This window comes from Haliotis cracherodii, unplaced genomic scaffold (genome assembly GCF_022045235.1).
Source record: "Haliotis cracherodii isolate W230 unplaced genomic scaffold, xgHalCrac1.p SCAF_8, whole genome shotgun sequence".
Taxonomy (NCBI): Eukaryota; Metazoa; Mollusca; class Gastropoda; order Lepetellida; family Haliotidae; genus Haliotis; species Haliotis cracherodii.
The window spans coordinates 51,365,205-51,653,562 of record NW_027266341.1 but is presented as its reverse complement, the minus strand read 5'-3'; the positions used below and the strand labels follow the sequence as shown (position 1 = coordinate 51,653,562).

The window sequence follows — 288,358 nt, the reverse complement described above, 5'->3', positions numbered from 1 at the left end:
CTGGTAGCGATATAAAGGAAATGCGTTCAAAACATTTTGAAGGCAGATTAGGCTCGAAGAATTGATAGACTTTGGACCTTTTCTCTCAAGCCCACAAACAGCATTTTGTCTGATGTCTCAAATGCATGATGTAGATTAGCAACTAATTTTTACCCGAATGTGCCATCTCCAATTTCACACCAATTACAACGTCTAGACCTAAACTGTAAATAGACGACAGCCTGGCTCATACCCTCTTTACGGGACATATATCAGAGGTGTAGCCGTATCTAGAGCTACATATGGATATATATGACATTTACTATGCTTGTAACATACACCTGTAAAGACATGGAACTGTTCAAGTGTCAATGTTATTCCAAGGTCTTAATTCCTGTTAATACATAAAGAGGATTAGTATGAGGAATGGTTCTGTTCACTTGGCACAGCCTTCTACTTTAAGCTACGTCAGTACATCATGAGTGTTTTTCCTTGATGTTTGCTCACACCATTTCCGTGAAGTTAGTGTGTGATAATTGTCTCTACTGTGAGGTAAGTAAATGTCAAACTACTCAAACTGTCGTCCAATTTCATTAGATTGTTGGCCTGGCTTTTGTAACACATGTAGACGTGGATCATTTAACCCTACATGTAGTTCATAAACAACATTACTGATACATTAACGCAATCAGTCAAAGGTGCATTCATTATTGAACGTGATTGAAAGAAATTAAAGAACGCTTACGCAAATAATTTCGATTAATACCAGTAACTGTTCCAAGAAATGTCAGCTTAGGTTTTTTTCGATGTAAATGCCACTATCCTGAGTTGTGTCCTTGAGCCCTGCAAGAATCGTGTTTGTAATCGTCTACGACCTTCATCACTTCGGACTCTCCTCCCACACTGTGCTGACGCCCCGTTACGTAACCCGGGAGAAGATGCGTCCATACAACATACCATGGGTTTCATTACAATCTAGAATAAGTTGAATCACAGTTTTATAGTGAAGACGAAGAAAACAGTGTTCGTATGTATTGAACGGAGTCTTAAGTTTGAAGGGAACACGACTTGAGGAATTTATTTCCCGTGGACACCAGTACACATTAAAAAGGCATCAACATCCGTTGTTGTCGTGACAAATACATTGTCAGCTGTGTTGTTGTGTACCCTGGTAGATTATTGATCGATCTTGTATAATCTAAGTCAGTACAGTTATTATTAGTTTTCAGTCATCAATTTTTTTATATAGTTACAGGGGCACGGGTGGCCCAGTCGTCAACGGATCCGCTGTCCAGAGGTGTGTCCATTGGGCACGCCAGAAACCTATGATTGTGGGTTTGAATCCCGATTGTCAGCACTATACCCGTGCTCGTCGGTTTCACCGAAGTGGTAAACGTCTTAGACCTGCATCACTTTGGGCTTTCTTCCCACATTAAACTGTCACTCCATGATATTACTGGAGTACGCTGAACCCAACTCACTCACTTATATAGTTACAAATACTCATTTCAATCGTTCTCTTGTTCTACACTTTCAACGATAGTGCCAAAACGCTTCAGATGCTCTGTGTTACATTTACAAGAAATATTTAACTCCATATGTATACGATACTGATATGATATTTTAAAATCTTTCAGCTGTGTTATTATAATGCTATCAGATTCTTGCCTTTAGTGTACCCAGTGGCAAATGCCCATGGCCTACAACAATGTGATCTTCCATCTAACACTAAACTGACACGCCGTAACAAATAATCAAACTGATACGTAGGTACACTATTGACTATGCTAGATGTGTATACGGGATGGCTTCAAATCCAACTCACTCACTCGAGGGAAAGCAAGGAACATGGCCCTGTGTACGTGTTAAAGTTTGGCGCGATCGATGTGGAGGCGAAATATTTCTTGTCAGTTGTAGATGTGCTGCTGCTGCTGTTACAGATAGTTCCGTTGCTGTGACAGTCGCATCCTCCTTCAGAAAACCCTCAAATGTCATCTGGGTCCTGAGGCTACGAAGACAGAGTCCATCAAGGCGGAGGAAAGCGGAGGCCTCACACTTAGGATCCAGAAATTAATTACTTACCAATACGTTTATATTTGTACATGCCATTATCTTTTATGTTTTTTGAAAGCGTACTAACCTTTATTAGCTAAGCTGTTTCAAACTATATTCTATATGCAACAGGAAAGTCTTTTGAGTGTGGTTCGTGTTAAGGGCACGTTTTGACGCAATTGAACGAAATTTGATTATGACGTCGTAGACATCGGGATTGATTAATTTCTCATATTTCTGTAGATCGAATAATGCCCCTTTTCATATCATAAATCCAGTCGACCCCAAGCTCTTTTTACAAATGTTAGTGCAGGTCAGCATAAACATCAAACGTAGTCTATGATGTACCCACAAGTGAGTGAGTGAGTGAGTGAGTGAGTGAGTGAGTGAGTGAGTGAGTGAGTGAGTGAGTGAGTGAGTGAGTGAGTGAGTGAGTGAGTGAGTGAGTGAGTGAGTTTGGTTTAACGCCATTTTGAACAGTATTTCATAACATGACGGTGTTTCAGCTTTCTGTGGGAGGTTAACCACTATGATGAAACCCACGAACGCAGTGTCATTGCTAAAAACCTTGACACATATTGAGGGCGATTCTGGGATTTGAACCACGATAATATATTTCTCGCTCGCGTTAGAAACGAACATCTGCACAGCTAAATGCACCACCCGGGTCGATTAGGCACCCTTCCCCAAAGATAATAGTTGAACACACCACATAACTTGAACGTGTATTGGTTGTATATATAGATGGAAAACTTAACGGTGTGCATTGATGGGACATAGTAGTGTCGCGTAAACACGCGGAGCTTGCGAGTCCTTTCAGTTAATGTAGGTGTACAATTAAGTTGTTTTGATTAATATCTAATTTAAAATTAAGTTGTTTTTATTAATATCAAGTTCCTTTTGGAAGTTATCATTGGTTAATAGACACAGAGCTGTACCACACAAATACTCACTTCAGTCGCTCTCTTGTCCTACACTTTCAACGATAGTGCCAAAAACACTGCCGGTGTTCTGTGTTACATTTACAAGGCATATTTGACTCCACGATACTGGTATGATATTTTAAAATCTTTCAGCTGGGCTATTATAATGCTATCAGATTCTGTCCTTTGGTGTACCCAGTGGCAAATAGTGGCCTATGGCAATGTGGTCTTCCCACCAACACTAAGCTGACATACCGTAATAAAAACATGAAAGCCATGTGCAGGTACATCATTGACTATGTTAGATGTGTATTCGGGACTGCTTCAAATCCTACTCACTCACTCGAGCGAAAGCAAGTTATCATTGGTTAATAAACACACAGCTGTACCACACATTGTTTAATAACAGCATGTGCTGATGGGACTATTGATGGTCAACCGTACACAACGTCTACTTTGCTTAAAGACCGATTATTCAGTCCCGATGGGCCGTTCTAATTTACAATAAAACACTATGTTACATCAAGACAATATTCATCTTATAAAATCGGTACTTTTAACAGGTAAACTAAATTTATTCAGTGGAAGTTCATAGTTTATTCTTTGAACCTGGAATAGTTGTAAGACAGTATTATCTCAGGGGACACAACTCCGACGTAGCATCCTGTTCTGACAAAGTGATCACTGTTGTGATTGTGCAAACTGCGTTCAATGTCAGTTGTTAGTTGTCGTTTGAATGTAACATTTGCGGTAGCGTTTGACCTAGCGGCCGACTAATGTGAAATACGCATACTTAAAATCAAGAGGGCGTACACACTTTTGACCTTGAATGGCAGTTGCAATTTCACGTATTATCACCACGACATTTATCGCCGCATTAGTATTTAGTTACGACCTTGGACGTGTTGCAAATGGGGGAAGCCTCTTGTGGACTAGGTGGACAGTCGTTTGAAATGTCGTCCTCGTTGTATGGCAACAATCCAGTGTGTCATTAGTCATTGGTGCTCTAATGCTGGTGTTGATTAACAATAATCGCTGCATTATTTTCCACACATTCCAAACATGTGATGGCGTGTTGAAAAGGTATTAGATCACAGGACACGTGTATGATGACTTGATTTTCTCGACGGGCTCCCTTCGCCTATACTCAGTTGTGTTTGAGATTAGAAACTCGATTGTTTCGTTGAATGCAGATGTTTGTGGTTCGGCTGTCGTGAACATGGGTATATTTTATAATCTGCATCTAATCTTATGATCGCGGATCTGATTGCAGAACACAGAATTCCGCATCCCGCACAACTGAAGTAAACTAACTGACAGCAGATCGCAGCATTCCGCATACCCGCACAGCTATTGTAAACTACCTGATTGCAGGTGGCGGAATCCCACATCCCTTACTCTCTCCATTACCAACTGACACGCTGACCAAACGTATTGAGCAAATCTTATTATCTCCCTTGTCCTCTGGGATGGTGTAAGTCTGAACGCTGCCCTGGTCAGACAGATCTAATTACGTGGACTAGGTTCAAGGAATCTCAGGCCAAATGAGACCCATGTTAGGAGACGAGGCGTACGATTATCCCCAAGACCGGACTCAATTTCTCCACAAATTGTCAGGCGGATGGAGACATCATATGAGGGGGGTCTCTGCTTTTAATTAAGGGGCATCGGCGTCTGGAGTGAAAGGCATAAACGTCAGATGTATGTAAGCCCACGCTTTGTAAGCAACGTCGCTCATTTGACCTTTCCGACGTACGGTCTGATTCCAACACGAACCACGACGGAAGAAATGAAGAAATAATCGACCCTAACGAAGGCGCTAGTCAGGTTAAATCCACCTGTACATTTCAAAATCGGTACTTTCCCCAGTGATTTACATGGATATATACCGCTTACTCAAACTACTAGGTCAAAAAGGACACTGTCGTTGCGGGAGTGACTGGATGGCTGATTGGCCACGTTGCGAGGGATCAACAACTTGGAGCTGAAACGTGGCATATGTGTGTTTGTGTGTGTGTATGTGCGTGCGTGCGTGCGTGCGTGCGTGCGTGTGTGTGTGTGTGTGTTTGTCTGTGTGTGTGTGTGTGTGTGTGTGTGTGTGTGTGTGTGTGTGTGTGTGTGTGTGTGTGTGTGTGTGTGTGTGTGTCTGTGTGTGTGAAATCTGACTATCCGCGACTCTTATGAGTCAAAACTACGGTCGCTAATAACCGTTTACCTCAACGCGAGTTATGTCCCTTCTATACCCCTCCTATTGACTAATCAGATTCCACCTCTCATATCACTTACATTTGCTTCAAACAAAATGGCGGCGCCCGATCAAGATCTATATTGTAATATATCGGGTCCAACCTCTCGCAGTGCATCAAATCATGTGTACACATTCATTAAAAACATGAAAAGATTTGGTAAATATCTGTCGACGCCCAGTTGACGGTACACAGCCTTTGCAAATCCTGCAATCGACCAGAATCTGCACGTTGAAATCCATGTCCCAACGACCCGGATGTCTATTTCGTTGCACGATTTTGATTGGACAATACTTTGAATCGTTAGTCCAGCCAAAATATAACTCCATAATTTCAGCCTAGTTCGGCAAGGGTGGAAACTGGACTTTTATAGTCAGTTAACTTCCTTTCCTCGAGAAGATGAAAGTATATGTGTGGATGGGCAAGCTACTCCATCATGTTATTTACCGAACCCTTGTGGCATGTCTGAGATGCCGTTAGATGTCCCGTCTTGCAGCGCCCCGCATGTTCTGCACGCACAGCAGGGCGAGCTTCTGGGCCTGGGGCTGTTTGAGTTAAGTGGCCTGACATTAGATGCAAAGAATGGCGTAGACGGAGCAGACTTGTAAGCTACTTGACACCCAGTCGGAAGACGGGGCAACGGTGATGTTGTGGGCGTGGAGTTGGCCGCTAGACAGATCTTCTCTCCACTCGGGTATGAATGTCAAAGTGCCCCGCATTTGATGCAACCACTCTAACATAATTCAATTTCCGAATAAAAAAACTCGGGTTTCAGATATGTACATATACAAACGACATGATGCCCCTTGTAGTGGACCTGTAGCATCCGCTTCTTTGGCGTTATGGACTCGTTAATGAATTTTTTTTTAAATGTCATTTTTTGTTAACTACATGTATGTGTATGCAACAAATCTAATTAAATAAGTTTGACATATTTTTTTTCAATATTCCGATGACATGTTTTTTCTTCCAATGCTTCGCAAGTCTTTTGTAATACAGCAAATAAAGTCGTGCTTTTGATGAGAAGCAATTTAACGTCGCATCAACAGTATAGAAAATTTAAACATATTTAAAGAATACGCCATTAAACGTCAGTAATATCTTTTTCGCTTTGTTACACGAGAATTTGTAAGTGTCTTGCTCACATGTTTATACATTTCAGTATACATTATTATTAACTTAGCCGATGATGTAAATGTGTTATCGAATCGAACCTCACCAAGTACACAATAATTCATGCATCGTTCGTTCGTACAATTGAAGGAAGAATGACACTATCTCTTACTTTCCATCTAGAGTTATCTCCCTTGGCTAGGTATAAGACAAGACAACACGTTTGCAAGTGTAGGTTACAGATTGTAAAGTGTTACGTCAGTTAAGACAGCAGAGATCAAAGTTGACCATTCTGTGAAATGTGAGAGCAGGGTTGTGTAGATGAAAACCTCTTTTGGGGTGACACGCTGGACGAAGATTCGAATCAGACGAATGATTTGCTATTGCGTAACAATGTTTTACCCTACCATTGAACCAGTTGCGAAATCGTAGGTTTGTACTGTTTTACTTTTACTATCCGACATCTACAAGATGCTCATACATAGCTGTGAGTTTCTGCTCTGGAACAGACCGCCTCCGTGGTCCAGTGGTAGAGTGTCCACACGGAGAGCGGAAGGTCCGGGGTTCGATCCCCGGCCGCGTCATACCAAAAGAAGTTAAAAGATGGTACTTGTTGTTAGCCTGTCTGGCGCTCAGCATTAAGGGGCTAAAACAAGGACTGGTCGTCTCGTAGTCAGCATACTGTGTCTGAGTGGGGCATTTATGTTAAACTGCGACATGGTATCACTGAGCTAGCACTATAAATCGGCATCAGTCCGGACCAGTAGAAGCAGCCACACACACACGTGCCTGCACGTCGTTATATAAGTGCAATGATCTTGGACGCGACGTTAAACCCAATTTCACCTCACTATGCTTGTCGTAAGAGGCGACTAACGGGATCGGGTGGTCAGGCTCGCTGACTTGGTTGATGCATGTTATCGTATCCGGTTGCGTCGATCGATGCTTATGATATCAATCACTGGGTTGTCTGGTCCAGGCTCGATTATTTACAGACCGCCGTCATATAGCTGGAATGTCATTGTGTGTGGCTCTAAACTTCCAACAGACAAAACCGAAATCCATTAACACATATACATTGTATGGCGCAGACAAACCAAAGATAATAATCAGTGGACTCGAACAAAGAATCGGCTGAGAGATTTTCACATTAATTTGTGGTACTGTCCTTTTGACGCTTTCTCCAAAAGGACCTGACATTAGTCTGCCAACGCGGTCGACTCAAGAATGCCTGACGTTGAGAAACGCGATATTTTAAGTATGTTTTTGGGATAGAATAGTATCTCTCTTTAACCTTTTGGGGGTAAAACTATCATTTACCAAATCAAATCAAATTAGTGTGATGAAGTCAACTGAAAGTTCAATTTCATTTCATTTCTCACATTAAGATAAGAATACCACCATCATATGATAACGGGGGCGGTCGGGTAGCCTAGTGGTTAAAGCGTTAGCTCGTCACGCCGAAGACCCGGGTTCGATTCCCGACATGGGTACAATGTGTGAAGCCCATTTCTGGTGTCCCCCGCCCTGATATTGCTGGAATATGGCTAAAAGCGGCGTAAAAACTCACTCACTCACTCACTCACTCACTCATATGATAACGGTAAGATTTACTCTGCGTTTATGAGACGAAATGTTACGTTAAGTCGAAATTATTCCAACAGAATTTAAATCGGTATTCTGCAATAATGAGTGAGTATTTTTAACGCTGCTTTGGGCAGTATATCTCTCCTACTAAGGCTGGAGCACAGCCCGAAGAGATGCAGTTCGCAAAGCACGGGTATGGTCTTGACAAACATTGAAACAAGGCGAACCTTGGATTCGAACAAACGATCATAGGATTCTGGCCCGCCTTAGGGACAACCAATTGCAGTGCCTTGAACGACTGGAACAGGCGTTTATTCGATCTATTAAAAAGTCAGTGACATATGACATATTTGTTTAACCTTCAACTTGTGATACATATGTAAAACCTACATATGTTTTCCTATTCCGTAAAGATTCCGGATCAGAATAATAGGTCTTCAGCAACCCACTCTTGTCGTAAGAGGCAACTAACGGGTCGGGTGGTCAGGCTCTCCGGCATGGTTGATGCATGTCATCGTATCCCAATTGTGTATATCGATGGGTATGTCAATCATCACTTACAGACCGCCGTCATGCAGCCGGAATATTGAGGAATTGAGTGCTCCGTTAAATTAATTGTTGTTTTACGCCGCAGTAAGCAGTATTCAATATATTTATCACGGCCTTTCAATAACTGAATGTGAGCTAGTCAAATCAGTGGTTGACAGCATGAGCACGGACGGTAACACCAGAGCACAATGAAACACAATCAGCCACATATTGTGAGCATCCGATACTCGTGATTCGGCTGTAACGACAAAAATGAGATACTGATCCCAAATACCAAATTGAGTGAGTGAGTGAGTTGTGTTTAACGCCGCTTTTAACAATATTCCAGTTATATTACGCCTGGGCCACCCGTGCCCCCAAATACCAAACTGTGAAATTGTGAAAAGCTATTCATGCTAGTATAATCCATTCCTAGTGACAGCAATAACTGTTATAAGTGCTGGTCCACAAATGAATACCAAAAACTCATAAATCTCTTTAAAGTCATTTACGAGGATTTGAATCATAATATAGCAGAGCATTAATCATTCTTGATAACGGGTTCGTCGTATACGCAGGGTAATAAAATAGTTTTTGTTATCACAATTCGCATCTCACAGATGCACCAGAATGGATTTGCTCGCTGATAGATAGGTCACTCCAAACACGGAGTCAGCATTCGGCGAGAAAGCAATAAACTTATATCTTCCAGCTCATTACGGCGTCATGTACACCCAACCATCATCTTCTTCAGCAAGGATCCTCGCAAAGCAATGAGCCATCGCTCTGGAAGTTCTAAGACGCTGGAAACACAGAGAAAGCTTTCTTATTAAAATCGTTGGACCATACGATCATTTTGCACGCAGAAAATAGATACAAGATGCTTTGGGGCTCTTGTTTTAGCTGCAGCGACATTTGTGCACCAGTACAATATTTAATTGATCTTTTCATTCATTACTCTACCTGTTACTGAGATGTGTCAGGGTATCTGACAATGAGATGAAAGTGATTCAGAGAAACACATTGTAAATGTTGCATCTCTCCAATTGCATATTTCTCTTCTTTGACAGCAGTTGCACATGATTCAGAACCATGTATTGGATACAATGATTCAGCCACGCTGTATATGCCCAGATGTTGAATACATCTTTTGTCATAACCTATACACATCTGACTACAACAACCAATATAATATTTCTCTTTCTCGAATATAGAACTGGTGAGACAAGGGTCTAAATATCTGATAAATGACTACTGTCAAACTGCCCTTGTCAATAACAATGGTCAATTCCCAATGTACACAGATGGCGGTACAAAGGTCGTATACATCACTGAATGAACAGCTGCCCTCATCTATTACAATAGACATGCCCATAAACATAGATGTTGGAACAAGCAAACAGGCACCCTCTCTTAACTTTATTCATGACTTGTATATACATCTAGAAGAGTGACGTTTTCAAGGTCACTCACACCATGTCATGAACCATTGACTGCATGGTTCCATCTTTAATAGCTGAAAATATCCTGTATTCATGGTGGTTCTATTATGTTAAGATATGCATAACATCAAGAAACACCGCTGGAATGTCTCTCCATCGTCAATAGCTGGAAATGTAATGTATTCATGGTGGTTCTATTATGTTAACATATGCATAACATCAAGAAACACTGCTGGAATGTCTCTCCATCCTCAATATCTGAAAATGTCCTGTATTCATGGTGGTACTATTATGTTAACATATGCATAACATCAAGAAACACTGCTGGAATGTCTCTCCATCCTCAATATCTGAAAATGTCCTGTATTCATGGTGGTTCTATTATGTTAACATATGCATAACATCAAGAAACACTGCTGGAATGTCTCTCCATCCTCAATAGCTGAAAATGTCCTGTATTCATGGTGGTTCTATTATGTTAACATATGCATAACATCAAGAAACACTGCTGGAATGTCTCTCCATCCTCAATATCTGAAAATGTCCTGTATTCATGGTGGTTCTATTATGTTAACATATGCATAACATCAAGAAACACTGCTGGAATGTCTCTCCATCCTCAATAGCTGAAAATGTCCTGTATTCATGGTGGTACTATTATGTTAACATATCCATAACATCAAGAAACACTGCTGGCATGTCTCTCCATCTTCAATAGCTGAAAATGTCCTGTATTCATGGTGGTACTATTATGTTAACATATGCATAACATCAAGAAACACTGCTGGAATGTCTCTCCATCCTCAATAGCTGAAAATGTCCTGTATCCATGGTGGTTCTATTATGTTAACATATGCATAACATCAAGAAACACTGCTGGCATGTATCTCCATCTTCAATAACTGAAAATGTTAATTGAACGGATGCCAACGTAGACTCACTTGATGGATAACAAATTCTGTAATGTACTATCATAACGACGTTTCTTGTATAGATCCTTATACTGTTGTCAGTTTTGCTTGACAAAAATATCAGAAATATATGTCGAAACGTCGTTATAATAGTAAAATTAATTATCAAAAAAATCGTTATCCATAAATTTGGTTTGCTTTTGCTGAAAATATCGCCCATTTATGCCACTTAAATGGTCATATGAAAAACAAGCATCAACTACTGGCATAATGGCTCCAAACATAATGGTCGATCTTGCCTTGTCTACGGTCTTGGTTTAAGGTTCATCATGATCTTATACTAGTATTAGTGAATGAGTATAGTTTTTACTCCGCTTTTAGCAACATTCGGGACACCAAAAATGGGCTTAACACATAGGGGGAATCGAACCCGTGCCTTCGATGTGACGAGCGAACACGTTAACCACTAGGCTAAGCCACTGTCCCCTGATCTACTATGTGAATAAGGCAATCTTTAACAGTCATTCATGTCCTTGCGGAACAAGCACAGTATACACTATGTCTGAAACTACTACTTAACTACTTCCCAAATGCTTTTATTTCATAAACCTTGGAAACATCTTTGTTTTGGTTATTACGATTTTTTGGATAGTCCGAAGAAACCTGTAGCCAGAACTTCATTTATTCATTGTGCCCGTGGACATTCTGTGTCATGTTTAATATACAACAGACACGCTACTTCGTTACAAGCACATCTTCCGTCGATTCACAAATGTAGTTTATCCTTTTTCCATTTACTACTTCCGGGATATTCACTTCCGGGTTACTGTGGTGAGAGCGTGAATGTCGATCAGGCTTGATGGATCGCCTTGCTGAGACCTGTCACCTCCTGTTTGGGCGTAATGCAAGGGAAGTGTGCGGTAGATGGTACCTGTCACTGGTATAATCAGACATAAGGAGTGGTAACGGAGAGTAGGATATATGTGGAGAGCTGTCCTCCAGTGAGATGGACATGAAACCAGTGTTAACGAGTGTATCAGTCGACTGAGGTCGTCAGTACGAGTTTCCATGTCAAAGTAGGTTCCCGGTCGCCAGGGTCGCTTGTAATTGAGATCGGTTGCTCAGGATCTGTGACTCTGTCTAACTGCACGTCACCGTGTGTTGATGGCGTGGATAGTTGCTGATGATCTCAGGCAATGGTTTGTTTATACCATACTCGGCGATTTATAGATCGTGGAGATCTGGTGATAATATTGCTGACTGTTGCGTTAACAACATTCGCTGACATCGACAGTTCCCTTGGCATGCTTCTGATATATTGGTTCATATTTACTATATTTACTTTATGTCCAAATAAATATTTGTGGAACAATGATTGACATAAGAGTAATCATGATGTCAGTCACTGGATTGTCTGGTCCAGACTCGATTATTTACAGACCGCCGTCATATACTTTAACATTGCTGATTACGGCGTTAAACAACAACCAAACAAAAACTAAAGAGTAAACCTTTTGTACCGGTTGAGCAGGTCCAGACTCGATTATTTACAGACCGCCGTCATATACTTTAACATTGCTGATTACGGCGTTAAACAACAACCAAACAAAAACTAAAGAGTAAACCTTTTGTACCGGTTGAGCAGGACATGCTTAACATTTTCGCGAACACCTGGTGTCATCACTGATTTTCAGTGGTCCTTTCATACAACTCTCTCGGGGCGGTCGGGTAGCCCAGTGGTTAAAGCGTTCGCTCGTCACGCCGAAGACCCGGGTTCGATTCCCGACGTGGGTACAATGTGTGAAGCCCATTCCTGGTGTCCCCCGCAGTGATATTGCTGGAATATTGCTAAAAGCGGCGTAAAACCATACTCACTCACTCATACAACTCTCAGTGCTCTTTTGCCTTTTACGCCAAAGTAAGTCTGTTTCGACAGACATTAGAGACTGATATTCTCTATGTACATGTATTTATACGTTCAAACTCCAATAACTAAGAACAAAATGGATACGACAATTTTAATAACCAACCAATACTGTAACTTTGCTTGCTGTGATGACACAAGGTATTCCCCAAACAGACGAGCGAGTTTTGCCCTATTTTCCGTCACAGTAGCAGTTTGCAGTAGCAGTTTAACAGAAGTTAGCTTTCATTCAATAGAGGTACAGTTGCGACATTTATCATATTGTCACAACTGATGCTAATAACGGAAACGTACAAAGGATCCTGGTTTCTTTGAGCTTCTTATGATTATTGGAATGTTTTTTATTGTTTTTATTTTATTTATTTCTGGTTTACTGGCACCTGAGAACCTTCTGGTTCACATGATCCGATTAATTTTCGAAATGAGGAAGACCTGTAGGAATCGTAGTGAATGTAATCAGATGAGTTCATAAAAATATGATTTTGCATTTTTTTCATTTCGACGCTTGCATATTTTAACTTATAACAACACTAAACATAGAGGAAGAATACAAAGGGTTAAAATGTATGAAAATCGAAGAAACTTTTGTGAAAACAGAACCTGAAAAAGTGTTTGGCTTCAGATGATATTCTGCTGATATCATAAAGACGGATAAAGAGAGTGCAAGCATATGGTTCGAGTCTCATCTTGGATTCCGGCCTCGCTTATACTTTTACACATATATTTGCATAGTCAAGTTCGAAAACTCGTTCTATTTCACCAATGACCAAGCCTATGTATTCTACAGCTAAAGGCTCCAGCCCATCGGGTGTTTGTCAAATGAGTCATGAACCACAATTGTGGCCTGGTGATGTTCTCTAGGCAATACGCTTTATACAACAGTTCCACTCGAGCGGACTCTACGTCGCCTGGGCCGTAGGTTCGTTGCCCATTGTGGAAAATGAAAAGTGACGTTTACACAAACTGTTCAGTCTATACACGCGTGTGCTATTCGAGGAACTCAAGTACTTGGCTGTGCCCTATGGCAAATGGAGGACTGATGATAGTACTTTATTATGATACAAAGGTGAAGTGAGGACAATAGGATAGGCATCCACCTCGTCCTTTGTTCTTGCAACTGTACCGTTATTGCTCTATCTGTTTCGAAGTGAACAACTGTTTAAGAACAATAGCTAGATGGCAACCATTTGAACATGTGCGATGATGTGCATACCAATAAATGTTGGCATTTCTTGTCGGTTATTCTCTAGTGGGCCATAATGGCCCTTATACCTCGTCATTTGTTTTTCCCAATCTCCCCCAATATTATACCAGCAATAAACTGGATAGATACTGTTATATGGCGTGTGTTTAATTGTTAAACAATGATTGTAACTGTATTACATTATGTCTGTTCAGACTCGGTAGAAGCTCAATACACTTTATTTGGACAGTGATTAGTTGTCAGGAATGTAGTACTGTTTAGCACTTTTGATGAAGTTACTATTTTTAGATGCTAGTGTCATGTGTAAACTTCCGGAATACCGTGGACTGTGATAGAGTGTTATAGAAACATGTAGAATATTCCATGATGTGATGGCACTGTGTGGACATTTCCAGTAGCTGGTTAGAATGTATATACAGGGACAGGAGCATCTCTCACAAATTTTATTACATCGAGACCAGCTTTCTTGTGAAGATCACTCATCACCCGCCTCGGAAGCTAGACCACTGACTATTGGTATCACCATTGTAGTTTCGTATTTGATTCTAACCTCTGCCATCATATTATATATTGCCATTGAATATTGTACTACCACTCTATTGTGTACTGCCATTGTAATTGTTGTGTAATTTGTGTTGATTTGTAAACCTTGTGAATTTTGTAATACATTGTTGATTGTACACAATTTGTTGGTTGTTTGATGGTTTCACACGAAGGTTTCGACGTACAGATTTCTGGGTTAACATATTGTTTCATTTTTGGAATTGTCATGTAACAATATATGACATATTTTTCCTAAGGCAAGGGAATCTAATCGCCAAGCACAACTGCGTGTTAATTTAACAACATCTATATTGTTCAACGAAGTGCATTAACCGCCTCCATGGTCTGGTGAATAGAACGTTAACCTGGAGAGTGGTCGATGGTACGATCCCCGGCCACGTCAAACCATAAGATAAGACCTTTTGTTACCCTGTCTTCCGCTCGGCATTAAGGATATGAACAAGGACTGGCCAGCTCTGAGTCAGTACTTGGCTGAGTGCGGTGTTCATGTTTAACTGCAAGCACGGTATCTCAGCAGGCTAACATTATAAAACCGGCATTAGCGCGGACACACACACGGACACACACACACACACACACACACACACACACACACACACACACACACACACACACATTGCACGTTGCAAAATACGTGCAATAATCTTGAACGCGACGTCAAATCCCACTTCACCACACCTCACCTCCAGTCAAGGAGAGGGTGTCCTATGTTGGATAACTTGTTCCTATTCCTTTTCCATTTGTGAATAAAATGTTTAAACTGAACCACCAGTTCCATCAAGTTGAACGTAGGACCAAAAGCCTTGACAGGACACCGAGTGTAGTTGCAATTGAGACATGTTTAAAACATACAAGCGACCAGTGGTTTCATTTACTATTCACGCCTCTGACACGTGTGCGTGTGATAAGTGTTTCTAAAACTCCATGTAGCGACGATCGAGGCATACACGCCATCATCAAAGTGAAACAAGTTTCCTGAAACAGCTTAAAGCTTTGTGTGTGACAATATCGCGACCAACAATGACCAAAAAACTTGGCAAACACATTACAGGCTTTCGATAGAAATGTACAGGTCATTAGATGACACCAGATACTTACAAATCTACTGCCATTAACCTCCTGTAATCAACTCCTCAGGGAAATGATGCAGTCTGGAATTCCATTACCATTGCAACGACACGGGACTTCTCAGCATCTGCGCGGAAACAAATTTACGAGGCATATGAAGCAACGAAGTGGACCACAGACAGCGTAAATCTTGCACGGTAATCCACTGGTGTGTCTCATTGATGCTTGTCTAATGTCACTGCTTCCAATTTGCTGAGTTTTACGAATGTACATAGACTTATAGATCAGTAGAAAGTGCTTGTACGAGGGAACAGTTATGGCTGAAACTGCAATCAACTGTGTGCCGGGGCATGAACCGCCCCTGTGCGTAGCGACAGTTAGAAGCGTTTGCAGTGATTTTGATGAAAATAAGAAGAAAATAATTTAAGAAGGACCGGAAGAAAATCTTTTTAAATTGTTTGAATGATCGTTCATCCAGTTTGACTTGATAGCTTGTTGGACCATTCGTCGGATTCTAAGGTCGGTTTTCACAACAAGTGGTTTATCTCAGAACAAGTGGCTCTCGTAAATTGTCTGTTTTGAGTGTCTGAGTATTTGAGGTATTGGGTTTTTGAGTGAGTGGGTGGGTTTAGGTTGGTGAGTTTGGTTGGGTAGGTGTGTTGGTGATTGGGTGAATGTTACGTTACGGCCTGAAAACAAATTACTGTGGAATCGCTCGTGAATAAAATACCTAGACCTAAAGTGGATTCGAACGTGACTACAGGACCTTTATCAATAGTGGAATCGAACGTGACTACAGGACCTTTATCAATAGTGGAATCGAACGTGAATACAGGACCTTTATCTATAGTGGAATCGAACGTGAATGCAAGACCTTTATTAAAAGTGGAATCAAAACGTGAATGCAAGACCTTTATCAATAGTGGAATCGAACGTGAATGCAAGACCTTTATCAATAGTGGAATCAAAACGTGAATGCAAGACCTTTATCAATAGTGGAATCGAACGTGAATACAGTACCTGGATCTAAAATTGAATCTAACGTGAATGCAAGATATTGATCTATGGTGGAATCGAACGTGAATGCAAGATATTGATCTATGGTGGAATCAAACGTGACTACCGGGGGAAAAACAATCCCGTTTTCAAATCATCACCACATGTCGAAATGATCGAATCACACAACGCCAGCAAATCGCTGATTAAGTGCTGACGCTATAAGAAATACCCTGCATCTGCGACTCTACTTCATCCCACCATGTTTCAACACTTATTTTGGGGAATCACTTATCACTGGGGATCAAAAAGAGATAGCTTCGAGAATAGACTAAGATAAAAGTATTTTCGACATGACACCTTTACATGCGTCATAGTGCAAAGACAGTTTCGAGAATGGGCCGTCAGGTGTATATCCGAGTTTAGCATATTGGGAACTGTTGACATTCACAAAACGCCTGATGCTTGACGATCAGATCAAATGTTCATAAAATAACAGGTGTTCGTTGACGTCCATCTTACACTCGACAACAGGAACAGGTGGCATTTAAAGTGGCGTTTTTTCTTGGTTCAAGCTTTCCCCCGACTACCAGATCAGAATCCATCAACGACTCGGTCACACTCTACAAGAAGAACATGTATCCTTTTACGTCAAACCTTAAAACACTCGACACCAGGAACTATTGTCAATATGCTTAGACTCGATACCAACTGTTGATGATCAAGGACAACCTTCACTCGACCACAAGATCTGATCGCCATCAACTAAGTTTCACTCTACAAGAAGAATAGGTTTTCTTTTAATCCCACCTAACTATACTTGAAAACAAGAACTATTGCCAATAAGCTTAGGCTCGGTCCCAACTGTTGATGATCAAAGACCACCTTCACTCGGCAACCAGATCTGATCGCCATCAACTAGTTTACACTCTACAAGAATAACATGTATCCTCTAACATTCCTCTTAACTATACTTTATAACAGGAACAATTGTCAATTAGCTTAGACTCGGTACTTGATGTTAATAATCAAAGACTACCTACACTCGACTACCAGATCTGATCTCCATCAAAGACCAGCCCACACTTAACAAAACTATACTCGATAACAGGAACTATTGTCCAGCCAACACTTAACAACAATTGTTTTCAATAATGGTAGACTCGGTACCAACGGTTAAATATCAAATAATACTCGAATACCAGAGCTGGTGACCGTCAGAGAATAGCTATCGACAAGAGGCATCCTTTAAAGTTCAACTTACATTTGCCAAGTAGAACTTGTGTCCATTAAAGCTAAAACGTGTCACAACCTCGCTGTTCCTCTGCTCATCCATGATCTCGACCAGTTCAAACTCCAGTGGGCGTGAAGGGTAAACAGCCCCGTTATTAAGTTTGGAAAGTGTTTTTAGCAGGCAATGCAAGCCGAGCTCATTTCACAGTGGAAGCAGCATGTCCCCGTCTTCCATCTACATCAATGAGATAGGGGATCAGTCGGTTGGAGAGATTCATCAAGTATGATTTATCATTACTCCGGTGTTTGATATATCTCCTTCAATATCTAAATTGTTTCATTTCATTATTGCCTGTTATCATTGCAAATGACAACACCCTCCTTCCGAGGCTTCGTGTTTTATTAATGAACACTGGTCGAGTTAATTCAATTTGAACATTGGCTATTTCGGAACCGTTTTGCATCCTCACACAGATAGAGCAAGCAGATTGATGACATTAGCAAAACAAATAGAATAGGATAGTCCCACGGGCGTTCATTGATAATGAAATTACCAAGATTTATGACTCGCTCATCATTAGCAAATACATTCTTGTCAGCTTTATTAGTTCGTGGTACTTTCTAGTTGGAGGATGTGAAGGATTGTGGGTAAGCTATCCCCTCACGTGACGTCTGAAGGGAGATACGTTAGTTATATGCCAAGCAAATATCTACACACGGAAAGAATGATGGGTATCAGCTTCGCCCATAGAGAAGGTTGTGAGTTACTGTTGGTTATGTCTTTTCCTCACAACATAACATTTATTATGGCACTTCTACAGCTTTGCCCATAGAGAAAGTTGTAAGTGACTGTTGATTATGTCTGTTCCACACAACATAACATTTATTATGGTACTTCTACAGCTTTGCCCATAGAGAAGGTTGTGGGTTACTGTTGATTATGACTTTTCCACACAACATAACATTTATTATGGTACTTCTACAGCTTTGCCCATAGAGAAGGTTGTGAGTTACTGTTGAGTATGTCTTTTCCACCCAACATAACATTTATTATGGTACTTCATTTCAATAACACTTACATTTGAGTTTTCAGTTTCATCAATGATTCAAAACGACTTGCACATTATAATAATATTAAATTATTGCTGACTGTTGAATATTATGTTACAAACATTAATGATAAGGAATTGAGAAGATATATACATGTATGATTGTTGAGATTGCACAAACTGCCTTTGCGTTGTAATGTCAGATGTAAAGAAGCTATAACTGTCAGCCGAATTTGTAGGATGTGTTATACTAATATTACTAATAGCATTGAAGATGAACTCCATTTCATATTTGATTGCGAGGCATATGTATTGTTGTGAAATAAGTACAAACCTAAGTGGCACATTTCATCAAATATTTGTAAATTTCATACATTACGGACTTCTAATGATGTGTCAATCCTTAACAAATGTGCTTAGTTCGTTAAAGAAGTTAAAGTATATTGTACCATCTACCGCCTAATTGTCTTATGTATATGATATTGCTCTGTGTACATGGGCTGATGGCCTACAAAACAGAAATAAATACGTACTTACATTTGAGAATCCACTACTTCCTGACATTATGTTTCTCATTCGACAGTTCAATGGAATAAATTTTGCAATAGTTTCAAAGATTTACATGTATATCTCATCAAGTTAGCTGACAACATTGATATTGCCCTAGGCCCTGTAGCAAAGAGTGAAAATGTAAACCTTGTGGGTCACCAGTGTTAAAAACGTGTTATTTGACAAGAAATATTATTAAACACTTTCTTACTGATCTTCTTGAACTTGAACTTGACTTGACTGAAAACCTTTGTGTCAGGGAATCTGATTGAAAGTAGTTCTGGTACAAGGCGTTATTTCCCGTGAGATTATTAACCATCACTAAATCTATAATGAATCTGATACACCAGTTGTCTACCTGATACTTCAGAACAATGACATTTATATATCTGGCACGTAAATACGGATATATTTAAGTACTATGACATTTATGAATAAACACTTTGTAAATGAATCTCTAATTTCGTTAATCACTGACACTTTCTCTGAATAGGCTTTTCAATATCAGTAGCCATTATGTTCACATTGTCTAAAAAACTTTTCTCATATCAACTAAACTTTGACGATTTGTGCAGAAGCGAACGACCACATAACGTATCCATGTACTTAAATATATCACATTTCATTTCAGACATATGGAGCACAAGCAAAGATATAATATCAAAAGAGAATGGTATTTCATGAATAAATAACAGTTACCATAGCAAACTTACATTTACTCCTAATGAACTAACAGAGAAAGAGAGAGACACGTTTCTTGAATAATTAACGATAGGCATAACAATATGAAAATGCGTATGTATTCAGCGAGTAGTTCAAAGCCGACATCACGCTTAAGCACACAAGACATGGTCACAGATCAAAACGTATCTATTTTTGGAAAGTCAATATTTTTAGAATTAAGCTGTTTCTTCTCATCTGTTTCTTTGCAGATATCCAAGCTTTGATGAGGTGAACACTGTGTGGCTATCATAGCCCCAGCGTGTATGTGTACCTAGACTCTGATGAACTATAGTCATCAAGATAACTATCTATTACGTAAATATTTAAATTGGGATTAAATGAGCAATTGCTTGTTTTAACGACCACTTTGAAGACTTTCCCCGACATTTAGTCACCAGTGATTTTGACTCCCTAAAAATTGGAAAGGCCGAATGAGATGATGATGACTCCAATAAAACGAGTCTCATCCGTTCTCGTATTGATTTTCGTGCCCACCCCTTCATCCACAAGTTGAGTTGTTTACCAAAACGTGATCCCTCAGAACGCCCGCCATTTTGTTGATAGCTTCCATTCAGCGCGTGCTCAGACCGGAAGGAAGTGTATTCGTCATCACAAGATTGAAGCTCTTCAACAAACGGAGACGTGAAAATCTAAAACTGACAAGACGTATCGTTTCCTCATTTGCGTTTATTTGTCAAGAATTAACCTCGAATTGAAAACTCGATCTCAATGTGTGTTCATTCAATAATACATTTCTATTTTTTTCTATACATTAGCCGATGTGGCAAGGTTTTGCATCGACATGAAATAGGTTTTAAGAAGTGTCATCGTAAGCTGATAACTCGTCGTCTTGAGAACACTTGAAATCAGCATTGCGGCTATGGATTAAAATGACCTAATATTGTAGCTCTTTGCAGTGAACTACTTGAAAATAATGCATGAAGATGAGTGAAGGCATGACGGCGCACTACTTCTGTTGAGAGTACAATGTTGACTTATTCTATGCCAACACCACACTTCAATCATGACAACACTATACATACTTAAATAATAATACCTACATAGACTTGTGTCAGGCGTGGTGAGGTGAAATGGGTTTTCGCGTCACGTCCAAGATTATTACACTTATATAGCGACGTGCATGTACAAGTGAGTGTGTGTGTGTGCGATTGTGTGTGTGCGATTGTGTGTGTTTGATTGTGTGTGTGTGTGTGTGTGTGTTATAACTTATGTTGATTTCTTTAAATGCTTTATATATCTTTCAATGACGGGCTAAATTGATAATGTTAATTTTCGTTGGGCAGAAACTCTCATTTTCAACAACAATGACCATCATTTTGTGCCTTTAATAGTGTGCACTGCCTGGGATTGAAACACCGACCTACCGATCATTGGGCAGACCTACTGTAGCCCACCGAAGCAAACCAACTGAAACAAACCAAGCACTCCTAACATCAACAAACAAAGCAGACCCACCACCAATTGAAACAAAGCAACCACACCAACTGGAAGCAAAGCAACCACACATAACACCAACTGAAGCAACCTAAGCACTCCAACATCAACTGAAACAAACCAAGCACCCCAACACCAACTGAAGCAAGCACCCCAACACCCACTGAAACAAACCAAGCACTCCTAACACCAGCTGAAACAAACCAAGCACTCCCAACACCCAGTGAAGCAAACCAAGCACTCCCAACGCCAACTGAAGCAAACCAAGCACTCCAAACACCAATTGAAACAAACCATACACCCCCAACACCAACTGAGGCAAAGCAAGCACTCCCATCACCAACCGAAGCAAAGCAAGCACTCCCATCACCAACTGAAGCAAAGCAAGCACCCCATCACCAACTGAAGCAAAGTAAGCACTCCCAACATCGACAAACAAAGCACAACCAACAGCTACTGAAACAAATCAAGCACAACCAACAGCAACGGATGCAAACACACTCTACCAAGGCTCTTTGACGTCGGCGAAACACTCCCAACAAATACTGGGGGAATTAAAGTTCAATTTTCCACGTCTTTATTGAAAGTATTCTACCTTCGCCTTGAGTAAATACACAGTGTCTATTCATAGCCAATGACATGTAATCCATCATGTCATTACCATTACAATAAACAACTGTGTACAAAAGCATCGTCAGTTACAACCTGAGCCCTTATATCCTATTCTTTGAACAAAAGAAGGGACTTTTTCTCGTGATAATAAGATGATACTTACTGGAAGGTTTAGCTGAATAATAGCAGTTGGTATGTATCTGCGTATCTCTAAAACAGCTTCATCTGAACATGACGCTGAGTTCACATTTGGATTGTTTGTTTGTTTCTTTCTTCGCTGCTTTTCAGCAGTATGTTAGTGCTACCATGGGTGCCTGTAAAAAATCGAGTCTTGGCCAGCCAAGAGCCGGGTTGAAGCCTTGAGCAAGGAATGATGCTGATGAGGCAAGAAGACAGACAATAAGCCACGTCAAACATGAGTCATCAGTTGACTAACTCAACTAACGGACCCGTGAAGATCAGGTTAGAAATGATCTGCAGCAATTGATGTTTGTTATAAGAGGCGATTAACGGAATCGGGTGATCAGTTCTCTGACTTGGTTGATGCATGTCATCGTATCCCGATATTGCATAAATCGATGCTCATGCTGTCAATCACTTGACTGTCGGGTACATACGGATTGATTACCGTCACATAGCTGGAAAATTGATGGGTGTGGAGTTAAACTAACAAACAAACAACTACTAAAAGCATTGGGTGCTATGGACCTATTCCACCACCGTGTGGTGTCACCGGACGTTTCAACAAGAAAACAGATTATCAGAGTGATCGTTGCGGTCAGGTTAATAAAAGAATCGTGAGATATATTTAACGAAATATTACAAGATAACCTGAATCGAGACTACAAAAGTTATGAGCATTCCAGATGGTGTAATGTCAAACTGGAATGCAAACATTTACAATGTGTCATGCAGAAATTTAGAAACACCGACGATAAAGATCTGCATGTTAAAACTACAACTGAAACCACTACTGTCATGATGATAGATGCTATTCCCTAGACTGTCTCTGTGTGTATCGTGCAATTCGCGGCTGATAGTCTCTATCTTCTGTACACACAGAGGTGCATTGGATATCTTTAGTGATTAATGATAAACGTGTATTCCGTGTAACAGATCGACATCTTAGACACAGACGTCGTATTGGGAGACTTCATCAAGTTGGAGTTCCAAGTAACTATCAGTACGGAGGCCCGGTGGGGCAATATTCTCATGTTTGATGTTGCTGTCGTAATCATATTGGGTTGAGATAAAAAGAATGATTACTTAAACAAACAAACGACCGAGACGGGATTTTTGATGAATTCATGATTATAAGTCAGAGAGTACGGGAGTGTGTTTCTGAAGTAGATAACCGCCTCCGTGGTCTAGCGGATAGAGTCTGAGGCGTTATATACAGCCGGTACTTGATGTCAACCTTCAAGGTGTTCGGCATTTTGGGGATTTAACACGGACTGTTCGCGTGCAGTCGGTGTACTATGTCTGGGTTGGGTATCAATGGTAAACTATGGTATGGTATCTCAGTGGGTTGGCACAATACAACCAGCATTAGTTCGGGCTGGTACAAGCAGCCAGCCACACACACACACACATACACACACACACACACACACACACACACACACACACACACACACACACACACACACACACACACACACACACACACACACACACACACACACACACACTCACTCACACACTTACACACACTCACACACTCACACACACTCACACATGCACGTCGTTATATAAATGCAAGAATATTGATCGTAGTCTACGATATCAGGATCCGCTGATCGTGGGTTCGAATCCTAGATTCGACCTGACTATGATCCTCGGTTTCAGAGTACCACCCCTGTGCTTCTTGAATAAAACAGAATGGTCCCACACATTCACCGAATGTAACAAATGGGTGAGTCGGGTTTAACGCAACTTTGCTCAGTATTTCACTTAACTCAAGCCTCGTCAGCTAAAGGTGAGAGGAAAGCACGAAGTAATGAGGGAATGGTAAGTCAAAATGTAACAATTGTTTCACTCGCTTTGATTGGTTAGACATCTCAAGGACACATGGAGCACATGCTGAACCTTCTCACACATCCTCATAGAACTGTGATATTACCATTTATCATCCGAAACTGTCTCCCACGGGAGATATCGCTTGGATGAGATCAAGATCTACACTGTAGATATCGCTGCAATGAAATTACATCACAATGCTTTGCAGACCATTGTGACGTCACTGTTACCATGACGTCACAATCAAATGACATCACTAATGGCTCTGCTACTGAAGCTGTTCGCAGTACTTTTTACACTGAAGACACTGCTAATTACTGTCTACAAATTGATAAAGTTGAAAGAATGATGTTGGATGATAAATAAAATCTCACTCTCGTGTCTTTTGATGTCAAATATAGCAGCACTCGTTGATAAAAGTAGCAAAAATTCTCGGCAAGCCTCGGAATTTTTCCACTTTTATCAACTCGTGATGATATATTTGATATCAAAAGACACTCGGTGAGATTCTCTATGTGTGCTCCGTGCGAAGCAAGTTGCCATGAACCAGCAACCGGTTACTTCCGTTGTACACTATGACGCTAAGCTATTGTATAGCTGTAAAATCACTTCCCACCTCAAGAAAAAGGTTGGAAATGCTAGGATCAGACAGCACTCACCATGATGAAAAAACTGTAAATGTCGAGGGAGTTGACAAACAGTGCGGATGCTTACGTGAAGAAAGAAGGACAAAGTACATCATCACACCTCCATGTCGGAATGATTAGATCTGATTGGTCCACGTGATCTTAATAAAATATTGTGTAACCCGACTTGGAGGGTAATAAATTCTTCAGCGGGGGTATACATCTCTTAAATCCTCGCCACGAGCACTACAGGCTGCACGTGCATTTCTGAAAGACGGAACAAATCCTTTATACCCCGCTTCAAAGCAAAAGGCCGCACGCTTTTTTCCGAGCTAATGGATGTCACGTGACATGATTTAAAATGTACAAAACATAAACCTTTATGGCATGTAGCAGTCTTCTCTCATACTCTGATTTTATCTTCTTGAACTCAAATCGTCTCGCCATTTTGTCACATCATGGATTACTTCTTCATTTCAAAGTTTGTCAAATTTAATATCAGTTCAGTTTGTGTTTAGACCATGTAACATTGAAGTGCGTATTGTTGTCAGTTCAGCTGTCACGCTACACAACATCGATCCTTTTTAATCCCCGTGTCACAACTGCTGGTGAACTCTGGTAATATCATTTGGGAACGCACCTAATCCTTTTCTACCTCCAATTGAACAAAATAATGTAATATTATTGAATTGTTCCAATTGAGCCTTAAAAAGCCACAGTCTCCAACTGGTTATTTATTTCTGCGAAAAAAAAGAAGGAATGAGGTAAATTGCCTTAACTTGAAAATGTTTAAAAGCCTTAAAAAGAATGTTAAGTATTGGATATTCATTTGATCCATTAATCTAACGAACTGAAAAGGACATTATTGTTTTACAAATCAAGTCTGCGGTCATCAATTCCATTACATTATGGACGAACAAGGGTGTCTGGGCCTCCCGCATGCACGGCAGGAAATGTTTGGTACGACTGTAAATAATACACGTATTGCATAACTTTGTTTACCCTGTGAGTAGCAACGAAGCCAGTGACTCAGTTCCACATTGTTATCAGATCAAGAGATAGCTGACTGACGCGAGATACGGTGAAAGAATATGAATTTCATTTAGCGTGCCGATGTTTTAGAAGATATCCCATGTGGCCTTCCATAGATAGCCAATCCAATTGAGGAAATTAAATTTCAGACACAATAGCCATGGTCTTGTAAGTTGCAATTTGTTATCACTGTATGTAGATTTAGAGAACCCTCGAGAGAGAGAGGCCATATTTCTACTGTGGTTTTCATGGGTGCAGTTTGACATATCATTTCTCCAAGACTCTACATCATTGCCGGTGTTTGTTGTATTGTTTCAACAGGAACACTGAGGTGGCATATGATGTAAATTAATATGTTCAGGTGAACTATATGGTGCAGCCAAAGACTGATAGTCTAGCGGGTTGGCTCTGCCAAATGTGTTTGTGTCGCAGATTCGATCTCTCTCATTTCATGGACGATGGGAGACATCAGGGGCTAACTCGTGTGAGGTGCCGCAATTCGCTTCGCTTTGAGCACGCCAATTGCAAATCTGTAAGATTAATGACCTGTATTTTTAAAAAATGGAAATAATCCACGTATACGTCTTATGAAGCATCTGACCATCTTGCCTCATCATTAAGTTGTTTTCCGTTATATCACTACGTGTCAGTATAATGTTCGAGGTCAACAGAAAGACAAAAAGTTCGTAGACGCTTGCAACGACAACTGATCTGTGCTGCCAGACACAGTTCTAGTCTTGGACGTTTTTCTCAAACAGTTGGCCTTTTCATTTAGAAAATCCATCCATTTACTTGTCGATACCATCCCATTACCGAAGCCGTAGTCGGAGCCGCGGACGGTATACGAGGCGTGACAATCATATTGAAGGAAAAAATCACCGCCTTTCATCTTTACATAGTCATCCCCCTTCTCTGGAACGAGCAGAGTCGAACCCCGCCGACAACTCACAAACTGCTGCCTGTACTAGTCCGGACTAATGCTGATTTTATAGTGATAGCCCACTGATATACCATGATATACCCTTTTAGACACAGTATACTGATTACGAGCCGACCAGTCCTTGTTTTAACCCATAATGCCGAGCGCCAGGCAGGGAAACAGGCAGTTCCATCTTTTAACGTCCTTTGGTTAGACGCGCCGAAAGAACTAACCCCCGACCTTACGTTCTCCAGTCCGCAGCACTGTAAGGTAAATGAGTCAGAAAGCTCGCAAACGCTTACATCTTTGGTAAAAACGACCAGGAATATATGCTGACAGACCCAATTTCAAACTCATAGAGAATCTGTGATTCGAACCCATGACGTGCGGATCCTGTCGGGCACTATGATATGTATATATTTTATTTAAATATATATGGTTAGCATTTGTTTAATCTCCAACCCATATTTGTGTTTAAATATCACGCTGGTCATCAGTCAAAATTACAGATGATCATTTCATATGGAGGATAAATACTCTCAGCTTCAACTTGAAAGGCTGCTTCTCACTGAAGGAAATTCACCAGGGTAATCTCGTCTATAGAATTCACACTTCTGCAATTGCGTAAAGGTTTGTACTTTAATTTTCTCCAGGAAAAGTCTCTCCGAAGGCAAGTTTATGAACGAGTTTCCGTAATGTCGTAACAATATGTCCCTTGTCGTTACAAGTCAAATCTACCATTGAAATAATGTAGGAGAGAACAACGAGAGCAAAATAAATCACATTCTCTTCATGCCGTTTGAATCTGAAATCACTGTTTCCCCTGAGTTCGTCAGCCCCTCATTACATTGTGCTGAATGCGAACGCGCCTGGGGATTTTACTATTTTCCAGTGACTTCAGAATCCATTTATTTGGTACTCACATTTTACGCCTATCTGTTGTCATTCGGTTCAACGATATAGCAGAATAGACACATTTGGCTTCTGGTTGTGCACGATTTTATTTTCAAACGGTCGACTTTTGCATTAAGAAAATCCATCCATGTATTTGCGAATACCTTACAGGAGCAGGAGCCGCACGTAGTGTATGCCAAATACCGCGTTGTACTTGGTGTGACAGTGAGGTCATGTTGAAGGTCTACATTACCACCTTTATCTTGACATGGTCGTGTCCCTTCTGTGGCACGAGCAGTGTAGAACCTTGCCACCAAGTGAATTAACTCACAAACACTCTTGCATCAAAGACCTCAACATATATTTACTCGAAAACTATAGTTGTTTATCATTTGTATTTATGAGAATCAAGTCTCTCCATTTCGTCAACCCAAAATTAGTGGTCGATGAAACATTGGGAAATTTATATGATTACATGATTACATAAGCGATTTATTGTTTTCGGGATAATTGATGCTGTATGAGCTCAACATTGGGTTTACTTCTATCAGATCTTGGAAGCTATAAGATATCAAAGATACAGTTATTTCGTTAACAAGACAATTTCCTTTGTGGCTTTCTAAACGTTTGATCGTTATCCAAGTGTCAAACATTGAAATCACGGTCGGTGAGATTTATCGTCTTGTGCAGCACAGAGCAACAGCTGGAAAAAAAGGTATGCACACGCTTCATGTAGCAACACATTATTCGATGGTGAAAAAGGTTATTCGATGGTGAAGGACTTGATACGTGTATCATAGGCAATGTTTACATGCATCATCCAAATGAGTTTCTCACAGGAATATGTCTCAAGGAATACGGTCTTCGAGAGTGTCTACTTGTTCATTCATATTATACTAGCAACGTTCCTTTAAACGACAAATGCTAAGGCATTGCCTGTCACTCACTCACTTAATTCCTAAGATGGAAAAGGTACTAGTATGTGAATACACAGTTAGGTTTGATATCAGTTTCTGAAAACCAAATCTGCGCCTTAACAAGTCCTCCATACACCCACGTACGTTGTTTCGGTAGACACGACATAAAGTTCTGACTTTGATATGGGTGCCAAAGTTTCTAGATTCTGATCTGACAAAGGTACTGCCATTGCCCGAGAAAATTGAGAGCCAATTGAGAAGATTTCGTCAAATTCGAAGTAACGGGTGATGAAACATGGGTCTTCACTATGATCCTAAGTCAAAACGTCAATCCATGAAATGATAGCATTCCACTTCTCCGATCAGTGTAGGAAGTTACGGCCACTGTATTCTGGGATGCAAAGGTTGTTTATTACTTAGAATTTCAAAAGAACAAAACCGGTGTCTATCATGCTGATTTGCTTCATTGCCTGTGAGATTTTATCAAAGGAGGCGAGGAATGCTGAGTGCTGGAGTTCTACCCCTTCGTGACAATACCTCTTCTCACACCTCTCAACTTACAAAGGCTGCTGTGCGACAATGTTTGTTCCAAGAACTTCCCCATCCTCCATACTTGCCAGACCTGGCACCAAGTGATTTCCACCTGTTTCCTGAACCGAAAGAAACCGCAATGACGACAACGATGACCTCAAAGCTGTCGTAAAAGGGGTTTTCAGTGTTGCTGCAGAAAACTTCTTCCTGATTGGAATTGAAGAGCTTCACTATCGATATGAGAAATGTATTGAAAAGCAGGGAGATTATGATGAAAAATACAATTAAAAACGCTTTCACAGTTGTTTTGTTTGTTAGTCTTAGAACTTTTTGACGAGCCCTCGTGTATGAAGTCTCAAGGAACATGGGCGTCGAGTTTATGTAGTGACTACTAGTTCATTCATATTATACAAGCAATGTTTTCTCACTCAACAACAAATGCCAAGGCATTGCTTGTCACTCACTTACTCAATTTCTAAAAGCAAAAAGGTACTAGTATGAGAATGCACATTCTCCAGGAAGCCCTGGGTTCGTCAGTCTGCATCAAGGGTTTAGTGTCAATGACCTTTCGACGTCTGAGTGGCATGCACATTTACGAGGGGATAGTTGTTAATGAAATGTACAAGGTAAATGCATGGCCTGTATATGTGTCTTAACGTCAGCGTCGAATAGAGACACCTTCGTCGGGCAATGTCAGATGTTGAGATGCCATCACTTATGTCATAATCTTTTGGGTCACGGGTGACGCCTCAAACGAGTTGCGTCCCTTTAGTGTGTCTCAATCCTGTGATCGAGGATACGAATCCGAATGTCGCCTTCATTATTTGTCTCAGAGCTGTCAAGACCATACCTGTTCTTGGAGGTTTCACGAAAGTGCTACATGTTTAAAACCTACGTTTTATCGCATATCAAGTTGCCACGCCGTGATATAACTGAAATTCGGTTCCATGCCACGTTGAACCAAACTGACTCGCTTCATATATCTGTTGAGATATTGGTTGCGGGTATTGAGATATTGGTTCATTAAAGAAAGAATAAACTATAAGGGGTACTAGCCTCAGGCCACTTGCCAGCCATGGAATAATTTATTTAAGTCATGGGAAATATTTCCAGTGTGTGTGTATGTGTGTGCGAGTGTTCAGCGTGCGCAAGTGCATGTGTGTTTGTGATAGTCTACAACATACTACAGTACCCCAGTAGATCCGCCTATGAGGAATACCACTCTAGCAGTTCAGGGTGGGGGTACGTTGGGTGTTATATGGGGGTCTGCAAATTGTCCATCCAAACAGCTTTCCAGGGGATTTACACCTCAAGTTAATAAATAACAACTCTAATAATCTTATGGGTGTTGATCGACACCTCTGTCTTGGGTATAAAACTGGTTTGGACATTGTCATTGAGATTGGACTACACGAAGGCTCAGCCGCATCACCTAAGATTCCCTTTAACGACGTCAAGAATTGTGAATGAATATTTTGGTGTTGGGGGTTGAGGGTTTAGGGATGGGACGTATCTGATTATCTCTCAAGCAGCTTTTTCTTACATGACGCGATGTCCACGTCGGTACTGTTTGTTTGTTTGAGCCTTGTTGTATGCCACAGTCACCAATATTCTGCTGCCTGTAAATAATTGGGTCTGAAATATCATTCGGACCCATTCTGTCAACAATAACGAGACATTTCAACAAGAAAATTCTATGCATGTATCAAAGTGATGGTTGCGGTCAAGTTAATAAAAACAACCTGTTGCACTTTATCGAAATATAAGAGAATAACCTGAATTTGACTGGTTCCATGTTTAAAAATTGAAATCAAAACTACAAAAGTTATAAGTATGCCCAATGTTTATTGCGTACCTGGTATGGTAAGATTATCAATGTCATCTGTAGACGTGGAGAGATTTAGAAACATGACGATAGAGGATCTGCATGTTTAGACTACCAACTGATACCACTATGGTCATGACAGATGCTATTCCCTAGACTGTCTGTCAGTGTATCGTGCATCTCGCGGGTGAGAGTCTCTATCTTCTATACACACAGAGGTGCATTGGATATCTTTAGTGATTAATGATAAACGTGTATTCCGTGTAATAGATAGACATCTTAGATACTGACGTCATATTCAGAGACTTGATCGGTACGGAGGTCCGGTGAGGCAATAACAAAGGTATCATAAGTCAAAACGTAACACAACGTATTCACTCACTCAGACTGGTTAGATATCTTAAGGACACATGTAGCACATGCTGAACCTTCTCCCATGTCTTCACACTAGTGATATATTGCAATGACACTGTGTGTTCACGAAGCGAGTTGCCATGAACCAACTACCGGTTACTTCCGTTGTCAATCAGCAGACTCTTTCTTGCACTGACTATTGTATAGCTGAGCCTTCCACTTTGACAAACACTTCCAAACTCAAGCAAAAAGGTTGGAAATGCCAGGATCAGACAACGTTTACCATGATGAAAACATTGAAAATGTCGATTTCGTTGACAAACAGTGCTGATTCTCATCTGCAGAAAGAAGAACAAAGTATAATGAACCTTCACGATTAAAAAGGAAGGGAGCTCACTTGAAAAAGCTCGTGTGTATAATGGCTGAAAATGACGAAAAGTTTAATGTCGAAGATTAAATTATTTCCTTGGATATGGTCGCTGAAACGGAAGTATCCAAATCTAAATGTCAGAAAATATTAATGTTTCATGATGATATTGATTTAATATCGACAAAACATGAACTTTACTGTGGCATGTTTCAGTCTTGTCTCAGACTCTCAGATTGTATCTTGTTGAACCAAAATCTTCTCGCTAGTTTGTCACATGATGGGTTAATAGAAATGACGAAAATAGCACACAACCCCTTACTTCTTCATATCCAAATTTGTCAAATTTATTATCAGTTCAATTAGTGTTTAGACCATGTAACATTAAAGTGCGTATTTTTGTCAGTTCAGCTGTCACGCTACTCAACATCGATCCTTTTTAATCCCGGTGTCACAACTGCTGGTTAACTTTGGTAATATCATTTGGGAACGCACGCATTCCTTTTCTACCTCCAGTTGAACAAAACGAATTGTATTTGTCCATTAAAAAAGCCACACTGGTTATTTATTTCAATGAAAAAACGGGAATGAGGTAAATAGACTTAACTTTATTTAGTTGAAAATGTTCCAAAGCTTCATAAAAGAATGGCAAGTATTGGATATTCATTTGATCCATTTTAAAAATGTTAAGGCGGAGATACGCACCGACTGTCTGATTGAATCTAACGATCTGGAATGGACATTAGTGTTTTACAAAGCAAACAAGTCTGCGATCATCAATTCCATTACATTATGAAGAAGGGTGTCTGCGCATGCCGCATGCACAGCAGGAAATGTTTGGTACGACTGTAAATTAAACACGCATTGCATAACTTTGTTTACCCTGTGAGTAGCAACGAAGCCAGTGACTCGGTTCCACATTGTTATCAGATCAAGAGATAGCTGACTGACGCGAGATACGGTGAAAGAATATGAATTTCATTTAGCGTTTCGATGTTTTAGAAGATATCCCATGTGGCCTTCCATAGACAGGCAATCCCATTGAGGAAATTAAATTTCAGACACAATAGCCATGGTCTTGTAAGTTGCAATTTGTTATCACTGTATGTAGATTTAGAGCACCCTAGGGAGAGAGGCCATATTTCTACTTTGGTTTGCTTGGGAACAGTTTGATGGCCATTTCCCTAAGACTCTACATCATTATCGGTGTTTGTTGTGTCGCTTCAACAGGAGTGAGTGAGTGAGTTTGGTTTTACGCCGCTTTTAGCAATATTCCAGCAATATCACGGCGGGGGACACCGAAAATGGGTTTCACACGCTTCAACAGGAACAGCGCGGAACAGTGTGGTGTAAATTAACATGTATAGGTGAGCTGTCGATGCAGGCGGAGACTGATGGCCTAGCGTGTTTGGCTCTGCCAAATGTGTTTGTGTCAAGGGTTCGATCTCTCCTGTTTGATCTGCGGGTGGGGTCACGCGGGACTAAGTCGTCGAAGTCGCCGCAATTCGCTGTGCAGTTTGGAAACGCCAGAAGTCTATGATAATGGGTTCGAATCCAGGTTCGCCCCGATAATGTGTTCAGTATATTCGGTACCATACCCGTACCCATGGGTTTCACCAAAGTAGTAAACATCTGAGACCTGCATGGCTTATTGATTTCCTCCCACAAAAAGACTGACATGTGGTGGTATAACTGATATTCTGTGAAACCTGGCCTTGAACCCATCTCACTCATGAATGAATGAACAGAATGTTGTCGGAAAGACTTGTTATTCTGTGTACACGATTTCTGATACATGTGTTATTTGGCTAGTCAGTATATTATGGACTATTGAAAAACTGTGAGGTAAATGATCTTTATTGTTAAAAAAAAGGTACCACGTATTCGAAAATTCCAGACATTCATTTTATAAAGAATAACTACTCCCCGATTCAACTTACATGACTGCTTGTCAGGATTTTAATTCATCAGGGTCTTCTTGTCCACTTAAATTGATACTTCGGAAAATCCGTAAAGGTTTTAACGTGTAATTTTCTACAGGGAGTGTCCCTATGAAGGCAAGTGTATGAACGAGTTTCCGTAATAGCGTTAAGGTGTGTCCCCTGTTGTTACAAGTCAAATCTACCATTGAAATACTGTAGGAGAGAACAACGAGAGCAAAATAAATCACATTCTCTTCATGCCGTTTGAATCTGAAATCACTGTTTCCCCTGAGTTCGTCAGCCTGCCATTACATTGTGCTGAATGCGAACGCGCCTGGGGATTTTGCTATTTTCCAGTGACTTCAGAATCCATTTATTTGGTACTCACATTTTACGCCTATCTGTTGTCATTCGGTTCAATGATATAGAAGAATGGCCAAATTTTGTTTCTGGTTGTGGGCGAGTTTTTTTTCAAACGGATGGCCTTTATATTTAGAAAATCCATCTATGTATTTGGGATACCATCCACAACCAGAGCCGGGCGAAGTGTAAGGCAAACACCGCAGAAAACCCAGTGTTCAGAGGCGTGACAAAGAGGTCATGTTGAAGGTCTACATTACCGCCTTTCATCTTGACGTGGTCGTCTCCCTTCTGTGGCACGAGCAGTGTAGAACACTGCCACCAAGTGAACTAACTCACAAACACTCTTGCATCAAAGACCTGGACATGCTATTTACTCAAAACGATACTCCTTTAGCATTTGTATTTATGAGTATCAAGTCTCTCAAGTTCGTGAGCAGACAATTAGTAGTCGATGAAACATCTGGGAATTAATGTGATTGTGTGATTACATTACCGTTATATTGTTATCGGGATAATTGATGCTGTATCAGCCCAATATTGAGTTGCTATAAGACATCAAAGATACAGTTATTTTGTTAACCATACATTCTTTGTGGCTTTCGAAACGTTTGATCGTTATCCAAGTGTCAAACATATTGAAATCACGGTCAGTGAGTTATCATTAACCAGATTTATCGTTTAGTGCAACACAGAGCTTGACAAACTGCCAAGCAAAAATGAGTATACACCCATGTTTAATATGGCTGAAAACGAAACAGACAAGAAATGGTTATTCGATTGTATCGGATGTGATGCGTGTATCATAGGCAAGGTTATATGCATCACATAAGTGAGTATCTCACAACAGGTAGCGTGCATATGACGTCTCAAGTACTATGGGTTTCACAACTACAAAGTTTATGTAGTGACTTCTAGTTCATTTATATTATCCGTCACGGATGGCCCAGCCGTCTAAGGCGCCGCGATTCGCTGTGCAGAGTTGCGTCCCTTGGGCACGCCAGAAACCTATGATTATGGGTAAACGTCTGAGACCTGCATCACTCGGGGCTTTGCTCCCACATTAAGCTTACACGCTGTGATATAACTGGAATACTGTTAAAAACGGCGTTAAACCCAACTCACTCACTCAATTACTCACTCATTTATATTATACTAATAACATTCCTCTAAGGTATTGCCTGTCACTCACTCAGTGTCTAAATCCAAAATGGTATCAGTATGTCAATGTACAGTTAGTTTTTATATCAGTTCCAGAAAACCAAATCTGCGTCACCTTCACAAGTCCTTCAATTCACCCACGTACGTTGTTTTGGTAGACACGACATCAGGAGTTGTGATATATTTAGTAACAAAAGTTCTGACTTTGATCAATTAGCTGAGAACATTTGTCTTTGCGAAAGCCGGATTTAATGGTGACAAAGCCAAAATAATGACTCTGTCTTGTTTCGTTCCAGCGACAAAGTGAAACACCACATGTATTCACAGTACTCAGCATCCCTAAAACAATATACAGTTCGCATCAGTTGTGGAGGCAAGAAGCCACAAGCTTCAGTTGTTGATTGTTGTTTATCTCCGCACTCAGTAATATTCCAGCTATATGACAGCGGTCTGTAAATGATCGAGTCTGGACCAGACAACCCAGTGATAAATATCACGAGCATCGATCAACACAATTTGGATCGATGACATGCAAGTCATCAACCAAGTCAGTGAGCCTGACCACTCGATCCTATAAGCTGAAGACTCTCTGGGAGTCAACTGGCTCCGTTGGTAACAAGATATATTACATTCTCCAGTAAGCCCTGATTTCGTCAGTCTGCATCCAGGGTTTAGTGTCACTTACCTTTTGACGTCTGTGAGTGGCATGTACATTTATGAGGGGATAGTTGTTAATGAAGTGTACAGTGTAAATGAATGGCGCGTATATCTGTATTAACCCCATCTTCGTATACACGTACCTTCGTCAGGCCAGTCAGATGTTGAGATGTTAAAATTTACGTCATAGTCCCCTGGGGCACGGGTGGTGCATCAACACGAGTTGCGTCCCTTCGGCGTATCAGAAACCTGTGATCAGGATTGGAATCTAAAATTGGCTGTCATCACATTTTTTCTAGGTTTGTCAGCACCATGCCCGTTCTTGTGGGTTTCACCAAAGTAGTACATGTTTAAACCTACATCAAAGACTTTACCCCATATCAAGATGCCACGCGCTGATATAACCACTACACTGTATTCACGTCGCTTCAAACCAAATTCACTGTCAACATCTGTTGAGTTATTGGTCGGGTTCCTCAAACGTGTAGTATACTTCAAGGGGCAGCATCTTCGGGCCAATGGGGAGTCCTGAAACAATTGATTCATGTAATTTCCAATTCACTTCATTTATCAGCTATTTTTATTTCAAGAGTGAGGTATACCACTCCAGCCGTTCATGGTTGGGTAGGCTGGGGGGGGGGGGGGGGGGGGGGGGGGGTATATATATTAAACTTATTTTATTGTCCAAAAAGACAAAAGGATTGGGCACCACTTGTTATCGGCTTCTCCCTATATACAGTTAAACATAATATTGTATAATGGAAATGAACAATTTACAATTGAAGCTTGACATTGTGGAAACATAGCGCACAAAATGTATACAGTGCTGATATAAAAGATATGTGCAATGTGTTGGAAAGTGAAAACAGTGTGCATCCGATACATATGCAAATATTATACATTTTAGTGTTTATATACAGATTTAACAATATTAATGATTACCAATTTGGAAACAGTAATATGCTAGCCACTGAATCGGTTAGTCGTTTCTATATGTTTGTGTACAGACAAGAATATATTTGTATTCAGTAAAACATTTAGGTTTGGGTCTCCAAATAAAATATTATGTAGAGTTTTTGTCCTCCAAGATTATCGATAGGTGACAGTAACGTCTCCCTAAAATATACAATCGATACAATCGAGGAAGAAATAGAATAAATTTTCACAAGGAACTCTGCATTTACTGTAAATAGTATCAGATAAGTTAACACGAAACGGGTCGACATTTAGTGTGCTACAATTGTGTCTCATTCTAGTGTACAATATGTTCGTAGATCTCACACCGCAATAATAGTAGAGGGGGTTATTTAGGGATCTGCAAGTTGTCCATTTGATCAACTTTTCAGGGGATTTACACTTCTTGTCTTATGGGTGTTGATCGGGATCTCCGTCGTATTGGTTTAGAGAAAAAGATTTGACATATAAGAATGCCCAGTTTCATCGACTTATTTGGATGTCATTGCAAAAGTTAATTTGTTCGAGAAAGAAATACCCATGAGAACGTCAACAGTTTTTAATTAATATTTGGGGGTTGGGGTGTCTGGATGTATCTGAGAATTTCTGCAACAGCTTCATCTAAACATGACGCAATGTCCACACCTGTACTGTTTGTTGTGTTTTCGTTTGTGTACGACACAATCCGCAATATTCTAGCTATACTGTACATCACAGCTGCCTGTAAATGATCGAGTCTTGATCCGAGAGAGGTCTTGTTGATTCCATGAGCTACGAGTGAAGCCAATGAAGCACGATGAAACACAATAATCTCATCAGTCGTCTGTTTCTAAAACAACGGGGCGCTGTAAACTAATCTGTCAACAATCATCAGACGTAACAATAAGAAACATATTATGCATATTAAATTATCAAAGTCATCGTTTCGGTCTAGTTAATAAAAGAAATCATGTTAGAAAGTAATCGAAATATAACAGAATAACCTGAATCGAGAATAGCTCAATCAATACGACAAAGGTTATTAGTATGTCCAATGTTGTAATGTCAAACAGGAATGTTAAGCTTGTCTATGTCATCCTGTACATGCGGAGGAGCTTCAGAAACACGACAAAAGAAGGCCTGCATGTTTAGACTATCAACTGATACCACTATAGTCATGATGATAGATGCTATTCCCCAGACTGTCTGTGCGTGTATCTTCTCTCCATACAGATGTGCATTGGGATATCTTATGTGATTAATGATAAACGTGTATTCTGTGTAAGTCTAATAGTGGTGTTATAGATCGACGTCTTAGACACAGAGTCGTATTGGGAGACTTCATCAAGTAGGAGTTCCAAGTAACTATCAGTATGGAGGCCCGGTGAGGCAATAATCGCATGTTTGATGTCGCTGTCGTAATCATATTGGCTTGAGATAAAATGAATGCTTGCTTAAACAAAGAGACGACCGAAACGTGATTGTATATATTGTTTTCAGTATTGTCAGTCAGAGAGTACAGAAGATATTTTTGAACAAGCCGACTGCCTACATGGTCTAGTGGATAGAGTGTCTGCCCAGAGAGCGGAAGGTCGTTGGTTCGCTCTCCGGTTGCGACGTCGGATGGTACTTGTCACCCTGTCTCGGGGTTGGCATTAAGGGGATAAAACAAGGAAAAGATTGTTTTGTCATAGATATTAGGTTATTTCCTTGGAGATGCTGACGTCGAAACCAAAGCGGCGTAATCTAAGTGTTGGGTAATTAGGATTAGGATTAGGATTGACAAAACATAAACGTTTTTGGCATGTAGAAGCGCTCTCAAAGATTCTGATTTTATCTTATGAACCACAATCGTCTCGCTTGTTTGTCACATCAAGGGTTAACAGAGATGACGAAAATAACACACAACGCCTACTTCTTCATACCAAAGTTTGTCAATCCCGACATGTATGTCACAACTGCTAGTTAACTTTGGTTACGTCATTTGGGAACGCACGCAATGCTTTTCTACCTCCAATTGAACAAAATGAATTGAATTGTTCCATTAAAAATTACAGTCTTAACTTTATTTAGTTGAAAATGTTCCAAAGCTTCATAAAAGAATGGCAAGTATCGGATATTCATTTAATCATTTTGAAAATGTTAAGGCGGGGTTTTCAGTGTTCTTTCACCGACTTACGTTGTTTTAGTAGAGACTATGTAAGGAGTGATATATTTGCTTAAAACGTTCTGACTTCTGATAAAGTAGCTGAGAACATTTTTCTTTGCAAAAGCCGGATTTGAAGGCGACTAAGCCAAAATAATGACTCTGTCGTGTCTCTTTCCAGTCATCTCATAGTGAGGAAGATAAAGACCACGTGTATTCACAGTACTCAGCATCCGTAAAACAATATACAGTTCGTATAATAAATAACAGCGCTAATCATCTTATGGGTGTTGATCGACACCTCTGTCTTAGGTATAAAACTGGTTTGGAAATTGTCATTGAGATTTGACTACACGAAAGCTCAGCCGCATCACCTGGTGAAATGTGATTGCGAAAGTTAATTTGTTCAGGAAAAACGACGGCAAGAGTTGTAAATGAATATTTGGGGGTCGGGGGTTGAGGGTTTAGGGATGGGACGTATCTGATTATCTCTCAAGCAGCTTTTTCTTACATGACGCGATGTCCACGTCGGTACTGTTTGTTTGTTTGAGCCTTGTTTTATGCCACAGTCACCAATATTCTGCTGCCTGTAAATAATCAGGTCTAAAATATCGAGGTGCTGTGGATCCATTCTGTCAACAATAACGAGACGTTTCAACAAGAAAATTATATGCATGTATCAAAGTGATGGTTGCGGTCAAGTTAATAAAAACAACCTGTTGCACTTTATCGAAATATAAGAGAATAACCTGAATTCGACTGGTTCCATGTTTAAAAATTGAAATCAAAACTACAAAAGTTATAAGCATGCCCAATGTTTATTGCGTTCCTGGTATGGTAAGATTATCAATGTCATCTGTAGACATGGAGAGATTTAGAAACATGACGATAGAGTATCTGCATGTTTAGACTACCAACTGATACCACTATGGTCATGACAGATTCTATTCCCTAGACTGTCTGTCAGTGTATCGTGCATCTCGCGGGTGCGAGTCTCTATCTTCTATACATACAAAGGTGCATTGGATATCTTTAGTGATTAATGATAAACGTGTATTCCGTGTAATAGATAGACATCTTAGACACTTACGTCGTATTTGGAGACTTGATCAGTACAGAGGTCTGGTGAGGCAACAATTTCATGTTTGATGTAGCTTTTGTAATCATATTTGGTTGAGATAAAAAGAATAGTTACTTAAACAAACAAGATACCAGAAGGGAGTTATTTTGTATTCATGATTATCAGTCAGAGAATATGGAAAGTTGTTTCTGAACTTGGGGGGAGAGGGGGGGGGGGGGGGGGGGGGAGGAATCTAAAAACCCTTTAAAAACCAATTGTAGGATGTTTTAGACAGCTCCCCCCTCCTCCAATACACACTAACACACACTAACACTAACACTAACACTAACACTACACACACTGACCTGTGAAACCGCGTCGTTATTGAACGCCACGTTTAAGCCCACTAGCCAGACGGTACGTTTGGACTAGAGGTAAAAAAAGATTGATTACGATATCGTGATCCGCTGATGGTGGGTTCGAATCCCTGATTCGACCTGACTATGATCCTTGTTTTCTCAGCTCAGCACCATCCCCGTGCTTCTTGGTTAAAGCAAAGTGGTCCAACACATTAACTGAAGGGGAGCCACTTTGAACAGTTCTTCACTTAACTCAAGCTGCGTCATTTTAATGGGAGGGGAAAACAAGAAGTAATGAGGGAAAGGTATCATAAGTCAAAATGTAACACAACGTATTCACTCACTTAGACTGGTTAGATATCTTAAGGACACATGTAACACATGCTGAACCTTCTCCCATGTCCACTAGTGATATATTGCAATGACACTGTGTGTTCACGAAGCGAGTTGCTATGAACCAACTACCGGTTACTTCCGTTGTCTATCAGCAGACTTTCTTGCACTGGCTATTGTATAGCTGAGCCTTACACTATGAAAAACACTTCCAAACTCAAGCAAAAGTTTGGAAATGCCAGGATCAGACAGCGTTTACCATGACGAAAACACTGAAAATGTCGAGTGCGTTGACAAACAGTGCTGATTCTCATCTGCAGAAAGAAGAACAAAGTCTAATGAAGCTTCACGATTAAGAAGGAAGGGAGCTCTAGTTTGTTACATCATGGGTTAATAGAAATGACGAAAATAGCACACAACCCTTACTTCTTCATATCAAAATTTGTCAAATTTAATATCAGTTCAATTAGTGTTTAGACCATGTAACATTAAAGTGCGTATTTTTGTCAGTTCAGCTGTCACGCTACTCAACATCGATCCTTTTTAATCCCTGTGTCACAACAGCTGGTTGACTTTGGTAATGTCATTTGGGAACGCACGCATTCCTTTTCTACCTCCAGTTGAACAAAATGAATTGAATTTTTCCATTAAAAAAGCCACACTGGTTATTTATTTCGATGAAAAAACGGGAATGAGGTAAATAGACTTAACTTTGTTCCAAAGCTTGGGTTGGGGGGGCACGGGGGACCAAATCGGCGAAGTCCCAGCAATTCGCTGTGCAGTTTAGGAACGCCAGAAACCTATTATAATGGGTTCGAATTCCGGTTCGCCCCGATAATGTGTCATGTATGTTCGGTACCATACCCGTACCCATGGGTTTCACCAAAGTAGTAAACATCTGTGACCTGCATGGCTTCTTGATTTCCTCCCACAAAAAGATTGACATGTCGTGGTATAACTGATATTCTGTGAAACCTGGCCTTGAACCCATCTCACCTCATGAATGAATGTACAGAATGTTGTCGGAACAATCTCATTAAAGTCAGACTTTAGTTCTCGCTACCGCTAAACAAAGATCTGAGGACATCCCATTAGGGGTCACGTCAGAACGACCTTTCATCCGACCAGTCAGTGCGTCGCTTACCATATTATGAAAGTGACAGTCGGAATGGGATTTCTAGTCATGCAACCTCGAAAACTTTAACTCCGAACGATAGTTACGGGTTTAACGACTGAATCCATACAATCCAGACCATCTATTAGCCATTCCAGAATGTTCTTTTGTTCAGGTTTCAAATTTGTAATCGAGAATTTGTCAAAATATGTTTCGAAGCGTAGTCGCCAATTTGAAATTAGTGCCGTAAAGCAAGAGAAAGCTGCCTTCTGATTGGTCATTCCATTCGTCGGTCAAAGTTCGCGCAAGGTCGGTCTGACGTGACCCGTAATGGGATGTCCTCAGATCTTTGTTTAGCTGTAGCGAGAACTAAGATCTGATTTTAATGAGATTGGTTGTCGGAAAGACTTGTTATTCTGTGTACACGATTTCTGATACATGTGTTATTTGGCTAGTCAGTATATTGTGGGCTATTGAAAAACTGTGAGGTAAATGATCTTTATTGTTAAAAAAAAAGTATTCGAAAATTCCAGATATTCAATTTATAAAGAATAACTACTCCCCGATTCAACTTACATGACTGCTTGTCAGGAATTTAATTCATCAGGGTCTTCTTGTCCACTTAAATTGATACTTCGGAAAATCCGTAAAGGTTTTAACGTGTAATTTTCTACAGGGAGTGTCCCTATGAAGGCAAATGTATGAACGAGTTTCCGTAATGGCGTTAAGGTATGTCCCCTGTTGTTACAAGTCAAATCTACCATTGAAATACTGTAGGAGAGAACAACGAGAGCAAAATAAATCACATTCTCTTCATGCCGTTTGAATCTGAAATCACTGTTTCCCCTGAGTTCGTCAGCCTGCCATTACATTGTGCTGAATGCGAAGGCGCCTGGGGATTTTACTATTTTCCAGTGACTTCAGAATCCATTTATTTGGTACTCACATTTTACGCCTATCTGTTGTCATTCGGTTCAATGATATAGAAGAATGGCCAAATTTTGTTTCTGGTTGTGGGCGAGTTTTTTTTCAAACGGATGGCCTTTATATTTAGAAAATCCATCCATGTATTTGGGATACCATCCACAACCAGAGCCGGGCGAAGTGTAAGGCAAACACCGAAGAAAACCCAGTGTTCAGAGGCGTGACAAAGAGGTCATGTTGAAGGTCTACATTACCGCCTTTCATCTTGACGTGGTCGTCTCCCTTCCGTGGCACGAGCAGTGTAGAACCCTGCCACCAAGTGAATTAACTCACAAACACTCTTGCATCAAAGACCTGGACATGCTGTTAACTCAAAACGATACTCCTTTAGCATTTGTATATATGAGTATCAAGTCTCTCATGTTCGTGAGCAGACTTGATAAACTATCTTTATATTGTGATAAATGGAAACTTACTATTAATACTGATAAAAGTAAAGTTGTCATTTTTAGAAATGGCGGAAAACTTAGAAATCAGGAAAAATTTAGGATAGGAAATGATGATGTCACCACAGTATCGAATTATAAGTATCTCGGTGTCCAGTTATCCTCTTCTGGCTCGTGGAGTTTAACTCAGAAGACATTAGCCCAGCAAGCTTGGAAGGTGATTCAAATCCTCCAGTCTAGACTAGGTAAATTCTCATATCTGCCACCAGATGTCTGTTTCAAAATTTTTGATGTAAAAGTGTTACCAATTTTGACATATGCATCGGAAGTTTGGGGATTCCATGCATCACCTGATATTGAAAATGTGCACAGTAAATTCTGTAAATTGACTTTGGGTTTGAGTAGAAACACACCAAATAGCTTTGTAAAATCTGTCTTGATGAGAAACTCCGTCAAAGTGTCACATTATTTAAAAATTATAAAATTTTGGCTTCGACTATTGATACAAGATAATAATTTGATTTTGAAAAAAACATATAGTTTTCAATATAAAAGGGCAGAGAATGGCAACGCTTGCTGGGCACTCAAGGTTAAATCATTGCTGTTTTCTTACGGATTTGCAGAGGTATGGCTACAACAGGGTGTTGGTAGATCTGACTTATTCTTACATCAGTTTAGGCAAAGGAGCGTAGACATTGAAAATCAAGTGTTGCACAATAATTGTGAATCTTGTTCTAAGCTTGAATTGTTCTCTGCAGTAAGGGATAAATTTTCATATAATAACTGGATTCGATTAATTGATGTAACATTATTTCGAATTAATATCTTGAATTTTATCGGATCCAATCATCGTCTTATGGTTGAAACAGGCAGATATCATAATATACCAAGACATGAACGTTTCTGTCCCCTCTGTGTTGTAAGTGCTATCGAAGATGAGTTCCACTTTTGTATGGTGTGTCCGTTCTATCTTGATCTGCGGTCTAATCTCATACCCAATTATTATCACATGTTTCCAAGTCGTGAGAAAATGTTCTTATTATTCAGCTCGACTAATCAAAGTATTTGCAACAATTTAGCAAAATATGTATTTCTTGCTGGTAAGAAACGTAATTCTATTTTCAAGGGAATACCTGTGTCATATAATTAACTCCAATATTAACAGTTTGAATACTGCATTGTAAATCTTATAATTCAGCGCTCTGTCATATTTGTATGCCATCATGCTCTGCACGTGTATAATGGGCCGGTGGCCTCATTACCTGAATAAAAGCATCAGCATCAGCATTAGTAGTCGATGAAACATCTGGGAATTAATGTGATTGTGTGATTACATTATCGTTATATTGTTATCGGGATAATTGATGCTGTATCAGCCCAATATTGAGTTGCTATAAGACATCAAAGATACAGTTATTTTGTTAACCATACATTCTTTGTGGCTTTCGAAACGTTTGATCGTTATCCAAGTGTCAAACATATTGAAATCACGGTCAGTGAGTTATCATTAACCAGATTTATCGTTTAGTGCAACACGGAGCATGACAAACTGCCGAGCAAAATGAGTATACACCCATGTTTAATATGGCTGAAAACGAAACAGACAAGAAATGGTTATTCGATTGTATTGGATGTGATACGTGTATCATATCAGTGAGTATCTCACAACAGGTAGCGTGCATATGACGTCTCAAGTACTATGGGTTTCACAACTACAAAGTTTATGTAGTGACTTCTAGTTCATTTATATTATCCGTCACGGATGGCCCAGCCGTCTAAGGCGCTGCGATTCGCTGTGCAGAGTTGCGTCCCTTGGGCACGCCAGAAACCTATGATTATGGGTAAACGTCTGAGACCTGCATCACTCGGGGCTTTCCTCCCACATTAAGCTTACACGCTGTGATATAACTGGAATACTGTTAAAAGCGGCGTTAAACCCAACTCACTCACTCAATTACTCACTCATTTATATTATACTAATAACATTCCTCTAAGGTATTGCCTGTTACTCACTCAATGTCTAAAACCCAAAAGGTATCAGTATGTCAATGTACAGTTATTTTTTATATCAGTTTCAGAAAACCAAATCTGCGTCACCTTCACAAGTCCTTCAATTCACCCACGTGCGTTGTTTTGGTAGGCACGACATCAGGAGTTGTGATATATTTAGTTACAAAAGTTCTGTCTTTGATCAATTAGCTGAGAACATTTGTCTTTGCGAAAGCCGGATTGAATGGTGACTAAGCCAAACTAATGACTCTGTCTTGTTCCGTTCCAGTCATCTCATAGCGAGAAAGTGAAACACCACATGTATTCACAGTACTCAGCATCCCTAAAACAATATACAGTTCGCATCAGTTGCGGAGGCAAGAAGCCACAAGCTCAAGTTGTTGTTTGTTGTTTATCTCCGCACTCAGTAATATTCCAGCTATATGACAGCGGTCTGTAAATGATCGAGTCTGGACCAGACAATCCAGTGATAAATATCACGAACATCGATCAACACAATTTGGATCGATGACATGCAAGTCATCGACCAAGTCAGTGAGCCTGACCACTCGATCCCATAAGCTGAAGACTCTCTGGGAGTCAACTGGCTCCGTTGGTAACAAGATATATTACATTCTCCAGTAAGCCCTGGTTTCGTCAGTCTGCATCCAGGGTTTAGTGTCACTTACCTTTTGACGTCTGTGAGTGGCATGTACATTTATGAGGGGATAGTTGTTAATGAAGTGTACAGTGTAAATGAATGGCGCGTATATCTGTATTAACACCCAGCTTCGTATACACGTACCTTCGTCAGGCCAGTCAGGCCTACATCAAAGACTTTACCCCATATCAAGATGCCACATCCTGATATAACCACCACACTCTTCCACGTCGCTTCAAACCAAATTCATTGTCAACATCTGTTGAGTTATTGGTTGGGTTCCTCAAAGGTGTAGTATACTTCAAGGGGCAGCATCTTCGGGCCAATGGGGAGTCCTGAAACAGTTGATTCAAGTAATTTCGAACTCACTTCATTTATCTGCTATTTTTATTTCAAGAGTGAGGTATACCACTCCAGCAGTTCATGGTTGGGTAGGTTGGGGGGTATATATAATAAACTTATTTTATTGTCCAAAAAGACAAATGGATTGGGCACCACTTATTGCCACCTTCTCCCTTTATACAGTTAAACATAATATTGTACAATGAACAATTTACAATTGAAGCTTGACATTGTGGAAACATAGTGCACAAAATGTATACAGTGCTGATATAAAGGATATATACAATGTGCTGGAAAGTGAAAACAGCGTGCATCTGATACATATGCAAATATTATACATTTTAGTGTTTATATACAGATTTAACAATCTTAGTAATTAACAATTTGGAACAGTAATATGCTAGCCAATGAATCAGTTAGTCGTTTCTATATGTTTGTGTACAGACAAGAATATATTTGTATTCAGTAAAACATTTAGGTTTGGGTCTCCAAATAAAATACTATGTAGAGTTTTTGTCCTCCAAGATTATCGATAGGTGACAGTAACGTCTCCCTTAAATCATCATGTGAGATACAATCGAGGAATGACACGAAACGGGTCGACATTTACCATGCCACAATTGTGTCTCATTCTAGTGTACAATATGTTCGTAGATCTCACACCGCAATAATAGTACATGGGGTTATTTAGGGATCTGCAAGTTGTCCATTTGATCAACTTTTCAGGGGATTTACACTTCTTGTCTTATGGGTGTTGATCGGGATCTCCGTCGTATAGGTTTAGAGAATAAGATTTGACATATAAGAATGCCCAGTTTCATCGACTTATTTGGATGTCATTGCAAAAGTTGATTTGTTCGAAAAAGAAATACCCATGAGAACGTCAACAGTTTTTAATTAATATTTGAGGGTTAGGGTGTCTGGATGTATCTGAGAATTTCTGCAACAGCTTCATCTAAACATGACGCAATGTCCACACCTGTACTGTTTGTTGTGTGTTCGTTTGTTTACGACACAATCAGCAATATTCTAGCTATAGTGTACATCGCAGCTGCCTGTAAATGATCGAGTCTTGATCCGAGAGAGGTCTTGTTGATTCCATGAGCTACGAGTGAAGCCAATGAAGCACGAGGAAACACAATAATCTCATCAGTCGTCTGTTTCTAAAACAACGGGGCGCTGTAAACTAATCTGTCAACAATCATCAGACGTAACAATAAGAAACATATTATGCATATTAAATTATTAAAGTAATCGTTTCGGTCTAGTTAATAAAAAAATCATGTTAGAAAGTAATCGAAATATAACAGAATAACCTGAATCGAGAATAGCTCAATTAATACGACAAAAGTTATTAGCATGTCCGATGTTGTAATGTCAAACAGGAATGTTAAGCTTGTCTATGTCATCCTGTACATGCGGAGGAGCTTCAGAAACACGACAAAAGAAGGCCTGCATGTTTAGACTATCAACTGATACCACTATAGTCATGATGATAGATGCTATTCCCCAGACTGTCTGTGCGTGTATCTTCTCTCCATACAGACGTGCACTGGGATATCTTGTGTGATTAAAGGGCAAGTTCACACGGAAATGAACCTTTTTTTCTTGTACTTTTTCCACATTAAAAGTGTTAACATAGAAGTGTCATAGACAAAAATATAAAAACATCATATTTAATTAACATATTTTTTGCACTAAAACGATTTATATTTTTCACATTTACCAAGTGTTCTATTTCCATAACAAAAACACCATGGCTTATGTCCCTTGCAATATGACGTCATTGGTGCCAATTGATAAACATTATGACGTCATCATGCTTTGTGCCGCTTCACGTGGTGTAGGTACAGTTTTGTGGTTCTAGCATCTCAGATGCCAGCCAGAATTGTGTTATGCTGACTCACCACTGCGCCGGAGTCTGTCGTAGACCATGTTGTTTTACCGCAAACTGGTCCTTGATATCTTTTGCGTTGAGAATAGACAGGGACCCAGTTGAATTGGCACCAATTACGTCATAATCTAAGGGGGATAACTCAGGCCTATTTCGCTCGTAAAACGAAGGCCTCATAACGGCATATCACTTTCACACTATTGTGAGCTTCCTACTTTCACTGTGAAAAAAAATGAGTGTATATTTTCAAACACAGATACTAACTAATTCTAAAATTGCGTTTTGTTTAGAAAAAGAAAGAAAGTGATTTTTGCGTGTACACTTCCCCTTTAATGATAAACGTGTATTCTGTTTAAGTCTAATAGTGGTGTTATAGATCTTAGACACAGAGTCGTATTGGAAGACTTCATCAAGTAGGAGTTCCAAGTAACTATCAGTATGGAGGCCCGGTGAGGCAATAATCGCATGTTTGATGTCGCTGTCGTAATCATATTGGCTTGAGATAAAATGAATGCTTGCTTAAACAAAGAGACGACCAAGACGTGATTGTATATATTGTTTTCAGTATTGTCAGTCAGAGAGTACAGAAGATATTTTTGAACAAGCCGACTGCCTACATGGTCTAGTGGATAGAGTGTCTGCCCAGAGAGCGGAAGGTCGTTGGTTCGCTCTCCGGTCGCGACGTCGGATGGTACTTGTCACCCTGTCTCGGGGTTGGCATTAAGGGGATAAAACAAGGAAATGATTGTTTTGTCATAGATATTAAGTTATTTCCTTGGAGATGCTGACGTCGAAACCAAAGCAGCCAAATCTAAGTGTTGGGTAATTAGGATTAGGATTAGGATTGACAAAACATAAACGTTTTTGGCATGTAGAAGCGCTCTCAAAGATTCTGATTTTATCTTATAAACCACAATCGTCTCGCTTGTTTGTCACATCATGGGTTAACAGAGATGACGAAAATAACACACAACGCCTACTTCTTCATACCAAAGTTTGTCAATCCCGACATGTATGTCACAACTGCTAGTTAACTTTGGTTACGTCATTTGGGAACGCACGCAATGCTTTTCTACCTCCAATTGAACAAAACGAATTGAATTGTTCCATTAAAAATTACACAGTTTCCAACTTTATTTAGTCTTAACTTTATTTAGTTGAAAATGTTCCAAAGCTTCATAAAAGAATGGCAAGTATCGGATATTCATTTAATCATTTTGAAAATGTTAAGGCGGGGTTTTCAGTGTTGCTTCAGAAAACTTCTTCCTGACTGGAATTGAAGAGCTTCACTATCGGTATGAGAAGTGTATTGAAAAGCAGAGTGATTATGAAGGGAGATGCAGGGAGATGATTAAAATTAAAAACGCTTTCACAATTGTTGTTTTGTTTGTTAGTCTTAGAACTTTTTGAGGAGCCCTCGTGTATGAAGTCTCGAGGAACATGGGCGTCGAGTTTATGTAGTGACTACTAGTTCATTCATATTATACTAGCAATGTTTTCTCCCTCAACAACAAATGCCAAGGCATTGCTTCTCATTCACTTACTCAATTTCTAAAAGCAAAAAGGTACTAGTATGTGAATGCACAGTTAGTTTTGATATCAGTTTCTGAAAACTAAATCTGCATCACATTCACAAGTCCTTCAATACACACCGACTTACGTTGTTTTAGTAGAGACTATGTAAGGAGTGATATATTTGCTTAAAACGTTCTTACTTCTGATAAAGTAGCTGAGAACATTTTTCTTTGCAAAAGCCGGATTTGAAGGCGACTAAGCCAAAACAATGACTCTGTCGTGTCTCTTTCCAGTCATCTCATAGTGATAAAGATAAAGACCACGTGTATTCACAGTACTCAGCATCCGTAACACAATACACAGTTCGTATAATAAATAACAGCGCTAATCATCTTATGGGTGTTGATCGACACCTCTGTCTTAGGTATAAAACTGGTTTGGAAGCTCAGCCGCATCACCTGGTGAAATGTGATTGCGAAAGTTAATTTGTTCAGGAAAAACGACGGCAAGAATTGTAAATGAATACTTGGGGGTCGGGGGTTGAGGGTTTAGGGATGGGACGTATCTGATTATCTCTCAAGCAGCTTTTTCTTACATAACGCGATGTCCACGTCGGTACTGTTTGTTTGTTTGAGCCTTGTTTTACGCCACAGTCACCAATATTCTGCTGCCTGTAAATAATCAGGTCTAAAATATCGAGGTGCTGTGGATCCATTCTGTCAACAATAACGAGACGTTTCAACAAGAAAATTCTATGGATGTATCAAAGTGATGGTTGCGGTCAAGTTAATAAAAACAACCTGTTGCACTTTATCGAAATATAAGAGAATAACCTGAATTCGACTGGTTCCATGTTTAAAAATTGAAATCAAAACTACAAAAGTTGCCCGATGTTTATTGCGTACCTGGTATGGTAAGATTATCAGTGTCATCTGTAGACGTGGAGGGATTTAGAAACATGACGATAGAGTATCTGTATGTTTAGACTACCAACTGATACCACTATGGTCATGACAGATTCTATTCCCTAGACTGTCTGTCAGTGTATCGTGCATCTCGCGGGTGAGAGTCTCTATCTTCTATACATACAGAGGTGCATTGGATATCTTTAGTGATTAATGATAAACGTGTATTCCGTGTAATAGATAGACATCTTAGACACTTACGTCGTATTTGGAGACTGGATCAGTACGGAGGTCTGGTGAGGCAATAATGTCATGTTTGATGTAGCTTTTGTAATCATATTTGGTTGAGATAAAAAGAATAGTTACTTAAACAAACAAGATACCAAGAAGGGAGTTATTTTGTATTCATGATTATCAGTCAGAGAAACTGGAAAGTTGTTTCTGAACTTGGGGGGAGAGGGGGGGGGACTCTAAAAACCCTTTAAAAACCAATTGTAGGATGTTTTAGACAACTCCCCCCTCCTCCAACACACACACACACACACACACACACACACACTAACACACACACACACACTAACACACACACACACTAACACACACACACACACTAACACACACACTAACACACTAACACACTAACACTAACACTACACACACTGACCTATTATTGAACGCCATGTTTAAGCCCACTAGCCAGACGGTACTAGAGGTAAAAAAAGATTGATGACGATATCGTGATCCGCTGATGGTGGGTTCGAATCCCTGATTCGACCTGACTATGATCCTTGTTTTCTCAGCTCAGTACCATCCCCGTGCTTCTTGGTTAAAGCAAAGTGGTCCAACACATTAACTGAAGAGGAGCCACTTTGAACAGTTCTTCACTTACCTCAAGCAGCGTCATTTAAATGGGAGGGGAAAACAAGAAGTAATGAGGGAAAGGTATCATAAGTCAAAATGTAACACAACGTATTCACTCACTCAGACTGGTTAGATATCTTAAGGACACATGTAACACATGCTGAACCTTCTCCCATGTCCACTAGTGATATATGAAATGACACTGTGTGTTCACGAAGCGAGTTGCTATGAACCAACTACCGGTTACTTCCGTTGTCTATCAGAAGACTCGTTCTTGCACTGACTATTGTATAGCTGAGCCTTATGCTATGAAAAACACTTCCAAACTCAAGCAAAGGGTTGGAAATGCCAGGATCACACAGCGTTTACCATGACGAAAACACTGAAAATGTCGAGTGCGTTGACAAACAGTGCAGAATCTCATCTGCTGAAAGAAGAACAAAGTATAATGAACCTTCACGATTAAAAAGGAAGGGAGCTCACATGAAAAAGCTCGTCTGTATAATGGCTGAAAATGGAGAAGAGTTTAATGTCGAAGATTAAGTTATTTCCTTGGATATGGTCGCTGAAACGGAAGTATCCAAATCTGAATGTCAGAAAATATTAATGTTTCATGATGATATTGATTCAATATGGACAAAACATGAACTTAACTGTGGCATGTATAAGTCTTGGCTCAGACTCTCAGATTGTATCTTGTTGAACCAAGATCGTCTCGCTAGTTTGTCACATCATGGGTTAAAAGAGATGACGAAAATAGCACACAACCCTTACTTCTTCATATCAAAATTTGTCAAATTTAATATCAGTTCAATTAGTGTTTAGACCATGTAACATTAAAGTGCGTATTTTTGTCAGTTCAGCTGTCACGCTACTCAACATCGATCCTTTTTAATCCCGGTGTCACAACTGCTGGTTAACTTTGGTAATGTCATTTGGGAACGCACGCATTCCTTTTCTACCTCCAGTTGAACAAAATAAATTGAATTGTTCCATTTAAAAAGCCACAGTCTCCAAATGGTTATTTATTTCGATGAAAAACAGGAATGAGGTAAATAGCCTTAACTTTATTTAGTTGAAAATGTTCCAAAGCTTCATAAAAGAACGGCAAGTATTGGATATTCATTTGATCCATTTTAAAAATGTTAAGGCGGAGATAAGCACCGGCTGTCTAATTGAATTTAACGATCTGGAATGGACATTATTATTTTACAAAGCAAACAAGTCTGCGATCATCAATTCCATTACATTATGAAGAAGGGTGTCTGCGCATCCCGCATGCACAGCAGGAAATGTTTGGTACGGCTGTAAATTAAACACGCATTGCATAACTTTGTTTACCCTGTGAGTAGCAACGAAGCCAGTGACTCAGTTCCACATTGTTATCAGATCAAGAGATAGCTGACTGACGCGAGATACGGTGAAAGAATATGAATTTCATTTAGCGTTTCGATGTTTTAGAAGCTATCCCATGTGGCCTTCCATAGACAGGCAATCCCATTGAGGAAATTAAATTTCAGACACAATAGCCATGGTCTTGTAAGTTGCAATTTGTTATCACTGTATGTAGATTTAGAGCACCCTCGGGAAAGAGGCCATATTTCTACTGTGGTTTGCTTGGGAACAGTTTGACGGCCATTTCCCCAAGACTCTACATCATTGTCGGTGTTTGTTGTGTCGCTTCAACAGGAACAGTGTGGAGCATGTGGTGTAAATTAACATGTTTAGGTGAGCTATCGATGCAGGCGAAGACTGATGGCCAAGCGTGTTTGGCTGTGCGAAATGTGTTTGTGTCACAGGTTTGATCTCTCTTATTTCATCTGGGTGTGGGACCAAGTCGTAGAAGTCGCCGCAATTCGCTGTGCAGTTTGGAAACGCCAGAAATCTATGATAATGGGTTCGAATCCCGGTTCGCCCCGATAATGTGTTCAGTATATTCGGTACCATACCCGTACCCATGGGTTTCACCAAAGTAGTAAACATCTGAGACCTGCATGACTTCTTGTTTTCCGCCCACAAAAAGACTGACATGTCGTGGTATAACTGATATTCTTTGAAACCTGGCCTTGAACCCATCTCACTCATGAATGATTGAACAGAATGATGTCGGAATTGTTATTCTGTGTACACGATTTCTGGTACATGTGTTATTTGGCTAGTCAGGTATATTGTGGGCTATTGAAAACTGTGAGGTTAACGATCTTTATTATTAAAAAAAAGGTTCCATGTATTCGAAACTTCCAGACATTCATTTTATAAAGAATAAATATTCCCCGATTCAACTTACGTGACTGTTTGTCAGGAATTTAATTCATCAGGGTCCTCCTGTCCACATAAATTAATACTTCGGAAAATCCGTAAAGGTTTTAACGTGTAATTTTCTACAGGGAGTGTCCCTATGAAGGCAAGTGTATGAACGAGTTTCCGTAATGGCGTTAAGGTATGTCCCCTGTTGTTACAAGTCAAATCTACCATTGAAATAATGTAGGAGAGAACAACGAGAGCAAAATAAATCGCATTCCCTTCATGCCGTTTGAATCTGAAATCACTGTTTCCCCTGAGTTCGTCAGCCTGCCATTACATTGTGCTGAATGCGAACGCGCCTGGGGATTTTACTATTTTCCAGTGACTTCAGAATCCATTTATTTGGTACTCACATTTTACGCCTATCTGTTGTCATTCGGTTCAATGATATAGCCACATTTCGTTTCTGGTTGTGGGCGAGGTATTTTTCAAACGGTCGGCGTTTACATTTAGAAAATCCATCCATTCATTTGGGAGTACTATCCCAATACTGTAGCCGCATGTAGTGTATGGTGAATACTGCGACATACCCAGAGGCGTGACAGTCAGGTCACAATGAAGGTCAACATTACTGCCTTTCATCTTGACGTGGTCGTCTCCCTTCTGTGGCACGAGCAGTGTAGAACACTGCCACCAAGTGAATTTAGTCACAAACACTCGTGCATCAAAGACCTCAATATGCTATTTACTCAAAAACGAGACTTCTTTATCATTTGTATTGATGAGAATCAAGTCTTTCCACTCCATGAGCTCACAATCAGTAGTCAATGAACCATCTGGGAATTAATATGATGCGTGATTACATTAACGTTATATTGTTATCGGGATAATTGATGCTGTATCAGCTCAACTTTGATTTTACTTTTATCAGATCTTAGAAGCTATAAGGTACCAAGTATACAATTATTTCGTTAACCAGACATTCTTTGTGGCTTTCTATACGTTTGATCGTTATCCAAGTGTCAAACATATTGAAATCAAGGTCAGTGAGTTACCATTAACTAGATTTATCATTAAGTGCATCACAGAGCATGACAAACTGCCAAGCAAAAAAGAGTATACATCCATGTTTAATATGGCTATAAATGAAACAAACAAGAAATGGTTATTCGATTGTAATGGGTGTGATACGGGTATCGTAGGCATCATATCAATGAGTATCTCACAACAGGTAACGTGCATGTGACGCCTCAAGTAATATGGGCTTCGCAACAACAGAGTGTATGTCGTTCATTCCTATCATACTGATAACGTTCCTCTAAAATACAAATGCCAAGGTATTGCCTGTCACTCACTCACTCAATTTCTAAATACAAAAGGTACTAGTATGTGAATGCACATTTAGTTTTGTTATCAGTTTCTAAAAACCAAATCAGCGTCACCTTCACAAGTCCTCTATACACCCACATACGTTGGTCTGGTAGACACTACATAAGAAGTTGTGATATATTTGCTGAAAAACGTTCTTACTTTGATAAAGTAGCTGAGAACATTTGTCTTTGCGAAAGCCGGATTTAATGGTGACTAAGCCAAAATAATGACTCTGTCGTGTCTCTTTCCAGTCATCTCAGAGCGTGAAAGTGAAACACAACATGTATTCACAGTACTCAGCATCCGCAAAACAATATACAGTTCGTAGAGGCTAGAAGCATTAAGCTTAAGACTCTCTCTGGGACTCAACTGGTTCCGTAGGTAACAAGGTATATTACATTCTCCAGTAAGCCCTGATTTCGTCAGTCTGCATCCAGGGTTTAGTGTCACCTACCTTTCGACGTCTGAGAGTGGTATGTACATTTACGAGGGGATAGTTGTTAATGAAGTGTACAGTGTAAATCAGTGGCGTGTATATCTGTGTTAACGTCAGCATCGAATACACGCACCTTCGCCAGGCAATGTCAGATGTGGAGATGTCAACACTTACGTCATAATCTGTTACCACAAGAGTTGCGTCCCTTCGGCGTATAACCAAAAGTCTGTTACTGAAACAAATCAAACCATTATGTCAACAATAATCAGACGTTACAGTAGGAAAAATATCATGGATGTAGATTATCAAAATGATCGTTTCAGCCAAGTTATTAACAAAACAACATGTTACAAATTAATTGAAATATAACAGAATAACCTGAATCGAGAACAGCTCCATCAAAAAGACAAAAGTTAGAAGCATGCCCGATGTTCAAATGTCAAACTCGTATGTCAGGATTATCATTGTCATCTGTAGATGCAGAGAAGCTTTAGAAACACGACGATAGAGGGCCTGCATGTTTAGACTACCATCTGATATCACTGTAGTCATGATGATAGATGCTATTCCTTGGACTGTCTGTGTGTATCTTCAACACACCAACGTGCATTGGATATCTTTAGTGATTAAAGATAAACGTGTATTCTGTGTAAGTCTAATGACGGTATAATACTGCTTTACCTCAGACACAGACGTCGTACTGGGAGACTTCGTCAAGTAGGAGTTCAGAGTTACTATCAGTATAGAGTCCCGGGGAGGCAATTATTTCATGTTTGATGTCGCTGTTGTAATCATATTGGGTTGAGATAAAAAGAATGGTTACTTAAACAAACAAACTACCGAGACGGGATTTGTGTTGTATTCATGATAATCAGTTAGGCACGAAGGGAAAGTGTTTCCGAACAAAGTTTTACCGACCGCCTCCGTGGTATATAGTGAATAGAGTGTCTGCACGGAGTGGGGAAGGTCGATGGTTCGATCCCCGGCCGCTTTTTAGATGGAACTTGTCACCCCGTCTGTTGCTCAGCATTAAGGTGATAAATCAAGGCGAAATGTCTTGTCATACAATAAATTATTTCCTTGAAGATTCTGACGTCGAAACGGAAGTGTTCAAATCTTTGATGACAACGCAGAGTCAAATAGCTCGTAGACGCTTACAACTTTAGTGAAACCAACGACCACGGATATGTGCTGACAGACCAAAATTCAAACTCTTAGAGAATCTGTGATTCGAACCAATAAAGAGCGGATCCTGCCTGGCATTGTTATGTGTATATGGTTATTTCTAAATATATATGGCTATCATTTGCTTATTATTTGTTTGTATTAAATTGTCACACTAGTCTTGAGTCAAAACTCCAGACAATCACTTTATATCATGAATAAATTAGTAGTCGGGAATTAATATGATTGCGTGATTACATTAACGTTATATTGTTATCGGGATAGTTGATGCTGTATCAGCTAAACATTAAGTTTACTTCCATAAGATCCTAATAGCTATAAGATATCAAAGATACAGTTATTTCATTTACAAGACAATTTCCTTTGTGGCTTTCTAAACATTTGATCATTTTATGTCAACATTGAAATCAAGGTCGGTGAGTTAACGCACAGAACATGATAAACTGCAAGGATAAAGAAGGTATACACCCATGTTTGAACGGTTAAACATGAAGCAAACAAGAAGTGGTTATTCTATGGTGATGGATTACAACAGCTGACGTGCACAGGACGTCTCCAGGAACAATTACACAGTAACGAGCAGAGTGAATGTTCAAATGTATACTTTTTTGTGCCCGGAAGTTTATGTTTTTTATAAACCCCGTATCCGATGCGTCTACAAAAAAGGATTTTGTTACTTAGCAGCTTGTTCATAACCCGATATAGCTGGTTGTATCTCGTGCTATCAAGCGATGGTCTTATCTGGTGCAGAGTTGGTACTTTGCAAATTATCATGAGACACATGCAATATTGCTGATTGCTAAGTGAACCGACATTTATTTTCATAAGTGTGCAGACACTAAAATGTGTATCATCTCCGTATGGGGAACTACCTTTTCAACGCTGTACCTGGAATAGTAAGTTCATCATCACAGGAAAGTTGAATGTAAATGTTTTATTCAATAGCTTCAATGTATTGTATACAGTTAGTCTTGACATCAGTTTTTGAAAACCACCTTCACAAGGCCTTCAAAACACCCACGCACTTTCTTTCGGTAGACACGAGCAGTTGTAATTTATTTGGTTACTGACTTTGAAATGACTTTGAGAACATTTGTCTTTGCGAAAGGCGGATTTTACGGTGACTTAGCCAAAATAATGACTCTGTCGTGTCCCTTTCCAGTCGCACCTTCGCCAGGCCATGTCAGATGTTGTTACGTCATTATCTATTGGATCACGGGTGACGCCTCAATACCAGTTGCGTCATTTCGGCGTGTCTGAAATTTTTTCCTCATAATTTGTCTAACTTTGTCACTATTGTTGTTCTTGGTGGTTTCACCAAAGTGGTAACAACCTACATCATGAGTTTTTACCCCATATCAAGTTGCCACGCTCGGATACAACTGAAAAGCTGTTCATTGCTGCGTTTAACCTAATTCACTCTCTTCATATATCTGTTGAGATATTGGTTGCTGTTCCTTAAAGTTAGAATAAACTTTAAAGGGTACAAATCTCGTGTCAAATGTCAACTATTGAAGAATTCATGTAAGTCATTCAAAACTTAATTTATCTGCTACTCCAAAGTCAAGAGTGAAGTACATGGGTGGATCCAGCATGTTTAAAAGGAAGGGATCCAAAATATGAAATATCCTCTCACAGTGTGTGTGTGTGTGTGTGTGTGTGTGTGTGTGTGTGTGTGTGTGTGTGTGTGTGTGTGTGTGTGTGCTTTGGGAGGGGGGGGGGGGGGGGGTCTTCAACACTACATTTCGTTAGATCTGGACTCCCCCAGGAACCTTTGCTTCTTAGGGTGCTATTACGAATTTTAATTTGTTCAACAAAAGAATCCATTTGACGACGTCAACATTTTTAAATTAATATATGGGGATTGGGAGTTGAGGGTTGGGATGTATCTGATTACTTCTGAAACAGCTTTTGTTTACATGTCCACATCGGTACTGTTTGTTTGTTCGTTGCTTTACGCCACACGCACCAATACTCTGCTGCCTGTAAAAAATCAAGTCTAAAATATCGAGGTACCTGGGACCCATTCATTCGACAATCACCACATGTTTCAAAAAGAAAATATTATACATGTAGATTATCAAAGTGTTGTTGTGGTCAAGTTAGTAAAAACAACCTGTTGCAAGTTTATCGAAATATAACAGGATAACCTGATTCAGACTGGTTCCATATTTGAGAATTGAAATCAAAACGACAAAAGTTATATGCATGCCCTATGTTCCGATGTCAACATGTATTCATGATTTTCAGTCAGAGAGTACGGAAAGGTGTTTCTGAAGTAGCCAAGCGCCTCCGTGGGCTTGTATGAGGCGTTATATATAAAGCAGGTACTTGTTGTCAACCTTCCAGGTGTTCGGCAGTTAGGGGATTAAACAAGGACTGTTCGCGCGCAGTCGGTATTCTGTGTCTGGTTTGATTATCCGTGTTGTCTCAGTGGGTTGGCATTATAAAACTGTCATTAGTTCGGGCTAGTACACGCACGCATGCACGCACGCACGCATGCATGCACGCAAGCACGTGTATGCACGTCGTATTATCAATGCATGAATGTTGAACGCAGATTGGAATATCAGCATCCACTGATCGTGGGTTCGAATCCTAGATTCGACCTGAATATGATCCTTGTTTTCTCAGTACCACCCCCGCGCTTCTTGGCTAAACCAAAGTTTGCCTCATTGTCTAAGATACGGCAATGCACTGTGCAGAGAAAACATGTCACGGTCCGCTGATCGTTGGTTTGAACCCGAGATTCGACCTGACTATGATTCTTTGTTTCTCCATACCGGTCCCATGCTTCTTGGTTAAAGCAGAATGGCCAAAGTATAATGAACCTTCACGATTAAAAAGGAAGATAGTTGACAAAGGAAACTCGTGTGTATAGCGGAGTACAATGGCGGAAATATGGCAAAGGGTTTAATGTCGAAAATTATGTCATTTTCTTGGTTATGGAGGGGCCAAAGTGGAAGTGTCCAAATCTAAATGTCAGAAAATATAAATTTTGATTGATTTAACATGGACAAAAAAAACACAACCTTTCTCACATGAAAAACTCTCTCTGATTCTATCTTGCTGAACCAAAATCGTCTCGCCAGTTTGTCGCATCATGGGTTAAAAGAGATGACGAAAATAGCACACAACCCTTACTTCTTCATATCAAAGTTTGTCAAATTTAATATCAGTTCAATTAGTGTTCAGACAATGTAACATTAAAGTGCGCATTTTTGTCAGTTCAGCTGTCACGCTACTCAACATTGATCCTTTTTAATCCCTGTGTCACAACAGCTGCTTAGCTCTGGAAATGTCATTTGGGAACGCACGCAATCCTTTTCTACCTCCAACTGAACAAAATGAATTGAATTGTTCCATTAAAAAAGCCACAGTCTCCAAATGGTTATTTATGTCGATGAAAAAAAAAGGAATGAGGTAAATAGCCTTAACTTTATTTAGTTCAAAATGGTCCAAGTATTGAATATTCATTTGATCCATTTTAAAAATGTTAAGGCGTGGATACGCACTGACTGTCTGATTGAATCTAACGATCTGGAATGGACATTATTATTTTACAAAGCAAACAAGTCTGCGATCATCAATTCCATTACATTATGAAGAAGGGTGTCTGCGCATCCCGCATGCACAGCAGGAAATGTTTGGTACGGCTGTAAATTATACACGCATTGCATAACTTTGTTTACCCTGTGAGTAGCAACGAAGCCAGTGACTCAGTTCCACATTGTTATCAGATCAAGAGATAGCTGACTGACGCGAGAAACAGAGAAAGAATATGAATTTCATTTAGCGTTTCGATGTTTTAGAAGCTATCCCATGTGGCCTTCCATAGACAGGCAATCCCATTGAGGAAATTAAATTTCAGACACAATCGCCATGGTCTTGTAAGTTGCAATTTGTTATCACTGTATGTAGATTTAGAGCACCCTCTGGAGAGAGGCCATATTTCTACTGTTTTTTGCTTGGGAACGGTTCGACGGCCATTTCCCTAAGACTCTACATCAATATCGGTGTTTGTTGTGTCGCTTCAACAGGAACAGTGCGGAGCATTTGGTGTAAATTAACATGTTTAGGTGAGCTATCGATGCAGGCGAAGACTAATGGCATAACGTGTTTGGCTGTGCCAGATGTGATTGTGTCACAAGTTCGATCTCTGCTGTTTGATCTGGGGTGGGGGTGGGGGCACGGGGGACCAAATCGGCGAAGTCGCCGCAATTCGCTGTGCAAACCTATGCCCGATAATGTGTTCAGTATTTTCGGTACCATACCCGTACCCATGGGTTTCACCAAAGTAGTAAACATCTGAGACCTACATGGCTTCTTGATTTCCTCCCACAAAAAGACTGACATGTTGTAATATAACTGATATTCTGTGAAACCTGGCCTTGAACCCAACTCACTCATGAATGAATGAACAGAATGTTACATGTGTTATTTGGCTAGTCAGATATATATTGTGGGCTATTGAGAAACTGTAAGGTTAACGATCTTTATTGTTAAAAAAGGTTCCACGTATTCGAAAATTCCAGACATTCATTTTATAAAGAATTAATACTCCCCGATTCAACTTACATGACTGCTTGTCAGGAATTTAATTCATCGGGGTCTCCTTGTCCACATAAATTGATACCTCTGAAAATCCGTAAAAGGTTTTAACGTGTGAAACTTTCTACAGGGAGTGTCCCTATGAAGGCAAGTGTATGAACGTGTTTCCGTAATGGCGTTATATTATAAGGTATGTGCCCTGATGTTAAAGGTCAAATCTACCATTGAAATATTGTAGGAGTGAACAGCGAGAGCAAAATAAATCACATTCCCTTCATGCAGTTTGATTCTGAAATCACTGTTTCCCCTGAGTTCGCCAGCCCCTCATTACATTGTCCTGAATGCGAAAGCGCCTGGGGATTTTACTATTTTACAGTGACTTGAGAATCCATTTATTTGGTACTCACATTTTACGCCAATCTGTTGTCATTCGGTTCAAGGTTAGCCCCTTACTGCCGAGCGCCAGGCAGGGTAACAAGCAGTACCACCTTTTAACGTCTTTTGGTTTGACGCACCCGGGGTACGAACCGTGGACCTTCCGTTCTCCAGTCTGCAAAGCTGTAAGGTTAATGAGCTTTACATTTGAAAAAAACCCAAAGATTGCACGTGTAGGTTTTATGTATCATCTAAACGTCTTGCGTTATCTTTAAGCTTTGTGTCAGTCAAACGACAACGCAAAGTCAAACAGCTCATAGACGCTTACATCTTTGGTGAAACCAACGACTACGGACGGATATGTGCTGACAGACCAAAACTCCTAGAGAATCTGAGATTCGAACCCATCACGAGCGGATCCTGCCTGGCACTGTTATGTGTATATGTTGTTGTTTTCTAAATATAAATGGCTATTTGTTTAATCTCCAACCCATATCATTTGTATTAAATTGTCAAACTGGTCTTCAGTCACAATTCCAGACAATCACTTTATATGATGAATAAATACTCTCAGCTTCAACTTGAAAGGTTGCTTGTCACTGAAGGAAATTCACCTGGGTCTTCTCGTCTATTTACTTGATACATCTCCACATTCGTAAAGGTTTTAACTTCTAATTTTCTACAGGGAACGTTTCTATGAAGGCAAGATTATGAAAGAGTTTCCGTAACTGCGTTACAATATGTCCCTTGTCGTTACAAGTCAAATCTACCAATGAAATAATGTAGTAGAGAACAGACACAGGAAAATAAATCACATTCCCTTCATGACATTTGAATCTGGAATCATTGTTTCCAAACCAGCCCTTACATGTTTGCTGAATGCGAAAGCGCCTGGGGATTTTACCATTTTCCAGTGGCTTCAGAATCCATTTATTTGGTACTGACATTTTACGCCTATCTGTTGTCATTCAATTCAGTGATAAAGCAGAATAGACACATATTGCTTCTGGTTGTGGACAATTTCTCTCAAACGATTGGCCTTTACATTTAGAAAATCCATCCATTTATTTTGGAATACCATCCCATTACCGGAGCCGGACGTAGTGTATGGCAAATACCGCGGTATACTCAGTGTTCAGGGGCGTGACAGTACGGTCATATTGAAGGTCAACGTTGCCGCCTTTCATCTTGACATGGTCGTCTCCCTTCTGTGGCACGAGCAGTGTAGAACCCTGCCACCAAGTGAATTAACTTACAAACACTTTTGCATCAAAGACCTCAACATGTTATGATACTTCTTTAGGATTTGTATTTATGAGAATCAAGTCTTTCCACTCCGTGAGGACACAATTAGTAGTCGATGAAACATCGGGGAATTAATATGATTGCGTGATTACAATAACGTTATGTTGTTATCGGGATAATTGATGCTGTATCAGCTCAACATTAAGTTTACTTCCGTAAGATCTTATAAGCTATAAGAAAGCAAATATACAGTTATTTTTTAGTTAGCAGCACAATTTCCATTGTGGCTTTCTAAACGTTTGATCGTTATCCAAGTGTAAAACATTGAAATCACGGTCGGTGAGTTATGATTATCTAGGTTTATTGTTTTGTTCCACACAGAACATGATAAACTGCTAGGATAAAAAAGGTATACACCCATGTTTGAACGGTTAAACATGAAGCAAACAAGGAGGGGTTTATATATTCTATGGTGATGGATTACAACTGGTGACCTGCACAGGACGTCTCAAGGAACAATTACACAGTAATGAGCAGAGTGAACAGAGTGTATACTTTTAGTGCCCGGTAGTTTATGCTTTTATAAACCCGGTATCCAATGCGTCTATACAAGGGATAAGTGGATTCAATTTTGTACCAAGCAGCTTGTTCAAACCCCGATAGGGCTGGTTTTATCTCGTGCTATTAAGCAATGGTCTTATCTGGTGCAGAGTTGGTACTTTGCAGAATATCATGAGACACATGCAATATTGCTGATTGCTAAGTGAACCGACACTCACTTTGAATAAACTTAAAGGGGTACTACTCTCGTTCTTATTGACAACCATGGAAGAATTTATTTAAGTCATTCAAAATTCATTTAATTTATCTGCTACTTCAAATTCAAGAGTGAGGTGGATCCAACATTTTTATACGGAAGGGGTCCAAAATATCATAATCCAGAGTGTGTGTGTGTGTGTGTGTGTGTGTGTTGTTTTTTGTTATTTTTGTTTGGAAAGGAGGGGGGAGGGGTGGGTGGGTAGTAGTTAACATTCTACGGTACTAAGGGCGGTTACGATCCTGAGCTTCTTAGGGTGTAATTACGAATGTTGATTTGTTCATCCAAAGAATCCCTTTGACGTCGTCAACAGTTTTAAATCAATATTTTGGGGTTGGGAGTTGAGGGTTGGGAAAATAACAGCTTCTTCTTACATGTCCAAATTGGTACTATTTGTTATGTACGGTTCGTTGTTTAACGCCACACTCGCCAATATTCTACTGCCTGTAAATAATCAAGTCTGAAATATCGAGGTGCCTTGCAACTGGACCCATTCAGTCAACAATCACCAGATGTTTCAACAAGAAACTATTACACATGTAGATTATCAAAGTGGTTGTTGCGGTCAAGTTAATAAAAACAACCTGTTGCAAGTTTATCGAAATATAACAGGATAACCAGAATCGCACTGGTTTCATGTTTGAGAATCTGAAATTGAAATTTGAAATCAAAACCACAAAGGATGTGTTTCACAACGACAGAGTCTATGTCGTAACTACTAGTTCATTTGTATTATACTGATAACGTTCCTCAAAAATACAAATGTCAAGGTATTGCCTGTCACTCATTTACTTAATTTCTAAATGCAAAAAGGTACTAGTTTGTGAATGCACAGTTAGTTTTGTTATCAGTTTCAGAAAAAACAAATCAGCGTCACCTTCACAAGTCCTCTATACAACCCCGAACGTTGTTCTGGTAGACACTACATAAGAAGTTGTGATATATTTGCTGAAAAACGTTCTGACTTTGATGAAGTAGCTGAGAACATTTATCTTTGAGAAAGTCGGATTTAACGGTGTCTCGTGTCTCTTTCCAGTCATCTTATAGCGAGAAAGAGAAAGACCACATGTATTCACAGTCCCTAGCATCCGCAAAACTATATACAGTTCGCATCAGTTGCGGAGGCAAGAAGCCATAAGCTTAAGACTCTCTCTGGGACTCAACTGGTTCCGTACGTAACAAGACATACTACATTCTCTAGTAAGCCCTGATTTCGTCAGTCTGCATCCAGGGTTTAGTGTCACCTACCTTTCGACGTCTGAGAGTGGTGTGTACATTTACGAGGGGATAGTTGTTAATGAAGTGTACAGTGTAAATCAGTGGCGTGTATATCTTTGTTAATGGCAGCATCGAATACAAGCACCTTCGCCAGGCAATGTCAGATGTGGAGATGTCAACACTTACGTCATAATCTGTTACAACATCAGTTGCGTCCCTTCAGCGCATCATCAGTTGTCTGTTACTGAAACAAATGGAACCATAATGTCAACAATAATCAGACGTTACAGTAGGAAAACTATTATCAAAATGATCGTTTCGGTCAAGTTAAAAACAATACATCATGTTACAAATTAATCGAAATAAAACAGAATAACCTGAATCGAGAACAGCGCCATTAAAAAACGACTAAAGTTAGAAGCATGCCCGATGATCAAATGTCAAACTCGTATGTTAGGATTATCAATATCATCTGTAGATGTGGAGAAGCTTTAGAAACACGACGATAGAGGGTCTGCATGTTAAGACTACCAACTGCTATCACTGTAGTCATGATGATAGATGCTATTCCCCAGACTGATTGTGTGTGTATCTTCTACACACCAACATGCATTGGATATCTTTAGTGATTAAAGATAAACGTGTATTCTGTGTTCCGGTGAGGCAATTATCTCATGTTTGATGTCGCTGTAATCATAGAGATAATCACAGAGATAAAAATAATAGTTACTTAAACAAACAATCTACCGAGACGGGATTTGTGTTGTGTTCAGGATTATCAGTCAGGGACGAAGGGAAAGTGTTTCTGAACTTGCCGACCACCATCGTGGTCCAGTGGATCCAGTGATATTATGGAGAGGCCGAAACGGAAGTGTTCAAACCTGTTGATTTAATATGGACAAAACAAAAACCTTCTTGCATGTAGAAGTCTTCTCTCAGACTCTGATTCTATCTTGTTGAACCTAGTTTGTCACATCAGGGGTTAACAGAGATGATGAAAATAGCACACAACTCCTACTTCTTCATTTCAAAGTTTGTCAAATTTAATATCAGTTCAATTAGTGTTTAGACCATGTAACATTAAAGTGCGTATTTCTGTTAGTTCAGTTGTCACGCTACTCAACATTGATCCTTTTTAATCCCTGTGTCATAACAGCTGGTTAACTTTGGTAATGTCATTTGGGGACGCATGCAATCCTTTTCTACCTCCAATTGAACAAAATGAATTGAATTGTTCCATTAAAAAAGCCACAGTCTCCAAATGGTTATTTATTTCGATGAAAAACAGGAATGGGGTAAATAGACTTAGTGTTTTTAGTTGAAAATGTTCCAAAGCTTCATAAAAGAATGGCTAGTACACGATATTCATTTGATACATTTTAAGAATGTTAAGGCGGTGATACGCACCGACTGTCAAATTGAATCTAACGATGTGGAATGGACACTATTGTTTTACAAAACAAATAAGTCTGTGATCATCAATTCCATTACATTATGAACGACCAAGGGTGTCTGCGCATCCCGCATGCACGGTAGGCAACGTTTAATACGGCTGTAAATTATACACGCATTGCATAATTTTGTTTACCCTGTGAGTAGCAACGATGCCAGTGACTCATTTCCACATTGTTATCAGATCAAGAGACAGCTGACTGACGCCAGATACTGTGAAAAAATATGAATTTTATTTAGTGTTCCAATCTTTTAGAAGATATCCCACTTGGCCTTCCATAGATAAAGAATCCCATTGAGGAAATTAAATTTCAGATACAATAGCCATGGTCTTGTAAGTCGCAATTTGTTATCACTGTATGTAGACTTAGAGCTCCTTCGGGCGAGAGGCCATATTTCTAGTGTGGTGTGCATGGGAACAGTTTGACAGTCATTTCCCTAAGACTCTACATCATTGTCGGTATTTGTTGTATCGCTCCAACTGGACCACAGCGGAACCAATTAATATGTTTAAGTTAGCTGTTCTAAAATCTGATGGCCTAGCGGATTGGTTGTATTTCTTGTATCGCAGGTTCGACATGTCTTACTTCAGGGGGCTAGGAGACATCAGGTGCCAAGTCGTCTAAGGTACCGCAATTCGCTTTGCAGTTTGAGCACGTCAATTTCAAAACTGTAATGACCTGTATTGTTGAAAAACAAAGATTCCATGTGTTCGTCTTATGTACCATCTGACCATCTTGTCTCATTAAGTTGTTTTCCGTTATACCACAACGTGTCAGCATAATTTTGGAGGTGAACGCAAAGACAAAAAGCTTGTAGACGCTTTCAACGATCACTGATATGTGCTGCCAGACACAGTTCTAGTTGTGGACGTTTACCTCAAATGGTTGGCCCTGACATTAAGAAAATCCATCCATTTACTTGTGGTCAACGTTATGGCCTATAATCTGGACGTGGTTGTCTTCCTTCTGTGTCACGAGCAGTGTCGAACCCTGCCACCAAGTAAATTAACTCACAAACTGCTGCTTAGTCCGGACTAATGCCAATTTTATAGTGCTAGCCTTCGGATAAAGCATGATATACGCCGTTCAGACACAGTTTACTGACTCAGAGCCGACCAGTCCTTGTTTTAGCCCCTTAATGCCGTGTGCCAGGCAGGGTAACAAGCAGTACCTTCTTTTGACGTCTTTTTGTGTGACGCACCCGGGGTACGAACCCTGCACCTCTGCAAAACTGTAAGATTAATGAGCTGTACATTTGAAAATCATCTAACCATCTTGCGTTATCTTTAAGCTTTGTGTCAGTCAAATGATGCAAGTCAAACAGCTCGTAGACGCTTACATCTTTGGGGAAACCAACGACCACGGATATGTGCTGACAAACCAAAATTCCTACTCTCAGAGAATCTGTGTTTCGAACCCATGACGAGCGGATCCTGCCTGGCACTGTTAAGTGTATATGTTGTTTTTTTCTAAATATATATGGCTATCATTTGTTTAATCTCCAACCCATGTCATTTGTTTTAAATTGTCACACTAGTCTTCAGTCAAAACTCCAGACAATCACTTCATATGATGAATAAATACTCTCAGCTTCAAATTCACCAGGGTCTTCTCTTCTATTTCCTGACACATCTGCACATTCGTAAACTTCTAATTTTCTACAGGGAACGTTTCTATGAAGGCAAGATTATTAAAGAGTTTCCGTAACTGCGTTACAATATGTCCCTTGTCGTTACAAGTCAAATCTACCAATGAAATAATGTAGTAGAGAACAGACATAGGAAAATAAATCACATTCCCTTCATGCCATTTGAATCTGGAATCATTGTTTCCACCGTGTTTGTCAAACCAGCCATTACATGTTTGCTGAATGCAAATCGCCTGGGGATTTTATTATTTTCCAGTGACTTGAGAATCCATTTATTTGCTACTGACATTTTACGCCTATCTGTTGTCATTCAGTTCAATAATATAGCAGAATGGCCACATTTTGCTTCTGGTTGTGGACAATTTCTTTCAAACGATTGGCCTTTACATTCAGAAAATCCATCCTCTTATTTGGGAATACCATCCATTACCAGAGCCGGACGTAGCGTATGGCAAATACCGCGGTATACTCAGTGTTCAGGGGCGTGACAGTACGGTCATATTGAAGGCCAACGTTGCCGCCTTTCATCTTGACGTGGTCGTCTCCCTTCTGTGGCACGAGCAGTGTAGAACCCTGCCACCAAGTGAATTAACTCACAAACACTCTTGCATCAAAGACCTCAATATGCTATTAACTAAAAAACGATACTTCTTTAGGATTTGTTTTAAGAGAATCAAGTCTTTCCACTCCGTGAGCACACAATTAGTAGTCGATGAAACATTGGGGAATTAATACAATTGCGTGATTACATTAACGTTATATTGTTATCGGGATAATTGATGCTGTATCAGCTCAACATTTGGTTTACTTCCATAAGATCCTAGAAGCTATAAGATATCAAAGATACAGTTATTTCGTTAACAAGACAATTTCCTTTGTGGCTTTCTAAACGGTTGATCGTTATCCAAGTGTCAAACATTGAAATCACGGTCGGTGAGTTATCATTAACCAGGTCAATCGTTTTGTTCCACACAGAACAGGATAAACTGGTAGACAAAAGAAGGTATACACTCATGTTAGAAAGGTTAAATTGAAGCAAACTTGAAATGTTTATTCTAGGGTGATGGATCATACATGCATCATATCAAAGAGTATCTCACAACAGGCGACGTGCACAAGACGTCTCAAGGAACAATTACACAGTAATGAGCCGAGTGAATTTCAAGTGTATACTTTTTAGAGCCCGATAGTTTATGGGTTTTTTAATAAACCCAGTATTAAATGAGTCTATAAAAAGGATCGGTATATACACCTTTGTACCAACAAGCTTGTTCATACCCCGAACGGGCTGGTTGTATTTCGTGCAATCAAGCAATGGTCGTATCTGGTGCAGAGTTGGTTATTAGCAGATTATCATGAGACACATGCAATATTGCTGATTGCTAAGTAAACCGACACTCATTTTCATCAGTGCACAGACACAAAACTGTGTGTAACCGTGTGCGGAACTACCTATTCAAAGCTGTACCTGCGAAAAGTAGGTTCATCAATGTCGTAGGAACGTTAAATGTAACTGTTTCATTCAATAGCTTCTATGTCTTGTTCACAGTTAGTCTTGACATCAGTTTTTTAACCCTCCATACTCGCCAGTCCTGGCACCAAGTGATTTCCACCTGTTTCCTAAACCGAAAGAACACCTTCGTGGAAAGCGCTATGACCACAACGATCACATTAAAGCTGCCGTGAATGGGTCTTTCAGAGCGGCCCCATAAAACGTCTTCCTAACTGGAATTGAAAAGCTTCACTATCGATATCAGAAGTGTATTGAAAAGCAGGGAGATAATGATGAAAAAAATAATCAAAAACACTTTCACAATTGTTGGTTTTGTTTGTGGGGCTTAGAACCGTTTGATTACTATTTCATTCATATTATACTAGCAATGTTTTCTCCCTCAACAACAAATGCCAAGGTATTACTTGTCATTCACTAACCCAATTTCTAAAAGCAAAAAGGTACTGGTATGAGGATACACATTTTTTATATCAGTTTTTGAAAACCAAATCTATGTCACCTTCACATGTCCTTCAAAACACCTACGAACTTTCTTCCGGTAGACACGACGTAAGCAGATGCGATATATTTGGTTACAAAAGTTCCGAATTTGATATAGTAGCTGAGAACATTTGTCTTTGCAAAAGCCGGATTTTACGGTGACTGAGCCAAAATAATGACTGTCGTGTCTCTTTCCAGTCATCCATAGCGAGAAAGTGAAACACCACACGTATTCACAGTACTCAGCATCCGTAAAACAATATACAGTTCGCATCAGTTGTGGAGGCAAGAAGCCATAAGCTGAAGACACTCTCTGGGAGTCAAATTGCTACGTAGGTAACAAGCTATATTACATTCTCCAGAAAGCCCTGATTTCTTTATTCCGCAACCAGGGTTTAGTGTCACTTCCCTTTCCATACATCGTACCATAGATGGACCTCCGTGTCAAAACCACAAGCATGACAAACGGTGATAAAATGATCGCGCAACGCCATGATCGCGTCATTTCTCTTAAAATACTGTGCTTGTGCCAAAGCTGGGCGTCCACTGACAATGTGTTGGATAGTCTCCTTCAATTCATTGCATATTCTACATTTCATATTTACATTTTGATGCAAAATCACACCTTGGGGGGAGTGGGAAGTGGCTGGTCTTGAGCAGCAAAGAGAAAGTCTTCTGTTTCACTTTTCAGGGCAGCCGAATTCATCTAAGCGAAAGACTCTGCAGGGCTGATCTTCTCAACACACTGCCCTTAAACTCGACGCAGTGGTCGTTTAGATAGCCACTCCTTGAAAAACTGAGTCTGAGCCGATTTGATATGGCACTTTGCTTGGTTGACACTCATGTTCCGTCCAGCAGCAGAGAACCATTAAAAAATCAACACTGACCTTGAGATTATGTCCCACACACTTGGCTCGTTTAAGGAAACTGTGAAATGCCTTGTTTTCATCATGAGTCTTGACATGCTTCACAAGAGGATTATCAGACAAATCAATTTGTGCAAAAGTTCATAATAAAATTCTATCATGGAGAGCCTCCACCTTAATCAAACCACGCCCTACCATTATGATCGGTAATTATATGCGATTGAGGGAAGAGTGAGGGTGGTGGGATCTATTGTCTAATTACATGATTCTTCGTGTGAGGGTGTCAATACCGTGAATGTCTTGTTTCATCCAATCAACAAAACCTATAGAGTATGAGAGCACGGGCACAGCATAAGTATTTGTGGCGTTAACTTTATTGCGAGCGTTCAGCTCTGAACTGAAGATTTTCTTAAGTCTACATTTGCATTCTGCCCGAAGTTTTTCCTTGATATGGGCATTCTGGAGTTTGTCCCTAACCTGCATCCCTAAGTACATATCGGTCTGACCTTCCACAAGATAGTCAATAACTCCCCCCCCCCCCCCAAAAAAAAAAAAAAGGACATGCAGTTATTATTAGAAAATGATTCGACAAGGAGAATCTGTTTTTTGAGTGAGGATCCTTCATTGGCAATAAGTTCATGGTCATCAATGTAAAGGATATGATTAAGGGTTGTTTAGGATCTGTGCTGAGGAGGTTATTTCTTCCTCTTTGCTAAACAGAAAGCTTAAAGAAATGACAAACAGAAAAGCAAAGGGCTAAAAGAATCGCCCTCTAATATAATTTTCATAGAAAAGGGTTCCGAATTCACCATCTGCCCCTGCCAATACATCTCTAGTTGAGTTGACCAGCAATTCATTAAAGACTTGAGTAAAACAAGTAGTCGCTCGGGGAGGTAAATTCATTCTAGTGACTTCAAAATCATAATCTTTTCTGTAGTCTATCCAACACATTGAGAGGTTTCTGAACTAGCAATTGATCCAACCAACCCCAACACCTTTTTCTAGCTCCTTTCAGCTCCATGTAAATATTCTCATTGGAAGCGCAGTATGATGACACAAGATCTCTAAAGTCACACTGTAAATATGTTGTTTTGTGTATTCAAACAAATAACAGGGCGGACGTTTTGGGGATCAGTCTAATCACCTTTCTCTGAGCGAAGTATTGTTTGACCTTTTCAAAAGCAAGTCGGAACATCACCTGTATCCACGAGAGAATTAGACAGCGAAGTCATTGTGTTTGGACACATGAGAACAGTTTCGAATGCGACCAGGCCCTGGCGCCGTATTAAAGTTTTTCAGGCAATCAGGGGTACTGAAACACAACAATGGCAACCTTATTTTTTCTTGTATACAATCAGTATGTACCCCTACCCATAGTTCCTCGAGGTTACTGTTGACAAGTATAGACCACAACTGTTTCCAAAACCTTTCACTGGAATCCATGATAGGTCTTTTCTCATCACTGCCATTGCTTGAATTTAGTTGCCTGTTACATTGTATTTCACTAGATTTGAAAGATGTGTTTTGTTTCATTAAATTATTTTTCTTGTCCCACTTTCTTTTTCTTTCTGTCCAAACCATTAACTTTGCCTTCAGATAATCCGGATCTTGATTAAGAATTTTATCTTCTGTTGTCTTGCATTTTGTTTTTAAAGTTTTCCGAATTGGTTTTTGTCGTTTTGATTGCCCTGTGAAGGACGTAATTTTAAGCAAAGTTCCATCCAGGATATGTCGTTCCTTGTTTCATTTTGTTTAATTTGGAACCGGGTTTTCTTTTGATGATTTTGTTTATTACCTTTTTGTGGTTCAATGTCATTGGAAACCGTGTGGAGGTCCTCCCGTGTTCGAGCAGCAACATACAGGCAACAGTTAATGCAATGCAAAGAACAGTCCCCATAGAGAGTCACAGAAATCATGTCTTTTAATTTATCAAGTTGATTTGGTGGAAATGATTGGTTGATTTTTTTTATTGGCCTCCGTTTCTCAATCGGTGAATGAAAGATTTGATTATAAAATGACATAATCAAAACATACAAGGGATCATCAGAAAGGTCATCGACAGAAAGGGGATTGGAAGAGGGGGAAAACTCAAAATCTTCGAGGTCTTCAGCAACCCATGCTTGCCGTAAAAGGCGACTATGCTTGTCGTATAAGGCAACTAACGGGATCGGGTGGTCAGGCTCGCTGACTTGGTTGATGCATGTCATCGATCCCAATTGCGTGGATCGATGCTCATGATATCAATCACGTGATTGTCAGGCCCTGACTCGATTATTTACAGACCGCCGTCAGATAGCTGGAATATTACTGAGTGCAGCGTTAAACAACAAACATACCAACCAACCAAAATCTTCGAGGGCAGCATCAGGGATTTCATTTAGTGAGCCCATGAGTCGGCCATCGGTGACATCAGGTAGGGAAAACAATGCGAACGTCCATTTGCAATTTCGGGTCTGCTACTTTTGGAACTGAGGGTTCGTGCATAGGCGCCTGACGAGTGTTAGCAGTGAGCTCACCAGACTCACGACGCATATACAATTTCAGTCGCCGGAGCTGGTCGCGAATATTCTGTTCTGTCAGGTATGCATTCATTGGCATGGTTTTGTCCAAATGCTGCTTCAGTAATGTACCATTAATACTGGAATATCCAAGATATTTCTGGATGGGTTCTGTGCTTTCCCCGTCTCCAGTTTGGTTGGTTTGAATACCGGAGTTGGGCTGGCTGGGGTGCGGAGTTGAACATGGCTTTCTTCTTGCGGTTCTCTAACTTTAACCCAGTAGTAGACCAGCTTCCGAGGGTAAGCATCCCATCGATGCTCATTATATCAATCGCGTGATTGTCTGGTCCAGACTCGGTTATTTGCGGCGTAAAACAACAAATCACCCAACCAACCGCTCACTCACTCCATGAGCTTTTGAGATGTGTCATTTGGTAAGTTGTTCCACAAAACAATTCCCTTAAGGACAGATTCACGATATATATTTGAACGTTAAGGTTCAGGGATGGGGGTTATTGGTTGAGATTTGTTGGTCAGGATTTGGGCTAAGTCTCAAAATTTCGTTTTATATCCCATTTTGAAGTTTTGTAGTACTCGAGATCAGGGGTGTCATTAAATAAGAATAAATTAATAATGAAAACATGGTAATAGGTTCACAGTTTAATAATAACAGTTAATTGTACTAATAGATAACAATGAAAGAATCAAATAAACCCAATCTTCCCTGACAAATATCACTGATTAATTACATCAGAGCAGATAGTGTGAGGCGCTTAGCCAAACTGGGTGGGAGAACTACCAATAGCAAATTAACTACAGTATCTATTCTGAAGATGTAAGTATCAAAATAAAGTGCTGAACATAAGCTACCCACCGGTATAAGTAAAGATTTACAAGCTATGTACAATTATTGAGGAGGAAAAAATGATCATGAATAAATGAGAAATATCTGAGCGTACCTATAAATTCCCCTAATGTTTGAAAATCATAGTTACAAAAACATTTTCAATACAAGAAAAAGGTTTCGAACATATAAGAGATGACATATCTCAAGTCAATAATAGTATGAGTGTGCCATTAAATCACAAGAGAAGGAAATAGTCGGGCCACTATTTCCCTGATCATGACACAGAATGTACTGACACAGTACAATAACGACCGGCGGACTTTACCGAGCGGTGTCGGAAATAACGCCGGGGAGAAGAGCGTTCACTAGACCGTGACAAGGGTAAATTCGAGACACGGTGACACAGAATTGCGTCCCTTGGGCACGCCAGAATCCTCTGATCGTCGAATCGAATCCTGGTATACCCAGATTGTTTCTAGGTTTGTCAGGACCATGCCCGTGCTTACCAAAGTGGTAAACGTCTAAGACCTGCATCACCATTTCTCCCACATCAAGCTGGCACGCCGGGATATAAGTGCAATACTTTTTAAAGTGGCGTTAAAACCCAGCTCACTCACTCACTAACTCACACGGGTTTTTTGCAAGTCGTAGCACATTGGATTCAATTCCGGGGTAGAATAGGTCTTCAGCAACCCATGCTTGCCGTAAAAGGCGACTATGTATATATGGTTGTCGTAAAAGGCGACTAACGGGATCGGGTGGTCAGGCCCGCTGACTTGGTTGATGCATGTCATCGATCCCAATTGCGTGGATCGATGCTCATGATATCAATCACTGGATTGTCTGGTCCAGACACGATTAGTTACAGACCGCCGTCATATAGCTGGAATATTGCTGAGTGCGGCGTTAAACAACAAACCAACCAACCAACATTGGATTCACAGCCATTCAAAGTTCAATTTAGGTATTTGCAAAGACAAATTGTATGATGCACACCAATCTAAAAGTTAATGATTTCCAGGTTCAGTGACACAGTTGAACACAACTATCTTTCATCACCAAACCAAAACTAGATATTGGACCTTGAAGCAGTATCTGTCTTTTAAATAAGTACCGTCACACATCCTGTACGACATCGTCCCCTCTAGACACACCCAGCACCCACACCATAAGAACCGCACCCTCCCCACTCCCCCTAATGCTGGCTGTATAGAAGTAATCAAGCCGTACCAACTGACATCACTTACACTGACACACCCCGATTGACGGCTACAGATCACATATTACCACTTGACTCACAGAGGGAGATTTACTGAATATACCTCCGAGGTCATGACTTCACACAAAGACCCCTGTAATGGCGTTAATTGATGGGATGAGTAGGGGAAGATGATTAATATGTCCACGTCGCTTGTTTCCCCTCACCAGCCCTGGTGCAAGCTGATCAATAGTCCTTGCAACAACTGCAGGTACGTGGCCGACAAAGACACCATTCCCTTCACATTACTCTGCATAACAACACATTGTACATAGAGGAAAACGCGTTAATGAGGACGTTACCGGTCTTAATGTTATGAAATCGTCGGAACTAAAGAGGGTGCGGGTTGGAGTGGCTTGGATGAACGTACTGTTGTTTTTTAGGGGTGTGTGTAGTAGCATTCATTTATATTTATGGCGTACAGTGAAGAATTGTCCGCCACACGCTCTAGATGACGCCAATCTTAGACGCTGATCACATTGGTAATTCCCACGTGTAAGGTATGATGATGATAGATGATAGATCTGGGTTCGAACCCACGATTATAGTTTTGTGGCGCACCTTAGGGACGCATACTACACAGACACAGATCGACTATGCAATGACTTTGTTTGAAAATAATATAATATGTAGTCCTATTTAAATGACAATACCACTTTTTGCAAGTTAATAAATGCTGTGTGTTATAGTTTTGATTGCAATGATAACATGCAGTCTAACGTATCTGACATCAGGACATTTGACATTTGTTATTTCCGTTATCATTAAAAACAACTCTGATGTCATTTGGGTCCCCCAATGATTGATTCTGTGAGCCTGAATACTGTTTTTACTGAAAATAAGTTAAGTTTTTCAATATCAAGAAATATATTTATTAACATTTGATATATGAAATATACCATTTAGTTGAGAATCAGTGTTCAGCAGGGATTTCTTATGAAAATAAAAAGGTTTTGTCTCTCTTATTTACATGTATATAAATGTCAGTTACATAATGTGATTTCAGCCACATGGAGACCCAGAGGGGCTATGGAACCACATGTTATATGTTGTAGGCAGTAATAGTATCCAGAGAGAGGATTTGAATATTTTGGACACCTCCCTTTTAACAACTGCTGAATCCAACATTATCAGCTGGGTAACAGCTTGTGAAAAAAATAAGACATATTTCTTAAGTTCAAGATTTAATTGCTTATATTCTTGACTAGTTCAAAACATTTATTACTCACTCACTCACTCACTCACTCACAACCATAAACTACGAGTCATATTAACCACAACATCCCCACACGCCAACCAAACCGGATATGACGACACACTCCAACCAGAGTTATCGTTCTTTCTGACAATTATACCGTTATTCCAGAGCTCAGCGCCCTCTCACCATTAACCATAGCGCTGCCAGGTTGGGTAAGTCAACACGGCACAATGTTTTCTATCCATGCATGCACCAATGCCCGTGTGTAATGACGCCTCCCATCTCCATGCAACATATTTATACAGGTTTCTGTTAGAATCACGCTAAGGCATTATGCCCAGTGCCGACTAATGAAAACATCCGTAAACGGAATTACAGCTTCCATCGGTTACCAGGAAGTAATGGCCGCGGTTGTGAGAACCTCCCTGAAGGACTCCCGGGCTGTAACTCGACTGTCCACTAGACCATGATGTCTAATCCGACTCAATTCCGCTGAATTACCACCGACCTAGAACTGCAATTAATCCCGAGAAATACAATGATACTGTAACCTGATATTCAATTAACTTTTTTCAACGATACTATAAAACGATCAAAGTTTTGAAAAGAGAATGTGTAAATAATTATACACCGAGAAGGTTTCCATCGACTGTCAGGATATGACAGTGGCAGCATTATTTGGTTCGCTGTGCTCGGTGCTGTCTCCTGCTGAGGTTTTTGTGTTGGATGTTGCCGCATCAGTGTCGCCAGTTTCAGGACACAATTGAATCCGTATCAGAGATACGTATTTTTTTAAAAAGATAAAATGGCATTTTAAGTGCATATGTTTCTGGAGTTTATTGTGTTCGTGGAATATTTGTGGTTTTAATTCCTGTAAAGTGACAAGCTATAGTCACAGCAAAATAATGACGACCCGTGAAGATCCGGGGAAGAATACGTCTTCAGTAACCCATGCTTGCGGTAAAAGGTGACTATGCTTGTCGTAAGAGGCGACTAACGGGATCGGGTGGTCAGGCTCGCTGACTTGGTTGATACATGTCATGGTATCCCAATTTCGTGGATCGATGTTCATGATATCAAACACTGGGTTGTCTAGTCCAGACTCGATTATTTACAGACCGCCGTCGGGCGATCGGGTAGCCTAGCGGGTTAAAGCGTTCGATCGTCACGCCGAAGACCTGGGTTCGATTCCCGACATGGGTACAATGTGTGAAGCCCATTTCTGGTGTCCCCCGCTGTGATATTGCTGGAATATTGCTGAGTGCGCGTTAAACAACAAACAACAAACAAAATAATGACATGAACTAGTTATTTAACAGAACAAAGGTCATAACAAAATCACTGGGAATAGTCACCCTAACGTAACGATGGCATACCGGAATTCCATAAAAGATTCAATAATATCATAACAATTGACATCTGATAGCTTTGCATCCCAAATGTCAACTTACAACGATAACGATGACACCCGAAACGTACCCACCATATAATAAACACATCACTCCAATAACCAATACAAGATACTAGTAACAATGACACTTGGCCTGAACACAGCATGATGGGGCTCTCCACAAGGAAGTACGCATACAACTCGAGTGAGTGAGTGAGTTGGGTTTAACGCCACTTTTAGCATTTTACGGTTTTATCACGGCGTGTCAGCTTCATGTGGGAGGAAAGTCCGAAGTGATGCATGTCTCAGACGTTTTCCACTTCGGTGAAACCCACGACCACGGGTATGGTGCTGACAAACCTACAAACATAATCAGGGCGAACCGGGATTCGAACCCACAACCATAGTGCCCAGCGAATCACGGCGCCTTAGACGACTTGACCCCCCCCCCCCCCCCCCCGGACCCCCCCCCCCCCCCCCGTGCCCCCCCCCCCCCCCCCCCCCCGTGCCCCCCGCGTCCCCCGCGTCCCCCCGCGCCCCCCGCATACATCTCGAATAATAACACATGGTTTTAAAGTTAGCACCAAGACCATAACAAAAGCAACCCGAGTATGTATTCCAAAACAGGCATAATTGCACCTGGGAATTCCCAACAAGACACTAAAAACAAACACTCCAAAAAAATACACCCAAGATAATAACAAGCGCACCTCCAATAATCTCCCCTAGATAATAACAATAGCACCCCGAATAATCACCCAAAGATAGTAACAAGTACTCCGAATAATAATCCTTTGATAATAAAAATAGTGAGTGAATGAGTTGGGTTTAACGCCGCTTTTAACTGTATTCCAGTTATCTCACGGCGTGTCAGCTTAATGTGGGAGGAAAGCCCCAAGTGATACAGGTCTCAAACGTTTACCACTTCGGTGAAACCCACGAGTATGAGTATGGGTATGGCGTGCCCAAGGGACGCAACTCTGCACAGCGAATTGCGGCGCCTTAGTCGACTTGGCCACCCGTGCCCCCAAATAAAAATAGCACCCCAACTAGTCACCCATCGATGATAACAATATTAACTAATATAACCACCACGAGATAACAACAATAACAACTTGAACAATCATCCTTAGAAAACAACGATTACATCATCAAAAATTTCAAACAAGGTATTCTGGGCTACACCATATGACTTCCCACAGCCTAACAGTGGTACCACCTCAAGGCACCCTGGTGAGAACAAATGCTATAATAGTACCCTGTATCCTGTTGACGATGTGATCCAAGGCTGCCTTTCACTGTTGTTTTAGAAAGAACTGTTTATGTCAATATAAATACACAGTCGTACATCTATATGCATTCAATTATTAAAGGAGCGCGGGTATTTAAGGTGCCACAAACCGAGTTGCCTCCCTTAGCCGTGCCAGAACCCTATGATCGGGGTTCGAATCCTCCGTACGCCCTGATTGTGTTTCTAGGTTCGTCACCACAACGTCCTCCTACATAACTCAAGCACTTTCAAATTGGCGTTTAAATAAAACTCACATCTTCAGTCAAGTTAAAATATGAATATTTTCTTCCCAATGTGTTAAATCAAAATTTTTATTTTACCCAAACCGCATAAAAAAACTTTATGCGTACATTGAAGAGCGACATCAATAGTAATCTTGTGTGATAGAAGCGTAGCGTGGTGTCTGAAGCTGTTTAATAACACCGCTGTTACCCTATGCGTCAAATTAAAATAAAATCGTTTATTCATTTGGTTGAATGTGTCTCTGCCTACTCTTTTTCTCTGCGAGACTTAAGAGTATCCGAAGTTAAGAGACACCCTGAGACTCTATGGTATATGATTTCGGCTATGACTGTAAACGTTTCTCAAAACATAGTTGACAGGCGTGAAATTACAAGTCATTTCGCTGGCAGTAGAAAGTCAACTTTTTGACGCAACCGTCTCTTAAACGACAGCGTTCTCTTGCCCCGAGAGACAGACGGAATTAATCTTCGCGAGGCAGATAACTTCAAAGACGCTAGAACCCATTTCGTAGCATGAGAGTTCAGCCGTTCCTATTACCTTTGAGTCAGTCTTAACAGTAGGCGACTGGCTTTACTTAATTAGACTGTATATGAAGGCACACGTACATTAAAACCAATTACCGAACTTTTAAAAATATTTATTTTATTTTTATAAATATAATTCACCAATTGTAAGACCTATAGAAAATGCAGAAGTTGATAAGGATAATACAAAGAAATACGTCGTGTTATTATTCGCGAATTCGACATTTAATAAACAAAACGGGAAGCTGTGCGAATATTGAATTACACAGGTGGAGGAAGATAAATTACATTGCATGTCAATTAAAAATGATAAAACTGAGAACTGAACAGAAACGAATAAGAGATCGTGAACATATTCTTGGCGAATAGAACAACCGAGCGAGTTAGATTGGTGGCCAGATCAAACATAATTTATCTAATATTCAGCCGTAGGAGGAAATATAAAACGCAAAGGCCGGATAATAACCAGTCTCGATTATCCTACGAAACAGACTCATCGGGCACAAAAGGCAAAACAGCGTGTTAAAATTATATGAATGGATAACTGAAAATCAGTGATGACACCAGGTGTTCCAGAAAAGGGCAAGCATGTTCTGCACAAGGCTTAGAGCGGGGCGAACGTGTTGTAGAGGGTAAGTACTGCTGACAAGCAACGGATCGAGGCAAATCCTAGATTCGAACCCACTTTCATGAGATTGTGACAGAATTATGGGATGCAACTCTACATATCAAATTGCGATTCCTTAATCCAACGCCCCCCTTCAAACCCCATTTGGAAATATGACGTCAAGTAAATTGCTTATGACGTCAATCATTGGATTGTCTGGTCGAGATTTGATTATTTACAGACCGCCGTCATGTACCTAGAATATTGCTGACTGCGGCGTTAAACAACAAACAAACAAACAAAAACGTCCCTCTTACTCATAAATAAATTGAAAACGGCTGGTACATAAATCCTTCCAAACTTGAAGCAGTGGCAAAGGAACATGGTTATATAACTATGTTCATGACCATTTATTCCTTTTACAAAACAGATGATACAAATGAGAAGATTGACATCGCTAACAACATCAAGAGAGCTCAGTGAAGACTCCCTGGTAAGGTTGATGGTTTAGGAAAGAAAAGTTGCATTCAAACAGCATATATACATGTATTTTTGTCAACCACAATAACAAGTTTGTTGCTGGAAATCAAGAATTTCATCAGTAATAATTTATTGCTGTCAGCTATATTAGAACTGGCCGCGGGGGAATAGCGTTAATCACAACGCTTTGATTAGCCAATGAGTCTGCGACCATTCACAATTACCATGACAACTTTATTGTGGGAGATAGCACCATTAATACTGAAGCATCTCCGGAACGGGCTGGTTCTCTCCAAGGGTCTGATTTGTCCTCGATTACAGACAGTTATCGCGTTCATCAGGCTCTGATTAATAGCCTCTCACAGAGTATATAAACTCGTGCAAGTCATTTGTCATTCAAACGTGGCAATCTGGCGTCGATGTTATAAAAACGATCGAATTCGAGATCAGTGTTTCTGTATCACGACACACAAATGCCGGAAGGAGGAGACGTTGTTATCCTTCCACTAATAACAGACACGTTTTGTTTTATAAACTGCTGGCTGGGCAAAAGAATATGACCAAAAAATTACAAACGTTATTAAAACATTACTAGGCTGAAAACCCGTCAAGATCCGCTGTACAATTGGTCTTCAGCAACCCATGCTTGCCGTAAAAGGCGACTATGCTTGTCATAAGAGGCGACTAACGGGTGATCAGGCTCGCTGATTTGGTTGATTCATGTCATTGTATGCCAGTTTCCTAGATCGATGCTCTTGATATCAATCACGAGAATGTCTGGTCCAGACTCAATTATTAACCGACCGTCGTCATGTAGCTGGAATATTGCTGAGTGCGGCGTTAAAGAACCCTAAAACTAGGCTGAAAACGGTCCCAGAAGCACTGCCAACTTAAGGTCTAAAACATGTTACTCACATCACTGTCGAATAACCATTTCTTCTTCTTCATTTTTAACCTCTTTCATTTGTCCGGCAGTTTATTGCAAACATTCTCAGACAATCGAATCTCAAGTTTCTCTGGTCTCTTGATATGCTTGTCGTAAAAGGTGACTAACGGGATCGGGTGGTCAGGCTCGCTGACTTGGTTGATGCATGCCATTGATACCAATTGCGTGGATCGATGCTTATGATATCAGTCACTTGATTGTCTGGTCCAGACTCGATTATTTACAGACCGCCGTCACATAGCTGGAATATTGCTGAGTGCGGCGTAAAACAACCAACCAACCAACAACCAACCAACCCTCTTGGTGAAAACAGCCACATTGGCGATATTTCATGAACCATTTGAGTGTCTTATCTCTGAAGGAACATCATGGTTTATTCATTTCATCGCGGTTGCAGTTATCGTGTTTCATCTGACATCTATATTAAACACGTCAGCGTAAAGTAGACTTCGAAAATCAATGTATTAAGAAGATATGCTAGAATGCGTTCAAGAGTGAGTGCGTTTGGTTTCACACCGCTTTGAACAGCATTTCACTTATATCACGGCGTGTCAGCTTGATGACCGCCCGAAGTGATGCAGGTCTTAGACGTTTACCACTTGGATGAAACCAACGGTGCTGACAATCCTAGAACACAAGGGACGCAACTGCATAACGATTTGTAGCGTCTTTCACCACTCCCCGTGCCTCCTCCTCCGTGTCCCAGAGTGAGTGAGGTAATGTGACAACATCGAATATTTCCAAAACAACAGACTCTTTGAACCACCCTGCGGATACGACGCCTGCTTAACCCCCAAATTGGCCTATACCATCTAATAATAAGACAGCTGTATGATCGAATGTTGGCTTTATCGAGTTGCCGAGAGTTTGATCTCACGGCCTTAATCGAATCTCTTGAAATTCAGTCTGTGTAGCATTGCTGATCAATGTTAGGAGGTTAAACAAACTTTACCAGTCAGCTTTCAGTAAGATCCAGCTACCTCTGATCTGGAAACTTGGCTGCACGCCATGTTGGGATATACAACGCCACCTTATTCCATTAAGCTATGAAATATATTTTCAGAGATAACAACGAATGTACATGAATGATTATTCCGAAGCCATACTGTGGGTGGCATTGAAGTCCCATCAATGCATTGTGATTTCGTCTTGAGTAAAAAAGACAACATCAAAGCGACGGCGACAATGGCGCATCTGTCTCTGAGGACGGAGCAGGATGCGGTGTTGACGCAGCCTGTGTTGGGGCAGGGCCGTGTTGCGTGACCTGCGTCTGGTTTGGAATAGATGAAGCTTCAGATGTGAAGATGGTGAATGACAACTGTCGTTTTCTCAGTGTTGGAGCTTTGCCTTATGAAAGCGTATTAATATGTTTAATGGTTTCTTTTCAATGTGATATCAATTTAGAGATCAGCCTTCAGATCAGACAGTTGGGACGTGGGTCACTTCGCACGACACCAGGGCCCACTTGCACAAGGCAATCTTAGCGCTACGACTATTGTAAGCCTATGTTAAAGTATGGGAGTTACAATCATCTTAGCGCTAAGATCGCTTTGTGCAAGTGGGCCCTGGTGTGATAAAGTTTGCATGGCAACCTGGATCTGTTGAACTTTTCTTCAGTTGACCTCTTTGTATTTCCTGCTAGATGTGCAATACAAGCCTTCATTGGTCGTCTTAGGAGGCTGCGAAAAGCATATCGGGTGTCCACAATGGCTTTGAGGGAGGGAGTGAGTGTGTATGGTTGTACACAGCTTAGAGCAATGTCCCAGCAATATCGCGGCGGGAGACACAAGAAATGTCACAATGGCTGTGATGAAAGTATCGATGACCACTTGAAAACACCACTGACAGCAAAGATGCCTGTCCGCGATTGTTTTGCCTCTTCAACCAAACTGTCAGAAAGCTTCACGATTTCGGTGTAGGATAAAAAACTTAAGTTCTAGGCTTTGTAACATACCTGCTTAACTCGGATAATGTTGATATCAATTCATTCCATTGTGAATAAATGATATCACCAAATGTGGTTTTCTTTTACATTTTCTGATGTCTGTGACAATATTCTGATGTGATCTTTCTTGTATTTTATCTCGTATTCGATAGCGATGCTGTTATTTTCGTCAACAATATGAAGATCGGATCTCTTTTTTGTTTACTTTGACTGCAAAAAAATTCAAGCAAAGGTGATTTTGTAGGATGGAAATTTGCAAACCTGTCAACCCAAAACCCACCCACATACCTGTACCTACCATCAATCTACTTTGAGGCTTTCCGTGGGTAATTCGGATAAGGATAGTATAGGCTTCAGTGTCCCATTCTCATCTCAAGAGCCTAGGTCCCAGTTTCCCATTCTCATCGCTAGGGCCCAATAAAAGATTTCGGATGGTCAGGCTCGATGACTTGACTGGTTGTGCGTTATTGTGCCCGATTACGTTAATTGTTTACCATTCGTTATGCCACAGATGTCTCCGGTCCAGACACGATTATTTACAGGGTACCGTAAATACTTGTGACTGCGGTGTCAAAAAACACTCACTTATATACTGCTGAAAAGTGTGAAGGCCAATTCTGGTGTCCCCTCGTTGTGATGTGTCTAAAATATTGCTTAGAAGGCGCAAATATGTTTTCACTACACTTAAAGGCATGACAGAATAATAACGTATAAAAAAAAATAAAAATTCCTCGCGTATCCAAAACAGGAGCATATTATTTTTCTGGTTGTTATTTTGCTCTCAGGCGCACCTCGTTGTATGTGTCAAATACGTTCAGGACGCCGCACTTCACATTCTAAATGGATACTCATATATTGCCAATAGGAAGAAATCCTCTGCTGGACTGGCTTGAGCGAGAATGCATGAGATACGGTCGTACTGTTTTACGCAATGAAATCAGGGGATGTCATGGGTACAGGTGAGCTACAGCATGTTAAATCATCATAGGAATTTGCGTTGTGGTAATAGGAAAGCGCGAGACACAACACACATCGTCCTAAATTTTGTTGAAGCTTTGTTTATTGATGAAAGTTGCTATTGGCTGAATATTGACGTGTCTGTGTTTATTGGTGATAGTTTCGATTGGCTCAATATTTCTGAAGCTGTGATTATTGATGAAAGTTGCTATTGGCTTAATATTATGCGCCTGTGTTTATTGGTGATAGTTTCGATTGACTCAATATTTTTGAAGCTGTGTTTATTGATAAAAGTTGCGATCGGCTGACCGTTGTTGTGTATGTCTAATGAAGAATGACACGAATGACAGAATGGTTCTGATTTAGTGAATACAACACATGGGTGTTGCAAAGAGGTTCAGTCTTATACAGGCGACTACACTGGAAACCAAATGGCTTCGTGATGGCAGGGGGTGCTTCAAAGGATCTATGTCGAACATTATTGGTGGCGTCAAATGGGCCGATTCAGCGTAGATGCTTGTCGTGGGCTTGATCTCCTATTGCCACCCACATATACCATCGGTGGGAAATGGGCTTAACATAACAATAAAAGCCATGTAGACACTTAGTCTGGTGCGGATACATCATTGATGCGGTATGCGTCTAAAACCGAACGCTACATTCATCCAGACATCACTGATTCTGTTTCAATTTGATGGAGCAAATCAGAGAGGTGCCTGCTGCTCATTTACTGCAAACCAGAATCTATTATTTGAGATGAGATTTAATTCAACAACATGACTAAAGACACATCTTACAAGACTTATTCTCCCTGAATCAGCCTTCCCATAACTTCCCTTCCTAAAGCTGCTGGCATCGTTCTTCTCGTTCCATTCCCTCAAGCTGCTAGCTCCGATATCGCTCTTCTCCCTCAAGCTGTAGAGCCATCTTCAGTCTTCTCCCTCAAGCTGTAGATCCATCACTACGCTTCCCCCCTCAAGCTGCTAGCTCCGATATCGCGCTTCTCCCTAAAGCCGAAGAGCCATCTTCAGTCTTCTCCCTCAAACTGTAGATCCATCACTACTCTTCCCCCCTCAAGCTGCTAATTACTCCATCATCGCTCTTATCCCTTGCGCTGCTAGACCATCTTAGGTCTTCTCTCTCAAGCACCTAGCTCCATTCCCACTCTTCCCCTTCAAGCTGCTAGCTCTCTCCCCACGCTTCTCCATCAAGCACCTAGCTCCATATCTTTTTCTTTTTGCTGTGGAAATCTTAGGCTGTATGATAAGAGACAATAAAAACATTATAGGAATTGTATTGAATGAGAAAGAGTACAAATTAGGTCAGTATGCAGACGACACACAATTATTCTTAAACGGAGAGGCTGAAAGCCTGTATGCGGCAATAAATATACTTGATTGTTTCTTCAAAATGGCTGGACTTAAAATAAATATTGATAAAACAAAAGCCATATGGATCGGGTCGAAAGCAGGGAGCTCAACAAATATTTGTGAAGACTTATAGTTAGACTGGCATGTAGGCAATTTTGAAGTGTTAGGAATTATTCTCAACCCCCATTTGCAAGATCTATGGGTTATCAATACCCGAAAAAGACTTGAAACAATAAATAGGTTATTGGCAAACTGGAGAAGAAGAAACTTGACTCTTATAGGTAAAATTACTGTTATCAAGTCATTGGCTCTCTCAACTCTTGTCCATATTTTTATGGCACTTCCAAACCCCCCCCCCCCAAAAAGATCTTATTACAAACTTAAATAAATTTTTGTTTAGTTTTTTTTATGGAATAATAAACCAGATAAAATTAAAAAGCAAAATCTGAAAACAAATTATGCTGATGGTGGGCTTAGAATGGTGGACATTAAAATATTTGTAGAATCACTTAAATTATCTACATTAAGAAAGTATTTAAAAAAGAGTTCATATGATAATCCCTCAGTTTTTTCTTTCACTTTAAATTTACGAGTCAATGCTGATAAATATTTATGTGTGAAAAACCCTTTTTGGAGAGATGTTTTAAATGTTTGGGGAAATTACGGCAGAAAATTTACAACAAATTCAGAAAGGATTTCCGAAATTCTATCACAGCCCCTATGGCTAAATCACCAATTTAAACATGAAAACTACATAATTAAAAATTGGTTTAAAAAGGGTATAATGACAATTAAGGACTTATGTAATGAGAATGGATTTTTGCCATTTGAAATATTAAAAGTATGATATACAGGGTACAATACTAGATTATAATAAGGTTAAACTTAGTATACCTAAAGAACGGAGAGGCACTGTCAATCATTATATCAAAATACCAATATATGACTTAAATCTTAGTCCACAATTGAGGGATATATTCATACCCGTTCAAGGTTCTAGGTACTTTTATGATAGACTAATTGAAATAACAAAACCACCCTTAGTAAATGGAAAATGGCAATCTCTTTTTGACAATGGTATTCAATGGAAAGAAGTTTATTCAAATTTCAGAAAATGTACTAAAGATACTAAATTGATTGACTTTCAGTTTAAGTTTATCCATAGAATAATTTACACAAAAAGGAATTATTAAAAATAAAACTAGTTGAAAATGATATTTGCTCCTTTTGTGACTTAAATGGCGAAAACCTTATACATGTATATTGGAAATGTGAATATGTTAAACACTTTTGGAGCAAACTGGAAACCTTTTTAAACCTTGACACAAATACTAGGATCTCATTTACCAAATACTCAGTTATTTTTGGATTCGACAAAAATAAACTTTTACTTAATCATATTATAATATCCAGTAAAAGATAATTGATAATTGATCATTGATAATTTTAGGAAAATACTAAAAGTCAGCGATGATTGAAAAATTCATTGCCACAAAAAACAATGGTCTATTACAATTTGAACGAAAATGGGGAAACATCCTACACAAATTAAAATAATAATCATGCCCTGTACAACAATAAGGCTATAGATCAGTTACGCCTCAAATAGCAATACTATCATAATTGTTTTAGTTATATCTGACTATCGGTACAACTTTTCATGCTCTTCTTGAGGCATATCGTGTGTGTGTGTGTTTCAGTTATGCATGCTATATTTATATCACAAGAAATGTACATCCATGTAACGTATTTTCACTACAATTGACTAAACCTACTGTGTAACCTCTGAACCTGATGTACAACCCTTTGAAAGGAATAAAAAAATGTCCAAAAAACAAAACAAAACAAAAACAGCACCTAGCTCCATTACAACTGTTCCCTTCAAGCTGCCAGCTCTTTCCCCACTCTTCACCATCAAGCACCTAGCTCCTTCCCCAGTCTTCACCATCAAGCACCTAGCTCCTTCCCCAGTCTTCACCATCAAGCACCTAGCTCCTTCCCCAGTCTTCTCCCTCAATCACCTAGCTCCATTCCCACTCTTCTCCCTTAAGCACCTAGCTTCTTCCCCACTGTTCTCCCTTAAGCTGCTAACTTCATCCTTATTCTACTCAAGCTTTTAGCTCCATCATCGTTCCAAAAGCAGGTATCCCCATCCTTGTTTGTTTGTTTATTGCTCACACCACTATCGCACTTCTCCTTCAAGCTGTACTTCCATCCTCACTCCCCCCCCCCCCCCCCCCTCCCCAAAGCAGCTAAGACCATCCTCGCCCCCCCCCCCCCTTCTACTGCGTTCTCATTCTTCTTCCTCTTGGTGCTTCCACTATCCCAAGCATACTATTTACCTCTGTTGTCGCATGTGTGTTACTTTGGTGAAACCCGAATGAAATCTGAGATGACATTTCCTCACAATCAATGAATAGGTATACGTTTAAGATACAATCCATAATCATCCATTCTCAAGTTCAATTGACTTTGCAAATCTGAAGGAAAGTGGCCATGCCAGAACACTTCCAAAAGTTCATGTTCCCCTTGCCTAAACCTTTACCTCATTCACGTCGTTGTCAGTCATTGAATCCCGCAGTAGATTTAAAAACGTTGCAATGATCCTCAATGAAGTGTCTCCTTGTTCGGACTCAACAAATGGTGTCCTCATAAAGGTCAGGTAGCCCTGCTCTCATCACCTACTAGGAAGACCGCGTGGGCACAAGAGGAGGCACACATGAGGAGGCTGACATTTCTCTCTTTCTGGCTAGAATATTTTATCAAAGAAAACTCGGACCAGGTTTTGTGGTGCTGTCGGTGTATTTGAAAGTAAACTTTATTTGAGAGTCTTTGACATGTCTTTATGACATTGATTGTATAGACAATGGCGTGTATTGGCCTGGTCCTGCTCGAAAGTGTGTCCCTACGTTGTATTGCCCGTCCGTTTATTGATCATTGCCAGAAACTCTTTCACGAACTGGAGACATGGGGAGAAGCTTTGGCATTGCCCGTCTTTCATGAGTTGACCGAATGAAGAATACTATTTTAAATTTGCCATTTATTATCAAAGTTTTGAATAATGTCGAAATATTGTCAATGTTGACATGGCGATAATCGCCCGAGTATTAAAGTATGAAGAACCCGTGAATATTCGGGATAGAATAGGTCTTCAGAAACCCATAATTGTCATAAAAGGCGACTGTGCTTGTCGTAAGAAGCGATTAACGGGATCGGGTGGTCTGGCTCGCTGACTTGGTTGATACATGTGATGGCTGCAGTTGGCTGTATATACTCTCTGTGTATGATTACCACTTTAAGGTAACATCTGTCGCTAAAATATAACCATGTACATGTATCTCGTCGCTGACTCAGGTGGGTCTATTTTAACATCTATCTGATAGATGAGTAACCTTGTTGTACATCGCCTACTATGACGTTAGTGCGAGACATACATGTAGATGGCCCTTGAATGAGTCGTGTTCAACACCGCTCTGAAGAGTATTTCAGTTATGTCAGGGCCTGTCTGCTTACTGTGAGTGGAAAGTCCAAAGTGACATAGGTGTTTCGTTGAAATCCATGAGGGTTTGAATGGTGCTGTGAAACCAAGGATGATAATAGTGTCGAAACTGACATTCGAACTTACGACCAGCGGATCCTGACACGGCTAAAGCGGATCCTTAGGGCACCCATGTCACCCATGTCACCAGACATTACAACCAATATCACATTTCAGACACAGTAAATCAGTGAGTGAGTGAGTTTGGTTTGACACCGGTTGTAACAATATTTCAAATATATCACGTGGACGAATGTCTTATACCTGACCATTTTGATGAAACCCATGATGCTGACAAACCCAGAATCAATGAGAGCGAATGTTGGATTCGAACCCACGATATAGGTTTCTGATACCCTTGGGTAAGAGTTAGGAACGTGAGGTAAGGCGTCTTGGCGACAAGATCACTCGTTAGCCCAGATACAGCAGTTAGAATATATGAAAGTAGATGATAATGATCATGAACTCCTACAGTTAATATTAAGACGTTGATAAAATACTTTTATTTTCTTGGTTTTTCAGTCATTAGCTTCTGTACAAGTTAATCACAGCCAAGAAGAATTTACTAGCAGACAGCCGAGCTGGGTTGAGACTTGCAATACCATCATCTGAACTTATCGACTATTTTCCATGCCCTGGTAAATGTGGATTAGTCCTATGACTTTTATTTAATTAGTATCCACCCTCTTATACTTTCGGTTCATTGTGACTCTTTAAAAATGTCATATATTTAGCCTTAGTGGCGACAAACTACCTTCCCTTCAAATCATCCCATTTTAGTTTCGGTCTGGCTGTTTCTATGTCCCTGACGAGGCAGTGATAAATATGGCATTACCCCATTAATCGACACTGATTGTCCGGTGGGAGCCTTAATATTTTCTTTGACAATCTAAGCCAATCGCGACACGATTAATATTGATTTGTCTGGAGATAATATCTTTCCGGGAAAATATATATCAGCGAAATCATAAATAAAGCTGCACTGGTGTCCAGAAATATCTAGATATTTTTAATAATAGGGTTTAAAGTTTCAGGATACAGATCAACCTGTGTAATCAAACATTTTCTACACTGAAATATTGTAATATGGCAGTGTAACGTATTGTTAAAACAGGATTGTAACTGTATCACAGTGTTTCTGATGAAATTCAGTGGTTCTTTGCATTATTTTGACAATGATTAGTTGTCAGGATTGTAGTACTATCAAATGTAAGCAGTGTTGAGGAAGTTATTATATTTAGATGGTCGAATTAACTGTAAACCTCCGGAGTAGCATGGATATGATGTCAGGTGTTATAGAAATATGTGGAATATTCTTTCATGTTCTAGTGACGCTGGACTGGTCTGGCACTGTGTGGAAAGTGCTGGAAGCGAAGTAGATTATATAGGTGGAGCGGGCGCGTGCCTGTCAAACATTTCATCTTACATTGCATTTGACATTACATCAAGACCAGATTTAGTGTAAAGACTACTTATCACCCCTGATTCCCAGCCTATTCCAATCCCGGAAGCTTGACCACTGTTGCGGATAGGTAAATATTATTATCACTGAACTTTTGTATATTACCACTGATTTAGAATTTGATACTCCCATGGAATATTGTACTGCCACTCTATTGCATACTGCCATTGTTATTGCTGTGCAGTAACTTGATTTGTAAACCTAGTTAATTGCATGATACAATTGTTGGTTGTACACCCTTTGCTGGTTATTTGTTGGTTTAACACTTAGTTCTTTCTGGGTTAACTTATCGTTTCTGTTTGGGAAACGACACATAACAATATTTTGTTGCATATTTTCAAAACAATAAATTCAGTTTTACGTCTGAAAAGGACCCAGATTTATTGTGAATATTTAATGAAGGCACAACAGCAAACACTGGTAATGCATATTTAATACTAAAATAATATGAACAGGAGAAAAATCGATTTTTCTGTTATCTCTCAAATGTAAATTCTCTTTTTTTTTAATGTGGCCGACATTTATGAAGTGGTGTTTGCGTGTATTAAGGAGTCAACCATTCTGTATACAGGCCAGGGTACAGATGGAGAGTGTAACTGTTGGGTTTGTGGGGTAAGGGTTGATCCCCACCTCACGCTAGTCGTAATTGAAGATTGGGTGGTCACAATGTATGACCTGTGTACAGTCTCCTCGTGAATAGTTGCTCATGCTATCAACCACATGTTGACCTACTACCCCAGCTTCTATAATTGACATGTCACCGTGACATGACACAAATATCTGCCTGCATAGTTTTCTTCCTCCCTAACTCATACAGTGAGTGAGTGAGTTGGGTTAAACGCCGCTTTTAACAGTATTACAGTTTTCTCTCGGCGTGTCAGCTTAATGTGGGAGGAAAGCACCAAGTGATACAGGTCTCAGACGTTTACTACTTCGGTGAAACCCACGAGCACGGGTACGTATGGTGCTGACAAACCAAGAAACATAATCGGGGCGAACCAGGATTCAAACCCACATCAGGTTTCTAGCGTGCCTAAGGGACGCAAGTGTGCACAGCGAATAGCGGCGCCTTAGACAAATAGGCTCCACTCGCTCTTTAAACATGCTACAAGATTTAGTTTGTTTGTTGTTTAACACCGCACTCAGCAATATTCCAGCTATATGACGGCGGTGCTACAAGAAGTAGCATGATATTACCGCTGGGCACCATCAGCAACATTCACCTTAAAACACAGCCAGATGTAGGACAGCTGAGGCTTATTAAACACACTTCAAATGTATCTGGCACGCTGTGTTTAAAACACGATGATGTTATTGTTATGCAATGCTATTATTGCACTATTAGAAAGAAATATCTTTTCAGTAAAAACGATATGCTGTTATTGCAGTAGTTAAAACAATCTATTGTTTCAGTGTATAAATCAATATGCTATTATTGTGGTAAAAACGATGTAATATTATTGCAGTATTGAAAGCGATATGGTATTATTGCAGTATTTAAGATAATATACCATATTGTAGTATTAAAAACGATATTATGTTATTGCAGAATTTAACAAGATATGTTGTTTTTACAGTGTGAAAAGCAATAAGCCATTACTACAGTTTACAGACGAGTAAACTTCAATGTGTTATTTATGAAAACATGCAGATTCTAGTGTGGTTTTCATTTCGGGTATATTGCCACACTTACTCACCCATAGATATATAGCGGCGGTGTGAAAAGCAGCCTCAAGTAAAACCAGTTACTGCGCCTTCAAGAAACAGGATCCGGCTCTCACTGGTCGTTGATGAATCTGTCTTTTCATTGACTTGGGCACATAAACCAGTTGTCAATTATGTGAGTCTCAGCCAGGTAGTAGCCAAAGGGAGGTCATCTATGATGGCAAATGAGTCTCAGCCAAGCAGGATCCAAAGAAGGTCATCTACAATTGTCAAATGGGTCTCAGTCAGGAACATGTAGTAGCCAAAAAGAGGTGAGGTGAAATGGGGTTTAACGTCGCGTCCAAGATTATTGCACTTATATAGCGACATGCATGCACGTGTATGTGTGTGTGTGGCTGCTTATACTAGTCCGGACTGATGCCGATTTATAGTGCTAGCTCACTGAGATACCATGCCGCAGTTTAACTTGAATACCCCTCTCAGACACAGTATACTGACTCCGAGCCGACCAGTCCTTGTTTTAGCCCCTTATTGCCGAACTCCAGACAGGGTAACAACAAGCACCATCTTTAAACGTCTTTTGGTATGACGCGGCCGGGGATCGAACCCCGGAACTTCCGGTCTCCGGGCGGACGCTTTGCCAAAAAGAGGTCATCTACAATTGCCAAATGAGTCTCAGCCAGGCAGGAGTCAAAAGGAGGTCATCCATTATTGTCAAATGTGTTTCAGCCAGGTAGTAGCCAAAAGGAGGTCATCTTTAATGTCAAATGAATCTCACCAAGATAGTAAGCCAAAAGGAGGTCTTCCGTAATTGTCAAATGAGTCTCAGACAGGTAGTAGCCAAAAGGAGGTCATCTATTTTTTGTCACAAACTGTGACCTCTGTTGGAACGGGTCCTTCGCAGCCATTGCCATTGTCTGGTCCAGACTCGATCACAGAGGCTTGTACATAAGCCTCCGTGACATAGCTAGAAAGTTGCCGACCACGGCGCTAAACAACACATAAATATAACGGCAATTCTCCTTATTCTAAGTTATGGATCAGGGATATCCCCATAACTTGAACCAGTCTCTGGTATAGCGTAATTAAATACGTGACTGTCTATAGAAGGTATCTCCCTGTATATATGTCGAAACCTTCCCTTTTAACACATAAACATTTAATATTTTAACGTACTGGGATCCCACGCGTGGCTGTTCTGGCAACAGCAAAGGACAACACACAGGACATTAAACAGGATATTACACGCGGCAGTGCACAAAACATTACACGGAACATTACATTGGACATTATACATGTCATTAGACAGGACATTTTACATGCCATTACACAGGACATTTTACATGCCATTACACAGGACATTTTACATGCCATTACACAGGACATTTTACATGACATTACACAGGACATTGTACATGACATTACACAGGTCATTGTACATGACATTACACAGGCCAGGATACATGACATTACACGGGATATTATAAAGGACATTGTACATGAAACTACATAGGACATTACACAGATCATTACACGGGACATTTTACATGCCATTACACAGGACATTGGACATGAAATTACACGGGACATTTTACATGACATTACACGGGACACTGTACATGACATTACACAGGTCATTGTACATGACATTACACAGGCCAGGATACATGACATTACACGGGATATTATAAAGGACATTGTACATGACACTACATAGGACATTACACAGATCATTACACGGGACATTGTACATGACATTACACAGGACATTGTACATGAAATTACACAGGACATTTTACAGGACATTACACGGGACATTGTACATGACATTACACAGGGCATTGTACAGAACATTACACAGGACATTGTACATGACATTACACAGATCATTGTACATGACATTACACAGACCAGTATAGATGACATTACACGGGATATTATAAAGGACAATGTACATGACACTACATAGGACATTACACAGATCATTACACGGGACATTTTACATGATATTACACAGGACATTGTACATTACATTACACAGGACATTGGACATGAAATTACACAGGACATTTTTCATGACATTACACGGGACACTGTACATGACATTACACAGGTCATTGTACATGACATTACACAGGCCAGGATACATGACATTACACGGGATATTATAAAGGACATTGTACATGACACTACATAGGACATTACACAGATCATTACACGGGACATTGTACATGACATTACACAGGACATTGTACATGAAATTACACAGGACATTTTACAGGACATTACACGGGACATTGTACATGACATTACACAGGGCATTGTACAGAACATTACACAGGACATTGTACATGACATTACACAGATCATTGTACATGACATTACACAGACCAGTATAGATGACATTACACGGGATATTATAAAGGACATTGTACATGACACTACATAGGACATTACACAGATCATTACACGGGACATTTTACATGATATTACACAGGACATTGTACATTGCATTACACAGGACATTGGACATGAAATTACACAGGACATTTTACATGACATTACACGGGACACTGTACATGACATTACACAGGTCATTGTACATGACATTACACAGGCCAGGATTGTACAATACAACACTGCAGGGAGAAAAGGGGCGCAGCCCCGAGTGGTTTATGTTCCCTGCAGAGTACGATAAACAAAGACCACGAGCCGTTTATTTCTTATATGAGATTTACATTATTTACAATGACAAAAACACATTTGCAGGCTTTAAACATATTTACCCTATTTAAATAATGAAGACTCCCAGAATACAAACAGAGATCGGAAATGTCGGAGAAGTCCATTTTATGAACAGGGGTTAAGGTTGATATTTCCTGACTATTCTCGTCGGTTGTCGGAAACTTTTCGCCCCAAACCGATTGCCACATCTCGCCCACTTGTTGACGAGATCGTTCGGCCATTGCCTTCATCTGCGCAGCCCAGAGACATACATGAGGAAGTACTCACTACCCTCTCAAAAATAACGTCGTGCAAGTTATGACGTCACCAAGTTGCGAGTATATGTTCGAAGCTCCAGAAATGACGTCATAATAAAACAATGTCTTGTGAAATTAACCACGCCTCGTTCTTCGTTTTCCTTTGCTATTTTTCGCGTAGCTATATTATATTTGCAATTAATTCGGCTGATTCAAGCATCTGCTCCGACCAAAAGCATTGAAAGAAACGTTATGGATATTGATAACGAATGAAATTCCAATTATATATCTAAAACTTTAGTTTTTCAAATAACTGTCGTTTTCATTCTTATTGTGCAGTATAAATAACGCAAGAAATCTGATGCCGCGCAACATTAATCGCTGCGTGACTAAAAACCTTAAATGCTATCGATAACGTTTTCTATCCAGTGACAAATATATATAATCATTAATGATACATTTTATGTCAAGCCACACTGACATTGAGTCTCTTACATGACCTTGAAGAGAATCCAAGTTTCGTGTGAACATGACGTTGGGTTCAGATGTTGATATTATTATGTTTATGTTGAGATGTTGATGTTGAGATGTTTAAGACAGGTACTGGCCATGGCTTTAAGTCAGAATGGTCAGAAATCGAAATGGACATGAAGATGAACATTTTTTTAATTGATCGACCTTGTTCACGAGGGATTTGAACACAGAGATTTCTCTCTCCAGAAATATCAGTCTGGTTTCTATTCTGCTAAAATCTGTCAAAGTTATTGCTGTTGAAAACATAGCTGATTTCTATAATTTACTTACACTATAAAATTGCATTAATCTTTTTATAAAGAAAAATAGTGGTAGGTACATTCGGCTATGTGCTAAATCTATTTATTAACTCCGCCGGGCGTATTCGGTTTTGATGGAAAGATGACCAAGGACAATTCCATAAGAATTCCATTCCATGAGAGATGTAAGGCTAGCCGATTAATAATTTTATTTTACCGGAAGGCGACAGGAATAATCCATGATTTAGAATATACAAAAAAAATTCAATGACATAAATAATTTGTGACTGATCGGAATTCCGTGGTATAGACTAGGGTTGAAGGTTTGACACCATCGAAGATTCAATTGCAGATGAGGGAAATATGTGAAAATCATCCCTTAATATTGATTATGCAGATGTTTCCCCCATTTAAGTGAGACTAAATGCAAGATTCGGTGGCAAGGGTACTCGTACAAATCGTGAGTTCTCTAATGTGATCGGGTATTTGTACAAATCATGTGTTCTGTAAGAGATAATAATGACATCGGGGTATTTGTACAAATCGTGTGTTCTGTAGGGGAAAGTTATGTAATCGGGTATTTGTACAAATCGTGTGTTCTGTAAGAGAAAATAATTATATAAGGGTATTTGTACAAATCATGTGTTCTGTAAGAGATAATAATGAACATACGAGTAGAACAAATGACCTTTATTTATTAAATGACATTTATTATTTCTCGTTTTGCCGTTTTTATTAACATATCGATTAAAAATGTATAAGAATTTGCTCATAAGCACGCTCAACACACATGCCTTCCTACTTTGTTGATTTAATTGTGTCTTGCTTTTCGTGCAGTCAGCAATTATAGTCTTACTTGATCATCTATCATCAGTCGTAGCAGCCTGTAACATCCAAACAAATGGTTGAGATTATAACCCCCGTTCTATGCCTGTGTAATATATCACGCAACGACCAAGTCCCCACGTATGACCACTGATCCATGTAGCTGCTACAGAATCCTAGAAGGGACATTGTAGCTTTGTCGCGCTTTGGTTAAATTTGACACTTTTTGATTGGTTTTGTAAGGGCGACAACTCGACAACGCGACAACGCAACAACTCGATAATATGCATTCTAGGATTCCATTTAGTGGGCTCTTAATACAAGCTGATAGACCTCTGTGTGGCTATTCTAAATCCAATTTCTATGTAGTTTACTATAATAAAAGATTCTGTGATCGATGTATAATTATTATTATATTATACATTTTTATACCACAGGTATCCAGGTACTGGCATCTGCTTAAATGCCGTTTTTGTTTGTTGGATCCGTTTGCATTCGAGTTATCATTCTCAGCTCCCTGGGGAGTATACAACCAAAACTGCCTGGAGGCACTAGAAGGTTTTCACATTCACCTCACGTATACCATTCCCTGTTGGGTGAACAGAGCACATTTGAACTAAGTCACATGCCCAGGGTGACACTCAAGTTTTGACACTTTGTGTTTCGGGTGTATGTACGTATTCGTTTTTCCACCAACTGGTCATCTACTATCTTACGAGTGGGTTTTGAATGCACAGGGTGTATGTACTGTACACTAGGGGTAGTAACAACACTGTAAGAGCCTGTAAACATTGTTGGTCCCAAGGCTGAATAACAACCCGGTCACAAGCGGGATACGATCTCAGCACCTGGTGCTTGCTAGCATGACACTTATGACTGCTTGCCCAATCTTATTGCGGTACTTGCCAGAATAGCGCCAGACAGGGTAACAACAAGAACCATCTTTTATCGTATTTTGGTATGACGCGGCCGGGGATAGAACCTCGGACTTTCCGTTCTCCGGGCGGACGCTCTACCACTAGACCACGGATGCGGAACTAAACCTTAAAGAAATATATTATATAGTACTCGAAATCTAAAATAATATCATTGTTCGTGTCTGTTTAGAACTTTACTTAAACTGTGACGATGGGTCCCGGTACATATTTGAATGGTTGTTGTTTGACGCCGCACTGCGGCCTGTGAATATTCGAGTTTTGACCAAACAAACCAGTGGTTGAAATTATGACCAACGCTTTAGGTACCGTGACACGCAATCAGCCATGTCACCGGGCCTGACCAGCAGATACAAGAGAGTGAGTGAGTGAGTTGTGTTTAACGCCGCTTTTAACACTATTACAATTTATATCGCGTGTCAGCTTAATGTGAAAGGAAAGCCCGAAGTGATGCAGGTCTCCCCCCCCCCCCCCCCCCCCATACGTTAAACCTCCTGACCCAGATAGGCTGCACGTTTGTCTTATAAAACCGACATTAATACAGTTGTTGTTTGTTGTTTGACGCCGCACTCAGCAATATTCCAGCTATGTGACGGCTGTCTGTAAATAATCGAGTCTGGACCAGAACAATCCAGTGATTGACATCATAAGCATCGATCCACGAAATTGCGATACGATGACATGCTTCAACCAGGTCAGCCAGCCTGCCACCCGATCCCGTTAGTCGCCTCTTTTGACAAACATAGTGGCCTTTTACAGCAAGAATGGGTAGCTGAAGACCTATTCAACCCCGGATCTTCACGGGTCGACATTAATACAGATATGTTGGTTACAATTGTCACGATGATACGCTGTGCGGCGTGAAACAAAATTCACCACCCAGTCTCCCATGGATACCGCTCCTCTATGGTAGTCGGGGGCACGGGTGGCCCAGTCGTCTAAGGCGCCGCGATTCGCTGTGCAGAGTTGCGTCCCCTGGACACGCCAGAAACCTATGATTGTGGGTTCGAATCCCGGTTCACCCCGATTATGTTTCCAGGTTTGTCAGCACTATACCCGTGCTCGTGGGTTTCACCGAAGTGGTAAACGTCTGAGACCTGCATCACTTCGGGCTTTCCTCCCACATTAAGCTGACACGCCGTGATATAACTGGAATAATGTTAAAAGCGGCGTTAAACCCAACTCACTCACTCACTCTATGGTAGGCAGGGGGTCCATAGACTATCACTTTACAAACATAAGTGACTTATTGTTTTCCTATTATTGTGGAACAATGTAACAACAATTGATGCTGTACACCAGTACAATGTATAACGATCTCTGGACTCTTTGATGGAGCCTGTTTGTGGTGTGCATATGGGGATCAATTCGTGAAGTACTCTAGTTGAAAAGCAAATGCATTATGATGAGACTTTCCAGCGTGTAAATCAATTAGAAACAATGGCCCATCGACATCCGTAAAAACTCGCCACGTTTTATCAGTAAATATTGTTTTACTCATTTTCGGGACAAAGAAAACATAACGCATAAATGTCAATTCAAAAACGAGGATCCATTTCCACAATTATTATGATGCACTATTGTCTTGACGTCATGGTATATTGTCTCACCGCCATCTAGCGATGCCCAAGGGGGATAACCCCTCCCATTGGTCTCTCTTTGACGCCGGTGTTCATGTTTAGATAAATATCAATGTGAAATCAATGTTAAAACGGCAGCGGCGACCGGAACAAGCAAACATATATACATAATGCGCAATTACATTCTATTCAGCGTCACGGCCTTGTCGAGAAGAAAGAATATCTCCGTGACAAATGTTGGAATGCATTGCCATTACAATTGTGGCCTGTCGAAGCGACAGTTGTAAATTATTAATGCCCTATTTATCTCAGTTACTTGATAGCCACGTTGAACACATAGCACCGATGTGGTTTGCGGAGAGAGCGGCCTTAAAACGATGGTTCGTGATGGGCCACTTCACCAGATAAGACTTAAATATCTATCGTGAGATAGAACGGTATGTGAGTACTTTTCCGGTCAGTGAAAAAAGGTTATACAAAAACGACTTTGAATACACCACTAACCAGAGTATGTGCATAGCTCGTATATACTAGTAATAAGCGTTTGAAGAACCATACTTTGTCAAGATGCTCTACATTCAATTTTCTATATTTCATTGCATTGAGTTTGGGATTCGAACCTTCTGACCTTCTGACCTTCTGATAAGCACGGGGGCGGTCGGGTAGCCTAGTGGTTAAAGCATTAGCTCGTCACGCCGAAAACCCGGGTTCGATTCCCGACATGGGTACAATGTGTGAAGCCCATTTCTGCTGTCCCCCGCCGTGATATTGCTGGAATATTGCTAAAAGCAATATCATTCAGAGATATATCAGATATCATTCTGATAAGCACGTTGTTGTCCTACTTGCTTCATGTTTGTGCCTTGGTGGTGCTAGGATTCTTTGCTTAAGCCATAAACCAATGATGCTAAATAAAGATATACATGAAGATGTATAATTCTGCCGATCCCTGCATCAGAACTGGATCGGGGATTCGAACCGACAGTCAGTTGTTCGCATCATCTTTGTTTTTTTACATACATGTTAATGGGTATTCGTGTTTAACGGTATAGCATCTCAGTGGGCTAGCACTATTAAATTGGCATTAGTCTAGACTAGTACAATCAGCCCCCTCCCCCTATCGCCCCCCCCCCCCCCCCCCCCCCAAACACACACACACCACACCCCACACCACATCACACAATGCCACCTGTAAAATGACCAAATACATCGGGTGGTTAGACTCAGTGTATCCCGTACCCCGAAGGCCAGGATCATTGCTCACAACATCATCACAGGATCGTCTGGTCGAGACTCGACAATTTACAGGCCGTCGTCATGTAGCTAGATGGTTGGCTGGTTGGTCGGTTTGCTGTTTAACGCCGCACTCAGCAATATTTCAGCTATATGACGGCGGTCTCTGAATAAACGAGTCTGAACAGACAATCTAGTGATTGACATCATGAGCATCGATCCACGAAATTGACCATCCGATCCCGTCAGTCGCCTCTTAGGACAAGCAATTGGTTCCTGCTACACATATTCTATTGCTGAACAAGATAGAAAGGTTTCTATGGGAATAAAAATCTATTCAAACAAAGTTTTCCTTATCTTTCATTCTGATAGTTCCGAGTCGCCGTCTTCTGATTATCCACCATAGATAAGATGAAAAATCACAAAACTTTCTTTTTATATACTTTGTCTTCTCTTTGCGTATTGTTTCCTTTCTAAATAAATGTAGAATATAAATACGCTATTACCCCGATTGATATTATCAGGATTTAAAAACTTAATGTTTTCTTTCATCGCATTGTAAAGATGGAAGTATATGAGCCGAGTACGGTGAACACTAATGTGTTTCCCATGAGAAATGAAACCTTATACCAATGGAGTTTTATCTTTCTACCGCTTTCGCTAAAAGTTCGTGTTTTTTAATCTAAATACACCATTTCACTATCTCAACGTACATCTCATCGTTGTATGCGTGTTATTTAAGAGACCCAGTAAAATACGAACCTTAGTCATTGTTAAATTTTCAATACAAGCGAATGGTATTATTTTTTGTAAATATACTCTTTAAAGAAAGAAACGCAACGCCAGATTTGTGTGAGGTTGGAAAATACATTTATACGAGGAACCGTACAAGGTATTGAGCCTAAATGTTGTGGATAGAAACTTGTCACTGACACTATAACATATTAAACCTCTTCATCTTGCAACTCTTGGTCCGCTAATTTTGATTTTATGGCCAAAAATATCCGTTATGTATTTCTTTTCTTTTTTTTAAGAATATGTATAAAATACACACACCTACATATGTATCTATTTTATAAAATATATGTTCTAACATCGATATATTGAATAGAATTGTGATGTTGTGGAAATATACACATATGTTTAAGCTGAAACGCGGCTGTGATTATATTTATCATTAATAAAGAAACCAGTGATACCTATCCTGTAAATAGGCTGTTGCAGAACTTCTATACGAGGTTTATAAAAAATTGAGATAATATGTGGGAAATTGTTGCTGAATATGGAAAAGTCGTTGATGGTGAGGTGAAATTGTGGTTATCGTATTGCAATTACAATGTAAAAACAACGTGCATTTTTGTGTTTGTGCCTGATTGTACTAGTCCGGGCTGATGCTGATTTTGTAGTGCTTCCCCACTGAGGTACCATGCTGCACTTTAACATGAATACCCCACTCAGACACAGTATACTGACTCCGAGTCCTTGTTTTATCTCCTCAACGACGAGCGCCAGGTTACAATAAGTACCATGGGGCCATGGGATTGAACCAGCAACCTTTCACTCAGCGGGCAGACGCTATATCCATTAGACTACGGATGCGGTCCGAAAGTCGTTATTGAGTGCTCATGTAGGCAGGTCGACTCCTAACTACCACGTAGTCGTTGTACACCGTCGGCGTGGAGCGACGTTCATGCGGACGACCAGTAGTTGTTCAAGTATTGTAGCACAATTACATGTTGGTTGGTTTGGTTTTTGTTTAACGCCGCACTCAGCAACATTCCAGCTATGTGAAGGCGGTCTGTAAATAATCGAATCTGGACCAGAAAATCCAGTGATTAATACCATGAGCATCGATCCACGCACTTGGAATCAACCAAGTCAGCGAGCCTGACTACCCGATCCCGTTAGTCGCCTTTTACGACAAACATAGTGACCTTTTAGGGCAAGCATGGGTTGCTGAAGACCTTTTCTACCCCTGATTTTCACGGGTCTCAAATACATGTATACATGTGCGCCATGATGGCTGCCGTGTTATGCACTGAACAAATAAGATGGGTATAATGAATGTTTTATTTTGGGGGCTTTTTTTATGAAAATATGTGCTCAGTATTCATCACAAAAATATCCCCAAAGTATTAATTATGAGTCCATGACAGAGGACACTGTTGCCATCGCGCCACGTTCCTTTCATCGTTGAGGGCGGTCGGGTAGCCTGGTGGTTAAAGCGTTCGCTCGTCACGCCGAAGACTCAGGTTCGATTCCCGACATGGGTACAATGTGTGAAGCCCATTTCTGGTGTCCCTCGCCGTGATATTGCTGGAATATGGCTACAAAATTGCTATTAATTCACTCGCTCATTAATATAGGTACACCATAGACGTAGGACACACACATCTGCAACTTTGGAAAAAAAACCTGCGGTAATTGTCTCCACGTGATAATGGTAATCATTAACTTGTAGATTATCTGTAATTTGTTTGTTTAACGCCGTACTTAGCAATATTTCATTCAAAGGGTCAAACTTGCTCGCGTACTTGGCTTGGCCGATTCTGTCGAAGCAGTCATCGATTCTTGGCATTGGATAAGAGTCAGTTTTAGAAAAGCGTTCAACCGTAGCTACCTTCAGGCTTCGGCACAAGAATGCAAGGTGAACTCCAGTCATTATGACTTGTTTCAGCAATGCCATTGTCCAGCATGTATTGAACTTCCTTCCCGAAGGCTTCAAGCTTGATTTGATTCTTCTGGTAGAGACGTTGTTTCACAGGTACAGCGTCACTTACATCTACACCATGACACACGACATCTGCACAGCCAGGTACATCCGTAAACATGTGAACAAAATGTTGAATTAACTCTAATACTTGAGCCTTTTGCTTAGATGACAAACTTAACATCCAAGTTAGCTAAAACTTAGCTAAAAAATTGCTAGCATACTCCGTAATGTCATTAAAATTTACAAAGTCACAATTCTCATCAGTATCACAATCTGATACCATATCTATAACACTGAGTAGGTACATAGTAATTTCTTTCATGATACTTTCTAATCAGATTGATATGACACAGCCTGGTGTTTCTACATCATAGACGGTGTCCCTGGCGTTCCTTTAAACAACACATGGGGGTGGTGCCTTGCACATAATGGTTGACCAGAGACTGGTAAAAACACTAAACTTAATGGCTTCGACTGAAATTCCTCTCTTGAGATTTTTTGTCATAATATACTTTCATTTTGAACTTGGATTCTTTCAAATTATCCCTAGCTACTTCACAAGGTTAGGAAGCCTAGCCCGAAGTGAGGAAACGCACTCACACCTGTCATTAAGCCAGTGCTCCTTCAAGTGCTTGAAAGGTCCATGAACAGTATGACCAAAGACAAAGTCAAAAGGACATAAACTTAAGGACTCCTGAACTGACTTCGTCACAGCAAACAACAGCACATGGATGCCTTCCTCCGAATCCTTCTGTCTCAAAACAATAAGCTTTTCCCCCAAACACATTTTTCAACATGGTCCACTGATTCTGAAGCCATTTAAAACTGTTATCCACCTTTCCCAATGTATGAAAATGTTTTCAACATCTCTTTCTGAGAAAGTTGGAACAAGTCTAATATGCTTGGAACAATCAAACACTCTATCACCTGTTGAGGTACTTCGAGAGAGATCATTCTGTAATTCCGTTCTTTCAGCTAAATGTCTTTATCAGCTTTCAATTGCTGAATACGAAATTCTCTCTCTTCTTATTCTTTCTCAGCTTCAATTTCTAATTGCTTTGCCTGAAACCCTCTCTGCTCCTCAGCTTCCAATATTTTAAACCCAAATTCTTTTTCAGCTCCCAATTTCAACTTCCCATTTTCCATTGCCAAGTGTACTCTTTCAAACTCTAATTTCTTTGAAGCCAAAACAGTTTTTTTCATAAATCGAAGCATCATCAGTCAAACTTCTTCCTCAACCAGGTACTAATCAAAATGTTTTTGACATCGACCTTAAGCATACATGTACCTGATTTAATGTCGAGTTTCTAATGTTTGTCCATTTCGAACAGTTCCGACTTTTTGAGCACAGTGACTTAGAAGGTTGGCTAACAAATCCATCTTCACTAAACACTATAGGGATTGTTGACTTCGCACAACATTAGCCAATAGAATGACAAATAAATGTGGTGATATATTTAATTGCGATCCCGGAAGAGCCCAACATTTCTGTTACATGTCGACTGCCAAATTGAAACCTTCCAGAAATCTATACGTAAAAGAATTCAACCAACCAACAAACAACAAAGAAATGAAATACAATTAATAATTATATTATAAAACTAGCATGGTTTACAAATCAATACAGATTACTGCAAAGTAATGACAATGGTAGTACACAATAGAGTGTCAGTACAAAAATTAAATGGCAGTACAATGACAATGGTAGCCGAAACAGATTCAACTGAGCGTAAAAGGCAAAATGGTGGTGGGCATTACACGAATAGATCACTGATAATCATTGATGGTACAGTGTGTTCGCGAAATGGGTAAACATGTCCTACCTATCGGCAGCACCGCAATTCACATAAATTGCATAAAAAGTAAGTGTGTTTCTTTCCTGACGCTCACAGCAGCACTCCTGCCGTACGACGGCGGCCATAACCGATTGAGTCTTGGCCGGATTAGGAGATTAGGTGATTAGGAGAGAAACAGGTGTGGCTTGAGCAGGATATACTTCCAGCACAAAGCTGCCAATCCCGACAAACTTAATCTTTTCTTCCTGTTACATAGTCTATTGGTCTGTGGTAATTTCAATTTAACGGTTGGGGGCATTTACTAACAGTAACGTATGACAATATGGAACCAGCAGAGCAATTAATGCATTAAACCTTTCACCAGGCTGAGTGCAAACATGATTTAACTCTTACGCAAGATTGTTGTTCTTTCTTCGAAGGCAACATGTCAATAATACATCCCACTGAACTTCATCCAGTGACACGTACATGGTGAATATTTTACCAACCTCTGAATTGTCAGGAATCATGATTAAATGTCTTTCAGATATGTCAGTGATGCTCAAATATGTCCACCAACCAGAAATAATATTGAATACCCCTACTGTTTTAAAGGCTGTGTGTGTGTGATTGGCAATCCAGTGATTGGCAACATGAGCATCGATCAACGCATTTGGGATACAATGACCTGCATCAACCAAGTCAGCGAGCCTGACCACCCGATCCCGTAAGTAGCCTGTTTCGACAAGCTGGTTGCCTTTTACGGCTAGCATGAGTTGCTGAAGACCTATTCTAACTAGGTCTTCGCGGAGTGAGGTGAGGTGAAATTGGGTTTAACGTCGCGTCCAAGATTAGTGCACTTATATAGCGACGTGCATGCACGTGTGTGTGGCTGCTTGTACTAGTCTGGACTGATGCCAATTTATAGTGCTAGCCCACTGAGATACCATGCCACAGTTTAACATGAATACCCCACTCAGACACAGTATACTGACTCCGAGCCGACCAGTCCTTGTTTTAGACCCTTAATGCCGAGCGCCAGACAGGGTAATAACAAGTACCATCTTTTAACGTCTTTTGGTATGATGCGGCCGGTCCTTGTTTTATCTCCTCAATGACGAGCGCAAGGTAACAACAAGTACCATGGGGCCATTGGGATTGAACCAGTAACGTTTAGCGAGGATCTCACGACGTTATTGATCATTAATAACCAGGACACACTCACACCCCGTGATGGCCTGTCTGGCCTCCCATATTTCGGACAACGTAGTAATAGAGTTATCTCCCTTGACGATTCGGCCTCGCGTGTTCGTTTAAATGTGGTACACGAGTTCTCAGTGTCCCGGTTCGACTGAACTTTGTGTTCATACATATTCATAGCAGGAGAAAAAAATGGTGATAACGATGGAAATTCTCGCTCATCCGTCAAGAATTTCACATATTTTCATTATACACAATGTATTATTAATTAAAATGAATATATTAAAGCACCGCGTATGTTGAGTACATTTATATTTTCGAACAACTGATAACTTTCAAATACATGTAGTACACAATCAGCAGAGGTGAGTGGGTGAGTGAGTTGTGTTTAACAGACTCGCTTTTAACAGTATTCCAGTTATATCACGGCGTGTCAGCTTAATGTGGGAGGAAAGCCCGAAGTGATGCAGGTCTTAACTAGACGTTTACCACTTCGGTGAAACCCACGAGCACAGGTTTAGTGCTGACAAATCTAGAAACATAATCGATGCGAACCGGGATTCGAACACACAATCATAGGTTTCTGGCTTGCCCATGGGACGCAACTCTGCACAGCGAATCGCGGCGCCTTAGACGACTGGGCCACCCGTGCCCCCAATCCGCAAAGGGCGTTGGATAATCTATTATATTATTGCAAACTATCCATTTATTGTCAAGAAAACGAATAATTTATCCTTGAACTAAGAAACTCATTATTACATTTGTTTTTTCATGATATGAGTAAAATTTTATATCATCGATATTTGTTGAAAAACGTGTAGAACGCACCCAGCAGCCGATACAATGCAGTTACCTACATATTACTATACGAGTGTTTGCCAGATTACATTCAAATCGGACCCGTGAAGATCCGGGGTAGAATGGGTCTTCAGCAACCATGCTTGCCGTAAAAGGTGACTATGCTTGTCGTAAAAGGCGACTAACGGAATCGGGTGGTCAGGCTCGCTGACCTGGTTGAAGCATGTCATCGATCCCAATTGCGTGGATCGAACTCATGATATCAATCACTGGATTATCTGGTCCAGACTCGATTATTTACAGACCGCCGTCATAGAGTCGGAATATTGCTGAGTGCGGCGTTAAACAACAAACCAACCAACCCACCATTCAAAACGTAGCTGACGAGCGAAAGCGTAGACAATAAGCCACGTAGGGGAGGTGAGGTGAAATTGGGTTTAACGTCGCTTCCAAGTTTATTGCATCAGTTTAACATGGATACCCCACTCAGACACAGTATACTGACTCCGAGCCGACCAGTCCATGTTTTACCCCTTTAAAGCCGCTCTACCACTAGACCACGGAGGCGGTCCCACGTAGGGGAGGACAATCTGGCTTTGGCGGACAAAAAAATTCACCATGACACTTTCTTACCGAAGCCACCTCTCACATTTCAACAATTCTTAAGCTGGTTACGAATTAAAATGATATATATCTCTTAAATAATGTAATAGTGGCAGCTTATTGTGACTTTTCAGTTTATATTACCTTCCTTAGATTAAATATTCACATCCTTTTTCAAAAGCTACACACACAAGTACACGCAATACTCTGTCCCTCGCACGCAAGCAAGCAAATAAACAGGTATGCACGCACAGGCGTACTGTCCGCACAATCACAAAAGCAAGGGTTCCCATAAAAGCAACCATAACACTCCTGCCATGGGTCAAGACATTCAGTGACTTGATATGTGCAGTCCCCAATTTCTTCTCGGTGCAAAGTGACCACAGATCTATATCGCCGGACTGTATACGCTATATTTACAATCACATTCCACATCAATGATTGACGTCGACTCACATATATGTACGGAAAACAAAAGTCAGTCAATTTCCTGTTCCAAGTCGATGAACGTCTGCTCGTGCAGAGCAAGCTCGGACTTTCACGATAAACACGCCCTACACAGCAGACGACATTTTCATCAGGAAACTTGGAAGGTTTTCAATCTGTTGAGGGGTACTAAATATCCTCTTCGAGGGAGGGACGTGTCAGAATGTTGGGAGCATACTCCCCAGGGAGTTTATAATAGAAGCAGACGATTCTGAGAAAGCTTCCCGCGTGATTTGATGGCTGTTTATTATGGACACATGGGTGTCTCGGTGGCGGTGATAGAGAAAACTTTTGTCCATGTGAAATATTGAGCAGGGATGTTTAAGTAAAGACGAAGCTATTATGTTCGTCTGAAAGCCTCGCTTAAGACTTTAACATGCATAACGATTAGTTACGGATATATGTTATTTATTATTTATGTATTACTTGTCAACTTATAATGTGTATTCCTGAACACTGAAACATTGAAACGTGAACGCGTCTGATTTTTTGCTGATGTGATCTTCGGATCGCTTACAGAAACGCGAGTGATTTTAGTACTACCCATCCTTCCATCAATCCTTGCAATGTTCTACGAAGATTTCGACGAGCGTCAAACGACTCTTGCTCAAAAGTGGTTTGATTAAGGTGGGTGAGTATGGCTTTACACCGCTATTAGCAATATTGCAGCAACATCACTGTGAGGAACACCGGAAAATAGGCTTCACAAATTGTTCCCATGTTTGGGAATCGAACCCAAGCCCTCGGTGTGACGAGACAACGCTTTAACCACTAGGCTACCCCACCTCCCGATTAAGGTTACCGCAAAACTTTCAAAATGTTTTATGGTAGACATGTGGAGGACATTTCCAAATTTGACACATCAGTGACAAAAAATGGTCTTTTTTTTCAATTCCCTATTTTCCCATGTTTCCATGCTGTTTTTTAGGTGAACAGTTGACATGCCTTTGCATGTGTTTGTGACGAGTGCCACCTGATGGGGCAATATACGCACACCTTTTCGCGAACACCTGGAAACACATGCTTTGGATCTACTCGGAATCGTAGAACTGACTTTGAGTAGAGAGTTCTTATGATTATGGAAACGGTCTCTTATTTACATAGCGAAATGATCATGTTCTTCAAATACAGAAGCGATATATATTATGTGATGACATGTTCTCTGTCAATAGTTATTTGTCTACCTTTCAAAACAGACGTTCGGGACATAAGAAACTAAAGAAGATGTGATGCATATCGTTTTCCATGTGCATATATATATCACTAATCTAACAGTTAATTGTTATGATTACTATAAAGAGACAGTTACCATATGCCACTTGTTAATTGTTACTGTTGTTTTTTTATTTGTAGTATCTTGGTACCTTTGGATCCAGAGACAGTGAGTGAGTTGGGATTTACGCCGCTTTGAGCAGCATTTCAGTATCATATCATATCATGGCGATCAGAGTTATATTTATTAACTGGAAGTGTTGATGGCCGTCATAGAGCTGAAATATAGCTGAGTGGCATGGGGTGTTAAACAACAAACAAACAATATGTTATAAAACAGCGGTCTGTAAATAATCTAGTCTGGACAGACAATCCAGTGACTGATATCACGAGCATCGATCTACGCAAATGGGATACGATGACATTCATCAACCAAGCCAGAGAGCCGGTCCACACGATCCCGTTAGTCGCCTCTCACAAGCAGCTTGGACGATCTGACAAATCAGTGTTTTGGTTCATATTATGACGTTTAGTGTGATCAGGTCACTGTTTGAGATAAAATCAAGGTAGCCATGGTAGGGCATAGGTTCAGGCCTAATTATGACATCAATCAGACATTATCGTGGCGTCTAAGACAGTACGTTTGTCAGATTTTATCATTCTCGTTGTCCATCATTGTTTCGCATATTCTCAATCCATCTCACCCGAGAAATGATAAATGGCTTGACGTTATACAGCATTTGACGTTGATGGAATATTCATTCTCTAACGGAAGACAATCTAATTAAAGGAGAGCAGACAGTGCATTACACAAGCAACACATGTCATGGCAATGTTCGACCAGGCAAGATCAGGGGTAGAATAGGTCCTCAGCAACCCATGCGGGTGACTATGCTTGTCGTAAAACGCGACTAACGGGATCAGGTGGTCAGGCTCGCTGACTTGGTTGATGCATGTCACCGTATCCCAATTGCGTGGATCGATGCTCATGATGTCAAAGGTAACGCAATTCTTACGAACGCTTATTCAGCAAAATTACGTATTACCCAGTGAAAACTGGAGAAGTGATTTCATATGGTTTCAGTGCAATCCCTGTACCGCCAGATCAAGAGTATAACATCTGTACCACGTGACGAAGTTTTGAAAACAGCTTATTGTATAATATACCGTACCCGACGTAATAAGCGCCCAGGTCGCTCTCAAAATTAGAAATAGGGGGTAATAAAGAATATCATTTTGGTGAAAAAAACAGAGTTGAAAGATAAATTTCATGGTATATGCTGACAGCCTGAAATGTTTATGCACGACAGATAGATACTGTTTTTTCCAGAATTTAATTGCCCATAATTAAGGGTGCATATAACACACGAGTGCGTATTATACGCGAATAAATAAGTCTTGTGTACATTGATCAATCGGAAGGGGTGCTAATTGGGATTGTTCACTAGCCAGTATGTTTGCAAATGTCGCCGTGGGCGCTTATTAGAGCGGGACGCTTATTACGTCGAATACGGTAATATATTTTGGCGTACAATTTGAATAGGAGCAAACGAAAAATTAATCACTTTTAACATCTATCTACATGGTAAAGTTTTGTCATGGGTTTGTCCAGAATGGATTCCACACGAGAGTCGCAATCACGGTCATGCGGGATTGAGGTAAGCCGAATGAGAAATGTGATGAGAGTTACCTGCCCTTGCTAAAATCCGAAATCAAAGTATGCACACTTGATATGATAATACGTGAATGGAAACTTTTGACATTTCGTGATAATTATATGAACATACATGTATATAAAAAGGTTGGGTTTTTTCAAACTAAAAGAGTAAACGGTCCTTCTGAAATTACAACTTTAAATTATATAGTATCCTGTAAGCAAATAGTTTTAAAAAGACAATGAGCGTGTAAGAAAATGAAAATATTTAAATCACAAAATTCCTTCCCTATATAGAAATCTATCTATGCCACTAACACAAACTGCATTCCCAACCGACCGATACCCAATCCCTTCCGATGACCACCAGAAAGTGGATGTAAGACGCTCGATCATCCAGACTACCCGCATTTGCCCATTATTTCACACCATACAAGAATGCGTGGCCAGCTGTGACCATTGTATTCTAGTTGCGTAGATCGATGCTCATGATGTCAATCACTGGATTGTCTGATCCAGACTCGATTATTTACCGACCGTCGTCTTACAGCTGAAATATTGCTGAGTGGGGCGTTAAACAACAGTTGAGGTGAAATTGGGTTTAACGTCGCGTCCAAGATTATTGCACTTATATAGCGACGTGCATGCACGTGTGTGTGTGTGGCTGCTTGCATTGTACTAGTCTGGACTGGTGCCGATTTATAGTGCTAGCCCACTGAGATACCATGCCGCAATTTAACATGAATACCCCACTCAGATACCCCGACCAGTCCTTGTTTTAGCCCCTTAACGCCGAGCGCCAGACAGGGTAACAACAAGTACCATCTTTTAACGTTTTATGGTATGACGCGGTCGGGTATCGAACCCCGGACCTTCCGCTCTCGGGGCGGACGCTCTACCACTAGACCACGGAGGCGGTCGCGTTAAACAACAAACAACAAACAACAAAATATTCCTGGCTAAGGACAGTGGTTACAAGGAAGGGCAAGAGGTCAGACCCAACACTCGCACATCCCGAGGGTCGGCTGCAACACTGAGGTGGTCCGCTTAAGTACCGACATATACCTCAATGTGTGCCAAACTCAGAATGCCACGCCCACATCTTGTCGGTGCACGTAAGCCACAATACCATTATCTCTCCATCGCATTATCCCTAATTGGTCCATAGCAGCGAAGCAGCACCTCGAAGTCTGCCCCTCTCTACCAGGCGTGTATCGACAGGTGGTGTGCCGGTTTCATAATGGACAATACATATCCCAAGAGCATAAGCTTACAGATGGTAATAATCTAGTTGTCAGCCGAGAGAGGGTGTAGAAGAACAACTCTATGGTATACTCTGTTATCATGTTGTTTATGTTGTCACAACGTTGTTTTTTATCCAGGAATAGCGATTTCTTGCATGTATGATCCTAGGCACATGCTTATAGTCACTAGGTATTAGTTATGGCTACATCTGTGCTTCTAATTCTTTGAACGCTAGAAACCTATGATCGTATCCCGGTTCGACCCGTTTATGTTTCTAAGTTTGCCATACCCATGCTTGTGGGTTCCACCAAGGTATTAAGGGGTGGTGGGGTAGCCTAGTGGTTAAAGCGTTCGTTCGTCACGGGGGCGGTCGGATAGCCTAGTGGTTAAAGCGTTCGCTCGTCACGCCGAAGACTCGGGTTCGATTCCCGACATGGGTACAATGTGTGAAGCCTATTTCTGGTGTCCCCCGCCGTGATATTGCTGGAATATTGATAAAAGCGGCGTAAAACCATACTCACTCACTCACTCGTTCGTGACGACGAAGACCGGGGTTCGATTCCCCACACGGGTACAATGTGAGAAGCCCATTTGTGTCCCCCGCGCTGATATTGCTGGATTTTTGTTAAAGGCAGCGTAAAACCTCACTTACTCCCACAATCACCAAAGCATTAAACGTATGAGACCTGCGGCTTTCCTCCCACATTAAGATGACACGCCTTGATATAACTGGAATACTGTTCACAAAGCTACTTTAAACATAGTCACTCATACGCTGAACAGGGATAAAACCGTTAAACCTCTTTCAGATGGCAGCTTCATGGGTATCGGATGAACCAAAAGTTTGAACGAAGATTAAACTTAAAATTGACAAATAACAGAGAATTCAATAGAAAATTACTTTCATCCTAAAGTGAGTAAGTGAGTGAATGAGTTTGGCTTAACGCCGCTTTTAACAGTATTCCAGTTATATTACGGTGTGTCAGCTTAATGTGGGAGGAAAGCCCGAAGTGATGCATGTCTTAGACGTTTACCACTTCGGTGAAACCCACGAGCACGGGTATTGTGCTGACAAACCTAGAAACATAATCGGGGCGAACCGGAAAGGAACGCAACTCTGCACCGCGAATTGCGGCGCCTTAGACGACATCCTAAAGAGAAACCCTTTTCGCCAACACCTGGTGTCCAGATTTTCAATGACCCATTCATACTATGTTCGTCACTTATTTTCCTCTTAAACCCCATGGAAACTGTGGATGTCAACTTATCGTTTCGGAGTGTATGCTTACTCATTCATCTTTCTCCTGATGAAGGAGTAAGCATATACCCCGAAACGTTGTGTTCCTCTTAATAAAGACGTTGACATTCATAAATTCTCTTCCTTATGTGTATCACTTCTAAATGCCTTCAAAGACCCCATGGAAACTGTCCCGGCAGATAATAAGCTACTCTCTGGCGTTGAGACCGTCTCAGTGGTCTCGTGGTAGGTACTTTGTTGTTTCCCTGCCTGGCGCTCGGCATTAAGGACTGGTCGACTCGGAGGCAGTATTCTGTGTCTGAGGGGTATTCATGTTAAACGGTGGCATTGTATCTCAGTGGGCAAGCACTATAAAATCGGCATGAGTCCGGACTAGTACAAGCAGCCACACACACACGAGCGCGCACGCACGCACAAGCATGCACGTAACTTTATTTATCATATAATGGGTAGGTTTCACGGAAGGATAAAGCCAACGGATAAAAACGATATCCGTTGGGGTCATATGCGGATAGAGATGCAAATATCAAAGGTGAAGTAGGGACTACTTTCACAGTTTATAAACAAACATGGCGTCGCCCTCGTCATTCGGCGATCGAGTCAGAATTAACCATCGGGAATCTGGATAAACTACAGAGATAATTGCTTTCATTATCAAAAGAACAGTCTAATATTCTGAAAATCAGTGTCTAACTGTGACGTAGCTTAGGCATTTTATAAGTTTTGGCAACTTTGGAGATATAAATTTCGACACAATTTTGCGAGGACACGAGGCCTAGCCAAGCGGGATCAGTAGCCATATCTGTGCTTGTAGACCTCTGCGGCTTGAACCTTTCTCCACAAATGAAAATAGTTGGATTTGGCCGATATATGTTTGAATTGTTACCTTGTTTCGTTTTGTCGCTATGTGTACATCTGACTACACTTCTTAACGTTATGACAGGACAGAGCGACTGTCAAAATAACGTCTGACCGTGGCCGTGACGTCTCATAGACTAGGGTTAGAGTAGCTTCCCTTTGACAAAGGGCAGGAAATAGTTGTTTCGCGTATATGTTGCTTCGCCACTGTATAAGAAACAGATTTCAGTTGGAACTATATTGGCTACTGTCTCTGTCCGACTGACATATCACTTACCCTGTGACGTTATAGATATTAATGCGCGCATTCCAGGAAAACTGCGAGAGGGAAAGCGATTTTGAAGCACAGTATCACAGAATGAGGCTCGCTAAATACAATGTTTATTCCTAATGCAGGAAATTTACCATCCCCAAACACACTCGCGTGATAACCTCTATAAGTGTACCAATCTTCAAGGCGACGTTAAACTCAATTTCATCTCACCTCTGGCGTTTTTATTTTGGCAACACGGTTTCCTATCAAATCAGTCATTCTGTCCATCTTTGTGTAAGTACCAAATCCATCCATAATTGAGATATGGAAAAACGCGTTTTGACGTGATCGGTACAATTGTTCATATCTGGTATTTGAAAACAGTCGACAAAACCTCCATTTATCTACCCAAAAAACTTTGGAATGACAAGAAGGTTGTTTGTGCTATTTCTTGTCGTGACGAAAATAATCCCAATATGCATAATAGATGACGCCAACACGGAAACCGTTATGTTCCTGACATGTCTACACACGTGGAATATATCAAGAACAGGTACTAAACCATGCTGACGTCTTCTGTCGTTGATGCCGCTGCGCTCAAACATTTATGAGTCTGTGACATTTGCTTCCAGGCCAAGTATAAAGTTACTATGCCATATTTCTTAATCTATCCTCTATTTTAAGCAATTAATTTGTAGAATTATCTGATAAACTATAAATATCAGTTTCCTTCTATATCAGGTTTAAATGTGATGAAAAGTCTTTCCCGTTTTCAGCGTGTGAGTAAATGTGGTTTAACGTCGCTTTGAAAAGTATTTCAGCTTGATGCGGGGGGATAACCCGAAGTGGTACAGACCTTAGATGTTTATCACTTCGGTCAATTCCATGAGAAACCACTTTTGCAATTATAATTTAAACAAGTTAAGCCCTCAAGATATGTTAAGCCCTCAATTTCTTTGTAACTATTGTTGACAATGTCTACTCCGTATATTTACAGATCATTTATATAGTCTATAAGTATGATTGTAACCCTCGTATGCCATAGTATGCCGTGGGGTGTAATAAAGTTCTGTTCTGCTCTGCTCTGCTCTGCTCTGCTCTGCTCTGCTCTGTTCTGTTCTGTTCTGTACTGTCACTATGGTGCATTTTGATTTGGTATTGTTCAAAAGTTTCACGAGTCCAAATAAACCTTTCATTTGAGAAACATCTCCAAGTACAATAATCTCTTGTGAAACGGTTGTTGTCTTTGTGGAATTAGCAGCTGCACTTCCGTCAACTTTCACTGCGGGTGACACCCGAAACGGGCTTCAAATATTGTACTAATGATGAATATTGAACGTCTTCAGCACAACAAGCGAACGTCGCAACCACTTGGCTACTCCTATTTGTGTGCGGGCTACTTACACCACGAGTGAGTTGATGACAATATCCCCTTGAAAGAAATTGTTTATTGAAAGCACCAAACTCTGTCAGTAGGCAGTTTCAAATAACGTCGCGGGTCATAAATATTCGATGACATTTACGGAGCTTGTCGATAGGCGCTACTATATCATGTACAAGATACCAGATGACAATAGCGTGCGAGTTCTGACGTGTTACCTACAAAACAACATGTGCGTACATGCGCTCGCGTGAGTCTGCGTGCGTGCGTTGCTGCGTGTGTGGGCGCGTGTGTGTGTGTGTGTGTCTATGTGAGCTTGGAGGTGACCCTACATATGCAAATAAAAGCGACAAACCCTTTCAATATTCATAAAAGGTGAGGTGAGGTGAAATTTGGGTTTAACGTCGCGTCCAAGATCATTGCACTTTTATAGCGACATGTTGGCACGTGCGTGCGTGTGTGTGTGTGTGTGTGTGTGTGTGTGTGTATGCTTGTACTAGTCCGGACTGATGCCGATTTATAGTGCTAGCACACTGAGATACCATGCCGCAGTTTAACATGAATACCCCACTCAGACACAGTATACTGACTCCGAGCCGACCAGTCCTTGTTTTAGCCCCTTAATGCCGAGCGCCAGACAGGGTATAACGCGACCTGGGATCGTGTGTGTGTATGTTTGTGTGTGTGTGCGTGCGTGCGTGCGTGCGTGCGTGCGTGCGTGCGTGCGTGCGTGCGTGCGTACGTGCGTGCGTGTTGCGTTCGTGCGTGCGTGTGTGTGGTTGCTCGTACTAGTCCGGACTTATGCCGATCAATTGTGCTAGCACACCGAGATACCATACCACTAGACCACTGAGGCGGTCACAGGTTTCTGATACCTCAAATGGACACATCTCTGCGCAGTGAATTTCGGCGCCTGGGTCTTAGACCTTTACCATGGGTGAAACCCATGAACACGTGTATAGTGCCGACAAACCTAGAAATAAACCAGGACGAACCGGGATTTGAACCCATGATCAAAGGTTTCTGGCGTGGCCAAGGGAAACGACTCCTCACAGCTAATTGCGGCGCCTTAGGCGACTGGGTCGCCCGTATATATTAATACCTTCTTCCTTTTAACAAAATCGTGTGTAGAGTAGTTTTGATTTTCTCCTTGTTGATGGCACTGGTGTATCTTCTTGTACCTTTGATTCCGTATTGATTTCCAGCGAAGCATTAGGGTAAGATTACACAAGCACCGTAAACTTTCCATCTAAAACATGGTCTATAAAAACGACCGTTGCTGATACTGTATCCACTTTGTTATGCATTAACAATGTCGTTAAATACTTTCCATTTTTATAAGAAAACTGTCTTGCTTGTTAAAATGGCATGCTCTTTGAAAAGAATATCGACTTTCCGTCTTACTGAGATCAATTCTTTTCGCCTGTAATGATTATACAATGTAAAGTAACTGTAAGAACGGAATATGAATAACGCGCGAATGTAGTACAACAAAAGCATCATGAATACTTAATTTTACCTTCACATTTTAGAACCCTGAATTCCATCTGGTGAGGTGAGGTGAAATTGGGTTTAACGTCGCGTCCAAGATTATATAGCGACGTGCATGCACGTGTGTGTGTACGTGTGTGTGTGCGTGTGTGCGTGCGTGCGTACGTGCGTACGTGCGTGTTTGTGTGTGTGTGTGTGTGTGTCTGTTTGTGTGTGTGTGTGAGAGAGAAAGAGAGAGCGAGAGAGAGAGAGAGAGAGAGAGAGAGAGAGCTTGTGCTAGTCCGATCTGATGCCGATTTTATAGGGCTAGCTCACTGAAATACCATGCCGCAGTTTAACATGAATACCCTAGTACTCAGATACAGTATACTGACTCCGAGCCGACCAGTCCTTGCTTGGGCCCCTTAATGCCGAGCGCCAGGAACGGTACCATCGTTTAACGTCTTTTGGTCTTTTGGGGATCGAACCTCGGGCGGACGCTCTACCACTAGACCACGGAGGCGGTCTACCGAGACAGAGACAATCAGTGACCAATCAGGGTTATGACACCTGTTGGATGTGCTTCATTAAACTATAGTTTTGTATGTACTTTTTGTCAGTAACAAACGCGTTAGATGTCTGCCAGTATTCTTTACTCAACATCCAAATGTGTACTGAAGCTCCGTTTTCTCTTCCTAAGCAAAGATGAAGCCCATTTCTGGTGTCCCCCGCCGTGATATTGCTGGAATTTTGCTAAAAACGGCGTAAAACCATACTCACTCACTCACTCCTAAGCAAAGAAGTTAGTATACCTCAAAATCTTAACTTTTGCAATTATAATTCAAACACGTTAAGCCCTCAAGATATGTTAAGCCCTTAATTTCTTTGTAACTATTGTTGACAATGTCTACTCCGTATATTTACAGATCATTTATATAGTCTATAAGTATGATTGTAACCCTCGTATGCCATAGTATGCCGTGGGGTGTAAAAAAGGTTTGTTCTGCTCTGCTCTGCTCTGCTCTGCTCTGCTCTGCTCTGTTCTGTTCTGTTCTGCTCTGTTCTGTACTGTCACTATGGTGCATTATGATTTGGTATTGTTCAAAAGTTTCACGAGTCCAAATAAACCTTTCATTTGAGAAACATCTCCAAGTACAATAATCTCTTGTGAAACGGTTGTTGTCTTTGTGGAATGAGCAGCTGCACTTCCATCAATTTCACTGCGGGTGACACCCGAAACGGGCTTCAAATATTGTACTCATGATGAATATTGAACGTCTTCAGCACAACAAGCGAACGTCGCAACCACTTGGCTACTCCTATTTGTGTGCGGGCTACTTACACCACGAGTGAGTTGATGACAATATCCCCTTGAAAGAAATTGTTCATTGAAAGCACCAAACTCTGTCAGTAGGCAGTTTCAAATAACGTCGCGGGTCATAAATATTCGATGACATTTATAGGCGCTACTATATCATGTACAAGATACCAGATGACAATAGCGTGCGAGTTCTGACGTGTTACCTACAGAAAACATGTGCGTACATGCGTGCGTGCGTGCGTGCGTGCGTGCGTGCGTGCGTGTTAGTGTGTGTGTGTGTGTGTGTGTGTGTGTGGCTGCTTGTACTAGTCCGGACTGATGCCGATTTATAGTGCTAGCTCACTGAGATACCATACCGCAGTTTAACATGAATACCCCACTCAGACACAGTATACTGACTCCGAGCCGACCAGTCCTTGTTTTAGTCCCTTTATGCTGAGCGCCAGACAGGGTATAACGCGGCCTGGGATCGAACCCCGGACCTTCCGCTCTCCGGGCGGACGCTCTACCACTAGACCACGGAGGCGGTCATATTCATAAGAAATCTCGAGTCGATTGTACTGTTCCGACTCTGTCATGAGTATGTCCTCATGAATCACAATCTAATAGAGATGATACAAGGTGTTCGCGAAAAGGCGAGCGTATCCCGCCCCACCTGCTAACATACACACGCAAAGGCAAGTAATATTAACTTTCAGATTTGAAATTTCATGCTAATCCATTTGGTTTCAAATGTTTTCGGGTTGCCAGCCTTCCTTGCCAACACATATATTTAAAACGCAATAAAACTCATATCTTTGCACAATATTTCACCTGCAATCACTTAGAAACGTAATAATCGTAATTATGCAGCACCAAAAAGAGCGTAGAAATGTGAAATACCATCACTCGTGAATGTATGAATGTTTTATCATATCTTCAGTTATCAATTGCAAAGAAATGCATCGATTCCGCACATCTGTTTTATCTGTTCAATGGTTTAGTTTCCTGTTAAGGGAAACATGATTGACAGCTGACTCATTCACGTTCTACGCCGATGAATTCAAGTGATTCTACGCTGAATTAACACGAACGTGTTTATTTGTTCGGGTGTGAGGCAAACCGCTATAGTGAAAATCGTTTCTCAGCAATGGATCTCGACGGGGTGATCACACTGGCGGTAATGGTCGCATCAAACATAAAACACAATGAACTAAAGCAGTTAGACACAATCACGGGCTTCGTTATCGATGATGTTAGTTGCGGAATATAAATAGGATTACATGTGGGATCAAATCTGAGTGAGTTTTATATAACGCCGCTTGAAACAGCATTTCAGTTATATGACGGCGCGTCAGCTTGTAGAGTGAGGTGAGGTGAAATGGGGTTTAACGTCGCGTCACTTATATAGCGACGTGCATGTATGTCTGTCGGTTTGTGTGGCTGCTTGTACTAGTCCGGACTGATGCCGATTTATAGTGCTAGCTCACTGATATACCATGCCGCAGTTTAACATGAATACCCCACTCAGACACAGTATATTGACTCCGAGCCGACCAGGCCTTTTTTAGCCCCTTAATGCCGAGTGCCAGACAGGGTAACAACAAGTACCAACTTTTGACGTCTTTTGGTAATGACGCGGTCGGGGATCGAACCCCGCACCTCCCGCTCTCCGGGCGGACCACTAGACCACGGAGGCGGTCGCTTGTAGTGTGAGAAAAGGCGAAGTGGTGCAGCTCTTATAATATGACATATATCACTATGGTGAAACCCATGAGCATGCTGTCAAACCTAGAAACATAATCAGAACGATTCTGGGATTCAGACCCACGATCTCAGGGATCTGGCACACCCAAGGGACGCAACTATGCACAACGAATTGACGACTGGGCCACACGTGGCCATTAGAAAGGGAATTAATGAGTGGCAAGTTTACATACGCGGAAAGACGTGAAAAGAAATGGGTTGTATATATTTACCATCATGGGTAAGGTGATCATACTCTAGGAATAATAAGACCGCCTCCGTGGTCTAGTGGTAGAGCGTCCGCCCGGAGAGCGGAAGGTCCGGGATTCGATACCCCGACCGCGTCATACCAAAAGATGTTAAAAGATGGTACTTGTTGTTACCCTGTCTGGAGCCCGGCATTAAGGGGCTTAAACAAGGACTGGTCGGCTCGGAGTCAGTATACTGTATCTGAGTGGGGTATTCATGTTAAACTGCGGCATGGCATCTCAGTGAGCTAGCACTATAAATCGGCATCAGTCCGGACTAGTACAAGCAGCCCATACACGTACATGCACGTCGCTATATAAGTGCAATAATCTTGGACGCGACGTTAAACCCCATTTCACCTCACCTCCAGGAATCATAAAGTGCAAACACAAGGGATTCGAACCGACATCAGATCACGCAACTAAGGGGAATAACTCTGTATTTAGGACACAAAAGGATTTGGGTGCAAATAGGCCTTCTGGACCAAGCAGTCCAAAATGCAATAGAGAGAAAACGATTAATTATGCTTCAGAATTTGGAATTGACGATTTAAACACCCCATTGATGGATGACATCTAAGAAAAGACTATTTTACATCGAACTGTGTGAAGTGATCGGTGAATGTGCTAGGGTCGTATTCTTGATGACTTAAAATCTCATGTATCCAAGATTCGTCTGTGTCGCTCAGTCCATAAGCTCCCCTTCGACAACGACATGATGATGCATGATTAAATGTATTTTCATGACCGCTTCCTGGAAGTACAAGGATTCTTACTGTCTTCAACGTGGAGTCTCCGTATAGCGTGTGAGACACCAAGGGACGCAACTCGTGCTAGAATAGAATTTCTGTCTAATCCGAACTTTTCTCTAAACCGGACTTACATGGCGATCCCACACAAGTTCTATTTAGACATAAACCACTATACTACTACTACTACTACTACTACTACTACTACTACTACTACTACTAGGCGACTATGCTTGTCGTAAAAGGCGACTAACGGGATCGGCGCTCAGGATGTCAATCACTGGATTGTCTGGTCTAGACTCGATTATTTACAGACTGCCGTCATATAGCTGGATTATTGCTGAATGCGTCGTCAAACAACCAGCCACCCAACCAACCACCACCACCATAATAATAATAATAATGATGATGATGGTGATATTATTATAATGATAATGATGATGATACTACTACTACTACTACTAATAATAATAATAATAATAATAATAATGCTACTACTACTACTACTACTTTTTCTATAACTACTAAGACGCGATAAGATATTAAATACCATTTGTGGTCGGAATATAAATTGTTCCTTATTCAAACCATATTTAATTTAATCCACTGTATGCTGCATTTAACTTCAACATTGTTGTAAATAAATGTTAAATATTTACGCGACCAATCACAAACCGACAACAATTAAATCAAATGACTACATTTGGCTGAAATAAAATACGATTCTCTCACAAGAATTAATATCAATTCATTAACCTGACATCGTCGCTCTGCCCTTTTGTGTACACTGAGCCTTAAATAAATAAACAGCTATGAAGCGATAGTTAATCCATCGCTGTTAATTTGACGCCCGTGTCGCGGGCTCCGGTAAACTTCATCAGCCCGGCTCATGTCTAATGACGATTTTACTCTGTCCCAAGATCGTTATTGGCAAATACAGGATAATATTTGTCTACCCTCCCCGTATAGAGGCCTCCCATTCAGCCATCTCTGTTGGAAGCAAAGGACATATTTACGAGTGGTTTCGCCCATGGAAACTAGCCCGGGGGATTTAAGGCCGATTGTGCCCGTAGCATATGATTGAAATGAATTAGAGAGAGAGCGTTTGATAGTAAAACTTAACGCAGAATCCTCCCTAGTAGAACGTATTTCGTGCTTCTCTCCGACACGTCACAAGTGGATTTCGTTTCGATCAATACGCCGAGGCAACTTCTATATAAACCCGTGCAGCGCTTTACAGCAGTGTTTGAGATCGGTGGCTCACGGCAATGGTCTGGGTAATGAGATATTTCAGCTGAGCTTTCAGCGGGTGAGGCACAGGTACTTAAAGTCGGGATCGAAATTTTCACGGAATACGGAATATTAGTGACCACTCAAGGATGGACATTACTCGCTTGTATCTGTTTCTCTGCTCTCTGCTGACCCATGCTATCACGGCGCAAGGTAGGAAAGTGTCACTTTTATAAACTTTGCGCACTCTTGTGAGACCGATGAAACTTTTCTTACATACCACTCAATGAAATCCCTCGTGTCTGAGAACAGAGGTTTTCGGAAACAATATGAAACCATACACTCCACTATACGTAAAAGTTTACCTTCAAACAATGACAATTTACTCCACAGAGCGGATCTAACACTGAGTCTTGGAAAAAGTTCGACTTAGATAACCATACACAGAATAAATAGGATTATTTGGTCGCGTCACCATTCAAATTTTAGAATTACCCAGTGGACTGTCCAAAAATTATGTGTGTCCACTTTTGATATGGATTGTTGAGGAAGTTATGTTTGAAACCTTAATCTAAGAATGTATACCATGTTTGATGGTGGCTAAACAAGCAAACAAGACATGATCGTTCGATGGTGATGTATTTGAGAGTATCACAGGCGATGTCACATTCATCATATCAATGAGCATCTTAACGCAGGTCAGCCTTGTATTTGTTTGATCAAGTCCAGTATCCAAGCGTATACTTTATTTTCCCCTGCAGTTAAAATTGAAATTAAACCAGAAGTTGTAGTGTTTAATTAATTTGGAACATGCACATATTCAGCTCATGCTTCGCTTTGATGATGATGATGATGATGATGATGATGATGATGATGATGATGATGATGATGAAATGAGTAGTGGCTTCCAATTTCCAATGTATACATGAAATAGACTTGATTAATGATGACGATGATGATGACGATGTCGACGACGACAGCAACGACGATGATGATGACGATGGTGATACTGACGACTTTACTGAACATTAATAGATTTGTGGCTTCCAATTTCCAAAGTATACATGAAACATGTCTTGATAAATGAAGCATATATATTTTACTGGTCACCGAACCTGCATGGTTTGTGCTGTATCAGTGTACGAACTCCTTTTGATCCAGAGCCGGAATGTCAGCTTTGCCGTTCACTGTTCTTAGTAAGCACGAACCATAAGACTAATATCTAAGTGATTGTCACAGATGCGTTCTACTTCTACAGATGAATAGCAGCATTGTCATCGACTGGGGATTAATTTGTGTGTACTGTGTAGCTGAGTGATATATTTGAGTGGTAAGAATCATTCACTCACTGTCTGATCTGCTAACCCGTAGGCTGTTGGCCAGGCAACAGATCAGAAGCTCGTAAGAAACGTCATGTTTTAACTTTGTGTATGTGCCTATTCTCTTTGAAAACCGTATCACCTGTATGTTCTATTTCAGCTGACTCGGCACAAAGTTATTGTGATTAAAACTTAGGTAATTAGAAAACCTGAACAAAAGTTAATTAACGCTGCGCGGTGCTTCTGATTGAGGTTGGTATTCTCAGCGCTAAAACTTTAAAAGCCAGTTAGAACCAATTTAACCATAGAAGTAAGAGAATACTTTCACAACAGATGACCTTTTGTGTGCTCTCAATTAGAAGGTAGATAATGCTGTAGGTGGCATGATAGATAAAGACTCAGGCTGGTTCAAGAATGGCAGGGCTGGTGGTTCAAGCAGGTATGTCGCCATCGGGCTTCTGGGGTTACATGATGGCATTAGTGGTTGTTGTTATAAATTCACATTTGCGCTGCAAGGATTGGCATGACGTTGTAATATTTAACTTGGAGATCGTCCTGGAGTGATGTGAATAAGTCCAACTTGTGTGGCATTGATGTGTCCTCGAATATCCCTTCTCGGTGGTATGTGATTATATTATATCCTAGAATTACCCTTCTCGGTGATATGTGAATATATATAATATTCTAGAATGACCCTTCTCGGTGGTATGTGATTATAATATATCGAAGATTTACCCTTCTCCATGGTATGTGAACATATATAATATTCTAGAATTACCCTTCTCGGTGGTATGTGATTATGATATATCCTAGAATTACCCTTCTCGATGGTATGTGAACGTATATAATATTCTAGAATAACCCGTCTCGGTGGTATGTGATTATGATATATCCTAGAATTACCCTTCTCGATGGTATGTGAATATATATAATATTCTAGAAATTACTTCTCTTTGGTATGTAAATATTTATAATATTCTAGAATTACCCTTCTCTGTGGTATGTGATTATAATATGTCCTAGGATTACCCTTCTCCATGGTATGTGAACGTATATAATATTCTAGAATAACCCGTCTCGGTGGTATGTGATTATGATATATCCTAGAATTACCCTTCTCGATGGTATGTGAATATATATAATATTCTAGAAATTACCTCTCTGTGGTATGTAAATATATATAATATTCTAGAAGTACCCTTCTCTGTGGTATGTGATTATAATGTGTCCTAGGATTACTCTAATATGATTCTAACATATCATATAATTGGTGGCAGCAGATCACCATCTAATCCAGAATTGGCCATATAGGCAGCGTGTCGATACGCTATATCCTAGAATTACCCATAATGACCTTTCTTATAATGATAGCTTCTAGGTGGTATGTGATTATGAGATAAGCTATAATATGGCTTGTAGGTTATCGTGATACATTCTCGAGTTACCCATCTGGATGGAATGCGACATATTATATTATCAATATTGGTTGTACGAGACCATGATATATCTTAGGTTTAGGTGTTCGCGAAAAGGGCAAGCATGTCCTGCTCCGCCGCTGTCACTAGTTCTCTCCTCAATTAATGGTAAATAATAGGCAATAAAACAAAACGTTTATTACACGATGCGACGTCGTGAACTTAAGGAGACGTTTAAAGCAAGAGCATCAATTATGCATGTATACTGTTAATTTACAATTTCAGCTGTTAGCGCCTGTGATTGATTCCTGTCCAGCCAATACCCTCACAAATGGTCCTGACCAATAAACAGTACAGTCACCACCAACAGATTTATATTTTATAACACAACTTGCATTGCGCGAAACAGCTGATTGTTCTTCTAGACCATATCACTGAAACTAAAATGCCTTTACGATGGCACTTATTCACTCGTTATGTAACAGTAAGCACATTGACAATCTCAGTCCATGAATGAAGAATAAAGACAGGTAGACGGTATGCTATTGACGGAATTCATCTGATCAACTGCAGGAACGCAGTCATCAGGTCGATGGCTATAGTCTCTCCAACCAAGCCAGTTCTTTTGTGTGGCTTCATTGTGAATCTCCTTGTTTGAATTGATGTAGACAGAACGTACGAAGCCATCTTTATTGAAAAGCAAACATCGTGCCACATGCTGAACAATTAATTAATCAATAATGTAAGCATAGCAAATGAATAGAATAATGTTGCCACTACCGTTGGCTACTGGATGTCTTTGAATCACGGTCATGTGTGACCAACTGCCTGCGCATTGTTTGAACAGGGACGGTTTTGTCATGTGAGGGGTGGGACGGTTTTGTCATGTGGGGGGTGGGACGGTTTTGTCATGTGAGGGGTGAGCTGCTGTGTGTCTCTGTGTTGTTTGGTGGTCTGATGCATCATCGAACATTTCCGGATATGGCACCTATTGAATATACTTTTCAAGTGTCTTGTGTGGCGTGGGTTATGATATAATCTGGAAACAAAACGACCCTCCATCAGTGTAACGGGGAGAGGTTTTCCAAATCAAACTCAGGTGTTATGCGCGATGTGTTGAAATAAAAGACAGTGTGTTTTTTTCAGGGCGACATCAACGACCAGCGGTTCGCATGGTGCTAATGCGTGTTATCGCCACACCCGCAATATTTCATATGTATGACAGCGGGCTGTGAACAATAGAGTATGAACTAGAGGTTCGCATAGTGTTGATGCGTGTTATCGCCAAACTCCGCAATACTCCATCTATATTTATGTGGGCTGGAAAACAATTGAGTATGAACCAAACAATCCAGTGATTGATACCACGAGCAACGATCCACACCGTCGGGGTACGATGACATACCATCAACCAAGAAACCGAGCTTGTCCACCCGATCCAATAAGTCGATAAATTCTTACCCACAATCATCATGGCTGATAATCATTTTGTTATGTCATGATAACCTATACATACATGTATACATATTAACGGACCCGTGAAGTCCCAGAGTAGAATAGGTCTTCAGCAAAAGGCGTCTATGCTTGTCGCAAGAGGCGACTAACGGGATCGGGTGGTCAGGCTGGCTTACTTGGTTGATGCATGTCATCGATTCCAATTGCGTAGATCGATGCTCAGGATGTCAATCATTGGATTGTCTGGTCCAGACTCGATTATTTACAGACCGCCGTCATATAGCTGAAATATTGTTGAATGCGGCGTTAAACAACAAACAAACAAACATATTAACGACATCCAGATGCATAGTTAAGTACAGATATAGGACAATCATTGTGTGAGTGAGGTATACAGATGTCACGTGTTGTTGTTTATTGAACTCAGCAATATTCCAGCTATATGACGACGACCTGAACATAATAGGGTCTGGACCAGACAATCCAGTGATTGACATCATGAGGATTGATGTACGCATTTGGTTGATGCAAGTCATCGTGCCTGACCTCCCTTTTACGACAAGCATGGGTTGCTGAAGACTAAATCTAACCCGGAATCTTCACGGGACACAGTTATTACCTTTAGTACAGTGTTAGGCTTGTGATTAAGATATGTTTTCATGATAGGCAAGTAAAGGTTATGCTATCCAATGGTTGGTATGTTGGGTTGTTGTTTAACGACGCACTCGGCAATATTTCAGCTATATGACGGCGGTCTGTAAATAATCGAGTCTGAACCAGAAAAATCCAGTGATAATATCATGAGCATCGATCCACGCAATTGGGATCGATGACATGCATCAACCAAGTCAGCGAGCCTGACCACCCGATCCCTTTAGTCGCCTTTTACGACAAGCATAGTCACCTTTTACGGGAAGTATGGGTTGCTGAAGACCTATTCTACCCCGGAATCTTCACGGGTCGCTATCCAGTGGTTACGATATGGATAACTTTTTTTGTTTTGTTGTTGTTGTTGTTGTTGTTGTTGTTGTTGATTAACTCTGCGCTCAACACTATTCCAGCTATATCGTGGGGCAGCAAATAATCGCCACTCTCAGCAATATTCCAGCTGAATGACGGTTGTCTGTAAATAATCGCGCCTGGACCAGGCAATCCAGTGATAGACGTAATGAACATCTATCCACGCAATAGTTATTTCTCGTTGTATTACTAACATATTACCAATTGAGACGTTTAACTACACTCATTTAACTCACTTAAGGTGCGACATGGTGACCCCGTGGTTAAACCGTTCGCTAGTCGCGCATTCGATTCCACATTTTGGTACAATATGTGAAGCCCATTTCGGGTGTTCCCCGTCGTGATATTGCCCGAATAATTCTAAAAGCGGCGTAAAACCATACTCACTTACTACATTAATGAGATCCTTCTTACGAAACCTTTCAAACCACAGCAGCTGATTGGACAACTGCTTTATCCACAGCGGTTCGCCTGATTAAGATTATCAAGTTTACCTACATGCATCTACTATGTGGATCGCCCGCCTCGGATGTTCCCATCAATAGATAAAGGCTCGGCGGGTTAACACTCTCACCTGCTGTTCTGTTGATTTCTAGTCAGGCAACATACTCACGCAGAGACCAATTAAACTCCACTACTTTGCATTATTGACGACGCAAGGCTTTACTTTATTGCCTTCAAGTTTGTTATGTTTTCACAAGGACGTAGTGTGGTCAGCGACCTCGTTACTGGCTTTCACAAAGTCGCCATATTCTTATATTACATTCCGCGTCAGCCGTAAGCCGACATTAAGCCATTATCAGTTCAATCAAGACTTTATTAACGAATTAATTCCACACAGCTCTACGGGCGGTGAAGAGGCATATTGGTCAGTGTGGTTGCTTGCAGAGTGAGTGAGTTGGGATGAACGCTGCTTTGGACATTCTTCAATAGAATAAACAAGCGGCAAAGCCCTTTCCGCAATCAAAAGAAATATGTACTGAAAGCAGAGTCAATTGTGTGACTCCGTTACAAACACATGCAAAGGCAAGTCAATTGTTTACTTGAAAAATACACAGAAACATATGGTACAAGTCAAAATAGGGACTTGCATCGGACATCATTTTGGTCGCAGATGTGTCAAATCTTAAAACTTTAAAGGCTTTACTAAGACCTGGAATGTTGTAACCCTGATCAAACAACTTTTGAGCAAGATTCGTATGACGGATTATCAGTTTAATGGGGTGGATGAGTGGGCGGAATTGGGGTTTCTGGAGTGAATTTGGGTAAGCGTTTTTCACGCTGCTGAAACCAACGATCACATGTAGAGGTATGAATCATCCCTGAAACTAGGTCATTACCAGTAGATCCTGGACGTCAATGGACCTCTAAAGGAACATGAGGGTCGCAATTTAGGTGACTTTTTCAAGTATCTGCTTAATTTGCCCGGCAGTTTATATATAATCCGAAATACTGTTATAATATGAGAGAGTTTGGTTTAATGACGCTCTTCAATATTCGGGGCGGTCGGTTAGCCTAGTGGCTAAACTGTTCGCTCTTCACGCTGAAGACCCGGGTTCGATTCCCAACATGGGTACAATGCGTGAAGCCTACTTCTGGTGTCCCCCGCCGTGATATTGCTGGAATATTGCTAAAAGCGGCATAAAACCATACTCACTCACTCTTCGATATTCCAGCTACATCACTGCCGGGACAACAGAAAAGCGCTCACGCTTTGTATCCATGTAGGGAATCGAACTCTCGTCATCGGCATTACTAGCTAGGCTACCCCATCGCCCCTTAATTTGTACAGACACATAACAAGCGTACCACTATTCGCGTGTATAACAACAATCTGTCAGAAATTACCTAATCTGACAGTACATTGTCAGATCGTACTGGATATATCTGCTTTTACTGGAAATTTAACGTACAACCACACTTTTGTGGTAAATCAGATTACATTCCTGAACACTTTTCCGGATGGTACTTAAAAGTGTTCCCATACAATAATCCGACAGCGCCATAGCGTAGCTCCACTACACACGACGCGCTTCCAATCTGAGATGAAATGTACATGGGCGCACAACGTAAACCTACTTAATAGAAAAGTCTGGTAAATTACAACATTTCACGGATGCATCAGAGAATTACCGAGCACAATTGTAAATCAAGCCAGGTAAAACTACTTTCAATACACACCATTGTTGAAGAAATCGATAATCTATATTAAAGCTGCAGCTGGAATACTCCATTTGTCCGCAGATTAAATACACATCAATTGTGGGCAGGCTAGGTTGGAGAAGGTAATGTTTCTCATAAGAGGATAACCCAAATGGGCCGACGCACTAAACAACTCATAGACGCTGCACAAATGAACATTTCACGGATGTATGGCGACTCTGAGGTTTTCTCGGATGTTCACGGGTATATGTAAATAAGATGAGGACTTCCTCAAGAGTATATAGACATGCTCAAACAATCCCAGATAAAAGTAGACATGTACCGGTATGGATCACTGTACAGGTATCGGACATAGTTAGATAAGTGCATAAGTGCATGTCTGTTAAATGTGTGCTCAGAATGCTTAAGGTGGTATGTATGTGTGTGTGTGTGTGTGTGTGTGTGTGTGTGTGTGTGTGTGTGTGTGTGTGTGTGTGTGTGTGTGTGTGTGTGTATGTTATTAATATTATTTTATAATTATTATATACACATTAAAATATAAAATGCAGCAAAGAGGTTTTGGGTGATCCTGGCACAGTCAGGCTGGTTAGGCTCATCATCAGCTCAGGGCCCTTGCCCCCTCTACACGCAGCCCAGACAGCGAATGGGACTTCTCCCAGGAAGCGCTGCCAAGCGCTGCCAAGTCAAACCCACCCAGAATGTGAAGATTCCCAACACTGCAGCTTTTGCATTACCCAGTCTGTCAGAAGGGATGTATTCCTGACAGCAAACCCGGGTACTCTCTCAAAATGTCAGTCAAAAAACAGATTGGGAGGTAGCAAATCTAAGGCACCGAGAACAATAGGGAAACGGACAAGATCAGGTTTTTTGGCCTGAATTATTCATTTTCAATGACCCCCGCAACATATTCTGGGCTGTGCCATGGATGGACCTCTGTGTCAAAACCACAAGCATGGCGAAGACGACAATAAAAGGGTCGAGCCACCCTATAAAGATACTGCGTTTGTGCCAAAGTTGAGCATCCACTGACAAAGTGTTGGACAGTCTCATTAAATTCATTATATAATCTACATTTCATATTTAGATTTTTTTAATGCAAAATCACACTTGTTTCGAGCGGGAAGTGACTGGTCCTGAGCAACAAAAGGAAAGACGTCTGTTTCACTTTTCAGGCCAGCCGATTTCATTCAAGCGGAGGACTCTGCAGGGTTGCCCAACTTCTCAACACACTGTACATATACTTAATGTAATGGCCGTTCAGAGAGGCTTCCATTGAGAAACCGAACCTGTGCGGATTTGATGTGGCACTTCACTTGGTTGACACTCATTGACAGAACAATCAGCAAAATCAACCCTGACATTTAGATTATACATCCTTGGATGGTTTAAGAAAACTGTGGAATGCCGCGTTTTCATCTTGACATGCTTCACAAGGGGTTCATCAGGCAAATTAATGCGTGCAAAAGTACACAATACATTTCTATCATACAAAAACCTCCACGTTAATCATACCACCCCCACCGATAATAATTTGTAAATATAAGAAGCGATTGAGGGAAAAGCGAGAGTGGTGGGATCTATTGTCTGACATAGTTCTTCGTGTGAGGGTGTCAATACCGCGAATTTCTTGTTTCGTCCAATCAACAACACCAAACATTATACGAAAGGACGGGTACGGAATAACTATTTGTAGCTTTGACTTTACTGTGAGCATTCACCTCTGAAGTTTTCTTAAGTCTACATCTGAAGTCTTTAGATATGGGCATTTTGGAGTTTGTCCCTAACCTGCATCCCCTGCTAGGTATAGGCCTGACTTTCCACGAAATGGTCAAACTCCCCCCGCAAAAAACAACAACAAAAAAACAAAACAAAAACACACAAACAAAATAAATCACACAAAAAACCCCAAACAAACAAAACAAAGAAACTGACTGATCCCCACTCTTCTTCTTTGCCACATTTTAGATGAAGAATGTTTTCATTTGTACCAAAGGCAATGGCAATATGTTCATCTATGTTCGTGTATGTTCAGGTACGTTCATGTATGTAGGTATATTCATGTATGTTCAGGTACGTTCATGTATGTAGGTATATTCAGGTATGTTTAGGTATATTCAGATATGTTCAGATATATTCATGTATATTCAGGAATGTTCATGTATATGCTAAGGTATGTTGAGGTATATGTCAAGGTAGTCAGATATATTCAGGACGATGTTCAGGTATATTCAGGTATAACCAGGTATATTCAGGTATGTTCAGGTATGTTCAGGTAGGTGCAGGTATATCCAGGTCGATGTTCAGGAATATTCAGGTATGTTCATGTATGGTCGTGTTTGTTCAGGTAAATTCATGTATAAGCTCAGGTATGTTCAGGAATATTCAGGTATATTCGGATATGTTCGGGTTTTTGTCAGGTATATTTTAAAGCAAGTCATAGTGTGACCAGTGTTCCTCATGCGGTTTCCACTAACAAAGGGAATAACGAAAGGTTTGCCAGATATCGATCTCCGAGAATACATAGATGCCACCGAGTGGTTCTAGACGATCGTACATCGGTGGAGTTTTACTCTTCTCAAATATACTTTACAAGCAGATTGGAAAGTGTATGCTTATTGGATGTTCTGTTGGAGTCTTTGGCAAATAGTTGGGGTAATAATGCCTTAATGTGATCTCCCAATCCTCCGTAATCATATATTCTGGTCTTGGTAAAAATAAGAGTCAATACAGCTTAGTGTAGGCTGTAAAAGCGAGCAGATTAAAAGCCCAAGACACACACACTTCATCCGCCGGACTAATAGCAATGTCTTCTGTTTTCAAGTCCACAGTATGTATATCATTCCTTCTTACCGGGTACCTTACTGGAGACAGCAAATGGCTTGCTTTTACTTTATAAGGATGCAAGTACTTTTCGTGAAAGCAACACATGCCTTGGAGTGGTCTGCCATGACTACAATACGTGCCTTTTATTGGTCTGCCATGACAACAATACGTGCCTTGAATTGGTCTGCCATGACAACAATACATGCCTTGTACTGGTCTGCCATGACAACAATACATGCCTTGTACTGGTTTGCCATGACAACAATACGTGCCTTGTATTGGTCTGCCATGACAACAATACGTGCCTTGAATTGGTCTGCCATGACAACAATACGTTCCTTGAATTGGTCTGCCATGACAACAATACGTGCCTTGTATTGGTCTGCCATGACAACAATACGTGCCCTGAATTGGTCTGCCATGAAAACAATATGTGCCTTGAATTGGTCTACCATGCCAACAATACGTGCCTTGTATTGGTCTGTCATGACAACAATACGTGCCTTGTACTGGTCTGAGATGACTAACATACGTATCCTGTACCGGCTTGCCATGATCACAACACGTGACTTCGACTGGTCTGCCATGACTAAAACACGTGTCTTGTACTGGTTTGTATTGGTCTGCCATGACAACAATATGTGCGTGGCTTATACTGGTCTGAGATGATTACAATTCGAGCCTTGTACTGGTCTACCATGAGTACAATACGTGCCTTGTATTGGTCTGCGATGACAACAATACGTGCCTTGTATTGGTCTGCCATGACAATAAAACGTACCTTGTATTGGTCTGACATCATTACAATTCGAGCCTTGTACTGGTCTACAATGACAACAACACGTAACGTGTACTGGCCGACAATGACAACAACACGTGACCTCTACTTGCTGGCCATGACTCCAACATGTGCGATCTCGCATTCTCGCGCTTTGGGCATATTCAGCTCGTTTCCAAAGGTTGAGATCGCGAGAATGTCCCTCACAGTATTCCATTCCTGAGTCAAAGAAAAAATAACAGACACCAAATATTGACACGGGGGTAATGAAACAACCTTTACAAACAATTAAATTTTAACCCACACTGCCATGGTAACTGGCATGGCAGTTGAATTACGCACTTCTTCGCTTTCTGGGATTTCGATATTTCTCAACATATTAATTGCAAATCCCCCCCTGCTCTTTCACGTGCTTTAATGATTAATGGGAAAGGGTTCTTTGGACATAACTTGGTGAATGTATTCCGGGAATATATTGCAACGTGAGAAAAACATCCGCCAATAGGCACTTTTGGGTTACGTGACCGGATAGTAAACTTTATTCGGTTTACTGCATAAAAAATAGATAGAAGCTTTGTATTGATATTGACACAATCTGTAATATAGGCTTGATCGATCTGTGTTCTGCTTGCGTGTGGACTCATTAGGGGTACTTGGGCGCTTGTTTTCGGTGTAATCTGAGCTTACATGTTAATATGTACAATGTGTTCGTCATCCAATTCGGATATAACGAATATCGTCTAGATTGAAGGTATTTGTGACCCGACTGCAGTGGAAAATTACTGTGGTGTTTAAGCAAACATTCAATATCCTATAAATAGAAGTGATTATTAATAGTGGGATAAATCCTGAATTGATTGATTAGGAACACATATCGTGCCCAATGTTATAGGGATTTAATGTGATGTTCGTGACGGTAACTGGGGGCACGGGTGGCCCAGTCGTCTAAGGCGCCGCGATTCGCTGTGCAGAGTTGCGTCCCTTGGACACGCCAGAATCCTATGATTGTGGGTTCGAATCCCGGTTCGGCTCGATTATGTTTTATGTTTCTAGGTTTGTCAGCACCATACCCGTGCTCGTGGGTTTCACAGGACAGGTAAACGTCTGAGACCTGCATCACTTCGGGTTTTCCTCCCACATTAAGTTGACACGCCGTGATACAACTGCAACAATGTTAAAAGCGGCGTTAAACCCAACTCTCTTACTCACGTGACGGTAACTGTTATGGATGTTATTGACCATAGCGATGTTTGTTGTTTGTTAGATGTGTCTCATAAACATTCCAGCTGCATTACGACTGCCTTGTAATCACTGGGTCTTGACCAGGTAGAACAGTGGTCGCTTCAAGACACGCTTTTATCTGACAGCACATTATAATTCAAAACTTTAAAATAGTCAACCCTTTAGTCAAACCGTTAGTCAACTCTTTGGTCAACTCTTTGGTCAACTCTTAATCAACCCTTTAGTCAACTCTTAGTCAATCCTTTAGTTAACTCTTTAGCAACTCTTTGGTCAACTCTTAGTCAACCCGTTACTCAACTCTCAGTCAACCCTTTAATCAATTCCTTGGTCAACCCTTTAGTCAACTCTTAGTCAGCACTTTACTCAACTCTTTGGTCAACTCTTTGGTCAACTCTTTGGTCAACTCTTAATCAACACGTCAGTCAACTCTTTGGTCAACTCTCAGTAAACCCTTAAGTCAACTCTTTGGTCAACTTTTTGGTCACTTCTCAGTCGACCCTTTAGTCAACCCTCTCAGTCAACCCTCTAGCCAACTCATAGTCAATAGTTTAGTCAACCCTTTAGTCAACTCTTTAGTCAACTCTTTGGCCAACTCTTTGGTCAACTCTCAGTCGACCCTTTAGTCAACACTGTAGTCAACCCTCTCAGTCAACCCTCTAGTCAACTCATAGTCAATAGTTTAGTCAACCCTTTAGTCAACTCTTTGGTCAACTCTTTGGTCAACTCTTTGGTCATCTCTTAGTCAACCCTTTACTCAACTCTCAGTCAACCTTTTATTAAAATCTTTGGTCAACCCTTTGTTCAACTCTCAGTCGACCCTTTAGCCAACACTGTAGTCAACTCTTGCGAGTAACTCAATTCCGTGGGTTCGATGAATCTGCACGACAATCGGCACATGAATCTCTTCACCTTATCGACAATTAGCACTGCCACTACTGTAGCCCATACCTTATATAGATTTACATTGGTCTTAGCACTAAGATGGTGCATTGGGTCTCATTTCAGAGAGCGATTTTAAAGCTGAGACTGTCGTAAGTATGTTTAAGTTGAGTTACGACAGCAAATGCTCTGAAACGGCCCCTTGGTGTATTTTTTATGGTAAGGTCTCATTCAACAAGGCGACTGTCCTTCCACCTTCGTTACTTTGATGCTTTTGCAGCAGGAATTTTCTCTTTCCTCTCCACTGGTCTGTTCCTAGCAATACGCTGGCAGCGATTCTAATGCTTGACCATTGACTCACGCCTGACAATATACTCTTGCTTGATTACATACTCTCGTTTGACAAAAAATATTTTTTTACCATTTACTGATGCTTTACCATTGACTGACGCTCAACCACCGACTGACGCTTTACCATTATCTGACGCTTTACCATTGACCGATGCCTTGCCATTATCTTACGTTTTACCATTGACTGATGCTTTAGCATTATCTGACCTTTTACCAGTATCTGACGCTTTACGATTATCTGATGCTTTACCATTAACTGACACTTTACCATTTTCTGATGCTTTACCATTATCTGACACTTTAGCATTATCTGCCGTTTTACCACTGTCTAACGCTTTACCATTATCTGATGCTTTACCATTATATGACGCTTTACCATTATCTGATGCTTTATCATTAACTGACGCTTTACCATTTTCTGATGCTTTAACATTATCTGATGCTTTACCATTATCTGACGCTTTACAATTATCTGACGTTTTACCATTATCTGACGTTTTACCATAAGCTGACATTTTACCATTATCTGACGCTTTACCATTATTTGATGTTTTACCATTAACTGACGCTTTACAATTATCTGATGCTTTACCATTAACTGATGCTTTACCATGTATCCCGGCTTCTAACCCCTGGCTACAACCCACTTTATCCTGGCTTCTAACGCCTGGCTCCAACCCACTTTATCCTGGCTTCTAACGCCTGGCTCCAACCCACTTTATCCTGCTTCTAACGCCTGGCTCCAACCCACTTTATCCTGGCTTCTACCCCCTGGCTCCAACCCACTTTATTCTGGCTTCTAACGCCTGGCTCACACCCACTGTATCCTGGCTTCTAACGCCTGGCTCCTACCCACTTTATCCTGGCTTCTACCCTCTGGCTCCAACCCACTGTATCCTGGCTCCTATCTGTGACTGCTCCAGCTCCTCACTTCAGAGACCTTCATTACACCCCGGTGTAATGTACAACTTCATCTCGTCTACCTCAGATACAAATGCTCATGACTATGGATTCCACAGCTCGCTCGTACCAGATAAGCACACAGCTCCGAAAAGGGATTACTTCACTTTGGTCTGCTGATTGTAACGACTCTCGTCTTGCTGAAACAGAACACCTAATAAAACATGACTGTGTACTGATAGTACCTTCACATGCCACAACACATGAAGTAATCAGACAACTCGGTATTGATTCGCCAGTGTATGTCCGCTGCTTCAGACCATTGGACGGTCGAAGGGGTGGGGTGTAAAGTAGGGGTGGGGTGTAAAGTAGGGGTGGGGTGTAAAGTAGGGGTGGGGTGAAAGGGAGGGGCGCTATTGAAGATGGACAAAGAAGTATGCAAACGAGAAAACAAGACTAAGTCAGACACACTGCCGATGGTGTCCGTAGACGGATAAGTATGAGAAACACCATTGCATCAGTAGAGATTATGATCAGTAAAATGATCCTGTCGGCATTTCAGTTCTGTCATGGTGAGTGAGTGAGTGAGTGAGTGAGTGAGTGAGTGAGTGGGTGGGTGGGTGGGTGGGTGGGTGGTTGTTTGTTTGTTTCTTGTTTAACGCTGCACTCAGCAATATACCACATATATGACGGCGGTCTGTAAATAATCGAGTCTGGACCAGACAAGCCAGTGATTGACATTCTGAGCATCCTGTGAGTGAGTGAGTGAGTGAGTGAGTGAGTGAGTGTGTGTAAATTTTCGCCGTTTAAGTATTATTAGATATATGAGTGTTTATTTGTTTGTTTGTTTGTTTGTTGTTTAACGCTGCACTCACCAATATACCACATATATGACTGCGGTCTGTAAATAATCGAGTCTGGACCAGACAATCCTGTGATTGACATCCTGAGCATCCTGTGAGTGAGTGAGTGAGTGAGTGAGTGTAAATTTTTGCCGCTATAGTATTTTTTCAGTTATAGCACGGCTAGGGACACAAGTAAATATTCTTTATTCGAATATACCAATGTTCCACCAAGATCACAAATTAGTTTGAATTAACGCCACTTTAAACTGGGTTTCGGTGATGTCGTTGCGTGATCACTTCATGTCGGGGAAAACTCCGAATCGATGCAGTTCTTAGCTTTTATCACCTTGCTGAAACCTATGCCCACTCAGATGCTGCCAGGGTAGCGACCATCAGATCCTGGGACGGCTCTGGTGCCCACATTACAGTGAACCGTCCATTGCAAGGCTGTACATCAAATTCACACTGTGTATTGATCTTCAGTACATTCCCACATCATAGTTAACAATGAACACGTCTTTCAATAGCAGTGCGTATTTATAGAGAATGGCCAATAGTTGATGAGATACCCCGAAGTTTCACCTACAAATGCTTCGTTCTCATTTAAAATTTCAATAAATAAAACGTTAGTGACGAATATATAGATTTTACTGAAACACTTATCACGTTAGAAATGATTATTATGTTTAAATGTTATCACCAGGTGGGTGTCGACATACATAATCATATACTCCATCCTCTTCCTGAAACCCCTCACCTTCAACCCATTCCCTCACCCTCGCCACTACCCCTCACCCCAAACCCCCACCACACCAAACACACCCACTCCATCACCTATATGTAAAGTGAAATAGGACATCAAGATAGTGTTGTCTAGGTGTTGCCTTGTCGCGCATGTCTAGCGGCAATCACTGTCGATGCCTATTTATTATGCACACAAATGTCTCACATTTTTTGTGAGGAAGAGAATAAAACACGAAATGTCATAAATGTAGACAGCTGCAGCCTCAATAGGATTCCGCAGACAATCTATCTTGGTCTGTGGTTCCCGTGCATGTGGGACAGGTCGAATCTACGTGGTTCTGGAGACAGGCAATCTAGCCGCTGGAGTTCCCGTGCATGTCGAATTTACGTGGTTCTCGGAACATGCTACCTACTGCTGGAGTTCCTGTGCATGTAGGGCAGGTCGAATCTACGTGGTTCTCGAGAAAGGTAATCTTACCTCTGGAGTTCCGGTTGTTCAAGAGACAGGCTATCTTACTGCTGGGGTTTCTGTTGTTCAAGAGAAAGGCTAACTTGCAGCTGGGGTTCCGATTGTTCAAGAGAAAGGCTATCTTCTGCTGGGGTTCCGGTTCTTTCAGAGGCAGGATATCTTCTGCTGGGGTTTCGGTTGTTCAAGAGACCGGCAATCTTACTGCTGGGGTTCCGGTTGTTCAAGAGAAAGCTATCTTTTGCTGGTGTTCCGGTTGTTTCAGAGACATGCGATCTTACTGCTTGGGTTCCGGTTACGTCAGAGACATGCAATCTTACTGCTTGGGTTCCGGTTGTTCAAGAGAAAGCTATCTTCTGCTGGGGTTCCTGTTGTTTCAGAGACAGGATATTTTCTGCTGGGGTCCGGTTGTTCAAGAGAAAGATATCTTCTGCTGGGGTTCCGGATGTTTCAGAGAGAGGATATCTTTTGCTGGTGTTCCGGTTGTTTCAGAGACAGGATATCTTCTGCTGGTGTTCCGGTTGTTTCAGAGACAGGATATCTTCTGCTGGTGTTCCGGTTGTTTCAGAGACAGGATATCTTCTGCTGGGTCTCCCGTGCATGTAGGACAGGCCTGATCCCTAGACTCGAACACAATTCACTTGCAAGTGTTTGGAGCCTGACCCTTTTATCAACGACCAATCACCAAACCAGCAGTAACGGCAGCTGATATCCGACAGTCCTTCATCGGCAGACTAACCCTAACTATGTTCTGTCATCAGTTGGTAACCGACAATGCTCAGATGTATCCGTATCTTGTATCTCAGAGACCACCATCTCTTGTGTGTACAGTATCACCTCGAACTGCTGCCTATGGCGATATAATCATGTAAAAGTTGGCTCAACGTTATCGGTTATGTTTATACGACTTTCAGGCCTTGAAGTGAATATGAAAGTAAACCTTCACTTCTTTGAGAACGATCATCACGGGAGTAATCCAATTGGGCGAAGGGGACGTGAATCGATTTTCGGATTCTGGGTTGTTTTGACATTCAGGACTCAATTTGTTGCCTTTTCGCACCTGGAGAGTGATCCCCCCCCGGCTTTCAGAAAGTTAACTCTGTCTTGAAATCTTGAACTCACTTTCCTCATTTCCTGGCTTTTACCAAAGAATTCGTAGACATGCAGTGCGTGTTTAGAATATTTGTATAACATATCGTCAAACTTCTATGCTGTAATTACAGTCTGTGCACGATTATCGACATTTCATTGGCCACATGCGAGCGACATGTTACGGAGGCATGCATGGCTCTGCTATATAAAGTCTTACGTAAAGAGCACCGCTGTATTATAAGGGTCATAGATTTTTTCATGACTACCTGTTTAGTTACTTCAATCTCCATGCGCCGCAGGCACAACCGGTATGTCTGTTCATCATCATCGGTTGCGCAATCCTACTTTTGTAATTCACGATGGGTCCAGAGAGATATTTAAAGCTGTCTTTCGGTTTGATGAACTGCTTTTTTCTGTGTGAGTTGGACACGATAATGAGTGAGTGAGTTGGGTTTAACGCAGCTTTGAATAATATTCCAGTTATATCACGGCGTGTCACCTTAATGTATCAAGCAAGAAAGCCGAAGTGATGCAGGTCTTAGACGTTTACTACTTTGCTGAGACCCATGAGCACGGGTATGGTGCTGACAAACATTGGAACAAAATTGGGGCGAAGCTGTATTCGAACACACGGCCATAGGAACACATCTCTGCACAGCGAATTGCGGTGCCTGGACGAATGGGGCCCCGTGCCTCCGGACACCATAATGAATACCCGGTATTTCCCTTATATATTCATCTGACCTTAAATGATGACACTTCCGATCCGCATTAAAATTTACCTCATCAAGTATAATGTTATTTAAATAAGTGATGAATGAGTGGTAAAATATTTGTTAATTTATTTTAATTTGTACACGCTATCTGTATTGATAGACATACCGTGCTATTTTAACTAATCTGATTTCTAACTGACGTTGTTGGGATAGCCTAGTCGCTAATGTGTGCGCACGTCGCACCTAAGATCCGGGTTCGATTCCCAACATGTAGGCACATTTCAGGCTCTCCTCCTTGTCATTGTTGGAGGACTGCTAACAGCGGCCTAAATGTAAGCACCGTGATTCTGTATGCAGAACCGTGTCCCTTAGGCATGGTAGAATATCCTAGTAGAGAATTGATCTTAAGCAACCCATGCTTGTTTTTAATGGCGACTATGCCACTAACGGGATAGGGTGGTCAGGTTCGCTGACCTGGTTGATGCATGTCATCCCATCCGAATGGCGTAGATCGATGCACATGATATCAATCACTGGACTGATTGGTCCAGATTCGATCATTTACAGACCGCCGTCATATAGCTGGAATATTGCTGAGTGTGGCGTTAAACAGGTTTATCAGCTCCATACCTTGCATCGATTCGTTCTTTCGCTTCACACGTGATATAAAAAAAACTTAAATACTGTTAAAAGCGGCTTAAAAGCCAAACCAACGCACCAAAACTAATGGTGACATAGACAGTATCAGACGCCTGAGGTCAAACATCATCTGGGAAATGGAACAGATAGGTGGCTGAATAGGATGCAGATATTGTTATCTCCCTTGATAATAAATTCTCCGCCAGGGTAGCGGATGTTGAATCCACCAGTGCAGGCCTATCAACAGCGCAAATGAAAGTGAGAAGCACTTATTAAGATTACGTTTATTGCATTTATTGTGATAGAAGTTTGAAATGGATGTGTCTGCAATATAGGAAGGAAGAATCCATTACGAGAGATTAACTAGAGTCTGTCTCGGATAAGCGTCAGTTTGAGAGATGGCGAATCTGACCGCCAGCAGCAGACACGAAGTTGATCATCAGTATGTCAGCCCAATTGAAATGGACGAATTCCAATAAAAGGAAACCAAGTTAACAACGGACCTTTCATTATACCCGTCGAATCAAGTATACTGAATTAAGGATTCAGTGTTTGAACTTGTATCGCTATAAGAGTAGAATATATGAACCAGAAACCCCCTTTACGAATGCAATATCATCCCTAGGTACGTATATACCCTTCATCCATGTGGAACAATCAGAGCGTAATCACTCTCCAGGTATTATATTGTCTTATGCTTTGAGAAATAGGCTAACGCTTAGTTTCTGGAAATATATAATTTCCTAAGAAACAAGCAACTCCATTTAAATTGAAAAGGATCCCATGTGATATGGGAGTTGTAGACTCCACCTGTGGAAAATCTAGACTTGCTTCACTGGGTATTAAGCATTACAGTAAGGGCTGGACGGAGACGAGAAATAATATGGTTCAGGTAGTGTGATACAGGCTACTTCATATAATAAATACTGTATTGAGAAATACCAGAAAATACCCAACAATCTGGAACATATCTTCGTTATACGCAAATTATTTAAAACATACGTGCACTTTGGTGATTTAAGACGCCCCAATTCCCGGCGTAGAGTTGCGTCCCTTGTGTAAAAATCAATTAGTCGAGGTTCGAATCTCAAATTCGTTTACATTATGAACCTTGCTTTGTCATTCTATACGCATGTTGATGGTAAATGTGAAGGGACTTGTCGCACTTTGGGCTTTCCTCCTAGAGTAGCCTGCCACGCTGTGATGTGAGTTGGGTTTGAGGCCACTTTGAACATTATTGCACTTATATCATGGCGTGTCAATGTTAATGGGAGGGGGGTGGGGGAGGGGTCTCAGACGTTTGACACATTAGAGAAACGCACGAGCACGGGTATAGTGTTGATACACGTAGAAACATAATCAGGCGAACCGGAATTCGAACCCACAATTATAGGCTTCTGGTGTGCCAATGGGACGCAACTCCATACAGCGAATTGCAGCGCTTTAGACGACAGTGTCACCCGTGCCCGCCCTCCACACTGTGATATTACTTAACTGTGTCAAACTCCACTCACTCAAACTTGCTGCGGCTGAATGAGAGTCGCCTCCCTTACTGTTTGTTTGATTGTTTGTTTGTTTGTTGTAAATAATCAAATCTGGACCAGATAATCCAGTGATTGACATCATGAGTATCGATCCACGCAATTGGGATAAGATGACATGCATCAACCAAGTCAACGAGTCTGACCACCCGATCCCGTTAGTCACCTCTTACGACAAGCACCGTCGCATTTTACGGCAAGCATGGGTTGCTGAAGAGCTATTCTACCTCGGATCTTCACGGGTCACTCTCTTTCTGAAGAGATACGATTAAGTTTGACATGATTTAAATGGTAACTCCTTTCAACATACACATTTTGTGCACCGACATCTTTTCTTCTGGATTGAGACCGTCTCCATGGTCTAGTGGTAGATCGTCTGCTAGACCCCTGCGGCCTTATACCAAAGACGTTATAAAATGGCACTTGTTGTTACCCTGTCTGGGGCTCGGCGTTAAGGGAATAACACACAGACTGAGCGGCTCGGGGTCAGTATACTGTGCCTGAGTGAGGTATGTTAAACTGCGGCATGGTATATCAATGGGCTAGCACTATAAAATCAGCACCAGCCCTTACCAGTACAAGCAGCCACACACACCTCGCCTTACCTCAACGTTTTACTTTTCTCCTGATTCGTTTTTTAAAAAAAACATAGAAACTAGTAGCCATGTATTCCTGATACGATACCAGAAGATACAACAGTAACTACTACCATTTAATAAAGATTTTCGGGTTGTGAAAATGTACAATTATGTTTGTCTTTTCCACCTTTTTTACGACCTTTTCTGGTATTATACTTATTGTTTATGAAATATTAATCTTAATATATTTGCTTAAAATGGGTTTTAGAACCGACCAATCAAGCGTAGCAAGCGATAAACGCAGACACGATTATTTACAATTTCGTGATCTTATCCACACACACACGGACCTCATAGCTGAATTATTCATATGCTCCCGGTGTGTCTCGCCAGTAACAGTATATATGCTTCAAATGCGAATATTCATTATGATGTATTACTTTAAATTATACATCATTTTGACTGGAGCCATGAAATGTCAGGTAAAAAATCCATGATACGGAAATAACGTTATGACCTCTAATGTCAAATAGTAAACAGTTTCTGACAATGATTAATGTCAAAGTATCAGTCTTTAAGAAAACGTCTTCCTTGAAATGCATTCCTGAGGGAAGAGATGAAATTAGATCCGCATGTTATTTTGACGACTGTGTAAAAGTATAGCACAATATATGCATTGAAGGCGATAAATGCATATTTATTTATGAATATGCGTATTTATCACGGTAGATAAAATATATTTATTAATGTATATATTTAAATGTATACTACACTACCACAATCGTGAAAGTAGTGATAAGAGTAAATAGGTTCTGTCTAACGCCGTATTTTAGTAACAAAAGATAGCCCCGCGATAAATTGCAAAGAACAATGAAGAACGAAGCGTGGTTAATTTTACAATAAAACATTGTTCTATCTGTTCATTTCTGGAAATTCGAATATACATGCGCTCGAAACTTGATGATGTCGTAGATTGGACGACGAAAGTTTTGAAGAAGGAAGTGTCTAGTAAAATGTTCCCCAAAGATGTAGCTGTGTTATGAGGATAAACGCAGTGGCCGATCGATCGCATGCGAAAGTGGGATAAATATGGCAACTGGTATTATGAGAAAAGGTACAGATAATCGACGCGCGGATTGTGAGAACATGTGGGACAATCCAACCTTAACCCACCTGTTCGTAAAATGGACTTGTCCGACATTGCCGAGGTCGGATTCTATTGAGAGAGTCATCATTATTAAACATTGGGAAATATTTCTAAAGCTTGTATATTTTATCAACATCCTCATGGGGGTTTACATAATGCTAACATCTCAAACGGTTTAATTTATTCTCCCTGCAGTGTTTCATTGAACGATAAACAACACACAGTCGTCGTTTATTTTTTAAATAACCTAACGTTCTTTTTGTCGGCGTGTTGATATTGAAGAGATGACACGGGTGGACCGGACTTCTAATTCATCGTAATACACTTTTCAGAGTTGTGTCCCTTTAGGCGTGCCAGGCTCCTCTGATCGTGGGTTCGAATCCCTCTTTTCCCTGTTTATGTATCTTGGTTTGTCCCATAACGTGGTTTGAACCGAACAGCAAAAAATGAAACCGTGATACAGCTGAAATACTTTTCAAAAGTGGCGTCGACCCAGACTCACTCACTCACTCAGTGCATTGTCAGAAAGTGGGATAAAGTTAGACTCTAGTCTAAACAGTGAACATGATAAGTGTTCGTGAAAAGGTGAGCGTACCCTGCCCACCGTTGGCACCTATCATAAATACATGCAAATGCAAGTCAACTGTTCACCTGCAAAAACAACAACACCGGAATCTATGGTGCAATTCAAAAAAGGAATTGCATCGGACATCGGACAGCATCTCTAAAGCTAATTCCAAAAAGATGCACGTAACCGCAGACGTAATGAAAATATATGTGAAAAACACGGACAGAGATACATTTTGTCATGGATCAACTGTATTAAAATAATAATCTGCTTCAATCACAATTTTACAATAATGGTACGAACAAATGATTGAATTAAAAACATAAATATTCAACTTCGTAACTGGTAAGAAAGGACACGGCAAAGAACATTGGCTGCTTTCAACCATAATTCAGTTATGTCACGTTTCACCTTAATGTTGGTGGTGTGAGTATGGTTTTACGCCGCTTTTAGCAATATTCCAGCAATATTACGGCGGGGGACACCAGAAATGGGTTTCACATATTGTACCCATGTGGGGAATCGAACCCGGGTCTTCGGCGTGGAGTGCGACCACTTTAACCACAAGGCTACCCAAGAGCTCCTAATGAGGGTGGAAAGCCTCAAGTGAATTTATTCCTGAACAAGCTGACTCTCAAGTGCACGGGCATCAGGGTCATCTAGGGGCACGGGTGGCCCAGTCGTCTGAGGCGCCGCGATTCGCTGTGCAGAGTTGCGTCCCTTAAGCACACCAGGAACCTATGATTGCGGGTTCGAATCCCGGTTCGCCCCGGTTATGTTTCTAGGTTTGTCAACACCATATCCGTGCTCGTGGGTTTCACCGAAGTAGTAAACGTCTGAGACATGCATAACTTCGGGCTTTCCTCCCACATTAAGCTGACAAGTCGTGATGTAACTGGAATACTGTTCAAAGCGGCGTTAAACCCAACTCACTCACTCACTCTGGGTCTTCTACGATTCGAACTCATGATCACGAGATCGCAACGTGGACAGGCTTGTGAGAACCTCACTCTTAAGCTGTCGTTATTATAGCCTACACTTGACTTATAGGTCTCAACCAGCTTTGCAATTAGCAATAATAAATTACATCCTGCTTTAGTTGAACTTATAACGTCACTATGTACGAATTAGTAAAGGGTCATGGATGCCCGGTCGTCTAAGACGCTGCAATTCGTTGTGTAGACTTGCGTCCCTTGGGCACACAAGAAACCTATGGCGGTGGGTTCGAATCCCGTTCGAATCATGTTTCTAGATTTGTCGACACCATACCCGTGCTCGTGCGTTTCACAAAAAGCGATAAACGTCACTTCGGGCTTTCCTCCCACAGTAAGCTGACACGACGTGATATAACTGGAATACTGGAATAAAAGCGAAATTCGACCCAGCTCACTCACTCACTTCTTATAAAAAGCCTTGGTAATAATTTATATGGAAACCTCACCACACTTATCAAATATACATGATCCCCCCCCCCAAAAAAAATAAATAAATAAAAAAAATAATAAAATAAATAAATAAATAAATAAATAAAAAATAATTAAAAAAATATTTAAAAAATATGTTTTTACAAAAAACAAAACAACAAAACAACAACAACAAAAACAAAAAAAACAAAAAAAAACAAAAAAACCATATGATTTACACAACAGTTTAAACTGCATCAAAACAGACTGCTCGTTTACGTCTCTTGATCCCGGTGTATATCATGGAAATATGACGTGTTTTTTCTCAGTTGGTAATTTGCTGGAAATACACATCATGTTTTATTCTCTGCATGCAGCCAGCAGGACAGCAAGCTATTGATCAGTCTTCATGGAATATTTACACAACGTCATAATGTTATGTTAAACTACAGATCAATACACATTAACGTTTCTAAGTGTAGCCAAGTCGAACCATTGCTTCGTGGATAAACCACAATGTTTAATTATCCACTCTGACATTTAACCCAACAGCCCCATAGAAAACCTATTGCCAGATTGCTCTGTGTCAGAAACCTGGCTCGTCTTTGTTCTGCTATGTTCTGCTATGTTCTACTGTGTTCTGCGATGTTTTACTATGTTCTGCGATGTTCTACTATGTTCTGCGATCTTCTGCGATGTTCAACTATGTTCTGCGATGTCCTGCTATGTTCTACTATGTTCCGCGATGTTTTTCTATGTTCTGCGATGTCCTGCTATGTTCTACTATATCCTGCTATGTTCTACTATGTTCTGCTATGTTCTGCGATGTTCTGCGATGTTCCGTCACCAACAGGTTCTCAAGAGGCAAACGTGCCCGCCTGGGCCTCAAATGCTAGGGTAGCTATTAACATCCTCCGTCCTCGTAATTTGAAAAACGTTAATAGGAGTTAAAAGGTTGATTTATTCGTGTGAAGTACTCAATTCAAGTTGTAGAACTTTTAGAGAGTACATCATGCTTCGATGCCACATTCGTATGGAATACGACCACCTCAGTGGCGTAATGGATGGAGCGTCTGCATGGCGAGCGGAAGAGCGGTGGTTCGATCCATGGCGGGTCATACGTTAAAAGATGGCACTTGTTCTTACCCTGCCTGACGCTCGGTATTAAGGGGATAAAACAATGATTGGTCTTCTCGGAACCAGCACACATGTTCTGGGTTTGATTGGGGTATCCATGTTAAACTACTGCGTCGTATTTCTGTTGGCTAGCACTTTAGGTCTGAACTACAAGCAGATACACCACACACACACACACACACACATACACACGCATGCACGCACGCACGCACGCACGCACGCACGCACGCACGCACACACTTACAAATCACAGACGTTGACTCCCATTTCACTTCACTAAAAAGGAATATATTGACGAAATTTTATATTCCTATGCTAACCAAACCAGAATATATAATACATATATCTTTAGCATTAATTTCTTGTAAAATTCGTTAATAATATATTTTTCAACGGAGAGATAACTACACATATTTTAAGACAGATATTGGTGGGGATGGGCACAACATTTAAACATAGGATAACCTTTTGAAAATATTAGCTGAACGAATCGGCAGATTGTTAAATACACTTGAAAAGAAACATGTTACATTCACATATTCGGATGAGTGACGTACCCTCAGAGTTGAACCCATTTATACACGTACCTTCAGAGGTGAACCCATTTATACACGTACCTTCAGAGGTGAACCCATTTATACACGTACCTTCAGAGGTGAACCCATTTATACACGTACCTTCAGGAGTTGAATATATTTGTACAAGTACCTTCAGAGGTTTAACATATTTGTACACGTACCTTCAGAGGTGAACCCATTTATACACGTACCTTCAGAGGTGAACCCATTTATACACGTACCCTCAGAGGTGAACCCATTTATACACGTACCTTCAGAGGTGAACCCATTTATACACGTACCTTCAGAGGTGAACATATTTATACACGTACCTTCAGAGGTGAACCCATTTGTACACGTACCTTCAGAGTTGAACCCATTTATACACGTACCTTCAGAGGTGAACCCATTTATACACGTACTCTCAGAGGTGAACCCATTTATACACGTACCTTCAGAGGTGAACCCATTTATACACGTACCCTCAGAGTTGAACCCATTTATACACGTACCTTCAGAGGTGAACCCATTTATACACGTACCTTCAGAGGTGAACCCATTTATACACGTACCTTCAGAGGTGAACCCATTTATACACGTACCTTCAGGAGTTGAATATATTTGTACAAGTACCTTCAGAGGTTTAACATATTTGTACACGTACCTTCAGAGGTGAACCCATTTATACACGTACCTTCAGAGGTGAACCCATTTATACACGTACCCTCAGAGGTGAACCCATTTATACACGTACCTTCAGAGGTGAACCCATTTATACACGTACCTTCAGAGGTGAACATATTTATACACGTACCTTCAGAGGTGAACCCATTTGTACACGTACCTTCAGAGTTGAACCCATTTATACACGTACCTTCAGAGGTGAACCCATTTATACACGTACCCTCAGAGGTGAACCCATTTATACACGTACCTTCAGAGGTGAACCCATTTATACACGTACCCTCAGAGGTGAACCCATTTATACACGTACCCTCAGAGGTGAACCCATTTATACACGTACCCTCAGAGGTGAACCCATTTATACACGTACCCTCAGAGGTGAACCCATTTATACACGTACCTTCAGAGGTGAACCCATTTATACACGTACCTTCAGAGGTGAACCCATTTATACACGTACCTTCAGAGGTGAACCCATTTATACACGTACCTTCAGAGGTGAACCCATTTATACACGTACCTTCAGAGGTGAACCCATTTATACACGTACCTTCAGAGGTGAACCCATTTATACACGTACCTTCAGAGGTGAACATATTTGTACACGTACCTTCAGAGGTGAATACATTTATACACGTACCTTCAGAGTTGAACCCATTTATACACGTACCTTCAGAGGTTTAACATATTTGTACACGTACCTTCAGAGGTGAACCCATTTATACACGTACCTTCAGAGGTTTAACATATTTGTACACGTACCTTCAGAGGTGAACCCATTTATACACGTACCTTCAGAGGTGAACCCATTTATACACGTACCTTCAGAGGTGAACCCATTTATACACGTACCTTCAGAGGTGAACCCATTTATACACGTACCTTCAGAGGTGAACCCATTTATACACGTACCTTCAGAGGTGAACATATTTATACACGTACCTTCAGAGGTGAACCCATTTATACACGTACCTTCAGAGGTGAACCCATTTATACACGTACCTTCAGGAGTTGAACCCATTTATACACGTACCCTCAGAGGTGAACCCATTTATACACGTACCTTCAGAGGTGAACATATTTATACACGTACCCTCAGAGGTGAACCCATTTATACACGTACCTTCAGGAGTTGAACATATTTGTACACGTACCTTCAGAGGTGAACCCATTTATACACGTACCTTCAGGAGTTGAACATATTTGTACACGTACCTTCAGGGGTTGAACACATTTGTACACGTACCTTCAGAGGTGAACCCATTTATACACGTACCTTCAGGAGTTGAACATATTTGTACACGTACCTTCAGAGGTGAACACATTTATACACGTACCTTCAGGAGTTGAACATATTTGTACACGTACCTTCAGAGGTGAACCCATTTGTACACGTACCTTCAGAGGTGAACCCATTTGTACACGTACCTTCAGAGGTGAACCCATTTATACACGTACCTTCAGGAGTTGAACATATTTGTACACGTACCTTCAGGGGTGAACCCATTTGTACACGTACCTCCAGAGGTTTAACATATTTGTACACGTACCTTCAGAGGTGAACACATTTGTACACGTACCTTCAGGGGTTGAACATATTTGTACACGTACCCTCAGGGGTTGAATACATTTGTACACGTACCTTCAGGGGTTGAATACATTTGTGCATGTACCTTCAGAGGTGAACACATTTATACACGTACCTTCAGAGGTGAACACATTTATACACGTACCTTCAGAGGTAAACACATTTGTACACGTACCTTCAGGGGTTGAACATATTTGTACACGTACCTTCAGGGGTTGAATACATTTGTACATGTACCTTCAGAGGTGAATACATTTGTACACGTACCTTCAGAGGTGAACATATTTGTACACGTACCTTCAGGGGTTGAACATATTTGTACATGTACCCTCAGCGGTTGAATACATTTGTACACGTACCTTCAGGGGTGAACAAATTTGTACACGTACCTTCAGGGGTTGAACACATTTGTACACGTACCTTCAGGGGTTGAACACATCTGTACATGTACCTTCAGAGGTGAACACATTTGTACATGTACCTTCAGGAGTTGAACACATCTGTACATGTACCTTCAGAAGTGAACACATTTGTACTTGTACCTTCAGAGGTGAACACATTTGTACTTGTACCTTCAGGGGTTGAACATATTTGTACATGTACCCTCAGGGGTTGAACATATTTGTACACGTACCTTCAGGGGTTGAACACATTTGTACACGTACTTTCAGGAGTTGAACATATTTGTACATGTACCTTCAGGGGTTGAACACATTTGTACACGTACCTTCAGGAGTTGAACAAATTTGTACACGTACCTTTAGGAGTTGAGCACATTTGTACACGTACTTTCAGAGTTTGAATACATTTATACATGTACCTTCAGGGGTTGAACATATTCTAGACGTACATAGAGGAGTTAACCTTTAGGAGTTTCTTCAGACAATTTTAAACAGCCATGTGGAGACAATCAAGAGTATATATCCGTTTGGTAAGCCTGTATCTGCAGCACATCTGGCACCAGTGTATGTGACGGCCTACACTCATGTCTTGTGGCCACCATGGTATAGTAATGGCAAACACCTCCATCTTGATGTCGCACTGCTGACTTGATAGCGAATATCACATATTACCTAGGGGTTCCTATTCTCAAACCCATGTTTTAATGGCAAACATTTATGCCATGATAGTGAATCTATTGATGTCTAACACCAATACCTCAATATCGAACCCCCATATATTGGCGTCAAACGCACTTGATGTCAAACGCACTTTACCTTGATTACAAACGCCGATGTCTTGACAGCAAACATATACATTGATAGCAACCATATCTTGATAACACATACTGGTGTATTGATTGCACCATATCTTGATAACGAATACTGAAGTATCGATTGCAACCATTCATGTCTTGATAACGAATATTTATGTCTTGATTGTAACTATCCATGTCTTGACAACGAATATTTATGTCTTGATTGCAAACACCCACACCTTGATAACGAATACGTATGTCTTGATTGTAACTATCCATGTCTTGATAAGAATGCTAAAGTCTTGATTACAGAGACCACTATGCGTATTTTGTTGACAAAACGCATTGCGTTTCCACACCAACATTAAACAGTGGCCCAATTCGATGAACTGTCGCTTAAACATTCAAGATGGGCGGATTTAATTGAAACCTATGTAAGGGTTAGTAATTGGTAGATTGGTAGCTCATCATTAATGTATGGAGGCGATGATCTAGGAGATGTGTATTTCAACCCTCTATGGTCAGACACTAGCCACCTGGGTGAAAGGCGTGCACTTGTTGACTGGCTAAAGCTCAAGACCTTGTCCCACAGCGACTGTCATTCAGATCGACAACAATTAAACAGAGATGGTCGTCTTTTTATGTACCATAAAATCGAAAGTTTCCACCTCGCCGTAGAAGTTCCGATGACGGTGGGGAATCCTGTCTTTGAGCGCGCAGTGTATCGTCATGCCCTGTCGCATCCACGGAATGTGAATGCTTGCGAGGTAGGAGCATCGCACGTGCGACTTAAGAAAAGAGGTTACTTGGCTGGCTGTCGGTACTGTTTGACACATAACATGATGCATGCTACAAGACGTGGCACAACAGTTTATACCAAACCTCTTGATATGATTATACCAAACCTGATCAGATCAAAAACTAATTATAACTATACATACATTTGATATAATTTAGACAGGTGTGACAAAACGCAATTTCTGACCATCTACACCAAATGCATTTGTAATGAGGACACGCAGCGCGAAAGTCATACCATGTTCTAAGGAGCATTATTGGTATTATATTCAGATTAAAATAAGAAATTCAGCAAAAAGGGTTTGGGTGATCATGTCACAGTCAGGCTGGTTAGGCTAATCATCAGCTCGGGGCCATTCACTCGCAGCCCAGACAGCGAATGGGACTTCTCCCAGGAAGCACTGCCTAGTCAAACCTACCCAGAACGTTTCGGAGAATGTGAAGTGCGCGTGAGTGAGTTTGGTTTAACACCACTTTTAACAGTATTCCAGTTATATCGAGCGTGTCAGCTTAAAGTGGGACGAAAGCCCAAAGTGATGCAGGCCTCAGAAGTTTAACACTTCGGTGAAACCCACGAGCACGGGTATGGTGCTGACAAACCTTCAAACATAATCGTGGCAGACCGGGATTCGAGCCCACAATCATAGGTTTCTGGCGTGCCCAAGGGAAGCAACTCTGCACCGCGAATCGCGGCGCCGTAGACGACTGGCCCACCCGTTTCCCCTATTAGCATGATTAGTTTGGAAATAACTGATTGTAGTACATGACCTATTCTTGCCTTTATCTAGAAACGCTGAATCGGCACTTCCACGCCATTACACTGAAATTATCTTGACACGTTTGAGCTATTTGTTGCTTTGGCAAAAAAGAAAACAAATTAAAAGTGTCGTGAGTATTGTGTCTGGGGAGTATATAGGCACATATCTACGTTAATAAAAACGCTGATTAATTGGAATTTAAGTAGATTCGCCGTGATGCGTTTGACAGTTCCATTACTGTCATGATTGCTGATTGTCTGGTAGATTAATCTCGAACAGGATACCAAAATTAGCAGGTCAGAAAAGCGCGAAGTCCATTTTACCGTTTAACAACAGCATCTGATAACGTGTTCTCCCCGGTAACTTTAGCCACGGTAGTCCAGTGGATGATACGTTCGTTTTCATGCCCCAAACAGAGTTCAATTCCCTATAATATATCTGACTTCGTTCTTTATGCTTACATGCTTACCCTTTTTCGCGAACAGCCTCATTGATATCCAGTTATTCATTCACATAATTGTCACAGCTCATTTGCCTATTAAGTCCAATAGAATCTGTTGCGGGAGATAATCGAGACTGGCTACTCTCAGGCGTTGAAGTTTAACTTATATATTTTGTAAACCCGGGAGAGAATTTTTTTATCCCAGAATCGTTACTGTTATGTTAGGTTTAGTTTTGGTTTGGTTTGTTGTTTAACGCCGCACTCAGCAATATTTCAGCTGTCTGTAAATAATCGAGTGATTTATATCATGAGCATCGATCCGCGCAATTGGGATCCATGACATGCTTCAACCAAGTCAGCGAGCCTGACAACCCGATCCCGTTAGTCGCCTTTTACGACAAGCATAGTCACCTTTTACGGCAAGCATGGGTTGCTGAAGACCTACTCTACCCCGGATCTTCACGGGTCAGTTATGTTAGGAACCGACCATTGTAGTTTGAACCCAGCATCGCACTGTTTAGGTTTCTAGGTTTGTCAGCACCATACCGTGCCCGTGGTTTTCCCAAAGTGGTAAACGTCTAAGACTTGCATCACTTCATGCTTTCCTCCCACACGCAGTGTTAAACTGGAATACTGTTCCAAGTGGCGTTAAACTATACCCACTCACTCGTGTTTCCCAACGCGGTGTCAAATGACTAGCACATCTTTGACACATGATGCCACATAGCCCCTTAACTAATATCCTTGCCAACGACCTGCCCGCAACCACGAGACAATCCTATTAGGTCGTTACAAAGCCTAAATATGTCTTTCTTAGTCTCGACAAATGCTCACTGATGCACACGCCAGACTCCTGCTGCCAGCTGACGATGCCGGTCCAGATAATTGATTACTTTATACATATTTCATAAAATATCAATCAAAAGACAATAAAGACGATCGCCGCATCCAACTGGTCCCTCCCATGCGATCACCTTGGTCGGAGAGGAGTGACACCCCGGGGGGTCAGGCTATCTTGCTGCTTATCATCATTTTCGGATGCAGGCGTATTTGGGTCAGAAAATTGTTTTGTGTTGTTGTGAACATTGGCTTTCTATTTTAGATTTGGGTTTAACATTTCATGTCAGTAGAGTAGTTATTGAATTAGGGTAAGCGGTTAAGTTCGAAACAAGACATTAAAGTTGTGTTAAGTGCGACAGAACGGTGGGGAAGTTTTTAAAATTGTACATTATTCCTGAGGCCGTGGTATTACCATTTTGGACTTTGAACGTACATAAATAAACTATTTCGGAATGAGAATTTTGAAATTTACGCTGTAGCCTTATTTATTTAATTTAGCCTATATTTCGTATATATTAATCAAATAAGTTTCGTACTTTTTCATTGCCCTGCATTTGGGCTGCGGGTATGAAGCTAACCTTTTTAAAAGAGGAACATAATTGTCACAATTGTAAGGTATTGAACAATTTTTCAAATGCTATTACATCGTGAGTACGTGTGAGTGCAATGCACGTTTATATACAGAAACGCTTTGAAACCTGCCCGGAAAATGGAAAGTCGGTGGCCGCGTCATACTGAAAGTAAAATGTGTGTGAGTGGGGTATCCCGTTAGACCCCCACCCTGCCACCCCACCCCCACCCCGACACACCCCCACATACGCACACACGCACACACGCACACACGCACACACGCGTGCATGTATGTCGCTATTTAACTGCAATAACCGGTACCTTTAACGTGACGTTAACCTCGTGATGTGATAGTGGGTTCCAACAAAGTGTCTGAGACTTGTATCACTTCGGGCTTTCCTCCCATATCAACCTTACACGCCGTTATATAACCAAAATACTGTACGTGTTCAAAGCTGCGTTAAACCCAACTCACTCACCAATTCTTACCAGGAATCCCCACTGGGTCACTGAAATGGCAGTGACTTGAAACAGTTTGCAGTGAATCCCCATTAATCCAACGGTTACAATCCGGATTTTCGGCTGATAACTTGCAGTCAGCCAGCCCAGCCACTTGACCCCCATTTTAGTCGGCTATAAAGACAGTCATGAAGTTCTGGGATAGTCTCTGTCACGGCTGGGGACACCAGAAATGGGGACCGCCTCCGTGGTCTAATGGTAGAGCGTCCGCCAGGAGAGCGGGAGCTCCGGGGTTCGATCCTCGGCCGCGTCATACCAAAATACGTTAAAATATGGTACTTGTTGTTATCCTGCCTGGCGCTTGGTATTAAAGGGCTAAAACAAGGACTGGTCCGCTCGAAGTCAGTATACTGTGTCTGAGTGAGGTTTTCATGTTAAACTGTGACAAGGTATCTCAGTGGGCGGGCACTATTGACTATCCGCACGATTAGTAGCAGCCACGCACACGCACACGCACACGCACACGCACACACACACTAGAAATGGGCTTCGAACTTTGTACTCTTGTGGCTTCCTTACTAATGTACATTGACGTTCTCAACCCCCCTGAACGCTGTGTTTACCGAGCTAATTGGGTTTCACCGTACACCGTAGCCCAGTGGTTACAGAATTCGCTCGTCACGCTGAAGACCCGTGTTCGACTCTACACATGGGTAAAATATGTGAAGCTCATTCTTAATGTAATACTTCATGATATTGGTTGAATATTGATAAAATCGAGTAAAACTAATATTACTAGTCCCCAGCTGTGATACCGCTGAAATAATACTAACACGGCGATATTACTCACTCACTCACTCACTCACTCACTCACTCACTCACTCACTCACTCACTCACTCACTCGTGAAATGGACGTTTAGTCATTATCTCTGCAACACTGAATCCGATCTCTGAATCCGGTAACACTAACTACCATTAGTCGTGTCATTTAACAGCAGATTAGATACGTACAATCGGGATCTCTTTAATCAGTCAGAACCATGTTCCACGCTTTATCTTCCCGAGTTTAATACGCGCTCGACAAAGGCTGTTGCTGATAACGGAATTCTGACAGCAGAACAAACGCAAAAATATGGGCTGATGCTGCTAAACAAATTACATCCTGGCAGATTGAGTGAGTCAAGCATCTGATGATACACCATCTGTCAATACTCAATTTGTGGATTAAAACATCGGCCCATGACATCATATTTAATGACAAAATCGTGCTGCAACTTCAGGGAGGTTTTTTTTATGAAATCTTGATTTGAAAAGATGTAATCATTAACAAATACTCTACACGAGAATTACTGGATGCACATCGAAAGTCTTGAACAATGGTTGATTGTTCGGGGAATCATATATCCTGTTAATCATTGTGAATATTGATTTCAAAGTATTGACATCCTCCTATCCGTAATTAGTAACAATAAGATCGACTTAATTCAAACATTTGTACAATCCCCTTCAGGCAACATTGGCGCCTGGGGATAAGCGACCTGCAGTCTTCTCGTCTGTTTAAGCTGCTGGGTGCTCAATGAATCTCGACATGTGGGCAGACCACTGTATCTCGACATTTGAATAGGGTACTGTATCTCGACTTGTGGATGGACCACTTTTTCTCGAATGGTGGGTAGACCAATGTATCTCGACTTGTGTTCACACCTCTGTATCTCGAATTGTGGTACACCTCTGAATGTCAACTTGTAGGTACATCTTTGTATCTTGACTTGTATGTACACCTTTGTATCTCGACTTGTGGGACACCTCTGTATCTCGACTTGTAGGTGCACCTCTGTAACTCGACTTGTGGAACACCTCTGTATCTCGACTTTTGGAACACCTCTGTATCTCGACTTGTGGAACACCTCTGTATCTCGAGTTGTAGGTGCACTTCTGTATCTCGACTTGTGGGTACACCTCTGACTGTCATCTTGTAGGTACATCTTTGTATCTCGACTTGTGGAACATCTCTGTATCTTGACTTGTTGAAAACCTCTGTATCTCGACTTGTAGGTACACCTCTGTATCTCGACTTGTGGAACACCTCTGTATCTCGACTTGTGGAACACCTCTGTATCTCGAGTTGTGGAACACCTCTGTATCTCGAGTTGTAGGTGCACTTCTGTATCTCGACTTGTGGGTACACCTCTGACTGTCATCTTGTAGGTACATCTTTGTATCTCGACTTGTGGAACATCTCTGTATCTTGACTTGTTGAAAACCTCTGTATCTCGACTTGTAGGTACACCTCTGTATCTCGACTTGTGGAACACCTCTGTATCTCGACTTGTGGAACACCTCTGTATCTCGAGTTGTAGGTGCACTTCTGTATCTCGACTTGTGGGTACACCTCTGACTGTCATCTTGTAGGTACATCTTTGTATCTCGACTTGTGGAACATCTCTGTATCTTGACTTGTTGAAAACCTCTGTATCTCGACTTGTAGGTACACCTCTGTATCTCGACTTGTGGAACACCTCTGTATCTCGACTTGTGGAACACCTCTGTATCTCGAGTTGTAGGTGCACTTCTGTATCTCGACTTGTGGGTTCACCTCTGACTGTCAACTTGTAGGTACATCTTTGTATCTCGACTTGTGGAACATCTCTGTATCTTGACTTGTTGAAAACCTCTGTATCTCGACTTGTAGGTACACCTCTGTATCTCGACTTGTGGAACACCTCTGTATCTCGACTTGTGGAACACCTCTGTATCTCGACTTGTGCTGCATCTCTGTATCTCGACTTGTAGGTACACCTCTGTATCTCGACTTGTGGAACACCTCCGTATCTGGACTCGTGCTGCATATCTGTATCTCGACGTCTGCGTACACTCCTCTGTTACTTGAAGTTGAAATCTGAAATAAATTAGGGTTTAAATGTTTATTGTCATCTCCAAAGTCTCTCTCATCAATTGCATAAACTCGTTAAAGATGTCGACGTGACGGAGCAAGTAGATTCCCATATAGTTTGACGTCAGTGGTCTTGTGAGAAATCTTTCGTCATATCGAATACAATATATACCAATGTCAAATATATACATGTGCAATACTCGTGTAATACATGTGCAATACTCTCTCTCTCTCTCTCTCTCTCTCTCTCTCTCGCTCTCTCTCTCTCTCGCCCTCTCTCTCTCACTTCCTTCCTTTCTCTTGCTCTCTCCCTCGCTCTCGCTCTTTCGCCCTCTCCTCTCTCTCTTTCGCTCTCTCCCTCTCTCTTACTCTCTTTCGTTCTCTCTCCCTCTCTCTCTCTCGCCCTCTCTCTCTCACTTCCTTCCTTTCTCTTGCTCTCTCCCTCGCTCTCGCTCTTTCGCCCTCCCCTCTCTCTCTTTCCCTCTCTCCCTCTCTCTTACTCTCTTTCGTTCTCTCTCCCTCTTTCTCTCTCCCCTCTCTCACGCTTCCCCCTTCTCTCTCTCTCGCTCGCTCTCTCTCTCTTTCTCTCTCCCCTCTCTCTGGTATGTACACCTCTGTATCGCGACTTGTGGAACACCTATGTATCTCGACATTTATGAATACAACCTCTCGATTTCTGAACATACTTCAGTATATCAACTTGTGCTACACCTCTGTATCTCGACTTGTGCTACACCTCTGTATCTCGACGTCTGGGTACACTCCTCTGTTACTTGAAGTTTAAATCTGAAATAAATTAGGGTTTAAATGTTCATTGTCATCTCCAAAGTCTCTCTTATCAATTGCATAAACTCGTTAGAGATGTCGACGTGACTGAGCAAGTAGATTCCCATACAGTTTGACGTCAGTGGTCTTGTGAGAAATCTTTTGTCATATCGAATACAATATATACCAATGTCAAATACATGTGCAATACTCGCGTAATACATGTGCAATAGTCTCTCTCTCTCTCTCTCTCTCTCTCCCTCCCTCTCTCTTTCGCTCTCCCCCTCTCTCTTACTCTCTTTCGCCCTCGCTCTCTCCCTCTTTCTCTCTCCCCTCTCTCTCGCTTTCTCCCCTTTTTTCTCTCCCTCCCCTCTCTCTCTCTTTCTCCCCCCGTTCTCCCTCTCTCTCTCTCTCACTCTCACTCTCTCTCCCTCTCTCACGCCCTCTCCCTCGCACACATACACGAACACTAATACACTCGACTAATATTCTGGGTTGTTTCTGTCGTCAGACATGTAAAATAAGAAGAAACGGCCCAAGAGAAGCCACAATATAAGAGTAAATATTTAATGAAAATCACCTCAATTGTTAATGTTGACGTATCAAGCTTAATGTTCCATTACAACTATCCTTGAATACCAAGAGATTTCCTTTCCCACACTATTTCCTTCACCTCAAGATATAGGGTCGAGGCGGTGGGGTAGCCAAGTGGTTAAAGCGTTCTCTCATCACAGGTTCGATTCCTTACAAAGTTACAATGTGTGAAGCCCATTCCGCTATTTCAGGGGCGGTCGGGTAGCCCAGTGGTTAAAGCGTTCGCTCGTCACGCCGAAGACCCGGGTTCGATTCCCGACATGGGTACAATGTGTGAAGACCATTTCTGGTGTCCCCTGTCGTGATATTGCTCGAATATTGCTAAAAGCGGTGTAAAACAATACTCACTCACTCTGTATTATCAAATGCTCGAATATTAGTAAAAGTGGCGTAAAACTATATGCACTCGGGGGCACGGGTGGCCCAGTCGTCTAAGGCGCCGCGATTCGCTGTGCAGAGTCGCGTCCCTTGGGCACGCCAGAAACCTATGATTGTGGGTTCGAATCCCGGTTCGCCCCAATTATGTTTCTAGGTTTGTCAGCACCATACCTGTGCTCGTGGGTTTCACCGAAGTGGTAAACGTCTGATACCTGCATCACTTCGGGCTTTCCTCCCACTTAAAGCTGACACGCTGGATATAACTGGAATACTGTTAAAAGCGGTCTCAGACGTTTACCACTTCGGTGAAAACCACGAGCACGGGTATGGTTCTGACAAACCTAGAAACATAATCAGACCAAACCGGGATTCGAACTCACAATCATAGGTTTCTGGCGTGCCCAAGGGACGCAACCCTGCACAGCGAATAGCGACGCCTTAGACGACTGGGCCACCCGTGTCCCCGCAAATATAATGAACATCATCTCATTGTAAGAACAAATTAGGTCCTTTAATTCAAGTGTCTTCGGGGCGGTCGGGTAGCCTAGGGGTTAAAGCGTTCGCTCGTCACGCCGAAGACCCGGGTTCGATTCCCGACATGGGTACAATGTGTGAAGCCCATTTCTGGTGTCCCCCGCCGTGATATTGCTGGAATATTGCTAAAAGCGGCGTAAAAAACCATACTCACTCACTCACTCACTCAAGTGTCTTCAGCTTAGATTCATTTCTTTCTGACTTCAGTGCTTTCCACTGCACTATACACATCATCTTTATATTTTACATTTGGTTTATGTCACTGGAACACCCATTCTATTTTGAAAACGCTTATATGTAGTTTCACGAGAACAACATTACACTATATCTTTATTTGAAGATGAAAAAACAGAATTTTTTTTTTTGTGACGTTAAACGCCTCAGTGGACACAACGTCCGATTTCAACACCCTTGGCCAGTCTCGAGATGTGTTACCCAATCCCTTGGCCCGCTAATAACTCTGACTGGCATACGCCGCCCATAAAAGATTGATGCTGTGTTCACGTTTTATGAACTGAGAATGTTGGAATCATCACCAAACATGGACTTTTGAATAAAATATACCTAAATGCCGAGAGTCTTAGCAGCTATTCACCTATTAGTCGGAAAGTCGATGTCACATTTGTAATATTTATGGCAAGGTGTAGAGTGACACAACAAGCACTCTGTCATGAGAGCTAGAAATGAATCAGTGTTGGCATTCTGATGGGTGTGTGAAGCAAAAGGCCTCGTATTGGCTTCATCGAACCCAGGCTACACGGGCAACCAGGGCTTAATTAGTTGGGCTAGTTGCAATCATGCGAGAAGAAGGGGCCCTTGTTTTTCGAGGGTCAAGTGTACAGTCCCTGGTTATAATGTCAGCTCTCGTCCAGTGGAAAATGTGGTATTATAAATAGGGTGGCATTATAAACAGGGATTGAAAACCAGACCTTACTAACTCTATATTGATGAGATTGAATGCCAGATTTTGTAGGCTCCTAAAAAAGATGTTATCATTGACATCATACTAATTTGTTTGTTATTTTAAACAAGTGAATAAGTCTCTGAATAAGCCGTAAAACATATGCCATTAGTTTGTTGATTTTAGAAAAGGGAATTATCTCCAAAAGATTAACTATATTCACAATTTTTTGTCAAAATAAAAATAAAAGAAGGCATTATAACCAGGGAACTTGAACATTTGTTCTGAAAAAAATCCTTAGCATTTGCATTATAGCCAGCGTGGCATTATAACAAGGGAATTTAGAACTGCAGAAAACTGTTCTGAGAAAAAGATGGCATTATAACGCGGGGCATTATAACTAAAGGAGACTATATACTCTCTACAGCCTCCCCAGGCTTCCATGGTGGTCGTTATCCCTGGCGGCTTTGCTGGTTGGAACTGGTCATCACCAACCAGTGCTTGTCGAAAGACGCGACTTAAAGGATCGGGTTGTCAAGCTCGGTGGCGTAGTTGCTTACTTGTCACTGTTCCCGACGACGTAGATCGTCGCTCAAAATATCAATCACCTGATTGTCTGGTCCAGACTTCATTATTTGGCAGGGGGTTATCATATTGCTTGTATATTGCAGCGTGATGCGTAAAACAACAAACAATTTAGTTTTGTTCATCAGACGCGTCATGTATACCGACACATACAAAACTTTTCCTACTCCCCACGCGTTACCCCTTTACACCTTCCAATGACGACACACGCACACGCACGCACACAAACACGATTAGAAGAATCGCACGTGGCAACTGGCCTCAATTTTTTAAATTATGGTCAAAATGCTTTTCTTACTTTGCGCGTTAACTCAAACTCGTTCAGGTAAAGCGGATGTCCACAAGATTTATTCGACGTCTAGAACATCCTCGCTAGATTTCAGGAGTGACTATGGTATTTCCTGTTATTAACATAGTCCAACACTCACCCACTAGGACATGGACGATATTTGTAAATTGGTAGTAAATCAGGGATTATTGTGCGTCACATCTGACCTATTGTGCGTCACACGTGACCTATCCCATGACGCGTGGTGCTCCACATCTTTATCATAGTCTGCTGTCATTACAGTGTTAATTGATGTCGGGTCTAACACGGTACTGACTTCCATCGCCCACTTGAGGGGGAAATATGGTCGTAATCAATTCTATAAAGATGGGTCGTTTCAGCTTGTGTTCCTGGTGGATGTTAGTGGAATTGGTATGTATATCACATTTGTGCGGGGAGCAAATACCATAGTTGTGTGGGCGCGAATACCGTAGTTGTGTGGGCGCGAATACCAAAGTGTTGCGGGGTGCGAATATCATAGGTCTGTATGGTGCGAATACCAAAGTTGTGTAGGGTGTGAATACCATAGTTCTGTGGTGCAAATACCATAGCTGTGTGGGCGCGAATACCATAGTTGTGCGGGGTGTAAATATCATAGTTATGTGTCGTGCGAATATCATAGTTGCGTGGGTTGCGAATATCATAGTTGTGTGGGCGCGAATACCAAAGTGGTGCGGGGTGCGAAAATCATAGGTATGTGTGGTGCGAATACCAAAGTTGTGTGGGGTGTGAATACCATAGTTCTGTGGTGCGAATACCATAGATGTGTAGGGAGTGAATGCCATAGATGTGTAGGGAGCAAATGCCATAGTTGTGTAGGGAGCGAATGCCATAGATGTGTAGGGAGTGAATGCCATAGATGTGTAGGGAGCGAATGCCATAGATGTGTAGGGAGAGAATACCATAGTTGTGTAGGGAGAGAATACCATAGTTGAGTAGAGTGCGAATGCCATAGTTGTGTAGGGAGAGAATGCCATAGTTCTGTGTGGTGCGAATGCCATAGTTGTGTAGGGAGCGAATGCCATAGTTGTGTAGAGAGAGAATACCATAGTTGAGTAGAGTGTGAATGCCATAGATGTGTAGGAAGCGAATGCCATAGATGTGTAGGGAGCGAATGCCATAGTTGTGTAGGGAGAGAATGCCATAGTTGTGTAGGGAGAGAATGACATAGTTCTGTGTGGTGCGAATGCCATAGTTGTGTAGGGAGCGAATGCCATAGTTGTGTAGAGAGAGAATACCATAGTTGAGTAGAGTGTGAATGCCATAGATGTGTAGGAAGCGAATGCCATAGATGTGTAGGGAGCGAATGCCATAGTTGTGTAGAGAGAGAATACCATAGTTGAGTAGAGTGTGAATGCCATAGATGTGTAGGGAGCGACTGCCATAGTTCTGTGTGGTGCGAATATCATAGTTATGTGTGGTGCGAATATCATAGTTATGTGTGGTGCAAACATCATAGTTATGTGTCGTGCGAATACCATAGTTGTGTAGGTGGCGAATGCCATAGATGTGCATGGTGCGAATGCCATAGTTGTGTAGGGTGCGAATTCCATAGTTATGCGTGGTGCGAATACCATTGTCTTTTGAACCCAAATGCCACGGGTGTGCTTGCACGTTTACCTACTATGTTCCACCGTAACGTGGGGCGCTGCCGTTTGAAGATAGGTGAATGTCACTTATGGATGACCTGGTTGTGTCGGCGGGGCATATGCTCGAATCCCAGAGTATTATTATGAAGCACCGCCTTTAAACGCCATATCCACGATGGCTTTCTCTGTTCACTTATAAAAGTCTAAAAGCCTTTCATCCCATATTTTGCTAACGTGATATAGAGCTGAAAAATTGATCAAAGTGGCGTAAAAGCCAGGTCACTCCATTCGAGGCGATGTGACTGCATCCTTCCCTCTGGCATATGTTACTGTCCACTTCCTTAAAGAAAACGAAACTAACCCCAACTAGAAAATGTGACTGCACCCTCCTAGCAGATGTGACTGTTCCTTCTATCAGGTGTGACTGACCTTCTATCATATGTGAATGTTCCTTCTATCAGATGTAACGGTTGCTTCTAGCAGATGTGAATATTCCTTCTATCAGATGTGACTGTTGCTTCTACCAGATGTGACTGTTCCTTCTATCAGATGTGACTGTTCCTTCTATCAAATGTGACTGTTGCTTCTACCAGATGTGAATATTCCTTCTATCAGATGTAACTGTTCCTTCTATCAAATGTGACTGTTGCTTCTACCAGATGTGAATGTTCCTTCTATCAGATGTAACTGTTCCTTCTACAAGATTAGAATGTTCCTTCTATGAATTGTGACTGTTGCTTCTACCAGATGTGACTGTTCCTTCTATCAGATAGGACTGTTGCTTCTATCAGATGTAACTGTTCCTTCTAACAGATGCGAATGTTCCTTCCATCAATTGTGACTGTTGCTCCTATCAGATGTGAATGTTCCTTCTATCAATTGTGACTGTTGCTCCTATCAGATGTGAATGTTTCTTCTATCAGATGTAACGGTTGCTTCTAGCAGATGTGAATATTCCTTCTATCAGATGTGTTTCTGTTGCTTCTACCAGATGTAACTGTTCCTTCTATCAATTGTGACTGTTGCTTCTATCAAATGTGAATGTTTCTTCTATCAAATGTAACGGTTGCTTCTAGCAGATGTGAATATTCCTTCTATCAAATGTGTTTCTATTGCTTCTACCAGATGTAACTGTTCCTTCTATCATTTGTGACTGTTGCTTCTACCAGATGTGAATGTTCCTTCTATCAGATGTAACTGTTCCTTCTATCAATTGTGACTGTTGCTTCTACCAGATGTGAATGTTCCTTCTAACAGATGTAACTGTTCCTTCTATCAAATGTGACTGTTGCTTCTATCAGATGTGAATATTCCTTCTACCAGATGTAACTGTTCCTTCTATCAATTGTGACTGTTGCTTCTACCAGATGTGAATGTTCCTTCTATCAGATATAACTGTTCCTTCTATCAATTGTGACTGTTGCTTCTATCAGATGTAACTGTTGCTTGCATGTTAACAACAGTGCTTTTCTACTGAATTGGTATCCAGCCTTGTTTCCTTCATTCTAATCTAGTTTGGAAGTAGATTCCATTTTGCAACACATCAGACATAATACATGAATAATTGATGCCTCTGTTGCTGGTATGCTGCCAGCAGGCACGGTGCTTGTGTTGGTTCCACGGTGCCCCCTCATTCAGTGCCCACCAATTCCACCGAGAGGCACGGCCTCCACACCATCCTACAACGTCACGCACGAGGGCAGGGATATAAATGTGGGCCATTAAAGATTTACTGAACCATGATTGTTGAGACAAAAGGTCGACTTTCGTCCTTTTTTTGGTGATATTTTCACCCAAAAAAATCTTATTGTGAATTCTGTAATCGAAGTCGTAATTCGCAATTTTTAACAAACATTGTTTGAAATTATCTTTTGTTGCTCTCAGATTGGATGTTTGTTTCCCCCGGCTGTACATTACGAAACACTTGTTAACACGAAACATCGATGCATGTTGCAGCGACTCGGTTGCAAGAAACATCAGATATCTTACTGCATGTGATTGAACTGTGTCTGAATGTTTGATGAGTTGGAATTGAAGTGAAATTACATCTGTCGTTTATTGCAGTACACACTGGGGACCTACAGATCAGGGCAGGCGGTAGTGTCACGTACTCGTCCCCAGGGTAAATGTGTGTGGCACAGGGTACATGTGTATGAAACAGAATGGCTGTAGGGAAGAGGGTATATGTGTGGTAAACGGGATAAGTGTGTATGAAACAAGATAATTGTGTGTGGAACAGGGTAAATGTGTGTGGGACAGTTTTAATGTGTGGGTGACACGGTAAATGTGTGTGGGACACGGTAAATGTGTGTGGCACTGGATGGCTGCGTGTGAAACAATTTTAATGCGTGTGGCACGGGGTAAATGTGTGCGGCAAATGTGTGTGGCACAGGGTAAATGTGTGTGACACACGGTAAATGTGGGGCACAGGGCAAATGTGTGTGACACAGGGTAAATGTGTGTGACACACGGTAAATGTGGGGCACAGGGAAAATGTGTGTGACACAGGGTAAATTTGTGTGGCACACGTTAAATGTGTGTGGCACAGGGTAAATGTGTGTGGCGAAGGGGAAATGTGTGTGGCACGGGGTAAATGTGTGTGGCACAGGGTAAATGTGTGTGGCACAGGGCAAATGTGTGTGGCAAAGGGCAAATGTGTGCTGTAACTGTTTGAAGGACAATGTGTACGAAGCTATGTTAACGAGTACGGAGCACCGAAATCAAGAATACTGCAACAAACACTAAAATGAATCATGAAGCTGTTGAATGCAGGTTTATTTACAATCATTTAAATCATTTAAATTGTTTATTGATCCCCTGCCTCTCCCGGGCGCATGCAGGTGCATGGTATCAGCTGAAGACATGAGATAGACAGGTTTGATCATATCGTAGTGTCGTGAGTGCAGAGTTTTATACGTGTGGCTTATATGTCCTGAACATGTAAGGGAGCACAAAACGATGTTTCCTGATATACTCATGCTCTGTGTTGTTAAAGGTCACTACAGCACATTCCAAGGGCAAACAGTGTTGTTGTTAAAGGTCACTACAGCACATTCCAAGGGCAAACAGTGTTGTTGTTAAAGGTCACTACAGCACATTCCAAGGGCAAACAGTGTTGTTGTTAAAGGTCACTACAGCACATTCCAAGGGCAAACAGTGTTGTTGTTAAAGGTCACTACAGCACATTCCAAGGGCAAACAGTGTTGTTGTTAAAGGTCACTACAGCACATTCCAAGGGCAAACAGTGTTGTTGTTAAAGGTCACTACAGCACATTCCAAGGGCAAACAGTGTTGTTGTTAAAGGTCACTACAGCACATTCCAAGGGCAAACAGTGTTGTTGTTAAAGGTCACTACAGCACATTCCAAGGGCAAACAGTGTTGTTGTTAAAGGTCACTACAGCACATTCCAAGGGCAAACAGTGTTGTTGTTAAAGGTCACTACAGCACATTCCAAGGGCAAACAGTGTTGTTGTTAAAGGTCATTACAGCACATTCCAAGGGCAAACAGTGTTGTTGTTAAAGGTCACTACAGCACATTCCAAGGGCAAACAGTGTTGTTGTTAAAGGTCACTACAGCACATTCCAAGGGCAAACAGTGTTGGGCTTCCTCACACGTTAAGCTGACGCGATGTAAATGAGATAATGTGTTAAGGTGGTGTTAAACCAAGCTGATTCATGAGCGAGTGGGTATGTTTTTATGCCACTTTTAGCAATAGTGAGTGAGTTGGGTTTAACGCCGCTTTTAACAGTATTCCAGTCATATCGCGGCGTGTCAGCTTCATATGGGAGGAAAGCCCGAAATGATGCAGGTCTCAGACGTTTACCACTTCGGTGAAACCCACGAGCACGGGTATGGTGCTGACACACCTAGAAACATAATTGGGGCGAACCGGAGATTCGAACCCACGATCATAGGTTTCTGGCCGAATCGCGCCGCCTTAGACTACAGGGCCACCCGTGCCCCCTTTAGCAATAACATGACCATTTATATTGCACTATATTTATACACCAAAAGGGCATGCATACAATAATATTACCCCGGTCAAATGATCACTGTGCACTCCACTTTCATTCTCAGCTCCCTGGGGAGTAGACAAAGAGGAGCTAGAAGGTAGACTGTCACATTACAATCTTATCCGGTGAACAAAGGTAACAAAGTCACTTTCCCAAGGAGACACCAAATGTAAAACATGTGCTTCATCAACATCACGGCGGGGGGACTCCAGGAATAGGCTTCACCCATTTTGTGAATCTGACCCGGGCCTTCGTCGTGACGAGCGAAAGCTTTAACCACAAGGCTATCCACCGCTACCTCATTGTAATGACTGTGATTTATACTTCGGAATCAATGACATTTTTGGTGTTAAAACATACCCAAAATGCATTATTGCCATGAATGATTTTATTATAAGAGACAAGATTCAAATAAAGTTCGTTCAAACCGATTGTTCGTTATATCCGTTGTTAGCTATTCCTCAGTATGCCAGTGCGACCATTTTTTTGCGATTGTGGGCAATCACGTTCATTCAAAGACAAAGAAATATGTAATTGAAAGTGGAATATTTTAAGCCTGAATGATTCTATCTAGAAACGTTCACCACTCGCGGCGTCCATTATTAACAAACATGAATTTATCTCTAACATATCATCAGGAATAAAACGTGTATCATAGATATTTAAGTCCCTCAATAGTACTTAAAGATTTAACATAACCACAGAACAGGTGTATCTATTAGCAGCTAAGAAGAAATTGTGTCGTAAATATGTATATTCCGTGTTAACCTTATCAGCAACAAAGAAGATTTCTATATATGTTTCATGTAAAAATATATTGGTGATGATGTATGCTTCTACTTATATTCCAGACCGTGATTGATTAGGTGCTAAGGCTTATCCCAAAAGATGGCTAAGGGTGAATTCAACATTTAAATCTCATATAAAACATACCACCGAAACACTCACGCCAAGGACCATGCTGATTTGGATGTGCATTGTCAGGGTCAATGTGAGTGCGGTATATGGTGCGGTGCGGTGCGGTGCGGTGCGGTGCGGTGCGGTGCGGTGCGGTGCTGTGTGGTACAGTGCGGTGCGGTATATGATGTGGTACAATGCGGTGCGGTGCGGTGCGGTGCGGTGCGGTGCGGTGCGGTGCGGTTCGGTGCGGTGCGGTGCAGTGCGGTGCGGTGCGCTGCGGTCTATTATGGTTAGAGATGATATGATCAGATGGTCAGACATGGCATGATAAGATAAAATATGCCTGTATGTTTGTTGTATAACGCTGCAGTCAACAATATTCCAGCAATATGACTGCGGTGGATAAAATATTATAATGGCAGCGGTAAAGATCATTGTGATATGATATGATATCTTATTAATGTATATCTGCAGCTAGATTTATTAACAACTAAAAATATGTATTGCTTTTGTGTTATCTATCGGCATAGTAAATGAGACATAAATATTCATGCACAGATAAAAGAAGTATACATGGTAAATGCATTCTTCAAGGGTTAAACTGTCAGGGATAATTGTGATCCATGTATAGATGGAAGCGTATATGTCATCCCAACACGACCACAGTTGTATTTTATCACACTCTTCTTAAAGATCACAGATAATATTATAGCACATATTGACACAATGCTCAGGTTATTAGTCCCTTAAGGATTCCTTGACACACAACCTCCTGACCTACTCCCGCCCAGTTCCTGTCTTATCTGACAGTGTACAAATAAAAGCACTCTCTATTTACGAAGTGTAACGGTACTTTCTAAAAATCTGATGAAGCAAGCTGTCACTATCACAATAGTTCTCGCAAGTTTTTTTTCAGATTGCTGTCTTGCCGAAGCAGCGAGTTGTCATCACTAAATAATTGAATTTCATTTCCAGGGGATTAATTTAGGATCCTCTGAGTTTAAGCGAGTTGCCAATCAAAAGGCGGGAGCTTGGCACGCGAGTTATCTATCACACCCTTGGTCTGCTTGGTGGAAATAGGTCATTCCTACTCCCAGCCCGGACGGTGGTCAATAGTCCCTCAACCCCACGCAATGACATATTTGTATCGATTGTATCATTTCCATAATTAATTACTCGTTATCAGCTGTTCACATTCAAACATTCAAAACCGATAATGGCCCTTATCTTCCATATGATAGATAGATAGATAGATAGATAATGGCCCTTATCTTCCATATGATAGATAGATAGATAGATAGATAGATAGATAGATAGATAGATAGATAGATAGATGGATGGATGGATGATGGATGATGGATGGATGGATGGATGGACGGATGGATAGATGGATGGATAGATAATGGCCCTAATCTTCACTATAGACAGAAACATTGACAGACAGGTTGATAGATAGATAGATAGATAGATAGATAGATAGATAGATAGATAGATAGATAGATAGATAGATAGATAGATAGATAGATAGATAATGGCCCTAATCTTCAATATAGACAGAAACATTGACAGACAGGTTGATAGATAGATAGATAGATAGATAGATAGATAGATGGATGGATGGATGGATGCATGGATGGATGGATGGATAATGGCCCGAATCTTCACTATAGATAGACAGAAACATTGACAGACAGGTTGATAGATAGATAGTTATCTTTCAAATAACATGTGCTTAGATTCTATCTTACTTGAGCCGACAACATAAGAAACCCTCCGCACCCTCCACTGCCATATCAATTTATACATCCCATTTATATACCCATATTCTGCCTGTCTGGTGTGTAATCTTATGGATATGTCTCTATATACATCGCAAATGATTCGAAAGACTCTCGTAAATGGTTTAGCCAGCTGGCCTATGGGTCAACAGCTAGGATCCCCATAGACGGGCATCAAGCTCTCCCACTTTCGTCAACATCAATAGTATAGCCATTGATATCATGTTTGCGGAGAGCCGTATCTTTAAAGAGTTCTGAAGTGAGGGGATTAGCTTAAGCACGTGATCGTCAAACACAGTCCCACAGATAACATCTGACAAGATATCATTGGCTAATAGTATTAGAGGCAAATGTCGTGTCAACATTGCGTTTAGTGATGTACGCATTGGACTTTGGGGGTCTTAAGGGATTGCCTCCGGTAACTGTAAATTCAACTTAAGCGCCATGTTGTCACTGGTTGACGCGGCCAGACACATTTCAACAGATTTGGCATGAGAATTTTGTAATTAAACGTTTGCAGTTTCTCGTGGATTGACATGGTTTTAATAGCGGTAACAGATAACGGTAGTTTCTGTCCTATGAAGAGTATTGCGATAGTGGAACATGTTTTCGGATTACGAAATTGATATCATATATCAGACTTACTTAAAGAAAGCAACAAAACCCTTTCTAAATCCAATAGAAATCTCTGCAACAAGCAAAGTCGATAGTACTATTCTGAATATATCATGAGCATGTGTTAATGAATCACGATCCGAGATCCGCGAGATGGTGAGCGTATCCTGCCCCATCGGTGATACCCGTCACAAATACATGCAAAGGCAAGTCAAATGTTCACCTGAAACAATACGGAAACATATGGTAAAAGTCAAATTTGAAATGTCTACCATGTCTACCATATGAAACATTTTGAAAGCTTTAAGACGTATAATGTCTGATGTTAACTTCACACTTTCTGTATGTGATCTCATATTTCAAAAAGTTCTGTCATAGAAAAGATCCTATTTAGTCAGCGTATCGCCTTTGTGTGGAGCAGCTGTATGTCCTGTTACTATTCACTGGTCGTCCAAGAGATTCTAGGTTACATTTGATCACAGTAACCAGTGTACGTCCTGCTACCCTCCACTAGTCGTCTATGGGATTCTAGGTTACATTTGATCACCGTAACCAATGTACGTCCTGCTACCCTCCACTGGTCGTCTATGGGATTCTAGGTTACATTTGATCACCGTAACCAATGTACGTCCTGCTACCCTCCACTGGTCGTCTATGGGATTCTAGGTTACATTTGATCACCGTAACCAATGTACGTCCTGCTACCCTCCACTGGTCGTCTATGGGATTCTAGGTTACATTTGATCACCGTAACCAATGTACGTCCTGCTACCCTCCACTAGTCGTCTATGGGATTCTAGGTTACATTTGATCACCGTAACCAATGTACGTCCTGCTACCCTCCACTAGTCGTCTATGGGATTCTAGGTTACATTTGATCACCGTAACCAATGTACGTCCTGCTACCCTCCACTGGTTGTCTATGGTATTCTAGGTTACATTTGATCACCGTAACCAATGTACGTCCTGCTACCCTCCACTGGTTGTCTATGGTATTCTAGGTTACATTTGATCACCGTAACCAATGTACGTCCTGCTACCCTCCACTGGTCGTCTATGGGATTCTAGGTTACATTTGATCACAGTAACCAATGTACGTCCTGCTACCCTCCACTGGTTGTCTATGGTATTCTAGGTTACATTTGATCACAGTTACCAGTGTACGTCCTGCTACCCTCCACTGGTCGTCTATGGGATTCAAGGTTACATTTGATCACAGTAACCAATGTACGTCCTGCTACCCTCCACTGGTCGTCTATGGGATTCTAGGTTACATTTGATCACCGTAACCAATGTACGTCCTGCTACCCTCCACTGATTGTCTATGGGATTCTAGGTTACATTTGATCACAGTAACCAGTGTACGTCCTGCTACCCTCCACTAGTCGTCTATGGGGCTCTAGGTTACATTTGATCACAGTAACCAGTGTAGGTCCTGCTACCCTCGACTAGTCGTCTATGGGATTCTATGTTAACTGTAACCAGTATACGTCCTACTACCCTCTACTAGTCGTCTATGGGATTCTAGGTTACATTTGATCACAGTAACAAATGTACGTCCTGCTACCCCCCACTGGTCGTCCATGGGATTCTATTTTAGATTTGATCACAGTAACCAGTGTAGGTCCTGCTACCCTCCACTAGTCGTCTATGGGATTCTAGGTTACCAGTAACCAGTGTAGGTCCTGCTACCCTCCACTAGTCGTCTAGGGGATTCTAGGTTACCAGTAACCAGTGTAGGTCCTGCTACCCTCCACTAGTCGTCTAGGGGATTCTAGGTTACCAGTAACCAGTGTAAGTCCTGCTACCCTCCACTAGTCGTCTAGGGGATTCTAGATTACCAGTAACCAGTGTAGATCCTGCTACCCTCCACTAGTCGTCTAGGGGATTCTAGATTACCAGTAACCAGTGTAGGTCCTGCTACCCTCCACTAGTCGTCTAGGGGATTCTAGATTACCAGTAACCAGTGTAAGTCCTGCTACCCTCCACTAGTCGTCTAGAGGATTCTAGGTTACCAGTAACCAGTGTAGGTCCTGCTACCCTCCACTAGTCGTCTAGGGGATTCTAGGTTACCAGTAACCAGTGTAAGTCCTGCTACCCTCCACTAGTCGTCTAGGGGATTCTAGATTACCAGTAACCAGTGTAGGTCCTGTATCCCTCCACTAGTCGTCTAGGGGATTCTAGGTTACCAGTAACCAGTGTAGATCCTGCTACCCTCCACTAGTCGTCTAGGGGATTCTAGATTACCAGTAGCCAGTGCCATATAGTCGTACTCGGTTACTTGATGTATTGCGTACCCTCGTATCCCGGCGACGTGGATCGTTGATTACAATAGTGTTTGATTGGCTTGTCTGGTCCGGAATTAATTATATACAGGCCTTGGCCCCGTTCCACGAAGCGATCTTAGCGCTAAGATGATCGTAACTCCTATACTTTAACACAGGCCCACGACAATCATCGCACTAAGATCGCTTTGTGGAACGGGACCCAGCTCCATATACAAAGTCGGTGCAATATTGCTGAGTACAACGTTAAGCAACAACAATCAAAATTATAAAAGTGGTTTGTTCCCTCCAGGTTCGACATATCGCAGGATCTGATGACGGTGTTGTCGATGACGTTAAACCATACTCGCTATTGTGCACCTCTGATTGGATTGTGAACTTTCATATCATCATTGTTGTAGCAACAAGCCCAGTAATAGAAACACGCAATGCACATTAGGTAAACATGAACGTGCAGACAGTTGAGTGTAACGGTAGGCTTTGTTGGACGTATAACAGACGTCTACCGTCACGAAGTTCCACAGTCAATTAATGACACTGCACTGCTTGGGATAATGGCACCGGGTTTTTGTGACAGTTGTGGCCACACACACCTAACGCTGTCTTACTGAGCTACAACAAAGGCAGTGGTGTACCCTCGTGGTTAAAGCGTTCACTCATCGCGCCGAAGGCCCTGGGTCGATTCCCTACGTGGGTACAATGTGTGAAGCCCATGTCTGGTGTCCCCTGCCATGATATTGCTAGAATATTGCTAAATGGACGTAAAACTGTACTCACTTCAAGAAACAAACAACTGAAACATTTCAATGGAAATGCGCCTTTCCCTCTTACTTTCTTAAGCAATGTATGTTGCAGGTTCTTACCCTTTCCGCAAACACCTGGTGCAATTACTGATTTTCAGTGACCCATTCATATTATTTTCACCACCTTTTACGCCAAAGCAATCTGTTTCGGCTGACAACTGGGACTGATTATTCTCCGACGTTGCATTTCCAGTCCTTGTTTAATGTTTTATTTTATTTTTTATTTTATTTTTTTATTTCAATCCAGTAGACATATATATAACATTGGTACGTGAGGTATATAAGTGTAGCAATTCATAGTCTTAAATGTTAGTTTGTTTCAGAGAAAGCTCCATGCCTTATTCAGAAACACGTTGGTTGATAATTATATCCTAAAAGTTCAATGTTAAAAGAAGCCAATGTATTTTATACATTGTATAACATATGTTCCTGCGACCTCACACGCATGACAAGCATGACATCAAAGACCACAACGTCAGCTCAGGAGTATTGTCCTTGTATGTAAATACAATATTGATTGACTTAAAGTTCAAACTTGTTTCAATTAAATTCAGCCACTTCGACAAACGCCTAATGTGTTGCCGACGTTAAACGTCTAAATTCGGACGTTTTACGACCAAATAAGCACCAAGGGAGCTTGGTGTGAGTGCCATATTATTCTACCAGGCGGATGGGATACTTGTGAAATATGAGGATGTCACAAGTGGTTGCTCCAGCATTGACACCGTTCATGACAACGTCTCACAATCACCATCTAATGGCCCGGGAAAACGACAAGCACCACTAACATCTACTTCAAATAAGTACATCGGAACTGCTGTCAGTGTAATAGATTTCGAGAAGGTCAGAGTTCGGACAAAACATTTCTTTTAGGATAACCCGAAGCAATTCATCAAGGTGTGCACTTTCGTCCATGTTCCGAGCCAATAGTTTACTTGTGCCATCAACTCTCCCCCTCTCATCAAATCCCCAGGACAAACCACCACGATGTACAGGTCTGTCATCAACACAGACAGCCTGCCATTAACAAATGATGTACTCCCGAGCCTATCCCAGCCAATATTGCCAGGCTCTAAACTCAATATTTACCACTAGTCGTAGCCTCTCGGAGTCTCCGACCAAAGATGATTGAATTTTCTACCGATGAGCCCAAAGCGGACAAAATGCATGTGAATGGCTGCCAGAAACTGTTCTGAGGGGAGGGGCAATGTCGTTATTGGCGTTTTGACGCTCGATATCAATTTACGACATTACGGTGATCAGCGTCAGGCCGGCATATTGCCATGCGTACCATGTGATTGAACTATAGGCTTTTTCTGCTTTGATATATTGAATTTTTAAAGATGTGCCCGATCAAATAAAACGTTATGGAATAGTGCTCTGGGCTAAGTAAATTACACCTCTGAGTAATCATCATTTCCGTAATATTCCCTCTACCGGTATGCTACATTAACGATGCTTTGTGTGCTGGCATGGATGGAGATGGCAGCGAGAAGGAAATGGCAATGCCATCAATATATGTCAATACATATGGTCAGGTTGAACGCTTTGCTTTGACGCTGATTATATAGAATGATTTAATACTCTAAGGCAGCTCTTTAAATGCTTACATGGATTAGTGATACGTTCAAAGGAGACAACGCGCACATGTTACTGTTCCGGTGACTAGTTTTGTAGCATCTGGTAAGAGGACTGGTCTTCATAGATATTATCAACCTGGTGGACGTTCGTGTCATACGGACCGCCTCCGTGGTCTTGTGGTAGAGCGTCCGCCCCGAGAGCGGAAGGTCCGGGGTTCGATCCCGGGCCGCGTCATACAAAAAGACGTTAAAAGATTGTACTTGTTGTTACCCTGTCTGGCGCTCGGCATTAAGGGGCTAAAACAAGGACTGGTCGGCTCGGAGTCAGTATACTGTGTCTGAGTGGGGTATTCATGTTAAACTGCGGCATGGTATCTCAGTGAGCTAGCACTATAAATCGGCATCAGTCCGGACTAGTACAAGCAGCCACACACACACATACACGTGCATGTACGTCGCTATATAAGTGCAATAATCTTGGACGCGACGTTAAACCCAATTTCACCTCACCCACCTCGTGTCATACGACGTATGAGGGGTTTTTTTCTGGATGTCAAGCACACTAGGCCATCTCCAACTCTGGACACTTTCAAGAAAAAACTAAAGACTTATCTCTTTAGATGTATCCCTGACCCTGTGTGAGACGGAAATGGCGCTGAGGAAATGGACTTTATTATTATTTATTATTATTACTCAAGGAACCAGGTATTTTATTGTAAAACCGGAGCCGATTTATTTTTCAAATACAAATGAGTAGACATGAGTTGATGTGTGTAGACATTAAATGTGTCACGTGTTACGAAATGTCAATCATGACTCTAATGTGTGAAAACACCAGATGTGTGACGTGTTACGTGAGTGAGTATGGTTTTACGCCGCTTTCAGCAATATTCCTGCAATATCACTGCAGGGGACACCAGAAATGGGCTTCACACATTGTACCGATGTCGGGAATCGAACCCGGGTTTTCGTCGTGACGGGCGAACGCCTTAACCACTAGGCTACCCGACCGCCCCTCACGTGTTACGATATGTCAATCATCATTCTGAGGTATGTGGACGCGAGGTGTGTCACGTGTTACATGGCAATCATGAATCTGATGTGTGTGGACACTAGATGTGTCACGTGTTACGACATGTCAATCATGAATCTGATGTGTGTGGACACTAGATGTGTCACGTGTTACGACATGTCAATCATGAATCTGATGTGTGTAGACACAAGATGTGTCACGTGTTACGACATGTCAATCATGAATCTGATGTGTGTGGACACTAGACGTGTCATGTGTTACGACATGTCAATCATGAATCTGATGTATGTAGACACGAGACGTGTCATGTGTTACGACATGTCAATCATGAATCTGATGTGTTTTAGACACTGTGTCAGGTCAAATATTAATGATCATGAATCTGATGTTTGTAGACACAGAGGTGTCAATCATATATCTGCTGGATTACAGAATACATATTGTTGACAAATCTCAACGTCGCCGGGTACTTTATTACAACATTTCAGCTTTCTATATATTATTTTACATTTCACTTGCTATGATAGACAGTATACACGCCATTAGCAACCTGATAACAACACCAGACCATTGAAATCGATCAACTAAAGACGTTGAAGACAATATTCATAATATGAACATGACTCAACAGCTAACATCAGCCGTCATTGTGATAGTAAGGTTTCGTTTCTTTTGGAGTTGTTGTTTGGTGATATTTCAAATGTTGCCATAATCACATTAAGTTATTTATAATGTTTCTTTTTTGAGTCAAGAATTTTTTAATATTTTTTTGGAGATATTTGAATGTCTGCTTTGCTATTTCCAATGATCATAGACGTCAGACAATCTTATTCTTTCACAACAACTTTATGGCAATGTACTGTTCTTCTGAATCGAGGCTGTAGCCACGGAAATCTGGTGCAGATGATATACTACTCCTAGAGAGCCCACCAATCCCCGGATCAACACATGTGGTGAAAAGTGTGGTGATGTCTTCTTACCAATTATTACCAATCTAGTTATTATCGGTGAGTGAGCTTCGCTTTTAATCCAGTATTCCAGTTATATCACGGCGTGTCTACTTAATATGGGAGGAAAACCCGAAGTGATGCAGGTCTTAGACGTTTGCCATTTCGGTGAAACCCACGAGCACGGGCATGGTGCTGACAAACCTAGAAACATAATCGGGCGAATCGGAATTCGAACCTGCAATCACAGGTTTCTGGTGTGCCAACTGAACGCAACTCTGCACAGCGAATTGCGGCGCCTTAGACGACTGGGTCACCCGTGCATCCCTGAGCAGGAAGAGGACGACACCGGTTTGATTGTGGACATAGCAGTGGGTTAACGGTTTTGGTGAACATTCATAATCAACAGCATGTCGACTCGAAGATAGTGTTAGCCTGATGCCATTACAATCCACATGGACTACAGCTGAACACACACAGACGTCCGGCTTCAGAAGCAGGTGCCGTGTCAAGGTTCCCCCATATATGGCATTGTCTCCCTTGAGACACATCAACTCGTCAAGTTTTGCCTCGAAGATGTTGCCATCCTCCCCAGTCGTTGCTGGTGGTCGGGTAAGGTGTTTCAGATTGCACTAGCGCGTGACGCGTGCCGTCCATTAACGCAACCAAAACGATTCCTGACAATTTTCGCCATTATTTTTTGTTTGGGCATTAGCACGTTTCCAGAAAACAAATAGTCCGGTCGTTTTTCTGCTATGAGTAGTGTTACAAGCCCAACCAATCAATGGTCAATCGGCCGAACAATAGCCCCCGGTGTCCGCAGATATCCCTTCACGTGGTGATACGGGAACGCTAATTGACAAATTGCAATCGATCATGGGCCAGAGCTTGTTGAAACAGTTGATATTGTGTAGATGTCTCGCCGTGATTCTGGTGGAAACTGACAGCAATGCACTTTTCTCCCCATGGGCCCTGCACAGTGTGATTGTTGGAGCGTTTGTAACACGAGCCAGCCATTAGGCTCAAACAGTTCAGCCTCCGTACGATATACACTACTACTGCTGCTGCTACTGTTGTTCCTGATGTCACTGCACTGCTACTACTGCTGCTGTTACTGCTACTGTTACTGCTGCTACTGCTACTGCAAATGTTGCTTCTTATACAGCGCAATGTATGCTCAAAGCGCTGCATTATTAATATAGCTGCATAATTGCAAGAAGGTTAAAAACAATTCATTACTGCTACTGTTAAGCCGATACTATTGATAAGGCTATCCCTACTTCTGCGTCATGTACGACTTCAGACAATATGTATGCTACAATCAAAGCTGCAACCATCTGCACACTGCTGACACGGCTTCGGCGATGTCTTGTAGCTGGGTGTAAGATCTTGAATCCTGGAAACATGCCACACGAGGCTTGTATAATGACCTATCGTTGTATCTCAATCCTTTATTAAATATGACAGCGTGCAGCCTAGCACTCACTGCTGTCCAAACTGGTTACATACGCATACCTGGCTCTGAGACGTTGCTGATTTCGTATCATCGCATCCTTGACCGTGTTTTCATGCTCATTCTTTCAATCACTGGTTTTCAGTTGTCAGACTCTATTATTCACAGCCTTGTTTTAACTGGAATATTGCCACTGCCAACAACATTCATTCACCTAATGATCTTACATATGTCACCGAGTACCTGGCAGTCTGTTTGTCGTTCGTGAGTAGATAACATCAACTGTGGCGTTATGGCTCTGTGTCAGATGTACCATTGTGCAGGCTTATAATGAGAAAACACATCGACCGTGCGACCTTCAAACTTAGAACATTTCTGGCCCATTTCAATAATGGAGGAATATGACTATAATTCGACCGGAGAGTCATTTGACGTGAGGGGTGGTGAAATTGGGTTTAACGTCGCGTCCAAGATTATTGCGCTTAATATGGCGACGTGCATGCACACGTGTGTGTGTGTGTGTGTGTGTGTGTGTGTGTGTTTAAACGTCTTTTGGTATGACGCGGCCGGGGATCGAACCCCGGACCTTCCGCTCTCCGGGCGGACGCTCTACCACTAGACCACGGAGGTGGTCGAGAGTCATTGGATGTAGCAGACTCTGTGTATCGTAGTGAGGCACAGAACCAATTTCTCGTTAGCTCCACGAGACATTGTTATTTATTTGTGTTAATAAGAACCACAGAGGAACTTGTGCCATTAACCAAAGTAGTGCAGTGACAATATTTATTGACGTTGGAACGTCAGGACGGCATACGTCTGTTACACGTCTAATGTGGACTACCGTTATATTGAAGGTCTGCGTAGACATGTTTACTCACTGTGCTTTGTGTTATTTGAACACGGGGCTTGTTTGTTTAACAATTGACGTCATCACTGCCCCACAAACATGGGTTTACGCAGCTTTTAGCGATATTCAAGCAATGTCACGGCTCCAGAAATGAACTTCACACATTGTACCCATGTGGGGAATCGAACCCGGGTCTTCGGCGTGACGAGCAAACGCTTTAACCACTAGGCCACCCCACCGTCCTCTCACATACATGAGTGAGTGAGTGAGTATGGTTTTACGCCGCGTTTAGCAATATTCCAGCAATATCACGGCGGGGGACACCAGAAATGGGCTTCACATATTGTACCCATGTCGGAAATCGAACCCGGGTCTTCGGCGTGACGAGCGAACGCTTTAACCACAAGGCCACACCACCGTCCCCTCACACACATGGAGAATCACACTGTTGTGATAAAACTTTTAAAGAATTTGAGGCAATGATGCTTCGGGACTCATGTAGTTATACACAGACAGCTTAATCTCCATGATCTAGATGTAACACAGCACCAGTAAGATACAAACGCTTTAATCTCATATAACGTCTGTAGCAATAGGATTTAATGACTTCCATTTATTTCACAGGAGCGCACCTGACTGCCGTAGACTGAACGTGGGTCTAATGCAGTCGATGCTCGCTGACGCTGACGTAAATGTCATTGAGAACATTTGACGAACTTTAGATATACTTTACTTTTAAAATAAAATATGCACCCATTTTATAGATGGATAAAATCGATGTTGGTATATTTGAGACGTTAAAACTTTATATCCACGTGTATATCTGCGTATAAGATCGCCTCCGTGGTCTAGTGGTAGAGCGTCCGCCCGGAGAGCGGAAGGTCCAGGGTTCGATCCCCGACCGCGTCATACCAAAAGACGTTAAAAGATTGTACTTGTTGTTACCCTGTCTGGCGCTCGGCATTAAGGGGTTAAAACAAGGACTGGTCGGCTCGGAGTCAGTAAACTGTGTCTGAGGGGGTATTCATGTTAAACAGCGGCATGGTATCTCAGTGGGCTAGCACTATAAATCGGCATCAGTCCGGACTAGTACAAGCAGTTTTAGTCCCTTAATGCTAGCGCCAGACAGGGTAACAACAAGTACCATCTTTTAACGTCTTTTGGTATCACTGCCGGGGATCGAACCCCGGACCTTCCGCTCTCCGAGCGTACCAGTGTATAAGTGATACTGGTTAGCTCGACAACTTGCCCTGACAATAGTAGCAACAAAACCCTTTCCATTATTCATAGGAAATCCCAGCTAAAAGCAGGGTACGTTTCCGACTATATCATGACCGTGTGTTTATGAATCACCATCAAATAGTGATGATACCGAAAGGGTCAGCGTATCCTTCCACATCGATGTGAGGTCACAAACACATGCAAAGTCAAGTCAACTGTCCACCTGAAAAACACGAACATATGGTACAGGTACAAAATAGGGAATTGCATCATTTGTGTCACTGATGCGTCAAAGTTGGAGATATTTCCATATACCTACCATAAAACTTGAAACCAATGTTTCAATCTGGCAATCTTATTGCAATGACAGGCTTGCCACGACGCTAGGTGTCGACACCCAATCTTCTCCAGTCAGAGGCAGTGGCCTTTGTTTGACAGTACCATGGGTGGTATAGCTCTACAGATTACATTGGAATGAGACTATTTTTTAACAAATATCCATCAATCCCCCGTGGATCCGAACTTCCTGGTCACCCAAGATGTCTTGGACATTTAAGATCTTATAAGGAATCCTTAGACATTGATCCAATGTGTTTGATGGATCTCTTCTTGAACTAGAGGATCACTGTATTTCCACGAGATGGATCATCGTATGTTGTGTTTCGTCTAGTTAGAACAATTATATCTAGGTGTAGGCGGGGTTTTATGACCTTTCTGAAGAATCAGTGGGTCAGTGTATTTCCTTTGGTAGACCATAATCGTATTTTCCGTTTTGGTCGACACGATTGCCCTTATTAGACCTATATATTTGATGGATGACTCTGGTCTATAGTCCGAACTGTTTGCGGGTCTGTCTTGGAGATCATCCGACCCGGATGTCTTTGTCCAAAAACGTCATAGAGCCTTACTACGTGGTCGCTGTGTGGGTTAAAATCGATGTAGATGTTATTGATAATATTGTGGTCAAAACATCTACATTGAACATTTAATTGCTATTTATCGTTTACATATTTTTTTCAGAAACCACAAAGCCAAGAAAATAACGCTTGTGATAATGACATGACTATAAATAGATTTTGGTTCGTTCAAAGTGTCAAGGAGGCGGTGAAGTAGCCTAGTAGTTAAAGCGTTCGCTCGTCACGCCGAAGACCCGGGTTCTATTCCCCACATACATGTAGGTACAATGTGTGAAGCCCAATTCTGGTGTCCCCCGCTGTGATAGTCCTGGAATGTTGCTAAAAGCGCCGTAAAACCATACTCGCTCAGTCAACGTGGCATTGTAGGTAAACAGCTCGAACCGTTGTAGGCGATGTCTAAATTACTTTTTCGACTGTTGACTTTTTAAAAGATACTGATTATAACGCAGCTGTTCAGGTTTGGTCAACGTCATGAAATGTACACTCACCTGTTGTTTTTAGATTGAAAAGTTATGTTTAAATATCTTACACCACGAGGCTCAGAATGCTTACTTTTAACATAATGCCATTGACTAGACGGTGTTCCCGTAACATCCAATATTTATGTACTAATCGATTAGTGGTCCATTAGTTTATGATTACAGTGTGTCTAAATAGTAACGCTAAAATACACCTTAGAAAATTGTATTAAGTATGTTTTGCAAGCATTTTCTGTGATGATATTGTTTTCGATAAAATCCCACGCCTCCATCCCCACCCCAAGAAAATATCAACAGTAGTCCGCTTTTGGGCTTTTGGGCTTGGCCTCATGTTTACCCGATTTATCGAAACGTGAACGCAGAATATACTGGTTGGTTGGCCAATGAAATACCACTGTATCACTTACAATATTGTATATATCCTTGCGCGAATAGATTGTTCTGTTCTGGTGTATACGGGGGCAAAGGTCACCCAGTCGTCTAAGGCGCAACGATTCGCTGTGCAGAATTGCGTCCCTTGGGTACGCCAGAAACCTATGATTGTGGGTTCGAATCCCGGTTCGCCCCGATTATGTTTCCAGTTTTGTCAGCACCATACCCGTGCTCGTGGTTTTCACCGTAGTGGTAAACGTCTGAGACTTGCATCACTTCGGGCTTTCCTGCCACATAAAGCTGGCATACTGTTAAAAGCGGCGTTAAACCCATCTCACCGACTCACTCAGGTGTATACCATTCCAAATGACATTCTCTATTCAATCAGTTTGAAATATGATAAGTAAGAGTCGTAAAGTTGATTTATGGTACATTACACGTTCATTCAGAGCAACTTAATGTAACAACAGTAATTATACATCGTCGTTAGTATGCATCAATATTGACTTAACGACTCATCAAACCTAACCTTACTTGGATAGACGTACTGTCTGGTACTCCCAGATTGATTTCGTGGATGATATATAGTTTTAAACCGGTCGACATTTCGAGCACAATTCATGCGTTCTTTAACAATTTGCAATAACAGTTGTTTAATGTCAACACACCGTTAGACTTTGTCCTCACATAATGTACAAACAATGTTAGCTGGTATGAGTTCGTTCTAGGTCAAAACGTATGATTTAATCCAACCCAGGCGTGTCTACTTCATCAGAATCACAGAAATACCACCAAGCTGTAATCTTCATTTGCTTGGTGAAATGTGAAAAGGATCACCTCCCTCGAGGCATGGCGTAGTGATACAACAAACTGCCACGGCCTCATTGCCTTGGAATTACGCTCACATCCTTCCGCCGGCTACAGACGCTGTAAATCCTGGAGAAAGAGAAATGTATCACATGGCCCCGTGTGCTGGTGTCGGCGGATGGAGCTGTCAATCCGTTTTCATTTATTTATATGAAAAGATGGATGTACTTTGGACATGACTGCTGTCCACGTGACAATAGTTGGTAGATAGCTCATTCAGTGTCTGATGAAGGAAACTACATCACGCGATGCACTATGGGATTCCGTTTACAGACAATACGTATATGCCGTCGATATAATACACATCCTTTGATTACTCTTACATTTTGTGTAGGCGGCAAATGTGCATTAAGGTGTGGCCGGATGGTTGATGTTTACATAATTTATCAGTATCAAGTCCATATAGACGTGAAAGTAAACTTCCTTAAAAATACACCTGCAAAGTATACTTATATCGATTATTCCCGGATGCAACACAATAAACCAAACTTTGTAAAAGACATAGATGAGGTAAAATGGGGTTTAACGTCGCGTCCAAGATTATGCACTTATATATAGCGACGTGCATGCACGTGTTTGTGCGTGTGGCTGCTTGTACTAGTCCGGACTGATGCCGATTTTATAGTGCTAGCCCACAGAGATACCATGACACAGTTTAACATGAATATCCCACTCAGACACAGTATACTGACTCCGAGCCGACCAGTCCTTGTTTTAGTCCCTTTATGCCGAGCGCCAGACGGGGTAACAAATACCATCTTTTAACGTCTTTTGGTATGACGCGGCCTGGGGTCGAACCCCGGACCTTCCGCTCTCCGGGCGGACGCTCCGAACAGTCCTTGTTTTAGCCCGTTAATGCCGAGCGCCAGGCAGGGTGACAAGAAGTACCATCTTTTGAAGTCTTTTGGTATGACGCGGCCGGGCATCTTTTTGATGAAGCATAGAGAACATAGAGAAGAAGAGAAGAAAACATAGAGAAGCATGTACAAGATAGAGGTAGTTGTGCTCCTCACTTGAAGATCCGTGTTTGATCTGATCGGGTGGCCAGGCTCACTGACTTGGTTGGCACATCATCGTATCCCAATTGCGATGCTCTCGATGTCAATCACTGGATTGTCTGGTTCAGATTCGATTATTTACAGACCCACGTCATATAGCTGGAATATTATTTCAGCGTTAAATAACAGAGTAAAGTGTTGAGAGCATGTATAATGAAGCAGGCAGACCACATTTTTTGTGCGGTACAGACGGACTTACGAGTAAAGTAAACTACGCACGCTACAGGCCTAAATAGCAGAGCATATATTTGGCGCAGACCAAGTTAGAGCGAAACAGGTAGACCATCTCATATACTTAGCAGGGCGTGTAGTGAAACACGTACGGTGTTGTCTAACTTGGTAGATCATGTGTACTGCGAAGGACGAACGGTGTTGACTAACCTATCAGGGCATTTAGTAAAAACGTATTGCGTTGACTCACTTAGAAGGGCATTTAGTGAAGAGCTTACGGTGTTGACTAAGTTATCAGGGCATATAGTGAAGCACGTACGGTGTTGACTCACTTAGCAGGACATACAGTGAAGCACGTACGGTGTTGACTTACTTAGCAGGACATACAGTGAAGCACGTACGGTGTTGACTCACTTAGCAGGACATACAGTGAAGCACGTACGGTGTTGACTCACTTAGCAGGACATACAGTGAAGCACGTACGGTGTTGACTTACTTAGCAGGACATACAGTGAAGCACGTACGGTGTTGACTAACCTATCAGGGCATACGGTGAAGCACGTACGGTGTTGACTCACTTAGCAGGACATACAGTGAAGCACGTACGGTGTTGACTCACCTATCAGGGCATACAGTGAAACACGTACGGTGTTGACTTACTTAGCAGGACATACAGTGAAGCACGTACGGTGTTGACTTACTTAGCAGGACATAGTGAAGCACGTACGGTGTTGACTAACCTATCAGGGCATACAGTGAAGCACGTACGGTGTTGACTCACTTAGCAGGACATACAGTGAAACACATACGGTGTTGACTCACTTAGCAGAACATACAGTGAAGCACGTACGGTGTTGACTTACTTAGCAGGACATACAGTGAAGCACGTACGGTGTTGACTTTGTTCCAGGTGCTGCTTTGGTATCCAATTTGAATTATCTTATAAAGAATTTTATGTGCGTATTTCGTTACTTTGCTATGTGTGTGTGTGTGTGTGTGTGTGTGTGTGTGTGTGTGTGTGTGTGTGTGTGTTTGTGTGTGTGTGTGTGTGTGTGTGTGTTTGTGTGTGTGTGTGTGTGTGTGTGTGTTAATTGAAAATCAAAAGAAACGACACTCTAAGTAGATTTTATCATATGTTTGATGTTCGATTGACAATATCTTAAGTTGGCGGTATTTATCAATTTAATGAACTGTACCGGTGCTAAGTCAGCACTCAAAGAATACTTCCACATTTTTTATATTTAAAAAAAATATAATTTGATTTAAAACGTTTACAAATTAAAAAAAGGAAATTCACAAAATACGCAAATGCTGATCTTAGACAACGTACCTTTGAAAATCAATAAATTCGCTTTTTCTGCACAAAAGTCCAACATTTCAAACAAGGTTAGGGTCATGTGGTTGAAGATTAATTTCTTATTCCAGTTGTCATTGAACCACAAGGGAGCTCAATGTTCCAAAACCTATTCTGTCAAACGCATGTTCATGTTAGCCAAAACATTTGCCCTTTCAATATCTATTTGGTTAATACATTTCTTAGACTGAAGTCTTTCTCAAATCCTGAGAAAAAAGATACGTCAAGACAGCAATTAGGAAAATGGACAGGGCCTTTATTTTTGAAATTCTACGTCTGATAAACAAAGTATGTGTACTTTAGTCTGAGTGATGTTTGTGAGCTAAGCTTTGGTAAATTATTCATCACCCGAGAAAGCCCGATGTCTATTTCTCAAGGTGACACGAACATTCACATACAACGATGGTGCCATCTGACGTCTGGCATAAATACCTGAGACTAATTTAATTTGAAAAGTTCTACTTATATTTTTTGTAATGGTATAATGTCAGTTGTTTCCAACTGATATCCTCTATTGTGATTTTTATGTTTGACACTTGAGGCTGTATTCATATCAATAAAACAGCTAGACATAGTTGATCTAGAAACACGGGAAAATTCTTTTGTATAAATCACAGCGCATGTCACACACTTTTTCCTGTTGTAGCAGGCATGCAATTAAGATAAGATGTAAATATACAGACGGTGTAAACTTGTGTAGGGATTTAATGAGTGAGTGAGTGAGTTAGGCTTTCCAGTTATATCACGCATCTCATCTTAATGTGGGTGGAAAGCTTACAAACCTACTTGTGAAGATTCCGGGGTAGAATAGGCCTTCAGCAACCCATGCTTGCCGTAAAAGGTGACTATGCTTGTCGTAAAAGGCGACTAACGGGATCGGGTTGTCAGGCTCGCTCACTTGGTTGATTGCGTGGATCGATGCTCATGATATTAATCACTGGATTGTCTGGTCCAAACTCGATTATTTACAGACCGCCGTCATATAGCTGGAATATTGCTGAGTGCGGCGTTAAACAACAAACCAACCAACCAACCTTACAAACCATCGTTATCCCCCATCCCAAGACCCGAGTTATACTATACAGTCTGAATATAACGACCACCCTGGTCCTCAGCTTGTATTTACAGCAAGCAAATGATACTCATCAATATGTGCCCGGAGGCGAATTAATAAGTAACTCGAATGATTCAATCAAATAAGGGGATGTATTTGAGGCCTTTTCCCTGTCGGGTCTCGTAGCCGTGGCTTGAGCTGTCCGCGTGTAATCCCACGGGTGTCGTGGTGAGGCTGCAGTAGATAGCGGCTAATTCGCGGAGGGACAGCTGTAATCCTCTACAGAGACAGGGGCCTCTGATCTCGAGGTCTTGCAGGTCTTCACGCTACACGGCCACTTCAGTATAACGCCCGACCAGCACACCGGTATCATACGCGCCGTTTCTCTACATAAGATCCCGTCAGATCATTTCCTTTAATTCATGTTTTCACTAAGCCGTGTGTTTCTGTGAGTATCATTCTTGTCTCAATTATGAACTAGTTAGTCAATTTTAGACCGTTTACCCGGGCCTGATAATAACCGGTGAATGAGTCAGTATATGACCCTGGTCAAGGTATGAACGAGTGTATTAGTCAAGGTATGAACGAGTGTATTAGTCAAGGTATGAACGAGTGTATTAGTCAAGGTATGAACGAGTGTATTAGTCAGGGTATGAACGAGTGTATTAGTCAAGGTATGAACGTTCATGTATATGCAGAAGGAACGACAGCGTTAATGGTTGAACAGGTCTTTTACAATTAAATTTTTGTAAGTATATTCCATTATTTATACCAAGTTACGTATGTGCTAACGTTCATCTTGCGGTTCTTGAGAGATGCTCTTGCGTGGACATAAAACAACACGCGTTTTCATAAACAGTGAAAAAGCTCGTTGTGTCCCACTCGAAATGTAGTTCAAATATCCTAATGAGTGAGTGAGTGACTTGGCGCTTTGAACAGCATTTCAGTAGATCATGGTGTGTCGGCTTGAATTGAGAGGAAAGCCCGAAGTGACGTGGGCCTTATTGGTGAAATCCACGACCAAGGGTATGGTTCTAGAAACATAATTCGAACCCACGATTATTGGTTCCTGGAACTCTTGAAGAGCGAAATATGGCGCCTTACATGACTGGGCCACACGTATATCCAAGTGCCTTCGAGCTAAACTAATATGTGTAGTTCGAGTTCGACTCTAAACGTTTAATCGGGCCAGAAAGTTTAAACGTCCGGACTCCGGAGACCTTTCCAGTAGCGTATATTTCTGTTCGGAACGCATATCACACAAATGTGACTTCCATTTTTCCTATTTAATAATGACGGACAAACACATGACATACGGCATGACGTACGGCATTGGTGATAAATGGCTTTCTCTGTAAATAGCCTACGTTACCTTAATCGACCATGTCCACGTTATGTCTCAAATAATCTCAGGGACAACGTGGTTTACTCAGCTGGGGAAGTCCTGGGTTACCATTGTCTGAAAGGTCAATCTTGTGTCTTCAAAGTTTGTCTGACCGGAAGCGACATTGTCCCATGAGACAAGAATCTGTTTTCCATTTGCCCGTCTCACAGACGACAGACCACCCTTCGACGCTATTCAAGCTGTTTTTCCATGGTTAATCTGCAAAAGCTAATAATTCCCGACATGGTTCCAATGTGTGAAGCCCATTTCTAGTGTTCCCAGCTATTGCTGGAATATTGCTAAAAGCGTCGTAAAGCCATACTCACTCACTCACTCACTCACTCACTCAAAGGCTAACACTTGGTGGCAGAGCCGACTGTGTTAACAACTTCAAGCGACGTTTATCGAGACGAAATGACCTCTCGTTTAACGTATCTCAACGAATAGTTCGTACTGTTTTTACAAATAGGCGGGTTTCCGCTTGTTCCAAATCACAGACGTAAATCCTAACCGGGTCTGCATTATGTTCGCACGCCATCTTACCTTACAAATTACGCCTTCGCTTATGCCAAAATTAGGTTTTGTATTCCGGTACAAATTGCCACAGAGGCGATTTATTGTGGAATTTTCTCGTCAACTGAGCAACTGCACGAAACTAAGGCATATACATCTGGACAAACTGCTATGTGAAGGACAGCAAAATATAGATCGGACAGAAGAATTCCGTTTTATAGACGCTCATTTCAATCAAGATGCCATCGGAGTGTGTATTTGTACGGCGAGGATTGATCCATCGCGGACAGTAGACCGGCTGGACATCACGCTGAAGAGATTGGTGTATGTATTAGGGCAATGCTAATCTAATACAGAGGTACCCGCTGCCCCCAGTCTGTCTCGCCTCTTCGGCCTTGGGGATGGAGCTGCTGAGAGTGAGGAATATGGTTAGAGACTGTTATACACTCCACTAATCAGCCGAGCCTAATCCGGCAGGAGAGAGTCACTTAAACAAGGCTCCTGTGAAGCCAGAGGTCAGCCGGATGCATGTGATTTGTGATTAGCGCGAAATTATGCATGAAGGCCAACGTAACCCAATCAGGATTAAATGAATGAATGCGGTCTCTGTTGTACGGAATAAACACATGATGAAACGTCTATCAATTTTATTCCTGTAAATCCTATTCTTAAGCGGAACACTTGTCTATATTAGTCAAATCTAATTAATCTCTGATCTTCAATTCCTTTGAACATAATCAAACTTCTTCCGTCCAGACACATCAAAAGCTACAGCTACAGCACTTGAGTTGGTGCTAGATTATATCAAATCAGTGTCCTCATCGTTTGGGTGATAAGGCAGATAACAAACGATGCGAGCCGTTACAATATTTCAAAGGAAGGAATATGTTGGCCACGCGTTTTTCTGGGTAGTAAATACGATTTCTAGGTTAGTGCGTTACTTCAGAGCACTTACGATCAAGGATCTCCCACAAGGTTGTTTTTTTATTTAAAAGAGATGGATCAAGGAGCAACGCAGATACAGCCATTAATCCTAATTACTAATTATGTATCATCATTCAAGCTTCAGTTAAACTCAACCCAAACCCTATCTCAGATGTACCGCAAAACGTCGACGGTCTATAAGGTTGCCTCACGTCTCATCCTTGGCGCTTTGCTGTTCCGTTCCAACATATTCTACACTGTCAAGCCCTGATATTACACCACTTCAACCTCTGCATGTCAACCACTCTGATTTCAAACGTACACCTATTCCTGCCTCAAGACATACACCGCTGCCATTCCTGCCTCAAGACATACACCGCTGCCATTCCTGCCTCAAGATATACACCGCTGCCATTCCTGCCTCAAGACATACACCGCTGCCATTCCTGCCTCAAGATATACACCGCTGCCATTCCTGCCTCAAGATATACACCGCTGCCATTCCTGCCTCAAGACATACACCGCTGCCATTCCTGCCTCAAGACATACACCGCTGCCATTCCTGCCTCAATATATACACCGCTGCCATTCCTGCCTCAAGACATACACCGCTGCCATTCCTGCCTCAATATATACACCGCTGCCATTCCTTCCTCAAGATATACACCGCTGCCATTCCTGCCTCAAGACATACACCGCTGCCATTCCTACCTCAAGACATACACCGCTGCCATTCCTGCCTCAAGACATACACCGCTGCCATTCCTGCCAGAAGACATACACCGCTGCCATTCCTACCTCAAGACATACACTGCTGCCATTCCTGCCTGAAGAAATACACTGCTGCCATTCTTGCCTGAAGACATACACCGCTGCCATTCGTGCCTCAAGACATACACCGCTGCCATTCCTGCCTCAAGACATACACCGCTGCCATTCTTGCCTCAAGACATACACCGCTGCCATTCGTACCTCAAGACATACACCGCTGCCATTCCGGCCTCAAGACATACACCGCTGCCATTCTTGCCTGAAGACATACACCGCTGCCATTCGTACCTCAAGATATACACCGCTGCCATTCCGGCCTCAAGACAGACACCGCTGCCATTCTTGCCTGAAGACATACACCGCTGCCATTCGTACCTCAAGACATACACTGCTGCCATTCCTACCTCAAGACATACACCGCTGCCATTCCTACCTCAACATATACACCGCTGCCATTCCTTCCTCAAGATATACACCGCTGCCATTCCTACCTCAAGACATACACCGCTGCCATTCCTACCTCAACATATACACCGCTGCCATTCCTGCCTCAAGATATACACCGTTGCCATTCCTACCTCAAGACATACACCGCTGCCATTCCTACCTCAACATATACACCACTGCCATTCCTACCTCAAGACATACACTGGTGCCATTCCTGCCAGAAGACATACACCGCTGCCATTCCTGCCTCAATATATACACCGCTGCCATTCCTGCCTCAAGATATACACCGCTGCCATTCCTGCCTCAAGATATACACCGCTGCCATTCCTGCCTGAAGGCATGCACCGCTGCCATTCCTGCCAGAAGACATACACCACTGCCATTCCTACGTCAAGACATACACCACTGCCATTCCTGCCTCAAGACATACACCGCTGCCATTCCTGCCAGAAGACATACACCACTGCCATTCCTACGTCAAGACATACACCACTGCCATTCCTGCCTCAACATATACACCGCTGCCATTCCTGCCTCCAGACATACACCGCTGCCATTCCTGCCGGAAGACATACACCGCTGCTATTCCGGCCTCAAGACATACACCTCAAGAGATACACCGCTGCTATTCCGGCCTCAAGACATACACTGCTGCCATTCCTGCCTCAAGACATACACTGCTGATATTCCGGCCTCAAGACATACACCGAACCATTCCTGCCTCAAGACACACACCGCTGCCATTCCTGCTTCAAGACATACACCGCTACCATTCCTGCCTCAAGGCATGCACCGCTGCCATTCCTGCCAGAAGACATACACTGCTGCTATTCCGGCCTCAAGACATACACCTCAAGAGATACACCGCTGCTATTCCTGCCTCAAGACATATACGTCCCTGATCTATGGTTTCAATACATTCACCAACACCACTCTTGCTTCCAGTCATACACCAACGCCTCTGGTATTTGACTTCAAGAAAAACCACCGTATCTGATTTCTGTCGTTAAGACATACACCAACACCCCTAATGTGCTTCCAGATATTTAGGACAAACAAGACTGTCAATCGTGATTCAAGACATAAACAACGCCAATCATAATTCAGGAAAAACACCAACGGTCCCCTGAAGATTCCGGGTGTTAATTGGTCTTCAGCAACCCATGCTTCTCGTAAGAGGCGACTAACGGGATCGGGTGGTCAGGCTCGCTGACTTGGGTGATGCATGTCATCGTATCCCAATCGGATGGATCGATGCTCATGATGTCAACCACTGGATTGTGTGGTCTAGGTTTGATTATTTACAGACCGTCGTCATATAGCTGGATTATTGCTGAGTGTGGCGTTAAACAACAAACAAAAGAAGACAGGAAGAATACATCACCGCTGTTTCAAATTGTGTAGCCACACCACTGCGTCAAATCACACAACGCCAACGACGTCCACGACGTCACACATCCACCAACGTCTCCTATTTCACATGATGTGATGAACCCATTCAGAAAATACAGCGAGTGATGTCGACCCATCTCGGATATCTCGGATATCAAGACAAGTTCAACACCCTTTCTGATCTTGCATCAGCGTGATGACCGGCAGTCTATGTCCTTGAATCCTCGTCATCTCCTACTACGCCCACCCCCCCCCCCCCCCCCCCACCCCCCCTCTCTCCAAATGGTCCTATCGATGTCATAACAGTACACACTCCAGCTTTAAAAACTTTGATCACTTGTGTTTAATCATTACGATTTTTTCGTCCCATCTAAATCCCCTGTCATCGCGCAAAAATAAATCTCATAGTCAAGTTAACCTGATCCGATAAAACGGGCCTGTCTAAGGGTGTTAATTTCCCAAGGGCCACTGTAAGTCTATTGAAATTTGGTCGAGGAGCCGTGAATGGCTTTGAAGTGGTAATTGATAGAATATTTACCAGGTTTATGCCACTTGGTAGAATTCCGTGACAGAAGTCTTTTTCGTCCCAAGTTTAGGGCCTAACCAACAAGGCGTCTCATAGGACGGTCGTTAGGCGTGAAAAGACCACTATATACAACCTTATAGCATCAATCTTATTACTTCGAGCCATTGATGCCAAGAAAAGTAATGGTCCCCCATAGAGGACTCGTTTCGTATCTAGTTTTCCACATAGAAATCGAACCAATCGAATGTTGAACCAAAGTTGATCCAGAAATTGTTTTGATGACTGTGATACTTCGCTGGTACGAAATTCACCTAGTCGATATTTCGTCTCACGTTTTGAAACTTTATGCCTGCAGAAGCCTTATTAGCATAATGATCTTATTAGCTTAATGATAAAAAAACGGATAAGTCTATATATATTACCACGGTTTCTATTAATTTAGACATTGAATTACATTCGACTCTATATATTTGTTAACGTCGTTTACTAAACACATTAAAGCTGAAACAAACACGAAGCCATTATGGCGCCACTCATAGTGAAAGACATGTATTTCATGTCATATAAAACATTTTAATACGTAATCTATATCAAGGTTCATAAAAGATTAAAGAATGTCATAAAGGTAGTCATTTTTTGGCCGAGGTATCTACCACAAGTGATATATTTATAAAGCCTTAATGTAGATACAAAGAAAGTAACAAACAGGAATGCAAATATTTAGATGTCATGACGTCAAAATTACATTTTATCATTTTATTAGGTACTAATGCTTTGAAACTTGCATGGTATTAAATTTGAAGGTCGCGTGCAAAAGCGTACTTCCGTCTGTGAGGGTGGTTGGGGTTGAGGGGTGGAGCTTTATGATTCTTAGGTTGTTGTCATTCAACATCGTAATTGCTTCAGTAAACGGGTTATTAATAACCAGACCGGCAATTAATTGATAATTCCAAATGGCACCCTGCATTAGAAGGTGACACATTTCATCCCGCTTACTGGCGAACGAGATACTCATTTCTACACCTCAGTGATCCGGTGCTATTAATACTTCACAAAGTGACACCAGGGGGCGCTGACAGTAATAAGGATGACCTTGGGCGCCACCTATCGGCGATGGCGATCCTGGCATGATCAATAGCCGTGGGGACAGAGAGGTCCAGTAATGCTAGGCGTTAAATATAGATTAGTAATCGCATTATACCCGACTTGTCACACGGCCGTGCGCAGACCCTAGTCGGACGCTAGTTACCGAACCTTACATTTCCTTCTAGCAGGATTGGTTACAGTAAATATAGTATCGCCATACTATATCAGCTCGGCTATTCCTAAAAACTGTATACCGACTGTCTCAATTTATACCGTAATAATATGTTATAAAGCCGTGAAACATATACACCTGGTTGGAAACAGAAATAACACACATCCTTGAAAGATGAACGGTTGGTTGGTTAAATAATATAAGTTTATCTCTACCACTGTCGTCAATGTTAAAGTGTCCACGTATCCAAGTCAGCGCCAGGATCTCTTCAAAATGTGTGGAACCGGCCCTTGTTGGTTACATAGAGATACGATATAGGCATGTCATATGTAGACCTGGTTGGTTACAGAAATAACATACAATCTTTAAACATCAAGAGCTGGTTGGGTAATATAAACATTTTTAGCCCCGCTCTGTCGAAAGCCAATGTTTAACTACCCAGTTTGGCGCCAACAGGGTGTGGAACCGGTCCTTGTTGAATACAGAGATACGATATAGACATGTATATCGTAGCCCTGGTTGTTCATACACAAACGATACAGCCAAGTTGAATTCTATTTGGAACCAATTGGTCACAAAACAAAACATGATATTTTTTCGTCCAAGGTGTCATAAAAAATGCGATATGGCCATGTAGCGGAAAGACAAGGTTGGTTACCACATACAGTAAACTACGGTTATAACGAACCCGTTTATAACGAACTGACGGATATAACGAACTTACTTTTTTGGTCCCGACTATTTGCTGTAGTTATATTGTATATATGCTTATAACGAACTACGGTTATAACGAACTAAAATTAGTAGTCCCTTTGAGTTCGATATAACCGTAGTTTACTGTACAATATAGCCACGTTATGTAAAGGCCCGTTTGGTAACGATAAATACATGTATGCTGTGTCAAACATGATGGTCCGACCAGTACTACCACAGCGATACATGTAAGCATCCACGTCATTTTCCAGGGTAACCTTCACACTGTTATATATAAACCAAACTGTAAACGACATTTATTCCAAAAATGTCGGAACCTACTGAAATTATCTATCGTTAATTACAAGTATAAATTGGCTACTTCTTACGCAACATCCTGCCTGCATATTATCTAAAAAAACACGTGCCACTTAACACTATCCATCATTTGACTCAAACGTGCTTTTTTAAAGGTCGCTCTTGTTAAACACCACCTAGGTATAGGGGTTGTAAAATATGTAATCATTATCCTGTACCGTCTCCCGTCAGAAAACACGTGATATATTGTACGAACCTCCTTATCAATATAAGTAGACTGCTTAAATAACTCTGCAAGGAGAACATCCATACAGTGTCCATTCCAATGACATTTATCATTTTGGAACGCTCAGCTTCCAGGATGACGGATTTATCATCCTCCAAATTCCAGGAACTCCCGTGCGTGCAAGACTGTAAAGAAGTGTTAAGAAAGTGGAAGAATCACGTTTATCAACTTGAGTTGGGAAAACTATTCCTCATATAGAAATGTCCCTTTCCTGCATTGATAAATCAAAGAGTACGAGTCTTTTAACACCAGAATGCCTGTAGTGAGTGAGTGAGTGAGTTAATGAGTGAGTTAACGAGTGAGTGAGTGAGTGAGTGAGTTTGGTTTAACGCCGCTTTTAACAGTTTTCCAGTTTATCACGGCGTGTCAGCTTAATGTGGGAGGAAATCCCGAAGTGATGCAGGTCTCAGACGTTTAACAATTCGGTGAAACCCACGAGCACGGGTATGGTACTGACAAACCTAGAAACATATTCGGGGCGAACCGGGATTCGAACCCACAATCATTTGTTTCTGGCGTGCCCAAGGGACGCAACTCTGCACAGCAAATCGCGGCGCCTTAGACGACTGGGCCACCGGTGCCCCCAGAATGCCTGTAAGGCAGGACGCCTGGTGCCATCACTGATTTTTCAGTGGTCCATTCATATGATTTTCACCGCCAGTTTGCCTATTAGGCTGAATCGAATCTGTTTCGTTGGATAATCGAGACTGGTTATTCTCTTAGATTGATGTGTTAGCAATAGTTTATCGGTAGGAATTTATAGTTTCATTGTAAAGAGTTTGGTTCATATATTTTTATGTATTAATCCATTAACGACCTGATTTAAATGTACTGGTCGCCATTTGTGTGTTAAACAGTTAAACCTAACACATTATTAAACTGTGTTATCAAACCTACCTTTAAAATGGCCCGGCTGACACAGGTGCGGCATTTTGCTATAGACATTAACTGCCACGCTGTTATAAAACTAACATACTGTTTAACCCAACCCAGCTCACTAACTCACTCATCACACAGATATATCATATCCATTTGTTCACAGTATCCATATTTTCTAACTCACTCACACACTCACATAAACGCCCCAGTGAGAGAATTGGATTGTAAGACCAAATATAAGAAATATATGGACATTTCTTAATCATATATTGAAAGTGACATTATTTGAAATATGACCATCTCACGATATAAACCAGGAATATTGTCAACGGCTGGTCCATTGTACGATTCCTACCATGTGTTTATGAGTGAGTGAGTTGGGAGTGTTTATGAGTGAGTAAGTTAGGTTAAACGCCGCTTTTAACAGTATCCCAGTTATATCAGGGCGTGTCACCTTGATGTAGGAGAAAAATCCCGAAGTGATTCAGGTCTCAGACGTTTACCACTTTGGTGAAACCAACGAGTACGGGTATGGTGCTGACAAACCTAGAAACACATTCGGGGCGAACCGGGATTCGAACCCACAATCATACATTTCTGGAATGCAGAAGGGGCGCAACCCTTAGACTGGTCCATCAGTGCCCCCGTGTGTTTATGAATCCCCATCAGTTAGTGATAAAACCAGCAGTTCATGTACGTGTTATTTAAGTGAGTGAGTGAGTGAGTGAGTTGGGTTTAACGCCGCTTTTAACAGCATTCCAATTATATCGCGGCGTGTCAGCTTCATGTGGGAGGAAAGCCCCAAGTGATGCAGGTCTCAGACGTTTACCACTTCGGTGAAACCAACGAGTACGGGTATGGTGCTGACAAACCTAGAAACACATTTGGGGCGAACCGGGATTCGAACCCACAATCGTACGTTTCTGGCATGCAGAAGGGGCGCAACCATTAGACTGGGCCATGCGCCCCCGTTTGTTTATGAATCCCCATCAGTTAGGGATTATGCCAGCAGCTCATGTACGTGTTATTTAAGCATGGACATTAGTGTACAACAGATCTGAGTGGTAACATGGTACTACCTGTTAATTTGTAGATAGCTCTTCTCAACGGCGAGGTGGACTGTCCATACGCATTGAATAACTGTTGTTTTTTCTCTCCACAGATACATCTATATGGGAGGACTGGTGGTCATATGAGGGCATATCCGGTAAGAGACACTCCATTACCGTACTCAAATGTTTGCACGTGTATATACCATACACAAAATGTCAGGTGTACAAGTAGCCACTTGCATACTTGCATTTCAACTAGAAATGCCAGCCAAATACGTACGATGCCACATTTTTCACACGTGTATTAGCCACAAAACAAATGCCAGCCGGACGAGTACCTAGAGTCTACATTTACAACAAGAAATAAAAGCGACAAAACGCTTACCATATTCATTAGAAAATAGATTGTACGATTCCGACTATAGCATGTGTTTATGAATGACTACCAAATTTTGATGATACCAGGAGTTCGCGAAAAGGCCATACAGGTTGCATCCGTCACAAACACATGCAAAGGCAAGTCAATTGTTCACCTGAAAAAACACGGGAACATATGCTACAAGTCAAAATAGGGAATTGCATCGGACATCATTTTAGGCACTGTCAAATTTGGAAATGTCATCAAAGTGTCTATCATAAAACGTTTTGAAGGCTTTACCCTGATCAAACAATTTAGTCTTTGATGCATCAAATTTGGGAATGTCCTCCAGAGGAACATATTTACCGTGACACTTTTTGAAAGCTTCACTGAAGCATTACATGTTATAACCTTCCTCAAACATCTTCCGAGCAAGGGGCGATGACACTCTTTGAAATCCTGGTAGAAAGAGCATGCCCGTTTGTATCTCAAAAGTTGTGAAATGTAAACACCATAGGCTGGAGCTGCTTGAATATTGCTCGAAATGAAGGGAAGTTGACTATTGGAATGTTGAAGTCATCGCTCTTTTATACAGTCTTGTGGAGAGTGTTTTGTTACTCGGAATCTTTATGTATAGATCTGAATATGAAACAAGTGAGGCAGTATCACTGGTCTCCTTTATTTCTAGTTCAGGTGGGTGGATCAGTGGAAGGGAAATGGCTATTTGATATTTATTGAATAATATCAGATCATCGATATGTATGAAGCTTAAGTTAAAATTCTTGGACAAATTGCAAGAAATATCTGTCATACAAGTACCACGCCAGATTGTTCACATTCACCACAAAACAAATGCCAGTCACACAAGAACTGGGTTCTTTGGCTAAATATGCCTTATCGTGAAAACTTGCAATTATCATTATACTAGTGGTCCCAGGTGCAACGTATTACATTTCTGGTGCCAACCAATCAGTCTCCATGCGATAATCACCACCCTGATACACGTGTAATTACCGCAAGGGTGATAACACTCATACAATTACTAATGGATAATATGTAATAATTTCCAGATTATAGATGCCTGAGTTTTGATATAAAGCCTAATGGTAGATATACGACTACAGCTGATTGCATATTATTCTAGAACAAACCCGACAAAAAGCTCTTTAGAATCTCTGCTAAAAGCAGATTCCATTGTACGATGTTTTTGAATCACTGTCAAGTAATGATGATAACAAGTGTTAAAGGTGAGCGTATCCTGACCCACCAGTGGCACCCGTCACAAACACATGCAAAGGCAAGTCAAATGTTCACACAGGAACGTCTGTCTCAAATCAAAACAGAGAATAGATCGGATATTTGGAAATGCCCTCGACATGTCTACCACAAAACGTCTTGTAAGCTTGAACGTGTACCCTAATCAAACAACATTTGAATCGCATAACGCTCTTTGAACCTCAACTTGATGCTTGATTGTATCTCAGTGGGTGTGAAATGTAGACACCAAAGGCAGGAGCTGCTGGAATATTGCTCGACATGAAGGGAAAGGTGACTATTGGAAAGTTGAAGTCATCCCTCTTGTCATCTCATTCTTGTCATCATTCGTTATCCAATACACAACCGTAGACGGCTTGACATCCTTCTGATCCACTGGTGATGATATCAGGGATGATTATTTTGTTCCCAGGTTCACAGACATTTAAAAAAACTAAACGTGGAAATAACGTCAAAGTCACTGATTATTTTAGGAATGCCAAGATATGAGTTCACTCCCCCCATGTGTTTCGTATTGTAAATATCATAATAATCTGAGGAAATCATAATTAGTCTATTCCTTATTTCCCTCACACACCAAAGACCCTGCACCCGCACCCGCACTCACAGCCACAGCCACAGCCACACCAACACCCACACCCACACCCACACAGCCACACCCACATGCACACACGCACAGCCACACCTTCACCCCAGCTACATGGACACACACCCACACCCACACCCACATCCACACCCACACCCTCACATACACCCACACCCACACCCACACCCACACCCTCACATACACCCACACCCACACCCACACATACACCCACACACGCACACACACAGCCACACCCTCACCCACATCCACACCCACACCCACACCCACACCCTCACATACACCCACACACGCACAGCCACACCTTCACCCACAACTACATAGACACACACACGCACACCCACACACACATCCCAACCCTCACTCACACCCAAACCTACAGCCACACACGCATAGCCACACAATCATTAGGGTACATATTTTAACCGATTGTGAATTTGATAGGGCGTAGATAGGAACATAACATAATAAGACTTTAAAGACTAAATTCTCAAGACTTAAATCCTTTGTGCAATGGTAGCAGCACCATTGATCTATCTGGTTTTTAGAACACCCTACAGTAAAGTTGATACTCGTTTTCATCAATATCACATTCCCTTCCTAAAAAAGCAGTAAAATGTGACGTCTAGCCGTTTGTCATTAATTCAAATGTCAATCCGTTCGGATCAACAGTCGATGTATCGTTACAAGCACCGAATAATACCAATATGACATATGTAAGTCAACTTATAGGACTCCAGGGAGTAATAATCTAGACTTATGAGTCGTTACTAGATACATGAAATATGTATCAGTTTTCAATTTGTAACTTACCTCAGATGGGATTTGATGGCGTTAAGCCGCTATTTAATCTCATATGAAAGGAGATCCTCGTAATAGTATACAGCAGAATAATAATGGAGTACATCAGTGCATTGAGACTTAACTGGACGCGATGGGAGACCAATTACCAAGTACTGAATAACGACTGGGCTCAGGATTAAGTAAACAAAGAGAAGTCATGAAACACCATCAGTAGAACTTATTACGAACATGATATGAGGTGTAGAAAAAATGTAGATTCCTGTGTTTGGGGGACAAGATACTGTTCAACTATTGCAATCCGAACACGGGCGACAGATTGGTTTACTTCTCACAGTGACTGGTAATTAGATGTAATATAAATTTCTGAAATATTTTCAGAATTTCTTATACCAGAGGTCTTTGATGGCTGTTCATTTTTAGAAGAAGAATGAATTCGTCTAGCTATATCCCTGAGCTTAGTTCATCAACGTCAAATGTGAAATAGAAAATGACGTCATCACGTCATTCAGCGGCAAGATCGAGAGTGTATCAGATAAGCCACCATTATTGTACTACTGCTTCTTCTTCTACTGCTACTACTACTACTACTACTACTACTACTACTTCTACTACTACTACTACTACTATTATTTTTTTTATTATTATTATTGGGGCGATCGGGTAGCCTAGTGGTTAAAGCGTTCGCTCGTCACGTCGAAGAACCCGGTTCGATTCCCGACATGGGTACAATGTGTGAAGCCCATTTCTGGTGTCCACCGCTGGAATATTGCGGGAATATTTCTAAAAGCGGCGTAAAACCGTACTCAATCACTCACTCACTCGCTACTATTATAATAACTACTACTGCTACTACTACTACCACTACTACCACTACTTCTGATACTGCTGCTGCTGCTACGACTACTACACTTATTACTACTGCTACTGCTACTACTATGACTACTGCTACTGCTACTGCTACTACTTTGACTACTACTACTGCTACTAGTACCACACCTATTTGGTTGTGGTCTCTGATTCCCAGCTTCTGGTCCCTGATCTCCAGTATCTGGTTCTTATCCCTGGTCCCCAATCTCTGGTCTCTGATCTCCAGTATCTGGTTCTGATCCCTGGTCCCCAATCCCTGGTCCCTGATCTCCAGTATCTGGTTCTGATCCCTGGTCCCCAATCCCCGGTCCCTGATCTCCAGTATCTGGTTCTGATCCCTGGTCCCCAATCCCTGGTCCCTGATCTCCAGTATCTGGTTCTGATCCCTGGTCCCCAATCCCTGGTCCCTGATCTCCAGTATCTGGTTCTGATCCCTGGTCCCCAATCCCCGGTCCCTGATCTCCAGTATCTGGTTCTGATCCCTGGTCCCCAATCTCTGATCTCAGGTCCCTAGTTCCCCAGTTTCTGGTCCCCGATTTCTGGTTTCTGGTCCCCGATCTCAGATCCCTGGTCCCACACTTCCAAAGGTAGTTGATCATGGGATGGACACACACCCTCCCGGGGAAATATACACACAGATTATACGACGGTATTCGGTTTTAACATATTTTTATTTCAAAAGAAATCTGGATCGGTAAACAAGCAAAACTTGCTTATGTAAATACCTCTCCAGGTAATAACTTTACAACAGCTGGTTAAATATCAGATTATATGTAAAATAGTGCTAAACATAAATATACTAAATGCACAAATGAAATATATGAAGCCAATACAAGTGGTGTCTGTGAAATAAGATATAGCAGTTTTCCATTACTACATGCATAAAATTAGTCTACTCGAATCTTTTGCTATTGACAATGAAATCGTGAACTGATTTAAGAATAGTCATGTTTGTAGAACTGCTTACTGAACTATTGCCATGTAATACCGTTTTTAAATCATACCCATGTGTGTAGAAGTACATAGTGTTTCTGATATTATGGTATTTTTTACAGGTATAGAAAAAGTGAATTGCGTCTTCGAAGTGATACCCACAAGTGCAGTCTGATATGTCAGATACATGTCGTCTAAACTTATCAGCGTTTAGGTCACTGCAGCCGAGCCTAAGGCGACAGTGGACAATTTGCCATGATCTATGACCGTATTTTAGGTCAAAATTATTAATATTTGTATCAGAACGATTAATTAAGGATTTGAATTATTTTAATGAGCAAGAATTAGTAACTTCATTGGGTTGAACGTTCCACAGATTAATGGTATCCGGAAGAAATGGTTTAGCATAGGTGTGTTGACCCTTCAATGCCTGGTACATTCGCTTATCACAGGTGCGATGTGGACGCACTGTCGGTACATTGTAAACATCTAATCAAAGAATCAACCATATTGATCGTATTATATTTGCCAGTTAGTATAATTACCACATGCAAACTGCGAACGGCTTGATAAGTAGGCAAACAGAGCACTGGCTATGTATGTGGCAGCATTGAGAAAAGGTTACACTCCGTATAAATGTCCAGTCAAACACCATTAAGCTGGATGGGACTTGTTTTCTTTGAAAACACATTTCTGTTTTCACGAGTCTCGAGTTACATCCCCTGAATATATGCAATCGTTCGGTTCCGTGGCGAGGTGTCAAGGTAAACTAGGCTGCTAGATCTTTGATCTTGTGACAACGAATCTCTGAAATTTGCAACGACACAAAAGAAAAAAAAATACTTGAAAAATTGTATTGGAAATTAGTGAGTATACTATTAATGACCTCGGTCATATTTCACCCTGACGAACGTAACATCATACGTACTGTCAACGAGAGATAGCTGCTTATAAATTACAAAAGTCGATAGACATAACAAAACAGTTTCTGCATCCCGTGAACAAGTAGTGGAAATTCAATGCATTCATAACGCCATACATAGAATTTTGTGACTGGTAATATGTTTTAAAAGCAGAGGATTATAGCCTTACGCGACGATTAATGTTTGATACGGAAGTTTTGTGACAGTAGGACAATAGATATTAAGTCACTACTGCAAGTATGGAGTATTTATTGATTTATTGATTTATTTATTATTATTATTATTATTATTATTATTATTATTAATTTATTTTTCCGAATCTACTAACCCGTCATCATTTCCATGAAAACATTATAAATAGGGTACAAAGAAGGAATCCATTTTGGAACGAGTTTCGTTCACGTGACTGTCACATAACACTCAAAATCAAGGGGAATCATCACCCTCTGATTAGTTGTTGAAAGTGTTTCTATTGTTACCTGTAGATTCCCAAATTGAAACACTATGTTAACCCAGAAGTCTGTATGTAAAAGAACCTAGTGTCAACAAATAAACAACTAACAAGCGGTATACAATCGACAATTGTATTACAAAAAATAACTAGGTTTACAAATCAATACAAATTACTGCACAGCAATTACAATGGCAGTACAAAATAGACTGGCAGTACAATATTCAATGGCATTAAAAAGTATGGTGGCAGTGGTCAGTGACAAATAAAAAAAACAGTGGTGATAGTAGAAGTCAGTGATAATGACATGTATTCACCCAGCATCGACATAGGACAAGCTTCCAAGATGAACTCAGAGGAGAATCAGGGATGATGAGTGATTCTCACATGCAAGCTGGTTTCGAAGCAATGAAAAGTGTGAGAGGCGAAATGTGAGATATATGTAACACGCTCCTCCTACAGCCTAACAAGCAACTGAAAGTTTTTTAACCATGCCCTCACCAATCTAGCAGCACTAGAACATTACAGAACTTTCCATATGTTTCTATAACATACTATCACCGTCCGCGGTATACCAAACCGGAAGTTTACACACGACTCTAGCATCTAAATATAGTAACTTCCTGACGACTTATCACTGTCCAAACACAATGCAATGAGCGTCTACCGAATCTCAACAGAAACAATTACAATCATTGTCAAACATCAAAATACACTGTCATATAACACTGTGTGGCTCTAATCTACAAAGTGTATAATCAATGCATTAGGCATACAATAAGCTGACTTCAAACTGTGCTGCCTTGTAAAACATGTTGGCAGTTGCTGAAACAGTAAAATATGTAACATCACACAGATAATGTGATAGGCAGAAATGTTTATAAGTATTTTACATATTCTGTCAAAGGCAGCGATACATGTCGTGACAATGAAAAAATCCATAAAGACCTACTCAGCATAAATAAATCAGTCCAGTATTATGTAAACGTGGGATTGGTCCTGTATTTTATTACAGATTATCAGAGGTATCGTCCTTGCGGGTGAACCGACACCCAAGGGGTCACTATAAATTGATTTGCTCTTTGTAACATCGTTTCAACATTTAGTATTGTGTTCAGGGCAATGCCAGAACTATTGTATATATCATGTAGATTGAGTATATTCAATTACTTATGAATGCAATCAACACAATAGCCAGGAGACTACCACCATGCAAGCAGTAGACACAGAAGGTATATCTATTCTATCTGTAACAGGTGCGAACTAGTGGATTCGGTGATTTGTTCAGGCGTTTTCAACCATATTTCAAGTCATCAAGAATGGGATAAGGAACATTTAACGAATAGAAGGACTATTTACCAGCCCTCGGACCTTACAGATCAGACTAGTCGTCAGGATATCACATCTAAAAAGCACAATGTATGAATGGAGGTTCAAACTCAGAATATCAGTTTAATATGTGATGTTTACACTGCACGGTAGTCTCATATAGTAGTTTCTTGACTCCAGCAAAGTCACGAATGTCGCAAAATTGTTCAAATGGCCATTTTGTCCGCAATGTTGTTGAGAAACGTTCGAATACAGCTTGCAGTCGATATGAATCAGTTGATGGCATGTTTTGACGTAACGCTGCTTAATGGTGAGACAAACTCCTTCAATTTTGTCTACTTTTGTATATTGACACTATGACAATAAGCCCATTGTGGGAGATGATTGACATGCATGTATCTGATCGATTAATTTTATCGAAAAGTAATCCCGTAGATTGAATTGCATCGAGAACATACGCAAACCGTCGCAATATCCGTGCCGCGACTTTTCTCGCGTGAGCAAGGCCTGTTTCACATAGGGGAGGTTATCGATAATGCCGTTTGTGATTGACACACTCACACAGAGATCTGATAGATTCTGACGCTCCATTGAACATGGTGCAATGAAGCGTCCTCGGTTGATGGAGTTAAACAAGTGTCTACAACACCGAGAGTACAGCGAGAAATGATGTGTTACAACGAGACCTTCAAACAAAGCATCAGAACTTAGTTGAAAACATCGCTTTTCTATTTAACAACTTGTTTTTTCGTAATGATGACGTTATGTACTGGTCGGGAGTTCATTGTCGTGATTTTCGTGTCTCTGTATTGCTGTTTATCGGCAAACATTCTCGTGATAAACGGTCCTTACCAAATGCGGCAGAATTTTATGATGGTCTGAAGCTCGATTTCAGTTGAGTTTTTGCTTTTATTCTGCAGCAGATCAAAGGACCAAATATCATTATCGAATGAATGGAAGGGTCGTGGGCTTTCGTTGTAGGCTACATGTAACAATATGTTGAGAGAACAGGTCATTTTCTCTGTATGGTTCAGTCGAGATGGTATTACACAACTGTAAGGGAACATGAAGTGCTGTCATCAATTGTTGTATTTGTTGAGAATAGAGTTTTAGGCCTTTCAGCAAGGATATTGAAAATATATGTATGCACTCACATACTGTCACAAATGATCAGGATATCATATATTAATCGTATCACATCTTTCCCCTGTGAAGATCTGGGTTAGAATTCCCAGCCCTCACCTGTCGTAAGAGGTGACTAACGGGATCGGGTGGTCAGGCTCGCTGACTTGGGTGATGCATGTCATCGTATCCCAATGGCGTCGATCGATGCTCATGATGTCTCACTGGATTGACTTAATTATTTAATGGCCGCCGTCATATAGCTGGAATATTGCTGAGTGCGGCGTCAAAAAACAAACAACAAGAATCATATCTGTCGAAAAATATGTTAAAATTTATTTCTCTGATAATTATACTCCTCTGACTTGCCGGCGCCTCGGATAAAATAGAAAATATCAAAATCACACATATGACACCAACCAGCATGGTTATTGACTAATGTTATGGCACACCATGGATCGTAATAAAGAGAGTTAGGTTACGAACCCACGAATCCTTAAGGCGCAATAGGCCACTGTGTACACTATGGGAGCACGTCAATGTTATACACGAATGAACATCACAGATATTTTGCATTTAATATCCTTTAAATAATCCTCAAATAATCGTGTTGCCAATATGTACATCGAAGACTGAGTGAGTGTTTTTTGTCACTGCTTTGAACAGCTTAATGTGGGAGAAAAATGATACAGCTCTCAGAAGTTTACAGCACTTCAGGGAAGCTATAAAACACGAGTTTTGTGTTAACAAACCTAGAAAGATTATAAGGGCGAATGGGGATTCGAAACAACGATCATAGGTTTCCAGCACACCCAACGGACCCATATTTATCGAATCCTGTAAGGGACATTACAAATTGCGTGGCCTTTGACAACCTCCCCTCACCCCGTGCCATATCACCCACACCCAGTTATTATGATGGGGTGTGGGGATTCAGGGTAAGAATGGGTCCCATGTACCTCCGCTTGTCGTAAAATGATCAGATGATGCACGTCATCGTGCCTCATGGTGTATCGTTGCTCATGCCTTCAGGGGCGGGGCGGTAGCCTAGTGGTTAAAGCGTTCGCTCGTCGTACCGAATACCCGGGTTCAATTCCCTCATGGGTAGAATCTGTGAAGCCCATTTCTTGTGTCCCCCGCCGTGATATTGCTGGAATATTGCTAAAGCGGCGTTAAACCATACTCAGTCAGTCAGTCAGTCAGTCAGTCAGTCAGTCAGTCAGTGATTTAAAGAGGGATATCGTTTAAGTGGGAAAACATACGATAAGCATAGTCGCCTTTTACAGCAAGCATAGGTTGCCGAAGACCGATTGTACTCCGGATTTTCACGCATGTTCTGTAATACGACCCTGTGTATAAGTCTATATCCTACTTATTCGTTTTGCCAACATGATTTTGTGCTTAATTATGATACCGGCGAAAATTATGTATATTCGTGCGATCAACCGTTAATGGTCTCTGGCACACAAAATACGATTCGTTCAAATATCTTCAAGACAATTTCACATGATTGAATTTTTCATTACATTCCAGTTTAGACTTTTGAAGTTGGTTAGGTTTTGCATACACATTCACCTTTTTAGCGCAGATCACATCCCACATCTGCTAGCCTTGCCGAGTCTAGGCTCACAATATAAGACTCCCAATTTCAAAGATCTTACTGTTATCATGAAACTATTACTTTCATAACGACAACGCTTATGACAACGACAACGCTTATGTTTTTGTCCCTACGTCATCAGTGTACCTTACTTCAACAATGGTTATTGTCTGTTTCAATGTGATACCTGTGATACTAAATGTATTTAGCAGTCTGGTATTCCGACTGCAAGGGCGCAGGCGGGGTAAAACCACTCTTTCACTGACTGACGCCTTCAGTAAGTCATCTGTCTGATCTGACCCATGGAGATCCAGACTAGAACCCATGCATTCTGTAAAATGTCCCTATGCTTGTCGTAAGAGGCGACTAACGGGATCTGGTGGCCAGGCTCGCTGACTTGGTTGGTGCATGTCATCGTATCCCAATTGCGTGGATCAATGCTCATGATGACGATCACTGGATTGTCTGGTCCAGACTCGATTATTTACAGACCGACGCCATATATGTGGAATATTGCTGAGTGCGGCGTTAAACAACAAACAAACAAATATCTGATCTAGGCTCGAATATTTACAGCATACAGCAACAGTCTCTCAAATAAACATTTTGAGATGCATCATAAGTGTTCCATCAGATAGATTTTATCCTCCGCCCCCAAAAAAGGAGAAATCGTGGGGAGGTAGGATAACCGCCTCTACCACACATCTGCAACTGTTTTCAACCCATCACACACACCATGAACATGCCAATATAATACCTTTGGCTCGTTTGGTATTGAAGTTGGTGAATATTCCCTGTCAGGTGGTATCAGATTCTCAGCGCACCTCATTGAACAGTTTGTGAAGGGTAAATGAGGCGACGAGGACGTTGAAGGAGACCAGAAATTGCGTTTCAAGATCAAGGCTTCAAATCAACAAAGTTTGAGTTACAATACGACGGTTGAGCTATCGTAAATGATTGGATAAGGAGATGAGATGGAATTTACTGCAGCGAAAAACCAACATGTGTATGCATAAAACACGTGCACGCTATGACAGATTCAATAGCATCGATGTGGCACCCGGAATCTGAACTTAGCGTTTTCCTGTGAGAGAAAAAACGAAATAAAACAAATAAAAATAACATAAATCAATTATTCACTGCGTTCCTGCAAGTATACATTCATCCTCCATGTGCTTGGCATTTCAAAACGTTTTTGTTTGACTTTTTTAGGTGTCAAAAAGAATAAGATTAATTCGATGATTTTTAAGGGCACTTCATTGTTGTGTGACCTCGGTACTCCCACAATCCTCTCTTAGCGTAACACTTCCGGCTCCAGCTGCTGAATTCATCACCAAACGTTGCCATATTAATCTTGAATTGTAAATCTCAACATTTCAATATCTTTAAAAGAAAACCGACCATTTTCACGGGTTAATAGTCTTTTCCGTTGACAGATTGCTAATTCAAAGGTACCAAAATACACGTAGGAGAATAAGCAGCGTCCACAAAAAGCGCTGTCAAAGCAGCTCCTTGCACTCCTGACTGAATAAAGCAATAGCGCTGTTCAATAAAATGCATTTGGAACACACGAGTCCACCAAAGTTGTCACTTTGACGGAGATCGTGAAGGGCCATTGTTCCAACCGAGGACACATTGATGCAGGTCATATTTTCTAATGCAGTGCTTTTTATGCTCGATATTTCCCTGCTGTCAATTATTGACCGGTGTGGATAGTGACAGTTTCATGCCGTCGGGGCAAACGTGTGAACATGGTTGGGAGTTAAAATCACTGAATGAAATTTATGACTGGCTTTGAGCTAGTAGCGCTGAGAATGAGGGGATTTGGCGGAAAATAGGATGCGCTGCGTTCAGCTGCAGATGAATACAAACCTGTTCTCCCCCAAGCCACGACGTCAGTGGCTCATAAGGCCCTCAGAAAATTAACAATTGATGCTGATTAGTCTGGTAGTTACTCGAATTATTTGTTTTATAGACAATTGTATCTTTGAAACTCCAAGGGTTTCTAACTATCAATCAAATATCGACTTATCTTGAGTAGCGGGATGACGAGGATGTGTGCGCCATTTGTATTGAATTTAAACATTTTGGGTAATTACATTGCCATTGTGCGACAAGGAGGACGTTTTGCCCACTTGAAATGTCAAATATTTAAGGACGAAAACTTTATAATAATGGTATGACAATTATCATAATTATGGTCGACAACGAGTCATTTTAATTTCTTACACTTGTCACTTTTATACTTCAGAAATGTCGAAATTACACAAAACTGGCTAAATGTGCGAAAGAAATATCCATCCTTGTGCAAGACCTCGAGGCGAATTGTTTACCATGTGTATCTACTAAGATGTGAGGTGAAATTGGGTTCAACGTCGCGTCCAAGATTATTGCACTTATATAGGGCATGCATGTGTGTATGTGTGTGGCTGCGTGTACTAGTCCGGATTGATGCTGCGGACTAGTACACGCAGCCGCAGTTTAACATGACTACACCACTCAGACACAGTATACTGACTCCGAGCCGACCAGCCCTTTGTTTAAGCCCCTTAATGCCGAGCGCCAGACAGGGTAACAACAAGTACCGTTTAACGTCTTTCGGTATGACGCGGCCGGGGATCAAACCCCGGACCTTCCTCTCCGGGCGGACGCTCTACCACTAGGCCACGGAGGCGGTCGTATCTACTACAAAAACAGCTTGGGTCAAACACAATCTTAAAACAAATATCCTCCCTGAAAACCTCTACAATCAGCCTTCCCGACACACTTCATCCATACGTATACATCTAGAGTCGTTTTAGGTCCAAAACATAAACGTGTTGATAATAGTCATGACAGTTGCTTATTTCTCAAATCATTCAAATCTACATGATGTGAGCAAACATGGACCTTTGACACACCTGATGCTTCCCATCTTTCTGAGGCAAGGGAGTTAACTGACTGTAAAAGTCCAGTTTCCACCTTTGCCGAATTAGACTGGATTTTCTGGGCTTGATCGTAGCGCGACCAGTGGCTATTTCGAGCTATGTCCCTTCTAGGTACCTTCTATTGACCAATCAGATTCCATCTCTCATATCACTTGCATTTGCTTCAAACAATATGGCGGCACCCAGGCAAAACGATCTGATCGATAAGCAAGATCTATGTTGTAATAATCACTTGAGCACCTTTATCAAAAACATGAAATTATTTCCAATATATCTGTCGACGCCCAGTTGACGGTACGCCTGCTTTGCAAGTCCTGGAGTCGACCGAAATCTGCACGTTGAAATCCATGTTGTTTACGACACCGATGTCTAGTTAGTTACGCGATTTTGATTGGCCAATGCATAGACTCGTTAGTTCAGCCAAAATGTAACTCGGAAAACCCAGCCTAGTTCGGCAAGGGTGGATATTGGACTTCTATGGTCAAATAACGCCCTTGCCTCGAGAAGATGGAACCTTCCACAAGCAACTACATATCACGAAAATAACCAATTGAGTTTGTGGCACCAATGTTGCCAGCCCTGCAAGTGTAGATCGGGCGATGAGCAAGCCTTTCTGTTTAAGCGTCCGCTTGCCACGCAGAAGACCCGGGTTCGATTCTCGAGTGAGTGAGTACGAATTTTCGCCGCTTTTAGCAATATTCCAGCATTTTCACGGGGGTGGACACCAGAAATTGGTTGGATACAGTGTACCCTTGTGGGGAGCGAACTCGGGGTTTCGGCATGACGAGCGAACGGTTGAACCACTAGGCTACTATACCCACCCACTCCTCACTTACTCAAGGGAATAATAGTATCGGAAGGATGTAGTTAAAAGAATTACTACAGAGGTGTTCACCAGCTGTTATGGCGTCTCTAATAAAGGGACATCACCAGTTGACGGTGAATCTCAACCGCACATAAATTTGGCCAAGTTCGATCCCCGCACGGTAATTCACCTTTTACATTAAAAAACTATTATCAAAGACATAATTCATCATTATGAAATATTTTAGTCGGAAAGAAGTTGAATATGGTTCTGGTAAATGGTCCGACGGTAAACGTCGTATTTTCAAATCAAGTGAATTTGGCGAAAATATTTCTTTTATTTTCAAAACATATCTTCCTGTTTCATTCTTCTTTATATAACACTGAGTTCATGTGAATTTGGTGGCTAGAACCAACAAAGTCTACTTATGTAACACTGAGTTCATGTGAATTCGATGGCTAGAACCAACAAAGTCTACTTATATGACACTGAGTTCATGTGAATTTGATGGCTAGAACCAACAACGTCTACTTATATGACACTGAGTTCATGTGAATTTGGTGGCTAGAACCAACAAAGTCTACTTATATGACACTGAGTTCATGTGAATTTGATGGCTAGAACCAACAACGTCTACTTATATGACACTGAGTTAATGATGAATTCGATGGCTAGAACCAACAAAGTCTACTTATATGACATTGAGTTCATGTGACTTTGATGGCTAGAACCAACAACGTCTACTTATATGACACTGAGTTAATGTTGAATTCGATGGCTAGAACCAACAACGTCTACTTATATGACACTGAGTTCATGTGAATTCGATGGCTAGAACCAACAAAGTCTACTTATATGACACTGAGTTCATGTGAATTTGATGGCTAGAACCAACAACGTCTACTTATATGACACTGAGTTCATGTGAATTTGGTGGCTAGAACCAACAAAGTCTACTTATATGACACTGAGTTCATGTGAATTTGATGGCTAGAACCAACAACGTCTACTTATATGACACTGAGTTAATGATGAATTCGATGGCTAGAACCAACAAAGTCTACTTATATGACACTGAGTTCATGTGAATTTGATGGCTAGAACCAACAACGTCTACTTATATGACACTGAGTTAATGATGAATTCGATGGCTAGAACCAACAGAGTCTACTTATATGACATTGAGTTCATGTGAATTTGATGGCTAGAACCAACAACGTCTACTTATATGACACTGAGTTAATGTTGAATTCGATGGCTAGAACCAACAACGTCTACTTATATGACACTGAGTTCATGTGAATTCGATGGCTAGAACCAACAAAGTCTACTTATATGACACTGAGTTCATGTGAATTTGATGGCTAGAACCAACAACGTCTACTTATATGACACTGAGTTAATGTTGAATTCGATGGCTAGAACCAACAAAGTCTACTTATATGACACTGAGTCAATGTTGAATTCGATGGCTAGAACCAACAACGTCTACTCATAACACTGAGTTAATGTTGAATTCGATGGCTAGAACCAACAACGTCTACTCATAACACTGAGTTAATGTTGAATTCGATGGCTAGAACCAACAAAGTCTCCTTATATGACACTGAGTTAATGTTGAATTCGATGGCTAGAACCAACAACGTCTACTTATATGACACTGAGTTAATGTTGAATTCGATGGCTAGAACCAACAACGTCTACTTATATGACACTGAGTTCATGTTGAATTCGATGGCTAGAACCAACAACGTCTACTTATATGACACTGAGTTAATGTTGAATTCGATGGCTAGAACCAACAAAGTCTACTTATATGACACTGAGTTCATGTGAATTCGATGGCTAGAACCAACAAAGTCTACTTATATGACACTGAGTTCATGTGAATTCGATGGCTAGAACCAACAAAGTCTACTTATATGACACTGAGTTCATGTGAATTCGATGGCTAGAACCAACAAAGTCTACCTATATGACACTGAGTTCATGTGAATTCGATGGCTAGAACCAACAAAGTCTACTTATATGACACTGAGTTCATGTGAATTTGATGGCTAGAACCAACAACGTCTACTCATAACACTGAGTTAATGTTGAATTCGATGGCTAGAACCAACAAAGTCTACTTATATGACACTGAGTTCATGTGAATTCGATGGCTAGAACCAACAAAGTCTACTTATATGACACTGAGTTCATGTGAATTCGATGGCTAGAACCAACAAAGTCTACCTATATGACACTGAGTTCATGTGAATTCGATGGCTAGAACCAACAACGTCTCCTTTGACTTTTACAAACTGACGATGGATACTTCGTTACCAAATGCAAATACAAACATTGTGAGACGACCGTCACGTTTCACACTTGCAATACCAAAGTCTCCATATTCTGAACGGTTCCACAGGGACACTAAATCCCCTTTTGGCAAAGTGCAACGTGGTTCGAACTCACTCCTCAAGGTTTCCTAGCACTCTACTGACAATACCTCTGCCCACTCAACCACTAGAGACCTGACATTATGTTCTAAGCACACACGGTCTTCCCACTGAGTGCATATATCACTCTCACCACAACCGTCAACAGGGAAGGTGACATAATACATCGAGAAAACATCCATTTTTGCAGCTATAAAAACGCCCAGTAATTGTGACAGGTCAGTAATCCTGCAGCTGAGCCGTGGCTGTTGACATTCAAAACCTTTACGAATCCTGACTGCATGAATTTTTCTTCAATGGCTTTCCACTTATTAAGTACTGGGAGCGACTCGACTCTTTACCACTTCGCTCCTATGGGGCGTTCCCAACACGCACCGTCTATCTGGGGACGTCTTCAACACCCCTCCGTCTCCAGGCCGCGTCAGCCTGAGTATATGCAACATCATGTCCCATAACAAAAACTAATTCCGACTGCTGAGGGAGGTATCCCCTTTTAATTATTAAGTTGCCCCTTGCGGCGTTCTCTACCCTGCCTTTGAACGCAGACCGGCGTTGATTAGGGTGATTATGAGATGAGAGGCTCTTCTCAATGCAAGCCACTGCATCAATGCTTGGTATATTGCATAATGACGTGACAGGCGCCTGGTAGGGCACTGGAGTATGCCAAGGCAAGTAATACGATAGTCGACTCTATCTCTTTGCCAAACCTTTGGCATTTTATTTGAAAGGTCAATTGCATTTTTATACGTTAAAATATTTCCAAGATTCAAGATTCTGATCACTACTGATGTTACGTTTAGCTCGTATGACAACAGTACACATCGATTTGAATAAGTTTAGATATTTCATCGTTATTTAACATCGTTAAAAATACATGCCAAAGTAGTCGAACTTTTAAATCATGGAACATTTTTAATTTGACAGTAATTTGACAGTAAAGATTTCACTTTTTAAACAGAAAATAAATGAAACGCTTTTTATGAAGATAACGGTTCTTTGCTTATGACGATTTTTTAGGACGTGTTTGACAATTTCAAAAATTGTGGACTAAACTGATTTGTTTTTAGTAGAAAAAGATGCAAGCAGTATCACAAACAGGCATGGTATGATTTATATGAAGTCAGAATTTGTAAGGTGAGTGTGAGTGAGTGAGTATGGTTTTACGCCGTTTAGCAATATTCCAGCAATAACACGGCGGGGGACGCCAGAAATGGGCTTCACACATTGTACCCATGTCGGGAATCGAACCCGGGTCTTCGGCGTGACGAGCGAACGCTTTAAATTGTAAGGACAACCTTTGGTAGCATCAACAGTATTACATTAAATGATTCCGTCATCTTAGCTAGATAATGTCAGTGTAGAGAAACAACGACACGGTTTCACCCAAGTGTTTCAGAGTGAGAATCTTTTATTTAGATACTATTAGCGTGTTAAATCCAATTCTATGTCTTTCGATCAGACCTTTATTCGCCACACGCGTATATTCGATGAAACCTTTTAGTTATTCGACTTTCAGACTGACGAACTTGAATGACTGACGCGCGAATACACCGCCAAGTATTGTATGGAATCCACTTTCCACATGTCGCATCACTTTTGCAGGACGTTGCTGCTATCAAAATTCCTCAGTAACATGTCATGTATGTGACATTATTATTGAGGTCTCTGTGTCAAGTCATTTTTATGTTACCTTATTAGTTGCGTTCCTGTGGGAAATCGCTTTCACATGAAATCACAAATAAAGATATTATGAAAAAATATCAAATCTCTACGCAATCACTATTAACGTTTATTTATGAAATCAATAAAGAATCAATAATGAAATAAATAGCAGAGTTACTACAATTATGGAATTAATTCTGAATGATATCCAAAGTATGCTACTCAACATTAGCAAAGGATCACACCTTTGACTAAAGACAACCTTTTGTCCTTAAAACATTAAACGGGGGCACAGGTGGCCAAGTCGTCTAAGGCGCCGCGAGTCGTTGTGCAGAGTTGCGTCCCTTGGGCACGCCAGAAACCTATGATTGTGGGTTCGAATCCCGGTTCGCCCCAATTATGTTTCTAGGTTTGTCAGCAACATACCCGTGCTCTTGGGTTTCACCGAAGTGGTAAACGTCTGAGACTTGCATCACTTCGGGCTTTCCTCCCACATTAAGCTGACACGCCCGTGATATAACTGGAATACTGTTAAAAGCGACGTTAAACCCAACTCACTCACTCACTCACTCACTCACTAAAACATTAAACATCAACGTCAGAGAATAACCAGTCACGATTATCTGCCTGAACAGATTCCATAAGGTGTAAAAGGCAAATTAGCGGTGAAAATAATTGAAATGGATCACTGAAAATCAGTGACACCAGGTGTTCCAGAGAAAACGGTAAGCATGTCCTGCCCTACCGGAAGAACCTACACTCACACGATTTGCGTAGAGCTAAGCTAAGGATAACAAAGAACAAAATCCAAGGAAGGAAGTCTTTTGTATTTGGAGCCTTATTCTTTTCTGACAGATTGATGCACAGACGAATTACTTCTTATGCATTGTAAACAGGCAACAAATCAATGTTTAGTGTCATATATCGCATTGCCACCTTTGAATTAAAACCGAAGCTACCTTTTTTCTCATGTCGAAAGATTGGTTTAATTTTAAGAGGTTGTTTATCGATTCATGTAATCATTTCCGAAGAATGCGTATGCGGCCAATCTTAAAAGAAAATAAAGAACATGATCTTCAACGTGAAGAAGTTGACCCCTATTACAGTTATAGCAATAATGGCGATCCCCTCTGCCGGAACTCCACATTGCGAGTCCAAGTCCTGGCATGGCCAATATTACGTGTCGATGTCTTTATTAACGCCCTTCCCGTGGAAACAGTCACTACCGTGGGAGAAGAGAAAGAACGCAATATTGAACGACTTGCAGGTCTGTAGAGGCGCGAGGAATATATATCATTGCAATCTAATTAGCCACTTTACAATCAGTCGGCCACAAGGCCAGATCTCTGCGAGCCAAACACTTCCCTCCAGCCGGACTGGTTCGTTCTGTAACAGTGCATTAGAAAGGTGCTTTCCTGGAATGTTTTTTTATCAGCGTTAACTGCGGTTTGGGTATATTTTTCCAGATAGCATCGCTGTGAAATTGCATTGTTCAATACGAGATAATGAGCTCTATTCAGCATCATACAAGAGTATTATCTGAAGCATGACGGGTAGGATTTAGTACCTTTGTCTCAGGGTTAGAGTTGGTTTGTTGAATAAAGGTTTATTGAAAATCAAAGGGCCAATCAAATAGAGCTCTCAAGATATAGAAACTAGAAATAAATATTAATCCACATAATACACATGCTACAATAGTATCTATGACATTGGGGATATTCCATGGTTTCTATGAGGTTAATGGCACTCGTTGTATTAAATAACTTTGATGACCTCAAGCTTTTCAATAAAGTTACTGCCTTCCGGTATTTTGCAATACCATTGATGACACCGGTGTTATCTTAACATTCAAAACGCTGGGTTTTAACAATTACTATAAGTGGTGAAAGCGTTCGCTAGTCAGAGCTAATTTCCGTGTTCGATTCCCACCATGTGTACTAATAGAGTTGCCGACGTGTTTGTGCTCTCTACTTGAACGACTTATCCATTCAGCCATTAGTTACTCACACTATCAATCTCTAAACCACTTGTCGACTTATCCACTTCTATCATTCATCACCATCTCTGTCACCCATCCCCTTATGCAGTATCTGACCAACACCCGATCACCAAGTCAGCTTTTCAGCTCATCCCCCAGTAAACCGCGCACCCAGCTATTAACTCCACAGTTCATTCATTTACCTTCCACCCAGTTGACAACCAATCAATCATGACCCACGCACTAAGCAGGTCTCTGAACCTCTCACAACACAATTAGCCACTCCCCCACTCCCCCACTCGCCCACCACCCACTACCCAGTCACCTAGTCCAGCCATCCCCTTGCCCACCACCCAGTCATCCAGTCCATTCATGCCCTTACCCACCACCCAGTCATCATGTCATCCAGTCATCCGGTCCATTCATCCCCTTGCCCACCATCCAGTCATCCGGTCCATTCATCCCCTTGCCCACCACCCACTACCCAGTCACCTAGTCCCGCCATCCCCTTGCCCACCACCCAGTCATCCAGTCATCCGGTCCATTCATCCCCTTGCCCACCACCCAGTCATCCAGTTCATTCATCCCCTTGCCCGACATCCAGTCATCCAGTCCACCCATCCCCTTGCCCACCATCCAATCAACCAGGCATCCAGTCATCCGGTCCATTCATCCCCTTGACCACCATCCAGTCATCCAGTCCATTCATGCCCTTGCCCACCATCCAATCAACCAGGCATCCAGTCATCCGGTCCATTCATCCCCTTGCCCACCACCCAGTCATCCAGTCCATTCATGCCCTTGCCCACCACCCAGTCATCATGTCATCCAGTCATCCGGTCCATTCATCCCCTTGCCCACCATCCAGTCATACAGTCATCCAGTCCATTCATCCCCTTGCCCACCATCCAGTCATCCAGTCCACCGATCCAATCACTTACCCTCCACACACCCACTTATCTACCGCGTATACTGTTCCAGGTCCAGGGTACTGGGGACTCCTGAACATCGACTGGACTCTGTGTAATAAAGGCAGGAATCAATCTCCTATCAACATTGACCCGAAGACCTTGCTGTTTGACCCCAGCCTCGGACCAATAGTCATAGAAGGAGACCGGGTAAGTAATAAGAACATCGGCACGATTCCCCGTGTCTTATTAAGCATGCCACCTCAAGTCACGTAGTTTCGTTCAGATTAATTTGGTCTGCAGTAGCGCAAAAATTATACACGCTGTGATATTTGCTGTACTTTTGTGCATACAAGATACGTTCCAATATAGTTTTGTTCCAGCCACCGCATCAGACGCCGAGTCTGCATGGTTTTCATCTTTATGTAATTAAGACAACTTCCCTAGCAAAGTCCTTGTTTAATATAAGAAGAATAAACCCTGAAGCGTGTTTCTTGTATTTCATCATGTTTTATCGGCATTCGAATTGATTTCCTACAGACACTGAGCTGGTGTTATAAGCGCACGTGCGATTCTTGAAACCAAATCTTGATAACAGCACTGGGTGGGGATCGCTATATTTGATCAGAAGTTTGTAATACAGCCAGTGGGATATGTATGGCTGAACAGAACTCTCCAGTACAGGGTCAGAGAGACATATAATTGTACAGAACTCTCCAGTACAGGGTCAGAGAGACATTTAATCGTACATAACTCTCCAGTACAGGGTCAGAGGAACATATAATTGTACAAAACTCTCAAGTACAGGGTCAGAGAGACATTTAATTGTACAGAACTCTCCAGTACAGGGTCAGAGAGACATATAATTGTACAAAGCTCTCAAGTACAGGGTCAGAGAGACATCTAATTGTAGAGACCTCTCCAGTACAGGATCAGAGAGACATAGCTGTTCAGTACTCTCAAGTGCAGGGTCAGAGAGACATCTAATTGTAGAGACCTCTCCGGTACAGGATCAGAGAGACATAGCTGTTCAGTACTCTCAAGTACAGGGTCAGAGAGACATCTAATTGTAGAGACCTCTCCAGTACAGGATCAGAGAGACATAGCTGTTCAGTACTCTCAAGTACAGGGTCAGAGAGACATCTAATTGTAGAGACCTCTCCAGTACAGGATCAGAGAGACATAGCTGTTCAGTACTCTGAAGCACTGTCAAGAGTGACAGACACCTGAACAGAACTTGTCAGGGAGTTATCTATTGCTGAACAGAACACTGAAGTACGTTGTCACCGTGACACACATACGCTTCCACAGAAATCCCTTGTCCGTGATGAGAGAAACACATACAATTTAACAGAACTGTGAACTACAGGGTCATGATCAAGGAGATATATATAGCTGAACATAACTCGGAGGCACAGTGTCAGAGTGACACATGCATGTGTACAGATCTCTCTAGTGCAGGGTCAGCGAGACGCATAAAGTTGTACATATCTCTCTAGTGCAGGGTCAGCGAGACGCATAAAGTTGTACAGATCTCTCTAGTGCAGGGTCAGCGAGACGCATAAAGTTGTACATATCTCTCTAGTGCAGGGTCAGCGAGACGCATAAAGTTGTACATATCTCTCTAGTGCAGGGTAAGCGAGACGCATAAAGTTGTACAGATCTCTCTAGTGCAGGATCAGCGAGACGCATAAAGTTGTACAGATCTCTCTAGTGCAGGGTCAGAGAGACGCATAAAGTTGTACAGACCTCTCTAGTGCAGGGTCGGAGAGACGCATAAAGTTGTACAGATCTCTCTAGTGCAGGGTCGGAGAGACGCATAAAGATGTACAGACCTCTCTAGTGCAGGGTCGGAGAGACGCATAAAGTTGTACAGATCTCTCTAGTGCAGGGTCAGCGAGACGCATAAAGTTGTACAGATCTCTCTAGTGCAGGGTAGGAGAGACGCATAAAGTTGTACAGATCTCTCTAGTGCAGGGTCAGAGAGACGCATAAAATTGTACAGATCTCTCAGGTACAGGGTCAGAGAGACGCATAAAGTTGTACAGATCTCTCTAGTGCAGGGTCAGAGAGACGCATAAAGTTGTACAGATCTCTCAGGTACAGGGTCAGAGAGACGCATAAAGTTGTACAGATCTCTCTAGTGCAGGGTCAGAGAGACGCATAAAGTTGTACAGATCTCTCAGGTACAGGGTCAGAGAGACGCATAAAGTTGTACAGATCTCTCTAGTGCAGGGTCAGAGAGACGCATAAAGTTGTACAGATCTCTCAGGTACAGGGTAGGAGAGACGCATAAAGTTGTACAGATCTCTCTAGTGCAGGGTCAGAGAGACGCATAAAGTTGTACAGATCTCTCAGGTACAGGGTCAGAGACGCATAAACTTGAACAGGGGCCGGGAGACATATAAGTGAAGCAGTAGTCTGTACACGGTAGGCGGAATTGTCAATGATTGATTATGATCTTCAATGCAGAGTGAGTGGAGACGTATGGGCGAACAACGTCTCAATGCAGGTTTGAGTGTGGAATGTATGGTTGACCACAACTCCCGTGTAGATTGAAAAGTGTTCGGTTTCAGTTAATGGAAACGTTATGTCACACAGAAACATTGAAAGAAAACCGCAAAGAAATCCACTTAAGAAACGTGTAACAAAAATTGGAGCCGAGATTGCCTGATTCCCAAGAGAAATGAATAACAATTACCAATGACAAAATGACAAATACCGTGACAGTATCTTTAAAAAATATTCCCCCCGACATATCCAATCGTATCCCCAGGGGCGGCATTAGAAGGCTCTAAGACAATGCTTGATGCAGACGTTGTGAACAGGGATGGGAAATCAACTTCTTAAACGTTTTCTTCATCTGTGGAGGCTTTGGGTTAGAAAGTTAGAGGCATGTTCATCTATTCTTTGAAACAATACAAGCAATCAAATTAATCTGCGTATTTCTCAGTAAAACATGAGAATCGTAATTCTTAATGGATACACGCTGAAGACGCGGGTTCGATTCCCAACATTGGTACAATATGTGAAGCCCATTTCTGGTGTACCCCCCCCCCCCGTGATATTGCTGGAATATTGCTAAAAGCGGCGTACAACCATACTCACTCACTCACTCTTAATGGATACGTGTCTTGGGGATAGTCTCATACATATTGCATCTTCCCTGGGATCCAGGGATGCGGATGGGGAGTAAGTTGGCGTGAGGAGGAGGGTAAGGGTAGCATGCGGTTCACGACTCGCCCCACCGCTCTGGGACTGCTTTTAGGGACGTTATGTAGGCCGGGCCGCTATATAATAAAGGGGCGTTCTGAAGCAGGGGTGTATGAGAGACGCTTCAAAGGGCAAGAGTTCTTTTTAATGGATATTTATATATTCAGTTCCAATCGAGAAATACATGGTCCATGTCTAACTATCTTAATGTCTATCTTGTAAACACCCTAGTCCCATCATAATAGAGCTTATCCTCTCTCATCAACATTCGAAGCATACCCTTTCAACCACCTCCCCAGTCCAACCTACCCTCCAGCTGCCTTCCCATTCTTTCAGTCCCCTCTCCTGTCCCCCACCCTCCCGCTACCTTCCCCTTCTTTCAACCATCTCCCCAGTCCCCGATCCTCCCTCTACCTTCCCCTTCTTTCAGTCCCCTCCCCAGTCCCCCCTACCCTCCACCTACCTTGCCCTTCTTTCAGTCCCCTCCCCTGTCCCCTACCCTCCCGCTACCTTCCCCTTCTTTCAACCATCTCCCCAGTTCCCGATCCTCCCTCTACCTTCCCCTTCTTTCAGTCCCCTCCCCTGTCCCCTACCCTCCACCTACCTTCCCCTTCTTTCAGTCCCCTCCCCAGTCCCCCCTACCCTCCAGCTACCTTCCCCTTCTTTCAGTCCCCTCTCCTGTCCCCCACCCTCCCGCTACCTTCCCCTTCTTTCAACCATCTCCCCAGTCCCCCACCCTCCCGCTACCTTCCCCTTCTTTCAGTCCCCTCCCCAGTCCCCCCTACCCTCCAGCTACCTTCCCCTTCTTTCAGTCCCCTCCCCTGTCCCCTACCCTCCAGCTACCTTCCCCTTCTTTCAGTCCCCTCCCCTGTCCCCTACCCTCCAGCTACCTTCCCCTTCTTTCAGTCCCCTCCCCTGTCCCCTACCCTCCAGCTACCTTCCCCTTCTTTCAGTCCCCTCCCCTGTCCCCTACCCTCCAGCTATCATCCCCTTCTATCAGTCCCCTCCCCTGTCCCCCTACCCTTGAACTACGTTCCCCTTCTTTCAGTCCCCTCCCATGTCTTCTACCCTCGAGCTACGTTCCCCTTCTTTCAGTCCCCTCCCCTGTCCCCTACCCTCCAGCTACCTTCCCCTTCTTTCAGTCCCCTCCACTGTCCCCCCCCCCCCCCCCCCCCCCCCCCCCGCACCATACATGATTGGAATACCTATTTCTGCTGCTGCCGTCACGTCTCACATCAGAGGTGGAATGTGCAGCACTAACTAGGAACAGGCCGACGGGATCGAGAAGATTGGTCTCGGGTTGAAATAAGTATACATGTTCCAGTTCTGATGTTTACTCTAACCAGGCACCCTGAGTGATTTCATTAAAGTTTCATGTGACAACTCACGGAGACCGCTGACCCAAACACGGCACCGAACATTTCAATCGGACAAACCTTGTTCCCCCGATCTATATGCTTTAGCTATCCCGCCATCTTGTCATTACTGTAATTGCTTCACATTCAATTGACCATGACCGAGATAACATTTGTTGGTATCATGTGCCGCGAGTCATCGTCATCCCAACAGATTCAGAAGCAGCAGCTTAAGGCAGGCGACATCATAATAATGTAACGGTAACCTAAACACGCCGAAATCATGATTGCGTTATGTGTGTAATATATATGCACAGTTTATATGAATGAGTTTGAGCGTCAACAAGCCTTTGCGGTCATTACTGTGAAAACCAACATCACCAGAAACAAAGCTGGTTTTTTCTCAGTTGCAGGTTTAAAGCTTTGAAACTCAATTTAAAATCTCAAATGACCCCATACCTCTGACTTCTAAAAACATACCTGCTCAAGGGACGTATCAAACTTTACCTGTCAGCCCCCGACCTTTAAGTAAGAAGTTAGGCGCCATATAAATCCATTGTTATCCTCTACAGTGGTAGGATCACGAGAGGCCTGGTCGATTAGGGCGCCTTCCACAATTCGCTTTCAAGATAAGCATCCCTTAGGCGTAGGACAAACCTCGGATCGTGGGTTCGAATCCCTGTTCGGTCTGATCATGTTTCTAGGGACCATACACGTGCTCGTGGATTTTCTCAACATGGTACATATTCAAGATCTCTAGAATGTTGAGCTTTCCTAACAACTCAAACTGAAATACTGTTCAAAGCAGCGTTTTCCACTCACTGTAATAATAATGAAAGATTAAACACTTAGATAGATGCATTACGACTGGGCCGCCTCCGTGGTCTAATGGTAGAGCGTCCGCCCGGAGAGCGGAAGCTCCGGGTTTGATCCCCGACCGCGTCATATCAAAAGGCGTTAAAAGATGGTACTTGTTGTTACCCTGTCTGGCGCTCGGCATTAAGGGGCTAAAACAAGGACTGGTCGGCTCAGAGTCAGTATACGGTATCTGAGTGGGGTATTCATGTTAAACTGCAGCATGGTATCTCAGTGAGTTAGCACTGTAAATCGGCATCCGTCCGGACTAGTACAAGCAGCCACACACACACACGTGCATGCACGTCACTATATAAGTGCAATAACCTTGGACGCGACGTTAAACCTCAACTCACCATTACGACTGAAAATCTTCTCCAAAAAAACTGTACAACTTGGAAATGAATGTTTTACTTGTATGCTTTGATTCAGTTATATGCCTGATCTCCTCACCAACACTTTCCCTACTGCGTGACACTTTTATACAGTCATACAGCGTCACCATAGTACTAAATCGGTAGTCATGAAACAAACAGTATTTCGTCCGCGATGGTTTTATCGTTTGAGTGAAAGAAATGTCGTTCTTTTATGGGATAAACGGCGAGCGAAAGCCCATGTAAAACAGGCCAACGACTTTAAGATCCATCTTCTTTTACAATCAAACACTGTATTTTTTCCTGACGGCGATTTTGTCATGAAAAATCCCGTCTAGATTCACGGATGAGTTATCGCCCTTGCTCGGCACCTTACTAAGGCTCGTTCATCAACGAAGTCTTTAGTTAAGCATTTGAAAATGTAGATTGGCCAATGACATCAGACGAGCTTAATAAAACATTGATGTTGCATCTTAGCTTGCGTGCCGCATGCGAGTCTAGAAGCAATACTTCCCGAGTCTCGCTCATTCTCGTGGATGAAGAGAGGCTCCAACGAGAATTAGACACTCCTAGTCTAACGCTCATCGCTCAGGTTTAGGTGACAAAAACAGTTTTTTAAAAAGGTAACTGCGCGTTGAGGTTTCCCGTGTGTATTTGTAGTCTATAGCTTCTCAATCCCTACGCCCATTAGGTGTGATATATTTTACTTGGAAAGAAGTGTCTAAAAGCAAAAACTAATGTGATTAACTTGTGTTACTTTGAAGAAATGTGTATGGGTTAGAGCAACTTTAACATGTACATGGCCACTGCACGGCCCGCGACGTACGGCAACGCAAGGTCTATGTGGAAAACCTTTGATCTGCAGACTCTCCCTCCGGTTGACAAAAGGAGCTTGGCCTTGTAATGCATTTTCAAGCTCAATTACATATCAAAAGGGACTATAGGTAGAGGTTTGTATTTAACTATTAGTGTATGATCTAGTCTGTGGTCACAGTCCGTTATGATTAGAGAAGTCGTTATCAAACCAGCGTCTTGCTTATGGTCAGGTGAAATGGCTTTTAATGTTGCGTTAAGACTTTTGCACATATAGGGACGTGCATGCACGTGTGTGTGTAGCTGATTGTACTAGTCCGTGCTAATGCCGGTTTTATAGTGCTAGCCCACTTTTGGATCGAACCATCGACCTTCCGATCTCCTGGCAAACGCTTTATCTACCAGACATCGGGAGCGGTTTCAATATACCCACAAAAGTATTTAAGCCATGATGTGTAAATGTATATGCATATGTTAGTCAGAGTTAGATTTCAATCTTAAAATTACACACGATGAGGGATTCTTTGGATGCATATAACGTACGCTGAATCCTCGTTCATTCAACTGTATTAATTCGACATTTCATTAAAGAAGATGCAACCTTTTAGCTCAGACAGCAACCAGACCAACACTCTAGTCAACGCGAACTCGAGCTCTGTGACTCGAAATATCGTTTAACATGATGTAAGCTCTTTCCTCTCTGGTATCCTTATCCAAAATATGGTCTACTTTAACTTGATAAATCGTTTAAGACGACGTAAGCTTTTTTCTCTCTGGTATCCTTATCCAAAATATGGTCTACTTTTACTTGATAAATCGTTTAAGACGACGTAAGCTTTTTTCTCTCTGGTATCCTTATCCAAAATATGGTCTACTTTAACTTGATAAATCGTTTAAGACGATGTAAGCTTTTTCCTCTCTAGTATCCTTATCCAAAATATGGTCTACTTTTACTTGATAAATCGTTTAAGACGACGTAAGCTTTTTTCTCTCTGGTATCCTTATCCAAAATATGGTCTACTTTTACTTGATAAATCGTTTAAGACGATGTAAGCTTTTTTCTCTCTGGTATCCTTATCCAAAATATGGTCTACTTTAACTTGATAAATCGTTTAAGACGATGTAAGCTTTTTTCTCTCTAGTATCCTTATTCAAAATATGGTCTACTTTTACTTGATAAATCGTTTAAGACGATGTAAGCTTTTTCCTCTCTGGTATCCTTATTCAAAATATGGTCTACTTTAACTTGATAAATCGTTTAAGACGACGTAAGGTTTTGACCTGACTGGTATACTTAACAAAAATATGGTTTTCTTCAACTTAATAAATTCTTTATGACGATGTAAGCTTTTTGCCTGCTGGTATCCTTATCCAAAATATGGTCTACTTCAACTTAATAAATTGTTTAAGGTGATGTAAGGTTTTTGCCTCGCTGGTATCCTTATCATAAATATGGTCTACCTTATCTCTAACTCTATAACTGGTAATATCGTTTAAGACGATATAAGTTCTTGGCATCAGTAGTATCCTTACCAAAACTATGGTCTAAACTTGATATATGGTGTAGAATGATGTAACTTGTTGGCCTCGTTGGTATCCTTTCAGGGTTTACGTTAACTCGAAATATCGTTTAAGACGATTTGATATTTTGGCCCAGACGAAATCCCTATCAACGTACACCATGGTCTTATATGACATGACTCGGTCTACGGATACCAGACAAAACGGACAACCGATGGTCGAGAGGTCTTCCAGTTAAAGGTGTGTGTGAGTTTAGTTTAACGCGGCTTTTAACAGTATTCCAGTTATATCACGGCGTGTCAGGTTAATGTGGGAGGAAAGCCCGAAGTGATGCAGGTCTCAGACGTTCACCACTTCGGTGAAACCCACGAGCACGGGTATGGTGCTGACAAACTTAGAAACATAATCGGGGCGAACTGGGATTCGAACCCACAATCATAGGTTTCTGGCGTGCCCAAGGGACGCAACTCTGCACAGCGAATCGCGGCGCCTTGGACAACTGGGCCACCCGTGCCCCCTCCAGTTAAAGGAGATTTACTGTGTATGGTATTGGTGGGGACACAAAGCAGCCAATAAAGAAGTTGTTATCTGTAAAGCCTTCATGCCTTCATGTTCTTCCAACTTCTAAATGTCTTTCAAAGACTTTATGGCATTATGAACAGTCTACAGCTATTGCGATTTGAAGACGATAGCAAACAAGACGGTGATCACCCGTAGCGTCACTGAACCTTCAATGACTTATGCATTGTAGCGTTCCTAGTTCCCTCTATATTCCGTGTGAGGTGCACCTACTCCCACGACATCGATCTTATACTGTGTAGGCGGTAACCGAACGCCTGAGAGAGCCGGCACCGCCTGGGACGACGGGACTGTACCGGTTTACATCGTATCGGTAGTCAAGGGTAAAGTTTGTTTGCTTGTTTTTTTAACGCCGCACTCAGCAATATTCCATCTATTTGACGGCGATACTGTAAATAATCGAGTCTGAACCAGACAATCCAGTGATTGACTTGATGAGCATCGATCAACGTAGTTTGTATACGATGACATGCATCAACAAAGTCAGCGAGCCTGACCACCCGATCCCATTAGTCGCCTCATACGACAAGCATAGTCGTCTTTTACGGCAAGCATGGGTTGCTGAAGACCAGTTCTAACCCGGGTCTTCACGGGTCATCGATAAAGACCATGTGACACCTGGAGAGCAAGTTATTTGGATGTCGCCGCTTGGATGAAACTTACAACAATCAAGGTCTTAGTAAAGCTTTCAAAAAGTTGTATGGTAAACATGTTGAGGACATTACCAAATTTGACGCATGCAAAAATGATGTCCGATGCAGTTCTCTACTTTGACTTGTACCATCTGTTCCCGTGTTTTTTCAAAGGGAACAATTGACTTGAATTTGCATGTGTTTGCGATGAATCCATCGTTGGGGCAGGATACGCTCACCTGAACACCTGAACATCGTACAGTCGACTCTGTTTTTGGCAGAGATTTCTTAGCAATATTCCAGCAATATCACGGCGGGGTACACCAGAAATAGGCTTCACACATTGTACCCATATCGGGAATCGAACTTGGGTCTTTGGCGTGACGAGCGAACGCTTTAACCACTTGGCTACCCGACCGCCCCATTTTCTTATGAACATGGAAAGGGATTTGTCGCTTGTATTTAGACATTTACCACTTTGGTGAAGCCCATGGGAGCGGTATGATACTGAAAACTGCACAGTGAGTTATCGCAACTTGAGCACACTTTCATCTTTGGTTCGGGGCGGTTGGGAAGCCTTGTGGTTAAAGCGTTCGCTCGTCACGCCGAAGACCCGGGTTCGATTCCCGACATGGGTACTATGTGTGAAGCACCATTCAGGTGTTCATCAGTTTCACCAAACTGCTCACTCCACCATCGTCAGTTATAACATCCATCACATCGTTGTATCATTCTTCGCTCACACAGTGTGTTCAGTCCAACCCTTCAAACAATCCTCTGACGAGTGGACGCACTGAGCTATGATGTCCCCTCACCCGAACAAGTCGAGCTAGTCCTGCACGCATCATGAGTCCTCTTCAAACAGTAATTAAAACTTAATACTCCTGTAACTGATCAGGACGAGTCACTTTCAGTATCATTGTGTGTAGAATACGAGGATGCAACAAGAGAAAGGAGTATCATCATTTGCATCAGTTTCCCATACATCAGCCATCTCAGCTGTGTCTCCATCACTTCGCTTCCCTTTACCTCAATAATTCATTTGTTGTAAAAAGTTGACAAAAAAAAGTTTTGTCGAGGGTTATTCAGTATTAACCGTTTCTTTCGTAGTCATATTTCACGAAGCCATGTCGTCCAGGTTGTTGCGTGCAGAAACCATTAGATGGGATATTTCTTTCTCCCAAGTGACCGTCGACATTCACTTCCTCCGTAACCAATGAATATTCAAATTAGTAAACTAATTCTTCAGCGCCCCCAGCCATTATATTCTTCAGTCATCAAACCAATCCTTTGATGAGCTATCAGGACTACAAACAACTTATTATTTATTTAGTAACACGTCCTCGTGGAAAATTTTGAAATTGTTCATACGAGCTACATAGAAAAATTCAAAATGATTTGAAGTTTCCAAGTGAAGTTTTTTCAACCTGGAGTAATTTAATTTAAAAAGTTGTTTTCATTGGAAGGTTTATGACTGGGTTTTAATAACGTCTAGCAAATCTGGTTCCGCTTCAATACACAAAGGACAAGGCTGATTTGTAAACATGGTGTTTTCTAATTGAAGTGTATGAAGACAGTAACATCGGACCCGTGAAGATTCCGGGGTAGAATAGGTCTTCAGCAACCCATGCTTTTTACGACAAGCATGGGTTGCTGAAGACCTATTCTACCCCGAGATTATGCTTGTCGTAAAAGGCAACTAACGGGATCGGGTGGTCAGGCTCGCTGACTTGGTTGATGCATGTCATCGATCCCAATTGCGTGGATCGATGCTCATGATATCAATCACTGGATCGTCTGGTCCAGACTCGATTATTTACAGATCGCCGTCATATAGCTGGAATATTGCTGAGTGCGGCGTTAAACAACAAACCAACCAACCAACAGTAATATCGTCGCCGTCTTTGTGTATCCTGAAGATGAAAAAAATATGATTTCACTAGATATTACAGAAGAACAGTGCTTTAGCATAACGGTTAAAACAGATCAATTTTGCGTCCGTTATAGTAACTGTCCGATAGTATAACGAAACCTTTACTCAAAATACCATTTTGTTTAATATTGTTAACCATTATCAATACGATACTTTCTAGTGCTATCATTAGTATTATTACATCAACGTTAAAATAATAAACCGCCAGTTAATCCAGTATGATAATAAAGTTCTACAACATTCAATCCATCAAATACCAACGTCATAACACAAGCTTAGCCGAAATTCAAAACTACAGTAAAATACGGTATAAACGAACTCAAAGGGACCACTAATTTTGCTTAAGAATTGACCTTCACTTTGTGTGAGTCCATTGGAGTATGAACCTTCATAGAGTGAGGGCCAAACTGTATGAACGTCGGAGATGGTAACATCTCAATTGCAATTTTTCGTTTGTTCATTAGGATGGGCCGTAGCGAGGAAATTCGTGAACAATCATGCAGTCAAGCTCTCTTACGTTTCTCAGTGTTTACTGAAATGCTGAGACCAAGATTAAAGGTTCTAAATGATCAGAAATAATGCTTATGTATGTTTTCGTGCTAGGGAATTCCCAGGGGTTTCCCCAGGAATGTGGAAGTAGTCCGTCAGTGTTTACGTCATTTCAAGAACACGGTCTCGTGAAAAACGTATGAACGTCAAATTGTGTCGTTCATAAACTAATGAACGTCAGTTTCGCGGTCATGTGACCGACTTCTCGTCCAATGGAAAAGCCGTATTTCGCGTAAACGTCAAATCAAAAAAATATTTCATTATAACCGAAGTTCGTTATAAGTATATACCGCATATGTACAGCAAATGGCAAATACGTTTGTTATATCCATCAGTTCGTTAAAAGCGTGTTAGTTATAAACGTAGTTACTTCATGCAGGGCCTCGAAAATCAATACGTATTCAAACTTCTTGAAATAAACCAACGGATGAAAATTTAAGTAACCGTCCACATGAACACATCAATATTGAAGAATTGGTATTCTTTAATGTTGACAAACGAAAATGACACATCATGCTGCTATGTGCTGTAACTATTTCATCCCGGTATTTTCGTTGAATTTGCAAATGTTTATAGGAACCGTAGAGTGTCAGACCGTTGGAGCTGAATTTCTGGAATCTAAGGTAACCATGGCAACAAAGCCAGAACCTAGCTATGGGATTCAATTCAATACATAATACATTGCCTGTGTCTTAGTATTCGGTTCCCTGGAACAAAAGAGGACATTCTCTCCACCGAGGCACCACTTGCAATCGTTTATGCGAAAAGTCTTTGCCGTTGTTTTAACGTTGTAGTTAAACCATTATGCAAGACTGCAGCCATGCTCTTGTGTAGACACGACGCTTATTACAAAACGCCCACTCATGGAGAAACGAGTGAATTGTTTTATGAATCAATTCAACCCTTTGGTATGTAGAAGAATTATTCACTAACGTCATCAATGAGATTTGGATTTGTGTTCTCAACAAATAAATCCTAAACCATTCGACAGGCAGTTTGAGTAGTCCCAATCGTACAAAACTGTAATTTATGTGTGGACTCTATCGGTACTACTAACACCACCTCACGGTATCATGGAGGGACGCAACGGTTAGACCTGTCCGCAGGGAGAGGTGACGGCCATAACTTCAAACAGTGTGGCAGTTCTATAAGCCTATACATTTGTTCTGATTTCCCCGGTGGGCGAGTTAACACGCCCAGGCCTGTAGGGCGACAGCTCAGGATATACTACAAGCTGTATGTTATTCGGAATAAAAACCTTGAAAACAAACACCTTATAATAATTGATCAGACAAGGGGGATTTGACTTGTAGATGCGTTTCTCTACCAGTTAACAGCATCAGCCTCGGGTCGAAATCCCCTCGTTCTTCGGCCCATGCCGTTCATATCACTTTGTGTCGGTGGATTGATCCATTTTCAGACTTTGTATTTGATGTGTTGCGTAAGTATTGATGCGATCACCAAGGAGATGATGACTTACGTATTGTGCTCCAATATGCTGCAAGATATTAAAATCTGAAAGTTAATTAAAGAAGAAAACGAACCTGTTGCGCATTTTTGTTTCACATTTACATTTTCGACCACGAGAGCCTTTGGTTCGATTTGTTCCCGTAGCTGTTGTCGTAAGCCATCGGCTATTTTATGTTCTTGGTTGAAAAACGGCAATGAAGTTATGCAACTCCACTTTCAGCTAAACTAGGTATATTGTCGCATGCTAGATGCTGTTATGGTAATGTTAACAATTGTCTTAAAAGGTGGTAAAAGAACTGAGCGTGTTACAAGAGACGACAAAATTGATCCTTGTTATGAGTGCAACAACACTCCGTAATATCATTCAAATGTATTTGAAGCGGTGATAAACGCACTCACCACATATGTATCCATATGTTCTGACGTGGATCTGTATCACTTTACTTTCCCCGTGCCATGATAAATCTAGTGATATTGTTAAGAGGAGCGATAAACTCACACAAACCGAAGATTCGGGTTCGATTCCCCACATTTGTAAACTGATTGAAGTCCGATTATAGAGCCATCCGCCGTGATGCGGCTGGAGTAATTCTAAAGCGACGTTACACTCCCCCCCTCACAGACACGTCTACAACTGTGGTTGCACAGGGCCCTGTGGGTCCAGGTCATAAATCAGTGAAATTAAGCAACGTTGGTGGCGGAGAGTCCTTGGATGGGTGACCGTGTTCGACTTGACTGTATTAAACTTCCAGCGGCTCACAGAAAGCTTGGATTGTATACTCCGCAGGGAGCCGAGAATACAAAAAGAGTGCACACTGATCCAAGGACCGGGTTAATATTAATATAGTGCCATGAGCATTCAATTGGTGAATGGAATTTGGCGCATTATATATGGATTATAATTATTTTTTACAGATTATAATTTTAAAAAAGGCCCCTGCCCCCTTTACACGCAGCCCAAACAGCGAATGGGACTTCTCCCAGGAAGCGCTGCCTATTCGAACCCACCGAGAACCTTTCTGAGTATGTGAAGACTCCCCTAAACTGCAGCCTTCTGCATTATCCAGATTGTCAGAAGGGCTGTATTCCTGGTAGCATACCCGGGTACTCTCCCAATGTCAGTCAATAGATTGGGATGTACCAAACCGAGAACAATGGGGAGTCGGACAACTTGGTACTTGGGATGCAAGCGTGACATTTCGAAAGCGAGATCCGCTTATTTGCCATGTTTTTCCTGAATCTTGTCAATCGCATTAGTGTCAAAAGGGACAGAAAATTCAATGATATAAATGATTTCATTGGATTTATCAAAAAGAACAAGATCAGGTTTGTTAGCCTGGATACGTCTGAGGCTGCATATTCCAAAGATTTTTGTATTTATCATGTAAAGGAGAGTAAGAGGTGATGGGGATCTGTGCTGAGGAGATCCAGGATGATAACCTTCATCTTTGCAAAGCAAAGAGCTTAAAGGATTTAGTGACAAATAGAAAAGCAAAGGACTGAAATAATAGCCCCGAAATATTACTCTTCTGATAGAAATAGGTTCCACCATCTGCCCCTGCGAATACATCTCAATTTGAGTTGACCAGCAGTTCATTAAAAACTTGAATAAAACAAGTAGTTGCTCGGGGTGGTCAATACATTCCAGTGACTTCAAAATCAATTCGAGAGGTACAGAATCATACGCTTTTCTACAGTCTATCGAACACATTGAGAACTTACGGTGGTAAGATTTAGCCTCTTCAACGATCATTTTCTTAACTATCAGTTTATCCTTACAACCCCAATATATCTTTCTGTCTCCTTTCTGCTCCATGTAAAAAATGTCATTGAAGCGCAGTATGATGACACAAGATCTGTAAGACACCCTGTTAATATTTTGTACTGTGTATTCAGACAATTAACAGGGCGGACGTTTTTCAGTCGATTTACCTTTCTTTGGGAAAAGTATTGCACAACCAAGGCGGAACATCCCCTGTATCCCAAAGAGAATTTAAACATTGAAGTAATGGTGTTTGGAAAAAAGGGAACAGTTTCCAATACCGGTTTCGAATATCAACTGGCCCTGGCGCCGTATGAGATTTGGACTTGTTAATTACATTTTTCAGGCAATCGGATGTAATGACACACAACAATGTTTTATCATCAATGCGATTGGTTACATTTAACTGCCTGTAAAACTGATTTTCACTAGAGTTGAACAGTTTATTTTGGTTTATAAACTTATTTTTCGTGTCCCACTTTCTTTTTCTTTAACCTTTAACTTTGCCTTCAGAAAATCGGGAATTTGATTTAGAATTTTCTCATTTGTCTTTCTTTTGTCTTATTTTGTTTTTACTTTTTCCAAATTGATATTTTTCGTTTTGACATTGATTGTCCTGATGAACTTAATTTCAAGCAATGTTCTTCCCATGATATATCTTGCCTTGTTTCATTTAGTTTTATTTGGAACCGCTTATTCTTTTGCTGATTTTGTTTATTACCCTTTTGTGGTTCATTGTCTGTGTAAACTGGAGGGGGCTCCTCCAGTGTTCGAGCAACAGCATACACGCAACAGTTAATGTCACGCAAAGACCAGTGAGTGACTGAAATAATGTCATTCAAGTTGATTCTGTGGATATGATTACTACAATTATTATTATTATTATCATCATCATCATCATTATTATTATTATCATAATTATGATTTACAACAGATACATGGCCATCTACAAAACAACGGCCACGACATCACACTGAAGGTTGCCAACAACTCGCCCAAGGTGAACGTGACGGAGGGCCCGCTGTCCTACAAGTATGTGGTCCAGCAGATCAGGATACACTTCCACACCGAGGATGACCTGGGGTCAGAACACACAATCGATGGCAAATCCTTTCCAGCTGAGGTAAGTCCAGCTATATAACTAGAAAGCAATGTTTAAGACTTCTTTATTGTTTTGACGATATTTAACTGCCTCCGGTGATTCTTGTATTGGAAAGTACTGACAGATTATGGACATCAGAGGATATCCGGCTATGGGTATCCCGCACATGGCTTGTGGGAATTCTTAAGGCACGTGATGGGTTTAGAGGTCAAGGTCACTAGAAAGAAAATGCTGACCTGAAAGGCGTGGTAACATCTCACCTAAACAGTGACGTGAAACAGTTCACGAGTCATTAATTCATTGAATCGGCTCTGGAATATTATTGGTTCATATCGTACGGGACCTTATTATGATCCCAAGCCAGAAAACTTTAGGTTCGAATCCCGATTCGCTCCTATTATGTTTCTAGGTTTGTCAGCGCCATTCCCGTGCTCGTGGGTTTTTACCGAAGTGTTTCTGTAACTGCATCACTTTTGGTTGTCCTCCCACATCAAGCTGAGACAACGTGATATAACTTGAACACTGTTCAAGGGGGCCTTAAGCTAAACTCACTCACGCACTACACTCGTTGTATCACTGATCTGGGCAAGAAAGAACTGGTTGATGGCAAAAGTAGCGACACGGGACATCGGAGCTTAATGACACATACTTAGTCAAGTCTTTTTGCTCTGGATGGCAACCTCTGTACCAAGCTGTCTGAGGAGAGATTCGATTTCGATTTTCCAATGGTGAATTTCCTCTTCATGCCGAGCAATATGCCGACGAGCAACTCCATCTTATGGCGTCTGCATTTCTCAGATGCTTTGGTGCTTTAGAGCATGTACATCTTATACATATTGCATGGCATTAAACAATTGGCTTACAACCAAGCTTTAAAGCCAACTTACACAGTCAAAGTCCTGGATAGGTTATTCCAGTAATGTCATGGTATACATTCGGAGGAGGGACACGCTTGGCCAAGTCGTCTAAGGCGCCGCGATTCGCTGTGTAGAGTTGCTTCCCTTGGGCACGCCAGAAACCTATGATTGTGGGTTCGAATCTTGGTTCGCCCAGATTATGTTTCTAGGTTTGTCAGCACCATACTCGTGCTCTTGGGTTTCACTGAAGTGACAAACGTCTGAGACCTGCATCACTTCGGGCTTTCCTCCAACATTAAGCTGACACGCCGTGATATAACTGGAATACTGTTAAAAGCGGCGTTAAACCCAACTCACTCACTCACTACAACCGCTGAGAGAGTAACTTAGTATCCTCGTTCAGAAAAGACGAGCTTCGTGTTATAAAGCAACGATGGCTAGGGGTCGACCATTTGATATCCGAAAGGGGCTGTGACATTTTGTCAAAAAAAGTAATCTTTTAACCCCATAATTTTACCCTTAGATGGAGACTTCACACCTCATCATTCAATGAAACTTACTGAATTGCATCGGGTGGTCAATGCGGGTGACTCGGTTGACACCGCAGCATCGTACCCCGACGGCATGGACCATTGCTCTTATTATCAATCACTGGATTGTCTGGCCCAGATTCAATCGTTTACAGGCCGCCGTCATGTATAAGGATTATTTCTGAGTGCGGCGTTAGGCAACAAACATACACTTCGAAAAAATGTGAGTGGCGGGTCTAATTAATATATACCCCGAGTTTTTGGATTCTACGAGTGCGTCTTAAAAAATGTTTGCCGAATTGTTACCTCTATAAAGGATGTCTAAGATAATATATATGCCCACCTTTTTCCTTAACAACGGATGTCTATATATATATGACGAATTCTTTCATTGTAATTCTTTAACGATTGTCTAAGAAAACATATGCCAAAATGTTACCTACTCACGTTTTGGAGAATATATTTACCGAGTTGTTACCTTCTATTATTGACCTCAAAGATAATGCCGAATTGTATCTATATTTTCTGGAAGGGAGGAGGGGGGGGGGGCATATGGTTCAATGCGATTACGAAACCAGAAATCACTGCTCGACTCTCCTTTACTAAATAGCGGTGCATTCATTCTGGTCGATGCCATTCACCCTGCGTGAATAAGATCCAATGAAACAGTAAAACACTGACAGTGACGGATGTATCAGCAATATTTGCAAATTGCATCATTTAGAGATCATGCCAGAATATCTAAAAAAAAAAGAGAAAAAATACGCTGACAAATTGCATGAACAGAGTCCTCTGAGAGGGTATGTAAAGTTTAGATTACTTTTTAAATCAATTAAAGTCCATACCTCCTGAAACAGCTAAGAAGTCATCTGACTTGGTAAGAGAACAATTCTATTAGCCGAATGAATCAAGCCAGGAAGCCTAGTCCTCGGTCTAATGTGATTACTCTAAAAAGCGTCTTCCCTTGATTTATGCATTGTTTTATGTATTTGGACAGGTATAGAGCGAGGTATAACCCTTTTTAGCTGATCAATTTCGCAAACAGATTCAAACTTTGAAAAGAAAAGTTTCAACTAAAAGTATTTGATGTCAGAAAATGAAGTCTTTTCAGTCATCTCAGAGATACGTGGCAGAGAGTGCTATGATTGGGGTTTGCTGGTTTCTAATCCGTCGGAATTGTGAAGATCTGGTCTATAAAGCGAGAGGGTCGGGACAAGACGTTGAAGGCCTGTAGTAGATGTTGGCGTGATGGAGACGGACATAGTATAATTACCACATTCCGATCTACAGGAGACAGGGCCCTTCAACCTCTAGATCGATGAATACAGATGTTTGGACATAATAAGTTTCAATCTGATAGTAATCTTAAGCGTTGCTACTTCATTAGATTTAAGGGGTGTTATAAAAAGTAGAAATCAAATTGGAACGGATACGGATCCGATCAGAAAGAGACTCTCATTTCGGAATCAAAATAAATGTGTTTTGTATGTTTTTGCGAATTCCTCTTCGTTTATGTCTAACTATGGTTTCCGTGGTGAGAGCTTTCGCAAATTGAATTACCTTCTGCAAACTGAACTTTCACAGAAATAAGAAAAATCTGCATTGATCGAGTTTGAAGGTTTTGATGGGCGATAGAAAGGATATGGTCTACCTTTGATGTGAGCTAATTGGATGATGGGAGGTCGGTGTAAGCAAATGGGGTTACTGTGAGTGTTTTGCTTCACCTATTGTCTAGAAATGATACCTCTGCTAGAGACAAATTGTGAGGACGGCATCTCCACTTCTAGGTGCGTCAATACCACACTTCATAATATACAAGACGTCTCTTACTGTGGAAAGAAGACTTGCAAAGGCATATCTATGTCACAATGTAGAAAGAAAAGAGCCTGGAGGCGCTCCTCGTCGAAAGGGCGACACTTGATGAGGAATATTTGGATAAGACCAAAGTTTAAGCCCGCACATTTCGGCGAAAAAAATTGAAAGATGTATGTGATAGATTTGTGATTAAACGAGTAAAGTCGTGTGTTTGTGCTTAAGAAGAGCCGGGAGCTAACAGTTGAATCAATATGTTGAAATAAAATTGTAGGCAACGTTATGAGTGAAAGGCGGACAAAGAACAACGACGGCTGGCAAATACTACCACAATGGATTGCTACAATGGAGTACAACACACGTCAAGAAGGATGGTTGATAGATAGTTTCTTGGGAAAATAGTTGATGGAAAGATGGTTAGATAGTGGATGGATTGTGGCTGAAGTTAATTGCATGCCTAATGTTTTCAGATCCAGATATTTGCCTACAACACAGACTTGTACAACAATATGTCAACAGCGAAGAGGTCTCCACGCGGTCTAACCATCATCGCTGTATTTGCCCAAGTAGGTGGACGGTGTTTAGATGGAAGGGATATCATATGTAACTTCCAAGAACCAAATGGGGGAACGGTTGGCCCAGTCGTCTAAGGCGCCGCAATTCGCTGTGTAGAGTTGCTTCCCTTGGACAAGCCAGAAACCTTTGATTGTGGGTTTGAATCCCGGTTCGCCCCGATTATGTTTCTAGGTTTGTCAGCACCATACCCGTGCTCGTTGGTTTCACCGACAAACGTCTGAGACCTGCATCACTTCGGGCTTTCCTCCCACATTAAGCTGACACGCCGTGATATAACTGGAATACTGTTAAAAGCGGCGTTAAACCCAACTCACTCACTCACCCAAAACCAAATTAGATCAAGGAGGATTACATAACGGATTGACGTCTTAAATCTTCCTGACCCTTAATTGTGCAGGACATGATTACCCGTTTCTAGAACACATGGTGTCAGCTCAGATTTTCAGTGATCCATTCATACAATTTTCACAGCTCTTTTGTCTCTCAATTCCCATTAGAATCTGTTTTGGCGGACGCTCGAGACTGTTTTTGCTCTGGAAACATAATCGAATTACATGTATAAACATTTCGGTATATTACAAAGCCAAGTAGTTTAGACACTGGAAAAAGGGATTCCACCGCTATTACGGCAGTTGGTTCGGAGTGGAACTCGGATCTCAGAAACGAATGAGTTCATGTATCTGTACATTAATGATTCGTCGACGTCATTCAGTTATAACTTTACCTAGCTGGGTACGTTGTTAAAATGGAATTTTGTATTATTCTGTACCTATTTCGTTTCAGATAACCGAGAGACCACATTCAGAATTCGGAGTTTTACTAAAAGCCATGAACAAAACTAAATATAAAGGTAATTGTTGCCTCCTTGCAGAGCTTCACAGGGAGTTATCTCACGGCGGTAATAACACAACGTTGGTGATATTTCACGGACATAACTCATCACAATTTCAAAACGGACACTTGTACCATATGACCTGACATAAAATTCGTGGCCTGAATACTAGTGTTCGAATATGACCTAACAGCCATATTTTTTTGTTTTATATATTTTATTTCACCTTTTCCCTGTTACATGAGGAGGATGGCAATCCAGGGCAATGGTCACCCTCACATTCTGAAGACAATGTATATATGCATTTGGGAAAAATTAAATACAAGTATTGGAAATGGTGCCAAGGTGATTTTTAAGAAATATAACAAATCATTCACACAGTCAAGCATTCAAAATATTATTCAAACACTGATCCTGGCAAGAAACAAATATGGGAAAGAGATACACATGTTATAGCTGTTCTGCTTCTTCAAACAATATGTGATAAAAGATCCATGATTTATAAAATGTTGCTACATTACCATTTGTAAAGGCTATATTCTTCTCAATTTTGTATCTCAGACAAACATCTTTTTGAAATATTGCGAAGCAAAGATTTGTTTTTATGCCAGCCATATTTGACCTGGACCAACGAACGTGCGAAGACTAAATACGTAATGGTTAAAATCATGAGAATCTGTTGATTCAGGGGTAGAATCAACGCCTGGAATGTCTCTATCATTTTGCATAATCACCTGTAGTTGTTCCAGTGTTACTTGTTTAACATGCACGTTCAGAACGGACAGTGAATTTATGGCTCAGAATTAACTGAAAGGACAAGAGCGTGACGTCATCATTTATAAAATTCGGAATGTCAGAGTCTTATATTTCCTGATTTCAACTGGGACATACATATTACCACACTGTGCCGCCAATGAAGACTATGATTAATTGTTTATAACGCCATCCCAGTTAAATTGTTTTTCACACATAATTTTTTTTTCTTGATTCCGTATATATGTGTTCCTTTTATAATTGTGATGAGTATTTTTTTAGAAGAAGGAAATTCCCATTCCAAGCCAGAGCACAGTTAGTTAATACAACGAACAAAAATACATTCAGCTTCATTTACCGAATGATGTAATCCAATGATGTTCTTTAGAATGCTTTTAGCATTAGATCAAATAGAAAAAAAACCGAAATGACTTTCTTCGGACATTACCTTTCGTCTTTTGCCTACAAACGGCTTCTTGGAAATTGAGTTTGTCACCGCTGTCTCGAAGGACAAGCGTAGTCAATTTCTCAGAATCAATGTACTTTTTCTCATTATTATCTTGGATTGTTTTTCCCGGAAGACGCTAAAGTAAATGTAAGAGTTGAATTCTTGCCAATCTCTATAACGTATTTCGTACCTCAATCCTCACTTCGTACTCCTGAAATCAAGGATATGCATGATATCGAGCTGAGGAAATGCGACTCAATATCAGTGCCTCGATTCGAAATTCAAACTTTGTAGTTTCAGAATATTCATTTTATTTGTCAATACAGTTGCTATAAGATGTTTCTTTAGGAGGCAACGCGATCGTTTTCATCTCACATTAAGGCGTACGGCTTCCAAGTGAAATGATGTAATTACTCAACGAATTTAATAGGTCGCCCTAACCTTAGCTTCAGAAATGCAGTTATTTTGACAATGTGAAATTTTCCCATTCACACACGCCAATATTTAGTGTTCATTTATTAAAGTCGTTTCATGTCCATCTCTACCGGAAATGAAATGTGTTTCCAAATAAAAGTAGTGAATTTCGCGCGGTTTCAAACTCACCCACTGAGTGCATGTTATTTTACGCCACAACATAATGATTCATCACGGCGGCCGTAAATAATCTACTCTAAGAGAGGTAAAGCTGTGGTTAATAGCTTGAAGAACGTACCACGCCGTTGGAGTCACACTAAGAGACCACCGAATCCACACTTGAGTCGGCTTTTACGACAAGCGTGGGATGCTGAAAAACTGTTCAGAATAACAGATTGAAAGTCGAAAACAGACTTGTGGTATCTTGGCTTCGAAATGATTTTCTGTAAAATTGTATCCCGGAGAAATGTTAGCCCAAAATATTTGAATAACCCACATGTCTGAACTTGGTAGGTTTTGATCTAATAGGAAATATTATCATGTTCTATTCCAACCGCTGAGGGGGGCATGGGTCGCCCAGTCGTCTAAGGCGCAGCGATTTGCTGTGCAGAGTCCTTTGGGCACGCCAGAAACCTATGACTGTGGGTTCGAATCCCGGTTCGCCCCGATTTTGTTTCTAGGTTTGTCAGCACCATACTCGTGCTCTTGGGTTTCACCGAAGTGGTAAACATCTGAGACCTGCTCACTTCTGGCTTTCCTCCCACATTAAGCTGACACGCCGTGATACAACTGGAATACTGTTAAAGCGGCGTTAAACCCAACTCACTCACTCACTACAACCGCTGAGAGAGAAACTTAGTATCCTCGTTTAGAAAAGACGAGCCTCGTGTTATAAAGCAACGATGGCTAGGGATCGACAATTTGATTTTCGAAAGAGGCTGTGACATTTTGTCAAAAAAAGTAAACTTTTCCCGAAAAAGTAAATTATCCTTTGGATTTACCAAAAAAATCGTTCACTGAACGCTGGATGTTCTGACACAATGATGTGATGTTAGGGAAAAGAAAATGTCTGACTGAAAGAAATATAGACTGTCTCGAACAAAAATCTCTAACCCCCGCCCGTTCCCAAACCCCTTCTTGAATATTAAATGATCGGTCCCCCAACCCAACTTTAAGTGGATCTTACACGTTGTTCTATCCCTTTTAATTCTCATCTGTGACTGATCATGAGGTGATTCTGGTATTACTCTCTTACTGTCGTCTAGTCAAAATGTAATAAGTCTACTAGTGTCCCGGTCATATTTCCAAAGTGAACTAAAGATATCTTCTCACGTTCAAATGTCAACCAGTCTAACCTTAAAGGTCCTGTGCTTCTCAAAGGATTTGAAAATGTCTTTTGCGTGACAGTGAACATTATATTGTTTGATCCCACACATTCAGCCTCATCCCACACAATCAAGGGTATTTTAATAAGAACACAACACATTGATTGTATCTTTCTTGAATGTAGACGAAGGGTTTTTAGTTTAATGAAACCTAAATCAAAGGCCAATGTGATTTGCCATTGAAATTTAAACTGAAATAAGAATATAATCCCGTGACGTGGTTGATGCATGTCATGGCGTGGATCGTTGTTTATGATATCAATCATTGGTTTGTCATGCCAAGACTCCATAACATGTATTTGCATGCCATTGTGCAATATTGATAAGTGCGGCGTTAAACATCTTCTCTATGCATGTGTTATTATTTCGTTATTAAAGCAAAATGATTTGAACGTCGATTCCTATTCTTGGTGGAGATAACATTAAGAGATATCGGCGAATATTGTTTCATATAATGAGGCTGTTATTCAACAGAATTTTGTAACAGTCTATTCCCGGCCAGAAATTGCCGGCCAGATAAAAAACAATATTAATATTCTTGGATATAAAGAGTGGGCTATCAAAAGAGTATTTATTGTATTCGTGAGCCACAATTCATATACACTGCTTAAGACATTCCACACCGACGACCATGGGGACACGGACGGCCCAATCGTGTCAGGCATTGCAGTCCTGTGCCAGAAGCTTGAGATTCGATTTCCACCAGATTAACCATGGGCAGTACCATACCCGTGAGACAATACTTATTGTCTGCCACAAAAATAGCTTGTTATTAAACAAATATATTTAGGCTCATGTATATATTTATATATATCCTTAAACGCCTACAACTCATCACTCGGAATCCCTCCCCTCCCTATCCAATATACACTGTGCATCAATGTTTCAGGCGATGTGACGCTAGTACGTGGCCTACAGTTGTCGAGACTTCTCCCGGCGACTGACAATTACGTCACATATGAGGGTTCAATGACACATCCGGGTTGTTTTGAGACGGTCACGTGGCTGGTGTTAAATAAACCCATACACGTCAGTAAAAAGCAGGTGAGATTATCTATGGTATCTAAGGGTGGATATTATCGGATTATTTCTTTCTCGCAAGGTGTTTTTTTTAAGTCTGTAGAAAAAAAGCTCATCAGAACCAAATACCTGTGAGCTGATAATGTTGTGTTACGCAGTCAATCAACGTAGTTTGAAACAACTAAGCCTATGATGGTTAAACATCCCACGGATGATTCCAACAAGTTTGTCTGAAAATATGCACAGAATTCTGATCCGATTCTAAACATGGCCACCATGGCAGCCATTTTGGATTTGTCAAGTTTGCAAATTTCGCAGCCATATTTGCATCTATTGTACGCCACCATGGCAGACATATTGGATTTGTCAAGTTTGCAAATTTCGCAGCCATATTTGCATCTATCGTACGCCACCATGGCAGACATATTGGATTTGTCAAGTTTGCAAATTTCGCAGCCATATTTGCATCTATCATTACGCCATTTCAGATGCAGTATGTTAATAAACTACAACATGAAACATAATTCTTACATATTAAGCAGAATTTGACATTTTACCATGTTTATCTAAGTTTATATAGTTATTTTCGTTTTCTCTGAAAGCAATCGGTTTGTGAAGCTGTCATTGTGTGTTAGTCATCCCAGTATTACTTACTGAAACAGAGAATATGAAAACCCTTTAGTCATTGCCTTTTGTAAACTTTCTCCGATCACCGCCTTTCCTTTTGACAACAATGCAGTGGATCAGGGGTTCCTTTGACATCTTCTTGTCTATTGTCACCATTATTTCAACCCCAAATCATAAATTGTGACACATATTACAAGCAAGTCTTGCTATTTGAAAAGATGAACGGAGATTGTGTATTGTAAATATTTTTATTGTTATGATCATACTTTGTTGCTGAAGCTCCATCAATTCACAGCATCAATAATTCAGCAGATACAATTTTGAATATTTTTTTCTGTTCACAGATCGAGGCATTGCGAGTTTTAAACCAAGCGACGAGAGACAACCCTCGGATGCTGATGGCGGGGAATATACGGCCTGATATGCCACTCAACCAACGCACTGTCCGCACCAATATAAATTTTGTATGTCCTGCATGTGAAACCTCACGTGTTGGTCAAATGATGCAATCTGACCGAACAGTAATTATTTTACGTTTTTTCTTTCGAGAATATGTCCAGCCGAGTAGGAAAAGGTTCCAGTCACCTCAAGCAAAATAGGGAATTTGCTGCATGTTCGTAACGAAAATACCCATTTACCCTATCTTGAGCAAGTGTAAACTAATTGCGATCAATCAAGACTATTGAGGCCAATGAGTGTCCATTTAGGTCAGTGGAAGTCCATTGTTGACTATGTTAAATATTTTGGTCAGGGTAGAACAAATTAAGGTCTGTAGTAATACGGGACGGGGTTTTTAGTACTTGAAATATTGAGTAGTGAGTGAGTGAGTGAGTGAGTGAGTTGGGTTTAACGGCGCTTTTAACAGTATTCCAGTCATATCACGGCGTGTCAGCTTAATGTGAGAGGAAAGTTCGAAGTGATGCAGGTCTCAGACGTTTACCACTTCGCTGAAACCCACGATCGCGGGTATGATGCTGACAAACCTAGAAACATAATCTGGGCGAACCGGGATTCGAACCCACAATCATAGGTTTCTGGCGTGCCCAAGGGACAGCGAATCGCGGTGCCTTAGACGACTGGGCCACGTGTGTCCCCCTAGAAATATTAGATTGTACGATACAGATGCAATGGGTTCAATAGGAACGACATCAATAGTCTATTGACCGACCTACTTTAAGGCACGCAATCGTGCTGATCATCTATAGTTTGCTTCCGGTAAAATGTTTCCGGTTTTTGTATTACTTCTATGGATATTAGGAGTGCCCGGATTTCACGAAAAATTATCTCCCCTTGCTAGTATTGTTGCTGGGTTTTTGTGAGTAAGAAAAAAAATGTTTTACTTTGAAAATAATTTGTTTCAAGCCCTACGATAATTTAATTATTTCCACAAAATACTAACGAAAACAGGTGACCTGTTGTATCAAGTCTCTCCAACCCCCCACAATATAGCATTCGATTCCTGTCACGTCAAATGACGCAAAGTGATCATGTTGCAGAATACCGGGTGTATTGGAAACGGTAAACTATATCTCTTGGAGAAACAAGCACTTGTGGCATTCAGAACTGGACATATTTTCAGTTTTTTGTGTACTTACGTTCCTACCCATTGTGCCGTGTCCAATAAATCGACTGAATTTAAAGTAGCTGTAATTGAAAATCACTGTAGTGGTAAAACCGTATGAGTTTCTATTACTGGATATCGCCATGAAGCCTGCTGGATTGCCCATAAGAAATAATGCTTGCATGTGGCGTTTTATTCCTAAATCCTAAAATTACGTTTTATTAGTGTCGAATCATGAACTTCATGTCAGCGAGCGGAGTGTAATATTGCAACAGCAACAATAGAAACCTTGTGTGCTTGCTTTCATGAAATTGAATGAATTGTTGTTGTATTTTATTGAGATGAAAAACAATTATCCTTGGCCATCTGCTAATAAATCCTTGTGGAAAATTTGATTATTAAATCAACGCGAAAAATCAATTTCAATAAAGGCCGAGTAACTGTAGAGGAAGCACTGGTGGGGGACTGGTACAATTATTGCTTAACGTTGCAGCATAGCTGCATATATCTTTCACATTTTCATGTCTTTGTAATTTTTCCATGGGATTATAGCCTAACGACATTTCAATGTTATTATTTCAGCAATCTCGTAGCTGCTCAATGGGAAAGGATATGTTTTATAAAGGTGAGCTTAATCTCAAAGAACTGTTCGTTCAATTAATGTATATTGCTCATGCATTTTTTGATTATACGAACTATTAGTTCTTGAAGAAATGGCTGGATTGCAAAGTAAGTCCTTTTTTATACATTTTGTTAGGTTACATACAGATGTGCTCCACTGCCTAGCGTTATTTGGTGATTAACATTCGTGATGTGGTCCCACACAAAATCCACGAGTAAATATTCACCTTTTAAAGGGGATTAGGCTTCGGCTATTTGGCAGTCCTAACGTGTTATATATGATTTATCTGCTGCCTTCTTGTTTCTTATGATTGTCAGATTGGCATTAGTAATTACCGTAAACCTCTGTCTCAGTTTCAGATAGGGCACTGATAATTATATCTTGATTTAGCTGTCGGCTTGAAATTGGCACCAGACTGTGGCTTATCGTACCCCTTTTAATACCGCAGAGAGCAAGAAACAATCGAAATTTACCATTAAGTTGTTATGGAGGGGAACACCCAGATAATAATTCCCTTGGTATAATCATTAGTTCCCATATTTGTTGTTGTTTTTATTTTTTTTATTTTTTGTTTCCCAACCTTAAGTAAGTAAGGAAGGTTAACCAAAAAGTAGATTTATTGAAGTAGTATTGGAAAATTGGAAAATCTTTGTGTGTTAAGGGACTGTCGATTTCATATTCTGGGATTGGATATGTTTCTCATGAAAACACTGTAAAAATAATTTTACGTCTCGTTTTACAACAGCAGTATGTATACACTAGATTTGCTGGATAGCCTTAACTAAACTGTTTTGTGAAATTATTTGTCGTTAATAGAACTCTCAACCCACCATTTTTAAAAAGTCAGTATCGTGTCTGTTTATACTTCAGTAAACGAGAGGTTCAAAGAACCCTGATACCAACTCCTTTCTGCGCAGTCTCAGAAGTCTACTTGCCTCCCACCTCTCCTGGACCGGAAACAGTTCAGAGAGGTAAGAGTTATCTTCCGTGACGCAAGGTTGCTGTGTTTATAACAAAGTCTTCATCGACAAAACACAGGACACATCGTTTTATTTCAATACAGATTAATAGTCGGTGTGTTCAGCGTAATGCCGTAATTACGACAGTCAAAAAATGAACATTAAAACATAACTTTAACGTATAAAGTGAGTGACGGTACCGGTACTCCCTGTCATCTGTCATCGTCGTGCAGAGTTGCGTCCATTAGTCTTGCCAGGATCCTATGATCATTGGTTCGCATCCCAGATTATCTCTTTTTAGGATTATCGGTTTCACAGCACCATATCCATTCCATGACTTAACTGAAAAACTGTTCAAAGCAGCATAAAACACAACTCACTCACTCACTCACACACTCACTCACCCAACCACCCACCCACTCATTCACTCACTTACTCACTCACTCACTCAGACTAGCGTGTATTTACTAGCGTCTTAGCGCAACAGCTATTGTAACCCACATATGTTAAATTCAAATTTCAACACCAAAGAATCATTAGTCTCGAATCTGCCGAAACAGATTCCAGAAGGATGTACAAGTCAATGTGGTGATTGATCACTGAAAGTCAGGGATGAGAGCAGGTGTTTGCGAAAAGGTTAAGCATGCCCTGATCTACCGTTGGCACCGGACCAGTCACTATCAGATGTGATAACCCCATGTTCATATCATGGAATAGCATCGCTCATTAAGATGACGTAGATAATTTCTTTTAATGTCTGCACAGTCCTCCATAGAGTTGCTGTGCTAAGATCAATATGTGGTACGAATACTACATATGTATGTTTATGTTTTACAGACCACAGCAGAGCATCACTCTTTCCAATTCCCACTATACAATATGGATATCAGTTATTCATAACTAGAGATTGTCAGATTAACGTGCTTTTGTGTGGCAATGGATGTCGGTCATTTTCGGTACCTGCCACTTTTCATGTTTTGCGTGTGCGAACAGGTCGACGTTAATCGTTTTCATAAAAATAAAGTTGAAGAAGGAAAACAAGAACGGACTTCAAGTAAATTTACTTAAAACGGAATGAAAATCTTGATCTATTGCATTACTAGCTACCCCTGCTTTTATGACAAACTATGATATGCCTACATGTATCCTATATCGCCCTAGGGGGCACGGGTGGCCCAGTCGTCTAAGGCGCCGCGATTCGCTGTGCAGAGTTGCGTCCCCTGGACACGCCAGAAACCTATGACTGTGGGTTCGAATCCCGGTTCGCCCCGATTATGTTTCTAGGTCTGTCAGCACCATACCCGTGCCCGTGGGTTTCACCGAAGTGGTAAACGTCTGAGACCTGCATCACTTCGGGCTTTCCTCCCACATTAAGCTGACGCGCCGTGATATAACCGGAATACTGTTAAAAGCGGCGTTAAACCCAACTCACTCACTCGCTATATCGCCCTAACCCAATCAATGTACTTTGTCTGTGATCTGAATCATTTAAAGCTGAAGTTAATGCAGTTGAATGAGTGAGTTTAATTTTTAGGCCGCTCTCAACTGTATTCCAATTATACCCCGGCGTGTCAGCTTAATGTGGGAGGAAAGCCAGAAGTGATGCAGGTCTCAGACGTTTACCACTTCGGTGAAACCCACGAGCACGGGTATTGTGCTGACAAACTTTGAGACATAATCGGGGCGAACACTCATTCGAACACTTGACAATGAGTAAGTGAATATGGTTTTACGCCGCTTTTAGCAATATTCCAGCAATATCACGGCGGGGCACACCAGAAATGGGCTTCACACATTGTACCCATGTCGGGAATCGAACCCGGGTCTTCAGCGTGACGAGTGAACGCTTTAACCACTAGGCCACCCGACCGCCCCGAACACTTGACAGATTTCTGCCCTGCCCACAGCGAATTGCCACGCCTTAGACGACTGACCCAGCCCTCCCCCCATTAATAAAAAAGCGTTCACTCTTAACACTTAAGGCCAGTTTGCTTCGAGAAATGTTTAATGTGTGTGAAACCAACTGACCGCTCCAGTTATAGTGCTAGAATATTGCTGAAAGCGGCAATATTCATGCATTCACAGTCTCTCCAAGACGTAAGAACAGAAGGGGTCGGAGGTCTATGTTAAAGTATGGAGGTAACACAGGCGATTGGACTAATGTTCCTTTGTGAAACCGTTCCCAGCTGTCCACCAAGTACACGTGCCACAAGTACATGAAAGGCACACACTACTAAAACACAAGCCGCATTCGCCATTGTCAATGAAAGAAAATCAGCTGGGAATAACTGCATTAGAATTGACAGACAGAGTGTGTTGAGCTCATGGTTCGATATCGCCTACACACCTACTGTCTGAGTCTATTTTTGTAGTCCAGCATCTGCCCATCAACATTTTCTTCAAGTCAGCACTTTTTACCTTTATCACCGTCTGACCTGGATACACTAATAAATATATAATAAAATCGAATAGAGGCTGAAAGTGATGAGCACATTTATCAACAGATTGTGGTTCAAATACGATAATCTGATTAGATAGCTGATAAAATTTCCCTCACTGATTGAATGAAATCTCATTTAAAAGAAACCTGATTCACTTAGTCTAGCAATAACCTCTCTGACCTGAGCCCAATACTTAAACCCAATTTACACCTTCTTCAATTTACACATCTTCTACTTTCTTTTGACATGTTTATCTCAACCAGATTACCAATAAAGAATGAAACGAATACCAAGATGTTGGGTATAAAATATAATTTGGATATTAATAAAATTCCGTTTTGTCTTTCAGAGGTGGATAACGATCACTGAAGATAACGTTCATGCCTTATTCAGAATGGTGCTATATTTCTTCAACCAAAGAAACAATGCTTTTGTTTAAAGAACCAAGAACAAGACTGGTTCACTTGTGTTCTTTGTGATTCCAATTCATGGGGGCTTGTGTTATGTTCTGTGTGTTCGCCTAGTTGGTACATGCCTAGGCTATGTCTGAACTTAGACCATGTGTGATTATAGACCATGTGTGATTATAGACCATGTGTGAACGTGGACCATGTGTGACAAATGGACTTCTGTTGTGGCCAACTTCTGAGATCATCATACCGCGTCTTCTTTAACTACGGCTTCAACTAAATGTAAGGCTCCGACTTCGGCTCCAACTCAGGCTCCAACTCCATCTCCTTCGGTACCAAATGTACATTTAGCGGACATACATACACTCAGCAATTAATTCAGGTAAGGCAACGACAAATACGCTGTTAATTGTCAGAATCCGCGTCAGTTGTACTCTCTAGACATTTACACAATTAAGAAACTCCAGCTATGGAATAACGCCTGTCAAAGAGGCGGTTCCGACTACGATAGATAAACGCAAACTAATTTTTAAACCCGTGAAGATCCGGGTAGAGAATTGGTATGTAGCAACCTCTGCTAGGCGTTAGAGGCGACTATGCTTGTCGTTAGAGGCGACTAACGGGATCGGTGGGTCAGGCTCGCTGACTTGGTTGATTCATGTCATCGTATCCCAATTGTGTTGATGGAGGCTCATGATGTCAATCACTGGATTATCTGGCCCAGATTCGATTATACTCAGACTGCCGTCATTAAGCTGGAATATTGCTGTGTGTAGCGTTAAACAACTGGTCTGGTTACTGGTCTTAACAAAACTAAGTCAAATGACTAATATGAATTGTGTTTGATTAATTGTCGTGCTTGAATGAGAGAACACGATAAGTACCACGTACCATGTATTATTGCTCAAAGTATTCGATGCCGAGCTTGGCCATTCTGATAATAGTATGTTTTCGAATTTTACAAAGTCCCTGAAGCGCGAAAAGATTATATTATTTCATCAAAAGTGATAAAAAAGGCCCCTGGATACGATTGTACTTTCAAAGGCATCAAAGAATTCTCAGTTGATGAAGGGGGTTACGCATTTAGTATCTGCTGGTAGAATTAATCAGTTACAGAATCAGAATGTCTATTCCAGGCAATATGGCCCATCGTAATTAGTAACAAGAAACAAAATGAATTCAGGTCAATGTTCAATCTGAATCTCCATTTCATTGACAAACATGTTTTTCACCGTTACTCCCGATTTGCCCAACATCAAAAGAACAGACTCCTTCATGGAACATGTTCTGTATGCTTTTCTTTTCAAAAGTCCGACTTTCAACTTTTCTTGCAGATTGGGATCAATTTGCAGTCTCATGTCCCATGTTAGCTGATGTCGGTCTGGGGCAATTGATTGCCCTTAGACAAAGGGCTGAACGTGGTGTACAAATAGATCAATTCTTCTCGAGAAGGTAGAGTACCTTTTGGATAAGCATGGACATCAAAGCGTGCACTCCTTGAACAAGAAATATTCGCTGTGCTTGCAGATATCGAGAAGCCTAGCAGGGAGGGCTACCTCTTCAGGTATCGAGAACAATACTCGTGATGCAATGTCTGAATTGGAAGCCCTGACATAGCCATTCTAATGGTAGACGTACCATCACGAAGCTAATGGATGACGGAGCCCAAAACAAGCAGGATGATCCACTGTTGAAGTATTCCAGCCCATTTGTGTTTACTGTGAAGCGTTGGAATGGCCGAACAAACAACGATGAGTGTGTGTGATTGTGAACTGGGGAAGAAGGTCTTCCTGATTTGGTGATGCTGATGATGTTAGCCTGGTTGGCTGCGGAAGAGGAGGCTGAAGGAGATGTGTCAACATGCAGTGGAGGATGCACAGGAAGCCGAAGAGTATCAAGGACGCTCAACGTTATATGTATTGCTCTTGTGTAGAAGGACGTTGTCTTGAAAATGTTGTATGTCGCTGCGTTGTCTGTAAATATGGCCTAAGTGGATAAGATGCATTAGTCAATCCCACACAATCAGGAGACAATGTATCAAGCCTCTCTTCTCTTATCACTTGTCATGTTGTAAGTGTATACTATAGCTTAGCACACAGATGGAAGAATTTATCGATATCAACAGGAAGAGATAAAGTGAGGTGTTTAAAGAAGGTTTGTTATTTTTAAGCACATGAAAGAAAGAATAAGTGATATACAGCGAAACCTTGTTAGTCAAGACGGATGCGTCCCCAGTGTAACTTCCGGATTAACGAATCAGTGATGTCCTTTGTGTGTATATATACTATCCTCACAGTAAAATTCCAGCCGGGTCAAGACCAGAGGGATTCATTGTATGTTTAGGTGTTGATGATTAGTGAATGAAAAGCCGCCTTGTCCGTGTCATCTATATGCCTTCTATTTCTTTACATGTCATACATCCGCTCTCGCATGTGTTGTACAGTGAAACCTCGTTAATCCGGACATAGCAATATTTAGCGCAATCGCCTTCCTTATCAGACCATGGATGCTTTTTAATGTCCTTTTAATCATGTACAGCTGTATCCAACAGTAATCGTTCGGGTTATTGGGGTTTCTAACTATCAGTGTCTGGATAAATGGGGTTGCACTATTTGAAAACGATTGCTATCATGTGTGTGAACCGTTAAACAATGCGTCTGAGCTGGAAACGGAAAACTGAGCATGAAGTTGAAGCCACGTTTGGATCCACACTGCAGCACATAAAATCTGATTAGGTTTTACAATATTGTGCATCCTTCAGTAAAAAATATTCATTTCATTATATTAATTCTATTTTTCAATTTAATTCTATCCCGGTGAAATTGAAAAGAAATCTTAGTGACCCAGTTTGCAGATCACACAGCCCCAGCACATAATGAAGACAGGCAGGAATGGCTGAGTTTTGATTAGCCCATTTCATAGCTATTGCATCGCTTGTGTCCGCCCAGTGCTAATCTTTTACTACCCAGAGAAGTTATGATGTACGAGTCGAGATTGAATGGTCAGACAATACAGTTCCTTGTGCCATTAGCCCATTCAGTCATGCATCCATCGAGACCAAATCCTCATTATGTGTAGAGCGTGTAGATTTATCGGCACATTAATGGCCAGACGGAATTAGAGGTACATGCAGTGGTTGTGTTTGTTGGCGATGTTTGAAGACTTGATAATGGGAGGGCTAATAGCAGCCATCACTGCCTCAGTAGTCTCCATCGTGCCCTTGACGTTAGGAGGGACAGACAGCTTACCCATACATACCAGTATTAATAGCTTGTCCGGAAAGAGATGACAGTGTCACATGATTGGCCACAAAGAGAAGGACATTTTGTATACTGTCTCGTTGAAATGGTAAGAAAGTGTTTCAACGCGCGACCGACCATAATAGCGGACGTTTTATGGTTATATTATGATTGTATTACAAACAGTCAGAGTTTAACGGGGAGGGACTTAAGGGACCCAGACAAGCCTGTGGCATCATTTACCATTTATCTTGGTAATGTCTCAAGGGGGACTCGCTTTTCGAGCATTGTGTTTTGCAGAAAACATTTTTCATATATTTAAGTGTTAAAATTAAAAACTTGAATCTTTCTCCTGAAAATCTTCTGTATTTTGAGTATCGACTGTTATGAGTGATAAGCAGTCAAATATCAGATTTATAGTTTGGACTGCTACACATTATTTATTAGATATTCGTTTTTGTAAGTAATGAAAATATAGAACTAACTTATGTTTATTATGTTTGTGATTCAATTTGTTTTTGTTTATGTCTCTAGATAAAAGTATTCATCGTATACATGCTCTGAAGAACCTTGATCAAGCGATGGGTTTTTTGTTTTTTTCATATATGCTACAGTACTAAAAAATAGTTGAGGGCCATCCGATTCTTTCATAATATTACAGTTAATTTCTTATGGCATGACAGATAGAATGAATATGGTAATATATAAGAATGGGGTGGTACTATTATATTGAGTGGTATAAGAATGATCAGAGGAACAGGCAGGCAGATCACCTGCTCTTAGAAAATCAACCCTCTTTTATCGGAGACAATGTTTGGGATACCATCGAACAAGTTTTTAATTTTTTGTGATCTTCTGTAGATGTGGTTGCCATGTTAACACAGTGGTGTACATACGGTAATGTGACGTCACAAAACAATGACGTCACACACTGCTCCCATTTTAACGTTTAAATGCTAAATTATGAAATAAATAGTAATTAAGATTTTAGTTCATGTTCACATCACGAAAACAGAAGGCATGAATCTGGGGTCTCTATGATGTCATGAGACTATGTTTGGTAATTCTGTGTTCTATGGTTCTTGCAAAGAGATAGATGAATATGTAGCAAAGGTGCATGTGTGGATATTTTGTAAGGAGTTGTAAAATAGGTAGGTTTTTGTGGATGACAATGGGTGAAGAGTATAAGATCTGTTAACACTGTAAAGAATAGCTTTCAATGTTATTGTGCATGCATTTGTGTCGTTTTGTTTGTGAGAAGAAAGAGGGTGGAAGGGGTTGCTTTGCAACGGGTGACCTTGCGTTCCCAAATAATCCTTAGTTTATCGGCACAAAACCCCATGGTCATGCGTGGCATTGCGTGGCGTTGCGTGGCGTTGCGTGGCGTGGCGTCGCGTTGCGTCGCGTGGCCTGGTATATATACATATTTGTTATATAAATGACAAACACAACACTTCATTTAATTTAAAATGTATAAAGAAAATGCATAAAACTGCATGATCAAGTATCCCAATTTTTCTCATTTTAGAAATTTGAAACGTTTATTAAAAATGCATCTGAATAGACATCAGTCCTCATCTATTCGCAGAAACTACGAACTACATTCTCTAAAAGTGATCTTATGGCTGGCGCTTTGATCGTCGTCTGTCCGTCAGTCCGTTTGTAACAAACTTTTAGACGTCTCCTCTTAAGCCATAATGTTCCCAGCAAGAGTAGTTACAGCAATGGTTTCTCTATAAGTATTCCAAACCGACTTTTAACGTGAAGCTCTAAATATTTTCTTTTAATAATCAATAACGAATATATTTTCACTGGGAATTACAACTTGTTTTGTTAAAGTAACAATCACCTGGGATATCCAAACATACTTTATATATTACCAATAGAGAAGCGTTTGGGAAGCGTTGCGGGTATGACATGTATGAGATGTGTGCGTAAGCTGAATGATATTCTGCGCTTGATACTGGTGAAAGACTTGAACGTTGTTAGTGGTTCTATATGCCCTGAAGAGCAGCTTACCTTTTAGTAGAACTAACCAGATTTACCATTCGAGTGTATATTTGCTGGTCATCAGTGTCTTCTTCTAGCGTTAATATTTCCAATTTCGGTTTCTTCAGCAGTTTCATGACTGAAATAGATAAATACATCGTGTCCTCTAATGTGGCAGGTGTGTTGTCCCTTCAGATAGCCTGTACGCTTGTGTGTATCCAGGTCTTATGCCAGAATAGGACCAATGTACATGTATGTTTGTCGTAAGAGACGATGATGTCATCGAACACTATGGCGTTATTCGTTTCTCATGCCTTCAGTCACTGCACTTTTGACCAAGATGGCAACGGTATTTTCAACAATAACGTCTTTTTAGACTATAAACGTGAAAATATCTGTCTAAATCGCCCCTGTGCTTTTGTGATGCACTAATCAAGGGTCACATTATCAATTTTCGGGGGACTGTAACAATGTTTAAGGTCAAGGAGGTCCATCGGCAGACTCGATTGTTTTCAGGCTGTTGTGAAATCGCTGAAATATTGCGATGGTAGTAAACAACATTCACATGCAACAAATGTCAGTATGCAGTGGAAAAAACTTTGTAACTTTGCAGCTCATAATACAGAGTTTGATTTGTATGTTGCTGGCATCGTATTTGGCGACATTGCAACCATTCTTGTCATGAGAGAAGACTGATAATGCAACCATCTCACTGCAACAGTGGCGACAATGGCCGCATATGAATAGTCTCACCACTGATGTGTCACTCCAGCTGATCTCAAATCATCAGAATGGCTGGTGGACATAGAAGTATTTATAATATACAATTAAAGGAAGCCATCAAGCGATACTCAAAGGCTTGAAGACCTGAAGTAACACATGACATAAATACGTTACATAGAATTCCCTTCCTGCACACGAACCTAGTGGTGCTTAAAATACCACGATAAATGTAAACCTCGTTTTGAATTAACGTTCGATGGGTACCTTTAAAGGTGTACGCTGGCAGATATTGTGTAAATGGTATTGTTTATAAACGAAATGTTGTTTGAAGCTACTTTATGGGACAGTGGTAGGTCTCCAAAAGGCTCGATGAACAAATAACAGGTTGCGCTCAAAACAAGTTACAGAGCTGGACGTTGCAACACCAACCAACCATGACTGGTTAACTGTAGTCACATGATAAAATAGGGTGTCCTTTAACTTCTTTTGAGTTGTATGTGTTATGACGTCAGCATTTTCTAAGCAGACACTATCGTTTTCTATTTCACTGTTATCTTTTTATGATTTTTTTTTATTCCTTACTTCGTCAAAACAGACCCGAAAAACATCAAATCAACTTGAAGTTAACAAGAAGTTTATGATTCAATATAGGTATTGTTAACAGCATCCATAGGCATGCGTATTATGTGTTATTAAATAAGAACGTGATGGTTTTAAGTAACAATTAAAAACACTAGAACATCCACGTCTCGAATATTCCACAGATCGTCATTTCAAAGGTCAACATCATAAATATCTCTGCTATTTGTAAATGTAATTTGTTTGTGTATATCTTTATGTACATCATTACCAATCTGGAATCTATAGAAAGATGACTTCTGGTAGTTTAAAAATTCAAAAGCAAAGAAAATGAAACTAACGCTGGCTAGGTGTAAGAACCACAGCGTTTGACGTCATCAGCGACGTCTTGCGTTGCAGGAAGGGAGTCAGAGAAGGCCCAACATTGGTTCAATCGGACGATCGACAATCTCGCCACCAGTCCTATTAATTTTCTATTTTCTTCGCTTCCCTTGTGACCCCGTCAAATCTGCAGCCCTGGAGACTTCATCAATGACATTGCCTTACCTACTCACTCGACTCAAATTGAGAAATCAGTCTTGTCGGGACTAAAATAGACGGCGATTAGTATCATGGCTGGTGATTCTAAGTTGACACAGACATGGAAACCTCCCAACCCCAACCCCCGAAAAAAAAGGAGAAATATAAGAGTTTATGACATTTCTAAAAGCAGTGTGACATTTAGCAAAAACGTTTTCTTTATACGTTCAAATAACTATTGACATTCGCGCTGCCTGGTTTCATGTAAAGGTATTGCCAATAATTTTGGTCTTGTGCTAATTTTGTATTTGAACTGTCTCGATATTTTCTTATCAAACCGTCTCAACACGTCGACACTTAGCATGTGTGAATGTAATTATATCGAAATGTATATACATGTCGAAATATCTCTCTTGAACCGTTGATAGATGTCGAGTTGATAAGATATGTCGAATTTTCTGTATCGAGTTCACAGATATCACAGAATTTTAAGACAGTCATGAATCTTTTTTTTAAAACATGACGACATTGAGGCAAACGTATTCAACTTCATCAGCACATCGAAGCATCAATATTGTATCATTCCCAAAATGCCCAAGTATCAATCATCAATTCCATATACCAACTAAAGACCTCATACTTTCTACCCTACAGACTACTGTGAGGCATATCGATCATTACAAGTATATAATTTATAACGACAACCACATTTTTAAAATACGTTGTACAATCTAAATAGCCACTGCTGTTGGCTGTGTCTAGACCCTACTTGCCTGCTGTTGGCTGTGTCTAGACCCTACTTGCCTGCTGTTGGCTGTGTCTAGACCCTACTTGCCTGCTGTTGGCTGTGTCTAGACCCTACTTGCCTGCTGTTGGCTGTGACTAGATCCTACTTGCCTGCTGTTGGCTGTGACTAGATCCTACTTGCCTGCTGTTGGCTGTGTCTAGACCCTACTTGCATGCTGTTGGCTGTGTCTAGATCCTACTTGCCTGCTGTTGGCTGTGACTAGATCCTACTTGCCTGCTGTTGGCTGTGTCTAGACCCTACTTGCCTGCTGTTGGCTGTGTCTAGACCCTACTTGCCTGCTGTTGGCTGTGACTAGATCCTACTTGCCTGCTGTTGGCTGTGACTAGATCCTACTTGCCTGCTGTTGGCTGTGTCTAGACCCTACTTGCCTGCTGTTGGCTGTGACTAGATCCTACTTGCCTGCTGTTGGCTGTGACTAGATCCTACTTGCCTGCTGTTGGCTGTGACTAGATCCTACTTGCCTGCTGTTGGCTGTGACTAGATCCTACTTGCCTGCTGTTGGCTGTGTCTAGACCCTCTTGCCTGCTGTTGGCTGTGACTAGACCCTACTTGCCTGCTGTTGGCTGTGTCTAGATCCTACTTGCCTGCTGTTGGCTGTGTCTAGATCCTACTTGCCTGCTGTTGGCTGTGACTAGACCCTACTTGCCTGCTGTTGGCTGTGTCTTGACCCTACTTGCCTGCTGTTGGCTGTGTCTAGACACTACTTGCCTGCTGTTGGCTGTGTCTAGACCCTACTTGCCTGCTGTTGGCTGTGTCTAGACCCTACTTGCCTGCTGTTGGCTGTGTCTAGACCCTACTTGCCTGCTGTTGGCTGTGTCTAGACACTACTTGCCTGCTGTTGGCTGTGTCTAGACACTACTTGCCTGCTGTTGGCTGTGTCTAGACCCTACTTGCCTGCTGTTGACTGTGTCTAGACACTACTTGCATGCTGTTGGCTGTGTCTAGACACTACTTGCCTGCTGTTGGCTGTGTCTAGACACTACTTGCCTGCTGTTGGCTGTGTCTAGACACTACGTATACTTTGCTGCTGTTGGCTGTGTCTAGATCCTACTTGCCTGCTGTTGGCTGTGACTAGATCCTACTTGCCTGCTGTTGGCTGTGTCTAGACCCTACTTGCATGCTGTTGGCTGTGTCTAGATCCTACTTGCCTGCTGTTGGCTGTGTCTAGACACTACGTATACTTTGCTGCTGTTGGCTGTGTCTAGACCTACTCCCCTGATGCCCGGGTATAGTGCTACGGTTACAGTTGCCACTTAGTAGTCAGAAACAAGTACAGTAAACTATGGTTATAACGAACTGACCGATATAACGAACTTATTTTTTAGTCCGGGCCATTTGTTGTTTATATGCTGTATAAATGCTTATAACGAACTAAACTTAGTGGTCCCTTTGAGTTCGTTATAACCGTAGTTTACTGTATCCAGTTACTGTTGTATAGATTTGTATTACACGTGTTTTGCTTTGTACATTAGAGTATCTATGGGTCTACAATGTCTAGAAATGCCATTAACAACATTCTTTCCTCATCTAGATTTGAATACATTACGCAGACGCTTTAAGATATAGCCACAATAATTGATTATCTGTTAATCTTAATCTTCACAATTTAATATTTAAAAGAATAAACGCACAAAAAAATAATTTTAATATTATTTTCCATTCATTGATAATGAATTGTATAGTACAACCGTGGGTACTAAGCACACGATGCATACAGGATGAATATTGACATTAAAGTTATTTTTATACTGATTTCTTTTTTGAAAGTAAACAAATAGCCAATTCGACGTGGCCTATTATTTTGAATGAACAATTAACACTTAATTCTGTGGACAATGTAAAGCATAGACTATTGCAACCTTGGTTACAAACCATACGATACTTATAAGCGAGAAATCATTTAATTAATATTTTTGTGACCGTTTTTCCTCTTTCAGACCCTCGGGTGTCTATTAATTTCGCGCAAGCCGTTAACTTAGAGGCCCGACGTCGATTCGTTTAAAGCTTGCACACAGGCATCTCACAACCTTACCGAATCCAAAATTCTAAAGTTATACAAAGGGTATATTTGCAGGAAAAGGTCAATATTGATCATCAACATATCACAGTATAAAAGTAAATAAAATACCCGGCGTCTAATAGAGTCCTGGCTACTAATTTTTGGAACTCAGCGTAAAACACGGCGTCAATTAGAGGCCTGCGTGTGTTGGAACCCGGCGTCTTCTAGAGGAAATATGGTATTTTTTTAACAACAGCATTTGAATATCTTAAACAAAATCGCCTGTGCAAATGTCCTACATTATAATGAAGACGAGCAAAGGTCGGTAGAACAGAATATGCTGTTTGTGCGTCTGAAATAGATGTAAATAATGTTTATGCATCTTTCCCGTGGCATTTGAATATGTTGTAGAATTTATCTCCATGCCATGATCAATGTAGATATGTACCTACCCCTTGGTGTCCCCTTAGTGCTGCAGGATGCAATCAAACTATGCAATAATGTAATGAAGTGTAATGTTACAAGCATCATTGGTCGTCCCCGACTCCGCTATGCTGTTAAGTAGATGTAACACAGGGAATGTGTCGCTCTTGCAAGTGATGCATATTTTGTAAATAAAGATTTTTACTTTTAAGCGTTCACATTGTTTGTTGTTTTGTATGTATCGTTTAAAGGTCGTTGGTGGTTGGGTTCTGGTTTAACGCCGCACTACGCAATATTCAAGCAATATCCGGCGGTCTGTAAATAATTATGTCAGGACCAGACAATCCAGTGATTGATATCATGAACATCGATCTGCGCAGTTGGGATACGATGACATGCATCAACATAGTTACCAAGCCTGACTGACAACCAGTTCGTCGCCTCATACGACAATGGATTTTTGAAGACAAATCCTAACCACGGACTTCTATAAAAGTGGTATTGAAAGCTTGAAGGACAAATGGAATAAGTGTATTGAGGTGAATGGAGATTATATTGAAAAATAAAAGTGCAAAAGATATTCTGCGACTTGGTCTTATATTGAAGTTGCAAAACGTATTGAACGCCCCTCGTAGATGGCAGCGACCTATAAATGATGAAGTCTGGGCCAGACAAACCAGTGATTGATATTATGAGCAACGATCCACGTCGTCTGGGTTCGATGACATGCAGTCAACTAAGCCTCCTGATCAAGTCGCATCGTACCTCCGAACGACGGCGTAGGACGTAGCTGGTTTGTCTGGTCCAGGCTGAAGAATTTACAGGTCGCACTGACATAGCTGGAATATTGCTGACTGCAGAAGTTATGAGCTAGTAGACTAAAACATTTTTGGCCCAGACTGGATGGCTTTAGCTTACAAGATCAGGGCAAAACAACTCGTCACATCATTCAACCGCTTAAGCGCACTGATGACCAATTCTAACCCGGTATCCCCACGAAGTGCGTCCCCAATGTGATGCGCAAGCGTCGCGCAGTATCATTACAGATTACAATATCCGTCAGTGCTTTTTCGTCCGTGTTTACTGTGCAAAGTTGTGTCCCTTAGGAGTGACAGAATCCTATCATTATTGGTTTGAATCCCAAATTCCCCCTGTTCCAATTCTTGGTCTTTCAGAACAATGATCGTGGGTCCCAAACGTCAAAGACCTCACTTCTGGCTTTCATTCGAAACTACGCTGAAACACTTTGCTATAAATGAAAAACAGTTAAAAACAGCGTAAACCTAACTCACTCACTCATAACACAAAAATCCGTTTTCAGTTTCCTCTTGGTGGGGTGTGGTGGTAATTTACTAAGACTTCGTTATCAGGACACCTTAAAGTACAACCTACTCTGGCGAGCATGAACACATTGTCTTCCATGTATTGTCCTTTGGTGTCTTCGGGAGAGAGCGATAGAAGCTGGACGCACCAAGGTCTATGTAGACATTTAAATCCGTAGAGGATTTTAGAAACAATAACTCTCAGGGTCTCAACTTGAAATGTGTCATATCACAATACGAGTTATCTTAAACAATTCGAAGAACATTGAAACGTTTAGGGTACCAAGCACATTAATCACCAATATCTGAAGAACGAGCCAGAGTGTTTCCTTTATAAAACGCCGGGTGGGTGATTTAACTGTACAGACCAGACTTAGCCCTCAGTGACTATTTCCTGTTACGGCAAATGAAATCTGCCCTACGTGGAAGAAGCTTCCAGGATGACGAGGACATAAAGGCTGCCACAGAGGCGTGGTCAGAGGGCCAATCTGCGGATTTCTATGTGGTATTACAAGCTTGAAGGACAAATGGAATAAGTGTGTTGAGGTGAATGGAGATTATATTGAAAAATAAAAATGCAAAAGACATTCTGCGACTTGGTCTTATATTAAGTTGCAAAACCTATTGAACGCCCCTTGTACCTTAAATAATGCCAAGCGGACGTTCAACAACCAAAACAAGCGACTTTAGGATAAATGTACTCCATTAGAGAATAAAACCCGTATCTACTGCATGGCGTGAGAGCACGAACTCCACTAAGCAATGTAATGCACTGCTTGTTTACTTGTAAATTGACGTTAGTAACCAAGAAGATGACATTGGCGAAACATTGAATGTTTGTGAACATGACATTACTGTTTTTTCCACGTTGAATTCGCCAACTTTCTTCTTTTTTTGACTCGATGCAAACAAACCACTGATATTACACAACCTAAGCGTATGCTGGGAATCCAACCATACATCAAATAACAACACTACGGATCATATGCATTGACCAACAAGTCACTTCAAGTTGTTTCAACATCATAAATAATAATTGATATTACACAAATTTACCGGGATCCGAACCCGTGTAACGCTTGGTTTAAGTCAGAATTGTCATCTCTAAGTTGCACCATCGGCTCTGTCATAAGAACGACACATGTGCAGGGTCGCATTTCAATCCAATTTGGTCGCATGCTCATCTCTGTTAAAAACAATATGGTAAGGCGTGGGCCATGCTAATAGTTTCTCAATCTCCTGCGTGCTTGGATCGATAAGCTGCGAAATAGCGGCAAAAGATGTCTTTTAAGCGATTTAATTACAACTTCTCTTTCAGACAAGTACAGATTTTTCTACATTTCAGGGTGCAAAAACAGAAGATTTGTACCAATCTCATTTTCCTGCTTCAGCGATGAACAGCATCATCGAAATGATAAAAACAGTAGCACCTTTAACCCATCACAATATCGGCCTGTTGGGGAAAGATATCTGGTACCAGATGATATCCAGGATTACTGGAGGTTGAGGATGGAGGTCATTAAGATATTGACTGCTGCCTGCAGATATTAACGGAAGCATAGATATTTGAGGAGCCCTCTCAAATGAGATTGTACTCTGAAACCTAATAGGGATGTCAAAATATCTCTAATGAGTTTAAAATGAAATCTCGCATACGATTAGTGATTTCCAAGTATGAAATTAACTCTTAATCAAAAGACTGTTCCATTCGTATGCATTATCGTCTAGAGGGTAATTATGTGATCAATACGTTCGAGTCTCACATAGAAGCTTGTTCAGAATCAAGGCTATACACACTAATTTCTCTGCAATCCCCTTTGACTTCCTTTGTCCAGCCAAAGACCTATATGGATCTACATACGTCTTTGGGCCAGCGCATCTTCCCGAAGAAGAGAATAAACAAAGATATGATTCCATTAAAATAGACAGCATGGATCATTTAACAACGATTCAGGGTTGACCTAACACAGATTTGGTTGCATTAAGAAAGATAGCATGGTTGCATAAACAAATATATCATGACTTAACAAAGATAGGGTTGCATCAAGCAAGATGGTAAGTTTTAATTACCAAACATTCAGCGTTGAACTAACAAAGATAGCATGGTTACATGAACAAAGATAGCGTGATTGCATAAACAAAGATAGAATGGTGCATTAACAAAGGTATTATGGTTGAATTTACCAAGATATGGTTGAATAAATAAAGGTATGAGGGTTGCTTCAACAAATATATATATAAATGGCATTAACGAATACATCATGATTTAATTAACAAATACTTAATATATCACGGTTTTTCATATAAACAAAGTTGTCATGTTGCATTAACGAAGCTATGGTTGCATTAACAAACTACTATGTGACGGTGGCATGAACAAAAACGTCATGGTGAATTGACAAAGATAGGGTTTCATCAAGAAAGAAAGTTTGAATTACTAAACATTCAGGGTTGAACTAACAAAGGTATCATGGTTGCATAAGCAAAGATATCACGGTTGCATAAACAAAGATAGCATGGTTGATTCCACAAAAGTATAAAGGCTGCAGTTACAGTAAGGTCCCGATCACATTAACAATGATGACATGATCCCATACACGCATTTATATGGTAATATATTTTTCGGCTGCTATTGCTTGTATAATTCATATGCATATCGCAGGATCATGTACTATTTCTCCTAAAGTTAAAGGTATTCTTCAGCATCAGTTGAGCAGAAGAATCATTTGCAAGACAGCAGTATCTGGCCTGATCAAATACACAAAACAACCTGCAGACAAGGTATTATGTTCGTCAAACACTTATAAAAAACAACATTTAAGCTGCATCGACCCAGACAAATGTCATTCGCAAAGACTGAAAATATACATTGCCTGATGGTTGCGAGTGCATCTAGGTTCTAAAAGACTGGGTTCATCTCGGTTCGAATTCAGACATGGATACACTGTTTTAAGCTCATATCATGATATGGTTGTGGTATTGTTAATAAAGGTAAAATAAGTGAATGAGCGAGTAAGGTTTTACGCCGCTTTCAGCAATATTCCTTGAATATCACGGCGGGGAGAACCAGAAATAGGCTTCACATTGTCGGGCCTTTAGCGTGACAAGCGAACGCACGCACGCACGCACCAACGCACACACACGCACGCTTTTAGGTACTGCGGGCATCCTAATTGATGACAAAACAAACACATTGTTGGAACTCGACCATAAATTATCCAAAATAACAGCTGGATATTTACTCCCGATAATTTTACCTTAAAGTTGAAGATTAGTTAAGTCACACTGCTAGAAACCGTTACATCCCTTTATAGACCTACGATAGTTCCTGTACACAAACTTGATGGTGTTTAGGCAGGTGCTTATATACTTGTGAACCCAAAGTGAAAAACTATTCAACGGTTCAATACTTTACGTAATTCTTGAAAACCTTAAAGCAATAATGAGCTAACGGACTACCGAAGTTGACACACCGCCAGTCGATTTGTACAGGTTCACAAGACGGCATCTGGCCAATCAGATACCTACATTCATTGACGATCGCGAGTATTGATAACAGAGACCTAGAAGTTGAAAGCCAGAATAACAGGCACAGATAGATGCCTTACTCAAAATATGTCAATGAACGCTAGGCAACCATTTCAGTTCTTGCTTTGATTTTTGACAATTCCTTAACCAAAGATTTGATTTAAGTTGCCTTTCACGAAATTTCGCTTCATCCGATTTCGGTATATGCGGGGTTGAGTTTTAAAGAGAGATTGTGTTTTATGGTTAGATATCTATATACTGTAGGGGCGGTGGAATAGCCTGGTAGTTAAATCGTTCGCCTGTCGCGCCGAAGGCCTGGGTTCGGTTCGTCAGATGGGTACGATGGGTGAAGCCCATCTCGGATGTCCACCGATGGGAAATTGCGGCTGAAACCAATACCCACTCACTTTTGACGTTGTAATTTCTGCCTTAGGTGAAATATGGAAAAAAAGATTGTATCTGTTGTGTAAGCGTACGCATTTATTTCTAGTGAGTTGGGTGTAACAGTATTCCAGTTCTATCACGGCGTGTCTGTTTAATGTGGGAGGAAAGCCCGAAGTTACACGATGACATTATTATAAGTATGACAAACCGAGAAACGTAATCCGGGCGAACCCAAATTCGAACCCACGATAACAGATTTCTCGAGTGCACAGCGAACTGCAGCCATTCACTTCTAGATATATTAACTTAACAACAATCTTGATTGACTAACAAAGCGAATATTTTACGGCTTTCAAGCTTGCTATAGCCCTGCCACTTTGGCCACATTTTGACCTCCTTTTAGTCTATTGAGCTCTAACACGGAATGTTACGTTGAACTTCATAGCGCGATGTGCCCCAAGGTTACGCCGGCAAGTTTCGATCCAGTACCGTCTCATCTCCCTGATGAGAAGTGGCATAACGGTAATGAGTAAATGCAGGTTGGACAACGGGAGGACAACTCTCTCTATATTAACAAGCATTGACCCTCAGTATGCCACTCAAACTCGGCGATTCAGCGACTGGAGACATGTACTCCGCGATACGTAATAAACCGAAAGACAGTGATAACAAACACGATTAAAATCTTTAATTGCACATGAATTTAAAGCACCCTGTTTCATGTCAGACATTACGCTGTTGATCTTACGAAAGTCTAACCATTTAAACTTGGTAACCTTTCGAATCGTTCTTTTGATATCTTAGCGTTTATGGGCTCAATATTGGACCAGCGCCGAAAGCTTTAAGCTGGAAAGTAGGACGGATTTTAAGGTTTAATCAAAAACACAGTTTGAACATGATTCAATTGAAGATCGATGAAAGTTACATTTAAGAGGGCTCACATGCCCTGAAGCCCTGTCAGCTCCAGCAACGTATGGGCTACCTTCCCTCCTCCGATCCCATATACCAGGTCAGTGTTGAGCGATCGGGTAATGTAGCGACTGGCGGCTGAGGGCTAGTGTCTTCGCTCGTCACTCAATTCTAAAATTGATATTTTGAAATGTTCTCTTGGTGACACTTAAGCTGCTAACTCGGCCTAAAATGACACACACTTCATAGTCTCCCGTCCTGTTTTGTCATATTAGGGATTGATTATTTTCAAATTTCAAAGAGGGCGCAGATGGTCATCTTGTACAAGGAGCCGTAATTTTCCGTGTGCGTGTTTTGGCCGTGCCATGATCATGATCATGGGTTCGAATCTAAAATCCACATATGTTGCTGGTTAAAAATCTGATTCACGTCGGCTTTTCCACAAAGCTGACACCATGTTAATATTTAGATACTAAATAGCGGCGGTATACCCTGCTCACTCACAGGCTTCTATTGCTTAAGAGACAATTTCATAGCAACTAAAGACCCGTGAAGATCCGGGGTAGAAGAAGTCTTCAGCAACACATGCTTGCCGTAAAAGGCGACTATGCTTGTCGTAAGAGGCGACTTACGGGACTGGGTGGTCTGGCTCGCTGACTTGGTTGATGCGTGTCATCGTGTCCCAAATGCATGGAGCGATGCTCATGATGTCAATCCCTGTATTGTCTGGTTCAGACACGATTATACACAGACCGCCGTCAAACAATAAACAAACATAACAACAAAACATTCAAGAAACAAATATTATTCATATAAACAGTCAGTCAGTTTGTTGTCACTTTAATCAGACTTTGGTGCCAATCAACGTAAACAGCTAACAAGCCCGAAACACATAAGTATCCACTCTGCATTAATGAACACCATGTTTGCCCAGTACGAAAGAGATGTTCTTGAAGCATTATTGGGTCATATTTCATGTGGTTAACCAGAGAGTGAGTGAGTGAGTATGTTTTACGCCGCTTTTAGCAATATTCCAGCAATATCACGGCGGGGGACACCAGAAATGGGCTTCACACATTGTACCCATGTCGGGAATCGAACCCGGGTCTTCGGCGTGATGAGCGAACGCTTTAACCACTAGGCTACCCGACCGCCCCTTTAACCAGAGAAGACTTCCAATTGACCAAGGAAATGGAAGCACAGTGTATGTCTGTTTGTTATTCGTTCGCCCTCTCAACAAAAAGCCGACTAAACTGCCGGGCAAAAGAAAGTACCCATGTTTGATGGTGGCTAAAAATGAAACAAACAAGACCTGGTCATTCGATGGAGGTGTATTTAATACGGGTTTCACAGTTGTGTTTTTGGACATTATGTTTTCAGCCTAGTAACGTTTTGACAACGATTGTAAAATACAATTTTCAAGTGTATACTTTTGCTTGAAGTTAAAGTGGCTTCGGTCTGTAAAACATACAGTCTGGACTAGACAATCTACTTGATATTAGGAGCAAGGATGTACGCATTACAGTAAGATGACACCCAACCTGTCACCGAGGCTGACCACTCGATCCACAGTCGCCTCTGACGATACGATTAGGCTATTGGTGAGGTGTGGTGAAATAGGGTTCAACGTCACCTCCAAGATTATTGCACTTATGTAGCGACGTGCATGCACGTGTGTGTGTAGCTGCTTGTACTAGTCCTGACTAATGCCGATTTTTTAGTGCTTTCCCACTGAGATACCATGCCTCATGAATACCCCACTCAGTATTCCGACCAGTCCTTTAGTCCTTCATGCCGAGCGCCAGACAGGGTAACAACAAGTACAATTTTTAACTTCTTTTGGTATGACCCTCCGGGGATCGAACCCCGGACCTTCCGCTCTCCGGGCGGTCGCTCTACCACTAGACCATGGAGGCGGTGATAAGGTTATTGAGAACCAGTGGGCAGTAGGTAGTGTGCACAGTGGTAATGTGTGTACATAGTCTATGTAGGAACTGAATGTGTACTTGTTGACGTTCATCAGTTAATGAAGACACTGACTCACGCGAGTAAAATCAATGATGCACGGAGCACTTGACGGTGCATGTTGCGTCCTCGTCGACTGATCAACGTCAATAAGTACACATCCAATTCTCATATTACAGGTTGTCACTTCACAAACACATTTGCAAAATTATACACGGAGCCAAACCAGTGAGAACTTGGGACTATGCGCCAAGGGTAACATTGGTCACTAGTGGTTATCTGCCCCTTACATTTGGAGTGACCTCCCTTGGAAGGAGCTGGCTCGATATGGCTTTTAGAGTTGGAGCTAATATGGTAATATGGAAGTGACTAAAGCTTCAGAGAGGTCACGTTGGTGGTGTCACTATATTTCATTCAGTAAAGATGCCCTGGCTTCAATATTCCGCGTATCAATGAAAGTACACGGCAGGCCTCGCATAGGATTTACTTGGATGTAAGGGTATTATACTCCACTGCAACCTGCATTTGTTGTCCTGGTATTTGCACTGTGCGTACACTACAGGTAAACCCACCACCAGTTCGAACCACAGACGCTCATTTTAACCTATTTTGAGTGTATAACAACTGGAGACTCAATAAATAAATATCACTGCATGGGCGGATACAGAGGGGGGTGCGGGGGTGCGCACCCCCTCCCCCCTTTTTATTTCGAAAAAAATCTTTATTTCTGTATAAATTACCACCAAAGACAATAAATTGATCTTAATTGTGCACACACGCACACACACACACACACACACACACACACACACACACACACACACACACACCCCACCCCACCCCACCCCACCCCACCCCACCCCACCCCTTTTTAAAAAAAGCTGTATCCGCCCATGCACTGTTCCAACAACAGTATTTAAAGGCACGGGTGGCCCACTCGTCTAAAGCGCCACGATTCGTTTTGCAGAGTTGTGTCCCTTGGGCACGTCAGAAACCTATGATTGCTGGTTCGAATCCCGGTTCGCCCCGATTATGTTTGTAGGTTTGTCAGCACCATACCCGTGCTCGTGGGTTTCACGGAAGTGGTAAACGTCTGAGACCTGCATCACTTCGAGCTTTCCTCCCACATTAAGCTGGCACGCCGTTATATAACTGGAATACTGTTAAAAGCGACGGTAAACCCGACTCACTCACTACTCTATTTGTGTAGTGAAGTGAGATGAAAGGGTAAATTACCGTACGTGAAACCTAACTGATTTGCTCTAAGGCGTTGTTATGAAAAAGAACTATCATATGTTTTCAATAAAGTAGTGAAGACATCTTCACACCTTCCAGCCAAAGATCTTTAAGTTCTGTTATTACATTTCTGTTTCTTAATCAGCTGATTGACGGCCAACCTAACAGACAATTTGGAGTAGTTTGTTGCCCGGAAACAAGTTTACTGATTTGGCAGGAAAATGAGGTCAGCCAATTAGAGATTTATTTAGCTGTGAAGAAACTCCGCCGACCGATCTGAAGTATCCTGGACAATCAGTGGACAGGCCCAATTGAGACAAACGACCATTTTAAGTGATTACAGTACTTCATCGTGATGGTAAGTGGTCTGAAGACAATCAGTCCTAATCGTCCATGGTCAATGAAGTAACTCTCCAGGATGTTTCGTAAATTGAATTAAGCAGCTAGGAAAATTATGTCTTGACGTATAATTTCGCCATCGTCAGAATGAAACAGAATTTGGATTTAAAAGTAAACTTTTTGTTTTTTGTTTGTTTGTTTTGTTGATGTTGTTGTTGTTATTTAACGGACGAGGCTCACATGATAGAATTCTCCGTGTTTTGTACAAGACTGTTTGAGCTCTTCTTGAAATACTACTCTTGTGATACTGCATATGTACTTGTGACACTGTCCATGTGAAACTGCTCTTGTGACACAGCACTTGTGAAACTGTCCTTGTGACACTGCGAATATGAAAGTGTCCTTGTAAAACTGCCCTTTGGCACCGCACTTGTGAAACTCTTCTTTTAAACTTGCTCTGGTGAAACTGCTAATGGTGCATTGAGACCTCGGGCTCCCTTCCACACCAGACTGACAGGCTTAGAGATTAGAATAATTACTATGACACCGATGTTACGAACTTCAATGTTTCGTTATTTTTTATATTGTTTTAGTGGGACAACAGTCCGACAGTGATGATTTCCCAAGCGTCCCATGTCACACTATTAGATATATATCAGTGCACAATGTGGTGCGTTTCTTTAATGTGTCAGTATATGCATAAATCTTGCCAGACAGTTCAATGATGAGATCGTCCTGACAGACTGAGACTTCATAATGAATGTGGGACCTCGTCACACCATGTGTATCTAAATCAGCATCTGCCAGGCGACTTAACATCATACGGTGACTGCTTTGTGAACATATAGCGTGATAGAGACTGACCGAGAGAGATGAGGCGATGGAATGGGGGCTAGTGAGGGAGATTAGAGACCGATTGTGTCACACCAGGGGAGATTGCTGGGGGATTTTGAGTGTGGTTGTAGTTAACTACGTGAAACAACGCTAGAAGATAAAGAGATAATCATTACCAAATCAGCTTTTGTGTCATTAAAGATCTCTTTGCATCTGACGAAGATTGTATTTATGTTCATGCCTAGTTCGTTATCTGGAGTTTGAGTGAGCGGGTTTGGTGCACACGTACCGTCAAATCACGCTGGGGACGCCATGACACGTGTCAGAGAAATTAATAATCACCATTCTTCATTGATATGTGGGCGCTGGGGGGTGGGAGGAGGGGGGGGGGGGGGGGGTAGCCGAGTGGTTAAAGCGTTCGCTCGTCACGGACTCACAAGGGTGCAATGTGTGAAGCCATCTACACCGCCTCTCTACCGACTACACCACCTCTCTACCGACTTCACCACCTCTCTACCACGAACACCGCCTCTCTACCATCTACACCGCCTCTCTACCGACTACACCGCCTCTCTACCGACTCCACCACCTCTCTACCACGAACACCGCCTCTCCACCACCTACACCGCCTCTCTACCACCTACACCGCCTCTCTACCATCTACACCGCCTCTCTACCGACTACACCACCTCTCTACCACGAACACCGCCTCTCTACCACCTACACCACCTCTCTACCACTAACACCGCCTCTCCACCACCTACACCGCCTCTCTACCGACTACACCGCCTCTCTACCGACTACACCACCTCTCTACCACGAACACCGCCTCTCCACCACCTACACCACCTCTCTACCACGAACACCGCCTCTCTACCATCTACACCGCCTCTCTACCGACTACACCACCTCTCTACCGACTACACCACCTCTCTACCACGAACACCGCCTCTCTACCATCTACACCGCCTCTCTACCGACTACACCACCTCTCTACCGACTACACCGCCTCTCTACCGACTACACCACCTCTCTACCACGAACACCGCCTCTCCACCACCTACACCACCTCTCTACCACCTACACCACCTCTCCGCCACCTACACCGCCTCTCTACCGACTACACCACCTCTCTACCGACTACACCGCCTCTCCACCACCTACACCACCTCTCCACCACCTACACCACCTCTCTACCACCTACACCACCTCTCCACCACCTACACCACATCTCCACCGCCTACACCACCTCTCTACCACGAACACCGCCTCTCCACCACCTACACCGCCTCTCTACCGACTACACCGCCTCTCTACCGACTACACCACCTCTCTACCACGAACACCACCGCCTCTCTACCACCTACACCACCTCTCCACCACCTACACCACATCTCAACCACCTACACCACATCTCCACCACCTACACCACCTCTCTACCACGAACACCGCCTCTCCACCACCTACACCGCCTCTCTACCGACTACACCAACTCTCTACCACGAACACCACCTCGCTACCAGCTACACCGCCTCCCTACCACCTACACCGCCTCCCTACCACCTACACCGCCTCTCTAACCTCTACTCCGCCTCTCCACCACCTACACCGCCTCCCTACCACCTACACCACCTCTCTAACCTCTACTCCGCCTCTCTAACACCTACACCACCTCTCCACCACCTACACCACCTCGCTACCAGCTACACCGCCTCTCCACCACCTACACCACCTCTCCACCACCTACACCACCTCTCTACCACCTACACCACCTCTCTACCACCTACACCGCCTCCCTACCACCTACACCACCTCTCTAACCTCTACTCCGCCTCTCTAACACCTACACCACCTCTCCACCACCTACACCACCTCGCTACCAGCTACACCGCCTCTCCACCACCTACACCACCTCTCCACCACCTACACCACCTCTCTACCACCTACACCACCTCTCTACCACCTACTCCGCCTCTCTAACACCTACACCACCTCTCCACCACCTACACCGCCTCCCTACCACCTACACCACCTCTCCACCACCTACACCACCTCTCTACCATCTACACCGCCTCTCTACCACCTACACCACCTCTCTAACACCTACTCCGCCTCTCTAACACCTACACCACCTCTCCACCACCTACACCACCTCTCCACCACCTACACCACCTCTCCACCACCTACACCACCTCTCCACCACCTACACCGCCTCCCTACCACCTACACCACCTCTCCACCACCTACACCACCTCTCTACCACCTACACCACCTCTCTACCATCTACACCGCCTCTCCACCACCTACACCACCTCTCCACCACCTACACCACCTCTCCACCACCTACACCGCCTCCCTACCACCTACACCACCTCTCCACCACCTACACCACCTCTCTACCACCTACACCACCTCTCTACCACCTACACCGCCTCCCTACCACCTACACCACCTCTCTACCACCTACACCGCCTCTCTACCACCTACACCGCCTCTCTACCACCTACACCACCTCTCTACCATCTACACCGCCTCTCTACCACCTACACCGCCTCCCTACCACCTACACCACCTCTCCACCACCTACACCACCTCTCTACCACCTACACCGCCTCCCTACCACCTACACCACCTCTCTAACACATACACCACCTCTCTAACACCTACTCCGCCTCTCTACCACCTACACCACCTCTCTAACACCTACACCACCTCTCTACCACCTACACCACCTCTCCACCACCTACACCGCCTCCCTACCACCTACACCACCTCTCTACCACCTACACCGCCTCTCTACCACCTACACCACCTCTCTACCACCTACACCACCTCTCCGCCACCTACACCACCTCTCTACCACCTACACCACCTCTCTACCGACTACACCACTTCTCCGCCACCTACACCGCCTCTCTACCACCTACACCACCTCTCTACCGACTACACCACCTCTCCGCCACCTACACCACCTCTCCACCACCTACACCGCCTCTCCACCACCTACACCACCTCTCCACCGACTACACCGACTCTCCACCACATATACCACCTCTCCGCCACCTACACCACCTCTCTACCACCTACACCACCTCTCTACCGACTACACCACCTCTCCGCCACCTACACCGCCTCTCTACCACCTACACCACCTCTCTACCGACTACACCACCTCTCCGCCACCTACACCACCTCTCTACCACCTACACCGCCTTTCTACCACCTACACCACCTCTCTACCACCTACACCACCTCTCTAACACATACACCACCTCTCCGCCACCTACACCGCCTCTCTACCACCTACACCACCTCTCTACCACCTACACCGCCTCTCTACCACCTACACCGCCTCTCTACCACCTACACCGCCTCTCCACCACCTACACCACCTCTCTACCACCTACACCACCTCTCTACCGACTACACCACCTCTCCGCCACCTACACCGCCTCTCTACCACCTACACCACCTCTCCACCACCTACACCACCTCTCCACCACCTACACCGCCTCTCTACCACCTACACCATTTCTCCACCACCTACACCACCTCTCCACCACCTACACCACCTCTCCACCACCTACACCGCCTCTCTAGCACCTACACCGCCTCTCCACCACCTACACCACCTCTCCACCACCTACACCACCTCTCCACCACCTACACCGCCTCTCTACCACCTACACCGCCTTTCTACCACCTACACCACCTCTCTACCACCTACACCGCCTCTCTACCGACTACACCACCTCTCTACCACCTACACCGCCTCCCTACCACCTACACCACCTCTCTAACACATGCACCACCTCTCTACCACCTACACCGCCTCTCTACCGACTACACCACCTCTCTACCACCCACACCGCCTCTCTACCACCTACACCGCCTCTCTAACACATACACCACCTCTCTAATACCTACTCCGCCTCTCTAACACCTACACCACCTCTCCATCACTTAAACCGCCTCTCTACCACCTACATCACCTCTCTACCGACTACACCACCTCTCTACCACCTACACCGCCTCTCTACCACCTACACCGCCTCTCTAACACCTACACCACCTCTCCACCACTTAAACCGCCTCTCTACCACCTACACCACCTCTCTACCGACTACACCACCTCTCTACCGACTACACCACCTCCCTTACACATACACCACCTGTCTACCACCTACACCGCCTCTCTACCACCTACACTGCCTCTCTAACACCTACTCCGCCTCTCTAACACCTACACCACCTCTCCACCAATTAAACCGCCTCTCTACCACCTACACCACCTCTCTACCACGTACACAGTCTCACCAATTAAAAACGGCAAAGCACACAATCACGTCTACGTTTGGATATTCGAGACTAGAAAAAGAAAAAAAGAGGAAAATCCCTGAAGCAGAATTGTCAAACTGACCAAAAGGGTCGTGTTACGAAAAAATGAAGCGTACGCTAAAATCCCCATCTTAACATCTGATATGACAAGAACGGAAAAAGCGGCTGTCTCAAGTGTAAATGTATAGACACATTTTCAATAACCTACTGAAGTACGGCCTGGTACATAATTCGTCTATATGTACTGAGTGTTTCCAAACAAACCATCTTCAATAATAAATCTTTCAATATGAATAAAAGCGTCTATTAAAACCATTTGGACGTATGTTGTTGCCCAGCGTTGCGGATAACAAATACGAATGTCATTCCCCATGGAATTTCAAACATGTCTGCGGTTTCCTCATGGTACTGCATGCAAGACAACTGTCTCCATCCACACTGGAAAGTGACAGACAAAAGTACTCAATTTGATTGCGGAGCGAGCCGAGGCGAGATTTTGTTATGCAAGTCGAGCGAAAATTGTCGATTTGCACACACCTCAAATGGACTGTAAACATGACGCTACTCCGACATCCACCAGTTATGAATTTTGGTTTAAGAAACATCACGTTATCCTAACAACTGGTTCTATGGGCGACATCGTAACATACATATGTATAGATCGCGCGATGGACCAAAAGCAGGTTGATCTTGGCATTTATCTATGACCTGGTCCCTTGCAGAATCGGTGTGTAAACGTCGATATGCACTAAACATCACTTCACTGAGTGTTTGTTTGTTTGTTTTTAAAAGCCGAACTCAGTAATATCCCAGCTATATGACGGCGGTCTGTAAATAATCGAGTCTAGACCAGGCAATCAAGGGATTAACATCATGAACATCGTTCCACGCAATTGTATACGATGACATGCCTTAACCAAGTCAGCAAACCCGTTAGTCGCCTCTTACGACAATTGTGTTGCTGAAGATCAATTCTATCACTTCAATGAGTGAGTGAGTTAGGTTTGATGCCCGCTGTATTTCAGTTATATGTGGGAGGAGAGACCAATGTAGACTTTTTACCCTTTGGTATAACACGCCAGTTTCAATTCCTCCTTGCGCGGCCAAGGATGATGATGTCCGTCCCTTTAAGTAGTAGTAGTAGTAGTAGTAGTAGTAGTAGTAGTAGAGGTGAGGTGAAATGGAGTTTTACGTTGCGTTCAAGATTATTGCACTTAGATAGCGACGTGCACAGTCGTGTGTGTGCGTGTATGTTTGGCTGCTTCTACTAGTCCGCAGTCGACCAGTCCTTGTTTAGCCCCTTAATGCCGAGCGCCAGGCAGGGTAACAACAAGTACCATCTTTAAACGTCTTTTGGTGTCACGCGGCCTGAGATTGAACCCCCAACCTTCCGCTAGACCACGGATGAGGTCAGTACTAGGAAAAGAGTGAGTGAGTGAGTGAGTGAGTAAGTGAGTGTGTGAGTATGGCTTTAATATATTCCAGCAATATCACGGCGTGGGACACCAGAAAAGGGCTTCACACATTGTACCCATGCATATGAGGGGAATCGAACCAGGTTCTTCGGCGTGACGAGCGAATGCCTTAACCACTAAGCTACCCCACCGCCCCTTAGTAGTAGTAGTAGTAGTAGTTTTAGTAGTAGTAGTAGTAGTAGTAGTAGTAGTAGTAGCAGTCACCATAACCATGGCTGGATCATTAGTTTAACAAAGGCCATGGATGCAAGTCATCGAGGGGAAGCAGCAATGCTGCAGACAGATAGGTCCACACGTGTGCGGTATATTTAGACTTCCAATCTTCCCCTAGCTATGATATCTTGCATAATGCATTCAACTGGGAGTATTTCTCCAAGCTTCTGGTCAGATGTGTGATCGTAATTCCAGACCCATGCTACTGTGTGCTGGTTGCGTAATGTATCTGGGTTGCGTGTCAGTGTATCCTGGATAGATGTAACGTATTGTTATCATGTATAGCCAAAATGTAGTATATGTGCGTATTTGCAGTACAACGTGGTCTACTTTATTGCCGTGTAACAGATATTTGAAGATGTGGATGAGAAGATATCAGTTAAGTGTGTGTTTGATCAGATGTTTCCATACCCATGTTTGGTGTGTTTGGATTGGTTCGTTTCAGAACAATCGCTGCATGGCATGTTATTGATAACATTTGTAGGGCAACAGGTTGATGTGTTTGGATTGGTTGGTTTCAGAACAATCGCTGCATGGCATGTTATTGATAACATCACTTGTAGGGCAACAAGTTGGTGTGTTTGGATTGGTTGGTTTCAGAACTATCGCTGCATGGTATGTTTCTGATAACATCATTTGCAGGGCAACAGGTTGGTGTGTTTGGATTGGTTGGTTTCAGAACAATCGCTGCATGGTATGTTATTGATAACATCACTTGTAGGGCAGCCAGTTGGTGTGTTTGGATTGGTTGGTTTCAGAACAATCGCTGCATGGTATGTTACTGATAACATCACTTGTAGGGCAACAGGTTGGTGTGTTTGGATTGGTTGGTTTCAGAACAATCGCTGCATGGTATGTTTCTGATAACATCACTTGTAGGGCAACAGGTTGGTGTGTTTGGATTGGTTGGTTTCAGAACAATCGCTGCATGGTATGTTTCTGATAACATCTTTTTTAGGGCAACAGGTTGGTGTGTTTGGATTGGTTGGTTTCAGAACAATCGCTGCATGGTATGTTTCTGATAACATCACTTGTAGGGCAACAGGTTGGTGTGTTTGGATTGGTTGGTTTCAGAACTATCGCTGCATGGTATGTTTCTGATAACATCTTTTTTAGGGCAACAAGTTGGTGTGTTTGGATTGGTTGGTTTCAGAACAATCGCTGCATGGTATGTTTCTGATAACATCACTTGTAGGGCAACAGGTTGGTGTGTTTGGATTGGTTGGTTTCAGAACAATCGTTGCATGGTATGTTACTGATACCATTATTTGTAGGGCAGAAGAGCGGTGTGTTCTGAATGGTGGGCTCCAGGACAATCACCTTATGGTTTGTTATTTTTTACATTATTTTAAGGGTTAACATAATGTGAGGGACAACATGGTGACGTGGTCTGATTGGTGGTCTCTAACTGTTTGACATTATTTTAGGCAAACAGGGTGGTGTGTTCTGATTGGATGGATTCCGGTCAATCACTTCGTGGTCTGTTACTGATAACACTATTTGTAGGCAAACCGCTTGGTATGTTCACATTCGTTGGACACCGGACAATCACTTCGTGGTCTGTTACTGATAACACTATTTGTAGGCAAACCGCTTGGTGCGTTCTCATTGGCTGGATACCGGACAATCACTTCGTGGTCTGTTACTGATAACACTATTTGTAGGCAAACCGCTTGGTGTGTTCTCATTCGTTGGATACCAGACAACCACTTCGTGGTCTGTTACTGATAACACTATTTGTAGGGAAACCGCTTGGTATTTTCTCTTTGGACTCCGGACAATCAGTTCTGTTACTGATAACATAGTTTATAGGACAACTATCGCTGCATGGCATGTTATTGATAACATCACTTGTAGGGCAACAAGTTGGTGTGTTTGGATTGGTTGGTTTCAGAACAATCGCTGCATGGTATGTTTCTGATAACATCATTTGTAGGGCAACAAGTTGGTGTGTTTGGATTGGTTGGTTTCAGAACAATCGCTGCAAGGTATGTTTCTGATAACATCACTTGTAGGGCAACAAGTTGGTGTGTTTGGATTGGTTGGTTTCAGAACAATCGCTGCATGGTATGTTTCTGATAAAGTCACTTGTAGGGCAACAGGTTGGTGTGTTTGGATTGGTTGGTTTCAGAACAATCGCTGCATGGTATGTTTCTGATAACATCATTTGTAGGGCAACAAGTTGGTGTGTTTGGATTGGTTGGTTTCAGAACAATCGCTGCAAGGTATGTTATTGATAACATCACTTGCAGGGCAACAGGTTGGTGTGTTTGGATTGGTTGGTTTCAGAACAATCGCTGCATGGTATGTTTCTGATAACATCACTTGTAGGGCAACAAGTTGGTGTGTTTGGATTGGTTGGTTTCAGAACTATCGCTGCATGGTATGTTTCTGATAACATCACTTGTAGGGCAACAAGATGGTGTGTTTGGATTGGTTGGTTTCAGAACTATCCCTGCATGGTATGTTTCTGATAACATCTTTTTTAGGACAACAGGTTGGTGTGTTTGGATTGGTTGGTTTCAGAACAATCGCTGCATGGTATGTTATTGATAACATCACTTGTAGGGCAACAAGTTGGTGTGTTTGGATTGGTTGGTTTCAGAACAATCGTTGCATGGTATGTTACTGATACCATTATTTGTAGGGCAGAAGAGCGGTGTGTTCTGAATGGTGGGCTCCAGGACAATCACCTTATGGTTTGTTATTTTTTACATTATTTTAAGGGTTAACATAATGTGAGGGACAACATGGTGACGTGGTCTGATTGGTGGTCTCTAACTGTTTGATATTATTTTAGGCAAACAGGGTGGTGTGTTCTGATTGGTTGGATTCCGGACAATCACTTCGTGGTCTGTTACTGATAACACTATTTGTAGGCAAACCGCTTGGTATGTTCTCATTCGTTGGATACCGGACAACCTCTTCGTGGTCTGTTACTGATAACACTATTTGTAGGCAAACCGCTTGGTATGTTCTCTTTGGACACCGGACAATCAGTTCTGTTACTGATAACATTGTTTATAGGACAACGTGGTGACATGGGCTGATTAGTTGGCTCATGGAAAATCACTCTGTTAATCTAAATGTGTTTCTGTATCTTGTTTAATAGCAATGTCATAGTACGGCCGTTATATGAAAAAGATAATGTCAGTCTAATATATAGCTTCAACGTCGAAGCGATCGGCCTAAAGCTGTAAACAACAACAACAAAAACGCCGGTATCAATCAGGATCAAAAGTTAGTATTTATGCGACGGGTTATACGACGAAAGTAATAAAGTGAGCTACTTATCAACCAGCCTCTCGACAAGTGTCCAAGATTTAAACTGATTAAATCGGTTTGGAATTTTAATTTAAAGGACTTAATTAAATCGATGAGAAAATGAGACACTTTTACAACATAGTGATGTACTACCAGAGGACCTAATAATTCTTTCTTGGCGGACCGTGGGCACCAACCTGGCACTCAACATTGGTAAAACGTGATCAGAATATATACCGTCTACAACAACACGTTTCGAAGCAAAATAATTATCTCGTAATTCCGTAAAAGCGCTATGGTAACAACCATGTAAGCCTGGTCTAGTGTGGGAAGGGGGTATTTATGTGTCACACCAGGGGGTAAGTGCATTCTGGTCAGTTTTACCATCTACTCTAGGAGTCCTGCCAAAGTAATTAAATCTGTGTAGTGTACATGTGTATCCTATCAGTATCACTACAACCTGTCTGATGTTGATGCACGTGTATCTTTTCAGTGCCACTACAACCTCTTTGATGTTGATGCACGTGTTTCCTGTCAGAAGCTCTACAACCCGCCTAATGTCGATGCACGTGTATCCTGTCAGAAACAGTACAACCTGCCTATATCTGATGTTGAAACACGTGTATCCTGTCAGTCTCACTACAACCTCTTTGATGTTGATGCACGTGTATCCTATCAGTGTCACTACAACCTCTTTGGTGTTGACGCACGTGTATCCTGTCGGTCTCACTACAACCTCTTTGGTGTTGATGCGTGTGTATCCTGTCGGTCTCACTACAACCTCTTTGGTGTTGATGCACGTGTATCCTATCAGAGCCACTACAATATATGTCATGTTGATGCACGTGTATCCTGTCAGTGTCACTACAACCTCTTTGGTGTTGATGCACGTGTATCCTGTCAGTTTCACTACAACCTCTTTGGTGTTGATGCACGTGTATCCTATCAGAGCCACTACAACCTCTTTGATGTTGATGCACGTGTATCCTATCAGAGCCACTACAATATGTCTCATGTTGATGCACGTGTATCCTATCAGAGCCACTACAATATGTCTCATGTTGGTTCACGTGTCTCCTGTCAGTGGCACTGTCACCTATTTGATGTTGATACACGTGTAACCTGTCAGTGTCACTGTCACCTCTTTGATGTTGATACACGTGTATCCTATCAGAGCCACTACAATATGTATCATGTTGATGCACGTGTATCTTGGCAGTGTCACTGTCACCTCTTTGATGTTGATGCACTATAACTTCTTAGATGTTGATTCACGTGTATCCTATCAGTGTCACTACAACCTCTTTGATGTTGATACACGTGTATCCTATCAGAGCCACTACAATATGTCTCATGTTGATGCACGTGTATCTTGGCAGTGTCACTGTCACCTCTTTGATGTTGATGCACTATAACTTCTTAGATGTTGATTCACGTGTATCCTATCAGTGTCACTACAACCTCTTTGATGTTGATGCACGTGTATCCTTACATCAACACTACAACCTGCCTGATGTTGATGCAAGTGTATCCTGTCAGCAACACTTCAACATGTTTAGTTTATATATTTTATATCCTATCAGAATTACTATAAACATGTTTGTAAGATCATCAGATGGATTTCCTTGGCGGTCTGCCTCAATCTGAATTTTTGACCTATTTTCTCAAGTCAATGACATAGATCTAATGTTCTAAATTATGTATATTTGACTTATATCTCGCAGAAAACGCTTGCGATAAGATTCTTCTGTGAAAGGTCGATGGGTGAGTATGCACTTACGTCATAGAGTAGTCAATATAACCTTGGTGTTGGGGTGGTGGTAAAAGTTATCTCCCCTGAGAGATCTAATCAAATAAGTATCCATTATTTATCTGTGTTGGAAGTGAAGGCGTGCTGAGCCTGCAATGTGTGTTTATGTTTTACATCCGGTACTGACCTGAATGGCTTTGCTTGCAACTGATCGTAAAGAACGTTTTGGAAAACTTCATTTCACCAACGTAACATTGATATGTTCATATATTTTATTTGGAGTACAGGAATAGAAATTATGGGATTATTCATATGGCTGCAACAAGACAAATGCAAAGAAACCCGTTTTCTCTGTTGTTCAGAGGGGGCACGGGTGGCCCAGTCGTCTAAGGCGCCGCGATTTGCTGTGCAGAGTTGCGTCCCTTGGGCACGCCAGAAACCTATGATTGTGGGTTCGAATCCCGGTTCGCCCCGATTATGTTTGTAAGTTTGTCAGCACCATACCCGTGCTCGTGGGTTTCACCGAAGTGGTAAACGTCTGAGGCCTGCATCACTTCGAGCTTTCCTCCCACATTAAGCTGACACGCCGTGATATAACTGGAATACTGTTAAAAGCGGCGTTAAACCCAACTCACTCACTATTGTTCAGAAAGGAAAGAATGGTACATGGCAGGTACTTCCGGGTAAACACTACTGTGGGACTGCACAACCAGACTGTGTTTAGCAAAATCTTCAGCATGTAAATGTTTTTTACTCTATCTCGGAAAACACGCCCCATTCTGGCAAAAAGACTATTGCATATAACGTGACCTACTGACGTAGTTATTGTAGGATATATTTTAATCAAGAAGAGAATATGCACACTGAATGTTTAGAAATGCCTCTTACTGCTCAGCACAGACCCCATGCTGGTTCCCACATTTACTTTGTTTCTCTGCTATAAGAGGTGTGATAATGATCAATAAAAATGATGTTTTTAACCTTCGCTCATTCGAAATAGCGTCCAAATTGAAATGTGAAAGTAAAGGGCTAGGGTCTGTGATAAAAGTCTTTTCTCCATTCCCCGATCCATAGATTGCGATATTGAAGTAATCTGCACGTGTGCCATAATTGTTTTCACAACGGTTTTTTTCTAAACTAATTACAATGAAAAAATGGGAAATCGCTTTTTGAAAACGAGATGACATCGCCGATTAATTAAGGAATTCTTTTGACGCTTTAAGAAACGAAATTATACAATTTAGTATGTAAATTGTTGTATCAAATTAGAAAGAGACTTTCATCATGACAGGATTTCAATTATCAATCCCCGAGCATTTGCCATAAAATCTCAATTTTTCATATTTGGTAGGAAATGGAACATGTCTCAATATTGCAACAGGAAGTTACAAAGTGTGTTCTAGTGTGAAAAGTCTTCCACCCCGTATGCTCGATTTAATATAACGCTTCTGTTTTGGCTCTTTATTCCAAGGATGGGAGTTGGTATATACTGTGCATCGCATGTTTGATCCACAGTGGGTAAAGAGTTCAGATCAATAGCTCTACAGAAGGATCACTTCTGACGCGATACTCGATACACATATACAATATTCGTTGGACATTTATAATATATCAATCTTTAGCTAGTTGCGTGACTGAAGCTTTCTAAATTTTTTGATGATATAGTTCTCACAAATAAACAGAAATAGTTCATGTCCCGAAGTGTAACGACCACGTGCGTTGATCAAGGGTAGCTATGATGTGTAACGGGACCTGCCCATCTTATCTGTGATGTGTGACGGTTGATCTGTCCTTTGCGACGTCAACCCATTTAACACTTGTCTTCATCATCTGTCGTCACTTTTACAAGCAACAGAAGACTGTATGATACCAAAGGATATCTCACTAGCTAAAAGTGTTTCATTTAAGCACTCGAGCCGGAAATTAAACAGAATGAAAGTCTGTAATCATCCACTCGGCCTTTAAAAGTTGAAATCATGGTGATAGAGCATCAACTCTTTACCTGTCACAAGTTTGGCCTCACATATCATACACTGCATTAACTATGGTGTAAGTATCATTACGGATTACATTGATGAAAAACTGCTCAAACATCATGACTGATTATTATACATTGATTTATTTAATAAATTTATATTTCAAAAGGTTCGAGTCTGATAGCATAGGATGGGATAAAGGGTTAATAAAAGACCGCCATGATCAATGAACATTACATGACCTACTAATACATTTATTGCAGGATATTCTTTGATCGGGAAAAAAATATGCACATAAGAATGTTCAGAAATGTTTGTCACTGTGCAGCGCAAAATCCCATGCTAGTTACCGCCTTCGCCGAGTTTCTCTACTATGAGAGGTTTGATAATGACCGAATAGATGTTTTTAACCTTCCCTCATTCGAAATAGCGTCCACATTGAAATGTGAAAGTAAAGGGCTAGGGTCTGTAATAGAAATCTTTTCTTCATTCCCCGATCCACTGATTGCGATATTGAAGCAATCTGCACTTGAGCCGTAATAATTTTCACAACGTTTTCTCTCTAAACCAATTAATGTCAAAAATTGGGTTATTTCTTTGTGAAAACGAGATGACATCGCCGATAACTTAAAGAATTCTTTTGACGCTTTAAGAAACGAAATTATACAACTTGGCATGTAATAGTGTTGTATCAAAGTAGAAAGAGACTTTCATCACGACAGGCCGGTGGATTCCAGTGATAAATCACCGAGCATGTGCAATAAAATCTCAATTTTTCATGTTTGGTAGAAAATGGAAAATGTCTCAGTATTGCAGTAGGAAATTACTAATTGTGTTCTTGTGTGAAACATCTTCCACCTCGTATGCTTGGTTTAATACGGGTATGTTTTCTGACTATTTATTGCATGTATGGGACTTGAAATATACTGTGCATGCTCGAAACACTGTGAGTATTGAGTTTATATCAATAGTTCTACAGAATGATCACTTCTGATTCATGAATTGTTTTTAGACAAGAGTCAATAAAGCATGTGTTTAACCCCCTGACTAAATATTAGAAATATGTAGCTATGTATTTGTTTGAATTGGAAAAGAAAACAAGTTGTCAAATATTGACGGGTTAACGGTTAAAGAAAGAGGACTGTCATTTTAACTATGGAATATGACGTCAGGGAATATTGCTACCACTACATTTTACAACTTGTAATAGTTTCTTAGAATTAAAGGACGTATTGCTGGAGGATTTAAATAAAATAAACATTTTATCTTGACCCATATATTCTTTTTGACCTCTTCTCACGACTCATTGTCTGCTCATGTCTGGTGTCCCCCGCTGTGACATTGCTTGGATATGTCCAAATGCAATGGAAAACCCAACTCACTCACACATTGTCAGCTCAAAGAAGGTGATGTACATGTCTGTCATCATCAAGCCTTGTCTCTTTCACTTCAAAACATGGACCCATGGGGTAACTGAATGCCACAGTATCTTCCCAGTTATCTGGTGATGAGAGTTAATGAAGGATGTGAATTCACTGTTACTACGAACATATCATCCATATGTGTGTCCTGTAATCAGATCTCCTAACATCAGGCCGAGTGTGTTCGTTGTTGCACTCTGTCAATGTGTCACATCGCGATCTGCACAGTAGAGTAACCGTATCTATATTATGTATATGAACAGCATACAGTATTGACAGTGTCAGCTCCAGTGATGTGGGGATAGGAGCAATATCTCTGTTATACCACAGCGTGGCATTTTGATGTGGGAGGATACAGACTTTAGACATTTGGTGAAAACTTTGGTGGAACGCACAAGTGCGAGTATGGTGCTGATAAACCAAGAATCTTAATCAGGGCGATTGTAAGATTCGAACCCCAATCATAAAACTTCGTCACCCACAATTGACACAGTTTAATGGTATCTTAGATATTGGGCCATTCGTTGAACACTCATTGCATATCAATCGTTCGCAAGTTGCGAGACTGTACTTTTCCAAATTCTTATTGATACAGTTCTCACAAATAAACAGAAATAATTCATGTCCCGAAGTGAAACGACCACACGCGTTGATCAAGGGTAGCTATGATTTGTGACGGGACCTGACTATCTTATCTGTGATGTGTGACTGTTGATCTGTCCTTTGCGACGTCAACCCATTCAACACTTGTCTTCATCATCTATCGTCACTTTTACACGCTACAGAAGATTGAATGATACCAAAGGATATATCACTCGCTAAAAGTGTTTCATTTAAGCACTCGAGCCGGAAATTAAACCGCAAGAAAGTCTGTAATCATCCACTTGGTCTTGAAAAGTTGAAACCATGGCGATAACTCTTTACCTGTGACAAGTTTAGCCTTACAAGTCATACACTGCAGTATTATGGTGTAAGTATGAAAAAACTGTTCAAACATGACTGAGTTCTCTTGATTAATATACACTGATTTATTGTTTAATTTCGGGGGCACGGGCATGTCGTCTAAGGCGCCGCGATTCACTGTGCAGAGTTGCGTCCCTTGGGCAAGCCAGAAACCTATGATTCTGTGTTCGAATCCCGGTTCGCCCCGATAATGTTTCTAGGTTTGTCAGCACCATACCCGTGCTCGTGGGTTTCACCGAAGTGGTAAACGTCTGAGACCTGCATCCCTTTGCGCTTTCCTCCCACATTAAGCTGACACGCCGTGACATAACTGGAATACTGTTAAAAGCGGCGTTAAACCCAACTCACTCATACATAACGTGACCTACTGACGTAGTTATTGTAGGATATATTTTAATCACGAAACGAATATGCACACTAAATGTTTAGAAATGCTTATCACTGCTCAGCACAGAATTCCTCGCTGGTTCCCTCGTTTACCATGTTTCTCTACTATGAGAAGTGTGATAATGATCAATAAAAATGATGTTTATAACCTTC

At 41.5% G+C, this 288,358-nt stretch overlaps 1 protein-coding gene across 1 annotated transcript; it reads left to right on the top strand.

Moving 5' to 3' along the window:
* The first annotated feature begins 123,391 nt into the window (after window positions 1-123,391).
* LOC139450041 (carbonic anhydrase-related protein 10-like) lies at window positions 123,392-253,045 on the top strand. Its single transcript, XM_071231673.1, has 12 exons — window positions 123,392-123,565; window positions 199,341-199,385; window positions 220,291-220,427; window positions 236,208-236,396; window positions 240,045-240,140; window positions 240,934-241,000; window positions 244,872-245,026; window positions 245,974-246,150; window positions 247,773-247,815; window positions 248,683-248,783; window positions 251,562-252,004; window positions 252,957-253,045. The coding sequence occupies exons 1-10, from the start codon at window positions 123,502-123,504 to the stop codon at window positions 248,706-248,708; spliced, it is 999 nt and encodes a 332-aa protein (XP_071087774.1). The 5' UTR covers window positions 123,392-123,501; the 3' UTR covers window positions 248,709-248,783; window positions 251,562-252,004; window positions 252,957-253,045.
* The last annotated feature ends 35,313 nt before the right edge of the window (window positions 253,046-288,358 follow it).

Coding starts and splice junctions, on each gene's coding strand:
- LOC139450041 (XM_071231673.1), top strand. CDS start 123,502: ATGGACATTACTCGCTTGTATCTGTTTCTCTGCTCTCTGCTGACCCAT. Junction 240,141..240,933: donor TCATCGCTGTATTTGCCCAA/GTAGGTGGACGG, acceptor ATTTCGTTTCAG/ATAACCGAGAGACCACATTC. Junction 246,151..247,772: donor TGATGCAATCTGACCGAACA/GTAATTATTTTA, acceptor TTATTATTTCAG/CAATCTCGTAGCTGCTCAAT.